At 39.5% G+C, this 216,664-nt stretch overlaps 7 protein-coding genes and 1 non-coding gene across 16 annotated transcripts; 4 read left to right on the plus strand and 4 right to left on the minus strand.

The window, feature by feature from the left end:
* The first annotated feature begins 21,858 nt into the window (after positions 1-21,858).
* itga6a (integrin, alpha 6a) lies at positions 21,859-72,893 on the plus strand. Of its 3 annotated transcripts, XM_057852238.1 has the most exons (26): positions 21,859-22,114; positions 43,499-43,623; positions 43,870-43,949; positions 44,272-44,533; positions 44,595-44,726; positions 44,857-45,070; positions 46,047-46,240; positions 46,299-46,393; positions 54,442-54,569; positions 54,703-54,792; positions 54,872-54,933; positions 55,018-55,187; positions 55,385-55,528; positions 57,077-57,192; positions 57,317-57,479; positions 57,569-57,655; positions 62,606-62,685; positions 62,761-62,835; positions 62,902-63,004; positions 63,102-63,272; positions 64,420-64,509; positions 64,585-64,692; positions 66,412-66,510; positions 66,593-66,718; positions 66,867-66,992; positions 71,849-71,987. In XM_057852238.1, exons 1-25 carry the CDS (start codon positions 21,945-21,947, stop codon positions 66,972-66,974), a joined length of 3,192 nt encoding a protein of 1,063 aa, XP_057708221.1. In that variant the 5' UTR covers positions 21,859-21,944; the 3' UTR covers positions 66,975-66,992; positions 71,849-71,987. The 3 variants fall into 3 exon arrangements, with proteins under 3 accessions (XP_057708221.1, XP_057708219.1, XP_057708220.1); XM_057852236.1 differs by lacking the exon at positions 66,867-66,992 and having other exon boundaries at positions 71,849-72,892; XM_057852237.1 differs by lacking the exons at positions 21,859-22,114; positions 66,867-66,992 and adding an exon at positions 41,768-42,041 and having other exon boundaries at positions 43,841-43,949; positions 71,849-72,893.
* On the minus strand, positions 72,178-75,130 carry nup62l (nucleoporin 62 like). The gene is made up of 2 exons (XM_057852239.1): positions 73,403-75,130; positions 72,178-73,322 (listed from the first exon to the last, which is right to left on the minus strand). Exons 1-2 carry the CDS (start codon positions 74,849-74,851, stop codon positions 73,164-73,166), a joined length of 1,608 nt encoding a protein of 535 aa, XP_057708222.1. The 5' UTR covers positions 74,852-75,130; the 3' UTR covers positions 72,178-73,163.
* Positions 75,131-79,359: 4,229 nt separating this feature from the next.
* On the minus strand, positions 79,360-81,664 carry LOC130927215 (uncharacterized). 2 transcript variants are annotated; one of them, XM_057852873.1, is made up of 3 exons: positions 81,286-81,664; positions 81,168-81,203; positions 79,360-81,075 (listed from the first exon to the last, which is right to left on the minus strand). In XM_057852873.1, the coding sequence occupies exons 1-3, from the start codon at positions 81,595-81,597 to the stop codon at positions 80,782-80,784; spliced, it is 642 nt and encodes a 213-aa protein (XP_057708856.1). In that variant the 5' UTR covers positions 81,598-81,664; the 3' UTR covers positions 79,360-80,781. The 2 variants fall into 2 exon arrangements, with proteins under 2 accessions (XP_057708856.1, XP_057708855.1); XM_057852872.1 differs by having other exon boundaries at positions 81,277-81,664.
* Positions 81,665-85,627: 3,963 nt separating this feature from the next.
* On the plus strand, positions 85,628-91,094 carry pdk1 (pyruvate dehydrogenase kinase, isozyme 1). 2 transcript variants are annotated; one of them, XM_057852200.1, is made up of 11 exons: positions 85,628-85,769; positions 87,128-87,269; positions 87,333-87,404; positions 87,481-87,665; positions 88,285-88,380; positions 88,469-88,546; positions 88,624-88,700; positions 88,785-88,883; positions 88,967-89,077; positions 89,156-89,269; positions 89,344-91,094. In XM_057852200.1, exons 1-11 carry the CDS (start codon positions 85,733-85,735, stop codon positions 89,482-89,484), a joined length of 1,152 nt encoding a protein of 383 aa, XP_057708183.1. In that variant the 5' UTR covers positions 85,628-85,732; the 3' UTR covers positions 89,485-91,094. The 2 variants fall into 2 exon arrangements, with proteins under 2 accessions (XP_057708183.1, XP_057708182.1); XM_057852199.1 differs by lacking the exon at positions 85,628-85,769 and adding an exon at positions 86,380-86,904 and having other exon boundaries at positions 89,344-91,084.
* On the minus strand, positions 90,954-117,347 carry ppp1r9ala (protein phosphatase 1 regulatory subunit 9A-like A). 2 transcript variants are annotated; one of them, XM_057852197.1, is made up of 20 exons: positions 117,043-117,347; positions 114,276-116,174; positions 104,844-104,976; positions 104,576-104,696; positions 104,205-104,309; positions 103,813-103,972; positions 103,126-103,287; positions 102,978-103,031; positions 102,537-102,766; positions 101,119-101,215; positions 100,915-101,038; positions 100,691-100,842; positions 100,153-100,462; positions 100,002-100,059; positions 99,827-99,898; positions 98,994-99,189; positions 98,402-98,446; positions 94,913-95,029; positions 94,106-94,294; positions 90,954-91,931 (listed from the first exon to the last, which is right to left on the minus strand). In XM_057852197.1, the coding sequence occupies exons 2-20, from the start codon at positions 116,037-116,039 to the stop codon at positions 91,773-91,775; spliced, it is 4,248 nt and encodes a 1,415-aa protein (XP_057708180.1). In that variant the 5' UTR covers positions 116,040-116,174; positions 117,043-117,347; the 3' UTR covers positions 90,954-91,772. The 2 variants fall into 2 exon arrangements, with proteins under 2 accessions (XP_057708180.1, XP_057708181.1); XM_057852198.1 differs by lacking the exon at positions 98,402-98,446 and having other exon boundaries at positions 117,043-117,346.
* Positions 117,348-127,932: 10,585 nt separating this feature from the next.
* rapgef4a (Rap guanine nucleotide exchange factor 4a) lies at positions 127,933-184,937 on the plus strand. 4 transcript variants are annotated; one of them, XM_057852439.1, is made up of 27 exons: positions 127,933-128,004; positions 161,704-161,768; positions 163,803-163,853; positions 163,931-164,037; positions 166,589-166,710; positions 166,799-166,982; positions 167,060-167,144; positions 167,269-167,329; positions 170,016-170,092; positions 170,166-170,312; positions 171,549-171,664; positions 172,415-172,500; positions 172,656-172,734; positions 175,788-175,938; positions 178,553-178,641; positions 178,744-178,774; positions 178,848-178,926; positions 179,087-179,233; positions 179,363-179,460; positions 181,537-181,662; positions 183,336-183,514; positions 183,592-183,682; positions 183,746-183,796; positions 183,909-183,996; positions 184,073-184,137; positions 184,218-184,272; positions 184,402-184,937. In XM_057852439.1, the coding sequence occupies exons 1-27, from the start codon at positions 127,938-127,940 to the stop codon at positions 184,527-184,529; spliced, it is 2,625 nt and encodes an 874-aa protein (XP_057708422.1). In that variant the 5' UTR covers positions 127,933-127,937; the 3' UTR covers positions 184,530-184,937. The 4 variants fall into 4 exon arrangements, with proteins under 4 accessions (XP_057708422.1, XP_057708423.1, XP_057708424.1 ...); XM_057852440.1 differs by lacking the exon at positions 127,933-128,004 and adding an exon at positions 151,656-151,815; XM_057852441.1 differs by lacking the exons at positions 127,933-128,004; positions 161,704-161,768 and adding an exon at positions 151,656-151,815.
* trnas-cga (transfer RNA serine (anticodon CGA)) lies at positions 127,944-128,025 on the plus strand. The gene has a single exon. It is a non-coding gene; the product is annotated as a tRNA-Ser (tRNA).
* A 7,657-nt stretch (positions 184,938-192,594) lies between the features above and the next one.
* LOC130927005 (uncharacterized) lies at positions 192,595-211,080 on the minus strand. The gene is made up of 8 exons (XM_057852443.1): positions 210,925-211,080; positions 205,906-206,072; positions 205,722-205,834; positions 202,566-202,696; positions 194,911-194,975; positions 194,725-194,810; positions 194,480-194,657; positions 192,595-194,363 (listed from the first exon to the last, which is right to left on the minus strand). The coding sequence occupies exons 1-8, from the start codon at positions 210,983-210,985 to the stop codon at positions 194,214-194,216; spliced, it is 951 nt and encodes a 316-aa protein (XP_057708426.1). The 5' UTR covers positions 210,986-211,080; the 3' UTR covers positions 192,595-194,213.
* Between the last annotated feature and the right edge of the window lie 5,584 nt (positions 211,081-216,664).

Genomic DNA, 216,664 nt, shown 5'->3' on the forward strand with positions numbered 1-216,664 from the left:
GGAACATACGAAGAAAATGGTGCTGAAAACAACACGCAAATGCCCACTTGCCATGCTATGGAATTTACAAGCCTCAATTTCAGATAATACCCATGGTATAAATGTTATGACAACAATTCACAATTATTCAGGCTATACTCTGCACAGCATGTGCAATTGTCCACATAATCACAAGTGGGACTTCCAGTACACAATCAGCAATTATAGTTTCTCAACAGGTCTGACTTGTAGAACATTAAAAAAAAAATCTGAGATTACAATAAATAACACAAACAAGGCCCTGGGAACCTTGTTAGGGTGCATGGTATCATGAATGCTTTGAAATACCAGGACATTTTAAATCAAAATCTCTTGCCCTCTGCCCGAAAGCTGAAGATGAGTCGTCACTGGGTCTTTCAGCAAGACAATGACCCTAAACATATGGCCAAATCTACACAGAAATGGTTCACCAGACACAAAATCAAGCTCCTCCCATGGCCACCTCCGTCCCCAGACCTTGTTTTGTTGGCAAAAGGGGGTTGTACAAAGTATTAGCACCAGGGGTGCTAATAATTGTGACACACATTATTTGATGTCAAATAATTATTTCTTTATGTGGGATTTTTTTCCCCACTGAATAAATGCACTTGTATTGAAGGTTGGATTTTTCTCTTTTTTCCATTAAGATCCCATATTATTTGAATTAAAAAAAATATTAGAAGCTAAAAAACACATCTTAACCAGGGGTGCCAATAATTATGGAGGGCACTGTACCTGTCCTAAGCAGCCTGATTTAGAATTCCCCTCAAGAATGATGGGAAATAAAAAACGCTCCTTTTCAACTTATTATTATAAATATTCTTGGAAGTTAATTTTATTGCTGACACTGCATTTCGGGGTCATCACCATGTTGTACCCACCCTGCCCCAAATTCGGGGTCATCAACATGTTGTACACACCCTGCCCCAAAAGTCAAACCCCACCTATGGGTAAAACGTGGTGTATTTTTCTCTCAGGTAACTGTCTGTGTTGAGAAAGAGAGGGTGTGTATAATGTAAACATGATAAAGAAAGAAATGAAAAAGAAAGATTTTTTTTGATGGGTGGGCCATGTTTTAAAACCTGGTAGATAACTATATCACCAAAACACAGAAATCAAGCAAATCAGTACAGCACCCATAGGGGATACAAATTTTGAACAGGGTGACTACATTGGCACAACACCGGCAGGCGTATCATATTAAACGGATGACAATCTTGGCGAAAAGTATAGCTGTCCTAAACATCCTGATTTCGAATTCACCTAAAAAATGATGGGAAACAAAAAAAACGCTAATTTTCAACTTATTATAATAAATATTCGTGTAAGTTCATTTTATCGCTGACACTACATTTTGGGGTCATCAGCATGTTGTGCCCCACCTGCCCCAAAAGTCAAACTCCGCCTATGATGGGAAACGCCGGAGCCCAAGCAGATCAGGCTGGCTAAATAAACGCTGAGAGCCACTGTGGTGCTGAAACGTGATTGTTCACTCGCTAGCCCTTTGCTTCAACTGAATTTTTTGGTCTATTGTTGTCAGTGACGGCCCAAAAAGTTGGAATAACAAGATAGGCCTGGTTGTTCAGAAAAAGTCAGGCATTTTACTCCTTTAAAAAAAAAATCCACTATAACAGGGCTCCCTGCCCATTTTCCATGGGCCTAAAGATGTAAATACTGAATATTGCCCACACAAGAAGTTTGAATTCAGCCCCCATTCTCACCTTTAACACTAGATAGAGCTAGTCATTTTAACGTGCCTCTCCATCAACGTTGTTAGAGTATAACAACTTTTCTGAAGTCATTTTTTTTCTTCAGTAGTGAGTCGTAAGCATGTGCCGGTATGATATTCTGACAGTATGATAAGCTTAAGCTAAAAAGTTACGGTTTCACGGTATTGCGATTACAGCTCTAAAATGTGGTACTTTGAGATACCTGGGTTTAAAACAAAAAAACACAAACTTTTTTCCATTGAAGAGAATTTTTATTTTTCAAAAAATTTTAGCTAATTGGAACATTAGTATCACGTAAAGTAAAAAAAAAAAAAAATCTAGATAAAATATAAAATAAATGCAGTCCTTTAAGTGAGCCTAAACCCACAGCCGCAGCTCAACACTATCACCATCAGAACAAAAATAATTATTTTCCTAAAAAGCACGTGTGTATTACTCGTATCATGTTTACGTTATTCACACACTCTCTTTCTCAACACAGTTGCCAGAGAGAAAATAAAACACGTTTTACCACCGCCTGACAGACTAAACACACTAGAGTTATCTCTTGTAGCTGGTGGGACACCATAATGACAGTGTTTACAATTTTTCAATTTTGTATAAATGCAAAATCATATTGGAGGTATTGCCTCCTCGGCAGCCACCCTCCGCAAACATGTTTTACATGTCGGTTGGCCCTCCTCCTCTAAGCCACGGCCAACTGTAACTTTTCTGTAGCCGAAGTATTCCAATACCAGAGATTTCATTTTCTTTTATGGGGGAAAAAGTTCTGCAGTTTCACCTCCTCCAGCTATCATGTAACACAGCTGACTCACTGACACTGAGCAACAACCGGTGGGGGAGGGTTGAGCCTTGCAGCTGCAAGTAAGGGATTTCTCCATGCATTTTTGGGACATAAAAAATAACTAATATCTTAGGGACGGTATGATGGAAAATGTTTGCGGTTTTGAAACCTTGACGTTTTCATACCGCGGTATAGCTTTAAACCGGTGATCGGCACATGTCTACATCTAATCCATTGTTTTTCAACCTTTTCTGAGTCACGGCACATTTTTACAATGGAAAAAATCTCGCAGCATACTACAAACCAAAAATGTTCCAAAATTACTTTCTGTACAGTATATTTAATTATAAAAGAAATTCTCAATATTTATACTTACTCAGTGTGAAACTTGAGCCTGTTTAGATGAACACAAAGCCGATATCCTGGCAGGAATTGAAGAAACACACACACGAAGCTGTTCTTTAACAGCTCTCACTCTCTCTCGTTTTTTTTTTTTTTTTTTTAAATAGCAGTTAAGATTGAAAAGCTCAAAATTATCAGACGGGTGCTTTTGCAGGCAGGTAATATTAATGTCCCTGCCACAGTATGGAACTTTTTGGATTTAGCAATAAGTTCAGCAACAAGGCAACTGGCTTTGACTGCGTTGTCATTTGGATGGATGGATGGATGGATGGATGGATGGATGGATGGATGGATGGATGGATGGATGGATGGATGGATGGATGGATGGATGGATGGATGGATGGATGGATGGATGGATGGATTTCCTGTGCTTTGGCTATAGCTTCACTATAGGACAGAATGGTACACTTCCCCTTGCACTACAGCAGTACTTCTCAAATAGTGGGACGCGCCCCCCCAGGGGGGCGCAGAGCGATGCCAGGGGTGGCGCATGTGACCTCGGGGAACATGTTTTTTTTTCTTTTTTTGCCATACTAGAATAAAGTGTACTTGCGCATCCACTCAGTGGGTGGCAGTGGCGCTCTCATTTTCAAGGTGCGCGCAGTGTTTTGAAGTAAGCAAGAGCACACAGACGACAGATATGAAGAGCTGTGCGCCGTTTTCGAAAGCCGTTTTCCGCCAGGACTCACGCAGCGACCCACTGTCTTCTCCGGTTCTCACGTGTCCCCCCGAGACGTGACATTTTTGGCTTGGGATCGTCACGATGACCGCCGTTACCTACGGTTCTCCCTCGGCCGCCGACAATGCGCTTTTTTCGGGCCGTTTGCCTTTTGACTTTGACATTTAATACAGTGGTAGGTGAGGAAAGACCACTGTTTACTGTACCTAAAAATGATTATAGCGGACAGCCGGAAGCCAAAACGCCACTTAAAGACATTAGACCCCAATCTCATTGATAAGCCGCTTGGTTGTTTTTCAGCAAAAAACGTGCCGAATATTGCCAATAATCGTCCCGCTTTGTCAGTGTTATATAAGTAAACCAGTGAGCACTGTTAGCATGCTCAGTGGAAAATAACCCCACACTATTGCAAACCGGAGGTGATACTGTGAGCAGCGAAAATAAAAACTGTCCTTTTGTCCAAAGACCCCCCCCCCTTCTATTCAGTTTTGTTTTTTCGGTCAAATTTTTTGGCATATTGTCCTCATGAGTTAATCAAATCTAATCAATCTGAATTTGTTATTATTTACTGATTTTATTTTTTAGTATCAAATGTTAAAAATGTACCTTGAGTGTATTTTTACAGTTTGGATGTGACTTTTTTTTTTTTTTTTTCAATTCAGGCAAATTGATGCGCGTTAAGTCTTTTCTGTTACAAACAAAACAATGTTGATAAAGTTATACTTTATAAATTGAGCTCTGTTATTTTCTGTAATAGAAAAAAATGACAATGTGAGGCAGAGGCGTACTTATAATAGTAATATTATAGACAAATGATACTATTTACAGTGGCGGCAGAGTTTGGGGGGGCGCGAAACATTTACGTCTTCCTTGGGGGGGCGTAACAGAAAATAATTGAGAAGCACTGATTTAATATCATAAAAAACGTACTATTTAACTGGAAACTGCAATTTCTGGGAAAATTGCGATGGCAACTTTGCTGTGTCCTTTAGTTATTGAGTCACTTCCGGTTGATTTTGGATCAATTCGGGTACACTTCCTGTTCATTTAGGGCAGTACTTCTCAAATAGTGGGGCGGGCCCCCCCAGGGGGGCACAGAGAGATGCTGGGGGTGGCGCATGTGACCTTGGGGAACATACTTTTTTGTCGTATTAGAATAAAGTGTAATTGCACATCCACTCAGTGGGTGGCAGTGCCGCTCTCATTTTCAGCGTGTGCGCAATATTTTTGGACCAAACGAGCACACAGAAAAGAGCACTGGAGATATGAAAAGCTTAGACAGGGAAATATGACTAATTGTATGTAGCATCTAGCTTTTGACTTTTATTACAGTGGGAGACGAGGAAAGACCAGACTATTTACTTTGTTTAAAAATGTTCACAGCGGACAGCAGGAATTTTTTTCAGCTAGTGCCAAATATTGCCAACAATCCTCCTGGTTTGTCAGTGTTGCTCAGTGCAAAATAACCCTACACCATAGCAAAGGAGCTGATACTGCCAGCAGCAAAAATAAAAACTGTCCCTCTGTCCAATGAAACTGTCGTTTTGTTCTATTATTTTTTTGTTTTTTCGGTCTAATTGTTCGACATATTGTCCTCATGAGTGAATTTTGCTAATCAATTTGAATTTATGATTATGTATCGATTTTATTAAATTTTTATTTTTCAGTATCAAACGGTCAAAAATATGTTAGGTATATTTTTACACATTGGATGTGTGTTTTTTTTACGCTTTATTGTAAGTTGATCTATATTACTTTTTTCACAATGTTATGCAGAGGTGTACTTATAAGAATTTTATATAGAAATGATACTACAGTATATACTTACAGTGGCGGCAGAGAGTTGGAGGGGGGGCGCAGAATGTTTACGTCTTCCTGGGGGGGGGACAGAAAACAGAAAATAATTGAGAAGCACTGCACTACAGGAAGCCTGCGTTCCGCGAACATAGAATAACCCTCTTCTATTGTGATTAAAACAATCATCATAATTTCATATGCGACATCTTTAGTGATAGAAATGGGGCAGTTTGGCCATACCTGCTGGAGTACATTCTATTGAGTAAGGGTTGAATATTTTTTTTGAAGCAACACTAATACAAATGATAAAATTAAAAAAATTTAGAAATTCGGACAACTGTTCTAAAGTGAACTATGACCAAACGTCATTGAGGTTAACAGCAACAATGCAATGGTTCCCTCGTGCGGTAAAATCTGGCATTGCATGTATTAGTCGTCTTTTTCCCCCTTGATTTTAATTTGTATATCTTGTATAACGAGGTATTTGCATAGGCGGAGTTTGACTTTTGGGGCAGGGTGCTGATGACCCCGAAACGGAGTGTCAGCAATAAAATGAACTTACAAGAATATTTATAATAAGAAGTTGAAAACGAGCAGTTTTTTTTTTTTTTTGTTTCCCAGCATTCTTGAGGGGAATTCTAAATCAAGATGCCCTCAGGACAGTATACTTTTCTCCAAGATCATCATCCATTGAATATGGTACGCCCGCCGGTGTCGTGCCAATGTAGTTACCTCAGTCAAAAATTGTATCTCCTGGCGGAGCCATATGGAGGAAGGTTTGTGTCTTCATAATTCGATCCCCAAAAAAAGTTGCTTCAATGAAAATATATATTTTCAATTAAAAAAAGTCACTTTAATAAAAAAAAAAAATGTGTTTGAATGGAAAAATAAAATTGAAACTCAAAAAAATGCATTTTTATTTTTTTTTTGATTGAAGCAACTTTTTTGATTGAAGTAATGTTGATTTGTATTTGGGCCACAGTTTGGCTAAGACATTTGTGTCTTTATTATTCGATCAAAATTAAGTTGCTTCATACAAAAAAAAATATTTTCAAAAGAAAATTAACTTCAATCAAAAAAAGAATTTCAATCATGGAAAAAAAAAGTTTTTGAATGCGAAAAAATATTTGAGACTCAAAAATTTGCATTAGAACACTTAATTTTTCATTTAAAAAGTTTTCCTTTTTGTGTTTGGGCGATATTATGGGTAGGACATTTGTGTCTAAATCATTCAATCCCCCAAAAAGTTGCTTGAATCAAAAAAAATATATTTTTTTTCAATCGAAGAAAAAAAATTATTTGTAAAATAAAATTGCCCTCCCATTTAAAATTTTTTAAAAAATAAAATGCAAAGCAAATGTCCGTCTAAGGTGCTAGTCACATGATCTGTTCGAAAAATAATTTTGACCTACTATAAAAATATCTTTTTTTGTTCATTTCATTCATTTTTGTTGTTTGTTTTCTTGCTTTACAACTTTTACATATATTAGGAAAGTCAATTACATGCACTGACACTTTTCACCCACCAAGGGGAGCCTGCCCCCCCCCCTTAAACTCTGCTTATGGGTATTTGTGTTGTATATTCTTGTGTTTTATATTCTTCATTAGTTTCTTTTCGTCCCAGTGAGCACTCAAACCAAATCATAGTTGATCAAAATCTTAATATACCAAGTTTTACCAATAAATTGTTTTTTTCCGTGCGCTACCAAATCGAACTCCCTCTTTGATCTTAACCTAAGGGCTGATCGCTTTACTGCCACAAGATGGCAGCAAAGCTCTTACATGGGTACTGTTGACCTCACCTTAAAGGCCATTGTTTCAATTTAAAGTTAACGCCGAGGGTTGACCATAAGGGGTTGAGAAATTCAACCGCAGAAGCTATGATGTCATAATTTCAGGTCAATTATTTTTCTTTGTTTAATTGACTGATCTTGGAATTGTTATTGGTGACTTTGGTCCTTTTAGTAGCCCATGAATGTCGTTGAGGCTTTTGAAATGTTAAAAATAGTTCTGGTCCAGGGAGCTTTGTTTGTGTCTACAACTTTGTTTCCTTGAATAAAAGCCAGCCCGCTTCGACTGCATGTCAGTTCTCATTAGTGGAGCATGTCTCCCCATTCATTCCTTCTTCATTCATTCACTGTGGTTGCCAGTAACAAGAATGAGACACTTTATACGTTTCAACTGTGGGGGAATGATCGGAACGGGATTATTCTCTGCCAGTTCAAATGGATTGGATGAGTATGACAGTCAATGTTAGCTTGATATTAGTCACTGATGGCCAGTTAATGCTGTAAAATGCAGAAGAATCAGAAAAAGCCTTTTTTGTCAGTGCACGAGATGTCCTTCCAGAGTCCATATCATAAGCGGAGTTTAAGGGGGGCAGCCCCCCTGGTGGCCGAAAAGTGTCATTGCATATAATTGACTTTCATATGTGTATATATATTAGGGCTGTCAAAATTATCGCGTTAACGCGCGGTAATTAATTTTTTAAATTAATCAGGTTAAAATATTTGATGCAATTAACGCACATGTCCCGCTCAGACAGTATTCTGCCTTTTGGTTAGTTTTACAGGTTTTTATTGCTGTCTAACAGCGAACTCTTGTGGTCACTTTGCGACATGGTTTATTGCTTTCTTGCCAGTTCAATATGGCTGCACGACACGACGTCTCGGGCTGACGCCTACGTTGTAATGTTGTGCTCATATGATCCTTGGACAAGATTTGTCTGTAAGTATGGTTGTTGTAAAGAATGTACATATTATGTTAGTAAGCGAAATGTTACATTTTTTGTATGATACGCTTTTTGTTTATGTTTAGTGAACCTGTATAGCGTGCTAAGCTAACGTTGTTGCTAATGCAATGCTTGTGTACTTTTTTTTGTAGTTTCACTACAGTCAAAAGAGGACAGTGGTTTGAGGCCATTTTATTAATAAATCAGATGAAAAAGGAAGAAGTCTGATTATTAAGGCGTCGTTCACTAGCTGTCTAGCTTTGGAAAAAGTAGACGCTTCGGAGTGAGGACAGCATAGACAGATTTAAATGACAGTAGAGTGAAATGCCCACTACAGTCCTTATGTACAGTATGTTGAATGTATATATCCATCTTGTGTCTTATCTTTCCATTCCAACAAATTATTTTACAGAATATATATATATAATTTACAGAAAAATATGGCATATTTTATAGATGGTTTGAATTGCGATTAATTGCGATTAATTACGATTAATTAATTTTTAAGCTGTAATTAACTCGATTAAAAATTTTAATCGTTTGACAGCCCTAATATATATATATATATATATATATAGAGAGAGAGAGAGAGAGAGAGAGAGAGAGAGAGAGAGAGAGAGAGTTATGTACATATAAATATGTGTAGTTGTGTATATATAAGTTGTGACGCAATAAAACAACAAATATGAATGAAATGAACAAAAAACGATATTATTATAATGGGTCAAAATGAATTTTCGAACAGATGTGACGAGCACCTTAGACGGTCATTTGCTTTGCATATTTAAAAAAAAAAAATTAGGGGAGGGCAATTTTATTTTTCAAATGATTTTTTTCTTTGTTTGAAAATATTTTTTGGGGATTGAAGCAACTTTGTGGGGGATTGAATGATTTACATACAAATGTCACACAAAAAGGATTGTTAAAATCAAAACTTTTTTAATGAAAAAATAAGTGTTCAAATGCAAATATTTGAGTCTCAAATATTTTTTCGCATTCAAAAACTTTTTTTCTATGATTGAAATTTTTCTTTTTTTGATTGAAGTGATTTTTCTTTAGGCGATTTAGGCATCAAATATGTGTCTGGCGAATGGATCGACCGAAGCTGTTCCACATAACGCCTTTTATGCAACACATCCAATGAGTTTACAGCGTGTGAAAGCACCGGGGCTTCCATGAAATGCACTATAAATTGCACGATAAATTGAGACCATTGACAAGACGGACACACAATGACGGACAATGTGGCGGCACAATACATTGAAAAAATACAATTTTGAATGAAAATCAGTTTTTGTATGTGTTATAGAAATAACTATGCCAAAACAATTTTCTTTGCATTTCAGTATTTTTAGGAGGTTTGACGCCACCACTACCACCCCCAAAAATGAAAATAAATAAATAAATAAAGAAACAACATTTCTGGCTCCATGGTGATCTTCACATCGGGGAGTTCCGGCAAGAAATTCTCGCCACTTTCACCCCTGGGAATAACAAAAACAAATAAAAATGAAGCCTTCCTTCAGGTAAAACACGACTGCTTTTGTACGCAAGCACAGCCAAAAAAAAAAAACAAAAACAAAAAAGAAAGCTTTAAGACCACATAAATAAAATAAAAATGAAAATTGGGGAGAAAGGGGTAAAACTCGGTTCACTACATTTCTCATTGTTCAATTAAAGTTAACAGTAGAAAACGCTTACGTAGAAGAAGATATTTCTCTCAAAGCAGCTTCCTACTCGAGTTCAAGACATTCACACAGATTAATGTTATGCAAACTCTGATGCAGGTTGGACTTTCAGTAGCCAACTTAGTGGCGTGTTCCCCACCTCCACAACATTGACATCTTTTTACATTACTTACAGTGGCTGCTGCTGGCGGAAAAGAACTTCTAATATCCCTCGTCTTTGAAGGGGGCGAAGGAGGCAGCATGTTGTATATCTGTTGGGGCTGTAACTGGGTAAGTGTGTATTGGGGAGGGGGTCAAGTCATCAGCCAATCAAACGTGCATTTGAGGAGAAAAATTGGACTGGCACATTCAGCAAGTGAAAAGGGGTCAATGTACCGTAATTTTTGGACTATAAGTCGCACCAGAGTATAAGTTGCACCAGCCATAAAATGCCCAATGAAGAGGAAAAAAACATACAGTATAAAAGTCCCACCGGAGTATAAGTTGCATTTTGGGGGGGAAATTTACTTGATAAAATCCAACACATAGAATAGATATATCATCCTGAAAGGCAATTTAAAATAAAAATACATTAGAGAGCAACATGCTGAATAAGTGTACAGTATGATAATGTTACATGATGCATGAACAACGAAATGCAAACGTGGCCGGTATGTTAACGTAACATAGCTATTAAGAGTTATTCAGATAACTATAGCATAAATAACACGCTAATTAGGCTAAGTTCATAATACAGGTCTTAATGCACAAATCCGATTTTTTGCCATATCTGTTTTTTTGGCGTGCCGGTTAAGACTGCCTTTGTCCATTGAGACTGTTCAAGTCATTCACAGTCCGACAATGCGCTCAGCAAAGAGGCCTGCATGCGCAGAAGCATCAAAACAAATTCATATTTTGATTTCCAAAAAGAGGACACAAATAACAGACATTAATAATCTCTGTTTAGTCTTATATATCAAAGTTTCTATGGACTGATAGAACGCATACACGTACACACATGAGCCTTGACGTGTGTGCGTTAAATGACGTGGGTGCGTCAGTTTGCCCCGACTCAGCCATGTGTGCAATAATGAAATATTGCTCATTCGGCGCACAAAATGAAAATCGAAAATTGTAAGGCTTATTCTTTCCTTCGTTTTATTTTTTTATGACTGTGGTCAAGCCCGCTTCGTGCTTAAAAGCAGAGTTCAAGCTAGGCGCTAATGCCTACGTGGCTGCCGTCCTCCGTGCCTCTTGCTTTTTCCTGGCGTAATTGCTGCACGAATTCCGATTAGGGAGTTTGACAGTTCAGACTGCCAGTCACGTTCTGAAAAAATGTGGCCCAGATCGAATTTGAACCACATACGAAAGTGACTCAGATCGGATTTGAAACGGTCCACTTCTATGCGACATGTCCCGTTTAGACCGTCAAGTTCTCGAGTCGGAAAAACACGAAAAAATCTGATTCATGCATTAAAACCTGTAGTATGAACCTAGCCTAAATTTACCAATCAGTGTCACTCCAAAACACCAAAATAACGTGTGAAATGATATACCGTAATAACGTGTTAATAATTTCACACATAAGTCGCTCCAGAGTATAAATCGCTCCCCCAGCCAAACAATGAAAAAAACTACAACTTATAGTCCGAAAAATACGGTAAGTCTGAACACAATGAAAGTAATTCACTTCATACTGGTTGGGCCAGTTCTATCCTTACAACATATGGGAAGACAATCTACCTATATAACTCAAGTCATTATATAATGCAAATAAGGTTGCTTAAAAGTTGGTGGGGAGAATTTGAGCATCCTGAAAAGTTTGTAGTGTTATGTCCCTACCATCCCGATGCAAACTTACGCCCTTGGGTCAAATACAGTGGGGCAAATAAGTATTTAGTCAACCACTAATTGTGCAAGTTTTCCCACTTGAAACTATTAGAGAGGCCTGTAATTGTCAAAATTGGTAAATCTCCACCATGAGAGACAGAATGTGGGGGAAAAAAAACAGAAAATCACATTGTTTGATTTTTAAAGAATTTATTTGCAAATCATGGTGGAAAATAAGTATTTGGTCTATACCAAAAGTTCATCTCAATACTTTGTTATGTACCCTTTGATGGCAATAACGGAGGCGAAACGTTTTCTGTAACTCTTCACAAGCTTTTCACACACTGTTGCTGGTATATTGGCCCATTCCTCCATGCAGATCTCTTCTAGAGTAGTGATGTTTTGGGGCCATGTATCAAGAGATTTTGAGTGAAAATGTCTTTCCATCAGCAACGGCATTGAAGATGAGACGTGGCAGGGTCTTTCAGCATGACAATGATCCCAAACATACAGCCAGGGCAACAAAGGAGTGGCTTTGTCAGAATCATTTCAAGGTCCTGGAGTGGCCTTGCCAGTCTCAAGGTCTCAACCCCATAGAAAATCTGCGGAGGGAGTTGAAAGTCTGTGTTGCCCAACGACAGCCCCAAAACATCACTAAATACTTATTTGCCCCACTGTACATTGATGGGCTCGGATGTCACTCCATCATTTCCCAATATAAAGACACAAGATAAAACAAGACAATGTGCAAAGCAGAAAATGTAAGGCAGAGGGAACACAAGAAAATGCGTCCACCTACGTTCAGCGCTTATCTCGTTGCCGAACTGGATATCCCCATCTTTGGTCATACCTGTGTTTTTCTTAGAAAAATATTTCATGCCATTGAAGAAAAAGAATCATAGCAAACGATTTGTCTATTGATTTTCAAAATTCTACAATTGGGAAGAATTGTTTTAAAATCCAACCAATTGGAAGTCCTGTCCCCTGACTGGTTTGTCCAACAGTTGGGTTTATCATGTTAAAACAAGAACAAGAGAGTTGTTGCTCAGTATGACAAAAGAGATGTGATGGTGGATCCTCAGTTCAAGCTCCTGCTGAGAAGCATTCATCTACTTCAGCGCCATGGTAACAAACCCCTTTTGGTTGAATCCCACTACTACGACACTCCACGTTAAAAGACAATAGTTTAGTAATGCCTCCATTGTTCTTCATTCGACACACTCAGCAAAGTTGCTTCTTAGCTTGTGCGGTTCTTGTAAACATGGACCCAATGCAGCGAGTGTTCCTTGACCCCTTTGTCTGAGAGGCAATGATGTTCTGCAGCGCTCCGGAAGCAGGTTTCGTCAGAGAACATCCACCAGGGTATTCACCTTCCAGCACGTGTTTCCTAACAATCAGTCAGTTAAGTTATTTTTAGCAAGAAAAAGGCTGAACGACAACAACAATTTGAAGGAAGTACCTGAAAGAGAAAAGCTTGGCAGTTTTATTTCACCAAGGGTTTCTTTTCGTTTACATATATGATGACCATCAGGGAGGGATCTGGGAATTCACTCTAATTCTCCAAAAAAGCGCTGCTTCACTTTGTTAGGACAACAAAGCAATCCCCCAGAATTCCCTGTGTCATCATGAGAAAGAATTTGGCGATGTCCCGTGGCCCCCATTGTTGAGCCGGTGGCACGGCACATCCCCCTTCCTCTCCATTAAACGTCAGGCCGGCCTTTGTGCGGGAGGGAGCGGAGCACATTTCGTGCGGTTGGCCTCCCGACAAAGGAGGAAGGTACTGTCACAACAGGAGTGGGATCAGCTGTGAGCGACCGGTCATTTCACGCGACGCTTCACACGCCCACTCAACCGTACACGAAGAGTCCAAATTGAAAATTCTACGCATGGTGTGTCTGGCCATGACGATCCACAAACTCCAAAGTGCAAAATTCACAAGCTGGAATGGTGCTGATGATGACCCTTGCAATATGACCGCTACACAGAGACTGAGAAGTTCAGGTTGTCCTGACTTCAACAAAGAAGCACCTAATTGGAAAAGAAAGCTTTCGCCACCTGCAGATAGTCACCTGATCCAACATCGATCACCTCTTACCGATACAAAAGAACCCGGCTCCCATTACACCAACTGCCTTGGGACAAAGTGAACATGAAAGTGCCCTTTTGTGTGCTGACTTGAACTCAGGTGAAGGCACTTAAACGCTCTTTGGTCACAATGAAAAAACACAAAACAACTTGAAGCTCACCCACACAATCTGGACCTTCTGGTCTTCGTGAATGTGGTTTCATATGCGCTAAATCAGTTGACTTAAGTTATTGGTCTGATAATAATAAAACCATTAGGGGCCATCGACATGGATACCATCATACCAATGTCCAATCCATCTGGACTGGCTGTCCTGGCAGCAGTCGCGTTCGATCGCTGCCAGCCTCCCAGTCCAAATGGATTGAACATCTTTTGCCGTCAATGGCAATAAAATGTTATGGCACCTTCATACTTCTGTGGTACAACAAAACATAATTGTTGAACTCATTTTTAAAAACTCCTTTATACCTCAGTGAATTATCACTGCCAGCCTTCCCAGTCTAGGGTTGTAACGATTAATCTACTAATCCACAACTACCGTATTTTTTACAATATAAGGCGAAAGTTTTCAATTTTTTCAAAAGCTGACAGTGCGTCCTATAATCCAAGGCGTTTTATACAGTGGTACCTCTACATACGAAGTTACTGTATTGCCCCGAATATAAGACTGCCCTGATTATAAAACGACCCCCTCTTTTTCAAGACTCAAGTTTGAAAAAAAGACTTTTTGAACACCAAATTAATTTTTATACAGAAAATAATTACAGTACATCTGAAACAAATGATTATAACAATGTATTTGAGAGAAAAAGCATGTTATTTTGCCTCATTCAGATCTTAATATCTGAACATTTAAATATGTAAACTAAAGTGCAATCACATTCGTAAATGAATGGCTTCCGGTTTTTGAAATGTAAATAAACCAATCTGTTGTGATAAAACAACAAAATTGCAATATCATATAATATAAACCATCAAAGTGAGGTCTAACTGTAACTGTAGTGTTGAAACAAATCTGAATAAGGAAAAACATTGCAATAAAATAATGCAAACCGGTTAAACTTGAGAGTAGCTGAGATCTGTCATGACAGAACATTACTCTCAAGTTCAGCATTCGCTTCAATGATATCTGGCGCCATGTATATATATATATATATTAGGGCTGTCAAAATTATCGCGTTAACGCGCGGTAATTAATTTTTTAAATTAATCACGTTAAAATATTTGACGCAATTAACGCACATGTCCCGCTCAGAAAGTATTCTGCCTTTTGGTAAGTTTTACAGCAAGGCTTTTTGTGCTGTCCAACAGCGAACTCTTGTGGTCGCTTTGCGACATGGTTTATTGTTTTCTTGCCAGTTCATTATGGCTGCACGATGTCTTGGGCTGATAATGTTGTGCTTATATGATCCTTGGACAAGATTTGTCCGTAAATATGGTTGTTGTAAAGAATGTACATATTATGTTAGTAAGCGAAATGTTATATTTTTTGTATGAGATGCTTTTTGTTTATGTTTAGTGAACCTGTATAGCGTGCTAAGCTAACGTTGTTGCTAATGCAATGCTTGTGTACTTTTTTTTTTGTAGTTTTACGACGGTCTAAAGAGGACAATGGTTTGAGGCCATTTTAATAATAAATCAGATGAAAAAGGAAGAAGTCTAATTATTAAGGCGTCGTTCACTAGCTGTCTAGCTTTGGAAAAAGTAGACGCTTCGGAGTGAGGACAGCATAGACAGATTTAAATGACAGTATAGTGAAATGCCCACTACAGTCCTTATGTACCGTATGTTGAATGTATATATATCCATCTTGTGTCTTATCTTTCCATTCCAACAATTTATTTTACAGAATATATATATAATTTACAGAAAAATATGGCATATTTTATAGATGGTTTGAATTGCGATTAATTGCGATTAATTACGATTAATTAATTTTTAAGCTGTAATTAACTCGATTAAAAATTTTAATCGTTTGACAGCCCTAATATATATATATATATATTATTATGTTATTTTTAATTTTTAAAACATTAATTCCGACTTAAGCAAAAATTCAGGTTACGTCGCCACTGTAGGAATGGAACTCGTTCATAACCCGGGGACTACCTGTATATGGGTGCGCCTTATACGCCGATGCGCCTTATAGAGCGGAAAATATGGTAAATGATTTTCAAATTAATCAACAACTACGTTGACCCCAAAATTGTCCAAAGCCACTTTTTTGAATAGTAAATCCTGAAGTCTCTTTCGTTGCGATTTCCATAAAAACATTTTTCTTACTCCCCACCAACAACAAAAAGGATGTGTGTGCTGGGGTCAGCTGTTTTACTCATGTATGTTTTTTAATTTCAACTATTTGGAAAAATATTTTTAAAACATATTTTAAAAGGGGACTTTACTGACTATTCTTTGCCTGCCCCTCAGTTCAAATTGGATTGGATTTCTATTGCCATGACACCAAAACATAAGCATTCACTACGAGTAGTCACACAATCAGATCATGAAACCATTAAAGAGGCCTGCGTTGTGTTGAAGTATGACGCATCGATGAGCAAAAGCGCCATAACAAGCGATGCCATTCAAATATTGCACATGAGAACCCTGCTGGTCATTTGCTGTAATTAGGGATGGGGTAAGGGTCCCACTGACATACACACAAACGCACACAAAAGCCGCTTTGTTCAAAGAGGTGTCCTTCCGTCATGTAGTTAACCCACGAACCTCTGCAAAATTCATCTCTAGTTCAACTATTAAAGACTGTGGAAGCTTTAGTGACTTTTAATTACTTATTAATCAGCGTGGCAGGTGTTAACGGGGAGATCGCACGTTCATAATTTATGACTTTTTCCTCAGTCTGATGATTATGACATCAATAATGCAGCAGTTGAAATCCCTTCCATTAACCTGAGTTTACAGTATTTTCAATCTTAACCCGTTTAATTGTTCAGTTTGGCTTCTGCGCCACTATGGTGTCAAAGCAAGATGTTTATTTGCCCAGCTGAGTTAACCAATATGTGACTGTGTGCCTGATCATTAAAATTTTAATTGACTCTTTTCAAATATTTAGGCATTTTGTTAAAAACAGTTGCTTGAAAACTGCTTTAAGTTCATGCAGTACACAAAATGTGGATATACAATAAACAAACTTAATCCATCCACCTGGCACATTACAAAAGTGAGACTAGCAATGTATACAAAAGAGGAAATAAACTAAATGTAATAGGTTAAAAATTAATTTATGATCACGAGCACATGATGTAAAAATCGTGTGCTAATAATTATCACCCAAAAATTGCTCAGCAGCCAAAATGTTGGAAAACTGCTTGAATTTCAATTTCTAAATACTACTCTTGAATGACAGGTCTTAACACTTTAAAATGAATTCACTCAGCTGTTAATCCTTTGGAGCACGTTTTTGATTGTTTGGCTCATGAGTTATGATGCTGACCAAAACAAATCACGTTCTTTCAACCAGTTTCATACAAAGATTGTACTGTAACATGCACTAATAAGTAAAACTGAATCTTTGAGCTAGAAATAACATGAGCTCATCCAAACGTTTTGTAGTTTTATGTACCACGACAGCTTCTCCGGTAACTTCAAAACGCTTCCTATAAGTATGTACTTTCATTAAATGTAAAATATCACCAACGAATTAAGCTTGATTGTGGGAAAAGATTTTTTAGAAAGTGAAAAGAAATCGGATTAATTTGTCAGCAAATCAATTTCAAGAAAATAACTGCTAATCACATTAATTTAGGTCAGAAATTTATGTCATTCACTGCCATTGATGGCAAAAGATGTCCAATTCATTTCGAGTTCAAGGTTATTGTCATATGTACAGAAGAAAACATGTCTTCCTGTGCAATGAAATACAGTGATCCCTCACTACTTTGCGGTTCAACTTTTGCATCCTCAGTGCATTGCGGATTAAAAATATATTATTATATAAATGAGTTCTAAATGTATGTTTATGTACACTTTATGTACACTTTATTTACATCTATGTATGTGGGTAAACCCATACCTCCCCTCCACACATGTATCATACGAGAGAGTGAGGGAATGAATGAACAGTATGTATTATTTATGTTATTTATACATTATTTAATGTATGTTTATATTATTATTTTACATGATTCTAACTCTTCTTTGATGTTCTAAAGATAACATATGCATTTATAGGGTTTATATACACTTTTTGATTTTATATATATGGCAGAAAACACTCAGGTGACTTGAAGTTCCGCTCTGAGACCCCCAATTTGACCAAATTTTCAAATTGTCCTATATTCATGTGTGATACATACATCATTGGAAAGCTTAAAATCTCTATTTTCTCGGGGAAGAAACATTTTGAACAGGAGGGCATTTTTTTTTTTAAATGTTTAAACAGCAAAACCCTAACTGGAGGCGAGAGCACGCGAGAACAGAATTAAAGATGCCATGATTTTAACGATATATTGGCGCGTACTTACCTCGTTTCGGTCCAAAAACTCCATGTAGCATGTATCATCAAGTGTCAAGACACAGAAGTGAATGGTCGCAGTTGGATTTTTAGGGGATTTTATGGGTGAAACATTGTGGTAATATAACAAGGGTCGCGATGCAGAAATTGCAGACATCAAGGAGTGGTCGAGATGTTCTTTTTCATATATTTACCCTTTTAAATGTTTTTTTTCCCAATTTTTCTATGTTTGGATCGATTATTTATCATCTAACATATTGTGGAAAATGCGGCAGTAACAAAAAAATACAATTAATCGATAGTTATGAGGTAGATATCCGTGACTTTTTTACAGATGCCATTCTTTTTCATTGCGACGTAATTTGTTTAAAAGATTAAAATATGCGAGTGAATAATTTTTTTAAAGTCATTTTTTTTTTTTTAATGAAATATTAGACATCAATTAATGATTCTAAACTAAAATGACAGACATTTTGTTTAATAAATATAATTACTTACCTTCTTTTTATGGCTGGGTTGAAACAAAAGCGGTTGCGCAATATCTGTAAACGGGGGTTTCCAGGGTAAAAGGGACAAATTAAAAATAGTTTGGGGGCTTAATGCGCCATGAATCTGCTATGGCATCATATAGACATATTATTTTATCAAACACAATAGTTCTTTTGGCTTAAAGTACAGCAGTTTATTTAAAAGAGGAATGCAAGAGCATCAACTGCTTTTTCAGTCTTGTCTGTGTTTTCCGCCATATATATTAACCCCTTCAGACCTATGCATGCTGCTGAAGGACATGACGTGTTCGCGTCTCTAAACCAATAAATACACAGAATTTAGTTGCTACTGCTGCTGGAAGGGTGACATTACATCGCGATTTTTCGCTTTACGTGGTCAGTTCTGGTTCCATTAACAGCGATAATTGAAGGATCACTGTATTTCTTCCGCTATCCCGTCGACATCTTTACTCCATTTGTCTTCGGCTTGCTCGTAAGGGTCAACATTGTTCACATCCTTAAGTTTGATCACATATCTGTTCTTCGCCTTAGTAACGAGTTTGTCTCTTTATCGAACTGGCAAGTTAAAGTTTAATGTCCCGCAAGCCAGACCTGCTTCCAATATGGCTGCGTTGTTGTCAAATCTCACGTGATCCCCCCCATTCTGTGACGTAAACGCTCGAGCCTAATACTACCTGTCTACAAAGTCATTGCCAGCAAGATGCTCGGCCCTGATGTGGTTAAAGACATTGCTAAAGTCCTGCTGTCTGATAATTCTAAGCTTTCCAAGCCCCACTGCTATAAAAAAAATAAAAACAGTGACTGAGAGCTGTTGAAGAAGATTCCTGCCAGGATATCAGCTTTGTATGACTCTAAACAAAAGCAGAAATGTGAAGTAATTTCATAACATGCCAAATAGGGTCACAATTAAAGTAATTAAACATTGTCCAACAAATGAAGCATGAAAAAATAATTTATATGTTGGATATTTGACAAAATAATCGTGTTTCCGAAGTTTGAGCCTAAAAGGGGACGAACCCGGAAGTGATATGTCACACCAGGAACAGCGATGGCAGCGCTCCATACATACAGCCGCCATACAAAGCCCTTCAAACAATGATTCAAACAGCGATATAAGCGATAGATCGAGCGCAAGGGAGGAGATCCAAGTTTTTGAAGAGTTGGAGGAAGAAGAGGAGGTTGGAATTTCATGTTGGACCTAACATGTATTAGCAAGACGCTAATCAGGATGCGAATAATGTGCCTAGACTACCTGATATGGAATGGAGACAAGACCCATCGAGATTACAAGATTGGTAAGATATTATGTTAGAAGATGTTATTATTTTCATGATTTGAAAATGCAGGCATTTGCACATAATTTTATGTTTTTGTCTATCTGATGACATTGTTTAAAAAAATAATAATCAGACTTCATGTTCATTTTGGCAGATCCGGCAGCTCTCGTGCATATAAAATAATAATATAAAAATGTTGGGGGGAGAGAAGGAGATGAGTCGTTGATGGCTTTCTCCACTTTATTGTGGCAACAATAAGAAAACAAAATAATAGCGGACTGCCGCCACATTCGACCGCGAAGTTTTGCTTCTCGCTCATCTTCCCCTCGCCTCCTACTACTCACAGCGTCTCTTAAACGGATCGTGCATAGTGTCTTGTTGTGAGCTTTTTGTTGACAAAGGTATCGAACACACGACATGCTGACAACTTTGTTTCTTTATTAAAACATGGAGCTAACAGTATGAACACAGCTTGGGGCTCTCGGCAGGATGTGGCGTTTAATGGCGTGAGGAAATGTAGTTTTTTCACACAAGCAAACCGATTACAAAGCAGGCACCACTTCAGTGTTGTCCTGAGACTACATTTCCCATGATTCACTGCGTGACCTGCGCGCTCGCTGATTCGCTGCGAGACATTAAAACCAACACGCTTGTTGTCAATTGTCACCTGGTGCTGCGTCACCAGTCGGTAGATGGCGCTGTAGTGTAAAGCGCTTTGAGCGCCTTGAAAGGTGGAAAAGCGCTATATAAGTAAAATACCATAACCATAACCTGTCAGTGGCTCTCGTAAAACACAAACTAGAAGGCTATCAAGCGATCACCGTGAAAGAAACGCCGAACCGTACAAATGCAATGCAATGCTTGAAGCATGAAGGTGGAAATACATAATACAAATACCAATAAATGTGCACAAACTCACCGGCGGTGTGTGTCTCTTACGGCAACGTGACCGTGAATTACCGCGACGCCGACCCACTTATATGCACATCCACACCCCTTTCCTGATTGACAGTGGATTAACCCTTTCGGACAAGATCGTAGATGACGCACAATTTAAACACGCTTTACCTAGCAAACGCATCAACAACTATGATCGGGGATTGCCACGAGTTAGCTTTTGGCTAACGTCGCTAGCTTCTACGGTTCATTCCACAACAGTTGGCAGCTCTGCTTTGACAAAGTCATCAGTCATCTATCCAAAAACCACACTTTTTGGCAAATCCTTGATCGTAAGCAGACCGGTTAAGGAAGCAGGCATTTTCGAAGTGTTTGTAGCAGAGAACACTGCTCGATGATGGCGTGAAATTCATTCGCTTCGTGCGAACGAAAGATGTCCATTTACGTGCCCTGCTGTCCTTTGGCCACTCATACAACTCTTCGTTTGAGTGAGAACAAAACATCACCACACACCGCCGTTGCATCTTACCGAGAAGCAATGCAACAAACTATACTGTTCTATGGCGGACTTCCCTCGCACTTCTCAGTGTGACGTTATTTCCGAAGATTGACGAAGAAAAGCATTTTCATTGTCAAGGGCGTTGCTATGGGTTACACAAAGAATCTGGAAGGGTTGCGTTAAAAAAAATAACGAAAATATGCTTATAATTGTTTAGCCACTGATATTATTCAAAAACATGGTTGGTTTCTCAGTATAAATACTGAGAAATTATTTTATTATTAAGTATACTGTACAGAAAGTAATTCTGGAACATTTCTGGTTTGTTGGGTGCCGCGAGATTGTTTCCAATGAACGTGCCATGATTCAGAAAAGGTTGAAAAACACTGGTTTAGCAGTACCAACTCCTTGTGGTTGTTCCAAAATTGACCAAAGAGGGCACTAAAGGTGAGGATCCTCCCACCCTGATGGGTCTCAACCAGCAGCGGCTTTCGGGCACTGTCGGCTGCGTAAAGAGCACTGGACTACTTGCGCTTGAGCAACTTTGTCCCCAAAACAGCCACCGGGATGCTACCGCGAAGGGGACTTTATACGGCACTTTTCTACTTTTTCAACGTTCCTACATTGCTGGCCTTCAACCTGGACACCAACTATGTGATCAGAAAAGACGGAGAACCCGGGAGTCTGTTTGGATTCTCCCTTGCCATGCACCGGCAGCTCAACCCGGACAAACCAATGTAAGTTAACAATTAACTCTGATGGGAAAACTTATAAAATAAACCCAAAATGTTTTTTTTTTTTTTTTTTTTTTAAAGTGAATTTGATTAATAAGCATGCTGGCATAAATCAAGTGGACAAACAATGATGACAAGTGTCATGCAAATGTGCTGTAAAGTCAAGCCAGGTGGCCGCTAGACGACCCGCTCTAAACTATTCTTGACGTTTGTAATTTGGTCAATTATCTCATCCGCTCCCATTGACGTTGCTAGACGTTCAATCCATTTTGACTGGGATTTTGACTCCTCGTCAAAATGGATTGAACGTGTAGCAACGTCAATGGCACTGAAAGATGAACATTCACAGCCAGTCATGCCTCTTCAAATGAATTGGACGTTTATCTTTGTCAATGGCAGGCAATGAGTTAATGGCGTGTTTGTCATTGTTTCGGAGAAAAGAAGTAAGAAAGTGTTCTTTTGTTGCAAGTTCTTAAAGAATAAGCCTCTCTAATCATGATTTTGGTGCATGGGCTTTTATTGGGGACTTAATTCGCATAATACCACCACCATCACGTTGCAATTAAAGACAGCATCAATACTACAAATGAATAATATTGATCTAACCTGACAAGAATATATAAGTTCATTCATTCACCTTCCATGCCGCTTACTGCAACTTCACGAGGATCGCAGGGGAATATAAAGGTTCATTCATGAAATAAATCTGTGCTTTTAAATACTTGCGCCTTAATTTAGGATTATTAATATTTTATTTACAGTGGGGGAAATAAGTAGTCAACCACCAATTGTGCAAGTTCTCCTACTTGAAAAGATTAGAGAGGCCTGTAATTGTCAACATGGGTAAACCTCAACCATGAGAGACAGAATATGGGGGAAAAAACAGAAAATCACATTGTTTGATTTTTAAAGATTTTTTCCCCCCAAATTAGAGTGGAAAAAAAGTATTTGGTCACCTACAAACAAGCAAGATTTCTGGCTGTCAAAGAGGTCTAACTTTGTCTAACGAGGCCCCACTCGTTACCTGTATTAACGGCACCTGTTTTAACTTATTATCGGTATAAAAGACACCTGTCCACAACCTGAGTCAGTCACACTCCAAACTCCACTATGGCCAAGACCAAAGAGCTGTCGAAGGACACCAGAGACAAAATTGTAAACCTGCACCAGGCTGGGAAGACTGAATCTGCAATAGGTAAAACGCTTGGTGTAAAGAAATCAGCTGTGGGAGCAATTATTTGAAAATGGAAGACATACAAGACCACTGATAATCTCCCTCGATCTGGGGCTCCATGCAAGATCTCACCCCGTGGCGTCAAAATGATAACAAGAATGGTGAGCAAAAATCCCAGAACCACACGGGGGGACCTAGTGAATGACCTACAGAGAGCTGGTACCACAGTAACAAAGGCTACTATCAGTAACACAATGCGCCACCAGGGACTCAAATCCTGCACTGCCAGACGTGTCCCCCTGCTGAAGCCATTACACGTCCAGGCCCGTCTGCGGTTCGCTAGAGAGCATTTGGATGATCCAGAAGAGGACTGGGAGGATGTGTGTTATGGTCAGATGAAACCAAAATAGAACTTTTTGGTAGAAACACAGGTTCTCGTGTTTGGAGGAGAAAGAATACTGAATTGCATCCGAAGAACACCATACCCACTGTGAAGCATGGGGGTGGAAACATCATGCTTTGGGGCTGTTTTTCTCCAAAGGGACCAGGACGACTGATCTGTGTAAAAAAACATTGCAATAAAATAATGCAAACTGGTTAAACTAGTAGCTGAGATCTGTCATGACAGAACATCGCTTCAATGATATCTGGCGCCATCTAGCGTCGTGAATGGGGAGAGTAGCTGAGATCTGTCATAACAGAACATCGCTTCAATGATATCTGGCGTCATCTAGCGTCGTGAATGGGTATAATGTCTAGACCGCGAATATAAGACGTCCCCCTCTTTTTCAATCTTATTTCAATGCAAAAAAACACTGTTTTATATTCGGACCAATACGGTAGTTTTGTCACCAAAGTTCTGTTGATTGCTGTTTTGCTTGTGAAAGAAGCACTTAAAATAAATAAATAAATAAATAAATGGTGTTTGTAGTGAGGGCTGGAACAAATAAAATGCATCGCCATCCATTTTAATCAAATAATATTTGAGGCATGAATGTTTGGAGATACAAGCGTGGTAATGGATAAAACAACAACTTGCAACTCAGTTAAATCATTAATCAGATGCTGATTATTACATCTTTTCAAATGGGAAGATCACCAGAGTAATGTTTTGCTCTGACCGACCAGTCAGTGGACAGAAAAATGTCAAAGAACCCTCAAAGTCGGGCCTGAGGCAGCAGAAATAAAGTGATTCAGTTTGAAGGACCATCTCCTCATCTCCCTCCAGCAGAACCTGACGTGTTCCTACTGTTGTCCCATTCAAACGAGAAAGTGCCGGCCAGCATGTCCAAGCCTGTTCATTACGACGTGCGCTCGGATTTCCCAGAGATTACAACCCGTGGTATTTTATCTCTACTGCTGTTTTGACTGGGATGGGCAAGAGTAGCTCACGTGGGTTATCTACGGTATCAAAGTTTTTTTTTTTTTTTCAAAAGAGAAATGATATAGAACATGGAAGACAAAGCTCTAGAGTTAATAACACATTTCCGCTCTAAAGAGTTGACTTGAGATGATTTCAAGTGTTGAACTTCCCGTTGTTGTTGCTTCCATGATGTCAGAGAGGGGCTTCACAGCTGGAAATGGTCAGCTGTTCATTAGCCGGGTCGGCGCTCGATCAGCTTCCGCTTGAATTGTCAGCTTAATTAGCCTTTGAGTCACATGAGCGGCGCTGAGATGAGATCATGGCAAAGATAAAAAGCGTACACTTAACTCTTACTACTTGGAACAAATCAGCGCTGTTAGTTCTCCCAGTTCAAATGGATCAGACGTCCATCAACGTCAAGGCCAGACAATGCGTTAACAATAGTCATAGAGTCACAGTCAATCAGGTCTGTTTTGTATACATCAGGGGTGTGTAGACTTCTTTTGTCCGAGGGCCGCTTTCGGAAAAGTCGATGGATGCAAAACCCATATTTATTATATGGGTTTCGCACTTTACCAACTTAGCTGTATGGATGCTCCAAACAAAGTTTCGTTGTGTTTTTGTAACAATGACAATACATTTTCTGAATCTGAAAGCAATATTAGGGATGTTTCCAATCCGAACACTTTATCGGAAATCGGGCGCAGTCATGTGACTTACAAAGTATCGCGAGTATCATTGGGAACCTCTTGGTACTAAGCCTGTCGCAATATGCAATAATTCCATTTATCGCACGATAAATAAAGATGAAGGCGGTAATTTTTCCACTGCGATTTATCGCCTCGCGTGCACGTGTGTGCGCGCGTGCGGCAGAGGTGCTGTTAAAAGTTCGGATTCCTTGTTACCAACTGCGCAAAATGCATCTTCATTCTAGGTCCGGCAAAAAATAGCGCCGCAGTCAATCGTTCCCATGATATCCAATTGTTCAACGTATACCGGCCTTGTCAGTCCTCCGGATTGACTGCTGACCATCTCCGGCGTGCCGGTGCTGTTGACATGTGGCCGCTCCCGTCAGGGGTGACTATTCACGCGGGACGGCTATTTTTCGGCACAACACCGGGTATTTACAACGAAGTCCGCCAAAACAGTGTTACCGACTTGGCTGCTACGAACAACCTCGCTTTGACAACGGACATGATGAACATTGAGTGGCAAATTAAGAGCACTGTGCTTCAGACTCGTCCTGTTTATGAAAGTCGATTGTCATATGCTGGTGTTGTGCAGTAATGAGCAGACGTGACTTCTGACTTCTTTAATGCGTGCACACACTAGATATCATGAAATAGCAAACTAGATGTGCTACTTCCCATGCCATTGGCTACGTGAGCCCAGAGTGATTATGGGACACGTAGTCCATATACTACATTCATGAATTATAAACCGCCATGACTGAATGGAAGTTAAGAAGGCCAAATCAATCCATACTAGTGACTATAAGATAATGCTGCAAATATTGTTAATTCAGTACGTGACACAGATGGATTCGGACCACAAATAGGATGTAATGCTCATGTAGTAAACCTAGCTGCTAAGAGAGCTGTAGCGATCAACAGTGTGCCCCGCCTCACTTTACAAACAGTAAAGATTGTTTTCAGCACTTTTATACAAAATTTCTTCAGATTAGTAAGAAGTAAGCACATAAATATTATGCACTAAAATGCATGTTTATATGATGGCAATTAAATTTTTGCTCGTTAGCCCAAAAAAACAAACAAAAAATAAAACCCCGAAACAAAAAATACAATTGTTATTTTCTTTTCAGAGCATTAAATGTATTGAATTGAATCGAAAATCGTGACTTAACTGTATCATTGCATCTGTATGGAACACCATAGCAGAAGCTATGAGGGGAAAAGTTTTCATTTGCCTAAATGCTTAAGTTAATAAGTGCAATTTTTTTTTTTTCTTGAAAAACACATTTAATTCATTCTGTGTTTCTGTGCGGTATTAATATTGTTGTCTTTTACTTAAGAGGCATGGTCTATTGTTTAAGAGTAAATATCGCGTTTAAATGGGTGTACTTGATCTATTAATATACAGTGCCTTGCAAAAGTATTCGTCCCCCTTGAATCTTGCAACCTTTCGCCACATTTCAGGCTTCAAACATAAAGATATGAAATGTAATTTTTTTGTCAAGAATCAACAACAAGTGGGACACAATCGTGAAGTGGAACAACATTTATTGGATAATTTAAACTTTTTTAACAAATAAAAAAATGAAAAGTGGGGCGTGCAATATTATTCAGCCCCTTTACTTTCAGTGCAGCAAACTCACTCCAGAAGTTCAGTGAGGATCTCTGAATGATCCAATGTTGTCCTAAATGACCGATGATGATAAATAGAATCCACCTGTGTGTAATCAAGTCTCTGCATTCTCCGTATAAATGCACCTGCTCTGTGATAGTCTCAGGGTTCTGTTTGAAGTGCAGAGAGCATTATGAAAACCAAGGAACACACCAGGCAGGTCCGAGATACTGTTGTGGAGAAGTTTAAAGCCGGATTTGGATACAAAAAGATTTCCCAAGCTTTAAACATCTCAAGGAGCACTGTGCAAGCCATCATATTGAAATGGAAGGACCACTGCAAATCTACCAAGACCCGGCCGTCCTTCCAAACTTTCTTCTTAAACAAGGAGAAAACTGATCAGAGATGCAGCCAAGAGGCCCATGATCACTCTGGATGAACTGCAGAGATCTACAGCTGAGGTGGGAGAGTCTGTCCATAGGACAACAATCAGTCGTACACTGCACAAATCTGGCCTTTATGGAAGAGTGGCAAGAAGAAAGCCATTTCTCAAAGATATCCATAAAAAGTCTCGTTTAAAGTTTGCCACAAGCCACCTGGGAGACACACCAAACATGTGGAAGAAGGTGCTCTGGTCAGATGAAACCAAAATTGAACTCTTTGGCCACAATGCAAAACGATATGTTTGGCGTAAAAGCAACACAGCTCATCACCCTGAACACACCATCCCCACTGTCAAACATGGTGGTGGCAGCATCATGGTTTGGGCCTGCTTTTCTTCAGCAGGGACAGGGAAGATGGTTAAAATTGACGGGAAGATGGATGCAGCCAAATACAGGAACATTCTGGAAGAAAACCTGTTGGTATCTGCACAAGACCTGAGACTGGGACGGAGATTTATCTTCCAACAGGACAATGGTCCAAAACATAAAGCCAAATCTACAATGGAATGGTTCAAAAAATGAACGTATCCAGGTGTTAGAATGGTCAAGTCAAAGTCCAGACCTGAATCCAATCGAGAATCTGTGGAAAGAGCTGAAGACTGCTGTTCACAAACACTCTCCATCCAACCTCACTGAGCTCGAGCTGTTTTGCAAGGAAGAATGGGCAAGAATGTCAGTCTCTCGATGTGCAAAACTGATAGAAACATACCCCAAGCGACTTGCAGCTGTAATTGGAGCAAAAGGTGGCGCTACAAAGTATTAACGCAAGGGGGCCGAATAATATTGCACGCCCCACTTTTCAGTTTTTTATTTGTTAAAAAAGTTTAAATTATCCAATAAATTTGGTTCCACTTCACGATTGTGTCCCACTTGTTGTTGATTCTTGACAAAAAATTAAAATTTTATATCTTTATGTTTGAAGCCTGAAATGTGGTGAAAGGTTGCAAGGTTTAAGGGGGCCGAATACTTTTGCAAGGCACTGTAAGTTTACTTGAAAAAATCCAACACATAGAGCAGATATGTCATCTTGAAAGACAATTTAAAATAAAAATACAATAGCGAACAACATGCTGACTTTGTGTACAGTATGTTACATGATGCATGAAAAACGAAATGTGAACATGGCCGGTATGTTAACGTAACATAGCTATTAAGAGTTATTCAGATAACTATAGAATAAACAACATGTTGACAAGTTTACCAAACCATCAGTGTCACTCCAAAACACCAAAATAACATGTGAAATTATATAATAATGGGTTAATAATTTCACACATAAATCGCTCCAGAATATAAATCGCTCCCCCAGCCCAAAAAACAGCAACTTGTATTCCGAAAAATACGGTAATTTCGTAATTAGTGGTTCCACTGCAAACGTGGTACCTCTACTTACAAATGTCTCTACATACAGAAATTTCAGGGGAAGACACGTCCCAAACAGAAAATATTGCCTCTTGTTAAGTAAGAAATTTTCATGAAAGGCAAAAATACAGTATGGCTGGTACTCGCAGCTCCGAGTTTACCGAACGTAACATGCTGCTCTGACATTAGCTATTGCTTAGCATTCCGGGCATCCAATTGGCTAAGAGGAAGCTCTACTGTATGTGTATGTGTGTGTATCCCAGCGTACTCTTCGTTCGCTCCTTGCGTTCTGACAGCTTTACATGACTTTTATTCTTTACTCTATTCTTGTTTTTTTACATTATGCACATCTCTGATTTTATGTTTATTGTGCAATAATCTAATTATAACAAGTATTTGTTACATGTTTTGATGCATTTTTATGCATTATACAATATTTATTTCTGAATGGAATTTGGGGGGTTTAGAACGGATTAGGGCATTTACATGGAAAACGCGTCTACTTACAGAATTTTCATGTTACGAAACTACTTCCAGAACCAATTCATTTCGTAAGTAGAGGTACCACTCTATTTATATTTACACTACTGAAACAAAGTTCAGAACAAAGAGAAAGCAAAAAAAAGTCATGAAAATTACAAACCAAGATAGCTCAATTTATCACATTGGATTATTGTTTTTTTTAATATACTGAAATATTTCCCACACTGATTTCAAAGTGTTTTCAGGTTTTGACCCCTGAACTAATGTTGAGGCACTGTTTACAGTGCTGGCCTAAAGTACTGGCACCCCCGACAATTCTAAAAGATAATGCTCAATTTCTACCAGAAAATGATTGCATTACAAATGCTTTGGTAGTAATATCTTCATCTAGTTTGCTTGCAATGAAATAAAACCAAAATAGAATGAAAAAATAAATTACATCATTATAATTTTACACAAAACTCCAAAAATGGGACGGACAAAAGTATTGTCACCCTCAGCTTAATACTTGGTAGCACAACCTTTAGACAAAATAATTGCGAACAACCGCTTCCGGTATCCATCAATGAGTTTCTTACAATACTCTGCTGGAATTTTAGACTATTCTTCTTTGGCCAACTGCTCCAGGTCTCTGAGATTTGAAGGGTGCCTTCTCTAAACTGCCATTTTCAGATCTCTTCTCAGGTGTTCTCTGGGATTCAGGTCTGGACTTATTGCTGGCCTCTTTAGAAGTCTCCAGTGCTTTCTCCAAAACCACTTTCTAGTGCATTTTGAAGTGTGTTTTGGGTCATTGTCCTGCTGGAAGACCCATGACCTCTGAGGGAGACCCAGCTTTCTCACACTTGGCCTTACATTATGCTGCAAAATTTGTTGGTAGTCTTCAGACTTCATAATGCCATGCACACGGTCAAGCAGTCCAGGGCCAGAGGCAGCAAAGCAACCCCAAAACATCAGGGAACCTCCGCCATGTTTGACCGTGGGGACCGTTAAGGCCTCGTTTTTTTTTTCTTGTGAACTATATGTTGATGCCTTTTCCTAAATAGCTCTACTTTTGTCTCATCTGACCAGAGAACATTCTTTCAAAACGTTTTTGGCTTTCTCAGGTAAGTTTTAGCAAACTCCAGCCTGGCTTTTTTATATCTCTGGGTCAGAAGTGGGGTCTTCCTGGGTATCCTACCATAGAGTCCCTTTTCATTCAGACGATGACAGATAGTACGGGTTGACACTGTTCTACCCTCGGACTGCAGGACAGCTTGAACTTGTTTGGAGAGGTTCTTTATCCACCATCCGCACAATTTTTCGTTGAAATCTCTTGTCAATTTTTCTTTTCCGTCCACATCTAGGGAGGTTAGCCACGGTGCCATTGGCTTTACACGTATTGATGACACTCCACACAGTAGACACAGGAACATTCAGGTATTTGGTGATGGACTTGTAGCCTTGATATTGCCCATGCTACCTCACAATTTTGCTTCTGAAGTCCTCAGACAGTTTTTTGGTCTTCTTTCTTTTTTCCATGCTCAATGTGGTACACACAAGGACACATGGCAGGCGTTGAGTCAACTTTAATCCATTTTAACTGGCTGCAAGTGTGATTTAGTTATTGCCTCCACCTGTTATGTGCCACAGGTAAGTAACAGGTGCTGTTAATTACACAAATTAGAGAAGCATCACATGATGCCAATACTTTTGTCCGGCCCATTTGTGTAAAATGATAATGATTCTCTTTTGTTTTTTTTTTAATTGCAAGCAAAATAAATGAAGATATTACTACCAAAGCATTTGTAATTGTTATAATTTTCTGGGAGAAATTGAGCATTATCTGACAGAATTGCAGGGTGCCAATGCTATTGGCCAGCAGTTTAAGTGACTAGCTCCATTTTGTGTTGAAGCTAAAAACTGCAAAAGAATCTTGGCTGAATTTACGCTTCTTGTGCAGGCCATATAATTGATATTTTCATAATTTGACGCGAGCCAATAAAAACTGGACAGCGAGCAGCGATTGGCCCACGGGCTGTAATTTGGACACCCCTAGTTATGTGAATGAGTGAGAGCAGCTTTACATGCACAGCTGTTGCACCACTACAGCATCTGTTAACAAAGACCTGCCGAATCATTGTTTTAGCCTCTGTGTTCTTTTCTCACTTACACAGCAGTGACAGACAGACAGATGTGCTGCATGATAGGACTCGAGTGATGTGGATGCAGTGCATTCATTTAGGAGAGCAACCCGCTGCTTCACCGCTCAACCACATGGCCGTGTTGCGTGTAAATGTCAATATTAACCCTCAGTTACTTGCTAAATTCTACAACTTTTCCCAGGAGCTCTGCTGTTAACTTTCTTTACAATTCTAACACTTGTGTGCTTTTCTACATCTTGTATCAGCCATCAAGTAAGCTTGTTTTGGCCCCATGAGTTGTAATGTTGGGCCCCATCATCTTTTTAACCGCTCAGGTGCTGACATGTCAACAGAAAGGCAACTTTTGTGAAAGCTACTGTTTGGTATTTGCATGTCACTGGTCTTTTGTTTGAGTGCAGTCTTCGCAATTTGCTCTCGGGTCTTTCGGTCAGACCTCCCCAGGAGGCGCATCCTTGTCGGGCAAATTAAGAGCCACAGGCCCGGCCTGGAAGATCAATAGAAAGTGCACCTAAAGACACTGTGAGGGGGAAAAAGAGAAAAGCTAGACAGGATTTCCTTTTTTGTCCCTAAAGGAAATTCCTGCAGTGCGCGTATTATCCTGCTGTTTCTTCTTCAAGACTTTTTGTATAGAATCACTTGTCAAAATGTTCCCACTTGGTGCCCTTGTGATATATGTATAGTAACTTCAAATCTGAGTTCAAATCTGTTAAAAGTTGCAGGTTTCATCTGAGCCACTTTGTCAGCTTTCCATATCTAAAGGTCAAAATGAAAGCATTGTTTTCAAGACTACTCACACTCAAAACATTTCACAGACAAAACAAATACTATGTTATCAGACTTGTTTTTTGCTTGTGTCAGCCTGAATCACACCAAGGTCAACCTTGCAATCTCAGGGTCGGATGATACTGTATCTACGTGTGTTATTAACACAAAAGGGAAAAAAATCGCTTGAGATACTGAGTGTCAAAATATTCTGTATGAGGGATGGAAAATAAAGTGTGCTCTTCTTGTAGTATGCCCATATACCACATCCTCTTTCATTTGCTCTTTTGTTGTATTTTCATGCAGCTATCTTGCACAACTCTTGCAATCACAAGCATATCAAAAACTGAAACATTTTTGTTGAAGAAATCTTTTTTGCGCTGGCTGCAAGGGATGCAAGAAACACATTAACTCATGTACAGTATCTAAACACCCACTAAAGTGGATTGGATGTCTATCTCTGTCAATGGCAGGGAATGACTTAAAAAATCACAGGACGTGCAATTTTTTTGTTTTTTTAACATGTTAACTTTCGTTTTACTTCATAAAAGCAGCAAGTGTGTTGATCCTGGATCCCTTTTATATGTAGCAAGCCTGGATTAAACAGCGTTATATAAATTAGGGATGTTCCCGATCTGATCACGTGATTGGAAATAGGGGCGATCACGCCATTTTTAGAAGATCGGAATTGGGTAAAAGGATGGAGTTTTTTATTTAAAAAATATACAGTGATCCCTCGCTACTTCACGCTTCAAACTTCGCTCCCTCTGTCCATCGCAGATTTTTTTTCAATAAAAAAGAAAAATTAAAAAATACAGACTCATTCTCCCTCCCTGCATCCCTCTCCCTGCTCTTTGTTGCTCAGGTAGTGTACTGTAGTTGCTTATTAAAGTTAACAATAATTGACAAACATTTAATGTTTGATCTTGCCACAGATGCCTGGAACCCGAAGCTTCAAAGCGCCGCATGTGCCAATCATCGTTTAACTTGTTAAACCGTTGCTGCGGCAACTCTTTGTAAGTAGGAGTGGGAAACTCTTGTTACCTCACGATACGATACGATTTGCGATACAAAGCTCACGATAATGATGATATGACGGTACATTGGTCAGGAAATTATTCTAGGATATTCTACAAACAACTAATAAACAGAAAAACAAGCTTCTGCTGTGAATTGAAATGAGTTTATCACTAGTAGATGTCCAATCCATTTGAATTTGGAGGGTGGCAGCGAATGAACCGGCCATCAGTGACAGCCAATGCCAGGCAATGAGGTAACTTTGGGACATTTAAGGTCATTTACCTGTTGATTTTCAGTTACTTCCTGTTGATTTGGGGGTATTTTATGGGTCACTTCCGGTTTATTTTGAGTTACAGAACAGTAAGTGACCTAGTAATCACCCAAATGTATAGGCAGTGACTCAAACTCAACAGGAAATGACCTGTAAATGCCCTGAAAACCGGACAGAATGACTGTGAATGCTCTGGTTTCGAATGAACGAACGTTCCCAGTCTAAACGGATTGGGCGTCAAGCACCGTCAATGCAGCCTTAGAGTTAATTGAGACACTATAATGGTGGAAGATTTTGGCAGCAACTTGTTGGTTCCTTTTTTTTTTTTTTTTTGACACCTTTGACATCGACACAACATTGACACTTTTTCAAAACGATATCTCGATTCTTGGCAGGAGTATATCGATAACCTTTTGGCATACAAAGTATCACGAAATATCACCATTTTGTCACTCCCCTATTTGTAAGTGAGCAGCTTGAGTGGATTTCAGTGGACTCACTCAATGAAGCATTTAATAAAGACAAGCAATTTATAGTTTATTCTTGTTTAAAAATATTTTGGTGGGACTGTAAAATATTTAAAACTTATACAAACTTATACTTATAAAAATTATTACATTTGAAGTGCTTAAAAACCATTTATTAAGAAATATATATACACATAAATGTTTTTTTAATTATACTTTGAGAAAAAAGTGAAAAGCAAAATGTCTTATATTATCTCTTTCCGATGCTAAATCTGAATAAATACATTGAACACACACAAAATGTTTTAATTTTTTTTTAATTTTGCGGTTTTTCACTTATCACGGTGGGTATTGGTCCCCATTCACCGTGAAAAACGAAGGATCACTTTATTCACGTTTTTCTGCTTCATGCTTGTACAGCGCCACAGCTTCTCACCCTCCCTCCTGCAAAGCAGTGCGACCAAACTGTTTTTCTCTGTCACCAGTGTTGCTGGCCTTTGGTACCTAACCTTAACAATGATTGACAGTTTTGTAGCTTTGATCTGGCCAGCGAAGTCTCGGTTGCTCTATGATCAAAGGCACAAATGTGTTAATCATCATTAAACTTGCAGCCCAGTCTGAAGTGTGCTGTGCCAACTCATTCATTGTTTAAGTGAGAGGCTGTTCTCAGCAGCGTGAGCGTCAAAGCGTTAGTGAATTTGAGTGGACTCCCTCAATGAAGCATTCAGTAAAGACAAGCATTATTGTGTAAAAATAATTCACGTTATGGAGGCGGCACGGTGGGATAGTGGTTAGCACGTCACCTCACAGTTCTGTGATCATGGCTGCAATTCCGGCTCTGGCCTTCCTGTGTGAAATGTGCATGTTTTTCCCATGCCTGCGTGGGTTTTCTCCGGGTTCCTGCCCCATCCCAAAAAACTGCATGGTATGCTGATTGAACGCTCCAAATCCAAATTGTACGTAGGTGTGTGTGTATGTGTGAATGGTTGTGTGTCTATATGTGCTCTGCAACTAGCTGGAAACCTGTTCAGGGTGTACCTCGCCTTCTGTCTGGAGTTACCAGTGATAAGCTCCAGCACCCCCGCGACCCTCGTGAGGATAAGCGCAGTGATGTTAATCTTTTAAAAAGTAATTAATTACAGTTACAAATCACTTCTCCCAAAAAGTAATTGAGTTAGTAATTCAGTTACCCGAATGTAAGAGTGATTAGTTACTTGGGAAAGTAATTGGTGGTACTTTTCATGCTTTTTTGTGTGTGTGTGTTTGTGTTTTTTTCCCCATTCCAAAACATAAAACAAAAATAAACTTAGGTGACATTATGTGAAGTTCAAAGGGTTTTTGGGACAATAGGCCCTAGTCCAATTCCTTACCCTAAACTTAACTCGACACAGGGGTATTGCGGATATTGCGATAACTAGATAGTAACCTTTGCTATGTTTGGAAGTCATTTAATGTTGTGGATCAACCGTTAAAGTTGTTAAAATTGCTCCCATTATTGCATTAGTTCCCTTCTGTCTACTTTTGACATGTGAAAGTTTTAAAACTGTTTCAACACTAAAGATAGATTCAAGTCAAGATTTTGCCGATTTAGGAGTATTTTAAATAAAAAGTCACTTAGGTTCGCTAGGAAGGTTCTCTACAACAGTGCCTTTCTGAGAAGTCTACTGCTTTAAGATGTTAGCTGTTTACTAACGCCGATGAGTCTATCATTTCGCATCTAGTTCTCTGCAGATGTTGTCGCGCCGCCGAATCTGTCATTTCGCATCTAGTTCTATAAACGTGAGATAGCTACCGTAGCAACATGGCGGCATAGTTTGTAGGCTGTCTGCTGCAGTCAGTGCAGTGAGGTATGATTGGAGCCACCTAGGATTGCGTTTTCAACGGCATCACAACGGCTCTCTCCGTGTCTTTCAGACTTTTCTTGCGTCATTCTACCAACGTAGTAACGCATAGTAACGCACACCTTTACATCCCCAGTAACGGTAACGGCGTTGCAAAGATGAGAAAAGTAATTAATTAAATTACACACTACTGAAAAAAATAACGCCCTTAGTAACGCTGTTATACTCCAACGCAGTTATTAACAACACTAGATAAGCGGTTCAGAAGATGAATGAATGATGGAACTATATGAATGTTATGGAGAGTGATTAAAAGTATGGCGTTAAAAGTTATGCAATGAAAAATGTAAGTGCGCCTACATTTTGCGCTGGTGCACCTAGGCCTGTCGAGATAACAAATTTTAGTGGGCGATAAATTCTCTCATAAATTATTGCGATATGCGATATTATTGCGCCCTCCCCCCCAATTTTTTTTTTTAACCAATTTACAATCACACAGTAAGAATACAGTATATATTAATAATACTAAGTAATATTAGTAGTAATATATAATATAGTACACCGATTTAAACGCAATAAACGTTTACTCTTAAATCAAAAAATACTTTTTAAGAAATCCCAACCAAAAACAATAGACCACGGCTCTTTTAAGTAAAAGACAACAATATCAATACCGCACAGAAACATGGAATAAATAAAATGTCTTTTTCAAGGAAAGATAAAATTGCACTTCAAGAACTTAAGCATTTAGGCACAGAGGTATAAAGTTATAGTAACACAAACAATTGCACTTCAACAACAACAGAGAAAAATATATTAATTAAGTAGAAGTAACAAAAATTTGGCTTCACTAAGGCTAGGTTCATACTGTAGGACTTAATGCACAAATCAAATTTTTTGTCATGTCTGGTTTTTTGGCGTGCCCGTTCAGACTGCCTTTGTCCATGGAGCCCGTTCAAGTATCACGCATAAGCACTAATTCGCAGTCCGAGATGCGCTCAGCAAAGTGACCGCATGCGCAGAAGCATCATAACAAATTACACATGCTAGCTGTATGACATTCCAGGGTGATCATATTTTGATTTCCAAAAAGATGATACAAATAACAATCATTAATTATCCCCGTAAAGTCTTTTATTCAAAGTTTATATGGACTGATAGAACGCATACACGCACGCACATAAGCCTTGACTTGTGTGCATGACATGACATGGGTGTGTAAATTTGCCCCGTCTGGGCCATGTAAGCAATACTGAAATATTGCTCATTCGGCGCATAGATTTAATATCGAAAATTGTCAGGCTTATCCTTTTCCTCAGTTATTTTTTTATGACCGTGTTCAAGCCCGCTTGGTGCATAAAAGCAGAGTTTAAGCTAGAAGCTAATGCACAGCTACATCGCTCCCGTCCTGACTGCCGCTTTTGCTTTGCTGATATCATTGCTGCATGAATTCCGATTCGGGAGACTTGAAAGTTCTGGAAAAATGTGGCCTAGATCGGATTTGAAATGGTCCAGTTCTATGCGACTTGTCACGTTCAGACCGTCAAGTTGATTCCTCACTCAAGTCGTAAAAAAACGGAAAAAATCGGATTCATGCATTAAGACCTGCATGAACGTAGCTTAGGTTCAAATGTGTAAAACGAACATACCCAGAAGTAAAAAAAGACAGAGTGAATCCTCATCGCAGCATATTGCGCAGTTGGTAACGAGGAAACCGAACTTTTTACAGCACGTCCGCCGCACATCTGCCGCGCGCGCACGTACGCACGCACATTAGACGATAAATCGCAGCGGGAAAAGTACCGCCTTCATTTTCATTTACCGTGCGATAAATGGAATTAGTCCATATTCCAACAGGCTTAGCTGTGCACCTTAAAGCTGTAGTGTGAACTAATTTCTTCACATGCCAAATAGGGCACAAGTAAAGTAATTAAACATTGTCCACCAAATAAAGCATGAAAAAATAATTTATATGTTGTATATTTGACAAAATAATCGCGTTTCCGAAGTTCGAGCCTGAAAGGGGACGAACCCGGAAGTGATACGTCACACCGGGAACAGCGTTGGCAGCTCCATACATACGGCCGCTGTAGGTGCACTATCCTATTCCCCTCACTATCCACTCGCGGGGGGCCTGCGCTTGTCAGTGACGTTCCTTATTCTCGCTATATGTTTATACAACTGTAACATTTGTTAATAACACGCTCTGCGTGGAGTATCATCCATCGCTTTTCCTTTTTAAATGGACACTTTTAAGCGAACGCAAGAAGTAACAACGGGAACATTTATAAACAGGCATTTCACGGGACAGCATTTCCTCGGCCAGTTATATAGCTTATATAGACCCTACCCACCTACGTCACAAAACCACGTGCTCGCTGTATGGTTCCGCCCACTTGTCCGTCATTTTGACTCTGTATTAGCATTGTTTTCAATTGATGGCGGAATTTAAAATGCATTTCATGGAAGACCCGGTGCTTTCTGATGCCGCAAACTCACTGGATCTGTTGCATAAAAGGCGTTATGAGGAAAAGCTTCGTTCTATACAGTCGCCAGATCCATATTTGATGCCCAAATCGATGTTTTTCGACCCACTGTCTTCGCCCTGTCTGCCTGACATCTGCTACGCAGATATTTACAATTATCTTGTCCACACTAAATCAGCCTATTCTCACGAAAATATGAAAAACTTCAAGAGCTTGGAGGCTTATAAATACTTCGTTGCTGGTTGGGTGAAACAGGTCCTCGTCCACGAAAATTCGGCAGGAATCTATCTTGTGCTTGGAAAGGTGAGTTACGAAATTTTCAATTCAAAATCTTTTGTTATTGCTAACATCCACTGTCAAGTCTAATGTATTTCATGTCGTTTGTCAATGGAGTTAAGGCTTTTAATGTTTATATGGTTTAGCGATAGCACTCTCACTACATACATACGTGTATGTTGACGGCGATTAGCCTAGCAATGATCTTAATTGTGGTTATTTGTCAGCCCCGTAGACGAGGCCAGTTTCTTTCACTTGGTACCAGCTAAATATTATTCAAAAAATAACGATGGTGGAAGAAAGGGAAGTCACAAACATCTTGAATTTGAAACTATGTCGTACTACGTCGTATGTTGTCGGCGATTAGCCTCGCAATGATGTTAATTGTGGTTATTTGTCAGCCCCGTAGACGAGGCCAGTTTCTTTCACTTGGTACCAGCTAAATATTATTCAAAAAATAACGATGGTGGAAGAAAGGGAAGTCACAAACATCTTGAATTTGAAACTATGTCGTACTACGTCGTATGTTGTCGGCGATTAGCCTCGCAATGATCTTAATTGTGGTTATTTGTCAGCCCAAAACCCTCTAAGTATATCTTAAATGCATCTTACCGGATATAAAATGACTACTACATAGTCTGTGGTGAATTTTTGGTGCCCAGTTTTCACGTCGAATTGCAGCCGTCCATTTCGCTCTCTTTGGATCCCTCGGAATACGGTAAAACTTCAAGTCTCTCCTTCCATCTTCTCTGTTAGTGCAACCAACAGCCACACACGCCTTCACCATTTTGATTATTAATGTTAAGGAGCAGAAAAACACGCCGTAAATAGGAGAAATGTACGTAGCCGTAACAGGTTAACACTATGTTTTGACGGACAAGTGGGCGGTACCATTCAGGAGAGCGGAGTTGTGACGTCACGTGGGTAGGGTCTATAGCGAGAGCGAGTGGATAGTGAGGGGAAGAGGATAGTGAACCTACACCGCCAAACAAAGCCCTTCAAACAACGATTCAAACAGCGATATAAGCGATAGACCGAGCGCAAGGGAGGAGATCCAAGTTTTTGAAGAGTTGGAGGAAGAAGAGGAGCTTGGAATTTTATGTTGGATCTAACATGTATTAGCCAGACGCTAATCAGAATACAAACAATGTACCTAGACTACCTGACATGGAATGGATACAAGACCAGTGTTGTTAATCTTAGTGAAAAAAAGTAATTAATTACAGTTACAAATTACTTCTCCCAAAAAGTAATTGCGTTAGTAACTCAATTACCTGAATGTAAGAGTAATTAGTTACTTGGCAAAGTAATTGGTGATAATTACTTTTTTTTTTTCCCTCAAAAAAAAAACAAATAAAACATTGGCCACACTATGTGAAGTTTTTTGTGAAGGTTTTTGGTACAATTGGCCCGAGCCCAATTCTTTACCCTAATTTACCCTTTACCCTGAATCAACTGTTAAAAGTTGTTAAAATTGCTCCCATTATTGCATTAGTTCCCTTCTCTGTACTTTCGACATATGAAAGTTTTAAAACGGTTTCATCATTTAAAGATAGATTCAAGTCAAGATTTTGCCGATTTAGAAGTATTTTAGATAAAAAGTTACTTAGGTTCGCTAGGAAGGTTCTCTACAACAGAGCCGTCCTAAAAAGTCTACTGTTTTAAGATGGCGGCTGTCTACTAACGCATTTAGTGCCATGTCTGTCATTTTGCATCTAGTTATATCTATATACAGTACATGTGATATCTACCATGTCTACCATATCTACCATGAAATGCGGGCGTAGTTTGTAGGCTATCGGCTACAACATGTATTATTGGAGCTACCTAGCATCGCGTTTGCTCGGCGTCACAACTTTCTTGCCTTCTCCCGACTCCTGCTCTGCTCTGTCGTCTCGGTGAGTCAGTCTCCCTCAGACTTTTCGACCAATATAGTAACGCATGCCTTTCCGTCCTCAGTAACGGTAACGGCGTTGCCAAGATGAGAAAAGTAATTAATTAGATTACCCACTACTGAAAAAAATAACGCCGTTAGTAACGCCGTTATATTGTAACGCCGTTATTAACAACACTGTACAAGACCCATCGAGATTACAACATTGGTAAGATATAGGCTGTTATTATTTTTATGATTTGAAGATGCAGGCATTTGCACATAATGTTATGTTTTTGTCTATCTGATGACATTGTTAAAAAAAATACTAATCAGACTTCATGTTCATTTTGGCAGATCCGGCAGCTAAAATAATAATATAAAAACGTTGGGGGGAAAGAAGGAGATGAGTCTTCGATGGCTTTCTCCACTTTATTGTGGCAACAATAAGAAAACAAAATAATAGCGGACTGCCGCCACATTCGACCGCGAAGTTTTGCTTCTCGCCGATCTCCTCCTCGCCTCCCACTCAGCGTCTCTTAAACGGATTGTGCATAGTGTCTTGTTATGAGCTTTTTGTTTACAAATGTATCGAACACACGACGCGCTGACAACCTTGTCTCTTTATTAACACATGGAGCAGTTCTTATGGAAAAGTTAGAACACAGCTCGGCACAGCTCTCGGCAGGAATGGCGTCTAATGGCGTGAGGAAATGTAGTTTTTTCACACAAGCGAACAGATTACAAAGCACCACTTCAGTGTTGTCCCGAGACTACATTTCCCATGATTCACTGCGTGACCTGCGCGCTCGCTGATTCGCTGCGAGATTTACTCAATGGCTACGCTAAACCAACACGCTATTTTTCAGCTGTCACCTGTCAGCGGCTCTCATAGCTTATACTGTTCAATTCCACAACAGTAGGCAGCTATGCTTTGACAAAGTCATCAGTCATCTATCCAAAAATCAAAGCAGACCGGTTAAGGAAGCAGGCATCTTCAAAGTGTTTGCAGCAGAGAACACTACTCGATGATGGCGTGAAATTCATTCGCTTCGTGCGAACGAAAGATGTCCATTTACGTGCCCTGCTATCCTTTGGCCGCTCATACAACTTTTCGTTTGAGCGAGAACAAAACATCGCCACACACCGCTGTGGCATCTTACCGAGAAGCAATGCAACAAACAATACTGTTCTATGGTGGACTTCCCTCGCACGTCTAGGTGTGACGTAATTTCCGAAGATTTCTGAAGATTGCCGAAGAAAAGCATTTTCGTTGTCAAGGGCGTTGCTATGGGTTAAACAAAGAATCTGGAAGGGTTGCGTTAAAAAAAATAATGAAAATATGCTTATAATTGTTTAGCCATTGATATTATTCAAAAACATGGTTGGCCAACCTTACTTCAAAGTAGAGCTGAAACGAGTACTCGAGCAACTCGAGTAACTCGAGTTTAAAAACTGATCCGAGTAATTTTATTCACCTCGAGTAATCGTTTATTTTGACAGCTCTAAGCATCACGTTTTGCTCGGACTACTTTTAATGCGGGACAACGCGCTGTCACGTGCGGAGAGGAAGAAGGGGGAAAAAAAAAACTTACTGCAGCCGACAGCCGCCACAAACGACGCCGACATTGCTAAATACCCCGTACGATGCTACGTTGGTACAGGTAGCGTCTCATGCGTCTCATAGAGATCACATGTATGTTGAACTAGATGCTAAATGACAGACTCGGCCGCGTCTGGGCAGCTTTAGTAAACAGCCGCCATCTTAAAGCAGTAGAGCGCTAAGCGCTAATAAAGAGCGCTAAGCGCTAATAAATAAGAGTAACGTTCCTGTTCTGAAGTCACGTTAGCCCTGCGGAGGGCTAGGTTTCTATTAATTATGACCACTGTCGATGCTTGGCTAACGTGTCTTACATACAGGCTTTAACATAACATAGCATTGTGGAGTGATGAGGGTGTAAAATAAAAACTTAATCATGCTAACTATCAATTTTAGCTCAGTAGTCATTGCTGGATAAAACACCAAGTAGCACTGGTGCTAATTTGCTCCAATACAGCCTGTATCATACATTTATTTTGAACACTGCAAAAACTCTAAATCCTATCAGGACTTACAGTTTAGACTAACTTAAAACTTAACTAGAACTTAAAAATGGCTTGACACAAAGAGAAATTCAATTGAAAGACGTGGGGAAAAAATCCAAACTTTTAAGTGATGTGTGTTATCAAGCGTAACGGCATTTTTAGGTAAGATATATATATATATTTTTTGTAATAAGATCTAAAGTTTTTTGAGTGAAAGCAGTGAATTAGTCTTTTTTTTTTTTTTTTTTAAATTCTAGTTACATCTGAGATGCAATTGTTGGCTGTTTTCAACAATATACATCGAAAATAAAGACATTGATTGACTGAAAATGGTTCAAAATTAGATTAAATGTCTTGTTTTCTCATGTATATTTATAATTGCTCTTCACCTAAAAATATATTTGTTTTATCCGATTACTCGATTAATCGATAGAATTTTCAGTCGATTACTCGATTACTAAAATATTCGATAGCTGCAGCCCTACTTCAAAGTTCCCCAAAGTTAGGTGCAACTAGTCCGACCAAAGCAAAAAATAAGTGTGGAGCCTTGGCAATATGTATGGCAATAATCATCTTTTCTAATATCGTTCAGGCCTATCCCAAACAGAACTATTCAAGCTATCTGTTGAAAATTCTTGTAGTTTTATTATCGCAATATATCACAAACCTCCCGAAAATCGCAACGTTAGTTTTTTTTCCCAATATCGTTCAGGCCTAATGTACTGTATACTTTTCATATCTACTGTATGTCTTCATGTGTTAGAGGCTGTGCGAGAGAAAAACAGTAAATACATTCTACATGTTGTCTGCTGGTTAAACCAAGGATCATTGTTGCGCCACAACCTTCCCTGAAGCGCTTTGCGAATAGCCCGCATTCTTCACAAGAAACACTGGTTGAAGAACAAAAGGCTGCAGAAGTGTTGTGTTATTGAACAAGATCCAAATCTGACCATCTACTGATAAGAGTCCCATTCAACCCTTGAGGTCACGTGATGGCTGTGAACAAGGCATGACGCATTTGTATTTCTTTTCTCAGGTTGTTAATTGGTGCCCCCCGAGCCAAAGCTTTGGGAAAACAGAATGCAAACATCACTGGGGGACTTTATAAGTGTGACATCAGCTACTCTCCTGACTGTGAGCGCATTTTATTTGACAATGAAGGTAAGAATTTACCTTATGCCCGTACATCCGTTCAACCGTACGTCCGTATGCGATAGGACAAAAGGCAGTCTGTATCCTCGACTAGTTGGCCGTGAATTACAGGGAGAGTTGGAATTTGGCTCTGAGTGAAAGTCGGCTGTGTGAACCACTGAACTACCCTCGTTGGCCTGTTTATTTTGTTCATTTGGGTTTCTATTGTGTATCCGTGTTCATGCAGTTGCTTTGTCTTTGCCTAAACTTTGAAAGAGGATATCCGAGTTGAGAACAAGGAGAACCAGTGGATGGGGGTGACGGTCCAGAGTCAAGGACCTGGGGGAAAGATTGTGGTGAGTATTCATAACCAGCCATCTCTTTTCTGTGAAAATTTTCATTATTTGGGTTCTCACTCCACACTGGAGGACCGAGCTGAATTTCAAACTTAAGAACCAGTTGATCCCTCTTATGATAGCAAAAAATCCTATTGATAAACACAAGAACTCACAAGAAATATGAATGTTTTGTACTTAAAAGTTAAATACAACTGAAGCGTACTTATCAAATGTACTAAATTTGAAAGAAAAGTCAATTTAACATTAAACACAATGATTTCCTTGCTTAACACTGGAAGGAGTGCCAAACTTTAAGAATTTTTTTTTCTTGTGTCTTCAGACTTGTGCTCATCGCTATCAGAGGCGCTTGTTTGTAAACACGCCACAAGAGGCCCGTGACATCACAGGCCGCTGCTATGTCCTGAGCCAAGACCTGAGCATCGATGAGTCGTCCGATGAGGACGGCGGCAACTGGAATTTCTGCGATGGCAGGGTCAGAGGTCACGAGATGTTTGGCTCGTGTCAGCAGGGCGTGGCCGCCGCTTTCACCAAAGACTATCATTACCTGGTGTTCGGGGCGCCGGGAGCGTACAACTGGAAAGGTCTTAAACAAGTTCAGCAGCTCTTTGTTGTGTGCGACTGACACGTTTTGTTCCTCATCAGGCATCGTACGGGTGGAGCAGAAAAACAACACTCTGCTGGAGATGGGCGTGTACGACGACGGCCCTTATGAAGTTGGGGATGAGCACGTATATAACGCGGATCTGGTACCCGTGCCTGCCAACAGCTACCTTGGTAAGCTGCTAAATGCAATATTCTGATTTGAAATACAAAACCTGTACGGAGGTGGTATTGTAGGTCCTCTCGACCCACAGTCTGAGCAGCCATTAGCACCAATGACCTCTTGGATTCTTTTTCCGTTCAGGATTTTCTCTGGACTCAGGTCACAGCATCACCAGGAGGCGTGGCCTAATCGTGGTGGCAGGAGCGCCGAGAGCCAATCACAGTGGAGCCGTGCTCCTGCTGAGGAAAGAGAATGAAGGCTCGCCCCGACTTGTAGTGGAGCACACGCTGTACGGACCTGGCCTGGCGTCCTCATTTGGATACGACGTGGCCGTAGTTGACCTGAACGGGGACAGGTGTGTCACATTTGAACTCATTTGCTCCCAAAAACGTATAAATATGTTCAATTTTTAATTGTTTCAGTGTCCCAAAGACGAATTTATACGTCTTTTATGTTTTTTTTTTTTTTTTTTTACAAGAGAAATCTCTGGGTTCTGATTCAATTTAGCTCTAAAGCACAAAGCTGAAAATCTATTTTAGGCAATAAAACTGGCCACTGGAGGGCAGTAGTGCATTTGGTAAGACCCACAACCCAATTCAACGGCAACAAACGGCCGGGCCGCATGGCCGGGGCGCTGGCGGAAGACGACCGAATGGCGTCCAGGATGCCAGGCGGCGGACGACCGAGCAGAACGACCGGGACCACCAGTGCAGCGGACGATGCCGTTGAGTCCGTGCTGGTCGCCGAGCAGACACCACAGAGACTCAAAAAAATCCATCTTTATGAGACAAGCGGCGATGAGGGAAAACTTTACCCGGTTGTCATGGCGACAACAGCGTCATCTCTCAGTTAGTTATGTGTAAATAAATTGTTACTTTGCTATCAAAAGCTCTATTTGTTTGGGATGTTTGGAATGTAACTAAAGCAAAAAATAGCTGTCTTAAAGTCAAAGTTATGTTTGAAATGTATGCTTTCACAAAAAGCTCAATTTCTCTGTTTTTTCATCAGAAATTGGAAAATTGCTCAAACTAAGCTATTTTCTAATGCTGATTTCTAAAGAATGGACAAAGATATAAACTTACTTTTTTCCTGCTGAAAGAAGAGAGTCTAATCTTTCTTTTGGTGGTTTCCATGTTTATATAGCAATAGAACCGAATTTTCTGTGGGCCTTGCAAAATCAATCAAAATCCAGTAAAACGGCCAGGAGCGAAAGGGGTTGCACAGGTGAAAAGGGCTGTGATTGAATGAGTTAATATTCATCAAACAGACAATTTCAGAATCTGCATCAAAAATACAATAGAAAATCCTGACTGTGCATCTATGTTACCAAGGTGGCAGGACATCGTTGTCGGAGCACCTCAGTTCTACATGAAGGACAAAGATGTGGGAGGGGCTATTTATGTTTACATCAACCAAGCGGGACGATGGCGAGGCGTCGTACCCGTTCGTCTCGACGGGACCCGAGACTCCATGTTTGGGTTAGCGGTGGACAACATTGGAGACATCAATCAAGACTCTTATGAAGGTCAGTCTTTTGTTGCTTTTTAACGAGAATATTGTTGCATCAAATTTTCCTCCATCAGACATTGCCGTCGGAGCTCCTTATGATGATGCCGGTGCTGGAAAGGTCTACATTTATCATGGGTCTGCGCAGGGAATAAAAGCAAGATCAGTACAGGTTAGTTCCGGTTTAGACATTGCACATGAAACATGACAGAATGGCAGAACTACCATATTTGCCAGACTACAAATTGCACTTTTTAAAAATATATGTAGTTTGGCTTGCCCTGCAACTTATACTCAGGTGCGACTAGCATGGTTTCTCTTCACACTGACATCCTACGCATATCTCTACTACAGTGACGTGCGGTGAGGTTCGTGGTTGGTGAGGCACTGACTCCTTAAGTGTCAGATTTACAAATATATAACCAAAAAGGGTAGCTTATTCAATTAACTACTGGTTATTTCATATCTCATCAGCATTCTTCACAAAACACACACACACGGTACATATTACAGATACGTAAAGGTAGAAAATAACATGCATTTGCGCTACACTCTCCATGTGTTGGAATTTCCATCGCAAGTCTTTAGTTCATACAACATAAATGAGTACAGAGTGGTGTACAAAACCACATATTTCAATTTTGACCTTTTGTGAAATATTCAGTTGTTTTTAAAACTTGAATCTGATACTTAAATCAATTTAATACAGATTGCTCAACAAAAAGCATGAAAAGAAAAAGTATATTTTATTTAAGGCCAAAATTTAGTTTTAAAATATTAAGATTAAAATGAAAACTGTGGTCTTACCTTTATTTGTAGATGAAGTCCATGCGCCTGCCCTTCGCCACAAAAACCTCAGTTACTTTGTTGTAAAAGTCCTCCTTATTTTCCTTTAGTTTTAAAAGTCTCTCCGCCTCAATGGAGATGATCGCCAGGGAGGAAAGTTGTCCTTAATCGGTCCAATTCCGACTGTATCACATCACCGATTGCTTCAATTAGATCGTTCTGTATTCTATTTGACAAGCCAGAAAACACAGTGGATGTGTCCAAATGTCTAGCTAACCTCTCATCTTTCTCAGCAAAAGCGTATAAAAGTTCGACATAATTGCCACGATTAGTAGAGCTTGCCCTCTCATCGTTACCACGAAATGCTAACTCCTGCTTAGCTAAGAAGCAGGTTGCATTAATGAGGTCTTTCAAAATGCAGTTCTCCTTTACCTTAGCATTGTGGGTGCTAACGTTGAGCCGCCGCTGTTCGTTCAAAGCCAAATCGATCCTTGAGCTTCCAAAAAATTTTAAAGGAATGTGAGTGTACGATCTCTCATGTTTGCTGAGACTTCGTGGTAAATTTTTCATGTCACAATATCCCGTGTTAGTCCAGACATTGGCACAAGTTGAGAACAAAAGGCATGGGAAGCAGTAAAGGGAGTTTTTCGAAGGACAGCCACACAGCCAGTCTTTTCGGGTGTACCACTCCGTTTGAAAAGAGCGAGTTATCTTAGACTGCCCCGTAGTTTGAAGCAAACCTTTTAGCTCCGGCGTTGGTCTTCCTCTGTTAATCAGGTCCACTTTTGACTGAAAGTCCAGTTTTGAGAATTTTTAAAGTTTGGATATATAGTCCTCTTCCATTTTGGGAGTCCGATGTCGATGTAGTAAACAATACAAAACGGCTCGCCGCAGTGCACTTGATTCGCCTGGCGCCATTACCTGTTGGCTCACGTTCGCCCCCTTTCTGTGCGGCAGCGTACTATCTGCCGCAACCTGTGCCTTTTCACTGCGGTTTTATTTCCCATCAGCAAAACTAAATATGTCGCTAACAAACATTAAACTTTAAGGGTTAAAGACATTAGCCAGACTGTGGAAAATCAGGTCAAATAAACGTATCTGGAAACATTATAATGGCGACATGCAGATGTACGGCAACCAGCATGCTCCAATTCCATGTATCAACCCAGTTTGTTATGGATTGCGCAATCAGAGGTGAGGCTTTACTAGTTGCTGCCGCACCTCTCGTTTCATTTCGTTATTTGAACAGGAAATGGGCAAATTCAGCGATTTTGACTATAAAAAATGTTTGAAATGAGTCATACATTAAGAGCAATGGACAAATATTAATATAAATTTGATGCTATAATTATTTTTTTGTCATGATGACAGGTGAGGCTCTGCCTCACCTGCCTCCCCTGACCGCACGTCACTGCTCTACTATCATATTATCATGTACACAGTATATGTATAATATATACAGTTGAGAAAATAAGTGCTTGAACACCCTACTATTTTGCAAGTTCTCCCAGTTCGAAATCATGGAGGAGTCTGAAATTTTCATCGTAGGTGCATGTCCACTGTGAGAGAGATGACCTAAGGTGAAAAATCTAGAAATCACAATGCATGATTTTTTAACAATTTATGTGTGTGAAACAGCTGCAAATAAGTATTTGAACTAGGGCCGTCAAATGATTAAAATTTTTAATCGAGTTAATCACATCTTAAAAATTAATTAATCGTAATTATACGCAATTCAAACCGTCTATAAAATATGCCATATTTTTCTGTAAATTATTGTTGGAATGGAAAGATAAGACACAAGGCGGATATATACATTCAACATACTGTACATAAGTACTGTATTTGATTGTTATAACAATAAATCAACAAGATGGCATTAACATTAACATTCTGTTAAAGCGATCCATATATAGAAAGACTTGTAGTTCTTAAAACATAAATGTTAGTACAAGTTATAGAAATTTTATATTAAAACCCCTCTTAATGTTTTCGTTTTAATAAAATTTGTAAAAATTTCAATCAAAATATAAACTAGTAGCTTGCCATTGATGATGGCAATAATTACACATTGATCATGGTGCTGAAACCCATAAAATCAGTCGCACCCAAGCGCCAGCAGAGGAAGACAAAACACCAAAAAACACAAGTAACAAGCGGACATGACACTGTGCTGTCATTTTAATGTGTTTGAGCGGGGCATGTGCGTTAATTGCGTCAAGTATTTTAACGTGATTAATTTTAAAAATTAATTACCGCCCGTTAACGCGAGAATTTTGACAGCCCTAATTTGAACACCTGTCTATCAGCCACAATTCTTACCCTAAAAGACTTGTTAGTCTGCCTATTAAATGTCCACCTCCACTCCTTGTATTATCTTGAATCAGATGCACTTGTTTGAGGTCAATAGCAGCATAAATCTACACCATATACCATAATTCTCGGACTATAAACCGCTACTTTTCCCCCTAATTTTGAATCCTGAGGCTTATAGTCCAGTGCGGCTTTTATATTGATTTAATTGGGACAGCAGTGTCATAAAACTGCCATAAGACCGTCATAATTATGACATGATTATGACACTATCATGGACATTAATGGCGCCACTGTCAAATAAAGTGTTACCAAATACCACTTAATGAAACAACTGGAAGAGTAACTGAAGAAATAATTAGAACAGACCATGAATTTTTATTGTTATTTACATCTGTAGCGCTGCAATGGATGGATGAATGGATGCAAAGGCATGTTGTACAACAACAGTGTTGACAGCAGGTGGCAACAGAGGTTGACTGTCTCCCCCAAGGGAGCAGTGATAGCCAAATGAAGCTTCTTGAAGCAATTAAGCTTTGCAGCCAATTGGTTCAAAGCTTCATGGTGGTTCATTTAGTCTTATGACAGTCTTATGATGCCGCTGTCCAATAAAGTGTTACCGGTTAATATCTTTTGGTGTACATATCCCATAATACAGTGAGGACAGCTGCGGCTTATTGTCGAGTGCGGCTTATCTATGAACAAATGCCGTTTTCTTGTCAAATTTGGTGGGTGGCGGCTTATAGTCAGGTGCGCCTTATAGTCCAGAAACTACGGTAATCAGTAAGACTCAAGCTTGTAACATGGCCAAGACCAAAGAGATGTCCAAAGACACCAGAGACAAAATTGTTCACCTCCACAAGGATTGAAAGGGCTAAAGAGCAATTGCCAAGCAGCTTGGTGAAAAACGGTCCACTGTTGGAGCAATCATTAGAAAATGGAAGAAGCTAAACATGACGGTCAATCTCAGTCGGAGTGGAGCCCCATGTAAAATATAACCTCGTGGGGTCTCAATGATCCTAAGAAAGGTGAGGAATCAGCCCAGAACTACACGACAGGACTTGGTCAATTACCTAAAAAGAGCTGAGACCACCGTTTCTAAGGTTAATGTTGGTAATACACTAAGAGGTCATGGTTTGAAATCATGCATGGTACCGAAGGTTCTCCTGCTTAAACCAGAACATCAAGGCCCGTCTTAAGTTGTCCTATGACCATTTGGATGATGTAAAGGAGTCATGAGATGAGAGATGAGAGTAAAATAGAAGTTTTTGGTCATAATTCCATTAACCGTGTTTGGAGAAAGAAGAATTATGAGTACTAGCTCAAGAACACCATCCCTACTGTGAAGCATAGAGGTGGTAGCATCATGCTTTGTGGGTGTTTTTCTGCGCATGGGACAGGACAAGTGCACTGTATTAAAGAGAGGATGACTGGGGCCCTGTATTGTGAGATTCTCGGGAACAACCTCGTTCCTTTAGTCAGAGCATTGAAGATGGGTCATGCCTGGGTCTTCCAACATGACAATGACCCGAAGCACAGAGCCAGGAAAACCAAGGAGTGGCTTCTTAAGGACCATAACAATGTTATAACACCATTTACCATTCTACTATGGCCTAGCTGGTCTCCAGACCAGGGGTCGCGTTAACCGAATATTTTCCGTCGTTGACCGGTTTTTTAAAACGGTGACGGAAAAAACTGAAGTCCGTCCGTCATTTTGACAGGTTGCAATTCAAACCCCAGACCACAGGGTGGCGAGTGAGCATATTAATTAGCTATTGTCTCTCTTAATGCATGACGTCGTTGGCTATTCTGTCAGAATATTGTAGCGTCACCGGGGTCTGGCGGCGGCACCGTGATTGACACATCAACGCGAGGTTCTTATTGGTGCACCCGGTGTGCCAGCGTGTCATCCAATTGGTGGACTAGATTGCCGCCTGTGTATAGATCCCAATCACATGACGTCACAACTCCACCCCCCTGACTGGAGCCGCCATATTGTGTGTCAGCTCGTCATGTTTACACATTACCGCTACGTACATGCCTCCTATTACGGCGTGTTTTTCTGCTCGTTAACATTAATAATCAAAATGGTGAAGGCGTGTGTGGTGGTTGGTTGCAGTAACAGAGAACATAGACGGAGAGACTTCAAGTTCTACCGTATTCTGAGAGACCCGAAGAGGAGAGCGTGATGGACTGCTTTAATTCGACAAGAAATCTGGGCACCAAACGATCACCACAGACTATGTAGTAGTCATTTTATATCTGGTAAGATGCATTTAATATATATTTAGAAGATTTTGGGCTGACAACCACAATTAAGATCATTGTGTGACGTTGGTGATTGGGGTCTATATAGTTGCCTCTTTTTCTTTGGGGGCGGAGTTGTTGTTTTGTTGGTGTTGTTGGCGGTAAGCAGAGTAAAAAGAGGGAGAAAAATACCACGACTTCCGTGTCTAATTTTTCGCCGCCAAGCAAGCGTTACAGTATTAATTCAAAATGAATGAAAACTAAATACTATTGAATATGTCATCATTGTATTTTTTAAAATTTAAGTGACGGGTAAAAATAGATTATGACCGGATTTTTATGACCCTGTCAGTCAAAATGACAGACAACGAAAATGTCTAGCGCAACCTCTGCTCCAGACCTAAACCCAATAGGGTTTTGGAGGGAGCTCAAGCTCCGTGCTCCTCAGCGACAGCCCAGAAACCTGACTGATGAGTGGGCCAAGATCCCTCCTGCAGTGTATGCAAACCTAGAACAAAAACTACAGGAAACGTTTGACCTCTGTAATTGCAAACAAAGGCTACTGTACCAAATATTAACATTCGTTTTCTCAGGTGTTCAAATACTTATTTGCAGCTGTATCACACAAATAAATTGTTTTTAAAAAATCATACATTGTAATCTCTGGATTTTTTTCTGTTTAGATTATCTCATAGTGGACATGCACCTAAAATGAAAATTCCAGACCCCGCCATGATTTCTAAGTGGGAGAACTTGCAAATAAGCAGGGTGTTCAAATACTTATTTTCTTCACTGCATATGTATGTTTGTTCTTCATCTGATAAAATAAAATTTCCGCCCAAAACGCAATTATAGTGCAATAGTTCTTGAAGTGTGAAATGAGTACCACCAGTGGTATGCAGGCTCTCTCTTGTGGTACTTGTGGTAAAATTGACCGAATTAATCCACTTTGTTAATCTAGTACAGTGTATTAATCATGTACAGTTCAATTGTAACCAATTTAAATTCCATGATATTTAAAATTGATGTTTAAGAACAATTTCCTTTCAAACACTTAGGAACCACTTACAGGTATAATACCATTTAAACCAAATCCTTTAAGTACATTGCACTTTCACTTAATTAAATAAAAAAATAAAATAAAAAAAAGTCCAGTATTAATGCTCAAACTGTGGCATGTAAAAGTCTTTTGTTCTGAGCATTTCGGATTATCACACGTATTTTGACTCTTTACCTGACACTTGACGGCGATAGTTGTCGAACTCATTCGAACTTGGAGGTCTGGCCGCGAATGCTCATGTTTCAGTGCCATTGACGTCGGTAGATTTCCAGTAAAAATAAATCGCAGCGCCGTCACTGGTAGTCATTAAGTTTATGTTTTCCCTAATGGTGGTACTCGGAAAGTCCAATTTTCCTTTGAGGTAGTACTTGCTGTAAAATGTTTGGGAACCATTACTCTAATATGACATATATAATTTCATTAACTCTAGTGGTGATGACAGCAAAAAGCATGTTTATTTTATATTTTCCGCAGCATTTTATGCTCCTAAATGAAATGCACAGCTTGGATGTGTGTGGAAGTGATTGATATATTTATTCAGTTTTTTTTAATCCCGCGGCATGAAAATGAGCGACTTCCTGGATTGACAAAGATTCTGAATGTGATGTCAGTGGGATAGTCATCTTTAGTATACATCCAATACTACAGTATGCAAAACGACTGCGATTCAGTTGATTTTGCGGATGAATTCGTTTATTTTTCGCATCACGCCAGACAAATGTGCTGGAGAAAAATTTTGCTGCACCAGGAAGAGGCGTATGAGCCTTTTTGGGTTTCAAAAAGTTCCCGTTCACACCGAGATTGGCGTAAACAATTCTGACACCTGTGGGAGCATTGGACTTAGTGTTTTGTATTATGTAAAATACTGGGATCAAGGCACACGTTTTAATAAGGAAGTGGCTTGCATTTTGTGGCCGGCGATCGGCGACTTGTACCCCCACGGTCCTCTTTGCGCGCCCACCGAGAATGCGCTTTCCTCAGCTTGGCCACGTGCAGCTCTGTGCTCTGATGTCGGCCGAGAATGGGCTATTTTCGGCGTTCATTCCCGGCGACGAGAACTGCCAACCCGCTGTGGTCCCAGCAGGACAGTGAGCTGTATTTTGCTCGCCTGGTTCTCTTCGCGTGCCCACCGAGAATGCGCTTTCCTCGGCTTGATGACGAGCCCTGGCAGCCCGCCGTGGCCCCAGTACAACGATGGGTTGGCTGACCCAGCCCGATCGGTCTTTCTTGCGTGCCTGCCGAGAATGCACTTTCCTCAGCTTGGCCACGTGCAGCTCTGTGCTCCGATGTTGATAAAAACAATATAATGTAAAAATATTGGAGTAGAGAGATTGAAAGAATGACATTTTTTTGCTCTCTTCGTCGCATTTTCCTCGTTATGAATAATTCCCCCTCAAAGGATTGAAGTCTAAATGAGATGAAACCATTCTCCTGACGACGTCATCCTATTGGGGATGCTAGAGCCCTATAATGGTAGGCGTGGCTAAAACACAGATTAAAAGACTAATTTCTCGTCATTTGCGCTTTGCCAATTTGTTGTATATAGTTGAACCGTCTCAAAATATGATTCTAATTCACATAATAATGCTATTTTAGACTTTCTTTATCCTGTCGTACGCACTTTGACTCTTCATTATGTATTTTTTGACTAGTGCGATTTATCGTCTGAAAAATTTTAAGCGCAACATGTATAGAAAATATGCCTACGTATTCAGCAAGTGAGTTAATACATAGGCAATCAGGTTCTCATAATGGAATTCATTTTTACCTCTTTTTATTTATTTATTTATTTTTTTAAATATATTTTATTCCAGATCATTTCCGGGAAAGATTACAACATGCGACTGTTTGGCTATTCTCTGGCAGGCAACATGGACCTGGACAGCAACTCTTATCCTGACCTTGCTGTGGGCTCTCTATCAGACTCGGCACTTATATACAGGTTTTCATATTTTTACACATTTCACGATATTTACACAAATATTTGCTGAGAAGATTTATTTACTCAACTTCAGGTCGGGGTTTTCATTCCTTTTGCAAATGCTAAATCAATTTCACATCACTGTCTTTTTCAGGGCACGACCAGTTATTAGTATCCACAGAAATGTCCAAATTTCCCCACGTGAAATTGATCTGACAGTAAAGAACTGTGGCAACAACATTTGGTAAATACTCCTCCAGTATTTATTCATAATAGCAACTTTATAAAGTGTAATTTAGAAATAATCTATTTTCTGCTTATAGCTTCACAGTGGACGCTTGCTTCAGCTACAAAGCAAACCCTGTGTCTTACAACCCAAGAATAAGTACATGAGTCACCTTTCATTTTGATGATGCTCACAGAAGGATTCCTCTTTCTCACATCTTTGTTTCAACCGCTTCCTCTACAGCCATCAGCTATTCTGTGGAGGCGGACGGAGATCGCAGGAAACAAGGCTTGCTCTCCAGAGTCATATTCTTGAACAAATCCAACTCGGAAACAGAACATCAGTTTAACGGCACCTTGGACCTTCGAGGACAAAAGCAGGAAACGTGTGTAAAGATAAAAGCAAAGTTAAAGGTAAGAAGAAAAAAGAACACCATAAATTTAACATGTACACAATCATAAATCAGTGTTACATACTGTACAGTAAATTAGTATTAATATTGGCATTTGAGATTATTCCACACAAATAATTAATTGCTGGATGAATGGACTTCATATTTTTCGTGCCACCTCCTCTTGTGTAACGGCCATCTTTTTATTTTTTTGCACAGGACAACATTAAGGATAAGATGCGCAGCATTCCCATTGAGGTGACAGCACAAATAGTTGGCACGAAGCGTCAAAAGTCAAAAAGCGGCCTCCCGCAGCTGATGCCCATTTTAGATTCTTCTCAGTCGAGCAAAGAAACCCTCAAGGTATGCATTACCGTGCCTAATGACTCAAAGTTGACAATGTATGGGTCATTCCAGAATTGGAGGACGTTTAGGCTTCAAAATTGTTGAAAATGAATCCTTCACTTTTCTGATTTTCTGCTACATATTTTTCAATACGTAACAACTGTATTGTTTTCGTCAACAATGACGATAACGAAAATATTTTGTTGACTAACATTTTTGTGTTGACAATGACGAGCTAAAAACGTGGCTTGGGAGACAAAAACATAACGAGACGAATGCCAGTTTTCGTCTGACGAGACGACGAAACGAAAATGCGACATCGTTTCTGTTATATGTTCACAATGCGTGACATATTCATACAGTGGGGCAAATAAGTATTTAGTCAACCACTAATTGTGCAAGTTCTCCCACTCGAAAATATTAGAGAGGCCTGTAATTGTCAACACGGGTAAACCTCAACCATGAGATACAGAATGTGGGGTGGGGGGTGGAGGGGGACAAAACTGAAAATCACATTTTTTTTTTATTTTTAATGAATTTATTTGCAAATCATGGTGGAAAATAAGTATTTGGTCAATACCAATAGTTAATCTCAATACTTTGTTATGTACCCTTTGTTGGCAATAACGGAGGCCAAACGTTTTCTGTAACTCTTCACAAGCTTTTCACACACTGTTGCTGGTATTTTGGCCCATTCCTCCATGCAGATCTCCTCTAAAGCAGTGATATTTTGCGGTTGTCATTGGGCAACACGGACTTTCAACTCCCTCCTCACCCCGTGGCATCAAAATGATAAAAAGAATGGTGAGCAAAAATCCCAAAACTACACGGAAGGACCTAGTGAATGACCTACAGAGAGCTGGGACCACAGTAACAAAGGCTACTATCAATAACACAATGCGCCGCCAGGGACTCAAATCCTGCACTGCCAGACGTGTCCCCCTGCTGAAGAAAGTACACATCCAGGCCCGTCTACGGTTCGCTAGAGAGCATTTGGATGATCCAGAAGTGGACTGGGAGAATGTGTTATGGTCAGATGAAACCAGAATAGGACTTTTTAGTAGAAACACAGATTCTTGTGTTTGGAGGAAAAAGAATACTGAATTGCACCATAGACACTGTGAAGCATGGGGGTGGAAACATCATGCTTTGGGGCTGTTTTTCTGCAAAAGGACCAGGACAACTGATCTGTGTAAAAGAAAGAATGAATGAGGCCATGTATCGAGAGATTTTGAGTGAAAATTTCCTTCCATCAGCAAGGGCATTGAAGATGAGACGTTGCTGGGTCTTTCAGCATGACAATGATCGCAAACACACAACCAGGGCAACAAAGGAGTGGCTTCGTAAGAAGCATTTCAAGGTCCTGGAGTGACCTAGCCAGTCTCCAGATCTCAACCCCATAGAAAGTCTGTGGAGGGAGTTGAAAGTCCGGGTTGCCCAACGACAGCCCCACAATTTACTTGGAATATGCATGTTTTAGAATTTTGCATGTGGATTATTTCAAATTTGATGGATAAGATGTCAAATGTTCTCCAATTCTGGAATGACCCATATTTTTTGTTGTAGGTCAACTTTGTCAAGGAAGGATGCGGAAGTGATCATATTTGTCGCAGTAACCTGATGATGGACTACAAGTTGCTGTACAAGCAAAGCAATCAAGACATTTACTCACCTTTGCCCATGTAAGTAAGACAAAGAACCTCTTTAAACTTGTGATCATCCTTCCTTGATTACCTGAGGGAAACTGCAGTCGTACTGTGTTTAAGCCACCTGTAAAATGCAAAATGTTCATGTGTGCATCTGCAGCAAGAGCAACGTGCCCGTGTTTCATCTGACTTACGAGAGGAAAGACTTAGCTCTGCGTCTGACCGTCAGCAACATCAACGGAGACGACGCCTACGAGGCAAAGCTGACGGGCTCGTTCCCCGACACGTTGTCGTATTCGGGCGTCCGCTCGCATCGCACTGCGGTACAGTACAAGTCTGAAAGGCTTCTATTAGAAAACTTGTGACTTAAGTTAAAAGTCACTGATGGCTCAATGCGACTGACTTTACACAGATTGACAAGCAGATAATTTGCGTCGCCAATCAAAACGGCTCTCAGGCTGAATGCGAGCTCGGCAACCCATTTAAGCAAGGCTCCCAGGTATGAAACCCTGATGTCACATTTTTTATGATGTCACGTTTTACATTTTTTTAAGCTGTCAATGTCTCCTAAAAGTTAGGACCCGATTTAGATTGTGAATAAATACTGAAGGCAGTGATGTGGAAGTGCCGAATTTCAATATTTTATTCAAAATTCAACATAGATGAAAGATCACAAGTTTAAACTGAGAAAGTCTTATCAGTTTAGGGAGAAAATATGTTGATTTTAAATTTAATGGTGCCAACTAATCTAAAAAAAATGTTGGGACAAATAGCAAGAAGAGGCTGAAACAGTAAATTGCATATGTATAATGAAAAGCTGTTAGACCAATTACCAGTAATTAGTCCATTAGCAACACAATTGAGTATAAAAAGAGCTGGGATTGGCAAAGTCTTTCAGAAGGCAAGAATCAACAATTCCCCCAATGTTAGGCAGAATGATAGTGGAGCAATAGCAGAAAGTGAAAAATTGCAGAGTTTGAAATTATCATCATTTGCAATGCATGAATGTCAAAATGGAGAGAATCTGGGACAATCTCTGTGCGTAAAGGTCAAGGCCAAAAAAACATAATGTACTAGTTCTTCAAAAAAAAAAAATTGTATATTGTGATAAAGTTCATTATTTTCTGTAATATACTGATAAACATTGGACTTTCATATATTTTAGATTCGTTGCACACAACTGAAGCAGTTCCTGCCTTTTATTGTTTTAATATTGATGATTTTGGCATAAAAGTCAAGAAAAAACAAAAATCCCTGTCTCAAAAAATTTGCATATTTCATCCGACCAATACAAAAAAGTGTTTTTTTAATACAAAAAAAGTCAACCTTCAATTAATTATATCCGCTATGCACTCAATACTTGGTCCTTTTGCAGAAATGACTGTTTCAATGTGGCGTGGCATGGAGGCAATCAGCCTGTGGCACTGCTGAGGTGTTATGGAGGCCCAGGATGCTTCGATAGCGGCCTTAAGCTCATCAACAGTGTTGGGTCTGGTGTCTCTCAACTTCAGGTCAGGAGAGTTGGCAGGCCAATTGAGCACAGTAATGCCATGGTCAGTAAACCATTTACCAGTGGTTTTGGCACTGTGAGCAGGTGCCAGGTCGTGCTGAAAAATGAAATCTTCATCTCCATAAAGCTTTTCAGCAGATGGAAGCATGAAGTGCTCCAAAATCTCCTGATAGCTAACTGCATTGACCCTGCCTTTGATAAAACACAGTAGACCAACACCAGCAGCTGACATGGCACCCCAGACCATCACTGACTGTGGGTACTTGACACTGGACTTCAGGCATTTTGGCATTTCCTTCCCCCCAGTCTCCCTCCAAACTCTGGCACCTTGATTTCCGAATGACATGCAAAATTTGCTTTCATTCATTCATTCATTCATTCATTCATTCATTCATTTTCCATGCCGCTTTTCCTCACGAGGGTCGCGGAGGTGCTGGAGCCTATCCCAGCCAACTACGGGCAGTAGGCATCTGAAAAAAAATACTTTGGACCACTGAGCAACAGTCCAGTGCTGCTTCTCTGGAGCCCAGGTCAGGCGCTTCTGCCGCTGTTTCAGGTTCAAAAGTGGCTTGACCTGGGGAATGCGGCACCTGTAGCCCATTTCCAGCACACGCCTGTGCACGGTGGCTCTGGAAGTTCCTACTCCAGACTCAGTCCACTGTTTCTGCAGGTCCCCCAAGGTCTGGAATCGGCCCTTCTCCACAATCTTTCTCAGGGTGCGGTCACCTCTTCTGGTTGTGCAGCGTTTCCTGCCACACTTTTTCCTTCCCACAGACTTCTTACTGAGGTGCCTTGATACAGCACTCTGGGAAAAGCCTATTCGCTCAGAAATTTCTTTCTGTGTCATAGCCTCTTGCTTGAGGGTGTCAATGATGGCCTTCTGGACAGCAGTCAGGTCGGCAGCCTTGCCAATGATTGCGGTTTTGAGTAATGAACCAGGCTGGGAGTTTTAAAAGCCTCAGGAATCTTTCGCAGGGGTTTTGAGTTAATTCGTTGATTCAAATGATTAGGCTTATAAGCAATAAAAGGCTTGAACTACTTCAGTTGTGTGTAATGAATCTAAAATATATGAAAGTCTTATGTTTATCAGTACATTACAGAAAATAATGAACTTTATCACGATATGCTAATTTTTTTAGAAGGACTATATGCCCGTTATCCTCGGGGCCCTTAAACGGCACTGTACCACCAACAGGAATGGTACTGTAAAGGAAATCATAAATTGGGCTCAACAATACGTCCAGAAACCATTTTCCGTTGAACACAATCCATCTTGCCATCCGCTGTTGCCAGCGGAAACTCTACAGCAGTACTTCTCAAATAATGGGGCGCAGGCCTCCAGGGGGGCAAAGAGTGATGCCGGGGGTGGCGCATCTGACCTCGGGGAACATAGTTATTTGCCGTATTAGAATAAAGTGTAATTGCACATCCACTCAGTGGGTGGCAGTGGCGCTCTCATTTTCAGTGTGTGCACAGTATTTTTGAACCAAACAAGAGCAAACAACAAAGAACACTGGAGATATGGAGAGCTGAGACGAGGAAATATGACGAAGCGCATGTAGCGTTTGGCTTGGACTTTTAATACAGTAGGAGATGAGGGAAGACTAGTCTGTTTGCTGCGTCTAAAAATCTTTGCAGCAGACAGCAGGGAACCAAATCAATTAAGACGTCACTGAAAGACATTAGACCCCAATCACATTGATAAGCTGCTCGATTTTTTTTTTCAGCGAAAACGTGCTGAATTTTGCCAACATTCGTCCCGCTTTGTTAGTGTTACATCTGTTACATCAACCAGAGAGCACTGTTAGCATCATATAATGGTGGCATATCAAGTTGCTCAGTGCAAAATAACCCCATACCATAGGAAAGGAGCTGATACTGCCTGCAGCAAAAATTAAAACTGTCCCTCTATCTAATGACATTGTCGTATTTGTTACATTAATTTTTGGGTTTTCGGTCAAATTTTTTTGCATGTTGTCTTCGTGAGTGATGTTGCTAATCAATTTGAATTTATTATTATTTAATAATTTTATTAACATTTATTTTTCAGTATCAAATGGTAAAAAAAATGCACCTTGAGTATATTTTTACAGTTTGGATAGGACTGTTTTTTTTTAATTCAGGGAAATGGATGCGCTTCAAGTCTTTTCTTTCTGATTTGCGATACAAATCTCACGATAACGATAATCTCATGATATGGCAATACAACAATTATTGATGCATTGGTGAGGAAATCATTCTAGGATATTCTACATAATAAATAACTAATAAACAGAAAAGCAAGTTATCTTCATCCTTCTGCTATAAGTTTATCACGAGTAAATGTTCAATCCATTTGAACTGGAAGGGTGGCAGTGAATGAACCCCTCCCACTTCAAACATGCCCCTCCCACTTGCATGGCTGTCGGTGGTAGCCAATGCCAGGCAACGAGGTAATTCTGGGCCATTTCAGGTCATTACCTGTTGATTTTTAGTCACATCCTGTAGATTTTTTTGGGGCATTGTATTTTACAAGATCATTAAATTTTAACTGTTTTGATTGAGTAAATAAATTATGAGTGTGATCTAAAAAAACCACTTTGTGTATAATCCGAATTGCTCGTTTCTGTAATATAACTAATGGATTTAATGCGCTTTGGGAAGTGTTCCCCCATACTTCAACACAATATGAAAAGTATGGGAGTACTAAAGTGCAGTATAAAATACGAAGTGCATTTACATCAAGGTATTGTTTTGCTTTATTTATGATTGACAGACTTTTGGAGATTTTCCTTTTCGTGTATCTGATATGGGGTTTCCATGACAACTTGTTATCAATTGTAACACCGAGAAATTTTGCTTCATTTACATTTTCAATTGGTAGACTTTCAATAGTTATGTTCAACTCAGAATTAGCTATTAGATTACCAAATACGGTAATATTGCCTTTGTTTTCTTAATTTTTTAGGGATAATTTATTTATATCCATCCACTTCTTTATGGCTTTTAATTCCTTATTCACGGTTGTTACGAGCTCGCTATAATTATCAGTACTATAGAATATGTTGGTGTCGTCAGCAAATAAAATAAGTTTTAATACATTGGATACGTGGAAGATATCGTTTATATACACAATGAACAGTTTTGGTCCCAACACAGACCCTTGAGGGACACCTTTGCTAATGTGAAGTGTGCCAAATATGTTCTCGCCCATCTTAACATATTGTACCCTTTCTGATAAATAGCTTTTCACCCAGTCCCCAGCCACACCTCTAATTCCATATTTTTCCCAACTTATTTAGTAGAATTGAATGATTTATTGTATCAAATGCCTTTTTAAGGTCAATAAAAACACCAATAGCATGTTTTTTTCTTGTCTATTCCAGTCGTGGTTTCTTCAAGTGCATCAATTATTGCCATTTATGTTGTTCTATTGGCTCTGAAACCATATTGGCCTTCATTTATTATCTGGTGTTTTGAAGAGTTGAAGAGATTCTCCAAAATTTTTGAAAACTGGGGCAACAGAGGAATTGGTCTGTAATTGGAAAAACAATGCTTGTTATCATCTTTGAATAATGGGATTACTTTTGCAATGTTCATCTTTGCAGGAAAACAACCAGATTGGAATGATAAATTGAATATATATATATTAGGGGTTTTGCAATGTTTAAAATAACTCTTTTAACCAAATTCACATTGATATCACGGCAGTCCGTAGACATCTTACTTTTACATTTAAGTGCAGTGTATGTCACTTCCTGTTCTTTTGTTGCTGAAACACTGACACCTGTTTAAAACAATATCTCGATTCTTGGGAGGTGCATTACGCTAACCTTTTGGATCGCAAAGTATGACAATATGTCACCATTTTGATATTTTGTAACACTCCTAATTTGTGTAGTGTCCCAACTTTTCTAGACTCCAGTTTGTACTTGTTTGAAATATTATTTTGCCACCTAGGTTACATTTTACATCATCCTGAGCACTGTTGCAATGACTCTGGAGACGACGGAGGTTGATATAGACCTGCAGCTCCAAACGTAAGAACTGCACATGTGAGCCACGGTTCTTATTTCCTGTTCAACAGTACATTTTTCCTGTTTCTTTTCATTTAGAACTAGTGTACAAGATCTTGCCCGTGTGAGGATCAAAGCCAAAGTAATGATTGAGTTGCCATTGTCAGTTTCAGGGTAAGTTTGTCTGATTGCAGTTGACTGATGGGTGTGAGGAGGTCATTATTGTTTTGTTTTGATTAGGGAAGCCAACCCTCATCGTGTTTCTTTCGGTGGAGTCGTGAGAGGAGAGAGCGCTATGACGAGTGAAGAAGAGATCGGCAATTTGGTTAATTACACCTTCAGAGTAGGTGTTTTCACTTTTTTTCCTGGTCAAAACACTAATCTTATGAAATTTAATGAACTAATCATACCTAAGTGGATTGTTTTCTTTCTTTTATCAGATTAACAATTTATGGGAGTCTTCGGTCAAATCCTCATTGCACATCCAGTGGCCCAAGTCCAACAACAATGGCAAATGGCTTTTATACCTGGTGAAGATGAATGCTAAAGAAGGACCACGTGACGTCATTTGTACACCAGAGTCTGAGATTAATCCTCTCAAACATATCCAGGTACAGTTTAAACCAATGGTTACTCAGTCGCTGAGAGCAAGATGACACTGAGTAACACTCTTTCGCATGGATATAGCACATGACACCGTAGTAATTTTATCACTAATCCATTTAATCTGTTTGGCTAGGTTCATACCGCAGGTCTTAATGCATGAATCCGATTTTTTTCGTGTTTTTGTGACTCGAGTGAGGCATTAACTTGAATGTCTGAACGGGAGAAGTCTCATAAAAGAGGACCATTTCAAATCCGATTTAGGTCACTTTCATACGTGGGTAAAATTCGATCTGGGCAACATTTTTCCAGAATGTGGCTGCGGTCTGAGTTGTCAAGTCCCAAATTGGAATTCAGGCAGCAATTACTTCAGCAAAGAGCGAGCGAGACAGGGTGCTATGGTAGCAGTGTAGCTAGTCATTAGCGTTAGCCCCTAGTTTGAACGCGGCTTTTAGGGAAGAGGCGGGCTAGACAACAGTCATAAAACATAAAATTGGGGGGTGGGGAAAGGGCGTAGGTTTGGTCTCAACATTGGTAGGGACAATATAACAGAATAACCTGCATGTACACTTTTTGCTGGGGATGGGACATTGATAAGACCCAACAGATTGGGTGAACGAGGGTCAGGGTTACATTTCTCACAAATATGAACCTGATTAGTTAATACGATGAATCAGAGGTGCTCATTACATCGATCACGATCGACCAGTCGATCACAACGCTAGTGTGGGTAGCTCGCGGCATCCAAACAAAAAACATTTTTTCATTTCCATAGTTAATTATGCTATTAGGGCTGGATAAGCCTGACAATGCTATGTTTTCTTTCTGTGCTCCAAATGAGCAGTATTTCAAAATTGCTTTTACGGCAAACTGTCCGTATGTGTGTGCGTCATGCATGCACAGTGCGTGCATGCTATCAATCCATATAAACTTTGAATATAAGACTAAACGTGGATTATTTATGTCTGTAATTTGTGTCCTCTTTTTGCAAATCAAAATATAATCACCCGACAACAGGGATCAGCAACCCACGGCTCTAGAGCCGCATGCAGCTCTTTAGCACTGCCATAGTGGCTTCCTGGAGCTTTTTAAAAAATCTGTTGAATTAGATTTTTGTGCCGAAGATAGATTTTATAATTAGCGATCTGTTTTCAGGAGAGCTCTACACTCAGGACAAAGCGTGAGATTGCCCAGAAAAAAACAAGAGGAAAGGCTTCCGTACTGTCAAACAAAAATAAGATTTTGGTGAGCACTGTGCTGCATGAATTTGATTCACATGGTTGATTTTTACTGGAGGTTTAACACTGTCTTTGTCTTGAGGCGTGTGGGAAAGACTTACAGTGTGTGCTGCTCAAGTGCCCCCTACATGGACTCGATGGGACTACCGTGGAACTCAGGGCTCGTCTGTGGAATGCGACCTTTTTGGAGGTGACCTATTCATTTTCAGATAGTTAGTATGACTACTCATACAGTGGGGCAAATAAGTATTTAGTCAACCACCAATTGTGCACAGTGGGGCAAATAAGTATTTAGTCAACCACCAATTGTGCAAGTTCTCCTACTTGAAAAGATTAGAGAGGCCTGTAATTGTCAACATGGGTAAACCTCAACCATGAGAGACAGAATGTGGGAAAAAAAACAGAAAATCACATTGTTTGATTTTCAAAGAATTTATTTCCAAATTAGAGTGGAAAATAAGTATTGGGTCACCTATAAACAAGCAAGATTTCTGGCTGTCAAAGAGGTCTAACTTCTTCTAACAAGGTCTAACGAGGCTCCACTCGTTACCTGTATTAATGGCACTTGTTTAAACTCATTATCGGTATAAAAGATACCTGTCCACAAACTCAGTCAGTCACACTCCAAACTCCACTGTGCCCAAGACCAAAGAGCTGTCGAAGGACACCAGAGACAAAATTGTACACCTGCACCAGGCTAGGAAGACTGAATCTGCAATAGGTAAAACGCTTGGTGTAAAGAAATCAACTGTGGAAGCAAGTATTAGAAAATGGAAGATACTCAAGACCACTGATAATCTCCCTCGATCTGGGGCTCCATGCAAGATCCCACCCCGTGGCGTCAAAATGATAAAAAGAACAGTGAGCAAAAACCCCAGAACCACACGGGGGGACCTAGTGAATGACCTACAGAGAGCTGTGACCACAGTAACAAAGGCTACTATCAGTAACACAATGCACCACCAGGGACTCAAATCCTGCACTGCCAGACGTGTCCCCCTGCTGAAGCCATTACACGTCCAGGCCCGTCTGCAGTTCGCTGGAGAGCATTTGGATGATCCAGAAGAGGACTGGGAGAATGTGTTATGACCAGATGAAAACAAAATAGAACTTTTTGGTAGAAACACAGGTTCTCGTCTTTGAAGGAGAAAGAATACTGAATTGCATCCAAAGGAGACTATACCCACTGTGAAACATGGGGGTGGAAACATAATGCTTTGGGGCTGAGGAAAGAATGAATGGGGCCATGTATCGATAGACTTTGAGTGAAAATCTCCTTCCGTCAGCAAGGGCATTGAAGATGAGAAGTGGCTGGGTCTTTCAGCATGACAATGATCCCAAACACACAGCAAGGGCAACAAAGGAGTGGCTTCGTAAGATCTCAACCCGATAGAAAATCTGTGGAGGGAGTTGAAAGTCCGTGTTGCCCAACAACAGCCCCAAAACATCACTGCTCTAGAGGAGATCTGCATGGAGGAATGGGCCAAAATACCAGCAACAGTGTGTGAAAAGCTTGTGAAGAGTTACAGAAAACGTTTGGCCTCTGTTATTGCCAACAAAGGGTACATAACAAAGTATTGAGATGAACTTTTGGTATTGACCAAATACTTATTTTCCACCATGATTTGCAAATAAATTATTTTTAAAAATCAAACAATGTGATTTTCTGGGGTTTTTTCCACATTCTGTCACTCATCGTTGAGGTTTAGCCATGTTGACAATTACAGGCCTCTCTAATATTTTCAAGTGGGAGAACTTGTACAATTAGTGGTTGACAAAATACTTATTTGCACCACTGTATTTTGTGGTTAACCCTCATTGGCAGAGATTGAATTTTAGGTGATAAAATTAAGCAGGAATACTTGAATCATAATCATTTCTAAACTTGTATGGTGTTCTGTCGAAACAGGATTACGCTTCTCTTTCATTCTTGGACATAATTGTGAAAGCTTCTCTGGTGCTTCACACCCGGGCTACAAACATGATTCTGAGAACCCCTGATACTGAAGTAAGCAACAACATGTTAAGTGAAATAAGCCACAGCAGTCTACAATCGGGCATTTTTAAGTCAAGTGTGTGTACTGTGGCAGGTAACGCTTACCGTGTTCCCGGAGAGTGCTGTGGCCCAACATGGTGGCGTCCCCTGGTGGATCATCATGGTGGCGGTTCTGGCAGGGATCTTTATCTTGGCCTTGTTAGTCTGCCTGCTGTGGAAGGTGAGCGAGAAGATTGAGAGTAGTAAAAAACATGAAATACTGTATATGATGGAGGTTTATTTTTATTTGTTAACCTGTTCATTTTATACATACCAGGTGTTTTGTTTGTGACTGCCAATTGCTCCCCCTTGCTCCCCCCTCCCTTTAGTGTGGTTTCTTCAAGAGAGCATCCAAAGAGCAGTGTGATGCGGCCTATCACAAGGCTGAGATCCATGTTCAGCCCTCTGACAAAGACAAACTTTCTGCCGAGGCCTGATTTTTATGCTCGGAACAGGTTGAGAAACATGCAAAAATAGAAAGTCTTCAGCATGTGCGGCGACTAATGAACTCACTTCAGAAGTTTTATGCAAAGAAGCAGAGCTGGCCCAAGACCATGATTACAAGCATTTATTCTTTATCCTCTGCGTAGAATAATTTATACTGTATTACTAAAGCTAAGTGAGGCGCTGAGACGGTCCTTGTGCAGTAGATTCTGTTCCCTTGACATTTTATTTATTTGATCAAATACTGTTTTTTTGCATTTCAGTAAGTACTTTTTTTTTAGTTCTTCAAGTTTATAGAGTGGTTCTCAAACTTTTGATGCTAAGTACAAACCAAAAATTAGCTGGTTCTCCAGGTACTACTATAATGACCAATATTAGAAAACACGAGCATAGTAAGCCTGAATATTGCTAAAAAACGAGACAGCAAGTTGCAGTGATGTCCTTTTCCAATTAAATCAACATTTCATGGGGAAAACTTCAAATTTCACCTAAAAATTCATAGTACAAAAAAAAAAAAAAAAAGAAACTACCGTATTGGCCCGAATATAAGACGGCCCTGATTATAAGATGACCCCCTCTTTTTCAAGACTCAAGTTTAAAAAAAAGACTTTTTGAACACCAAATTAATTTTTATACAGAAAATAATTTCAGTACATCCGAAACAAATGATTATAACAATATATTTGAGAGAAAAAGCATGTTACTTTGCCTCATTCAAATCTTAATATCTGAACATTTAAATATGTAAACTAAAGTGCAATCACATTCGTAAATGAATGGCTTCTGGTTTTTGAAATGTAAATAAACCAATCTATTGTGATAAAACAACAAAATTGCAATAACTGCATTAACCATCAAAGTGAAGTCTAACTGTAACTGTAGTCTTGAAACAAATCTGAATAAGAAAAACATTGCAATAAAGTAATGCAAACTGGTTAAACTTGAGAGTGGCTGAGATCTGTCATGACAGAACATCGCTTCAATGATATCTGGCGCCATCTAGCGTGAATGGGGAGGGTAGCTGAGATTTGTCATAACAAAACATTGCTTCAATGATATCTGGCGCCATCTAGCGTCGTGAATGGGTATAATGTCCAGGCCGCGAATATAAGACGACCCCCTGTTTTTCAGTCTTATTTCAATGCAAAAAACACCGTCTTATATTCGAGCCAATGCGGTATTTTGGCCAAGTCGTGACGTTATCGGAAAAATGACGGTTGACATCAGGGTTGTCCAAACTACTGTCTGCGGGCAGTCCGCTTAGCTGTATTTGCCTGCACAAGAAGCTTAAATTCGGCCTGAATTTTGTTACACTTCTCAGCTTTAACACTAAATGGAGCTAGTTGCTTAAACAGTGCCTCTCCATTAGCTCAGGGGTGAAAACCAGACATTTTGAAATCAAAGTAGGAAACTGGAATTTCAGTAATTTTTTTTTAAACACCATAAATTGAGCAATCTTAATTCTGATTTTTTTTTTTTTTTTTTTTGCTGCCACTGGACATTTTCTCTTTGTTCTGCAAGTGTTTCACGAGTGTAAATATAAATATACATGTTGCAATATCTTTATACCTCTGAATTATTTTGTTCCTTGTAGCCCTCAACCTATTCTCAGACATGGAAAGGCTAGCATTGAGTGATCATGTTTAATTACAGTCGCTCCATTTTGACTGAGGAGCTGGCAGCGATTGCACGACATGCCATCAATGGCAAAAATGAATACTTATGAATCAATCAAGTCCTGATCGCCTGTTTGCCTGTTGTCGGACGAATTAAGTACAACTATTACTGTAATTTTCAGACTATAAGCCGCTACATTTTTCTCTTCATTTTGAATCCTGCGGCTTATAGTCCAGTGCAGCTTATTTGTTGATTTATTTGGGATAATAGGCAACACATGCCTCCTAACATGCTTTGCTGCGCTACAGTTGTAAATAAGAATCAAAAGTCATGTTCAGTGTTAATTATTTAGTCAGTTACTGTTCCAGTTGTTTCATTAATTACTTGCTATGGTATTTGGTAACACTTTATTTGACAGTGGCGTCATAAGACTGTCATATCTATGACATGACACTGCCATGAGCATTAATGAATGCTTATAACAATGTCATTTAGTGTTATCCGGCAAACTGTCTCACTTTTGAATAGGGGGTGAGACAAAATATCGAAATGGTGATATATCGTGATACTTTGTATCCCAAAAGGTTATCGATATGCTCCTGTCAAGAATCGAGATATCGTTTTGTAAAGGTGTCAATGTTTAAAAAAAAAAAAAAAAAAACATCAAGTTGCTACCAAAATCTTCCACCATAATAGTGTCTCAGTTAATTCTAGGTGACTGTGCTCGACGCCCAATCCATTTAGACTGGGAACGTTCGTTCATTCAAAACCAGAGCATTCACAGTCATTCGGTCCGATTTTCAGGGCATTAACAGGTCACTTGCTGTTCATTTTAGGGCATTTAAAGGTCATTTCCTGTTGAGTTTGAGTCACTGCCTATTCATTTGGGTGATTCCCAGGTCACTTCATGTTCTGTAACTCAAAATAAACAGGAAGTGACCCATAAAATACCCCAAAATCAACAGGAAGTTACTAAAAATCAACAGGTAAATGACCTTAAATGGCCCAAAATTACCTCATTGCCTGGCATTGGCTGCCACTGATGTCCATAGACGTTCAATCCGTTTGAAGTGGGAGGGATGCCACCCTCCCAGTTCAAATGGATTGGACGTCTACTAGTAATAAACTCATTCCAATTCACAGCAGAAGCTTGTTTTTCTGTTTATTAGTTCTTTGTAGAATATCCTTGAATGATTTCCTGACCAATGTATCGATAATCGTCGTATCACCATATCGTTATCGTGAGCTTTGTATCGCAAATCATATTGTATGATGAGGTACCAAGAGGTTCCCACTCCTACTTTTGAATGAAAGTAAAAGATTTGCCGGATGACACAAAATGGCATACAGTATGTCATAAGCATTCATTAATGCTCATGGCAGTTTCGTGTCATAATTATGATGGTCTTGTGGCAGTTTTATGGCGCCACTTTCAAAGTGTTACCAAATACCACACCTAGAAATTAATAAAACATCTGGAACAGTAACTGAACAATTAGCACAGAACATGAATTTAGATTGTTATTTACATCTGTAGCGCTGCAATGCATCCTAGGAGGCATGTTGGATGACAGTGTTGACAGCAGGTGGAAGAAGAGGTTGACTGTCTCCCCCAAGAGAGCAGTGATGGTCAAATGAAGCTTCTTAACGCAATGAAGGTTTTCAGCCAATTGGTTCAAAGCTTCATGGGGTTCATTTGGTCTTATGACAGTCGTATGTTGCCGCTGTCAAAGAAAGCATTACCTGTTATCAGTGTTGTTAATAACGGCGTTAGAATATAACGGCGTTATTTTTTTCAGTAGTGAGTAATCTAATTAATTACTTTTCTCATCTTGGCAACGCCGTTACCGAGGATGGAAAGGCGTGCGTTATCATGCGTTACTATATTGGTTGAATGACACAAGGAAAGTCTGAAGGAGACGGACTCACTGAGACGTCAGAGCAGGAGTAGGGAGGAGGCAAAAAAGTGACGCCGAGCAAACGCGATGCTAGGTGGCTCCAATAATACCTGACTGTAGCCGATAGCCTACAAACTACGCCCACATGATATGGTAGATATGGTAGACAATAGTAGATATCACATATATATATATATATATATATATATATATATATATAACTAGATGCGAAATGACCGACACGGCAACGTTAGCAACATGTACAGTATAGGAACTAGATGTGTTAGTAAACAGTCACCATCTTAAAGCAGTAGACTTCTTAGGAAGGCTCTGTCCTAGAGAACCTTCCTAGCGAAACTAAGTAACTTTTTATCTAAAATACTCCTAAATCGGCAAAATCTTGACTTGAATCTATCTTTAAATGACGAAACAGTTTTAAAACTTCCACATGTCAAAAGTAGACAGAAGGGAACCAATGCAACAGTGGGAGCAATTTTAACAACTTTTAACGGTTGATTCAGGGTAAAGGGTAAATTAGGGTAAAGAATTGGGCTAGGGCCAATTGTCCCAAAAACCTTTTAAACTTCACAAAGTGTGACCTATGTTTTTTTTGAGGGAAAAATAAAACATGAAAATTATCACCAGTTACTTTGCCAATTAACTAATTACTCTTACATTGAGGTAACATACATTGAGTTACTAACGCAATTACTTTTTGGGAGAAGTAATTTGTAACTATAATTAATTACTTTTTTAAAGTAAGATTAACAACACTGCCTGTTAATATCTTTTGGTGTAAATATCCCATAATACAGTGAGGACAACTGCGGCTTAAAGTCCAGTGCAGCTTATCTATGAACAAATGCAGTTTTTGTATCACATTTGGTGGGTGGCGGCTAGTAGTCAGGTGCGCCTTATATTGCAAAAATTTCAGAAATATATATTTTATAGTACATAACTCAAAATTGCTGTAATTGTGCGCGGGCGTTCAAATCGACTTCTTTGAAATGAATAGGGAAAGGGGTATGCCGTAAAAGTTACTAAGTGTGGCTCCAAGTTGAAGTATGACGAGAAAAAAAAAACATTCTGATGTTGGAAACTTGGGTCAGCTCTGCACAGATTTAACATGTTACATATCGCACACAGCAAAAATTGAGTCTTGTGCGATATGTGTCACAAAGTAATTAGTCTTTTGTAACCGTGCGCTCTACAGGTGCTTTTGCTGACATCGGCTTGGCTTTTGAAAACGCGGAAAGCATGCTTAACATTCCGTAATTTGTCTTTTCGCCCAGCCAATGAAATTCATGGTGTATCTCTGTTGTAATTCATGTTTATGCATGTTTTCAATCTAGTGTGGATTCTTCAAACGCTCCAAGCAGGAGGAAACTGTCCCGCAGTATCACGCCGTGCGCATCCGAAAGGATTCTCCTCACTATGAAGACAGCAAAGTCAAGCTGGATGCTTTTGAGAAGAAGTCGTGGATGACAACTTGGGTTGACAATGAAAGTTACTCATAAGTTTCTGAACAGGGACAACCTATTGGTTGTAATTTTTTAATGAAATGATGAACTATTTACACCTGCACAATGTAATGGACAAAACTGCTGCATTCTGCCTTAAAATACTAAATTATCCTGAGCTACCTGAATTTTTGATCCAGCATCTTTATATCAGTAAATTTAAATTCAGTGTCGAAGCCAGTAAATGGCCTATTTTTCAAGGGATTACCAGGAATTGTTAGTTTTCTACACTGTATTCTTTAAAACACATTTTTGTGTTTTTTGTACATATTTCTGTACATTGTATATTTATTTTTTGATAAGTCACAATAGAGCCAAAGATGTCTTTTATATAAACCTGGCTTGCATCCATTTCAAAGTGAACTACTGATCTGATAGAGTGGTACAAACAAACAAAAACTATGCAAAGATGATATAGTTGACCATGTGCATGTTTTGTATTTAAAGACTTTTATAGTACTTTTAAAACAGCAATGGAAGTCAGGTGACTCAATGTGAAAAGATGTTTTTGTTTTGTATTTTCCAGGTAGTATCGCCACTGAAAAAGTAATTTTCTTTTGTGTGAGGAACTTAAAGGGACAAATTAGCCTGAATATGATGATTCAGGAATATAATTTTTTATGCAGGATTTGTCAAGTAGAATAAACAATGTTTTAGTAAATTCAGCTTTGCTGACTTGTTCTAAAGTTCTGCCATTTTTTTTTTTCTACATGGACTACACTATACCTAATATTCCTGACATAACACTTAACTCATTTACTGCAATTGACAAAGATCCACGTAATCCGGAAATCTATGACAGTCAATAGCAGCCATTTTTACACGCCTCTATGGCATGACTTCCAAGAACAGCAAAATAAATTCAAGAGTCGGTCTATTTGGAAAATGGAGACTTTTTTTCCATTCACTTTATTTCCCCAAAATATCTTTAAACCTTCAATATTTTGAAACTGATATGACAAAGGATGATTTCTTAAACTTTATTTAAAAAAAAAACTGAAAAAAGAATGATCTGTTATGAATGCCAGCTGACAAAAAAATATTACCAACTATTGGGAACTCTTTGGAGAAGAATTATGACTGCCCAAAAATACAAAAACATTTTTTCAATAAACACAGAAAAGTGTTTTCGACGCACGTGTTTGGTTCAGTCAAAGGTCAAACGGAAGGTCTTTTCCTGCTCCTTGCGCTGGTTGTCACACAGTTTGGACACCTCCTCCACTCGTCTCTGCAGCAGCACTGAATTCTGGTCGATCCATTGGAGCGAATCCATGTGAGCGTTGAGGATTTTGCAGATCTGCTGAAGCTAAGGAAAGAAAAATAGAAGCGTTACGTGTAGTCCTGTCTCCAGGCAGCACTGGAATTGTTTGGTCGGTTCCTTCTTACCGGGTCACTGGTGTCGGCCGGGCCGCTGGATGTGTTTAGGTGCTCGATGATCTCCTTCAGATCTTGGGACATTCTTTTGAGCTGGGCGTCCACATTCTCCGCCAACTTGTATGTCCGCTCACGCTCCTCGTCGGCATTCTGCATGTAGATGGTGCCACTCTGCTCCTTTACAGACTCCTCCAGTGGGCACAGCAGGTCCTCCAGCTCCTTTTGCTGTGATAGGATGAAGTCCAGCTCCTGGTTAAGCCTCTTCTGGTCCAGCTTCACCTTCTCCATCTCCTTGTGCAGGGATGTGATCTTCTCGCCATTTTCCACCAGCATGCGGTCCCATGCGTTGACCTGGGTGGCCTGCTGGAGGAAATGTCTCTCTTGATCTTCCAACTCCAGGCTCCATTTGTTTATGAGGGCCTCTAGTTGGGCGTAGGTCATCACGGCAGGAGCGGCGGTGACGATCGGAGCCACCGCAGTCGAGGTCGTGGTAATGACGCTCGTGCCGGATGATGGTTTGAGCCCCAGCGAGAAACCCGCCGTAGTGGTGGTAGCCGGCGCGGCGGAAGCCGGGGCAGTGCTGGAAGTCACCGTTCCGAGAGGTTTAAGCGTGAAGGACAGACCCCCGCTGGCGGTGGTTGTTGCAGTCGGTGCTGCGGCTTGAATTGGCGCGGCACCAAAACTGAAACCTGTAGTGGGGGCGGCAGCTGTTGTCGTTGTTGGGGCTGAGAACAAAGATGGAGCTGCTTGGGTCACTGCAGGAGGAGCTGGGGTTGTTGAGGGTTTAATTCCTAAGGTGAAACCTCCACCCTGTGGAGCTGTGGCTGCAGTGGTGGTAGTGGCCTGGGTACCAAGTGTGAGAATTGGGGCAGCATTTGACCCAAAGGAGAAGCCGCCCCCTGTGGCACTTGCTGTGGTTGCCGTTGGGGCGACTTGGACTTTGTTACTACCAAAACTGAAGCCCCCAAATGACAGGCCTCCTGATGCGGTGGTAGTGGGTGCTGGAGCGGCTGCAGGAGCTGCTGCTGCCGGTTGGGTTTGAGCTGGAGGTTGGGTTTGGGCCCCGAATGAGAAGCCTGTAGAAGCGGTCGACCCAGAACCCAGGCTGAAGCCAGACGACGCCGTTGAAGTCGGAGCCGCACTGGTGCCCAGCGTCAGACCTGCAGCCGGAGCGGCTTGAGGAGTGGAACCTAGGCTAAACGTGGTGGTCGTGGGGGTACCGAAAGCGAGGCTCCCGCCGGCAGAGCCACTCTTCGCTGGGGTGCCGAAGCTAAAACCGCCGGTCGGGTTACTACTGGCGCCGGTTTGAGGGGCCGAGCCGAAAGTGAAGCCGCCGCTGCCTACGGTGGCTGCGGGGGTGGAAGTTGTCAGGCCGAAGGTGGGCGCCGCTGTAGCCGTGGTCTTCGCGGCCCCGAAAGAAAAGCCCGTGGAGGGCTGCCCGAAGTTGAAGCCGCCACTCATTGTCGCTCAAGGGACGATGACTGAAAAAAATGGCTCACGGACCTTGTTGCTTTTTGGCGGGTCGCACACTCCGAGCGGCTTCAACTTGTCAAAATTGAGTCCGATGATGCCGAAAGCGCTTACTACAATGCGGAACTTGCAACGAGTCGCGGGTTGATTGTCATAACACTTGGAAGCTGCGAACACAAACTAAAGAGACATCACTGTCAAAAACGCGGCATCCCATCGTCACATAGGAATAGCATAACCATGCTTTTGCTAGCGGAAGTGACGAAAATTATGACCGCGCTGTCTTCTTTTTTGGTAGTTTACCCCTTGTATCATGGGGCATTACCGCCATCTACTGGGTTGACGGTTTGGCAAAAGAACACCGGCAGTTACAGACTACATTTATGCTATTCTGAAAAATATTTAAACACACCCAGAGGGAACGCACAAAAAACTCTCTATATATCCTTTTCATTAGCCCTGTTTCCTTGAGAAACTCAATTGTCTTTGAATTTTGTTTGTAAGACGATTTTTCATATCGCTCCCATATCATGGTACTACAGTGGTACCTATTTTTCATTACTAGTAAGAAATTTCTGTGCATTTGTAGAATGACCGTATTAGTGCAATGTTGGTTTTTAATTTGTTCTATGATTTTGCACATGGTTGCCTAAATAAATTCCAAGAGAAAATTGACAAAAATTGACAAGTGACTCCTCCTGAGCATAGGCGGAGTTTGACTTTTGGGGCAGGGGGGGCAAAACATGTTGATGACCCCGAAACGCAGAACGAGAATATTTATAATAATAAGTTGACAATGAGGGTTTTTTGTTTCCCATCATTCTTAAGGGGAATTCTAAATCAGGCTGCTTAGGCAATACTTTTCGCCAAGATCGTCATCCATTGAATATGGTACGCCCGCCGGTGTCACTCCAATGTAGTTACCCCAGTCAAAAATTGTATCCCCTGGGCGGAGCCATATAGAGGTAGATGTGTGTCTTTATTATTCCATCAAAAAAAAGTTGCTTCAATCAAAAAAAAAAGATGAAAAGCTCAAAAAGTGTTTGAATGCAAAAATAAATTTGAAACTCAAAAAAATGCATGTGAAAGGTACTTTTCTTTGATTTTTATTCATTTATTAATTTTTTTATTGAAGTCAAGTTTTTTTTTTTTTTTTTTTTTTGATTAAAGTAACTTTTTTTGATTGAAGTAATGTTGATTTGTGTTTGGGCCACATTTTGGCTTGGACATTTTTGTCTTTATTAGTCCATCAAAAAAAAGTTGCTTAAAAAAAAATTTTTTTTTCAAAAAGAAAAATCACTTCAATCAAAAAAAGAAAAATTTCAATCATGGAAAAAAGTTTTTGAATGCGAAAAAATATTTGAGATTTTTAAAAAATTGCATTTTAGCACTTAATTTTTCATCGAAAAAGTTTTGTTTGATTGAAGCAATCCCTTTTGTGTTTGGGTCATATTATGGGTAGGACATTTGTGTCTAAATCATTCAATCCCAAAAAAAGTTGCATAAATCAAAAAAGTATTTTCAAAAAAAAAAAAATCGTTTGAAAACTAAAATTGCCCTACCCTTTTTTTTTTTTTTAACCAAAATTACATGCAGAGCAAATGACCGTCTAAGGTGCTAGTCACATGATCTGTTCGAAAAATCATTTTGACCCGTTATGAAAAATATATATTTTTTAGTGATGCACGATAATACATTTTTCAACCGATACCGATAACCGATAATTTCCTCCTCATTCCTACCGATAACCGATAATGTCAAGCCGATAATTCTATTAAAAGATTTATGTAAAATTTTAAACAAAAGAAAATATTACTGTGCAAAAATATAATTTATTGCTTTTTTTTTTTCCAACATAAAATATGAACAAGTCGTCAATTCCAACATCTAAATAATGACATTGTCTGACATTGTGTAATGGTAAACGTTTGGCAACAATTACTTACAGAGTAAATACCTAAGTTGCACAAAAATGCCTTTAAAAGTAAGCCATTCCTAACATAACATTAATACACTGCAACACACACTTCCTTAAAACTAGTCAGTTTTAAGTGTAAATCTATTGGAAATAAGTGAAATTATCTGCCAGCACTTCATGTGTATTTCTCTCAGATTTCTTGGAAGAAAAATAGCTAGCTGAAAATAATCTCAACAGCCTTATTTTAAGCAATACATTATTATACTTAATCCTAAAAAAAACTTGGAAGAAGAAAAGATTTTGAATATTTGTGGCTACAGAATATTATTGTTATTTCATTACAACAGGAATGTGCATATTTAAATTAATAAGTGTTAATAAGTGCCAATAAGTTTAGATTATCTACTGTGACTGTAATTGAGCAGACAAATAAGTTAAATTAATTTGAATAGTGATTGCTAATGTTATATGCTTTGTTGCACACTGTGAAAATGATTAACTCAAAAGAGCGAGATGTCATGTACCCATTCTGCAGCGCTTTGTTTACATTTGCGGCACTCACGAGTCGCGACATTCGCTTTACAGCAGCTAAACTGATAAACGGCAGTACTATTTGATTGCAGTTGGAGCTCGCATCTCCGTGCGTGTTGTTTTGTGCCTGAGTTTTGTTAAGCCGAAAATAAAGGCGGCATTACAAAGTCATCTGACCGCTCGTCATTTTACATACTGAATGTATTATTGACGGGCTGACTTCGTTTTCTCCATGTTTAAATTATCATCTAAACACTGTGCCGTCATGATAAGCTTGCTTACTGGACATCACTTTTCCAAATGTAGTGGTGAAAATGTGATTGGCATGTTTTTCATGAAGAATGGTGGTCGTATAAACTGCATTATTTTTTTATCCAGGGCTTTGGCTCTCGGGTCATTTCGGTAAAAAAAAAAAAATCGTGTCTCGTCTCGGCGGCGGCTACGTTCGTACCGGATAATCCGCCCGCACCGGCCCGTCTGCCGCGGCGTATTCGGGGCCTGGCTCTGCTCACACGCCGTGAGGGAACGCTCGAGAAACCGGGGTGTTCGCCGGAGGTCCTGAAGCCGGGGAACCGGGCTCTGCCCGCCCCGCCGATGGCGAGGCGGCGGCGGCCTGCCGGACCGGCCAGAGCGGCGGGCTCCGTCGGAAGACGGCTACTTGCCGACTATCGGTCTCCAGTCGTGCCGGGGTTTAGCCTTAGATGCGAGTTTACCACCCGCCTTGGGCTGCTTTCCCAAACAACCAGACTCTGAATCGTCACAAGCCCCTAGTTTAACTTAGTGTTTACAATAGCTTTAGCATTCCCGCTAGAAGCAGCAGCCTGGCATTCGTTTCAAAAATCTTTGTGATGCAGTTTTAAATGGATGCTGGGTTAGTGATTTTGAATGAGGACGCTTTCTTTCGGCCTCTTGGAACTTCTGCGGTACATGTTTCGCAAATGGCGAGAGCGTCGTTTTTTTAGTAACAGCCGCCATAATATTCAACTATTTCTTGTCGTGTAACTTTACTCCGCCTCCTCAACCCCTCCTCCCTCAGGGGCTTCAGAGAGGGGAGGGGTTGAGGAGGCGGCGTGCTGAATTCTTCGGTTGTGCACATTTGGAGGCTAAATCAAGTATATAATTATCGGATTACATTATCGGTTGCATTTTTTATTATCTGGATTATCTGTGTGACGTCATAATTGCCATTATCGGCCGATAATTATCGGCCACCGATATTATCGTGTATCTTTAATTTTTTTGTGCATTTGATTCATTTTTGTTGCAGTTTTATTGCTTTACAATTTATATATATATAGGAAAATGAATTACATGCAATGACACTTTTTGGCCACCATGGGGGGGCCTGGCCCCCCCTTAAAATCCGCTTATGCTCCAAAATAATGTCAACTTGACATATACTCAGTGTAGCATATAGAAAGATACACAAAAACTATTGGCCTGTTACTATGTGCTTTCCTATGCAGGAGTAGGCATGAGAATGGAAAGCTTGTAGTCAACAACTACCGCAACTCCAGGGCCAGACAAGTCATTGAAAAAACATTTCGCATCATGGCTGCATTGTGGAGGATTCTTGGAAGACTAGTAGAATTCCGGCCTGAATAAAAGCTGTGGATGTTGTGAAAGCCTGTGTAGTCCTACACAACCTCACCCACACCAATTATGCAAACTCTCCAGTCTCCAGACAGCAGATACACCCCACCAGCCTTTGTTGACACAGACTTGGTGAATGGAGAAAACTGGTTGCCACAAACTCAAACCTCACCAAACTGCTTTGGCCGTTGGGAATGACTTGTAGACTTTCTTTCAGTCACCTCGGGGCCACCTCCATGATAGAATGACATAGTGTACTGAGGCAAACTCAAATCAGTGATGTACATTGTGTTTTTTTGAAAATGAACATATCTGTGAACTGTTTTTGAAATAAGCAACAAATCATGTTAGCAAAAAAAACAGGCTTGTTTATTTTATTGTAATGTACACAATATAAAAAGCATTTATAGTATATATATATATGATCTTTTTTCATGAATCTCACGGGGGGGGGGGGGGGGGGGCATCCCCCAAAATTGAAGTATATAAGAAGACATAGGAATAAAGTGACTAAAAAAAAACTACAAGCCATAGACTTCATAATGGTATTGACGGGTCAGATCGGTCATGCACTGTGCCACACCTTCAAGTAGGGGGCTGCCCAAATCAAGAAGAGCTATTCACAGACACACGCACGCAGCGATCCAACGCCAGATTTCTGTTGAAAAAGTACGAAAGCTGTACCGCATACAAACAGGCAGGATTGTGTCAGGAGTGATTTGTTCCGAGGATTCAAGGTTATATTTTCCGTACCATGCATGAATTTTGAAACGTAAAAAAAAAAAAATGGGAGAAATTAGCCGCTACCGCATTGGCATCGTAGTTCGCAATATTTACCAAAAATAAATGCTAACTGCTTGTTTTTTTTTGCTTTTAACCAAGAAGAGACATTTTTTATGTCCATATCTATAAAGAATTTGAGGATTTTAGCATTTATTGACAAGAATTTTCACCGGAAAAGCTCTGTTTGCATAAGGCGGCCGCTAGCTACATTCACTAACAGACTAGCATTGTACTTCAACATATTTAAGTAAAATAAACGCTAACTGCAGGTTTTTTTTTTTTTGGCTTTCAACCAAGAATGGAGACTGTTTGACATCCATACCTATAAAGAATTCGGGGACTGAAGCATTTTTTCACAAGAATTTTCACCGAAAAAGCTCTGTTTACATAACGCGGCCGCTAGCTACATTCACTAACAGACTAGCAATGTACTTTGACAAATTTACATAAAATACATGCTAATTGCACTTTTTTTGTTTTGATGCTCTTAATCAAGAATCTAGACTGTTTTACGTCCATATCAATAAAGAATTTGGGGATTCAAGCATTTATTCACAAGAATTTTCACCAGAAAAGCTCTGTTTACATAAGGTGGCCGATAGCTACGTACATTCACTAACAGACTAGTATTTTACTTCGATATATTTACGTAAAATAAATGCCGACAGCGAGTTTTTCTTTTTTTCTTGTTTTTGACTAAGAATCGAGACAAAGAATCGAGACAGTTTTACGTTCATATCCATAAAGAATTCAGGGATTTAAGCATTTATTCACAAGAATTTTCAACGAAAAAAGCTCTTTATGATTTCACTCTGTCAGCTTTGACGGCCTCGCCAACAATGCAGGCCCCCTATTTATCAGCCCCGCGTCCCGTCAATATATTATGAAGTCTATGCAGATGCTATAAGTGCACAATAAACAGGCTTTTGCGCTAATGGCTCCACAGGCTTGAGGCTAAAGGTCTTTGTATGCTTTGTTATTTTCATTAAAATATTATTTTCATTTAACCGACACATAAAGCTGTACATCAAATTTCTTAATAGTGCAGTATGAAATTGAAACATATACATGCAGTAAAAATAATATCAACCAATACCTATTCTCTGCCTTCAAGAATCACACCGATGACTTTATACATAATGTCCGGTCTACGGTCCTCTGGCACTCTGCGCAGCAGATCAGCAACAGTTTGTGCAAATCTAGAGCACTCATCAGTCTCATGCTGGATCTTCTTCTGTAACTCCAACCTGCGTTGCTCCAGGCTCGCTATCTTATTCAAAATCCACTCATCGTCAGGAGCAGAAGATGCAGGTGGTGCTGGGGGAATAAAAGATTCCGGGGAGGAATCAACCTCGGTTGTGTCGCTCTCCGAGGAGCTGATGGACGCCACCTGTTTTCAAAGAATGGATGCTTTATTAGATATGTGCTGAATGTGGTGTGAGAGGGAAAAAAACGGCAGTTTATGTTTGTTGCTACACGTACCTTTGTCACCTTTATATTTGTCTCCGTCTCCCGGTGCTTTACATGTGGGGAAAAAACAGCACTCAATGTAAAATATTGTGTTTCTACACCAACACGCGTACACACATACCTTTGTCACCTTTAAATTTGTCTCCGTCTCCCGGTGCTTTACATGTGGGGCTAGCCAAGACAAAGCGTGATAGAAGGCTGGCACCTTTCGTCCGCCTGGGTCGCCGTTCTTTGAGGCCATTCTTTTTCGGACACGAACATATTTGTCGCGAACGTTCTTCCACTTTTTCATACACTCTGTGACCTCTAGCCCAGTGTTTTCAGCGATTTCTCTCCACGAATTGCTTGCCATTTGGCAGTCCTTGTAGTTTTTCGAGGAAGGATTGTAAAGATGGTCATATTTCCTTACTTCCTCGACGATTCTTTCCTCGACCTGGTCCATTTCTTTTTCGTTACAACAACAGTTTGAAAAATTGAGGGATTGTTATAGTAGTTAGGTTGACCGGAAATAACAATCACGGAAATGACGTTTTGTGTGGACCAATCACAGTCCTTGTCGTTCACAGACTGAGTTATGCCTCTGCGGCAGACCTACGCCGTCAAGGCAGACCCGATTATTTACGACCCTCCGCCGTAGCCTGACGTTTTTTGATTTATTTATTTATTTAAATTTTAAATTATTATTTATTTATTGAATATGTATATGGCGGAAAACACAGACAAGACTGAAAAAGCAGTTTCTGCTCTTGCACTCTTTAAAAGAAACTGCTGTATTTTAAGCCAAACCAACTGTTGTGTTTGATAGAACAATATGTATATATGCTGCCATGGCAGATTCATAGCGCATTAAGCCCCTGAACTATTTTTCATTTGTCCGTTTTACCCTGGAAACCCCCGTTTACAGACGTCGTTTAACCGCTTTTGTTTCAACCCAGCCATAAAACAAAGGTAATTAATTATATTTATTATTCAAAATGTATGTCATTTTGAGCTTAGAATCATTAATTGATGTCGAATATTTCGTTTTTAAAAAATGACTAAAAATTATGTACTTGCATATTTTAAACTTTCAAACAAATTACGTCACAATAAAAAAAAAAGTGTCTGTAAAAAAGTCACAGATATCTTCCACATAAGTCATAACTATCACTTAATTGTATTTTTTTTTTTTTTTTCGTTACGGTCGCATTTTCTCCAATATGTTAGATGATAAATAATCGATCCAAACAAAGAAAAATGGGGAAAAAATGTTTAAAAGTGTAAATATATGAAAAAGAAAATCTCGACCACTCCTTGATGTCTACAATTTTTGCATCGCGACCCTTGTTATACGACCATGTTTCACCCATAAAATAAAAAATAAAAAAATCCAGCTGTGGCAAAAGCGCTATATAAGTGTAACACCATAACCATAACCATTCACAGCTGTTTCTTGACACTCGGTGATACATGCTACAAGGAGTATTTGGATAGAAACAAGGTAAGTACGCGATAATATCTCGTTTTTGGATCGAAATAAGGTAAGTACGCGATAATATCTCGTTAAAGTCATGGCATCTTTAATTAGGCTCTTTCATGCTCTCAACGCCAGATTGGGTTTCGCTGTTTAAAAAAAAACAAACATTTTTTAAAAAAATGCCCTCCTGTTCAAAAATGTTCTTCCCCCAGAAAATTGACATTTTTAGCTTTTCAATGATGTATCACACATGCATATCGGACAATTTTGAAAGTTGGCCAAATTGGGCTCTCAGAGCAGAACTTCAAGTCACCTGAGTGTTTTCCGCCATATATATATATTTTTTTTATCAACAACAACATGATAGACAGAAGAACAAACAATACTACCAAAAAATATAGAAGAATAAACAATACAAACCAAAAAACGAAATAAAACAAACACAAATATGCCAAGGGGTATAAACCAAGGGCGTAGATTTGGTCTCAACATTGCAAACAATGATCCAAATAAGGGACGACTAGCTTGACTTCGTTGTTCCTTGTGGGGGCTGGCCTGACTGCAGTAATTTTGACGGATAGCAAGTTTAATGTAGTGCTAACTCTGATGCAGGTCGGACTTTCAGTAGCAAATTTAGTGGCGTTTCCCCCACCTCCACAACATTGACATCTTTTTACATGACTTACAGTGGCTCCTACTGGCGGAAAAAAAACTTCTAATATCCCTCCTCTCCGAAGGGGGTGGCATGTTGTCGACATGAATCTGTCGGGGTTGTGTGAGTATGTCTGTGTGTGTGTGTGTGTGTCTTTGTGACGGGAAGGGGGCCGGATTCAAGTCATCAGCCAACCAAACGTTCGTTTGAGGGGGAAAAAAATGGACCGGCGCATTTAGCAAGTGAAAAGGAAAAAATGTAAGTGAACATAATGAAAATTGATGTTGAATTTTCAACAACAGACAGTTTACACCATTGGTACATCATCACTGATCGAGAGTGCCTCGGTCCTCAATACAGATATTTTGCCATAAAAGGACATTTTTAAATGTGTGACAGTGTCTTATATAACAAAACTAGGCCTATTTGTAATGTTTGTTACAATCTTAAAAAAAAAAACAAGTGTAAAAATTTGGCAATTGCTACACTATGTACATAACTGCATAGGGAGATCTCTTCACAACCCCCCAGAATTCAGCAGAAACACATATAAGGTACCTAATGATTATAGTGGCTTCAGAATTAATAAATAATACATTTATGTACTTCATATGTTATATTCAGAGGTACATAGGGTAGCCCAAAATTTTACTCAAGTAAGAGTAGCATTGCTTCTAAATAATATTACTCAAGTAAAAGCAGTCATCAAAATTTATTCAAGTACAATTAAAGATTCGTTGAAAAGAATACTCAAGTAATGAGTAACATTGTGAATAACTGCTTACAATGTCTTTTTTTCTCAGCACAACTTCATATATATGAACTGTTGTTATCATTATAATAATGTACTATAACTTATTACATGACTATATTAGGCCAAAAAGATTACACAAAACTCATCGAATTCAGACTACAACACTTGAAACATCACCCGTCCAAAGAGCATGAGCGCCATCTAGAGAAGAAAAACATTATTACCTCTGATTATTATAATTGAGTCGTGGTTATTGCTGCGATGTCTCATTGAAACTGTCGGCATCTCTGGCAAAAATAAAGTCACTATGTAGAAAGAGCAAAAATGTAACGACTAGTGTAGTTCAAAGTAGCGGAGTAAGAGCAGTGTCTTTTCACAAACCTACTCAAGTAAAAGTAAAAAGTATTGCGTAGTAAAACTACTCTAAGAAGGTTTTTGGATCAGTCTATTTTGTGGAATCGACGGCTTGATCGCGGCTGCAACATTGCCATGGGATCGGTCTAATTCCTGGATATTCGAGTGAGTAAAAAACGCGGATTTGGATCACTATATCTTTTTTGTTGACTATCCTTCGTGGGAGTTTTCCCCAAATCATATCAAATAATCAAAGCACTATGGCATGCTACAGTGACGACAGTGACTCTGACATGGACCTTACCACAATGTTGGCGTTCGTCAGGGAACGCGTGTTTGCGTACTGTTGAGCTCCCGAGTGAAGAGTGGTCAAGGTGGAAATATTATTTTTTGTGAATAAAATTTGCATAGGTGGAAGCTTCTCCCCTTTTTGGTACTTTTATACACGTATCGTACCTACCACGCGTTATAATGTACAAGACATGGATTACACAAGGTGTGCTCTTTGGCCTGTACTGTATGTAAAGCACACGACAGCTCTGGATGCTAACAATCTACATAATTATATTGGGATAAGTTTAATATGCTTACCTCGAATATCTGCTAATAAAACCGGAGTTCCCAACAGCATACACTCTCGCTCCCAACCGGAGTTCCCAACAGCATACACTCTCTAGCTCTGTTGTCATTGAGACTTTTGCCCAAATTTTGTCTTATCAGGTGTTTGCTGCACGCATTTTTCCCTGAAGCTCGTCTTGTGAACGACCGACAGTGCTATCCTGCTCCTCACTTTTCAGATCTGGTTCAAATAGGAAGGGTAGAACCGACGACATGTTGGGAAAGCTAACGAGTGACACGCTGGAATTTCGGCAACGGGCCCGGTTGAAGAATGGCGACCTATCATTTAAAATAATTTTACAAACTTTATTAAAACAAAAACATTAAGAGGGGTTTTAATATCAAATTATTATAACTCATTCTAACATTTATCTTTTAAGAATTACTTGTCTTAAAAATAGAGGATCCCTTTAAGAAGACATTTTTCTCAAAAAGTTACTCAAGTAAATGTAACGGAGTAAATGTAACGCGTTACAAACCACTTCTGGTTGTATTATGTAAGATGCCACAGAATGAGAATTTTCCAAGATCTGTGTTGTCCACTGAATTCTTTGTTTTGAGATAAAAGCACAAATTTACGGTGGAAGTGCTACCTCCTGCAAACATCCTTTGACGTCGTCGTTTTTTTTCAACACGCTATTAAATAATCTTGGTGACTTCTAAGGCATATTGTGACTTTGGTGTTTTAACCCAAAATGCGTCTTTAGGTGGATTGACTGGCGCAAATCGGCTAAAATGCACAGATGACGTATATAAATGCTTTGGAAGACAAGCATTTCGGTGAGTTTATATATTTTATCTCATTTTTTAAAACGTTTTGGGTGATTTCATTTAGTAAATAATATTAAACCAATGACAAGTGTTCTATTTTATTAAAGTATATATGTACATAGAAATTTAAAGTGGATAAAATACAAGTGTTTTAGATTGTACCAAAAATAAATTTAAAAAATGGAAACTCCACGCAGGACCTATTCTTTGAACCTTTGATCTCAGAACTGTGAGCGGATATGCTTTTATTTATAAGTTATTTGGGGGAATATGGATGTTTAATTCATCTTTACAAATTTAAAGTTGCCCAACCCTTGTCAATGTTTAATAATGCGGCTTGACATTGTTTTCCTTGCATGCAGTGTAAAGACAATATCAGATGGTGGCGGTCATGCGCCGCAAAGGCACACACTGCTTGTTTTTAATGTATTCATTCATTTATTTTTGCGAAAATTGATAGAAAATAACGAGTTTGTCCAAGCAAGGAGTGGAAAGTACTATAATCTTTGTGGTCCGTGATGGACGGATCATCAGAAAATGTAGTTCACACGAAATGTAAAAATATCAGACTATAACTATTTGTATTTCTCACGATACTATTGCATGTTTTCATCAGTGTCTTTACAAGGAATACACAGCGGCTTACAGTTGGCTTCAGTACAGTATTTGTCCAACACGTTTGAAAAACAACGTGGTGCTGAACAAGAAGTGTATCATCTCGATTCGAAGGCGCTAGGTGTCTTTGGGGCTCTAGCTGCGAGCCTCCTCATACGCACTATTGACTTCCACACACACTTTGCATTTGCAAGACTACCTCAAGTTAATATTTAATTAATGGCAAACATCTAGATGCATTGACAGGCATAATGGGGAATGCACACCTTTCATCAAAGTACACATTTACTTTTTTAAAGCGTGTCACCCGATAGTATTTTTTATGTGATAGCATTTTGTTAGCAATGGAGCTAATGCAGTTAGTTTAGCTGCTACCCAGTTACCGACTTGAGTACTGCTAGGCCCGGACGAACGACAATCATGAGACTTTTAAGATTTCTGCGGAGCAGCGTGTCCATCGGGAAGGACATAGACTATTATTCCAAATTCTCGCCCTCCCCTCTGTCCATGAAGCAGTTTCTGGATTTTGGTAAGACTTAAAATTATCAAGGACATTGTTATCTAGACTGTTGTTCGTAATATTTTACAACTTACTAAAAATACTTAGATATATAGAAAACGGTCTCTGTGTGATGCAGACTTTTATACTACAATATGCAATCGTAATAATACTCTGAGCGTGTTTTGTAATTGATAACCTGACAGTGGCAACTGGAGTTTAATATGTGATACACATCTCCCCCTCAACATAGGTTCAGAAAATGCTTGTGAGAAAACGTCCTTCACCTTCCTCAGACAGGAGTTACCTGTGAGGCTAGCAAACATCATGAAGGAGATCAATTTGTTGCCAGATAACCTGTTAAGAACGCCATCGGTGCGCCTGGTCCAAAGCTGGTAGGCACATTTACGAAGCCAGGGAAAAATGAAAAAAATATAATACTATAATTCTGTTTTCAGGTATGTGCAAAGTCTCCAGGAGATCCTGGAGTTTAAAAACAAAAACGCAGATGATGAAAAAGTGACATACGAGTATGTTTTTATTCTTCTCACTTCATGTTTCCGTACATCTCCCAAGTGCAACGTGTGTTCTTAAATCTCCATTAAGTTTCACTGATGCGGTGATCAAGATCCGAAATCGTCACAACGATGTCATCCCGACCATGGCTCAGGGTCTTGTGGAATACAAAGAGGCATACGGCACCGACCCGGTGGTCAGTCAGAACGTGCAGTATTTCCTCGACCGGTTTTACATGAGCAGGATCTCTATCCGCATGTTGCTCAATCAGCACAGTAAGTGTCTGTTATTATTGTCATGTGATCAGAGTCATATCTCTTAAAGCAATTGATATTTAAACACAAACAAAACATTGTTTCCGTTGTTCCTGTTGACATTCACAGGCTCTTCACGTACACATACTCCACAGCTCCCCTTCCACTTCACTCTTCCACTATCCTCCATCTTTCTGTCCCCCTTGTCAGTCTCTCCACCATTGGTTCCAGAGCTTTTAGTTACTGTGCCCCTTGATCTTCGCAGTATATCTACCCTTTCATTCTTCAAATCCAGACTCAAAACACACCTGTTCACTCTTTCTTACCCACCATGCTCCTGAGCTCTTATCTTTTCGTCTTATCGTGATTTTAATCTTTTTATGATTGTTTTGTTGGTATTGTGATTCCATCTGTCTTGTGAAGCGTCTTTGTGTGGCTTGAAAAGCTCTCTAGAAATAAAATTTCTTATTATTATTGGTGATGATCGCTGCCAGCCCAGTTAGATTTAATTGGATGTCTACTGGTGTCGGCGGCAGCCAATGAGTTAATAATTGGAAAGGGAAAAAAAAAAAAAAAAAACTGGTACTTTTGCACGTACTCGTGATTTGAACTTCAGGATTTTTGCTATTTTTGTTCCTAGCGCTCCTCTTTGGTGGGAAGGTGAAGGTGAATCCAGCACACCCTAAACAAATCGGCAGTATTGATCCCCTCTGTCGAGTCAGCGAGGTTGTTAAAGGTGAGGGCAGTTTGACAGAAATAATGTGATGTAATGTTGGGAACAGCTTTTATATATAGTAAGTACTGACACTTATTATCAACTTTAGATGCCTATGAAAATGCAAGAAACCTTTGCGACAGATATTACATGAACTCTCCCGAGCTCACACTGGAGGAATTCAATGGTATCTATTGGAATAAAATACAAAATAAATAGTTCTTGTCTTTTATATTAATGGAAATCAGTGGCTTGCCCTTACAGTCAAAGAAGAGGGGAAACCCATCACCATGGTCTACGTCCCATCTCATTTGTACCACATGGTGTTTGAATTGTTCAAGGTAGACTCTTTTTCAAAGTACTCATTGATATAGCCTGCCAAGTATGTATCTTCATATAACATGGGGTGTTCTATCTCTGTATAGAACGCCATGCGAGCCACCATGGAGCTGTATGGAGACGCCATGGAGCATCCGCCAATTCGTGTTCAGGTCGGTCTGGGAACTGAAGATCTGACAGTAAAGGTGAGTTTTACATGAATAGTTGTCGTGGTGATGTATGGAAAAGTCTGCCGTCCTGTATTGTGATTTAATTTTGTTTGAAACAGGTGAGCGATCGCGGAGGTGGTGTCCCCCTGCGAAAGATCGATAGGCTCTTCACGTACACTTACTCAACAGCTCCCCGGCCGAGCATTGATGGCTCCCGGGCTGTCCCTCTGGTGGGTCATCTTGATGTTTGATTTTTAACATTGCTTGGGATCATTGAGCTTCAGGGTTGTGTTTTTTATGGGATGTAGGCCGGTTATGGATACGGTTTGCCCATTTCGCGACTATACGCCCGCTACTTCCAAGGGGACCTGAAATTGTACTCTCTGGAGGGGTACGGGACCGATGCAGTCATCTACATTCGGGTAAAGTTTTACATTCGGCGTCATGCCGTGAGAATGGAATCGGAAATTTAACCTTCCTTGAACTTTCCTTGCAGGCACTGTCCACTGAGTCCATCGAAAGGCTCCCAGTGTACAACAAGTCAGCGTGGAAACACTATAAGATGAAGCACGAGACTGACGACTGGTGCGTCCCGAGCCGAGAGCCTAAGGACTTGACTACATTTCGTCGGTTCTAGATGGGAGACGACGGCTCTCCTGTAGCAAAGTGTTAGTCATCATCTTGTGGTCCAACAGTGGCGGTTTGTACACAAAGCTGTTTCAGCATTATTTCAGCACAACTTAAACAATTGCGTTTTTGTACTATGTTTTTTTTTCCTCACTGGAGATAAAACTTAAGTCGGACAGCCTTGTAGTCATACAAATGCTCAAACAGCTTTTCACATGTTTGTGTACGTCTTATGTGCAATTTCAGATTTTATCTGTACAGAAATATAAAGGGAACTAAACCTATTTTTATTCAAACCGCAATATACATGGGGAGTCTGTTTACATGCTTTCTGGGTTTAGTCCTGTGATGTTAGCGAAGGCAGTTCTGACATTAATTTTGGTTGTCAGCACAGCATAATTTTGCCCAATGTGGCGGCTCCCTAAAATTAATAGACAATGAAAAATTATTCTGTTTTAATTCTTATTCCATGATTGCAATGTTCAGATTAATGGTGGGACACACAGACCTTTCTTTTGCAAAATTGTATGGTTTAGTTCTCCTTTAAAAGTGTCACTTTCAAGTTATATTTATTAGAGAAAACCAGTTTTGAAATGTTATATTAGGATTGTATTTTGCATGGGACTACATTTGTTTTTCGATGGTTACATAGTTTGGACAAAAAAATCTCTTCAGTGTGTTATAGTATAATCAAGGATCTATGCAGCGTCAAATATTTTCTATTTTTATTATCTGTTGTCTTTCTGTTAAGTTATGGTTTTAGGATTTCACTTGGCTTTAGCCAGTTTCATAAGGAACTTTTTTTTTTCATCTGTTTAATAGAGCAATGTGTCAAATTACAGAATGTTTCCTAAATATGAACTTATGTCTGAGCAGTTATAAACAAATGGAAAGTTTTCTTTTAAAGGTTTGAAGTAAAAGCAACAATTTTTTCATTGAGAGCAGTGATATTTATTTCAATTGTCAAAAAAAAAAAAAGATGGAGTGACACTAACTTGAGAGTTGTGAACTACAACTGTAGTGAGTGGCACATTCTGAATTACAAATGACAATTCCCACAATGGTAGGAGAGAAGTGCTTTGGAAAGACCAACAAATTTGTACAGGATATTTTAAATGTTCTAAACGGATAGTACCATATCGTTATATCCTAAAAATACCAAAATGTCACCCTAAAATTTCACTAGATTTGAAAGACAATAACAATGGCTCCCTCACAAGATGCCACAGTTTAATTCATTGTTTGTAAACATGTTTGTCAGTTCATCCTCCTATTCCCCAGTTTCTGAAAATGGAAAGAAATAACATGTAAATTATTAAAGAAGTTTTATTTTATCTGAAATGATCGATTATTGATGACAATAGTGAAAAGTGCACTCACATTGGAATGCAGTCAAATGTAAGCAGCAGCATTTCTGATTAATGGGACATCACTTGGCCACAATTGTTAGTGTTCCACCAAAGAAAAATCAGTGAACAATCATAGTTACATTTTTTAATTTGATGTCTGTATTAGGACTTTGTCTTATTCTGAAGATAAGAGCAACAATTTTCTCTCCTTTTCATACAAGAGTGTACTGAAGAGGAAGCACTTCGGCTTAGCTGTTAACAGTCATTCCTACAGTGTCATCCCAGGCACGTGTTTACCGTCCAGCGGACCAGTTTTTTTTTTTTTTTCCCCCTCCATGGACCATTATGATTCTGACACAACATTTACACATTAGTTGACAGAAGAAGCAGAGCTTGCACAGTCCTTAATTTGGGATAACTATTCTACTTAGTAGAAAACATTAGAGTCTATAAAACAATATTTAAATGAAAAAGTAATGCAGATAGTTGGCACATGTATAAACGCATTTATACATTTAAAACCTTGTCGTTCACGGAAGCTTAAAAGACAAATAGTGCTTTTGACTCCTCTGTACAATACAAAGTGAACATAAAACAGCAATGTTATAACTAGCAAAAATATCGCGTTTCCATAACAGTACACATTGGATTTCAGTATATTAAAAAAATGTGCATATCATGTCTGAAAACATACTTTATAATTATCACTTGTAGCACGATAGTGGTAAAAAAAAAAAAATAATAATTCAGAGGCCTTCTGGGTAAACCCACAACACTGAGATTTCCAATCTCACAAAAATGACGAGTTGGCGCTTAATGCGACAGGAAGGTCAGGCGCTAAAGTATGAACTAAAATCACAAGCGGCACCTTAGTCCGCTCAGTGTGGGCACTTAACGGTGTGAGACAACAGCAACTTTGTCAATGTCTTTGTGAGCTGCGTAGACTGGTTCAGCACACAGAATCGGTACTGACCGGAAGCCGTCCACTACGGCGGATCTCTTTTTCTCGTTTTTCTCGTTGCTTCTCCAGCTTCTCCTGGGCCTTGCGCATTTCCTTGAGCTTTTTCTTGATGGTGGATCGGTCGCTCTGACTGGACACACTGAGCGCCTGAAGAACATATGTTCAAGGCACAGTGGTCAACTCCAAATGAGAATGTTTCTAAGCACTCATGATAGGCTATCCACACACAAACAAACAATACACACACACACACAAAAAAAAAAAAATCAACCTTTTTCAGTGAAGTTTTTAGGCAAAATTATGCTACTGGTTGGAAATTACCAATGTACTCTTCTGACTGGGGTGGGCAAAGTATGGCCCACATACTTCATTCTGTAATTTTGGCCACTCAAACTTTACGTTGTCAGGAGTCCATAATTATTGTGTTAAGTGTATTACCTGTCAGAAATCGGCCTTCTAGTTAAAGGTGGAAAAGCGCTATATAAGTATAACACCATTTACCATTACAGTGGGGAGAACAAGTATTTGATACACTGCCGATTTTGCTGGTTTTCCCACTTGCAAAGCATGTAGAGGTCTGTAATTTGTATCATAAGTTCTCTTCAACTGTGAGGGACGGAATCTAATACAAAAAAACAAAATCACGTTGTATGATTTTTAAGTAATAAATTTGCATTTAATTGCATGAAATAAGTATTTGATACATCACAAAAATCGAACTTAGTATTTGGTACAGAAACCTTTGTTTGCTATTACAGATACCAAACTTTCCTGTAGTCCTTGACAAGGTTTGCACACACTGCAGCAGGGATTTTGGCCCACTCCTCCATGCAGATCTTCTCCAGAGCCTTCAGGTTTCGGGGCTGCTGCCGGGCAACACTGACTTTCAGCTCCCTCCATAGATTTTCTATCGGGTTCAGATCTGGTGACTGGCTTGGCCACTCCAGGACCTTAAGATGCTTCTTACGGAGCCACTCTATAGTTGCTTTGGCTGTGTGCTTTGGGTCGTTGTCATGCTGGAAGACCCAGCCACGACCCATCTTCAGGGCTCTCTCTGAAGGAAGGAGGTTGTCAGCCAAGATCTGGCGATACATAGCCCCATCCATCCTCCCCTCAATACGGCGCAGTCGTCCTGTACCCTTGGCAGAGAAGCAGCATGTTTCACGATTGGGATGGTGTTCTTGGGGTTGTACTCATCCTTCTTTTTCCTCCAAACACGACGAGCCGAGTTTAGACCAAAAAATTCCATTTTGGTCTCATCCGACCACATGACCTTCTCCCATTGCTCCTCTGGATCATCCAGATGGTCAGTGGCAAACTTCAGACATGTCTGGACATGTACTGGCTTCAGCAGAGGGACCTTGCGTGCGCTGTAGGATTTTAATCCATGACGGTGTAATGTGGTTCCAATGGTTTTCTTCGAGACTGTGGTTCCAGCTCTCTTCAGGTCATTGACCAGGTCCTGCTGTGTAGTTCTGGGCTGATCCCTCACCTTCCTCATGATCAGTGATGCCCCACGAGGTGAGATCTTGCATGGAGCCCCAGAACGAGGCGGATTGACCGTCAACTTGAACTTCTTCCATTTTCTAATAATCGCTCCAACAGTTGTTACCTTCTCACCAAGCTGCTTGCTCATTTTCCTGTAGCCCATCCCAGCCTTGTGCAGGTCTATTATTTTATCCCTGATGTCCTTACACAACTCTTTAGTCTTGGCCATTGTGGAGAAGTTGGAGTTTGTTCGTTTGAGCATGTGAACAGGTGTCTTTTATACAGGTAACAAGTTCAAACAGGTGCATTTACTTCCGGTAATGAGTGGAGAACAGGAGGGGTTCTTAAAAAAAGAACTGAGAGCCGAAATATTTACTAGTTGGTAATGTATGAAATACTTATTTCATGCAGTTAAATACAAATTTATTATTTAAAAATTATGCAATGTGATTTTCTGGATTTTTGTATTAGATTCCGTCCCTCCCAGTTGAAGAGAACTTATGATACAAATTACAGACATCTACATGGCTTGCAAGTGGGAAAACCAGCAAAATCGGCAGTGTATCAAATACTTGAACAAATAACATACAAATAACTTATTTACAAGCCATCATTATTTAATCAAATAACAAAATTATAAGTCAAACATATCCTGAAATTATGAAAAAAAGTGTGTCTTAGCTCAATAAAGGTTATATTTAAAAAGTTGCTTACTGTACAGACGTGTGTAAATTATGAACAAGTCAGGGAGCAAAACTGGCCACAAGGTGGAGGTCTCAGACAATCTCAAATACTCGTCCACTCTATTACAGTAATAATTTAGCTATTTGTACCTTTAACTTGTCACTGTCCATATGCATAAGTTGCTGCCCGTCGATTCCCTTGGCTGTAAATTCAGCCGTGTACTGCTCCATGTTCATGCCCATTAACCAGTGACACACCTGTTGATTGGTCCATTCAGAGACAGGACGGTTCTGCCATTGATATTCTTTTCCTGTGGTCACTGGCTCATCGTCCAAAGTCTATGGAGACACAGGATGCATGGTAATATTGATAACCTTTATACTCTTGGTATAATTGGATCATTCTCATTAGTGTTATGAGTAATCCTAGAAGAGTGCTTTCAGTGAAAATGTCATGCATGATGTGCAACATCAATGCTATCAGAAATGATCAAGGTTGGTAAGACTAAAAGAGGAGTGCAACAAAACAAGCACACATACTAATAAAACTACATGCTGTGTACAGTACTCCATGCGAGATGGCCGACTTGCACTAACTACAGCAAGATGCCGCTAAAATTCTCAGATGCAGTTAACTTGACCTATGCTTTAACACTTGTCAGCAAAGCAGTCACATTGCTCTGTGGCCTGCCAATGTCATACAGAACAAAGTCAAGCACTAGTTTATGGCACATGACAAAAGCTAAGCTGACACTTGCATTCACCAAACAAAACGGCTTTAAGACACACACACACACACACACACCAAGCAGTTCTCTTCTATTTCCTCTCTATTCAGGGTTTAATCACAGCTGCGAGGGGGAGGGCCTTAAAAAGCATGCTTGAGAGTGTCCCCTTTCAGCCCCATCAAGGCGTCCCACACAGCTTTTGTGACTGAGCAACAAGGAGAGCACTCACCTCGCTGGAAGAGAAGATTAAAGTGTGTGAGCGCCCAGACAGAATGGGTTCAGCGACTAACCCAGAGATGTCTGAACTGGGACTGGCAGGGTTACAATCATCTATGACTGACAAACTCTGGTGGAACAAGCGGAAACAAAGGAGCGCATTTACACACATCAACACTTTTTACAACTGGGAAATGCTACAGGTGGAAAGGACAGTGCTTATCACGATAAATGATTGGTGGAGTGTTAAGAAAAGCCAAGTCACTGAGTACTCAATCATTTTCCAGCTAAACAAATCTACTTTTGCATTCTAGGACGCTACTCTGCCCAAAACCCTTCGTCAACATCTAAACTATGTCTAACAGATAAACTACAGGCGGGTCAATATCACTATAAAGTGCCTTTGGTGTCCATCAAAATCACTCGGTGAACAAAATAAAAATAAAAAATACAATTCTGACTTTATTACAAAACAGTGACATTACAAATTGTGATGTGGAAGTGCCAATTTTCAATACAGTGGTACGTTTACTTACGAATGTCTCTACATAAAGAATTTTCAGGTTACGACACGCCGCAACGCAGGGCTCCAGACTGCGACCAAATGGTCTAATTAGAGCCAGTATGAGTATTTTTTTCATCTACTTGCACATGCCCAACCAGTAGATGTGTGTGAAATTTCTGATTCTTAGATTATTCGTGATTCGGCCATGGAGGATTCGAGAACGAGTTACAAACATCAAAATTCCGAATATTGAAATATGTCAAGTAAAGAAGAACTAAAACACAGTCGGCGCGTTCTCCGGGACGCAATGAGGAACGGACCGAGAGTAAACATCATGCTTGTCATTACCCTGGTAATGACAATGCTCAACTCACGGCTCTGGCTCAATTCATGCTGCTAGATAAAAAAACAATATAATATATATCTATAATAATATCTGACTGCTGCCGACAGCTGCTAAAAACTACCTCCACATAATGCTATGGAAGATGTCACATGTATAACGAACTAGATGTGAAATGACAGACTCTGCGGCGTTAGCAGCACATGTATAGAAAACTAGATGCAAAATGACAGACTTGCCGGCGTTAGTAAAGAGCCGTCATCTTAAAGCAGTAGACTTCCCTGGAAGGCTGTTGTAGCGAACCTTCCAAGCGAACCTAATTAACTTTTTATCTAAAATACTCTTAAATCGCCAAAATCTTGAGCTGAAACTATCTTTAAACAGTTTTAAAACTTTCACATGTTGAAAGTAGACAGAAGTGAAATTATGCAATAACAGGAGTAATTTTAACCACTTTAACGGTTGATTCACAACATCAAATTAATTGAATGTAGTTTAAAGCTGCTGATACAGAATGGGGACTTGAGTATTTTATTTACTGTTTTGAACTGTTAACTTGATACTGAAATAGTCGTTTATTTAAGCCTGGGAGGCTTTTGTACAATTTTTATAACTAATGTACGAAACATTAAAAGTAGCTAATAGCTTGGGGGTGGGGGGGTGTCATCAATAATCGATTTATAATCGAATCGTAGCCTCTAAATCGTAATTGTAATTGAATCGTTAGGTGCCCAAAGATTCTCACCTCTACCGACCAGCACGACAGGGTATAAGGGCAAAAAATTAATTAATTAATTAAATATGAAAGAAAACAAAAAAAATTCGGAATATTACGTAGGGGTAAGCTGCTACGCACTTTACGTACATGTACCTTAGCTGGGAGCTACGACCAAGCATTAGAATATAAATCATTCTATGGATAATAATTTCATGTAAATGAGCAAAAATATTAGGGAATCCTGATTCCTTATTTGTAAAACCGATTCTAAAACACAAGATGCCTTCAATATTACTGATTTCAACAGAGGCGGCAACGTGCTACGTTAAGTACGTAGCTGCGTATTCAGCTGCATTACCTCTAAGCAACACGACTTTTAATCTCGTAATAATAGTATGAGAAACATTTTAACTAATATTACTAAAACAATAAAATGTCAAATTAACAGCGACAGAAATAGAATAAAATTCCCATGTTAACCTAATTTCTAAGCAGTATACTGCTTGATGTCAAAACTGATAGACAAAATAGAGAATCTTAAGTTTGTAGTTCCATGCATTTATTATGAAAGTATTTATCGGTTAAACACTGACGATTAGAGGAAAACTTTGCATGTCGTTTTACAGTGTGCGACCCTGAATCTTCTGCTTGCTCCCCTAACATTTTAAGTTAGGAGTCTGGAGCCCTGCCTCCACGGGAAAATATTGCCTCTTGTTAGGGAATAATTTCAAGATACGAAAGGCAAAAATACTGAATGGGTTGCTACTCGCAGCTCCCAGCTACTCAATGTAACATACATATAGCTGCTCTGCCATTCGCTATTGCCTAGCATCTTCCTGGCACCCAAATGGCTAAGAGAGACTCCTATTGTATGTCTATGTGTGTATCTCAGCGTCCTCTTCGAGATGTTCTGACAGCTTTATGTGAGTGTTTTAAGTTTTATTCTTTATTCTTTGTTTTTTACATTATGCACAGCATTTTATGTTTATTGTGTAATATTCTAATTGTAACATGTATTTCTTACATGTTTTGATGGATTTTTATGCTTTATAAAAGATTTATGTCTGAATTTTTTTTTTTTGGGGGGGGGGGGGGGCTTGGAACAGGTTAGGGCATTTACATGGAAAGAGCAGAATTTACAGAATTTTCAATTTACGATACTACTTCCAGAACGAATTCATTTCGTAAGTAGAGTGAGTAGTACCACTGTATTTTATTCAAGATAGAACAGATCAAAAGTTTAAACCACCACTTCCAGCAAATATCAATGACATTAAAGATTAAACAGCTGCAATCAACACGGTGGATTGTGACATGCTGAGGTGTGAGGAATTCTCATATCGGCCTTTTTTTGGAATCCAGTTTGTATTCACAATTGTGCTTTGTAACTATATTACAGAATGCATGTGATTGGATTTTATCAAACATAAAATGGCCACACTGTCATAGTGAATTATCAATTTGTATAAAAACCTTCCAGAAATTAAAAATTAATTTGTTGACCTTTACACAAACATTTTGCAGACAGAATAACGCTGCTAAGTGAAGGTCCATCATGTACTCATTAAAATGCTAACATTAGATGAGAATGTCCACCCTATCAGCAAACTCACACATTTTGCTCAATGCTTGTGGTGTATACCGAATACCCACTTCTAATTGGATAACGTCTCCTCAACAACAAGAAGTAAATGTCAAATTTTGGCATTGAAATGGGGGTTCCTTATGGTGATATTGACTCAGGTATGGGGTAATGTTGTACTATTAGACCCAACTGCAAGCAAGGACAAGAATCCTGTGGCCAACAGCAAATATTGACATGATAGGTTTGCTATACCAGTAATAAAAAATACATTTGTGGAGGTAAAGAAAAGTCAGCACTAGATTTGTTAGTAGTAGTGCTCAAATGAGTCGATTAAAAACAGGCATACTGTACCAAATCTAATGAGCGACTGAATAAAGAGGACCAGGAGAGATTTGTCTGTTTAAAGGAAAACATGGTTGGTTCAGTGAGACGTGTGCACATAGACTAATACTCACAGCTACCGAAGATATAGCAGCCACAGCTTGCTTTTGATTTCATTAAAACATGGCGGAAACACTTGTCAAAGCATGGTGTGTGAGTGTATGTGTATTTGCAGGCGAGCAACCAAAAAGAGAGCTAGAGACGGCCAGTAATTTGACTCGAAGCGTTTGATGTGTTACCCTTAGCAGATGAAAAGTGACCAAATTCTTTGCTGCTTAGCTCTCTATGATGGCCAACATGTGGATCCACTTTTTGTGGCTTTTGCATAATGTAGTGTATTTGGATAGGAGGTCGGTAAGAGCAGATGTTTGAAAGCGCATACTAGTATTGCCCTTTCGATGACGATGGCGTGATGATAATACATGGCTGGAGAGGGATCAAGTTTTGGCCTCACTTGATGTTTTGTTAAGTTGAAATTCATTACATGAGAAAATACTCCTGCATTAAGTCTGTGATGAGTACAAATACTCTGCTTCACGGAAGGTTAAAAAAACCTCAATACCTTGTTCTTGCGATCCTGGATTTGCTCAGTGCTGCTCTCAGCATACGGCAGGCTGCTGCTAGAAGAAGACGGCTCCCTGTCTCGGTCCTTATCTTTGTCTCCGAACCACGAGAAGGGCATACAGGTTGGGATGGAGGTCATGGAATCTGCAGGAGACAGGTTACCACCAGAGTCTTCCAGTAACTCTGCTGATCCCCTAAACATTAGGAAAGGTTTAAAAAAAATAAAATAAAATAAAATAAAATAAAAAAAAAAAATAAAAAAAAGTTGACAAATGTTTACTGATGTCTTATTTTGGGAACATGAATAACAGCAATGTTTGACCAACATGGACCAAAAATGTGGAAATTGGGGCTAATTTTTGGTCACTATAAAATTGACATCAAATTTACAATTACAACAAAACGCAAAATAAAAAAGAAAGGGCTTGAAGGTCACGTGATTACTTCAGGCATTAGTTTGTGTTGGGGCAAAACACCATCGTCAAAATTTAATTACTATTAAAACACTTTATTAATGCATGTTTAATAGTTCAGTACTGAATTAGTATACACACAGATTTTTTTCACAAATTAAATTTTTACTCAGGCTATTTTTCTTGACATGTTCTACTTGTACTGTAAAAGAGTACTATTCGTCACATACTTCAACTTTACACTAGTCTTTTATATTACATTAACCCATTCGGGCATAATAGTCACGATTATTTCTGATCATTCCGATAGTTATAAAAACACTTGAGGAAAGAATCACGATTTAGGTTATCATAATTAATCTGCGAAAGTGTTAAGTCATTTGCCTGGTTGAAGCACAATAAATGTTCACTTTTGTACCTGCTGTCCAAAGACATTCTCATTGCCTCCTTGTCATGTTTCCTTCCTTTGCCACCAGACTTGCGAAGGCCCCTGTTAAAATATTGAAAAACAATGAGCTGAACGTTAGAGTAGAAAGTGCTGCGGAATATTAACTATGACGTAACATGAATGTTAAGGAATTCTTGAAACATACCCAAAGTCAGGAAATCGTCTTTTAGGTTTTGTAGCTGATGTCGGTTCAATTATCTCCTCTGCCCCCCAACAAACGACAAAAAACTTTTTGAGTAAACCAGTAACAATATGACAAAAACATTTTGCTGTCATCATATTTAGGTCTGTCGTACCTTTGGGCACTTTTTCTTTGACTTTGGACTCTCTCTTTTTGACACTGCGCATAAATCCAGAGGGGGACACTGGTATTGAGGCATCATTTAGAGGGGACAAAGATGGACTTCCACTGCTTTCAAGACTGCCCCCCTGTGATAGTGACAAAGGTGGGCTGTTTGAGAGCTCAGCCTTACTCATCAACTCATCTGGATCATCTTTTTGTTCATTCACGGGATAGCAGACAGGCACTGGGAGGGAAAGGCTTTCTTGTATGGAGCTCCTTCTTAGAGGCTCCTGATCCTCCTGTTCATCCTCCTCCTCAGTTTCCTGTAGGACAGATGAGATTAAGGATGATGGCGATCCAAGAAAATGAAATACAAGCTTCTGTTTTGACTGGCTGATTCTCAAAGTTGTTGCGTTACTCTGGAAAACAACGGCACACTCAGTGAAAAGCAAGAATGATAATCATTTCATTTTTTCCCCTAACAATAATTCACATCAAGAGTACTAGCGTAACAGCATTCAGACATTAATGATGGTTTTCCCATGGCTGACCTCTGTGTACCCCGAGGACACTGTGAGACTCTCCTTCAATTTGTTTCGAGAAGGACGCTGACGTTTGGCCTTCTGCGCCAGCAGGCCTTTTGCTTTGTGTGCACTGGTATCCAACAGCTCCGTCTCAGGGACCAGCTCATTCCAGTCTTTCTCTACATAATCAATAAAAAACCAAATGAGGCTTCTCTTCTTCATAATTATAAATGTGACTAAATAACAATTACCCTTTCTAACTTCAAGTGAATCCACCGACTTTTGATCTGTGGATGTGACTTCAAAGCAAAGGTGATCTTCTGGTGAGTTCTGAAGCTCATTTCCTGAAGTCCCCCCAGACATCAAGTCAACTATCTGGAGAAAAACACCAGCATGCGTCAATGTCACTTTTGCAGCATCGTTTGGTGTTCAAACATTTTTTTCTAACTTCTTACCCTATTCTGCAAGATCTCCAGCTGTTCTTTGTATAATCTTTCTTTTTCATCTATACTCTTCTTCAGCTCTTCCTCTTTTTTCACAAAGTCTATCTCTCTGGAGAAAATGAGTTTAAGAGTACAACAATTCTACATCATGTGACAATATACACAAGTAATACATATGCTATAGTAGTGTTTTTCAACGGGTGTGCCGCGGCACACTAGTGTGCCATGAGAGATCGTCAGGTGTGCCGCGAGAAATTAACCAATATGAAATTTTCTAAAATTTTTTTTTTTTTTTTTTAAAGACAGCGGGCGGAGTTGCAGGAAGGAGTAGGTAGGTTTCCGTCATGTGCAGATGAACGAGGTATTGCTCGTGTCGCGCTCAATAAAAGCTCAGATTTCTAGCCATCAGCCACCATGCTGTCCGCGACAATGTGGACCCCAGCACGTCTACTGTACATAATTTGTTTAGACTTGTCAAGTGTCTATATACACGAAAGTGTAGTTTCCATTTTATCCATATGTGACGACCATTAATCCTCCCCCTGTGTTTTATTCCAACACATTGCCGAGAAAAGCAAGGTGGCTGATGGCTAGAAATCCGAGCAGTTCTTGAACGCGACACGAGCAACTATCCAACAGCGCCATGGTGCCAAGAAAGCTTAAACGTCATCTCCAAACAAAACACCCATCGCTTCAAAATAAGTTGATGGACTATTTTGTTTGCCTTCGTTAAAACAGAGAAACAGGCAACTTTTTTGAGAAAAACTCCAAAGGTAAATGAGAAAGCCCTCAAAGCCTCGTTGCTGAACTTGGTGCTAAATCCAAAACGTCCGGCACTGTGGCAGAGTCATTAATACTTCCTGCCTGCAAAGCCATTGTCAGCAAGATGCTCGGCCCTGATGTGGTTAAAGACTTTGCTAAAGTCCCTCTATCTGATGATTTAGAGCTTTTCAAGCCTAACTGCTATAAAAAAATAAAAAGAGACAGAGCTGTTGAAGAAGAGCTTCTTGTGTTTTTCTTTAATTCCTGTCAGGATATGGGCTTTGTGTTCATCTAATGAGGCTCATGTTTCACACTGAGTAAGTATAAATATTGAAAAAATATTTTATAATTAAATATATTGTACAGAAAGTACAGTAATTTTGGAACATTTTTGGTTTGTGGTGTGCCGTGAGATTTTTTTCCAATGTAAAAACGTGATGTGACTTAGATAAGGTTGAAAAACAATGCTATAGTAGATACAAATTTAAAAAAATAATAATAATCCAAAAGTTTACTAGGCTGTAAAAAAAAATCCTTTTGGGTTCAAATGAGTTATGACCCCTGTAAAACAAAATGTTGGATTCGTGCTTATCTTAGACAACAACATCAACAAATAGCAATTCCAAACAAAAGTTGACTGTCATATCACTTAATATAAACTCACTCACTTCTGTTGGTAGTCTTTGAGAAGTTTCTTTGCCTTGTTGTACTTCTTGTCCAACGTCTCATACTGGGCTTGGGTTTCTGCTAACTGTTCATTAATGGTCTTGCACAGTGCCTGGGTTTCCAACCAATAACTCTCCAATTTGAGGATTTTTTCATTGCTATCCTCAAGCTTTTGCTCCAGTGCAGACTCTCTGGCCTCCCATAGTGATTTGTCCTCCTCAGATTCCCTAAGCTGTGTAGACAAGTATCAAGTGTTGTTGTAAAGCTACACATTCGATCAATACAGTATTTCATATTTGTGAAACCTTCAGTATACAGTATTAGCTTACAGTACTATAAAAAAAAAAAAGAGAATGTAAATCAGCTACCAAGTACATTTCTGTCCAGAGTAACTACAGTTTTTATTCTTTTAAAACCTTCACTTGATTTCTTTGTTGTCATACCTTTTCCTTCAGTTGATTAATTTCAGCTGATGCAATGCTGTGTTTGAGCTGCAGCTATGGGAACAGGGAATTACATTCAATCACTGTCTAAAAAACAGAAACGTTAATTTACGTCTAGAAAAACATTGTAATGGAACAGAAAGTCTACCTCTTTAAATTTGAAGGCCATCTGAGAGCTGTCCATATTACTTGGCATAAACAAAGCCTCTGAATCAGGCAACTCGAATACCTCTACTTTATGCCCTGGAGAAAAGTTGGAGCCAAGAATTCTCTCATTCACTGTGTCGTGGTCATCCTCAAAGTGCTCCTCCTGACATACGAGATCACACATGGCATCACATACTGCAAACAATAACACAACCAACAGGCCCGGGAACATGCTGTGCATGTGTCAACAACACTCCCAGCGGCACAGTTCACCACAGTCCGGAAGTAAATTCTGGAATGATATCCAAACATCAGCAGGCTGGTCGACAGAAAGCTTAACAGGAGCTTGAGTGCACGTTTGCAGCAAGTCTATAGCATCAAACACATTACTGTAACTTCATTCTGAGTGGCTACAAGACGAGCACGAGTAGTAAGTACTTCTTAAGATTATGTGGCATTCATTCTGCTTCAGAGTTCCACTGTAAGGGTCAAAACCTGATCCCCAGAAAGCAAACATTCAACAACTTGACCAGACGGGCGGCAGCTAAGTGGATACCATTGAAAAACAGCAGAGGCACCTGGTTTACTCACATCCAGCTGCTTTTTCCTCATTTGGTATAGATTAAGTGGATTGGGCTGTTTAGAAGGAATAGGTGGGCTTTCTATGGACTCTCACCAGTTGACTCACCTCTTCTGTGGAGTGTTCATAGGGATCATCTAGGTGGTTGTGTTGCTGCTGCTGCTGCTGCTGCTGCTGGTGATGATGGTTTCTCTCCTGCTCTAAGGTCTCACTAATGAGGCGGGCTACCTCGCTCTGTGTCCCTGGTTTTTCTCGACCAATTAGGAACCTGTTTGTAGCCATGTGTTAATATAGCAAAACAGATCCAGGTTTAGGCCTGAGTCCTTCACACATCATTGTTAATGTTATTCATACGATGTGACACTTTGCTTTGCTTTGTAATTCAACCAGAAAGACAAGTTAAAATTGTATTTGCAAGAGATAGACATGCGTTTTGATAGGGGGGGAATCTTGGAAATCAGTAGGTTTAAAGAATCAGTTTTGTTGGTCTTTGGGCTAACCTCACTGTGCCTTTGGTGTTCTTGAGAACAGTTGCTGCAAACAGTTGGGTGACACCCACAAGACTAACGCCATCCACCTCCACTATCTGGTCGTTCACCTGAATTCTAAAAAGAGAGAACACAAGAATAGCGATCCGTTGGCAAAGCATTTTTGTTTTACGAGAGGAACCACAATAATAAGCAGACATTATGCAAAGACTCAGGAAATACAGGAAGTCAGATTATTTTTCTTAGCTTCCTTGGGAGGCTCTAAATAGAAGTGGTTATTTGTGTCTTGTGGGTCTCTAGACCACCGTTTAGAGTAATAGGAGTGAGCCATGAGGTCATTTAAGCATGAGGCTGGAGACACAATAATTGACATTATGACCCACCGTCCATCCCTCTCAGCTGCTCCCTGTTCCGTTATAGTTTTTACAAAAATACCAAGCTTCTCCAGACCTTGATCAGCTCCCACCCCCATTCCGATGATGCTGATGCCTAGACCATTGTCCCCTAAATGCAAACAAATGGCACAATTATGAAAGGGCATTTCCACATATTGCTTAGAAAAGCAGCTTAAAACTACTAACTAAAAACTACTTCTGAAATGGCTTGTTTATGACTTGAGTGGAATACTTTTTAATGTTATTAAAAGATAACCTTTCTCAATTTCCACAGGGAACACGTCCATCTTCTCCACTCTCTTCTCCAACTCGTATTCAGCAGAGGCGGAAACGGGGTCCACGTCATCGTTGCGGCGATCATATTCCTCATTTGAGAAAGTACTGAACACCTACAGTATGTGGTCCAACATGTATAGTTATTTTGATTAGGATCTACACATTTTTTGCAATATTGTGTGCAAATTTTATCAGCAAAATGAAAAGCCACCTGCATCTCTAGAACAGAGGTCCCTCTCTCGCTCTCTGCATTCCAGTCAAAGCCACAAAAAGAATGAGTTTTATAATAAGCTATGAATTTTTCAGCCAAGCCTCATAAAATTATGACTGGGTCCCTTGGGCTGTTTTCTGTTTTAAATTATAATTCTACACACCTCACAGTATGGCAGATTGTAAGCTGTGGTTAAAGTAAGACACAGCTGGGGAAAGCTAAGCAACGGATATAGTAGGGATCAATTCTCCAAGACAAGTGTTAGTAGTAGTACCGTTTTATCCAAAAAAGAAAAAGTGAGTATTACTGAGGAGAAAAAAATTCCATAGTCTCAAGCCAAATAGGCAAGTACTCAACAGCAGCCTTAATATTATAGCAATCAGATGTGTTGATTTAGAAATTCCTTAACAAAAGCACATTTAACTGAAAGTTCAGTCTAATAATTAGAGGATGACATAGTTTTGTGGAAATAGTTTTTCCCCTTTTATGCAACCCTGGTAATCATATTAGACTTTTCGGTTATTATTCAACTATGTAAAATGAATGCTGTGAGCTCATAAAAAAAAAAAAAAAAAACAGCTGCCCGGGTATTGTTTCAGCCAATCGAATGAGAGTACTTCAAATAGTCCGCTATCACGCATGACATCAGATAATACACCTAAAATTTTACCATGGTTTTGCGATGGCAATTTTGTTTACACAGTTGTCACTTTTAGTCGTATATACACGTATTTTGCTTGTAGGAGGAGAAAAAAAACATGAAAAAGAGAATGTTGTGTATTTAGTCCTACTCATATTTCTGTAGGTTAGTCTACCTTGCCGTACTTTGATCTGATGCTCCCAGTCTGTTATAACAGCTGTCATAACACTCAGGATTGTAGTGTATAATCAATTAACACATATTTTACTCAGAAATCCAACTTAAGGAAAAAGTGAAAGCAAAATCAATATGCCACAGAATTCAGCTTTTGGCTATACCGAAAGAATGGATTGTAAATACAATATTAGGAGCAAAGAAAGGCAATGAAGAGGAGGGAAAAAAAGACACTGCTACACAGTGTTCCATTTTGCCCAACCAAATACTTTGTCTGCATCCAAAATTGAAAAAGAGAAAGAATGCGACACCAGAAGTGGTATTGTACCTTTAATGAGGGTGCACCTATCTTATTTCTGCTTCTTCATACACGTGTTCGAGTATCAACGATTACATGCTGTGCGCTAACAGTGCCTGCTAATATTATGCACAAACAAACATCACAATATTTTTCTTGAATATATAACAGTGTGTAATACACTGTATGAATGTAAACGATTTGTCTCCACTTTGATTTCTCGGACAATGAAGACACTAATTCCAATGAACATCTCGGCAGCCCCCCGCAGCCGCTCAGATATACAATACAGAATTTGGGAAACAACCTATCGTTCAAAGCAATGAATTTCATTTACCATTTTGATTTGCCTATCGGCCCAAATTTTAAAAGGTCTGCAGTCTTTTTTGGTGTTCTGACTTCCTGGCTGACAGTCCGCAAGTTACCACCGGCACAAAAGAACTGTGTCATTTTCTGTATTTAAACATTATTTTCTTACTTAGAAACTTGTGATTTGCATATTTAGATTCTTTGAGCAACATTCTTTCATTGTCATTTATACTAAAAGATTACTATTGCATTAATGGACAAAGGTACGGTAATCTTTTTCTCAGCCCTCAACACATACTTTCTCATTGCAAATCATTGATCTAGTCACTAAAGCACTGTCATCTGCAAAAGTTGACTATTGACATTCCAGTTGTTAGGTAGTGATTAGCTCATAATACATTTACATTGTTCTATCATTATTAAGTGGAAACTAAACCTATTAGTGTCATAAATCAATGGGGAAAAAAACATTGCTATAGAAAAGGGTGGTTTATAATCATAAAAAAACAACAAACTGATATAATCAAGTAAATGTCTGGCCTGTGCTTTGAAATTTGACATCTTCATTGGGATCTCATGGCCTGTTAACACTTGGATACTCTCCCTCTGCTAGTTTTCATCCAAGCAATGTAGTTCTGTGATAAGTGCTGGGACTAGTATTGTCAAAATAATTACAAGCCTTTACATCTTCTGGAGGTTTGAGTGTGGATTTGCTATGAGCTATTCTGTATTATTTGGCACACTTGGAGGTAGCATTCTATTGAAACTTTCCAGGACAAATGAAAGAACCCAGAAAACCAAAAAATACTGTACATACAGGACTGGTCTGTTGTGGAAAACACGAGAGTCCTTCTGATGTGTAACACTACCCTTCAAAATCCTCAAAGTACTCATTTCAGTATTTACCACTTTTAACACTATAAGGACTACTGTATGTAGTTTACACACAGGAAATGGATAAATAGGTTAAAAAAAAAAAGGGAAAAAAATACCCCCCACGGCTTCTGCTCAACAGCTCCCACTATCTCCCCCTGAAAATCCCACCAGCTTCCATGGTTTGACTGTTGCCATGGACTCCCAGGCTTTTTATTTCAACTATGTTCTGCTATTGCTGTAACCTAATCAACTACTACATTCCTAACGAGAGTAAAAGACTAACAACAGGTTGGTGGGGAGGAGAACACTGGGAGGAGAGAAAAAAATCCATCAAAGTTTGCATCGTCTCTAATTTGACACCAGACTTAAGTTCAGACAGGGGTCATGCTATCGCTTCCAAAGCAGCACACCCAGCTGCAGTGATATGTCCTCATTTCAAATGCCGACATACACACAAAACCATACCATAGAATTGTAAATGTTACCATTCCCATTTCCCCCCCTTATTCTCCTCCCCACAACTAAATACCAATGTGGGAAATGAGTCAGCACTCAGCAGCAGCAAAGAAAGCCAACCAGAAAATAGGCGGGATGATCACGGGGTGGAGCAGCTGGTAGTATAAGCAAGCAGACCTACAAAACACAACTAATCAGAGTACTTTATTTTGTAAGAGCTCACGCTGAGAGGCATGGTAGTATAGTGCAGATCGCAGTGTAAATGGAGTGAAGAAATTATGCAACCTTGATGTAGTTAATACAGGTCGTCCCAGGGCGACGTAACCCGAATTTTAACGTAAATCAGAATTAACCCCTTTAAATAGCCCTAATCACCCCCTAAATCTCAAAATAACTATCCAAAATTTTATTCTATGTCATATTAATAAAATATGGTAAAACAGTAACATACTCTGAGGTACATTGTGTTAGATATCGTTATATTATTCAATGACTATTTGGGCTTTACTAGCGAGTGAGTCCCCTTGATGAGAGAAAAGGGCCCAGTAGAATGAGTAGGGAAGTGAGAGAGGGGGATATCATGGCCACCAGCGTCGCCTTTCTCAACACGAGCCCGCCCTCAGAGCTCAAAAAGCCAGGTTGGGATATGTAAGGGAGAGAAGTAGCAGCTGCAGTATGAGAACAAGGAAGCGGTAGGACACCGGCGACGCTGCTAGGGGAGGAGGGGATTCTGACATGGCGAACGGCGACGGGAACCGTTTACGTGACTGAAAAAAACAACTAGAGATAAAATTGTGGACGACACTCCGGCGTCATAAAGTCGAAATCACGTAAGTTGGGTACGTTGTAACTAGGGATGTGCGCAACTAGTCGTTTAAACTTTTAACCAACTACTCATAATTAAAAATTTTGTATTTTACTAGTGAATTAAATGGAGCATAATGCTTTTTGAGCCCCTTTCAGTCATATGCTGAACTCCAGGTAAATCCCAGGATTTTAACGGGTAGTCCTTATGTCTGAAAGCAATTTCCCGGGTCAACTGACACGGAGATGATAATGACATTAACCGGGTCACGTCGTGGTATCATGTCTGGTGGTATCATGACTTCACTTGGACGTGGCATGCATGAGAACAGCCGGTTAATTGCCTGGTCACAGCGCAAAAGCTGAGGGCGTAAATATCATGGCGGGCCGATCTTAATTTCCTCTTTCTTCGCAGTAAGACGAAAAGCTGTAAACAAACATCGCAGTTATCAACATGGCAAACTGAAAACATAGCAAAACTGAACTCGAAACGTAACACAATTACGGTAATTTGCTACTGAATCTCAGAACTGAGGAAGAGACAGCCCTTCGTCCATCTTTGGAAATGTGTGGTTTATTTTGTCGCCGATGCCGACCAAAAATGACGTAATTTCCGGGTTAATAAAACCAGTCCCTCGCCCTCCACGTACATAGAGCGCCAAGTCGCAAAAGCTAACACGGGTAATTCCCGGTACATTTCCCAATGTGTGAACGCAATGGCACGAGGAAATCCCGCGTCACATTACACGGGAATTTAGCGTGATGTAAGTCTGAAAGGGGCTTTGGTGTTCGTGCCTCTGCCTCTTTTGTAACCCCCCCCCCCCACACACACACACACACAGGAGGGAGCAGGGACACAAAGGGAAGTTTTTGGCTCTACTCTATATCAGGAATGTATTCTCTTTCAATTGTTTACCTTTATTCAGTCAGTTTTTGCTACATCAATAGAATTTAAATGAACAACTTGTCTTGAATGTTTGGGCAAAAATAGCTCGTAAATACACAAAACCTGTAAAAACTATTCAATATGTGTATTAAATTGCGGGTTTTCTTGCTTATAGACCAGTCGACTAGTTGTAAATAAAATCTGAGACTAGTCGGCAAGGAAATTAGTCGAAATTCCCATCTCTAGTCGTAACCCGGGGACTACATGTATAGACTGTCAAACCATTTACTAAGTATGACCTAAAGTAAGAAAAGGTGGAGCCAAGGAAAACTAGAGCACCATAATAGAAGTGCATTTCCTAAAGAAGAGAAAACCCAAGCAGGCTCAACAGGTTTGCTGCTTTTGTCATGAAGAGCTCGCTGAAAAGTTTAAACAAAGGTACTGATAAGTTTAACTCGACATATCAGACAGTCATATTTGTATATGAATCATCAAAATTAGACCCAATTTGCTTAACAAACAGCATTAGTATTCCACTGTCAAAAGTTTATTCAGCACTATTCAAGGTGTCTGGAAAGAGAAAAAGCCCTGACAGTGTTTTCAACAAGCATCATTACCATTTGGAGTACATAGAATAAGCATATTCATACACAAGTTGCTATAAACCACAATTCACATCCACGTACATAACAGAGTCAGGCTACCGGTTAGCCAGTTAACAGCCGACCGCAAACCTGAGCTCTGCCCTCTCATTCACAGACTTCCAAAAGGCAAGACCCCACTTTTTTAAAGCCACTCATTCAAAGTCACAGATAGTATGGGTTTGCAGTCATATGGATTTATAATTCATACTGCATCATATGCCCAACGGCAATTCAATGTCACTGTTTCCATTTACTGAACAACCAATTACACAAGTGTACTACGCACGAGACAGTGAATGGTTTCAAGCCACACCGTGGTTTAAAAAAAAAAAAAAAAAAAATCTTTCTGTTTGTCTTGGAGGGGAGGCCTGGCCCCGCCTACATATAGCAAACAATGTTTGTCTTTTCTGGTGATCGACCTAACTGATATTTATTTCCATTTGAAATTAGATTTGTCCATTATCCATAAACAAAAACAGGTCCGCTTACACTTCTGATGCCAAGGACGGTCTAAACTCTACAGCAGACATGTCCAAAGTCCGGCCCGGGGGCCAAATGCGGCCCGTGGTCAAATTTCATCCGGCCCCCAGCCTCTGTCATAAAATCAATAATGTCTGGCCCGCACACAGTTTATAAATTAATCAGCAGTACTGCTACCAGCATATGAAGTAGTTTACACACTAAATTCTGCTCCTCATTTCTCCACTAAAAGGCAGCGGTACTCTAAGCAACATTACCCCGTGTGACCCTTTACTTCCAATTTTCTAAAATGGCGACAATCAACAAAAAAAGTAACTGTGACGGCCAACGCTTCAAGGATAAGTGGAAATTGGACTATTTCTTTACAAAAATATGCAACAACTGTGTCTGCCTCATTTCCAAAGAGACAGTCGCTGTTAATAAAAAGTTCAATATGAGGCGATATTACCGAACAAGACACGCTGACATGTACGACAAGATTGTGAAGATACGCAGCGAGAAATTGAAGCAACTTCAAGCTAGTTAAATTTCATAGCAGTAGTATTTTGCAAGAGCTCGAGAGTCGAAAGACAGCGCCACAAAGGCTAGTTGCGAGACTGTTGAAATTATTAATTAAAAAAATAATAATAAAGCAAATTTGACACACAGAATGGGTTGCTAAAATTTGCTTAGATATATTCTTCTTTGTAAAAGACGTCAGCCCCCCACATTTTTACCAGACCAAATCTGGCCCCCTTTGCAAAAAGTTTGGACACACCTGCTCTACAGCACTTTTATAAGTAACGAGCTCCTCATTCCCAACATCACACATAAAATCCAAGTCGGCCAATCCAAATGCCTTTGTGCGCCTTTAACTCTTCAGTCTTTGGTCCCAACACCTGCTGTTGACAGTGTTAATCATTAAATAACTTTGAGGTTTGTCGAAATCTGCGTGCAAAAGCCAAGCATTGCAGCTATATGGAAACTTGTATGGGAAACACAAACCCATAAATTTAAACACAAGATAAATTAAGTTGTTTATTTCCTGATCAAATGTTATCCTTATCATCATCTTCACTAAAACACTGTAGACTTTATACTTTATCGTGACTATTTATTAAAAGACTGATGAATTTTATTCCTAAATCAGAGCAGATATTTGATTTGGGATGGATTTCCTTATCAACTCATCATTATAGTGTGGACGCAGAACTTTATAGTCTTGAGAGGGTACTGCTCATTCACATTCTGTATTTTTTTTTACTATAAGGCGCACTAGTGCATTTGTTATTTATCCTTTATCATTGTAACCATTGTTTTATCTATTAATACATATTCCATATGTTTTATTTATTGGTTTGATAAATGAGATTAATGCTTCAACAAAATAGATTCGAGGTCAACAAGCACAACCAGAATTCCTACATAAGGCAATTAAAGTCATTGAAATTTAAAAAAAAAAAAAAAAAAAAAAAAAATTTAAGATTTTAAGAGTTTCTTGTGGTCAGAAAAATAACATTAAATTACAAATTAAAAGCCCATTCACAAAACAATACTTTCTTTCACTGTTAAGAGGACTTGGGTTACGCTGGGACCTAATCCTGTTTTGAGACTCAACCACAACGCGATTCCTCTCTACCAGCCGGTACGATTGTGTAGCTTCACAGGCTTACAAAAGCTTTGGCCTATTTACTCACTCACTCTCATTCCCCAACTTTTGAACCTGTTCTGAGATAACAGCCAAGTAAACAAAGTAATATTCAACAAGACAACAAAAAGAGAATTCATGTTATCCATTGAGAATTAGAGGATATTTAACCCATGGAATATTCTTTACCTATGTCTTTTCTGTCGAGATGGTACCTGGTGGTAAGCAGCAATAACTATAACAAGCACTAATGTGCTACTACAGGGCAGGCTGAAGGCTGTGACCAGCTTCACCAATTCTGGAGGTACCGCCAGAAAACATATAAAGTCCACAGTACATATCCCAAAGATTTACCTGCCAAATTTCATTGCAATCAGTGCACGACTAACGGAAGAACTGATAAAAGTAATTATAGTGTACACACCAACTACAACAACTATAACAACAAGATGAGCCGTGACTTAACAGGCCTTCAACCTATAACAACAACATCAACATTTGAACTAAAAACTATGTAAAAAAGACAAAACTTCAAAACAAAGCAGCTGCGCCAAGATCTGTGACAGCTTAGATCAGGGGTGTCCAAACCAGCCCTCAAGGGCCGCTGTGGGTCCTGGTTTTTATTCCTACCGATCAAGCACAAACATTTAACCAATGAGGTTTCTGCTAAACAAGCAGCATCTGACTAGAATCAACTGATTACACTTGTAAGATACCCCATTAGTGCAAGGGTGTCATCCTGTTTTGTTGGGAAAAAAAATCCAGCACTCAAGGCTACTTGATATGGAATAGTTTGGGGACCCCTGGCTTAGACTGTAAATTTAACAGTATTACCGGTACTATGTATAGTCTTATATATGTTTACAATATACCAAATTATGACAGACCTCCACGCAAGTCCAATCAAACCCTGAATATAAAGAATGTTATACCTAAGCACAGTATGTAAAAATCAGTTAAATAGCGCAAGTGGCATGTTATCAGAAACAAAGGGATGGATTTGTCATGAAGTCATTAAAAACCAACTATTCTGTAGAGACGCTCGTAATCAGTTGCATCTCTGCACTAAGTCTCTTTTTGTTACGGTGCCTAGCAAAGTTCAATGTAGCAAATTGTTGGTAACTTTTGTTTGTGTGCCTTCTCGTAGGTCAACTTCTCATCCCCTCTCCCAGGACCCCCTGCCAGGATAACTGGGAAAGTGGAGGATCCACACCCAGAGATAACATTACGTTACAGTGCCTGGATAAACAAAAAAAACAAAAAAATCAAAATCATGTTTGATTTGACTTTATTATTTTTCTTACTTTGTTTAACCTATTGTATGGTAGGGGGAAAAAACGGCTGCATTACCAAAACAAATTACACCAGATGGAAATTATACGAAACACTGGACCTTCTGTTTTTAACAGACTCTTTTCTCCTGGCTCGTCACCATCACAACCATTATGTGGCAATGACTTTGCTTTCACCTACTTTGGTTATTTGCGCTATTTGAGTTATTCAATTAAACATCACAGCCCATGTTTTAATACGTAGTTTGCGCCAGTTATCAAGAAGGTGTTTTGCATTATGTGATAGCACATAATTCAAGCAATTTTAAGCTGTATCCAATAGGGATGTCACGATTGTATATTTTTGCGTCCGAGTCACCTGATTTTGAGAATCTTCTGATAACAATTCCTGATATGATACCGAAAAAAAGTTTTTTTTTTTAATTTGAATAAAAGTTCCAAACATATTTCAGTACTGTACTGTTTACACTACTTCCTCTTCCGCTTTTTCCGGGAGTGTTGGTAGTATAAAATGTATATATTTTTGTTTCTTTTGGCAATGCCATTATATTCCAGGATTATTTTGTTACTTTTTAGCCCTTTAAAGTTATTATTATTATTATTTAAATAAAAACGTGATCCTTTTCATCCAATTGTCTGAAAAATGGCGTGATCGGCCCAATTTCCGATCATGTGATCGGATCGGGAACATCCCTAGTATCAAATAATATCTTACCAGAATAGGCTCTGTCGAAAACTTGATTTTCCTTTTTGGTGGTGGTCCCTCTTCGTCAGATAGTCCCGGGGCCTCATAATAGTCATCATGCTCCTTGTACATTTCCTCTTCTTCTTCCATTAAGACCTGGTCTACATCCTTGTCATCCACAAAGGCTGCATTCTCAATACCGTAAACTGGGGTTCCATTTACAATGGTCTTTTCACTCTGCTCCTCTAGTTCTCCCTCCTCATGTTCATCAGCTTTGTCCTTAGGCTCCTCTTTAATTCCACGTGTCTCAGGGAAGCTTTTTACTTCACTGTGAACAGGAGGACTAGTATTCTGTTTTTCTGGTTTAACTTTTTTTGTTCGATCTGATGGGCATTCATCTTTCTGCTGAACAAACACACTGTCTTCAACATCCATGTCTTCGTTCTCATCACTCTCTGAAGATTCATTCTGAACCACTACAAGCTCAGCTCGTACCATGCCGACTCTTCTGGAGTCAATTGAGGAGGTCTGGTTGGGTGTTTTTTCTTTGTTAGGACATTTCACTGAACTGTTTTTACTTTTGGCCTTCTCAGTGGATTCAGGTAAGTAGGTGCTCTCAAAGCCAGATATTTGCTGCCTCTCACCACTTGATGGTGAATTACAAGGCTTACATTTATCCCCGACAAAAGATGTCTGACACAATCCATCCTCGGATGATGAATGTCGCTTGTAGCCATGGCTAACTAAGGTTGTCTGCTCCGGTGAAAGGGGTTTGGGGATTGGATCAGTTGTAGGAGAAAGCGATTTGTAAGATGTGTTGGTAACTGGAAATGTAGGTTTAAGACCACTGCTCGACCCAGAGGATGTTGCTTTTTTATTGACATATGACACATTAGACACATTTTTGTTATCGCTATCAGCTCCAAGTGAAACGTTAGCAGCTTCCTTAACAGAAGTTGCTTTGTGTGAGCTGCTTCTTGAAGGAGAGGTCTGGACTGAGTGTTCAGTCATGTCGAATTTAGCAGTCATCGTTCCCCCTTTGGCAGCAACCATGTTGTTATCCTCTGAATCATTACCCGTCATGTAATTCCCCAGCCTTCTTGACATGGGCCCTGCATTTAGAGACACCCTAGGCACATTCTTTTTTTCATTATCAGCATCGGGTCTACATCTCAGACTCGCTGTATTATTCTGCTCAGATTTGAACGTTTCTGAAGAATCAGATGCTCTCCGTGTAGTTTTTGCTTCATCAGAAGCACTTCCGAGAGACAGACGATTGACCAATCTGTTTGGTGAGTGCTTTTCAACCATAGGCTGCTCAGTGATGCCTCTCTCAAATATTTTCCTAGTCACGGAAAACTTTTCTGCCATGGACACTTTATCAATCTCCACATCCTCCCCTTTGGGAGGTTTATCTAAATTGAGAGATTCAGGGCTTGTTGGGCTGTTGAAGTTAACCCTGTGCGAGCCGACTGGGGCTTGGGACTTTGGAGGAGTCACCTGAGGAACATCAGACTTTAATGTTGCCTTCACTTCTTGTTGCTCCTCCTGTTGCTGTCCATCCATCTGTAGAAATATGTTCTTGATCTTGTTAACTCTAGTACCAAAAGGCCTCCCCCGGGAGTCTTCACGGGCGTCGCTGGAGCCATTTGCATATGACTTGGCAGCACCTTCCGATTTTGAGCCATCAAAGGAGCATTTGATAGCATGGAAGTCAGACTTGTATGCGTTTCTGTGGGGGGAGGCGCTCCTCAGGGTCCTCTCACCACCTCCTTTGCTTTCAGCTTGTATCATTTTGGCTTTTTTTTTTTTTTTTTAGTTCAGTTCACGTTAAATTTCAAAAATATTTGGCAGTGAATGGATCCCTCTTCACCTCCACACAGGCTGTGCGATGGGTCCGGCGGAGCTAAACACATACAACGAGGGCATCTGAGGGGTGGAAACATGAAGTCAGCTACTTTCATACTATCACATTTACAGAGCAAACCTCAATTCGGAATTTACCTCTGTACACAATTGTACATAAGATTAACAACATAATCTTGAATGCGTCTGTATTGTTTTCATGTTTTTTTTTTTTTTTTTTTTTTCTTTGTGACATTTTTCATGTTTGTTTCATTGTTTACATTTTGCCACTGGTATTTTTTTTTTTTAATTGCAAATTGGTGTCGGTGCCAACCATTTAAGTGTTTCCACTGGAATGACAAATAATCACCATTGAATTATTTGTACATTATTTTCGTCTTTTGTGTATGTTCTTTTACACATTTGCATGCTATGTGACAATGAGCGAGTTAGTTATTAATACTTTATCCATTTAGTGAGTTAACACACAAAAAAAAAAAAAAGACACCCACGCCAAGAGCGGAAATAACATCTCACCATACTCCGTGAGAGAATATGTATTTTACGACATACTAATCAGGTTAAATATTACCGAAAGCGTCTCGTAGCATTATGTAAGTTCAGGTAATTGTTAACTATCGGTGCATTTTTGCGCTAGTCCGCCTTTGGTAACTTGATTGTCTTTGTGTAAATCGATAGTTAGTTATCTACCGGAGAAGCCGTAACAATAAAAAGTAACTTTGCAGTCAACGACTATATTCGCAAAAAATTGAGATAGTTTCGATTGTGAAGAATTATGTTTAAAACATGTTACCTCGTTTCAAGTTGGAATTCAAAGCAGCGCCAACTCTCATTGAACAATTCCTAATCCTAGTGTGGTTTCAACCACGAAAATTCCCCAAAGTGTGGAAGCGACCTCGTAGAAAGACAAAACAAAGGAAACAAATCTCACCTTCGACTCGCTTCATGGCGGTGGACGCCGAAAGCTCGCCCACGACGTCGCCGTTTAACCGAGTCAAAGTTTTCCCTTCTCCCAGCTCAGCGCCATCATTCCCCTCTCTATCCAACGAACGTCGTACTTCCTCCTCGTTCTCCCAGCAGACCCAATTGTATCTGTCGGCGGGCGGGTGGCGGTCGCGCGCAGTCGAGTGGTGGGGGGACAGCCAGCACGCGCATTCCAGAAGAGAAGCCACTTCTACTACTCGACTGAGTTTGGTTGGGGGCACCTAAATTCTCCACAGAAACACAACGAGTTGCAAAATAAAGCGTGGGAAAGGGCTTACATTAGCCCACAACACAGGTTCTCAGACCTTTCGTCGTTACGAAAATTAGCCAAACTCCAGAGGTGGTAAAACTGCTTTACTGTGCTTACACTGTGGATTTACTTAGCGCCAGCTACTTAACTGTACTTATGAATGCTTATGTTTACATTTTCCCATCTTTAGTTTAACCCTTTCATGCACAACTTTTTTTCACGACCTTTTTTCTTTCTTTTTTTCCCCAAACCCTAACAGGCAAGGGCGTAGGTTTGGTCTCAACAGTGGTAGGGACGATATGGCATAACCTCCATGTATACCAGTGGTGTTACCAGGATGCCAGGTGTGGGTGGGCACTAGTCCTACCTGGGGGTAAAAAAAAACAACAACCCTACAATACTCAAGTCGGTTGAAATCCAACTTAGGGCTACTGCACCTTAAAACATGTTTTGTTTTTTCCTTGAGATAACTGTTGTTGTGATTTGGTCTACACAAATAAAAGTTGATTTGATTTTATTTGACTTAGAACACATCCATAACTGAACAGTATGGACATGCAGGTGACAATGTGTTTTTTTTAGGTAACCTATTGTGGTTCTTCGGTTTATTATTATTATAGTTATTCTTTGTTCCGCAGCCCCTTCGAGCTCAATTTGACCCCCTTAGAATTCATCAAAATGCACCAAAATCGGCAGGCACGTCAAGACAGGTGCAATCTTTGATACCGTGTAAAGACAAATTCCAACACTATGTCACACTTTGTCCCGCCGACGCTTTGAGCCCTACTTTGACCCCCTCAGAATGCTTCAAAACTCACCAAACTCAACAGCCAGGTGAACACTGGTGAAAACTTTGATAAAATGTAAAAAAAAAAAAAAAAAAAAAAAAAAAAAAAATCAAAATATGCATAAATGTGTGTAGCGCCTCCTAGGAACAAAACCAACATTTCATGTCATTTTATTTATATTTATTTTAGGGCTGTCAAACGATTAAAATTTTTAATCGAGTTAATTACAGCTTAAAAATTAATTAATCGTAATTAATCGCAATTCAAACCATCTATAAAATATGCCATATTTTTCTGTAAATTATATATATATTCTGTAAAATAATTTGTTGGAATGGAAAGATAAGACACAAAATGGATATATACATTCAACATACGGTACATAAGGACTGTAGTGGGCATTTCACTCTACTGTCCTTTAAATCTGTCTATGCTGTCCTCACTCCGAAGCGTCTACTTTTTCCAAAGCTAGACAGCTAGTGAACGACGCCTTAATAATCAGACTTCTTCTTTTTCATCTGATTTATTAATAAAATGGGCTCAAACCACTGTCCTCTTTAGACCGTAGTGAAACTACAAAAAAAAGTACACAAGCATTGCATTAGCAACAATGTTAGCTTAGCACGCTATACAGGTTCACTAAACATAAACAAAAAGCGTCTCATACAAAAAATATAACATTTCGCTTACTAACATAATATGTACATTCTTTACAACAACCATACTTACGGACAAATCTTGTCCAAGGATCATATAAGCACAACATTACAATGTAGGCGTCAGCCCGAGACGTCGTGCAGGTATATTGAATTGGCAAGAAAGCAATAAACCAAGTCGCAAAGCGACCACAAGAGTTCGCTGTTAGACAGCACAAAAAACCTTACTGTAAAACTTACCAAAAGGCAGAATACTGTCTGAGCGGGACATGTGCGTTAATTGCGTCAAATATTTTAACGTGATTAATTTAAAAAATTAATTACTGCGCGTTAACGCGATAATTTTGACAGCCCTAATATATATACATACACACACACACATATATATATATATATATATATATATATATATATATATATATATATATATATATATATATATTAGGGCTGTCAAACGATTAAAATTTTTAATCGAGTTAATTACAGCTTAAAAATTAATCGTAATTAATCGCAATTCAAACCATCTAAAAAATATGCCATATTTTTCTGTAAATTATATACTGTTAAGGTGCGAGAGCAATAGGGGATCCCAGAGTGGACACACAGTGGTAAAAAATGAGCAATCGTTTATTGTAGGTCACAAGGCTGTCTTGGGTGTAGATTGCTGGGAGCGGAGCAGGGGAGCTGACGTGGGAGCTCGGAAGGAGGCAGGCGTGGAAGCTCGGAAGGAGGCAGGCGTAGAATCCGACAAGGGGCGCGCAGAGAACAGGACCTGGGGCAAGAGCAAAGTAGTCGTGAGCCGGGAATCAATGATATCATATAAGGAATGCGAGAAGCAACTGACGGCGAAACCAGACGAGTTGATCGGGCGACGAGGTGGAGCGTCTGCTGGGCTTTTAAAGCTGGCTGATGTTCATTGCTCTCAGCTGTGGCCGCTCCACTCGTCTGACCTGCAATCAGCTAAAAACATGCACACCTGCTGGAGGTGGGCATGTCTCAGAAGGAGGGGGAAGAGGACCTAACAGGACCCCCCCCCCTACGGGCGACACCAGGCGCCCGACGGAGACGCCCAGGATGGGCACGGTGGAAGTCCCGGATGAGCGCCCGCGACAGCACCCACCGGGCAGGGATCCAGGACCGCTCCTCCGGGCCATAGCCCTCCCAGTCAACTAGGTACTGGAGCCCACGGCCACGGCGGCGGACATCCAGAAGCCGCTCCACCCGGAAGGCTGGACCCCCGTCGACCGACAGAGGCGGCGGAGGGGGCGGAACAGGGGGGGCCAAGGGACTAGTGGAGACCGGTTTCACGAGGGAGACATGGAACGTGGGGTGGACCCGGTAATGTGCAGGGAGCCGGAGACGCACTGCGTTGGGGTTTACCACCTTCGTGATCTCAAAGGGCCCAACGAACCGGGGGGTGAGCTTCACAGACCCTGTCTTCAAGGGCAAGGACTTGGAAGAGAGCCACACCTTTTGGCCGACAGTGTAAATCGGTGCGGGCGAGCGGCGACGATCGGACTGGGTACGGGACCTCTCAGAGGCGCGGAGGAGAGCGGCGCGCGCTTGTTCCCAGACTCTGGAGCAACGGTCGATGTGGCCTTGGACAGACGGGACGGCTATCTCACTTTCCTGGGAGGGGAACAACGGGGGTTGGTAACCCAAAGAACACATAAAAGGTGACATACCCGATGAGGCATTCGGCAGGACGTTGTGCGCGTATTCAATCCAGGGCAACTGGTCACTCCAAGTGTTGGGGTGAGCTTGAGTGGTGCACCGGAGGGCCGCCTCGAGTTGCTGGTTTGCACGCTCACACTGGCCATTTGTCTGTGGGTGGTAACCGGAGGAGAGGCTCACTCCCACGCCTAGCGCCGCACAGAAAGCCCTCCAGACCTGAGAAGTAAACTGGGGCCCCCTGTCGGAGACTATATCTGACGGGATGCCGTGCAAACGGAAGACATGGTTAGTAAGCAGGGTTGTAGTTTCCATGGCTGAGGGAAGTTTGCGAAGGGGAATGAAATGAGCGGCTTTGGAGAATCTGTCGACAATAGTGAGAATTACAGTATTACCTTTGGAGGGGGGCAAACCGGTGACGAAATCCAGGGCTATGTGGGACCAGGGTCGGCTTGGGACAGGTAGTGGGCGAAGGAGTCCAGAGCTGGGCTTGGTGGACGTTTTGCTGCGCGCACATACTGTACAGGCTAGGACATAGGATCTAGTATCTTCTGGCATGGATGGCCACCAGAACCGCTGGCGTAGGACAGCCAATGTCCTACGGATGCCGGGGTGGCAGAACAGCCGGGATGAGTGAGCCCACTCCAAGACCTGGGAACGGAGACTCTGGGGCACAAACAGGTTAGACTGGGGACCGGCTCGAGGATCTGGGTGCTCAGCATGGGAATCCTTTACTTTGCGCTCTATCTCCCATTCCACGGAGGCCAGGAAGCGGGTTTGAGGAAGAATCAGCGCGGGTTCTTCCTTAGGTTCAATGGTTTGAAATTGGCGTGACAAGGCGTCGGGTTTTGTGTTTTTGGAGCCTGGGATGTAAGAGAGCACAAAGTCAAAACGGCAGAAAAACAAAGCCCACCTGGCCTGTCGTGGATTTAGTCTCCTAGCCGCCTTGAGGTACTCCAGGTTCTTATGGTCAGTGAGTACGAGGAATGGCTCTGGTGTGCCTTCCAGGTGGTGACGCCATTCTTCCAGAGCCAGTTTTACTGCTAGGAGCTCCCTGTCCCCAATACTGTAATTGCGTTCAGCGGGTGAGAGCCTGCGGGAGAAAAAGGCACATGGGTGGATTTTGCTATCGGCGGGCTGGCGTTGGGAGAGCACTGCGCCCACCCCCGACTCTGAGGCATCAACCTCCACAATGAACTGGAGTGACGGGTCGGGGTGGACCAGCACGGGGTCTGAGGTGAAACGACTCTTGAGGTCACTAAAAGCGGCGTCTGCAGCGTCGGACCAGAGGAACGGTTTGGCGGTGGAAGTGAGGGCCGTGAGGGGAGCTGCAATCCGGCTGTAATTGCGAATGAATCTCCTATAGAAGTTTGCAAAACCGAGAAAGCGTTGTAGTTGCTTCCTGTCAGAGGGGCGAGGCCAGTCCAGAACAGCAGTCACTTTTGCCGGGTCCATTCGTAGCTTCCCATGCCCCACAATGTAGCCAAGGAAGGCAGTTTCGGGAACACTGAACTCGCATTTCTCGGCTTTTACGTACAGCCGGTTCTCTAGCAGTCTCTGGAGTACTTGACGGACATGGTCCTCATGTTCTGATGGGGTGCCAGAGAACACCAGAATGTCATCCAAATACACCACGACGAACTTGTTAATCATATCACTCAGGACGTCATTCACCAAGTTTTGGAAGACTGCAGGGGCGTTAGTGAGCCCGAATGGCATAACAAGATATTCATAATGGCCCATGGGCGTGTTAAAGGCAGTCTTCCATTCATCGCCTTCCTTAATACGGACGAGGTGGTAGGCGTTACGTAGGTCGAGCTTCGTAAAGATGGTAGCCCCGTGCAGGGGGGTGAAAGTGGAATCAATAAGAGGAAGAGGGTATTTGTTTTTAATTGTGATTTCATTCAGCCCCCGGTAGTCGATGGTGGGTCTGAGGCCGCCATCTTTTTTATTCACAAAAAAGAACCCTGCCCCGACAGGGGAGGAGGAAGGGCGAATAATACCTGTGGCCAGGGACTCCGTGATGTATGACTTCATGGCCTCCCTTTCTGGTAGAGAGATGTTGTAAAGTCGTCCCTTGGGGAGGGTCGCACCAGGCAGGAGAGAGATGGCACAGTCGTACGGACGGTGAGGAGGGAGTGACACCGCATGGTCCTTACTAAAAACCAGTCCAAGGTCATGGTAGCCTTCTGGCACTGCGGAGAGGTCAGGTTGCGTCGGTTCCTGGACCGAACAGGTAGGCACTAAGGCAGATTTAAGACAGTGTGAGTGACAATAGTTACTCCATGCAGTTAACTTAGGGTGGGTCCAGTCTATGGCGGGGTTATGAGTTCTTAGCCAAGGCAGACCAAGAACCAGAGGTGTGCGGGGACTACGGAAAACAAAAAAGGAGCTCACCTCTCGATGGTTGCCAGATAAGAGGACATCAACGGCTTCGGTCTGTCTGCTCACGCTGAACAGGGGCTGTCCGTCCAGCGCAGTAGTCTTTAAAGGGGCAGGAAGCGGGTGTGTACGCAACCCCAACTGGCTCACCAAGGTTTGATCAATGAAGTTTTCGTCGGAACCACAATCTACAAGGGCGGTGACCGTGCGGGATTGGCCCCTCCAGGACAGCGTGGCGGTGAGCTGGAGCCGGCGTGAGGAACTGTGGGACATGTGGCTCACCAGTCGTCCCTCCTCTAATGGTGAGCCTAGCAGTTTCCCGGACGCACCAGGCAGCTGCGAATAAAATGCCCCCCTTGCCCACAGTAAATACACAACTGAGCGCTGTACCTGCGAGTGCGTTCCTCCTGGGATAACCTGGCGCGGCCCAACTGCATTGGTTCAGATTTGTCAGCAGGGGGCAGTGTCGCCTGAGCCGCATCAGTGGCCTGAACAGGGAACGAAGACGGGCGTGGAAGGGCAGCTAGGCGCAGGCCGGGGGGGTTCGGCGGTTCCCGGCGTTGTCTTCTTCGCTCCCGCAAGCGATTGTCAATTTGGATCGCCAATTTAATAAGGTCGTCCAAAGACCCAGGCTCATCCCGCGTGGCCAATTCGTCTTTGAGGGACTCAGTTAAGCCGCGGGTGAAGATCTCCTGTAGCGCCGCATCGTTAAAACGGCTCTCAGCGGCCAACGTGCGGAATTCCACCGAGAATTCTGCGACGCTCCGTGACCCCTGGTGAATGGCCATCATCCGCTTGGCAGCCTCTTTACCACGAATAGGATGGTCGAAGATCTTTCGCATTTCATCGGTGAAGTGGGCGTATGAACTACACACCGCGGACCCCTGCTCCCATATAGAGGAAGCCCAATCGAGAGCCGCTCCGCGTAGGCATCCGATCAAATAAGCAATCTTTGTTCGGTCCCCTTGGTACATGGATGGCTGCTGTTCGAAGACGAGGCTGCACTGGACTAAAAAAGCACGACATGTACCAAGGTTGCCATCGTAAGGAGACGGAGCCGGGACGTGGGGTTCCCGCGCCGCAGCTGTTGACGCCAGGTTAGTTACGGGAACATGACTCGGCGAAGCGGCGGTGTGGCGGAGGGGAGGCGGGGCTGTGCGTGCATGAGGCAGCGGCGTGAGTTGTGCCTGGATGGCTTGAAGTGACTCAGAAATGTCCGTTACCTTACTGAATAGATATTCGATTGCTTGGTGGTGGTCAAGGAGTGACGTGGGCGAGCTGGCTGTGTTGTCCGTGGGATCCATGATGGCCCGATCAAACTGTTAAGGTGCGAGAGCAATAGGGGATCCCAGAGTGGACACACAGTGGTAAAAAATGAGCAATCGTTTATTGTAGGTCACAAGGCTGTCTTGGGTGTAGATTGCTGGGAGCGGAGCAGGGGAGCTGACGTGGGAGCTCGGAAGGAGGCAGGCGTGGAAGCTCGGAAGGAGGCAGGCGTAGAATCCGACAAGGGGCGCGCAGAGAACAGGACCTGGGGCAAGAGCAAAGTAGTCGTGAGCCGGGAATCAATGATATCATATAAGGAATGCGAGAAGCAACTGACGGCGAAACCAGACGAGTTGATCGGGCGACGAGGTGGAGCGTCTGCTGGGCTTTTAAAGCTGGCTGATGTTCATTGCTCTCAGCTGTGGCCGCTCCACTCGTCTGACCTGCAATCAGCTAAAAACATGCACACCTGCTGGAGGTGGGCATGTCTCAGAAGGAGGGGGAAGAGGACCTAACATATACAGTACTGTGCAAAAGTTTTAGGCAGGACACCTGCCTAAAACTTTTGCACAGTACTGTATATTTTTATTATATTATGTATATACAGGATATAATGTATGCATATATTTTCCCCAAGTGGAAGCTTCCATGATCCTAACAAATCTAATAATTAAAAAAAAAATATGCAGTACTGTGCAAAATTTTAGGCAGGTGTCCTGCCTAAACCTGCCTAAAACTTTTGCACAGTACTGTATATATTCTGTAAAATAAATTGTTCGAATGGAAAGATAAGACACAAGATGGATATATACATTCAACATACGGTACATAAGGACTGTAGTGGGCATTTCACTCTACTGTCATTTAAATCTGTCTATGCTGTCCTCACTCCGAAGCGTCTACTTTTTCCAAAGCTAGACAGCTAGTGAACGACGCCTTAATAATCAGACTTCTTCCTTTTTCATCTGATTTATTAATAAAATGGCCTCAAACCATTGTCCTCTTTAGACCGTCGTAAAACTACAAAAAAAAGTACACAAGCATTGCATTAGCAACAACGTTAGCTTAGCACGCTATATAGGTTCACTAAACATAAACAAAAAGCGTCTCATACAAAAAATATAACATTTCGCTTACTAACATAATATGTACATTCTTTACAACAACCATACTTACGGACAAATGTTGTCCAAGGATCATATAAGCACAACATTACAATGTAGGCGTCAGCCCGAGACGTAGTGCAGCCATATTGAACTGGCAAGAAAAACAATAAACCATGTTGCAAAGCGACCACAAGAGTTCGCTGTTGGACAGCACAAAAAACCTTGCTGTAAAACTTACTAAAAGGCAGAATACTGTCTGACATGTGCGTTAATTGCGTGAAATATTTTAACGTGATTAATTTAAAAAATTATTACTGCCCGTTAACGCGATAATTTTGACAGCCCTAATTTATTTATTTATTTTAAGGTGAAAGAGGAGGTAACAACGCAAAGGTTAAAACTTAGAACACATCAGTACTATATGAATGGGCGTTGCCCAGACTGCCGTTAGTACTACATCCAGTTTTCTTTGGGTGGGCAGAGCGTGTCCGTGGGTGGGCACTGCCCACCCCAAAGTAACACTCTGAAGTAGTTTTTTTTTTTTTTTTTAATAATAATAATAGCAAATATGTATATAATAACAGTAAATATTTAACTCATTGCATGCTATTCACTAGAGTTAGACACAGAGAGGCGAATGAACATTCATTCGTTTGACCCTCCCAATCAAAAAGGATTGGATGTTTAGTATCGTCAGCAGCAGCCAATGAGCTAATGGGTGCCCTTTAAGGGTAGAATAAATAAAAAAATTAATTAATTAAAAAAAATCATAATTTGTGCATGAAAGGGTTAAATGAATTAGACGTCTATCACCATCAATGGCATGCAATGAGTTAAATACTATAAAAAAAAATAATTTGCAGCTTGTTCTGGATCCCATCCTAGCTAACTACGGATAGTAGGTAGGGTACACCCTGAATTGGTTACCAGCCTTTCGCAGGGCACAAGGAGACAGATAACTATTCACACTCGTGCACACTGATACCTAGGGAAGTGTTCAATCAGCCTACCATGCATGTTTTTGGGATGTGGAAAGAGATCAGAGTACCTGAAGAAAAGCCACCCAGACACTGGGAGAACATGTAAGCCCAACACAAGAAGGCTGGAGCCCGGGATTGCACTGTTGTTTCCAGATTTTTGAGGCAGACGTAATAACCTCTCACCCCCCGTGCCGTATTCTGCAATTAGTTGATCTAATTAGCCAGCCGGAAAAAAAAAAATCTGGCTCTTAGGATCAATATGGAGACATCCCTAGAATATACCTTCCAAATTTGATTCCGATGTGTGCACCAATAATGGAGGAGTAGCAATTTAGTTAGTGTCCCAAGAACAAAACGAGCGAGAACTTGAGACCTCTCTCTGGCAGTCTAAAAACTACAGATACAACTAATGATCCATTATGATGTGCTATACACGATCAACAAAACGTCCATTAAAATATATAATTAAGATAAAACAATAGTGTTCAATCACCATTAGCCTTAAAAAAGTTTTCCTCTTTGATCAAATCAGACCATACATTGCTCATTTCACATTATCATTTTGCATAGTGCGGGTGCAGCACTGTATAATTCATTTAAATCTCCTTTGACTATAAGGAAGGTGCTTTCGTCAAAGCTTCACTTGTGGTTGCTGCAAGATGAGTTAAAAAGAAACCCAATTCAGTTTTAATTTATTAATTTCACTTTTTCATAGATTCCAGCTTGTTCGGCTCATTCAATGTATGTTTTTAAATGGACACATTCATCTTGAGTGAGACCGTCCAAGGTCTCCGGGTGGCAGACAACCTCCTTTTTTAAATGATCATCCACTCAAAATGAAAGGACACATGAAAGTACATGTTGTCCATTGCATTAAATATTTGCTCCCATCTGAACACTCTGCAAAAGCCAGCAAATATCTCAATTATCAGGGACTTATGTAACAACATGCATAATGGACTAATAAAAGTGGCATAACCAGATGGTGATCTATTTAGCATTCATTTTTTTGCAGGGCATGAGCACTTTTTCCACTCGCCCGAGGTCTTTGACAATCTTCATATTTAATCATACAACACATGAAGTATGGATAACTTATCATAGTATAATCACATTTTTACTTTAAGACGGTATTTTGAAATTGACCTAATGATCAGATTTGCTTAAAAACATTCTGAAAGCAGGACTGGCTTTTCGAACAGTAGATTCAATCAGACTTGTAAATAACTGTTTTGAATAGTCAATCAGACATCTTGGAAACGGCATTTCCGTTGGTTTTATCTGACCTCTCATTCCATTTGAGACAATCAAATCTGATAGGCGTAGAGATTTATTTGGCATTTTAAAACAGCTCAAATGTATTATTTCTCAATGCCTGCTGTCTTTTTGGACAATGACTGCTTTCCACACGATTCTATTTTTATGCAGATTCAAATATTTAGGCAGAAGCCGCCATGGGCACTTGAGTTCTCTGGTATGAGCGGAAAATATCTGAGGCGTGTCAATTATCGCTGCTCCAAACAACATTTCCTTTGGAATTTAGACTTGCTCCTTTAAATAGACACATGTAAATAAATGCTATAAATAGTTTAAAATTATGTTTTGAATAGAAACTCTAATTTGATCAGTTAACACAGCTGAAATACAGATCCTTTCACCAAAACCATTATATTGAGTGATTTATCTCACCCCTGTAAGTTGACAGCGTTTTTCATTTTTTCTAGACGGATGTCCTCTGGTCACATGGTGGTCACAATGGCTGAGAGGTTAAGGTGTTGGGCTCGAAACCCAATGGGGTTTCCCTTCACAGGTTAGAATCCTGTTCGTGACGATGTCATCTTTAGATATAATGACCTTTATAATTTGGTAAAGTGCTTGCTTGGCTTTCTCAGCAATACTGTGGATGGGAAATGTATGCACGGTATTCAAAAATCCTCCTGATGAAGTGTCAATGTAGTTATAAAGTCCTCAATAAGTTTCCTCTGAACCAGGTTTTGGATCCATTGTATTAGGACCGATTAATTTTAAATGCTGATCTGTAGGTTAATGTTGCTTGCAGTTTAGGCGTTAGCCACTCTCTTGATCTTTTTCCTTCTATCTCCTCTTTTGCACACTGCGTCTGTTGCATACACTTGTCATAACCATAATTTTGTGGTTGTCAACTGATCGTCAAACCAGTTGTCAGTCTAAACACCAAGTTGTCAATCCAAAGAAGTCATTTGTCAATCAATATTGTTATCAATTTAAACTTGCCTTTTTTCACTGATAACTACGGAGCCCTGCTGGTACCAGGGTAGAAAAAAACTCACAGATTACTTATGACTTTTTTTCTCCAACCCTCACACCTGGCAGGCTTTATAGATAACACAATTTGCCTCACCACAAAAAGTCTGTGTGTAATTTGAAGCAATTCTTAAAACCACTCAATTTTTCCATTTTAATTAAAGGTAGAGATAATAGAAAAGAACATGTCAAAGTTATGTGAAAGATGATCCTCATTGTGTTTGTGTTAATACTGTATAGCTAGTATGTCTATATAAACAGCATTGGTGTTCCTACTGATTTTGAATGGGGAAAAAAAGTTCACCACTCCCATGTTCAGGCAATGATATGCCAGAATTTCACTTAGGCTTGGTTCATACCGCAGGTCTTAATGCACAATTCCGATTTTTTGTCATGTCTGTTTTTTTTTGGGCGTGCCTGTTCAGACTGCCGTTGCCTATAGAGCCCATTCAAGTATTACGCATGCGCAGTAATTCGCAGTCCGAGAGGCGCTGTGCAAACTGACCCGGATGCGCAGGAGCATCAAAACAAATGCTGGCTCAACGTCATTCTGGGGTGATCATATTTTGATTTCCAAAAAGAGAACCCAAATAACAGACATAAATGATCCCCATTTAGTCTTATATTCAAAGTTTGTATGGATTGATAGCATGCACGCACTGTGCGTGCATGGCGCACACATATAGACCCTACTCACCTACGTCACAAAATGACGTGTCACTGTATCCGGCCGCCATATTGTCCGTCATTTTTTAGCCCTATTCTCAATGGTTTCAATTAGTCGTGCAATTTATAGAGCAATTCATGGAAGCCCCGGTGTTATCTGACGCTGTAAACTCATTGGATGCGTTGCATAAAAGGTGTAATGTGGAAAAGCTTCGGTCGATCCATTCGCCAGATCCATATTTGATGCCTAAATCGATGTTTTTCGACCCGCTGTCTTCGCCGTCTCTGCCTGACATCTGCTACCCTGATATTTACAACTATCTTGTCCACACAAAATCAGCCTATTCTCACGAAAGTTTGAAAAACTGTAAGAGCTTGGAGGCTTATAAATACTTTGTTGCTGGTTGGGTGAAACAGGTCCTCGTCCACGAAAATTCGGCAGGAATCTATCTTGTGCTCGGGAAGGTGAGTTACGAAATTTTCAATTCAAAATCTTTTGTTCTTGCTAACATCCACTGTCAAGTCTAATGTATTTCATGTCATTTGTCAATGGAGCTAGGGCTTTTAATGTTTATATGGTTTAGCGATAGCACTCTCACTACATACATATATAATATGTAATAAATATGAAGTGCGATAGCACTACTCCAGATTGTCCCTAGTTGAATTTCTTTTTTGGCTTTTGACCTCAATAGTGAAATTGTAAATTAATTGTATGACAACTGTCTTATTATCCCCTTATTATCCCCCCTTGCAACCGACCGCCACACACGCCTTCACCATTTTGATTATTAATGTTAATGAGCAGAATAACACGCCATAATAGGAGGAATTTACGTAGCGGTAATGCGTCAACACGACGAGTTGACGGACAATATGGCACGGGGGCGTGGTTGTGACGTCATGCGAGTAGGGTCTATACGGACAATTTGCCCTGACTCTCGGCCATGTCAGCAAACTTGAAATATTGCTCATTTAGAACACAGAAAGAACTCCCAGCCCCCCATTTTTTTTTCATGACTGTTGTCAAGCTCGCCTCTTCCCTAAAAGCTGCGTTCAAGCTAGGCGCTAACTAATGCACAGCTCCACCGCTAACGTAGCGCCTGTCTCCCTCGCGCTTTGCTGACGTAATTTCTGCATGAATTCCGATTTGGGGGACTTGACAGTTCAGACCGCAGCCACATTCTGGGAAAATGTAGCCAAGATCGGATTTTAACCACATACAAAAGTGATCTAGATCAGATTTGAAATGGTCCACTTATATGCGACCTGTCCCGTTCAGATCATCAAGTTAATGCCTGACTTGAGTTGGAAAAACACACACACACACACACAAAAAATCGGATTTGTGCATTAAGACCTGCGGTATTAACCTAGCCTCAGTCTCTGTTTCCACACTCTGTACTTACACATACATTTAGGGAGTCGGGCGGTCGGACGTTCATTTGAATGTTTTTTTTTCTTCTAATTTTTTATGTAGGTCAACACAATCAACAAGATAACACATTTACATGGTGTTAATTCTCTGTCCCACTTCGCATGAGCCATTTACTGCCTCGGGTTTCCTATTCATCATTCTTTAGACCTTATGATCCACCCTGTGTTAGAACTGAGGAACTACTGGTAAAAAATATAAAGAATGAGAAAATGTACTGTATATGGCCCCAATAGCCACCTTTCTTTGCAGGAATGCTTTGACTAAAGTAAATGAATCCCAACTACAGTGGAGCAAATAAGTATTTAGTCAACCACTAATTGTGCAAGTTCTCCCACTTGTAAATAGTAGAGAGGCCTACAATTGTCAACATGGGTAAACCTCAACCATGAGAGACAGAATGTGGAAAAAAAAACAGAAAATCACATTGTTGATTTTTAAAGAATTTATTTACAAATCATGGTGGAAATTAATTATTTGGTCAATATCAAAAGTTCATCTCAAAACTTTGTTATGTACCTTTTGTTGGCAGTAATGGAGGCCAAACGTTTTCTGTAACTCTTCACAAGCTTTTCACACACTGGTTGCTGGTATTTTGGCCCATTCCGTCATGCAGATCTCCTATAGAGCAGTGATGTTTTGGGGCTGTCGTTGGGCAACACGGACTTTCAACTCCCTCCACAGATTTTCTATGGGGTTGAGATCTGGAGACTGGCTAGGCCACTCTAGGACCTTGAAATGCTTCTTACGAAGCCACTCCTTTGTTGCCCTGGCTGTGTATTTGGGATCATTGTCATGTTGAAACACCCAGCCACGTCTCATCTTCAATGCCCTTGCTGATGGAAGGAGATTTTCACTCAAAATGTCTTGATACATGGCCCCATTCATTCTTTCCTTACACAGATCAGTCGTCCTGGTCCCTTAGCAGAAAAACAGCCCCAAAGCATGATGTTTCCACCCCCATGCTTCACAGTGGGTATGGTGTTCTTCGGATGCAATTCAGTATTCTTTCTCCTCCAAACACGAGAACCTGTGTTTCTACCAAAAAGTTCTATTTTGGTTACATCTGACCATAACTCATTCTCCCAGTCCTCTTCTGGATCATCCAAATACTCTCTAGCGAACCGCAGACGGGCCTTTACGTGTACTTTCTTCAGCAGGGGGACACGTCTGGCAGTGCAGGATTTGAGTCCCTGGCGGCGCATTGTGTTACTGATAGTAGCATTTGTTACTGTGGGCCCAGCTCTCTGTAGATCATTCACTAGGTCCCCCCGTGTGGTTCTGGGATTTTTGCTCACCGTTCTTGTTATCATTTTGACGGTGTGATCGAGGGAGATTATCTGTGGTCTTGTATGTCTTCCATTTTCTAATAATTGCTCCCACAGTTGCTTTCTTTACACCAAGCGTTTTACCTATTGCAGATTCAGTCTTCCCAGCCTGGTGCAGGTCTACAATTTTGTCTCTGGTGTCCTTCGACAGCTCTTTGGTCTTGGCCATAGTGGAGTTTGGAGTGTGACTGACTCAGTTTGTGGACAGGTGTCTTTTATATCAATAATGAGTTAAAACAGGTGCCATTAATACAGGTAACGAATGGAGCCTCGTTAGACCTCGTTAGAAGAAGTTAGACCTCTTTGACAACCAGAAATCTTGCTTGTTTGTAGGTGACCAAATACTTATTTTCCACTCTAATTTGGAAATAAATTCCTTAGAAATCAAACAATGTGATTTTATGTTTTTTTCCCTCACATTCTGTCTCTCATGGATGAGGTTTACCCATGTTGACAATTAAAGGCCTCTCTAATCTTTTCAAGTAGGAGAACTTGCACAATTGTTGGTTGACTAAATATTTATTTGCTCCACTGTATAAGTACTCATACTAACTATCTGAAAATAAATAGGTCATAGGGCTGGGCGATATGGCCTTAAACATGTATCACGATAAATTGAGCAGATTTATCTCGATAACGATAAATGACGATAAATTCGCCCAAGCGGACTGTTATATAATTTGAAAATCTGAATCAATGCATGAAATACAGATTAACTATTTCTTGTTGATTTATTTACCAGCATTCAATTTGATATACTGTATTTAACAATTGTACATGCAGTCTAAACATTAAGTTTATAAAAATGTAAGCAATAAGAATTCAAGTATGAACATTTATAACAGCGTGTATGACTTGAACAATGTACATTGTCAAAATCAACATGCCTGTGCAAACATGTAATTGTAACACAAATGACTTGCAGCTTGAACAGTACACTTCAAAAAGACAACTTATTGTTAATGGCTGCTGTGACATAATTATTAAATACAAGTGTTTACTTTATGGTTTAAGGGTTTTTTTCCCCCCAGTGCATTTTTTAATAAATGCACGCACAATAAAAATAGCTGGGGCCATTTCTCGGTCATTATAAGTTTTGCCGTTGGATTGTACTTTATGCTGAATGCTTTACCATCACAAAAGCTATCAGAGGAATCACACACAGACAGATACAAAATAACGCCACATAGTAATTGCTAGATGCAGTCCGTGCCCAATCCACTCATTAAGTTCAGCCGTTTCGACAAGGTTAGAGCCGCTATCCGACTCCATAACGTTCATTTGTAGCGTTAGCCGCTAGCTAGCGTTAGCCTGGCTACCAGTAGAAAGCACTGAAAGCACCATCTCCGGAAATCGTGAGAACAAAGGAGGACAGCGGGTGAAAGCCCGTCTGGATGCCACCAAGAGTCTACTAAATGTCGGTTGAAAGTTTGGTGAACCTCCCTTAAGTCACACTCCATCACGTTTTGCTTGTAGCGTTAGCTGCTAGCGTTAGCTTACCGGGCTTTTGTTTGATTGGCTTCCTGATGATCACGTGACTCCCTACGTAAGCACATTCACTGCTTTCTTAAAGGGGAATGAACATAGACGAACAACACAGAATCAAAGCGGGATGAAAAGACTATATTTTCTTGTTTTATTAATTTACCGAATTTACCGACATGGTCAAAATTACGTCGGTCATCGTTAAGAATTTCGGTGACGGTAAATTTTCGGTTTACCGCCCTGCTCTAATAGGTCACCTCCAAAAAGGTCGCATTCCACAGACGAGTCCTGAGTTCCACGGTCGTCCCATCGAGTCCATGCAGGGGGCACTTGAGCAACACACATTGCAAGTCTTTCTCACACGCTTCAAGACGAAAGACAGTGTTAAACCTCTAGCAAAAATCAACCATGTGAATCAAATTCATCCAGCAAAGTGCTCACCAAAATCTTATTTTTGTTTGACAGTAGGGAAGCCTTTCCTCTTGTTTTTTTCTGGGCAATCTCCCGCTTTGTCCTGAGTGCATAGCTCTCCTGAAAACGGATCGCTAATTATAAAATCTATCTTTGGCACAAAAATGTAATTCAACAGATTTTTGAAAAAGCTCCAGGAAGCCACTATGGCAGTGCTAAAGAGCCGCATGCGGCTCTAGAGCCGTGGGTTGCTGAGCCCTGTAATGTCGGGTGATTATATTTTGATTTTGCAAAAAGAGGACACAAATTACAGACATAAATTGTCCTTGTTTAGTCTTATATTCAAAGTTTGTATGGATTGATAGCATGCACGCACTATGCATACATGACGCACACACATACGGACAGTTTGCCCAGACTCTCGGTCGTAAAAGCATTTTTGAAATATTGCTCATTTGGAGCACAGAAAGAAAGCATAGCATTGTCAGGCTTATCCAGCCCCCCCCCCCCCCACACACACAAATTTTTTATATCCCCCATCCCAAGGGCGTAGGTATAGGGCCATAGTGCAGTTTGGAGTGTGACTGACTGAGATTGTGGACAGGTGTCTTTTATACCGATAATGAGTTTAAACTAGTGCCATTAATACAGGTAACGAGTGGAGCCTCGTTAAACCTCGTTAGAAGAAGTTAGACCTCCTTGACAGTCAGAAATCTTGCTTGTTTGTAGGTGACGAAATACTTATTTTCCACTCTAATTTGGAAATAAATTCTTTAAAAAATCAAACAATGTGATTTTCTGTTTTTTCCCCCCACATTCTGTCTCTCATGGATGAGGTTTACCCATGTTGACAATTACAGGCCTCTCTAATCTTTTCAAGTAGGAGAACTTGCACAATTGGTGGTTGACTAAATACTTATTTGCCCGACTGTATAAGATTATTAACTCATACAGTTCCTTTCCATTTGCGAAGAACAAGATATATTGACACATTTGCTCACAAAAGCTTGCATGCGCCCTTTTTGTTTACAATTTCATGATTTCTAGTTCATCACCTAGCAACGGTGGTTCTGAAAGTCCCATATATACAGTTTTTTTCCTGCTTGGGATAACACGGAATACCACAGCTAAGGCAATGGTCTCTATGGCAACCTCACACACTATGTTCAAAGACAAGGATTTGGAAAACAGACGTGACATATCTGATCAACTGCTGTCAAAGACTGATAAAACTTCTTTTCACTTATATGTTTGTGTGTTGAAATAGCTGAGGATTGCAAAAACTGCAGGTCATACTGTTGTCTGCAGACTTTCATGCTGGCATGCAGCATGACAGGAATGTGGCTTCCATGCTATTCAAGCTTTGGCCTAAAGTTCAGTCTAGATTCTATGAATGATAGATGAAAATAGTTTATGCTACTCAGTCGGGAAAAATGAATGACTAAACTCAACTAGCAGTAAAACTCAAGATTCACAGTGTGGCTACCAATACGCTTTAAAAACAAATGAGAAAACATGACTATTAGATATTTATTTGGCACTCAGAGAAATAAGGTAGGCTAAAGTACATAGTTTAATGCCCGGTTTGGATGCTTTAAGTGGGGGTTGAAGTCAAATGATCCTTTCAGACTGAATGCTGCACTCTATTGGCAGACAAGCACAGTGCATTTGATTTACAGGTTCCTGAAAAAAGAACAGCTGTAGGTTCCATAATAATAAAGTACCGCGTCATCCTGCAACAATTGGCAGATTATCATAAATATAGAATAGAATAGAATGGAATACAAAGCCTTTATTGTCATTGCATAGAGTACAATGAGATTTAAACTTCACCCTAACGTGAACCACATAAACAAAAGTACAATAAAACTAATATAAAACCAGAGGTACACAGATTGGTATTAATATGAATAAGTGACTAACAGCAAGTGGTGTGGTAGGTAATATACAAACCCTAATTTCATGGATGTTGGGATGTTTGAAAATGACTTGCAAATACATTTTCAACCTATATTCAATTGAATACCTTACAAAGACTCGGTATTTAATGTTTAAACTGATAAACGTAATAGTTTTTGTTGTTGTTGTGGGACTAGAAGTTTAAAATAGCTCTCAATTATCTTTGTATAATGTTGGCCCAAGCATTTAAAAGTGCTTATAGAGAGAAAGTATAACTGTACACATGCTTTAGAGAACTCAAGGAACATCTCAATTAATTAGACTACTATTGGAGTGTTGATATTCCCTAGCACCCCATCACTTTATTGAATGTGATTGATTGCACGCCATTTCTTTCTGTATGGTTATACAAAATATGAACTTGTTCTTCCAATTAATGGAGAACACTTTATTTCAATGAATGAGGATCAGTTCAAACAACTATTCGCGCTTGCACTCATACCTATTAAGAATTTGGAGTGTTCAATCTGCCTACTCTGCATGTTTTTGTGATGTGGGAGAAAACTAAAGTACCTGGAGAAAACCCACGCAGGCACAGGGAGAACATTCAAACTCGACACAGGAAAACTAGCAGCTAGGAGTGAATTCCCAGGTGATAACTAGTGACAATGCTTGTTGTCATTTAGATACATGTTGTGGTTGTAATGGTGGCCGAGAGGTGAAGGTGTTAGACTTGAAATCCCCGCACAGGTTCGAATCCTGTTTGTGACAATGTTACCTTTGGAAGAAATGTGCTCTCCTAAACTGTATTGAAGATTGACTGTTTAAATTCATTGGATGCTAAAATAATAAACCTGAAATGTTCCTTAGGTGAAACATGCAGCATTGCATCTTGGCATTTGGCTGAAGTCAAAGGTTGTCACAGTGGTTGGAGGTCAAAGCGTTTGAGTTGAATTCTAATGGTGTTCCCAGCACAGTTTCGAATAGCGTTGATGTTATCTTTGGAAGAGCTTAACATTGCTATATACAATCACTTAAGGTGCAACTTGCTGGTACTGTTTTGGACCTCATTTTGCCTTCAGAACTGCCTTAATTCTTTGTTGCGAGGATTTAACAAGTTACTAGAAACATTCCTCAGAGAGTTTGATAGCGAAAGGCAGTTGTTGCAGATTTGTCGGCTGCACATACACAATGTGAATCTTCTGTTCCACCACATCCCAAAGGTGCTGTCAATGGCTTGAGATATGGTAACTAAGGAGGCCATTTGAGTACAGTAAACTCCTATTCATGTGGAAGAAACCAGAAATGACCAGCAGGATAACCAGCTCAAAGATGGGTCCACTGTGGTCACAAAGGGATGGACATGATCTGCAGAAATAGTCATGTAGGATATGGCGTTACAACGATGCAACATTTGTACTAAGGGGCCCAAAGTGTGCCAAGAAAATGCCCCCCCGCATCATTACATCGTTACCACCAGCCTGAACCATTGATACAAGGTAGGATGGATCCATGTGTTTATGTTGTCGACTTAAAATTCTGACCCTACAATCTGAATACTGCAGCAGAAATTGAGACTCATCAAACTAAGCAATGTTTTTCCAATCTTCTATTTTCCAATGTTGGTGAGCTTGTACTGATTGAAGCCTCAGTTTCCTGTTCTTAGCTGACAGGAGGGTTGTCTCCTGCTGCTGTAGCTCATCTGCCTCAAGGTTCGACATGTTAGGCATTCAGAGATGCTCTTCTGCATACCTCGGTTGTTGTAACAACTGGTTATTTGAGTTGCTTTTGTCTCTCTATCAGTTTGAACCAGTCTGGCCATTCTCCTATGACCTCTGGCATCAACAAGGCATATTTGCTTACGGAACCGCCGCTCACTGGATGCTTTTTCTGTTTCAGACCATTCTCTGTAAACCCTAGGGATGGTTGTGTGTGAGAATCCCAGTGGATCAGCAGTTTCTCAGATCAGCTCATCTAGCTCATCAACAACTATGCCTGTTTAAAGTCACTTAAATACAGTAGCATTTCTTCCCTATTCTGATACTCACTCAGATTGTCTCGACAATGTCTTCATGCTAAACTGAGTTGCCACCATCTGATTTGTTGATAAGATATGAAGTGAAGTGTAAACAATGTTGAGATGATGAAGTAGAAAACAAATGGAAATAGTGAGAACTTTCCTCCCTTTTGCACCTCTTCTCCCCCTTTCCCCTTCCCCTCCCCTTCCCCCACACGGGTGGTCCATTTTGCCTTATTTTCAGACATTTTGTTATGTGTTTGGACTTGTTTAGATTTGTTCGGCCCTTAAGGCAGTCTCTTAAGACATTGCTGGTAGGTGCGGCCACCGTGACCATTCATGGTCAGGGGCCACTATCAGCAACCACTGTCAGTATGTTTCACCTGTGGAATATATTAACATGTATAATATTTTTTTAGCACTCCTAAACTTTCAGTCTTTTACAGCACATCATACGTCCCCATCCTTCATTGCACCACGGACCAGTGTAATGTGGGCTTTTTTTCCCCACTGACAGGCAATGTATGGCAGAAAATGACAGTAATTATAAAATAACACGACAGAGCTAAAAATGAATGTAGGGAAAAATGTCACTCACCATGCGCTGAATCAACCTTTTGTTAACAGCGGCCTCTCCTAAAACTTGACGGCAAATATCTGTGGTCGCAAGCATAATGAGGTTTCTTGGCTTTAGCAATACGGTTTGCCATGAGGTAGGATGCTTTCCATGCATTCGCTTTTGTTGCCTCATTTTCTAGCTTTTAACCACATATTATGCTGAAAGGACTTGATTGTAGGCTCCTCTTCTGGCTCAGCAGGTGGCCTTTTCCCCATAAAATAGCATCCAAAGATGTCGCCTCCTGCAGCACACAGCCAACAGCTGCTAAAGTTACTGTTTACGTTGACAGGCTCTGGGCTGCTATAGACCCTACTCACCAACTTCACAGAATGACGTGTCGCTGTATCCGGCCGCCATATTGTCCGTCTTTGTTTATCCGTATTCTCAATGGTTTCAATTTGTCGTGCAATTTATAGTGCAATTCATGGAAGCCCCGGTGCTTTCAGACGCTGTAAACTCATTGGATGCGTTGCATAAAAGGCGTTATGTGGAAAAGCTTCAGTCTATCCATTCGCCAGATCCATATTTGATGCCTAAATCGTTATTTTTCGACCCGCTGTCTTTGCCCTCTCTGCCTGACATCTGCTACCCTGATATCTACAACTATATTGTCCACACAAAATCAGCCTATTCTCACGAAATTTTGAAAAACTTTAAGAGCAGCACTCTAAGCAACATTACCCTGTGTGATTTCTAAAATGGCGACAATAAAAAAAAAAAAAAAAGTTGACTGCGATGGCTGACGCTTCAAGGATAGGTGGATATTGGACTATTTCGTCAATAAAACACGCAACAACTGTGTCTGCCTCATTTGCAAAGAGACAGTCGCTGTTTTCAAAGAGTTCGATGTGACGCAATATTACTAAACAAGACACGCTGACATGTACGACAACATTACAGGGAAGATACGCAGCGAGAAATTATAGCAACTTGAAGCTAGTTTATTTTTTCACAGCAGCAGTATTTCACAAGAGTCCGAGTGTCGAAAGAGAACGCCACGAAGACGAGACTGTTGAAATTATGAATTTAAAAAAATAATAAAGCAAATGTGACACACAGAAGGGCTTGCTAAAATTTGTTTAAATATATTGTTCCATGTAAATCAGCCAAGGTAGGCCCCCGCATTTTTACCTCACCAAATCTGGCCCCCTTTGCAAAAGGTTTGGACACAACTGTTTAACTGATGATCCGTAGACGAGGCCAGCTTCTTTCACTTGGTACCAGCTAATTATTATTCAAAATGTAATGGTGGTGGAAGAAATAAGCATCTTGAATTTGAAACTGTATGTTGTCGGCGATTAGCCTCGCAATGATCTTAATTGTGGTTGTCAGCCCAAAACCCTCTAAATATATATTAAATGCATCTTACCAGATATAAAATGACTACTACATAATCTGTGGTAATCGTTTGGAGCCCAGTTTTCTCGTCGAATTGCAGCAGTCCATCTCGCTCTCCTCTCCGGGTCTCTCGCAATATGGTAGAACTTCAAGTCTCTCCGTCTATCTTCTCTGTTATTGCAACCAACCGCCACACACGCCTTCACCATTTTGATTATTAATGTTAACGAGCAGAAAAACACGCCAAAATAGGAGGAATTTACGTAGCGGTAATGCGTCACCACGACGAGTAGAAGGACAATATGGCGCGGAGGCGTGGTTGTGACGTCATGTGAGTAGGGTCAATTGCAGCAAACCACTAGATGGCGACCTACACAAAGCTTTACTCGGATTAATCTAGAGTAGACAGGATTCATACATCAAGGCCACAGTCACAGGCCAGACTGCGGTCGTTAACAAATCATTAGGGCCCGAGCACTAGGCGTGCGAAGGCCCTATTGTTTTGCAAAGGATTTTTTTTTTTTTTTTTTTTTTTTTTTTCAGGGCAAATGAAAACGGCCAATTTGGAGGCCTGAACATGCACGAAAAGTCACCAAAATTTGCACATACGTGCGGAAAATTGTAAATTTCGATAATTTTGTAACGTTGAAAAAAAATGTAACAAAATGGCTCAGTGGCGCCCCCTTGAAATTTTAAAATTGGCCTATAACATTAGGGTCTGTCAGCGTAGAGCGATGAAATTTGGGGAGTCTATACCTTGTCCAAAACCGCTCCAAAAAAGCATTGGCACCCATATTCCAAACCCAACAGGAAATCGGTTATTTTGGATCGAATATGAAATTTTTATCGATTTACAGGGTGCACATTTGAGGCCTTTTCGCCGAGGGAGTTAGTTGGATCATCTTCAAAATTGGTAAGACTGTTCAGGAGACATATGAGATCTTAAGTTTTTAAAATGGTGCGTTTTCATTCACGGGTCTGACCTGGGCGTAGTGCCAAAGTCGGCCATTTTTTCGGCAAAATGACAAATTCAGTAAATGACTAATAGTTCCTTCACACAACGTTCAATCTTTTTCATATCTGGCATGTATGTGCGACATCTCACCCTTAACACGAGTGCATTGAAATATTACCCATTAGGCCTAGCGCCACCTAGTGAGAACAGGAAATGCCTTTTTTTACGAGACAGGTTCCTCCTCCAAGGAAAAAAAATCTGTTGACCTCAAACCTGCATCAGGGGAGCCTTAAGACCTTTGTTCAGGTGCCTGATGAAAAATATTGAGGTTTCGTTGAAGCGAAGGGGTCCAAACAGGAAAGTGAAAATGACAGTCAACAATTTGTCTCGCAAAAGACTTTGAACAGTCATAACTCGGCAGATATACAACATATCTGCGCCAAACTTCCCGTGCTTGTTGAGAGTCATACTCTGAAGGGTCTGGTAGGGGTCATTTGCATCAACTCTACAATGCCAACTAGTGGCGACAGAAAGGAGTTTTAAAAAAGGCCTTTCCTATTGGGTTTTTTCAACGTAGAGCAATGAAATGTGGGGAGTCCATACCTTATGCAAAACTGCTCCAAAAAGTCTCTTGCACCCATTTTCCAAATCCAACAGAAAATCGGTTATTTTGGATGGAATGTGAATTTTTTTATCCATTTGTAGTAAAGTATACATTTAGAGGCCTGAACATGCACGAAAACTCACCAAATTGTGCACATACATGCGGCTTTGCGTGGATTTCGATAATCTTGCGGCGTTACAAAAAAATGTAACAAAATGGCTCAGTGGCGCCCCCTTGAATTTTTCAAAAAGGCGTTTCCTATTAGGTTTTTTTAACGTAGAGTTATGAAATATGGGGAGTCGATACCTTGTGCAAAACTGCTCCAAAAAGTCTTTTGAACCCATATTCCAAACCCAACAGGAAATCGGGTATTTTGGATCAAATGTGAAATTTTTATCAATTAACAGGGTGCACATTTGAGACCTTGTCACAGAGGGAATTAGTTGGATCATCTTCAAAATTGGTTAGACTATTCAGGAGACATAGGAGATCTAAAATTTTCAAAATGGTGCGTTTTCATTCATGGGTCTGACCTGGGCGTGGTGCCAAAGTCAGCCATTTTTTCGGCAAAATGACAAATTCAGTAAATGACTAATAGCTCCTTGAAACAACGTTCAATCTTTTTCATATCTGGCATGTATGTGCGGGATCCCACCCTTAACAAGAGTGCATTGAAATATTACCCATTAGGCCTAGCGCCACCTAGTGGGAACAGGAAATGCCTTTTTTTACGAAACCGGCTCCTCCTCCAAGGAAAAAAAATCTATTCACCTCAAACCTGCAAGAGGGGAGCCTTAAGACATGTGTTCAGGTGCCTGATGAAAAATACTGAGGTTTGGGTGAAGCAGAAGGGTCCAACAGGAGAAGTAAAAATGACTGAACCCATTTCGTCTCACCAAAAGTTTTGAACAGTCATAACTTCTACAACACATCTGCGCCAAACATCTCGTGCTTGTTGAGTCATACTCTGAAGGGTCCTGTAGGGGTCATTTGCATCAACCCTACAGCGCCAACTAGTGGCAATAGAAAGTCACTAATTTTTTCTAATATATGTCCAGTTATTTTCAGGATGGTCATTGTAATTTCAAGACCTCTTGTAATACTTATTTCACGGCCCATGTCCACATGTCTCTGTCTGTTGCCGTGATGACCCTTTGTTCGCCATTAAAAGGAAATATTTTTTTTCAGAGACTCAGGCAGCTTATAGAGCCACAGAATTTGGCACACTTGGTCGAATTGGCCGAGTTAGAAGATTCATTTTGGTTTTGAATAAGGGCTTGGCTGCACAGCTCAGTAGCGCCTCCTTTTTTGTAGTACTTTTTCCAATAGGGGTTTTTATCTATTAGGTGTGTGAATTTAAAGAGGCGACTTTCGAGCATGTTAGGTTCTAAAGAGGTGATTAGACAGGACGATCTGCCACCACCCAGACCTGCACACTGTCCGAGTTGCGTAAGATTGCGAGGGCCCGTTCAGTCCTGCTTGCAGGCCTAGTTTATTATTTCTCTTCAGCCTAGTAGCAAATACACTCTCCTACAGTTTATTAGGCACACCTGCCCAAGTGCTCGTCAACGCAAATTTCTTATCAGCCAACGTAGGCATGTATGTAGACATGGTCGAGACAATCTGACAGAGTATCAGAATAGGGAAGAAAGCTAATTTAAGTGACTTAAATTGTGGCAGAGTTGCGAACATTCATTTTTTAAAAATGATATTTTATAAATGTTGATGTTATTTTTATTAGCTTTGCAAGAGATTTTATGTTTAAAATGGCCAGAATATGCTTTTTCAAGGTATTTTAGTTCTTCTTTTTTGCCTGCCTCTGCAAACAGACCGATTTATAATACGTCTAACTAGGTCAAATTTGAGTAATGTATAAAATTAAACTCTTTGCTTTGTTTAGCCATTGTCGAGTGGATGTGCGGCAAAGACAAAGTGGCTGGTACTTGCGTAGTAAAATTTAGTATGACATGACCACATGTTCATTGATTTCAAATCTACTCAGAGTGGTTGGACAAAATCGATTTGTATCAAATCACAAACCACATTAATGACAAACTTCAACCACACACACAATAATATTTTCAACCTATCTAATGTATGAAGCAGCGGCATGACAATTCGAATTCCAATTGAATGGTCAAACTGTGGCAAAATCACTGTAACTGTTATTCAGAAGCCTCTATGAACTTTCAATTTCTTAGGCTTATACCACTAGATGGAAGTAGTGAGCTTTTACACAAACAAACAAAACGTTTTGTGCCGGATTTCTGTGTGTGCATTATCATCAACCACAATTATATTATTTAAAGTTTATTTTTCTCTTCTAATATTTTCAGTATGGTGTCCAATTGACAATTTTATTATTTAAATTGTGAGAGATGCATATGTTGATTCTCTCTGATGCTGTTCTCTGTTGGTTACCTCTGTGAGACAGCCCATTTCCTCTGGGATAAGAGCACATTAGCTGTTAAATTACGGGCGAGTGTGTGTGTGTGGGTGTTTGTGGGTGTGTGTGTGTGTGTGTGTCAATGCGCTTGTCCCTGTCTCCCTAAATCCAGTTTCATGTGTGGCTGAGTCTCACCTGAAAGTAACAGGCAGCACAGCCCCCAACCAACTCTGCCTGTTTATTGTTGTGACATGCTGAAAACTGAGCATGCCAAAATGAATCTTGGCACATATTGAGCATCTGCTTTATTTTGAAGTTGTTACCATGCAAATTTTGGCAGCCAATAAGCTATACAGTTAGTTTGACATGCTGATTTGTGTTTGAAACAAAAGTGCTTTGTCCTAACGTTTGATTTGTATTTATTGTTATTTTAAATCTGTCTGCCCTTGGGTTCCACAGTGTCTGTGGCCAAAACCCGTGACAAACACTTCAAGCTTTATTTTGATTTTTCATGATTGAAGCGTTATCAAGTACATATCTGCATAATTTACTTGTTTACAGATCTTCATTTGGCTTTCAATGTGGGGAAGTTTTCCTGAATAATTTGTAGCACTTGTTTTTCATAACTCATGCCAGTTTACCGCAAAGCACAAAAGGTCTTTTTGTGTGTGATACTATCAAACTTCATATGATGTTTGTGCCAGTTCTGATGACAGACTCGCTCCCCAGGATAGCTTTTTGGCTGTAGTAGACATTTAGTTTACAAATGCTTTGTGGCAGTGTGGCATAATTTTGGTGAATAGGGATATGACAGAAGTGAAGTAAATATTACTATTTTTTCCACACTGCAGATGGATTTCATATCTAATGTAGCTTCACATTGTTTCCTCTCTGATAATTAAAAGCTACAACATGATGTACTGTACAAATTGGGGGGGAAAAATGAGAGCTCTATTCTCTTAGAGTGGAAGTTCAGGATTTTCTACATTAGGCTTAATCTTGCTGATCTAGTTTTTTTTTTTTTTTTTTTTTCAGGGCTCTAGAGGGGCTAAGCTAACGCAAGTCAATAGTCCCCTCCTAGCATGCCAATAAAAAGCGATATTAACAGATCTAACATAGTCAAATAAATTCAAAATAAAGCTCAATGTTCAAAAATCCAATGCAGCCAAAACAATGTAGTACTAAACATATTAAAAAAAAAAAAAAATCCGCGCTGAAAAGACCAATGTGATATCCCTCCGCCCTGCTTGCCCAGGCAGCCTGTTCTCTGCAAAGCAGCTGAATTACTAATGTTGCGATTCATACTGCAGTTATTGACATGCAATGGTACGTTTTAATAACTTTATCCTGAAAACATAGGCAACACTATGGATTGCATGCATCCTCCGTGATTCACCTGTGTGCATATGTTGTTTTATTGGCATGCTAGGAGGGGACTATTGACTTGTGTTAGCTTAGCCACTCCGGAGCGCTGAAAACAATAAAAAACTGACAAACTGCACGGATTTTTAAAAAAATCAACTCCACTGACTAATTAACCCCCCCAATTCGAAGATTAAGCCTGATGTCAAACATTCCGAACTTCCCCTTTAATATCTAAAGTTGTTAGTAATATATTGCATAATCTTAATCAATTTCAAATACTTTATAAATAGAATCCAAAGATCAGAATTGTTTTGTTTTTTTTTTAAACCTGTCCTGTTCAGCTGTTTGACACCGAGAATGGAAGTCTAAGTGCCCGGATTCTGAACAGTTTTAATGTTTCACATTGAGAGTCTGACATACTCCCATTGTGATCATTCAAAATACCTTTTTATTATGACAAAGCAGCAAACAGGAAGGGATTATGGGGGGACAGAAGAAAAGAAATACAAGAGAAGAAGGAAAAGAAACACATACACAAACAACAACTAGAAATACATTGAACATCTAAACTAGTTACTAATATGCTGGTGCTATCGTCAGCGAGATGTATTTCCGGTTTACACCATGTGGGGGCCTATTGGCCAGTGAAAGAGGAGAATGGGGGTGGGGGTGTCTATAAGCTAAGTGATTGAAAGGGGTAGAGTGTACACAAATCAGTTCTGTGATCTAAAACCCAGTAATCGTGTGAATCTCTTATGAGTGTAAGCCCGTTGGCGACCAACCCTACGCCGCCGCATCGCCAATCCCGGCACCGGGACCCCCAACCAGAGCATGCCCTACCACATCCAGCAGCACGCAGGCCCCACCGGGCGCGCGACAGCCACGCAGACGGGCGGAGAAGCCACGCGGGCGCCAACCCAGGGCCACGGCCCCACGGCCCAAAGATCAGAATTAATGGAATAAATGGGAATCGATCAATATAATAGGTGTAAATATATTTTAGCATAATCCTGATGAACTCAATCACTGCCATTGACGGCGATAGATATCCACTCCATTTTGATTTAGGAGGGCCTGGCAGCGATCGTTCGCACAATGGCAGCGAATGAACCAGATGTCAAATACAGTGATCCCTTGCTACTTTGCTGTTCAAACTTGCGCCCTCAGTCCATCACAGATTTTTTTCAATTAAAAAAAAAAAAAAAAAAATACAGGTGAGCTGTCTCGAGCAGATCGCGTACTCTCACTCTTCCTCGCGCTCCCTGCTCTTTGTTCGTCAGGCGTGTGCTGGAGTTGCTTATTAAAGTTAATGATGATTGACAGATGTTTGGGTTTAAGGTTGCCAGAGACACAAACTTCAAAGCGCTGCATGCATCAATCATCATTTAACTTGTTAAACAGTTGCTGTGGCAACTTATTGCGTGTAAGTGAGCAGGCTGAGTGGATTTGAGTTGACTCACTCAATGAAGCATTTAATAAAGCCAAGCATTTTTCTACTTCTTTTTTCTTGTTTAAAAATAATTCGGTGGAACAGTAACATGGTTAAAATTGAACTCACTTAACTAATAATTATTACATTTGAAGTGCTTAAAAACATTCATTAAAATAAATAAATATATATATATATATATATATATATATTTAATTTAATAATATAATTTAATTATACAGTACTTTTGGAAAAAATGAAAAACAAGTCTTATACAGTATGTATCTCTTTCCAATGCTAAATCTGAATACATACATTGAACACAAGTGGTGTCAACAATAATCGATGCGGCGATGCATCCCGATGCGGGGCATGGACGATTCGATTCGATGTGGGCAACAAGCCGAATCGATTCAGCGCATTTTAAAATATATAAGTACTTTCAAAAATCTTCCCTGCACATTTCTGGTGATGCAACAGATTTGGTTTCCCCATTTGTTTTATTATTCTCATGTTTCATTTTTTACACACCGCATAACTCTGGTCAAGTTTCCCACCAACCTCGTAGAAGCCAAAATGTCTCCAGATGTCTGCTTTCAATGTCTTAGGTGCATCAATAATCTTTCTCGCTCCCTCTTTCTCCGCTTCAGCCATTGTTATGTTATGTCCTATCTCTTAGAGGTTAGATCTTGTGCCCGAACCCGATTACCATTTAAGCATTCATGTTAAGCATTCACGTTCGGGTCGGGTCGGGCCGCCGCGCCTGACTAATAAATTATAAAAAAAAATAAAATAAATGAATGGGATAAAACCGAGAGCAGGCTCGCTGTATTGTGCATTTGCTTGTGCACGCACATGAACGCTGTGGCCCGCATGTTTTATATTAAACTTTCCCAGCGTTATTTCGTTGTGTAAATGCTTTTATAATGATCATAAAAATATGTAGACCATTTAAACATTAAGAAAACTTGCGTTTTTTTCTGCCAACTGAGAATTCATTACGAAAGACACATTTATTTATGCACACAAAGGCAACACAAATGTGATCCTTTTGAATCTTCTCCTCTGTGTGTCTGCAAAACCCAAGGTTTTTTTAAAAAAAAAATTTATATTAAACTTTCCCAGCATTATTTCGTTATGTAAATGCTTTCATAATTATCATAAAAATATGTAGACTATTTAAACATTAAGAAAACTTGCATTTTTTCTGCCAACTCGAAGAAATGAAAATAAATTGCTGCTGCTGCGGGGTTTTTTTTCGCGTCACCCCAACAACAACAACAACAACAAAAATAGCGGGCCGTGTCGGGTCGGGATGGATTTTTTTAGGCCCGATCTAACCTCTATTGCACATATATAGTGGGTTAGGCCTACATTTTACTTTTGTTCTACATTGCAATTTAGTTGATGTTTGGTTTGCAACCGAACTGATCCCTGGATTGATATTGCGATAAAGATGCTGCTGCACTACAATATTTTCTTTGTAGTTTTCTTTAATATTTACTTGAATATTTTATTGATGGGTCGTTGTGACTAAAATACAGTGACTTATAACTGATTTTGCACAGGAGTTCAGTTGTTGCACTGTGTGAAAGGCTGCTACTGTGTGTAAAAAAAAAAAGAGAAAGCCCTGGTCTCATTCAAAGCACTAATTAAATGCTGTGATCAGTTTTTTTTTTAATACATATATCTGAAAGTATTTTCATTTGACTTCAACCAGGAGTGACACAAGAGCCAATAAATAGTTGTTTAATGTCTCCAATAAATAGTTGTTTAATGTCTGACCGCTTGTGTTGCCTCATAATTCACGAAAAATATGCTTTGCTTTAGAATTTTAATGCATCCCAGGCTTTAATGCATCGCGATGCATTGCCGAATCGAACCGAATCGAATCGTGACCCTCTGAATCGAAGAGAATCGAATCGTGGCCCTGCGAATCGAATCGAATCGTGAGGGCAGTGCCAATGCACACCTCTATTGAACACACACACACACACACACAATAAATAAATAAATAAATAAATATATAAATACTTTTTTGGGGGGGAGGAGGTAGTAACATTTCTTTCTTGGTGTTGTGAGCCATTGTTTGGGTCACAAGGATGTTTTCAATATAACGCTACTCTGTTGGATCATCTGTAATGCCACAAACAACTGCATTGCACTGGTTTGTATTTTATCTGTTCTGCATGTAGGCATGCATCCAAACTTATGTTTGAATTTGTTACATATATGACTGTTTTTACCACTGTGGGTAAGGTTTTCACCCACGTTAGTTTAGACAGTAGTGTGGTTCTGTCCACTGCGATTGGGAATGATTGATCACATGACCTTTTATCCAGCAGTACTGAAAGGAGCTGAGCACTTTGTGCATCAGTTCGCTTCTCACTTTGTTTCTTCCTGCTTCTTGGTTAAAGAAATTAAAACAGGACTGTTTGGATTTTAGGAACCTCTTGGTCGGTCGAAGAAAGATTTGATATGTTGCTTTAAATGTCACGTTATACTTGGAATTCCACATGATTTAAGTGTGTCAGATTACAGCTGTACATGTTGCTTGTGTGTTTATGCTTCGGGCGTGACAGAAAATGTGGGTGGAGGATATTGTGTTATGTGTAACTGCCATTGGTCTGCCAGCAGCCAGCAGGAAAAGCTGATGAGCAGGAAATGACAGGGACACAGTGTGCCCTCTAATATCTAAGGATTAAGTGGGTGGAAGGCTTTTGTGGGCATAAGAATGGGGTCACATCCCAGGCCACACTCCTTCCGGGTTCATGGCAAGAGAATGACGATTATATCTGCATTTCATTTCCTACACACTGAGTTGTTACATCATCAAACGACCCAAAATCTAAACTATAAGATAAGGAAATTACTATCATTACCTTCAAATAATGCAAGTAGATCACAGAAAGATTGGTTGAACACCACACCACACCCACAACAAAACTGTTTTGTCTGAAAATCCGCCCTAAATGGAGGCTTTTATTTTGGGAGGTTTTGACAGTGTGCTCAGTTGAACCAATCTCTACGTTTTGCCACACTGTTGTTCAACACTGTAAAGCAGTCTTGTTTTGAATGTGTGCCAATGAATAAATTGAATTGAATATGATACCTGCTCATCAAATGACCCTAAATTCCTACTTACCTCGCATGTAGTCACTAATTGGGACTATTTCTAGATTTTGCAAGTTCATCTTTTTATGCATAATTGTAATATATGTCTCACCTCTTTGAATTGAATGTGTATGTTTATTTTTGTAGTTGTAGTTTAGAACGGTGTAGCACTGCATTGTATCATAAATGGGGATATTTCCAATATTTTCCTTTCTTCCTACACTGCTATGAGCGTGCAAACTCACTTACTGACAAGTCAACATTGCAGTTGTACTGGCTGTTCACAGGGTGAAGGCAATCCTCTATGACCAATATCTCTTCTGATCTTTATAACAAAACACACAGACGCACGTACACATCGCTAACTACTACAGCCTATACTCAGCAAATACTAAACATATACTTGTAGATTAGTTGGTCTTGTGTGTAAATTTTAAACTTGACCACCTCCCAGCATATTGGCAACTACCAAAATTTTCTCTTGCTGTCATGTGCTGTCACAGAAGCCCCTTTCACATACACCAAAACACAGTTAAAATCCCGGGATTTAAACAGGCTGCCCTTGTATGTGAAAGCAAGCGTTAAATTCCCTGGTCACAGCACGATGGCTGATGACGTAAATATCATGGTGGGCCGATCATCATTTCCTCTTACTTCCTAGTAAGACGAAAAACAGTAAGCAAACATCGCAATTATCAATCTAGAAAGATGGAAATAGCTAAATTAAACTTAAAAACATAACGAAATTAAATTGCTACTGGATCGTAGAGCCGTCTTTGGAAATGTGTTTTATTTTGTTGCCAATGTTAGGGTCTGCAACTGCGGAAACAAGGTTGTACCTCAAAGCAGAAAACAATGGAGGGTTGCGTTCAAGGGTTTACCAAATACGAACAAAAATATACGTGATCGCGGAATAACGGTAATAACACAATGGGTCCATGACAGTATGTCGATGGGGATCAATAATAATAAACTAATCGGTAGGCAGAGAGCCGATAAGACAACAAAACAAATACACTTAAATACCAGCACAATGTAGGGGATTTAAAAACAAGGGCAGCAGAGGTGTCGAATGGCGCCCAGCAAGTTAATATCTCAGCACCCTTCTTTTGGATTGCCTGGGCTTGAATACAGGCTTGATGAGCTTGAAGTGGCTTCAGTTACAACATCAGGAAGGCTCCCACAACCGGCTCTGTAACAAAACACGATTTGACCAACATTGTGACAGCCGATGCCAACCAAAAATGACGTAATGTCCGGGTTATAAAATCGCCCCAGCAGCCCTCTCCGCACAGAGAGCGCTAGTGGGAAACACGGGACAAGTCTGTGAAAGTGTCCAACCCGCATTATTCCCGTGATATCTCTACATGCGTGAAAGCAATGACGCGAGTAGGTCCCGCGTCACCCTACACAGGAATTTACCGGGATGTATTTGTGAAAGGGGCTAAACTGGGCTGTTTTCAAATCTATAATCATGCATCACTGCCATCAACTGGCAGTTGTGCCTCATCTTGATAAATCACAGTCTCATGCTCCCACATTACTTTAAATTATCACTTCCTTAAGATATGATAGGTTTCAATAAAAATCAATACAGTAAAAGTAGTTTAATTTATTGAGATGTACTTTATGTTCTTTGGAACTTGAGTTTACAGGTAAATGGTATCTCTTTACTAACGATAATATATGCCTTGGTCCCAAAAACAAAAAACAAAAACAAAAAACAAATCCACTGGTACCACTTATGTGGGAAAACTATGTACTGTAGTTTACACAGTACACACTAAATTTTCCATAGTTTCCCAAGAGTACGGAGGCGCTGTCGCTGTCCTTAATGGTCATATTTGTGTATTTGTATTCCTGTTCAGTACTTTCTTGGATGCAGTTTCCTGAATTTTGTCTTTCTTAAATTGCGTGCAATCATTGCCTTTACCAGTTTACTGGCAAAAACGTCTCAAACTGCCTCGGAAAAGCAAGGATCCCTTCTATTTAAACCAGCATGATCGAACCCAGAGGGTGAGAGAAAGAGGGAGAGTGAGGGAGAGAGAGAAAGAGCGAGAGAGAATGTGTTAAGTAATCACCTAGCAACCGCCGCTCAGAAGGCGTATGCTCAGCTGTACTTGGAGAATGACATAGCCACCTCACTTTGCTCTCTTAGTGACCGAGGAGCTGATCCTTTTGGTCCATGTTGGATGTCACCTGTAATCCATGACTGCTTTGTGTCTTGGATTAAGAGGGCGTGTAGGATTTTTCAGTCAATAACAATACAAAGACAGGCACTTGCAAGGTAAGAAACTTTTTAAGTACTTCAGACTTTTTGAAGTGTAAAAAATGATATTACAAAGTAATATGCATGTTTTTTTTTTGTTTTTTTTTTTGCTGACTTGACCTTATCAATGTTGAACATTAATTATTCTAAGCCTATTGTTGGAACACAAATTTGCACAATGTGAGATTATTACAAATCAAGTAGTGCATTCATCCGCGGTGAATCTCACAATGCTGCAATGTGTTCAAGCATGAAAACAGGGGAAGCCTGAAGTCAATGGAACAATGCATTGAGTTTGCAAGTATCAGCTTCTCTTGGCGATCCCAGTTACATTTAGACACTGTTCACATAGCATAGTCAAATTAGTGTGTTTTGCAAAAAAAGCAAATAAGTGCCACCTGAGCACTGTCCTGTTATGCCAACTCTGGTTGCAGTTTAGTAGAAAACGGCATCATGGATTTTGGCAAAATAATACAACAAATACCGATGTTGGCAAAGTTAAATTTCTACATGCACTAGTTCAAATTGCGGTTCACAAAGTTCATGATTCAAACTTTTGAACTAAAGTTCAATGTTCAAAAAAAGGAACATTTGTAGTTCTGTTCTTTCTTCTCCCCAATAATTGCTTCAAGCTATAGTTGCCAGAGTTGATATAGAACCACAGGCAGCAATTATTTTATCCACTTTAACACTGAAATTGTGTTAGAGTCTTCTTCATGTTCAGTTTTAGTCCTGACCTATTTGTAAAACTCGCTTCAATGTTAGTACTGGGCCAGTGTTCTATCAGATTTTGCATCGCGTCAGAAATGCGGTTCAGCGTATACATGTAATGTGACAAACGGCCATGAATGCAGCGATTCCAAAGTAAACACAAAAAACTTTCTATAAATAAAGGAATTATGTACTCACATTTGGCCGTGGGCGCACACAAGGGAAAGTTCTCTGTCACCGTGTCTTCCCCGGGCTGTTAAGCATTTATTTACGCCGTATACATGTTGCAGAAGTATGTTTATGATGCAACTTGTTTGCATATTATCCAAAGATGCTAAATAATGAATGTAAAAGAATGCCATAAAAGCTTCGGGAGCAAAGGCTGCCATATATGCTAAATCAACACAGCCGTGACAGCCTCAAGCAGCTTGAGTTGCCAGGTTGGATAGATTTCAACTATTAAGGTTTTTTTTTTTTTTTTTTTAAATAGTGTTTTTAACCTATGGCTTTATCTGTCACATACGCCTGCGAATGCAGCGATTCCAAAGTAAACACCAATAACTTTCTATAAAGAAAAGCAATATGTACTTATGTTTGGTCATGGACATACACGGAGGATTCGAAGAAAGTTCTCACACGGATCGTACCATGTGGCTGTGCTCAACTCGACTGCAGACCGCTCTCTCACCGTTAACGTCTTCCCCATGCCGTTACCATTTATTTATGCAGTATTCATGTTGCACATGTATATTTTTGGTGTAACTTGTTCATTCATCACTTTTGGATAATATTAAGAGTCCAACTGAATATAAAGAATGCTTATTCACTGCCATAAAAGCTTTGGGAGCAAAATCTGACAGAACACTGGGTTACGAGAGATGTCTTATAGTGTGCGCTAGCCTGTCATCAATATTTAAATTAAGACAGATGGCAGTTTGTTACGTCTTTGGAAGCACTTATACATTTTCAATGGAAGGATGCCTTAGTCTCACTTTTCCCCATAGCGTTACCCTGAAGCACTGAACTGTAAGAAGAAAACAGTTCTTCCCACTTTATAACTTATCAATCCATCTCACTTTCCTCTGCCAGAATACTTAACTATTGACGGTAACGTAGAAATGATCACAAAATGACATTCTACTGTTAGATGGTTGCTGTCAAAATTGGTCTTTAGGGACGTTACTGCATTGGATGACGCAAAAGTCATTATTAAGAACAGGAGCTTGTAATCCTCCTTCAAATGGACAACAATCATCACCCAGGTGGAAAGGTTTGAATCCCTAGGCACGGGAGCTTATTAGCTAAGTGAATTAAGTTCATTTGTTCAGAATGCATTGTTCAATTTCAGTGCGCTTCCCTGATCCTAAATCTCTTAATTGTCAACAAAGCCAAACTGGCTTGTTGAAGGTAGTATGGCAGCTTCGTTTCATTCTAAGGGCAAGTATTGATCACGTTATGGCGTATAGAAACCTTAGCAATAGATATTTAGATTTTATCATTTAATTCTGCGGGAATCAAGGAAATGCTTTTAAAATGTGCATTAACCCTTTAATGCACAAATTATTTTTTTCTTTTTTAATCCTGTCATTGAACTAATTGGCTTTCGTTGGCGGTGCTAGATGTCAAATACATTCTGATTGGGAGGGGCCGATTCGCCCCGTCAATGGCGCTGAAACATGAGGATTCACAGGAATTGAACTAGGGCTGCAGCTATCGATTATTTTAGTAGTCGATTAATTGATGAACCAGTTAGTTCGAATAATCGAATCATCGGATAAGGAACATGAAAAATTACAATACCTAAACTGAGCCTCAAACAGTATAAAAAATAAATAAATGAGGATCTACGTACAACAAAAGAACAATTGGCTAACGTACATAGCAAAAGTCCGCTAGCTTAAATGCTATAAAATGCTAACATTTTTTTCCCAATGCTTTTAACAAATGGTTCTGACTCCTTTTCCCACAAAAAACGGCTGAATATACATATAAGCTAAATTACGAATGCATTAAAAAAACATTAGCCCAGACAAAAACTTAGTTTACGTTGATCTTAACAGGGGGCAGTTGGATTCAGCCATGTGAAATGAGGCAGACCAGAGGGCAATGTATCCATCCTAATCAATAAACTAAATGTAAACACTATCAAAATAAACCATTACCATTACTTAAATTAAACGAATACTTGAAGTAACAAAATTTAATTTGAACATTTTTTTTTCTAATCGAATACTCGCGTTAATCGATTAATCGTTGCAGCACTAAATTGAACTGAATTCGACATCTATTGCCGTCAATTGCACGAAATGAGTTAAATATAGTACAGTGGTACCTCGACGTACGATCACTTCGACACAGATCTTTTCGACATCCGACGTAGAATTTTACTCGCCATTTGCTTCTACATCCGACGACATGCTCGAAATAAGACAATTTATGACAGCGCCGCTGTTTCTTTGTTTTCCCGCAAGACGGACGCACGGCGGATTTTCTTGTGAGAGAAATCAACATGGGTTCCAAGAATGTTAGTGCAGGTGGTGGTAAAAGGAAAACTGTGAGGCTTACCATTGAAATGAAGATGGAAATGAAAAATATGAGCGTGGTGCGCGCGTCTGTGAACTGGCTCAACAATACGGCCGTAGAATGTGTACAATCTCAACGGTCCTCCTCCGACCTTTGTTCGCCAGTCTTTGTAAGTAAAGGTGACAATTATTGTTGTAACATTGCCAAAAGACCGCCAGCTTTGTCAGGTTTTTAATAATTTATTTTAGAACTTGTGCAACACAACATGCCTACTGTCCCTGCAGCTGAACAAAGTGAAAGTAAAAAAAAGTCTATCCCTCACTATGTCAAGTAAGGCAGGCGGTGCGTTCAGGTACACCACGCAAAACACATCCGCCACATTAGAACCCGATTCGTTACATTATTACAGGTATTATTATTAAAATTACTATTATTATATTATTATTCTAACTTTTATTCCTGATTTATTGGTTTTGCTCTGTATAATTGGTATTTGCAATACTACCAGTAGCATTTATTAAGGATTTAGTGTAGGTTTTCAGGCTGTGGAACGAATTAATGGCATTATAATGTATTCTTATGGGAAAACCCTGTCCGACATACGAGCATTTCTGCTTGCAAAAAAGGGTCCTGGAACAAATTAACTTGGTATGTAGAGGTACAGCTATACTATGAAAAAAGCAACAACTTTAGAGGGTTGCTGTGGGCTGTAAATAGTGAGTATTTTGGTTTTTCTTCATTTTATTTTCATTATTTTTTTTAACATAGTTTCAATGTGTAATTATATTTATACTTGTTAGGAAACAGGCAGGCAGGTGGTGTGTGGACCCAAATGCAGGGAAAGGAGACGAGGCAGTTTGATGTGCAAAAATGATTTAATTACGGCAAGCAAAAAATCAAAGTACCAACAAATAATGATGAGATCCCAAAAAACACAGCAGCAAACAAAACTCTTACTAACAAAAGGCTGGGTATCAAAACTTCCTGAGGGGAACATGAGGGCTTGGAGAAAACTGACGAGAACAGGTTCGGACGTGCACATGGACATTGACAATGACGCAACTAATGCCCCTTTCCCACTGAAACTAGTGGGTCAGCGCACGCCGATGCAACCCACTAGCAACTGGCATTTGGCACCTTTCCCATTGACACAAAAAAAAAAAGCCGTGCTTTTTTTTTTTTTCACCCGTCTAACCCCTCACCCCTCCTCAGCCGTGCGTAAGGTTACGTGACGTCACCACGCTGAGATGCGCGACCGAATTCATTCAGTTCAAGGAAGTAAACAATGCAGAGCAACATGGCAGTAAAGGATCAATACTCTGCTTGTGCTGAGGCAACGTAGACGACGTGAATTTTGGTTTGAAATTGAAAGGAGTCGTGTAAGTCACAGAAGGGGGAGAAGAGCCTTCGTTTCATCTGTTATGGCTATTGCTAACGCTGCTACACCGACTGTTCGCGGTATGTGGATCCGGCGACTGGCACGTTGTTATGACACATCACGTAAGAGCCTACGTCACCACGTAGACTAGGGTTTTGACTGTTGACCCGGGGTTTTGTTTTCACACTGCATTGCCTCAGGGCCGAGGTGATTTTAACCCGGGTCGCTTGGCGGGTTGATTGACACGGGTCGAGGCGGGTCGCTGCACCTTTCCCGCTGCCACCAAAAGCCGATTGTTAGTGGGTTGACACGGGTTTTTTGGCCAGTGGGAAAGGGGTATAAGAGTGAAAAAAAACTAGGAGCTGATATACACACACAGACAAGGGGAAACGACACAACGAGGAACAGGTGAGCACAGGAGGATGCAGATTGGAGGATACACTAGGAGCAGGCACAACAAGTGAAATCAATGGGCAATCACAGGGACAAGTCACACTAGGAGAAAACCAAACCAAAACCTAACAATTCTGACAAAAAAAAAAAAATATTTATATATATATATATATATATATATATATATATATATATATATATATATATATATATATATATATATATATATATATATATATATATATATATATATATATAGTAGCGTTTGCTAAGCGGAAGTTTGGCCGCGAAAACAACACACGAGCCTTTTTCCTCTTTTTCCTTTATTAACTTCCCGCCACCTCACCAATGCAAAAACAACAACAACTATATACACTGACGCAATCTAGTCCACCAATCGGAGCGTCGCACTGGTACACCAGCACACCAATGACAGCCCCGCGTTGGTGCATAAATTAACCCATTGATGACAGCCCCGGCGACGCTACAATATATACAGTATATAAAATAGTCACTTGCTAAAAAAGGTTAAAGCTCTTAAGTGTCAACTTGTACAAATACTTTTGACTTTTTAAGCACCATAATGCATGTAATTTACGTATTGTAGCTCAATGTCAGCCATTTAAATCATGTAAAGTGTAATTTTTACCATTTGTCTGTTCCTACAATTGGGCAAACAAGCTTGACAATTACTGAATGATTCATTTCAGGTTTATTTCCATATGAATAAGTTTTATTATTGATGGGATGTCAAATAGGATAGTGACTTTTCAGGCCAAAGTTCTCTTTTCAGGTTACAAATGTTGGTAATGTATTTTTAGGTTTTAGCCATGTAGCTCATGGTACCTTAAATACTGTATTTGAATGGCTCATTAGCTGTTGTTGGATTCACTGAGGTCACTTCACAAGCGTGCACGGGTTCAGCGCGATGCTCATTACATAACTTCTGTGATGACTGCAGGGAACAATGATGTATAAGACTCAGTGCAGTTGTACCGTCATGCTCTGATGACTCGGTGGCTCTCTGCATCGTGAATGCCATTAAAGGGCTACGCGCTCACTGAGAGATGCCTGATCTAACAGTTGCGTAATAAAATGAAAGGAGGACTTGAAAGTGAGTTTCCATACTGATATTCTCCTAAATAATATTACAAATGGTAATAATATCACTGTTGGGTCAAAAATATGGTATTTAAAAAAAAAAGTATTTACTGTTATTAGTAATAATATTGTTATTACAAGTCACTCTAAATGATGCAAATAAATAACCAATCTACACCTAAAACTATTCTTAAATTTTCTATTATTATTATTTTCTATTACTATTAGTCTATTCTACTATTATACACCGGCCATGAATGCTTGATGACATTTTTACCAAAAACACAGATTATAGATTAAATTTAGACTTGCTGCCCTTGAGGGCCCTCAATTGAAAGTGACGCTAGAGTTTTATCATGAACCAATCAGCTGTGCTACTAGCTGTTTTTTCCATTTTCTCCATTTTTTTTTTCTTTTTTTTTTTTCTTTTTTTTTTTTTGATAGAAGTATCTTCATCATCAGTGCATGGCTGGAGTCTTTGCCTCCTGCAGCGTTGTGGTTGAGGCTGGTGGCGACAGTGAGTAGGTTATCTATCATCTCTTGGACCCTTTATTCATCACTTTGTCACAGTATTTGTTTAACCTCACGTTGAGCCATAGTTCATCTAAACTCCGTTAAACAGTAAAATTTGATTTTCAACATCTTGAAGATCTGCAAAACTTAAATATGACAGCGTTGTGTGATTTTGCACATGTAGCAATATAATAAAACTGTGCGCTTAACCAGACCTCATGTCCGCCAGACCTCTGTTATCTACCATGCTACCATTGTGATAGAAGCTGATACTTTTATTAAAGCTTTCCTGGGGCAAGTTAACTTAATATTGACTGACTTTAGCTCAAATATTGCTCTTACAGTGGCCTTGTGGTTGTGTAAAATAAAAGTGACAAATAGCTGCTATTTCCAGGGCACATTCAGTCAATTCAGGGTACTGGACATTATTTGAAGTTTTAGCTTTCCCGTAATATTCAGCTAATAATGTGGAATTATTGTATTCATTTATTTCATAAATGTCTGTTCCATTTTGAAACTAGAGCAACATTAGCACTTCCTTTCTTTTGTATCCTAAACATTTGTACCGTAATTTTCGCAGTATAAGGCGCATCTCACGATAAGCTGCCAACTAGGGTTGTTCCGATCATGTGTTTTTGCTCCCGATCCGATCCCGATCGTTTTAGTTTGAGTATCTGCCGATCCCGATATTTCCCGATCCGATTGCTTTTTTTGGCTCCCGATTCAATTCCAATCATTCCCGATAATTTTTCCCGATCATATACATTTTGGCAATGCATTAAGAAATAAATGAATAAAACTCGGACAAATATATACATTCAACATACAGTACATAAGTACTGTATTCGTTTCTTATGACAATAAATCCTCAAGATGGCATTTACATTATTAACATTCTTTCTGTGAGAGGGATCCACGGATAGAAAGACTTGTGACTTTGTATATTGTGACTAAATATTGCCATCTAGTGTATTTGTTGGGCTTTCAGTAAATGATACTGCAGCCATGCCCCAATGCATGATGGGAAGTGGAACCATGATGGGAAGTGGAACCATGACTGTGCGTAGTGCTAGCAATTGATATATCTTCTCTGCGTTGGGAAATAAAATAAGGTGTTAAAAAAAAAGATCAAATGCGACCTTGCTTCCCCACATTGCTTCCCATGATATTTCTAATCGTAGGGAAAGGGATTGTTAGGCTTTAGCCAATTAAAATAAGCCTCCAAAGGCTGCCAAAATTCACTCTACTTATTTTATGCTGCCTATTATCTCTCTATATAGGTAAAATGGCGCCATTACAGATTGAGCGTGACAGTGCGTGAGTGGGTCGTGCAATGCATGCATTAATGGCGTTAAATTTTTAACGTGATATATTTAAAAAGACTTATTACGGACGTTATTGGGATAAATTTGATAACCCTACCTTAAGCCTAAACTAAAGACTCTGGATGAGTGTAACACATTATGTCTGTAACGTTAAATACAATTAGAAAACGATTTAATTAAAAAAAAAAAAAAAATTTAAAAAGGCATGGCCGATATTTTTTTGCCAATTCCGATACTTTGAAAATGACGTGATCAGACCCGATCGATCGGGACATCTCTACCGCCAACCACTAAATGTGACACGAAAACGGCATTTGTTCATAGTTAAGCCGTACTGGACTACAAGGAGCAGCGATCATCACTGTATTATGGGATATTTATACCAGATATTAACCGGTAACGCTGTTTGACAGCGGCATCATCCAACTGTCATAAGACCAAATGAACTATCATGAAGCTTTGAAACAATTGGCTGCAAAGCATCATTGCTTCAAGAAGCTTCATTAGGCCATCACTGCTCCCTTGAGGGAGACAGTCAACCTCTGCTGCCACCTGCTGTCACCACTGTTCCAGTTTTTTCATTAATTGGTAGTTATGGTATTTGGTAACAATTTATTTGACAGTGGTGCCATAAGACTGTCATTAGACAATCATAATTATGACATAACACTGTCATGAGCATTAATGAATGCTTATGACATACGTTATTTAGTGTTGTCCGGCAAATTATGTCACTAACTCCATTTATGTCCAGCTCGGATCTCTTAAATCTATTCAGATTTGCCCAATGACACAAAAGGACATCAATCATAAGCATTTATTAATGTTCATGGCAGTGTCATGTCATAATTATCATGGTCTTATGACAATTGTATGGTGCCACTGTCAAATAAAATGTTACCACATACCAGAGCTAGCAATTAATGAAATAACTGGAAGAGTAACTGAAGAAATAATTAGCAGAGAATGTGAATTTTGATAGTTATTTATCGTACATCTGTAGCACTGCATTGCATGCTAGGAGGCATGTTGGATGACAACAGTGTTGACAGCAGGTGGCAGCAGAGGATGGACATAAATGGAGTTAGTGAGATAATTTACCGGATGACACTTAATGGTATTTGTCATAAGCCATGCATAAGCATCGAGTAATGCCCAATTTAGTGTCATGTTACAATTATGACGGTCTTATGACAGACTTATGACGCCACTGTCAAATAAAGTGTTACCAAATACCATAAATAACAAATAATGAAACAACCAGAACAGTAACTGAATCTGAATTAGCACAGAACATGAATTTTGATTGTTATTTACATGTGTAGCGTTGCAATGCATGCTAGGAGGCACATGTTGCCTATTAAACCAAGGACACATGATTCAAAATGAAGGAAAAAAGTAGCGGCTTACAGTCCAAAAATTACGGTACTCATAAAAATCGTTATCGTTAAAAATATTCTTTGGGTTGTTGTTAAAAATATTCAATTTAGTATTCATAATGTTACGTCACGTTGAGTGTCCCTGTAGAAACCTATTCTACTATTTCTCTATGGTTCAGTGGAGTACTGCTTACTATGCACTATGCATGAACACATTAAGAAATCATACAATAATCATGCAGTGCTGCGCGCGCCTGCTTTTAAAGTTCAGTAAAATTTTCTTGTACGTGTGTAAATTATATATGTATTCAGAAGCACAGACGATGCATTTTTACACAATTTTTTACACAACTTTGGTCCGTCTTAGCATTCTCATTACCCCTCCCTCTACACGGATGCAATTGTTCTAATTTTACACACAAATGTTGAGTTCAGCCAACATAATCTTTTTGGTGTTTGAATAACAAACTGCACTCTCAAGAGTTTTCCAATTAAGATTTTGTTTAAAGTCACTCAGCAAACTGGGGTGTTATTTCATACATTCTACATACATTTTCTAAACATCCATTGTTCCCTCAAACAGGAATGGCAGACAAAGAGAACATAAGTAACAACTTGTTTGTGTCTCCCTCCGCACATCAAAATAAGGTACTTTTTATTTTGTGTCTTATGGAGCACAATCAGAACCAAGTGCTTCTTTGCATGACCTTCATAACAAGGCTCTCCTCTCCTGACGTCACAACATTCTTTATAAGTCCAGTAAAAATAGAAATGAGCTTAGACCATGGCGTTTGTTTGTTCAAAGTAGTTTGTTTAAAGTTGGTTTAAATATAAATGCGAATGGCGTCCAGTTCGACATCCTGTCCCACCTTGCTGTTGTTGTCCTTTCCTGGCTGCCTTACGTAACATGACGTGTTAGCTGATTGATAGTCATGCAGAGGAAATAGTTCTAGACTACTATGGCGACATGATTATGGCACAAAGGAAACGGAAATGTGACGCTGTTGGCACATAGTTTCAGATTTACTTCTTTCAGTCTATAAACGCATTAAAATTGAAATGAGGAACCCCAAGCTTCTCTGATTACGGAGTTGCATATGAATAAGCGATGACCGTCATTGCACATAAATGCATAGTTATCACTGCCCCCTGAAGCATGGACAATGCTTTTGAAATGTCACAGCCTAGGCAGAACACATGGTTTATGGAGAAATGTACTAAACGTCTACACCCTCATTGTGAAGAAACATGTGCAATCCAGCAAATCATGCAGTATTCTAAAAGACGTACAGTGGGGAAAATAAGTATTTAGTCAACCACCAATTGTGCAAGTTCTCCTACTTGAAAAGATTAGAGAGACCTGTAATTGTCAACATGGGTAAACCTCAACCATGAGAGACAGAATGTGGGAAAAAAAACTGAAAATCACATTGTTTGATTGTTAAAGAATTTATTTCCAAATTAGAGTGGAAAATAAGTATTTGGTCACCTACAAACAAGCAAGATTTCTGGCTGTCAAAGAGGTCTAACTTCTTCTAACAAGGTCTAACGAGGCTCCACTCGTTACTTGTATTAATGGCACCGGTTTTAACTCATTATTGGTATAAAAGACACCTGTCCACAACCTCAGTCAGTCACACTCCAAACTCCACTATGGCCAAGACCAAAGACCTGTCGAAGGAGTCAGTAACTCCTTCAACAATAACACAATGCGCCGACAGGGACTCAAATCCTGCACTGCTAGACGTGTCCCCCTGCTGAAGAAAGTACACGTCCAGGCCCGTCTGCGGTTCGCTAGAGAGCATTTGGATGATCCAGAAGAGGACTGGGAGAATGCGTTCTGGTCATATGAAATGAAAATAGAACTTTTCGGTAGAAACACAGGTTCTTGTGTTTGGAGGAGAAAGAATACTGAATTGCATCCAAAGAACACCATACCCACTGCGATGCATGGGGGTGGAAACATCATGCTTTGGGGCTGTTTTTCTGCAAAGGGACCAGGACGACTGATCTGTGTAAAGGAAGGAATGAATGGGGCCATGTATCGAGAGATTTTGAGTGAAAATGTCCTTCCATCAGCAAGGGCATTGAAGATGAGACATGGCTGGGTCTTTCAGCATGACAATGATTCCAAACACACAGCCAGGGCAACAAAGGAGTGGCTTCGTAAGAAGCATTTCAAGGCCCTGGAGTGGCCTAGCCAGTCTCCAGATCTCAACCCGATAGAAAATCTGTGGAGGGAGTTATAAGTTTGTGTTGCCCAATGACAGCCCCAAAACATTACTGCTCTAGAGGAGATCTGCATGGAGGAATGGGACAAAATACCAGCAACAGTGGTCGAAAAGCTTGTGAAGAGTTACAAAAAATGTTTGGCCTCCGTTATTGCCAACAAAGGGTACATAACAAAGTACTGAGATGAACTTTTGGTATTGACCAAATACTTATTTTCCACCATGATTTGTAAATAATTTCTTATTTCATCAAACAATGTGATTTTCTGTTTTTTTTTTTTTTTTTCCACATTCTGTCTCTCATGGTTGAGGTTTACCCATGTTGACAATTACAGGCCTCTCTAATATTTTCAAGTGGGAGAACTTGCACAATTAGTGGTTGATTAAATACTTATTTGCCCCACTGATTTTCAGTGACGATTTTCCCCCCTTGCTTTAATTTTGTTTTCAGAAATCATTCATTGACAGTGCAACTAAAGCCCACAGTATGCAGCTCTCCCAGGTAAGGAACCAAACCAAATCAACCCAAACTGATGTAGCAACTATGCCTACTGAACGATTTTACATTTTTAATTTGAGGTTCACTCTGAAAAGCTTCTTCACACCGGGAAGGTTCTTCGAAATGCCATCTTCTTCAGATCGCCTCATATGATTCGAGACAGAAAGTACCATCTGGAAACATACAGGTGAATTGAACATAATCATTTGTGGATGAACAGTTTTACCTGTAAAAACGATTTCTTAGAATGAGTTCCTGTAAGGAGTATTCCCCATGTTTGCATTGATTTTCAACAAGCAGTAGTCGCGGATGCATCTTCATCTGTATGTAATAAAATAGGTTGTAATTTGTAGGGTCTACAATTCATCAATATAGATTGATATATTGATTGGTTAAAGCACATTCAAATCGAAATTGATCAAAAGGCTTAACATCGATCAACATCGTCATCTTTTAAATCAGTTGTTTTGAATGCTTTTTATCGAAATGTCTCAAATGTTTCAGCAACAAAAAGGCAAAAAACGTCAAAATTGCTTTTTTTGTTTTTAAATTGCTTTACGTAAAATGCAGGCCCGTGTTTAAATGGGGGCATATGCAATGGATGGGGGTTCACAATAATTATGAATCTCTTCGCCTATTTTGAATAAAACTACGGTATACTCCATGCAGCACATAATCATGACATTAATCAGCACTTCTGAGGCAGTTTTGCTATTGCCGAACAGCTGCAACAAAATTGTGAACGTGGTTTTAAAAAAAAAAAAATATATATATATATATATATATATATATATATGTATATATATATATATATATATATATATATATATATATATATATATATATATATATATTTGTGGTTTTCTGCTTCATGCTTGTACAGCGCCACAGCCTTTCACCCTCCCTCCTGCTAAGCAGTGCGACCAAACCGTTTTTCTTAGTCACCAAAGAAGCTGGCGTTTGGTACGTAAAGTAAATGATAATTGACAGGTTTGTAACTTTGATCTGGCCATGGAAGCCTCGGTAGCTCTACGATCAAAGGCACAAATGTGTTAATCATCGTTAAACTTGCAGCCGAGTCATAAGTGTGGTGTGCCAACACATTCATTGTATAAGTGAGAGGCTGTTCTCAGCAGCGTGAGTGAATTTGAGTGGACTCACTCATATGAATTATATGAATGTTATGGAGAGTGATTAAAAGTATGGCGTTAAAGGCGATGCAATGGAAAGTGTGGGTGTGCCTACATTTTGTGCTTTTGCACCTTAAGAAAACAGTTAAGCGCACTAGTGCAACCAATGCAAAAAGTAAGTACGGAGCCTTGGCAGTATATATCACAATGTTAAGGCTGAATATAACGTAATTTTCGCACTATAAGGCGCACTTGACTATTAGCCACCACACACAAAATTTGGCATGAAAACAGCATTCGTTCAGAGATAAGCTGCAGCTTTCCTCACTGTATTATGGGATATTTACACCTAAAGATATTAACCGGTAATACTTTATTTGACAACGGCATCATACGACTGTCGTAAGACCAAATGAACCAACATGAAGCTTTGAACCAGTTGGCTGCAAAGCTTCATTGCTTCAAGCAGCTTCATTTGGCCATCACTGCTCCCTTGGGGGAGACAGTCAACCTCTGCTACCACCTGTTGTCAACACTGTTGTTGTCCAACATGCTTCCTATCATGCATTGCAGCGCTACAGATGTAAGTAACGATAAAAATTCATGTTCTGTGCTTATTGTTTCTTCAGTTACTGCTACAATTGTTTAATTAATTGCTAGTTATGGTATTTGGTAACAGTTTATTTGACAGTGGCACCATAACACTGTCATTAGACAAACATAATTGACATGACACTGTCATGAGCATTAATGAATGCTTATAACAGGTGTAATTTAGTGTTATCAGGCAAATTATCTCACTTTTGAATTGATGTAAAAGATCCAAGCTGGACACAAATGGAGTTAGTGACATAATTTGCCAAATGTCATAAGCATTCAGTAATGCCCATGATAGTGTCATGTCATAATTATGACGGTCTTATGATGCCGCTGTCAAATAAAGTGTTACCTATTAACCCAAATAAACAAAAAATAAGCCGCACTGGACGATAAGCCGCAGGATTCAAAATGAAGGAAAAAAGTAGCGGCTTATAGTCTGAAAATTATGGAAATATTTTTTATTTTTCAAGGGCTAAAAAGTAACAAAATAATCCAGAAATACAATGGCATTGCCAAAAGAAACAAAAATTTATACGCTTTATACACGTTTTATACTCCGCGACACTCCTGGAAAAAGCAGAAGAAGGAAGTACTATCAAAGTACAGTACGGTAACATGTTTGGAACTTTTTTAAAATAAAAAAATATATATTTTTTTTAAAAGATATCGGATCAGGATTCGGTATCGCCAAATCCTCAAAATTAGGTGACTTGAACTCGGGTGCAAAAATATGCGAACAGGACATCCCTAGTAAAATGTCAACAGTGTAATTTGAATCCAGGCCCAAAAGCTATCAAACTTCAACATCATTCTAATTTCTTAACTGCCGCAACATGAGGTTATATCATCAAATTGGCCTTCAAAGTAGATTTCTACTCAGACAATTAAATAGACTTATTAATATCTGCAAATATCGTACCATCGTGAAATTGATGATTTACACCCCTACTCTTTACAGTTTTGTGTAATTTACTTATTTCTCATATAGAAGTGGTTTGTTTTAACCAGGCAGTGTTGTGTGGGAACAGAGATGGTGGACTGGCTAATGCAGCACACCTCCATTGTGCATTCTCGCCTTCAAGCTGTGGCCATGTGGCAGGTGCTTCTGGAGGATGGCGTTCTTTGTCATGGTGAGACTCTCTATGGCGTCCCACTCGAACGACATCTTCCACGTTAAGCGTTTGCATCTCATCAATGATATGATTAAATGTGTCCCAGTGGACCAGGAGCAGAGCTTCCAGGACAAGTACCTTTTTTACCGCTTCCTGGAGGATGAAGTGAAGGAGTCTTCTTTACCCAGCGAGGAGGACAGGAGAGAAAGCCAAGAGGAGCTGCAGGACACTTTGCTGCTCCTCTCGCAGATGGGGCCTGACGCCTACATGAGGATGATTCTAAGGAAACAGTAAGGCACCCAGAAAATTCATTTCATCTGTATGCTATTATCATAATCTCATGTCATGACATATTTCACATTCACAGTCCATCTGATCGAACAGAAGATGATTTAGAGGTCATTTATGAGGAATTGCTCCACATCAAGGCTTTAGCTCACCTTACCACAACAGTGAGTATACTTCAATTATATAAATCTTTCTCTTTGGATTGTGCGGTAAAACTCGTTTTTTAATTACATTTCTCTCTTCTACATAACAAATGAGCCGCAGATTATTATTTTCTCGCCTTTGCAGGTCAAAAGAGAACTAATGGGGGTGCTCATATTTGAGTCTCATGCCAAATCTGGAACAGTGCGTAAGTATAAAATAAAATAATGTGTGGACTTCATAATATATTGACGGGGAGCGGGGCCGATTAATAGGGGCCCTATTTCCGTCAAAGCTGACCCAGTGGAAACACAGACAAGGAGGTTTTTACATTGAAAATTCATTTGAATAAATGCTTAAATCCCAGAATTCTTTATAGATATGGGTGTAAAACAGTCTCGATTATTTGTCAAAAGAGCAAAGAACCGGGCAGTTAGCATTTATTTGACATAAATATGTCGAATGTGCTTCTAGTCTTTAAGCCACTGTGGCGCCGCCTTATCACCACAAATAGCTTTTTACGTTGAAAATTCTTTTAAATAAATGCTTAAATCCCTGAATTCTGTGTAGATATGAACGTAAAATAGTCTCGATTCTTGGTTAAAAGCAAAAAAACGGGCAGTTAGTATTTATTTTACATAAATATTACGAATTATGACGCCAATGCCGTAGCGGTTAATTTCTCCCATTGATTTTTTTCTAGGGCTGTCAAAATTATCGCGTTAACGGGCGGTAATTAATTTTTTAAATAAATCACGTTTAAATATTTGACGCAATTAATGCACATGCCTCGTTGCAACAGATTAAAATGACAGCACAGTGTCATGGCCACTTCATACTTGTGTTTTTTGTCTTCCTCTGCTGGCGCTTTGGTGCGACTGATTTTATGGGTTTAAGCACCATGAGAATTGTGTAATTATTAGGGTTGTTCCGATCATGTTTTTTTGCTCTCGATCGTTTTAGTTTGAGTATCTGCCGATCCCGATATTTCCCGATCCGAATGCTTTTTTTTGCTCCCGATTCAATTCCAATCATTCCCGATAATTTTTCCTGATCATATACTACATTTTGGCAATGCATTAAGAAAAAAATGAATAAAACTCGGACGAACATATACATTCAACATACAGTACATAAGTACTGTATTTGTTTATTATGACAATAAATCCTCATTTACATTATTAACATTCTCTCTGTGAGAGGGATCCACAATAGAAAAGACTTGTAATTCTTAAAGGCCAGATGTGACTTTGTATATTGTGACTAAATATTGCCATCTAGCGGATTTTTATGAGCTTTCAGCAAATGATAATTCAGGCATTTAACTTCTGCCCAAATGCATGATGGGAAGTACACCCATGACTGTGCGTGTCTGCGTTGAGGACTAACTTAAAGTATTAAGACAAAGATCAAGTGCTATCTTGCTTCCTCACATTGCTTCCCATGATATTTCTAATCCAGGGGTGGGCAATAATTCCACAAAGGGCCGCAGTGGGTGCGGGTTTTTGTTGCAACCCATTAGGAGGACACCTTTTCACCAATCTGCTGTTTTACAAGTGCAATCAGTCGATTGCAGTCAGGTGCTTCTCATTTCTGCTGAAACCGCATTGGTTAAACTATCTGTGCTGGGTCAGTTGGAATAAAGACCAGGACCCACTGAGGCCCTCGAGGACTGGTTTGCCCACCCCTGTTCTAATCGTAGGAAGAGGAATAGTAAGGCTTCAGTCAATTAAAAAAAAGGCTCCAAAGGCTGCCAAAATTCACTCTACTCATTTTACGCTGCCTTTAATCTCTTTGAATGGGTAAAACAGCGCGATTACAGATTGAGCGCGACAATGCGAGAGTGGTTCATGCAGCGCATGCATTAATTGCATTAAAAATTTTAACGTGACACATTATTAAAAAAATTAATTACCGCCGCTATCGGGATAAATTTGATAACCCTACCTTAAGCCTAAATTAAAGACTCTGGAAGAGTGTAACATATTATGTTTGTAACATTAAATACAATTAGAAAACAATTTAATAAAAAAATATACAGTATATATATTAAAAAAAAGCATGGCCGATATTTTTTTGCCGATTCCGATAATTTGAAAATGACCCGATCGATCATCGATCGGGACATCTCTAGTAATTATTGACATCAACAATGGCAAGCTACTAGTTTATTTTTTGATTGAAAATTTTACAAATTTTATTAAAACGAAAACATTAAGAGGGGTTTTAATATAAAATTTCTATAACTTGTACTAACATTTATCTTTTAAGAACTTAAAGTCTTTCTATCCATGGATCGCTTTAACAAAATGCTAATGTTAATGCCATCTTGTTGTTAATTGTTAAGATAAACAAATACAGTACTTATGTACAGTATGTTGAATGTCTTCTGTCTTATCTTTCCATTCCAACAATAATTTACAGAAAAAGATGCCATATTTTATAGATGGTTTGAATTGCTATTAATTTTTAAGCTGTGATTAACTCGATTAAAAATTTTAATCGTTTCACAGCCATATTTTTTTCACAACATTTCAAAATGCATGCATGGTACGAAAAAGATAATAATTACCTCGAGTCCTCGAACAAATCACTCCTGAGACAATCCTTCCTGTTTGTATGTGTTACAGCTTTTGTATTTTTTTTTCAACCTAAATCCGGTGTTGGATCGCTGCATGTGTTTCAGAATAACTGCGACCGACTTCGACCGACTAAAGCGAAGTGTGGGATGGCCCCCTAGTTGAAGGCATGGCGCAGTGTCTGGGGAATGTGTCCTGTCAATATCATTATGAAGTCTATGAATAATGTATGGTTTGAGCCACATTTAGTTCTAAATAGTGGACCGAGAAGAATAATTTTTGAAATTCCTTTCCTATTTTTCTCATGAATCTCAGTCTTCAGCCAGGGGGAAGAGGGCACATCATGGTACATTATCCTGAAGGGCTCTGTCAACGTGGTCATCCATGGAAAAGTTTGTTTTGTAGAGAATCATCATGCACATCTTGTTCTTGCTGTTGACTTACTGATGTTGTTATGTGACCTAGGGTGTTGTTTGCACACTACATGAGGGAGATGACTTTGGGAAGCTAGCGCTTGTCAATGATGCCCCCCGTGCTGCCTCCATTGTCCTGAGAGAGGACAACTGTCACTTTCTGAGAGTGGACAAGGAAGACTTTAACAGGATTTTGAGGGTTAGTTCCTTTTGGACACATTGCCAGCTACTCTGTTGTACTGATAAGCGTGAGCGTCCTCTGTTGGCATGGAATTATTATTACACGTTTAATGAGTATGTAGTACGTACGCATATATACTAAAGATGAAACCAGAAAAAAGTACCAAACAGTAGTATTTAATTATAAGCAGAGGTGGGTAGAGTAGACAAAAATTTGACTCATGTAAGAGTAGTTTTACTTGTAAATAATATTAGTCAAGTAAGAGTAAAAGTAGTCATCCAAAAAATGTACTTAATACATGTAAAAAAATATCCAGTGAAAAGAATACTTAAGTAATGAGTAACACTTTGAGTAATGCTTATTTTTGTTTGTTTGTTTGTTGCTTTTGGTTTTTAAACAATGGTATTTTTTTTCTCTCAGCACAAACCTATCTATATGAACTGTTGTTATAATGATACTGTACAATAACCCAGTACATAACCACATTAAGCCAAACAAAAAAAACAAAAAACAAAACAAAAAAAACAGTAATGAAGCATTATTCGTCCAACGAGCATGAGTGCCCTGCCCTCTAGTGGAAAAAAAGTTCTCAGTTTGAGTAGTGAATACTGTAGTTCCTGTATAGTTACTATTTTGAAATTAAAAGGATCATATCTCCGGTTTTCCGTGGTCAATTGGTGCCAAATAAAAACTGGGCTCTCCCAGTTTTAAATCCGCAATTTCGATTCATGTTGAGGGCAGCACTCTATGTCAAATACTTCATTTGTTACGGTGCTTTAAAGACGCGTGGTTGAACAGGCTTGTGTGATCATAGAATGGCAAGCTTGCGTCTGATTGGTGTAATGGAGTCATGTGATTATTGTTGCGACGTCTCATTGGTGAAATTAGTAGCGCTACTCTTGGCAATAGCATCGCTAGCAAAAACAATAATAAATCTAAATGAAAAATGTAACGACTCTTGTGTAGCCCAAAGTAGTGGAGTAAGAATAATGTTTTTTCTTCACAAATCTACTCAAGTAAAAGTAAAAAGTATGGCTTAGTAAAACTACTCTTAAAAGTACATTTTTCTCAAAAAGTTACTCAAGTAAGTGTAACGGAGTACATGTAACGCGTTACTACCCACCTCTGGCAATAAGCAGGGTAACTCAAAATTGACTTACAAAATTTTTGTGTGAATATACTATGCAAGTATGTAACATATTTATACAATTACTGAATTTATACAAGTGTATGCCTTTTGCTTATCCTGTGCAGGACGTTGAGGCCAACACCGTGCGCCTGAAGGAACATGGTCAGGACGTCCTTGTTTTAGAGAAGAGTCTCAGTTGCAGCAGATCTTCCATCCATGGAACTCTGGCCTCCCATTACAAGTAAATAGGAACTTTTTGCTCATGTTTATCATTGTAGTGTACTAAATACCCAATACATGACAGAAAAAAATTCTTTTCTTTCATCTCCTATTGATTTTACAAAATTTGAAGCCATTTGATAGAGTTAGGGATTTGACATGTTTTGACCTCAGCTAACCCAACCTTTTCAAATAAGACCAATAAAAATCAATAGGGTCATTGTTTGAATGAATCTCAAATTGTAACATCGTTTTGACCAATTGCCATCTGAAACCTTAATTGATCTGCTTCCAAATGAAGTGTGCAAAAGAGGTTTTTGCCCTTGAGCAATCAGACATCTCTTTGATCATTAAAGTTTTGGAGTGAGTTGTTTTTTCCATGGGGTGAAAATAAACCAAATACAGCATGATACTTGAAGCCCAGAACAATTCTGTTTGCAATGTGGGAAAAAAAAGCTCTCAAGTGACAACTACTTGGGTCAGGGTCACCCTCTAATCAACTCCTCTCCTCACATTCAAGAGTGTGGAGGACATAACACAACACAGATAACTCCTTTTATGGGGTTCTAATTAAATAATGACAAAATTGTGTTTGGTGACTCTTACATTCGTATAACTTCTTGCTGCACTTACAACAAGTACATAATCTCCAATGAGTCAAGATGTGTGTGATTGTCGTTTAGCGGAAGCAGATGATTGTTTAACTAAAACAAATCAATTAAGAAACATAACTCTGCTGATAAGTGTTAAATGTTTTCACGTGTTGTTCAAGGTACAAAGTTATGTCAGGGACACCAGAGAAGATTTTGGAGCACCTGCTTGAGATGATGCGAATGGATTCTCAATTTTCAGAGTCAGGTAAAGTCTGTCCATTAATGTTATAATCAACTGTACGGTCCGTACCCCCTCTATTCATTCGACCATTTTCTTTCCTGTATATATAGATGCTTGGAAGGAAAAAAAAAACATTTTATCTGATGACCCCCCCCCCCCCCCCCTCACATTTATTACAGACGCAGCCTTAGATGATTTTGTGCTCATGCACTGTGTCTTCATGCCAAACATTCAACTATGTCCTGTGTTGATGGCTCAATATCCTTTCAGCATTGTCGGAGTGTCTTAGTTATATATCATCCTCTAGATTAGGGGTGTCCAAACTTTTTGCAAAGGGGGCCATATTTGGTGTGGTAAAAATGTGGGGGGCCAACCTTGGCTGCCGTCCTTTACGTAGAACAATATATTTAAGCAAATTTTAGCAAGCCATTCAGTGTGTCACATTTGCTATATTATTTTTTTTTAATGGGGTTAGTCAATTAATAATTTCAACAATCTCACAACTAGCCTTTGTGGCGTTCTCTTTCGACTCTCAGGCTCTTGCGAAATACTGCTGCTGTGAAATTAAACTAGTTTGAAGTTGCTTCAATTTCTTGCTGCGTATCTTCCTTGTATTCTTGTTATACATGTCAGCGTGTCTTGTTTGGTAATATCGCCTCACATTGAAATCTTTAAAAACAGCGACTGTTTCTTTGCAAATGAGGCAGACACAGTTGTTTCCTATTTTAGTGAAGAAATAGTCCACTTTCCACCTATCTTTTGAAGCGTCGGCCGTCACAGTCAACTTTCTTTTTTTTTGTTGATTGTGTGTGACCATTTTAGGAAAATGGAAGTAATGGGTCAAACGGGGTAATGTCGCTTAGCCCTTAAATACCTGCAACATGAAGCAATTATCAGAGAATCCCCAAATTTGAAAAATAAGGTCCTAATGAAACCTTTTTTTCAAATTGGTAAAAAGAAAAGTCAAAATGAATATGTGTAATAAGCGCTCTAATATCTATAACCCATGCTAAATCATGTTTTTTTCTCATGGAACCTGCAGATGCATGTATTGACTTGCATCCATTATTTTTTTTTTTCCAAAAAGAAATGTCAAAATTCTAAATTAGTCTTAAAATCATGAAATTTTAGGTGTATCAAATGTGATACATTTGGCAATAAATGGTTAAAGTGCTAAATAAGGAGCAACATTTCGTGTGTAAGCTACTTCATATGCTAGTTGCAGTACTGCGGACCAATTTATTAAGTCTGTGTGCGGGCCAGACGTTATTGATTTTATGACAGAGGCTGGGGGCCGGATGAAATTTGACCACGAGCCGCATTTGGCCCCCGGGCCGGACTTTGAACATGTCTGCTCTAGATTGTTAAAGCAATAGACAAGACACCTAGTATACCTACTATATGTACTATTTAAACTGTAAGAAGTTTGCACAAATTATTTACTGTATGTATGTGCATGTATTGGACCTCTGATAATGTTACTGTCTTTCTCCTTTCTCCGCCTGAGACTCGGACAAAGCCTGCTTCATTTCCTGGCTCCATTAAAGCTTGTTTCTCCAATAGCTGCGCATACTACAGTGGGTAGCCGTTGCGTGACCTATAGGCGTGACAATCTGATATACAGCGGTACCTCTACATACGAAGTAAATTCGTTCCAGGACCTTGTTTGTAAGTTATAATGGTCATATGTCGAGCAGGATTTCCCCATAAAAATATATTATAATTCCATTACTTTGTTCCACTGCCTGAAAACCTACACTAAATCTTTAATAAACACTGCTGGTACTATTGCAAATAGTACCGTATTGGCCAGAATATAAGACGGCCCTGATTATAAGATGACCCCCTCTTTTTCAAGACTCAAGTTTGAAAAGAGACTTTTTGAACACCAAATTGATATTTATACAGAAAATAATTAGAGTACATTTGAAACAAATGATTATTACAATATATTTGAGAGAAAAAGCATGTTACTTTGCCTCATTCAAATCTTAATATATGAACATTTAAATATGTAAATTAAAGTGCAATCACATTCGTAAATGAATGGCTTCTGGTTTTTGAAATGTAAATAAACCAATCTATTGTAATAAAACAACAAAATTGCAATAACTCGATTAACCATCAAAGTGAGGTCTAACTGTAACTATAGTCGTGAAACAAATCTGAATAAGGAAAAACATTGACAATGCAATAAAATAATGCAAACTGGTTAAACTTGAGAGTAGCTGAGATCTGTCATGAAAGAACATTACTCCTCAAGTTCAGCATTCGCTTCAATGATATCTGGCGCCATCTAGCGTCGTGAATGGGTATAATGTCTAGACCCCGAATATAAGACGACTCCCACTTTTTGAGTCTCATTTCAATGCAAAAAACACCGTCTTATATTCAGGCCAATACTGTAATTACACAGAGCTAAACTAAATTATAAATGAAAATGGGAATAATAATATAATAATAGTAATAACAATAACAATAATAATACCTGTAATAAAGTAACGAATCAGGTTCTAATGTGACGGATGTGTTTTGCGCGGTGTACCTGAACACACCGCGTCGCTGACGTGACAGAGAGAGAGAGCGGTGCATTAGAGTTTTTCTTTAAATTTTCTTGTTTTGTTGTTGGCGTCCACTGCGGCGGACAGTAGGCGTGTTGTGTTGCACAAATTCTGAAATAAATGATTACTAACCTGACGAAGCTGGCGATTTCTTTGGCGATGTTACAATAATAATTGTTGTCACCTTAACTTATTAAGACTGGCGAATGGAGGTCGGAGAAGGACCGTCAAGATCGTAGACATTCTACAGCCGTATTGTCAGGCCAGTTCGTGGACCCGCACACCACGCTTATATTTTTCTAACATTTCCATCTTCATTTGAATGGTAAGCGTCACCTTTTTCCTTTTTTCACCACCTGCACTAACATCCTTGGAACCCATGTTGATTTTTTTCATAAGAAAATCTGCCATGCATCCGTCTTGCGGGAAAACAAAGAAACTGCGGCGCTGTCAAAATCGTCGTATTTCAAGCATGTCGTCGGATGTAGAAACAAATGGCGAGTCAAATTTTACGTTGGATGTTGAAAAGATCGTGTGTCGAAGCGATCATATGTTGAGGTACCACTTGACTTTTTCCTAAAATAGTACTTGCATTTAAAAATATTTGACAACGGCTATTGCCTACACATTGGAAAAATGAAATTCTTTTCACTTTATCAAGCAAATGTCTTTTAGCTAGGATGCATATGATAAAGGTGTTGTCTATCCCTTTCAACTCCTCTGCTGAGGTGCTCCTTAACTGCTGCCTACCTACCATGCCCAGGCCTCACAGGGCTCTGAACAGGAGAAGCTGGACTACACTATAAACAACAAGCGTCGCGTGATCCGCTTGGTGATGCAGTGGGCTGCCTTGCATGGCGATTATCTGCAAGAGGAAGACACCTCCGTGGTCTTTCTGGAGGTGAGCTACAGGGCCACATAAGTGATACTGTCTGATCATCATTTGATCATGTGAGAATTTAGTTTTTAAAAGTTCTACACACCCCTACTCATACAAAAATCATTGAAAGTCTTTTAACAATTAATGTAAATTATTGCCAGAGGTTGGTAGTAACGCGTGTCATGTACTCCGTTACATTTACTTGAGTAACTTTTTGAGGAAAAATGTACTTCTAAGAGTAGTTTTATTAAGCTATGCTTTTTACTTTTACTTGAGTAGATTTGAATAGAACAACCGCTACTCTTACTCCGCTACTTTGGGCTGCACAAGAGTCGTTACATTTATCCCCTTTATTCTACATATTTTTTTTTTTTGCCAGCGATGCCAAGAGTAGCTCTACCAATTTCACCAATGAGACGTCGCAATAATAATCACATGACTCCATTATACCAATCAGACGCAAGCTTGCCGTTGTATGTTCACCCTCAGCCTGTTCAACCATGTGGTTTCTTTAAAGCACCTAAAAAAATGAAGTATTTGACATTGAGCGCTTCCCTCAACATGACTTGAAAGCGTGGATTTTAACCTGTCTTCCAGGTTTTATTTGGCACCGACTGACCACGGAAAACCGGAGATATGATCCTTTTAATTTCATAATAGTAATTATGAAGGAACCATTCACTACTCGAACTAGGAGATATTTTCTCCACCAGAGGGCACTCATGCTCTTTGGACGAATAATGCTTAATTTATGTAATGTTTTTCTCTCGTCGGAATTCAATGATTTTTTTGTTGTTGTTGTTGTATTTCTTTAGCTTAATGTGGTTATGTCAGGGCTCGGCAACCCAAAATGTTGTAAGAGCCATACTGGACCAAAAAAACGAAAAACAAATACAGTATGTCTGGAGCTGCAAAAAATTAAAAGCCTGACATAAGCCTTATAATGAAGGCAACATGCTGTATGTATTTGTATTAGCTATATTAGCCTACTATTAAAATGACTAAAAATACATAATGAGCCTTCATGATTTGATGTTTATTTTTTACCTGCAGTGCATCCTACGCACCACGTGACTACTCTGTTGTATGTTGCCACCTCAACTTTACCTTGATTACAATATTAATGAATTGCTTCATTGCTTTTGTGAAATTAAAGAAATGCAATAAAGAAATCAATTTTTTCAAGTCAACAAATGGAATGTGCATAACATGCCCCTTATGATTTACACTACACTACACTGAAGTCTGAAAATAGGTGTTCTGATATGTTGATGAATGTCTCCTTCATGTACTCACCATCTGTGAACGGTTTTCCACACTTTATTATCTCCCGGGTTGTAACAAACCTTGCAGCAGTAGTGGAGTTTGGCAATGCAATCTACTTCTTAAATCTATTTTTGGGCTCCTCTAAGTTCTTCAGAAGTAAAGCAATTGCCGTTTTTCCCTCACTAACAACTTTTCGCCACAGAGTAAGCATTCAGGCAATCCTTCCTCATGGGCAATGAATGCAAATGATTCTGTCCAAGAAACGTTGAATCCTCTGTTCTCCTCAGTTGTTTTTCTCTTTTGGACGCTCTTTTTTTTCCACGGCTGCCGGTTTGTTTACTATAGCCATCTGCTTGGCATCCCGCTCTGCTGATAGAAACGTGTGTCAGGCTATGACGCAAATCTTCGTTGACGGAAATGTTGAAATTTAATGTTTATTCTACACATTTAATGTTTATTCTACACATTTTTACAGCATTGGAAAACGTTAAGAATGTTTGTGTCATTTTTGTACTCCTATGGGAACCGTATCAAAACAAAAAATATATTTCCCCTCCCCCTTTTTTCATTTTTGAAAATGCTCCAGCGAGCCACTAGGACAGCGCTAAAGAGCCGCATGCGGCTCTTAAAACAATGGGTTATTGCACAGTATCATTATAACAACAGTTATATATATAGATTACTTTATGCTCAGAAAATACCATTGTTTAAAAAAAAAAAAATCAATGTTATAATGTCATTTACTTGAGTATTCTTTTCACCAAGTACTTTTTTACTTGTACTTGAGTACATTTTTTGGGCGACTACTTTTACTGTACTTGAGTAATATTATTTTGTAGTAACGCTACTCTTACTTGAGTAAAACCTTTGCCTACTTTACCCACCTCAGCTTATTATCTGTGTGACTCAAACAAATCATTTTGAAGAGGGTTGGTAAAAATTAAATAAATTAAAAAGTGTTTGCAAACTGTGCACTCCCTCTTGTATCTGGGATGTTGCTTTTCTTCATGACCAATGCTTAGAATATTCTTGACAGAAAAATCTTAATTCATGCAGCGTTGTATTGTGTGGGGTTAGCAAAATGTATTCATAATTGCTGTAGATAATTAGAAATGAAAGGAAAAAAAACAAATTCATAAGTAATAGTATCCCTTCAAAAGTTTTTAAATATGGGGAGTTATTGGTACTCATTTTGATGAATTGAATTTTTGGTTTTTTTGGTATAATTTTTATTTTATTATATATGTTGCATAATTATATTTATCTATTGAGTCGATTTTTACAATACGCACTTTGTTGTGGACTGCTTTTATGTTCGATTTTGCGTGATCTCTTTGTCTTCATACGCACTGATGTTTGTCTCATGCAGGATTTTCTTGTGGCGGTATCAAATGACGCAAAAGCACTTCCACCTATCAGTGAGCAACTGCCAGAGCTGGAAAAAATTGTAAAGTACAAGTATGTTCCTTTCATCTTATGGGGATTGGATTACTATATCAAAGCTGCCCAATCAGAGCAAATTTTTATGAGTTTGTTACATCTTTTCCCCCCACTTTTCAGCACTAATGATGCCAAAGCCTCGAACAGAAAGGTACATGTTAAAAGCCTTTACTCAGATTCTGATCATACATTATGCCAAACTGTAATCTGTTTTACTCACACAGCACAATGTCCTACTGGAGCAGTTCAATAGGGGAGATGACACGCTGCAAAAGTGTCAGCCTGTTAAGTGCAATGATGAAAGTGAGTCTCTTTTGCAAACAATGTTTTTTTTGTAGTCGGCCATACAGGGATGAAGTCAACTCGAAGTGGAATAATTGTTGTGACAGTGAGAATATTGAATAATAAAATCGTCTCATAACTATCCAATTTACTTGAGTCTCATGTGTTTTTCCCCCCTCAGTTCTTTTCAAAGTTTTTTGCTGTGACCACACCTACATTACAATCCGTGCCCCTGTTTCTGCCTCGGTCGGGGAGGTCCTCCATGCTGTGTCTGACAAGATGGGCTCTGTGGAGGACCTTGTACTGGTCAGTCTCAGCTCGGCTGGAGGTAAGTACATTAAGCAGCTCGAAAGGCCTTCCTCTAATTGCTCGCCGCAAGGGGCTGTTAGCATCCATTTGTTGTTCAAATTGAAAGTAAACATGTCAGTCGCTGAAATTATTTTGTTTTTTTGAGCAGATAAAGTTGTGTTCAAACCCACTGATGTGTCTGTGTTCTCCACTCCGACTACCAACGGGCGTCTTTTTGCCTGTTACAAGGATCAGCTGCATTCTCTGGTGTGTTTACAAATTGTTCTTCTCTATTTACTTCTTATTCAATTATTGTATCCAGTGAGGCTGGAAGTCGCTCACAGCAGGGGGTGCTGAGGACCTTTTTTAGTTTTTCCCCATCCAAAAACAGCCGTGTCCAAATTTGTCATGCGCATTTTCTCCATACAAGGCGTGCACAATGACAGTTTCCGTACTACTACTACGCTACTACAAAGACAGCATTCTATTTCACCTGCAGTGTGTGTTGGAGTTTTTGTATTGGAAATAAAAGCGACAATATACGACATATAATGAAAATCCCCGCTGCTAGACAGCGCAATGACACACGAACACATTTGTCTTATCTTATATCTTATGTGGGTGTGTATGTTCACTGATAATGGTTTACATTTACCGTAACTGTGTTTAATCCAACATTGAAAATGATAGTGTCTTATTTATGTTTTGTTTTTTTTTTTTTACAAAAAAAGTTATAAGCCTGTTTAATACTCCCTTTTCATAACACTAAAATAAATATTCAACAGCGCTCTGCACTGCGGCAGCTAAACAGCAGCAACAAACAACAATATGGCTACAATGCAAGCATGTCTTACCTATTTGAAGACTCCAAAGGACGATCATCTTCATTTTCGACCTCGAATTGAATTTTAGAATTTATCGATGCTTTTTTAAAAGAAAAAAATTGCTAAGTTGTTTTTGTGCCATGTTAACGCCTCCTCTGTCAACATTTTATTTTACTTTTCCGTTCCAATAACACCTTATTCAACGTGACCCAGTAAGCAAGCAAGGTGTCAGGTGGTGTTATTAACCCAATAACACCTTATTCAACGTGACCCAGTAAGCAAGCAAGGTGTCAGGTGGTGTTATTAACAAAACAACAACAACAACAAACTTTTTCAACATATGTATTTAATCCTCAAAGTTAAATGTGCTATTGTTTCAATATGTTTTATTTATTGATTTTCTTTCAATACGTTTTACTTATTTTTAACCAGAGGTGGGTAGAGTAGCCAAATATTTGACTCAAGTAAGAGTAGCGTTATTCTAAATAATATTACTTCAGTAAAAGTAAAAATAGTCATCCACAAAATGTACTCAAGTACAAGTAAAAACTTATTTGGATAAGAGAATACCCAAGTAATGAGTAACATTGTAAGTAACTGTTTACGATGTTAGATTTTTTTTAACAACAGTATTTTTTTTTTCTCAGCACAAAGTTATCTATATGAACTGTTGTCATAATGATACTGTATATTAACCCATTACATAACACTGTAAGCACCCCCAAAAAAATCATTAAATTCCGGCAAGGGGGGGGGGGGGGGGGGGGGGGACAGAAATGAAGCATTTTTCGTACAAAGAGCATGAGTACCCTCTAGTGGAAAAAATAGTTCCTAGTTTGAATTGTGAATAGTTACTACTATGAAATTAAAAGGATCATAACTCCGGTTTTCCTTGGTCAATTGATGCCAAATAAAAACTGGGAGACAGGTTTAAATCTGCGTTTTCGAGTCAAGTTTAGGGCAGCACTGTCTGTCAAATAATTCATTTTTTACGGTGCTTTAAAAAGGCAAGGTGATTGAACAGGCAAGCTTGCGTCTGATTGGTGTAAAGGAGTCATGTGATTATTGTTGTGATGTCTCATGGGTGAAATTAGTAGACCTACTTTTGGTATCGCTGGCAAAAAAAAAAAAAAAAATCTAATATTTAGAATCAAGAGGAAAAATGTTACACCTCTAGTGTAGCCCAAACTAGCATAGTAAGAGTAGAGTTTTTTTCTTCACAAATCTACTTAAGTAAAAGTAAAAAGTATGGCTTGGTAAAACTACTCTTAGAAGTACATTTTTCTCCAAAAGTTACTCAAGAAATGTAACGAAGTACATTGACGCGTTACTACCCAACTCTATTTTTAACATACACCCCCACACACAAAAAGAATCTCCAAAACACTTTTTTTTAACACCAGGGGGTGCTGCAGCACCGTCAGCACTCTGATCATAGAGTATATCATATTCTCTGATATATCTGATATATCTATTCTGTGATAACCACTTGAATTTTTACATTTTTATTTTTAAATAGACCCCCATGCCAGAGCAGGAGGGTCCGTCTGCAGGCACGTGGGCGAGTTTTGAGTGTATGAGCACCAAGGATGTTGCTTACCATTTGACACTATATGACTGGGAGCTTTTCAATTGTGTTCATGAGGTTTGTTCCTAGCGACCATAGTATTATCAAGGTCGTAGGTTTTAATTGGGATGGTAGGGACAAAACACTACCAACTTTTCAGGATGCTCAAATTCTCCCCACCAACTTTTAAGCACGTTATTTGCATTATATCATGACTTCAATTATATTGTATAGGTCATTCAGATTCTTTCCATATGTTGTATGGAAAGAATTGACCCTGCCATTATTAAGTCAATCATTCTCCTTTTGCTCAGGCTTACATTTACCCCTTTTTCTTGCTGAATGTGCTGGTCCCATTTCCCCCCCTAACACTCACGTTTGTTTGGCCGATGACTAGACCCCCCAACACAAACCCACACACACGACCTCGACAAAAATACATGTCTACATGCCGCCCCCTCCGCCCCCTTTGAAGAGGAGTAAGTAATGTAAAAAGACAACACACCACTAATTTTGCTACTGTCAGTCCAACCTGCATCAGAGTTAGCATCGCATTAAACTGTGTAAACTTATTAACCTGCAAAACTCGAGTACACTGAAAAAACACACCTCCTTAAAAAGAGTTAAATTCCCTTGTTTTCAGTGTAAATCTACTAGAAATAAGTGAAATTATCTACCTGTGCTTCAAGTAAATTTTACTCAGATTTCTTAAAATACGAAAAATAGCTCGCTGAAAGTAAGATTGACAGACTTATTTATGGTCTAAATATAAATTTTCAGAGTGTTTTCTATTGTTATCATTAATTGAACTGTGAGAAATGTAGTGAGTGCTGCTAGAAACGATAGAAATAGCAAAACGTCATCAAGAAGCTGCTTAGTGAAAGAGGTCCCAGGACCCAGTCCGTGTTTCACAGGAAAGTGTTGACAGTCAAAAAAAAACAACAACAAAAAACATGTTGCTGCTTTTCTTCTTGTAAACGGCCTGGTTTAGAAGGAGAGAAGGCTAGAGCATGTTGAGACTTTACACTTTTGAAACCAAATACTTATTAGTGCATTAACCAATTAATTAAGATGTATTCATTTATTTTCTGCATTATTTATTTAAAAATATTTTTATTTGAAGCCTATGCAGACATTATTGTCAGATAATCTTACATCAATCATAATTAAAATAAAAAGTTTAAATCCTTATTGAGAATTTTTTTTCTCGTAATTGCGCAACCCACTGATGCACTTTAGAGATGAAAATAAGGGAAACGAAGATGAAAGAGACAACCAATTGGAGCAACGTATTACTCTTGTGGTGAAGGACAATGTAGGCTAACATGTAGTTCCATGTATAGGTTAAGTAGTATCTTTTCCCCAAAAGCATCCCCCCACCAAAAAAAACACACAAAAACCAACCACTGTAAATTTCCTTAATATGAAGCAAGGGGGAATTCCCGTATGTTGAAAAATGACTTTCTCCCTTGAAAATAATAATTTTTACGTAGGAAACACATCAGCATATTAGTGTGAAACGTAGCCCTGATTCACGTTCACCTAATTTCTATGGTCTTATTATTGTCCTGTCCCCAGCGAAAAGTGTACGTGCATGTTATGCTGTTATAGTGTCCCTACCAATGTTGAGACCAAACCTACGCACTTGGTAGTAATGGATGCATTTAATTTTGAATTACCACTAATGTTTCTAATTTTGCATCAAACGCTTCTTCTCGAGAAAGTCATTTCAATGTCTTGTGTCTTGACAGCTTGAACTGATATACCACATTTTTGGAAGACAAAATGTGAAAAAGAGCACCGTGAACCTGGACCTCTTCTTAAAAAGGTTTAATGAAATTCAGTTTTGGGTGATCACAGAAGTTTGCCTGTGCCCCCAGCTTAGCAAGCGGGTACAACTTCTCAAAAAGTTTGTTAAGATCGCATCCCAGTAAGATGATTCATTTCACATTCTCTCATTAGTTGAAATGAATCGTGTTTACCTATTACTTTTTTTGTGTGCCGAAGCTGCAAGCAGCACAGTAATTTGAATGCCTTCTTCGCGATCGTCATGGGGCTTAGTAACCCAGCAGTGAGCAGACTGAATCAAACCTGGGAGGTTGGTACTTTTCGACGACAATAAAGATGATTCCGATTCTGATGGGCTTCTTTCTGTTTCCAGAAACTGCCGAGCAAATTCAAGAAGTCGTACAGCGAGTTTGAAAACTTGATGGTAAAGTGAGGCAGCTCCACTCATTTAAAAGTATTAGTGCTGGGCTGCATGGGACAGATGGACGGAGAGAAGTACAGATTTTATGGATTAACACAGTGACTATTTTTGACAGGACCCATCCAGAAACCATAGAGTGTACCGGTTGCTGGTTGCTAAACTAGAAGCTCCCATCATCCCTTTCATGCCGCTATTGATAAAAGGTCAGCAAGTGTTTATTGTCACACCAGTTCATCCTGTTTGGGCTTAAACTCTTCTTTCCTTTGTCTCTTTCTTCAGATATGACATTCATTCATGAGGGCAACAAGACATTTATTGAAAATTTGGTCAACTTTGAGAAAATGGTAAGAATTTAGCTAATTATTTTGTTAAGAGTAATACTTTGTTAACAGTAGTTGTTGATTTGTATAATTTCGTTACCTAGCGGATGATAGCAAATACAGTGAAGATTGTGAGATATTGTCGGAGCCAACCATTCAGTAAGTCACTACTAAGAAAAATATGTAAAACATAATAAAGTCTTGTGTGAAGAAAAAGACTAGTGTACAAAAAAATCACATAATTTTATGTGTGATTAATTGTTTCTTTTCACTACGTTTTCCGCACAGGTTCTGAGTCACCACTGGTGAACAAGAGCCACCCTGACGTGTGGCATTATGTACGTCACTTCAGTGTGATCGACAATCAGAAAGTGCTAACCCAGCTCTCTCATGCACTAGAACCTCGAAGATCTTGATATCAATCAGGGAAGGACATGTTACATGCTGCTTCACTCCTACTATTGCCACAACTACAACATAGACAATCAGCTTTGGTACATAATGAGATGTTGTTTCCAAATATCTAGTTGTTTTTTTATGTTGTAATCTTGCACTGCATCTCTTAGCAAGTACATTGCTGGCCAAAAGTATTGGCACCCCTGCAATTCTGTTAGATAATGCTCAATATCTCCCAGAAAATGATTACAATTACAAATGCTTTGGTAGTAATATTTTTATTTATTTTGCTTGCAATGAAAAAACAAAAAAGAACAGGGGGAAAAATTTAATCATTATCCTTTTACAAAAAACTCCAAAAATGGGCCTACAAAGGTATTGGCGCCCTTTGAAAAATCATGTGATGCTTCTCTAATTTGTGTAGTTAACAGCGCCTGTTACTTACCTGTGGCACATAACAGGTGGTGGCAATAATTAAATCATTTGCAGCCTGTTAAAATGGATTAAAGTTGACCCCACCTCTGTTCTGTGGCCTTGTGTGTACTTCATCGAGCATAGAGAAAAGACAGAAGACCAAAGAACTGTCTACGGACTTGAGAACCAAAATTGTGAGGAAGCATGGGCAATCTCAAGGCTACAAGTCCATTTCCAAAGACCTGAATCTTACTGTGTCTACCGTGCGCAGTGTCATAAATTGGTGTAAAGCCCATGACACTGTGGCTAACCTCCTTAGATGTGGACGGAAAAGAAAAATCAACGAGAGATTTCAACGAAAGATTGTGTGGATGGTGGATAAAGAACTTAGACTGACATCCAAACAAGTTCAAGCTGTACTGCAGTCCGAGGGTACAACGGTGTCAACCCGTACTGTCTGTCGGCGTCTGAATGAAAAGGGACTCAATGGTAGGATACCCAGGAAGACCCAACTTCTGACCCAGAGACAAAAAAGCCAGGCTGGAGTTTGCCAAAAACTACCTGAGAAAGCCAAAACGTTTTGGAAGAATTTTCTCTGGTCAAATGAAACATAAGTAGAGCTTTTTGGGAAAAGGCATCAACATAGAGTTTACAGGGGGGAAAAAACAAGGCCTTCAAAGAAAACCCGGTCGCCACAGTCAAACATGGCAGAGGTTCCCTGATGTTTTGGGGTTGCTTTGCTCCCTCTGGCACTGGACAGTTTGACCGTGTGAATGGCATTATGAAGTCTGAAGACTACCAACAAATTTTGCAGCATAATGTAGGGCCCAGGGTGAGAAAGCTGTGTCTCCCTTAGTAGTCATAGTTCTTCCAGCAGGACAATGACCCAAAACACACTTCAAAAAGCAAAATGGTTTGAGAGAAAGCACTGGAGACTTCTAAAGTGGCCAGCAATGAGTCCATACCTGAATCCTATAGAACACCTGTGGAGAGATCTGAAAATGGCAGTTTGGAGAAGGCACCCTTCAAATCTCAAGAGACCTGAAGCAGTTGGCCAAAGAAGAATGGTCTAAAATTCTAGCAGAGCATTGTAAGAATTTCATTGATGCATACCGGAAGCGGTTGTTCGCAGTTATTTTGTCTAAAGGTTGTGCTACCAAGTATTAGGCTGAGGGTGCCAATACTTTTGTCCGGCCCGTCGCGGGGACTCCGGTGAGATCCCAATGTCACACCGCCGTACCGGTGCCCTATTTTCGGCTTGGACTCGAGCAGAATCCAATGGCTGGATGGAGCCCTGGTGGCCATTATTCTTGCTTCATGCTTTTATGCCATTGGCGTAGTCACCTGCCACTTAAACATGTCGGAAGTAGCATTGAAATTGGATCTTTGTGTCAAAATGATTCAATCGAAAAAAGTGCCTTCAAAACTTTTTCCACTTCAAAAAAAAGTGCGTCGAAAACTTTTTCCACTTAAATTTTTTTTTTTTTTTTTTAACTTTTTGCTTTTTAAAAAAAAATGACACTTCAATAAAAAAATTATGTATTTGAAATAAAAAAATATCCCCCCCCCCCCAAAAAAAAAACATTTTGCAAGTGATTTTTTTTCTTTGATTAAAAATAGTTTTTTTGATTGATGCAACTTTTATTGGGATTGGATGATTTAGACACTAATGTCCTACCCATAATATGGCTCAAACACAAAAAGAATTGCTCCAATCAAAGAAAACAGTTTCCATGAAAAATTAAGTGTTCAAATGAGAATTTCTGAGTCTCAAATAATTTTTCACATTCAAAAACTTTTTTTCTCCCATTGAATTTTTTAAAAAAATTTGATTTAAGTGATTTTTCTTTTGAAAAACAATATATATATATTTTTGAAGCCACTTATTTTTTGATTGAATAATAAAGACACAAATGTCCTGGCTAAAATGTGGTCACTGATTTTGTCAATCAAAAAAGTTGTTTCAATTCAAAAACTTCAAACCAAAGAAAAATAGGTTCCAAATCCATTTTTTTGAGTTTCAAATTTATTTTTGCATTCAAACACATTTTTTTTGATTGAAGTTACTTTTTCTTTGATTAAAAATAAATATTTTGATTGAAGCAACTTTTTTTTTTTTTGATTAAATAATAAAGACACAAATCTACCTCCATAACTACCAAAGCATTTGTAATTGCAATCATTTTCTGTGAGAAATTGAGCATCATCTGACAGAATTGCAGGAGTGCCAATACTTTTGGCCACTACTGTATTACACATGGAGAGAACACATTCAGGAAAGCAGATAAATGTTTCTGGGACCATATTACTAATGTATTTAAGGCACCAACATTATGCGATGCATTAAATGTCTCCATATTTTTTGTTATTAATGTGACTTTTGTATAAAAATATTTATAAATATATGTGAGCTTGTTCTGTGCAGGGAATTACACATAAATATTTACTTTACAATCTGCATGCAGAGAAATTTCCATGACTCATTATTCTTGAAGCTTTATAATTATTAACATGAAAAGAAAAACACAATATAAATATACAGTATATCTGAATTTTACTGTATTTTGCTATCAAACATGGCATTGCCTTACAGCACTTACCAAATTAATGACGTTCACTTGCATATATGCTATCCGTATTTGTATATCTGAGCATAGGCGGATCTACTATTCAGGTGACGTAGACGATCGCCTTAGGCCCCCAACCAGTAGGGGGCCCCCAACCAGCAACGGCTTGGGCCACCGGAGCCAGCAGTACCCACAACTATTCGTCATGTATAATTATGTCAGCATACCAAACAAACAGATAACAAAACAAAAAAGAAAGCCATTTGAATGCTGCATTTATATTATCTCTCCCATCCACACACGCACTACAATGGACTGTTCCACGACGACGGACTGAGTATCAGTCGCTTAGCTTCATTTAGCGCCGTTTAGCATCGTTTAGCTCCGCTTAACTGTTCGTTAGCTTCACTTAGCTCTCCCGCAGTTTTCACGCCACTAAGCTCGCTATTTTGACAGCTCACTTGCTACTTTGCACGTCGGCTATGGTTTATCTCGAACACATGAGCGAATGTGCTCTCCATGAGAGCTGAAGTGCAGTGAGGGAGAAGTTGAGAACAGACCTCTAATGCCTCTTTTAACTTTCTTCTTCTTCTTCTTCTTCACATCAAACATAAAATACACGACACCCTGTGGCGAAGCAATCTAGTACAGTTCCAATCAGTCATACAATAACACTCAACAGCTGGTTAACAGCAAAAGCACCTCATGTTCGTCATATAAATAATGATTTCTGGAGTTAATCCCACATACTTCAGAATTAATACTATGATATGTTAAGTAAATACTACATAATACAGATTCTCCACTAAGAATAGCTTTCAAATGACAAATATCTTCATGACAAATATGATTGGCAGTGAATAATAATTATTATGATACTACTATTATATATAGTAGTATACTATAATAATAATGCTAGAATTTTTTTTAAGAATTGTTTTGAATAATGTTGGAAAGGCAAAGTCAGTTTTCAGAATCTGTTTTCTTTTCATCCTTTTGCACTAGTAATAGTAAATGCTATCAGCATTTAACATAATTATTGTTATTTACATGATTATATGTACTTTAATTAAGAATTTAAGTGTTCCCAAATAGTTTTTGAGAATTAATAAGCGTCAACAAAAATTTCGTTGCTAAATTAGTAAAAAAAAAAGAAAATTATTATATTAGTTGATTAATCGTAAAACTAGTCGGCTGACTAACCAGGAGAAAATTTGTCGTTTAGGACAGCCCTAGTGTACCAGAACATATTTCGTCCACACCCTTCTCACCTTTATAACCCCTGACCAGTGTTGTTAATAACGGCGTTACAATATAACGGCGTTACTAACGGCGTTATTTTTTTCAGTAATGAGTAATCTAATTAATTACTTTTCTCATCTTGGCAACGCCGTTACCGTTACTGAGGCGGGAAAGGCGTGCGTTACTATGCGTTACTAAGTTGGTTGAATTAAAAAAAAGTCTGAGAGAAACGGACTCACGGGGACGAGAGCAGAGCAGGAGTGGGGAAGACGCCGTTGCAACCGCGATGCTAGGTGGCTTCAATAATACCTGACTGCAGCTATAGCCGACAAACTACGCCCACATGACACGGTAGATATCATATTATAGAACTAGATGCAAATGACAGACACTGCTGCATTGCCAACATGTTTTAAGGACTACATGCGTTTGTAAACAGCCGCCATCTTAAAGCAGTAGACCTCTCAGGAACTTAGGAAGGCCCTGATGTAGAGATCCTTCCTAGCGAACCTAAGTAATTTTTTAAAATCTAAAATGCTCCTAAATCGGCAAAATCTTAACTTAAATCTATCTTTAAATGATGAAACAGTTTTAAAACTTACACATGTTTAAAGTAGACAGAAGGGAACTAATGCAATAACGGGAGAAATTTTAACAACTTTAACGATTGATTCACAACTTTAAATGACTTCCACACATAGCAAAGGTTACTAGCTAGTTATCGCAATACCCTTGTGTCTAGTTAAGTGGAGGGTAAAGAATTGGGCTAGGGCCAATTGTCCCCCAAACCCTTTAAGCTTCACATTGTGTGACCTGTGTTTTTTTTTTTTTTTTTTGAGAAAAAAAAAAAAAAAAAAATCACTAGTTACTTTACCAAGTAACTGATTACTCTTACATTCAGGTAACTGAGTTACTAACGCAATTACTTTTTGGGAGAAGTAATTTGTAACTGTAATTACTTTTTTAAAGTAAAATTAACAACACTGCATGGCACTAAATGCGTTAGTAGACAGCCGCCATCTTAAAGCAGTAGACTTTTTAGGACGGCTCTGTTGTAGAGAACCTTCCTAGCGAACCTAAGTAACTTTTTATCTAAACTACTTCTAAATCGGCAAAATCTTGACTTGAATCTATCTTTAAATGATGAAACAGTTTTAAAACTTTCATATGTCGAAAGTAGAGAGAAGGGAACAAATGCAATAATGGCAGCAATTTTAACAACTTTTAACAGTTGATTCAGGGTAAAGGGTAAATTTGGGTCAAGAATTGGGCTCGGGCCAATTGTACCAAAAACCTTCACAAAAAACTTCACATAGAGTGGCCAATTTTTTTTTTTTTTTTTTTTTGAGGGGGGGAAAAAAAAAAAGTAATTATCACCAATTACTTTGCCAAGTAACTAATTACTCTTACATTCAGGTAATTGAGTTACTAACGCAATTACTTTTTGGGAGAAGTAATTTGTAACTATAATTAATTACTTTTTTTCAGTAAGATTAACAACACTGCCCCTGACCCATGAAGAGGGCCCCTGGATATGTTCGTCTTCGGCCCCAAAATTGCCAAGTCCGCCTCTGTATCTGAGGATACATGTTGTGTTTAAACCGTGGTAAATCAGGTGTACTAAAAACAAGTCAAAAGTTGACAGTCTCTTGTGATTGAAGAAAAAAAACATAACTATGAACAAAGTTTTATTCACGTGATTGGAACGTTTATTTGCACATTACACTGTGCTCTGATATCAGGAATATAGAGTGGTACCTCTACATACGAAGTTATTTCGTTCCAGGACCTTGTTTGTAAGTCGAAATGGTCGTATGTCGAGCAGGATTTTCCCATAGGAATACATTATAATTCCATTAACTCGTTCCACAGCCCAAAAACCTACATAAAATTCTTAATAAATACTGCTGCTGCTGGTACTATTACAAATGGCAATTACACATAGCAAAACAAATAAATTATAAGTAAAAATCGGAATAATAATAACAATAATAATTACTATCCCTGTAATAATGTAAAGAATCGTGTACTAATGTCCCTCCAGAAACAGTGCTGTCCCTCCAGCAGCACGCCTCATCACTCGAACCCCCGCAACACACCACATCACCCCCATCCTCCGTCAACTTCACTGGCTTCCCGTCAACAAAGAATCAATTACAAGATCCTCATCATCACCTTCAAAACACTCCATGGCCTGGCCCCTCCCTGCCTCTGCGATCTTCTCCGTCTAAACAATCCAACCCGTTCACTTCGCTCTACCACTATTCTTCCCCTTTCCGGCCCCCTCTCCACCTTTGGTTCAAGAGCTTTTAGTCAGTGTGCCCCCCAGCTCTGGAACTCCCTACCCCCAGATCTTCGCATCTACCCTATTACTTTTCAAATCCAGACTGAAAACACACCTGTTCACTCTTTCTTACCCACCATAACCCCTAGCTCTGTTATATTTTTACTTCTTCTTATTGTGATTTTAATTTTTTTATCCTTTTAATACCTTTTTATCGTACTGTAATTCCATGTCTCTTGTGAAGCGTCTTTGTGTGGTTTGAAAAGCGCTCTAGAAATAAAATGTATTATTATTATTAATGTGGCGGACGTTTTTTTGCTGTACTTGAACGCACCGCGCCCAAGAGCGGTGAGCTTGAGAGTTTTAGTTTCAATGTTTTCTTGAGAACACAGTCAACTTTGGCGAGCAGGAGCCGTTTTGTGTTGAATAAGTTGTGAAATAAATGATAAAAGCGTGACGACGCTGGCGATTTCTTTGGCGATGTTACCACAATAATACTAGTAAATGTCAGGTTAATTTATAAAGACAGGCGAACGGTGGTCGTCGAAGGACCGTGGAGATGGATTGTTGAGCCTGTTCACGGATGCGCACCCCACGCTCATATTTTTTTATAATTTGCATCTTCATTTAGAAGGTAAGCGTCACCTTTTTCCTTGTTTCACCACCTGTACCAACCTTTTTGAAATCTGTGTTGATTTCTCACACAAGAAAATCCGCCATACGTACGTCTGCGGTGCTATCATGTCGTATTAAGAGCATGTCGTCGGATGTAGAAACGAATGGCGAGTCAAATTATACCTCGGATGTTGAAAAGATCGTGTGTCGAAGTGATCGTATGTCGAAGTACCACTGTATATAGAATTCAAATGTATTTTCTGTTACAGTAACAGGATTATATAGCCTGCTGTAAATGTTGCACAAGATCAACTGTAAACTGTGTGTACAATTATTAGGCAAATTTTGATCATATCATTTTATCCATAATTTTCACCTCCAAGCTGTATAAACTCACTTAATGGACGTAATGCATATGCGTAACAGGGTAAGGTGTGGCCTAAGGAAATAAATCCCCGATATCAAAGTGGCCATAATTATTAAGCAGATTCTTCTCCTCAGGAACCAACTCTGAAAATTCAAAACTTGTGAAGCCTTTCAGTGGGATGTAGAAATCTGAAAATATTGATATGGCGCCTGATCCTGATCACAGAATCATCAGAAGTTTTATTGCAAATACTCAAAATGGTAGCAAGAAATGTGATGAGAAACAAAGGTTACCCAAACTATCAAAGATTTAAGAAGAATCAAACATACCCTATATCCTCCGATGCTGCAATCTTCCACAACTGCGACCTACCTTGAGTGTCAAGAAGTATGAGGTGTTTAGTTCTAAGAGACTTGTAAGAAACAGGCTAAAACTTGACCACTTTTGAACAAGACACAAACCGGTAAAAACTAAAGATAATTACTGCTGGCCAAAAGTATTGGCACCCCTGCAATTCTGTCAGATAATGCTCAATTTTTCCCAGAAAATGAATGCAATTACAAATGCTTTAGTAGTAATAATCTTCATTTATTTTGCTTGCTATTAAAAAACACAAAAGAGAATGATTGATAACACTTTATAATAACTATCCGTTTTACTAATTAATAGATCATTAGTAAACTGTTGATAAATGATTTATTGTTGATTTGTGAAGTATTTGTTAACAGTTTGTTAAGCATTTACAGGGTGTTCTTAACCTGAAACACAGTTTGTGTAGAAACGTTTCAAGTTTTTGTGTGTAATGTTTGGCATTTCTATCATTTCAGGTTAAGAAATGCCGTTCACTTCAAAAGGCATTTTGATAAGGCATTTTGCAGGCAGCGCTGATGTTGCACATTTATGAAAATCTGCCATAGAACCAACAATTTGTTTTACTTTTTGTATATTTAACCAATAAAACTTATGACCTTCAACATAAAGTGTATATACAGTAGTTTTATGAAGATCCATGAACTAGCATGGGCATTTAGAATGAGGTCAACCATATTGGAACATCCTGTAAATGCTTAACAAACTGTTAACAAATACTTCACAAATCAACAATAAACATTTATCAACAGTTTACTAATGATCTATTAACTAGTAAAACGGATAGTTATTATAAAGTGTTACCGAATGATTTTTTTAAAAATACAATTTTACACAAAACTCCAAAAGGGGCCAGACAAAAGTATTGGCACCCTCAGCGTAATACTTGGTAGGACAACCTTCAGAAAAAATAACTCCATCAATGACTTTTTTACAATGCTCTGCTGGAATTTTAAATTGTAAACATCTGTTCAAAATAACATTTTCATAACACAGCCTGTGGTATTTTTTTTTCTCTGGTGACTTTTGTGTTGAGAGAAGGTGTGTATGTGTAAATAATGATACGAGTCATACACACACGCTCCGTCTCAGTTAATATTCAACTAATGTAAATAGTCGGGGCTGCAGCTATTATTTTAGTAATCGACTAATTCATCAACTTGTTATCGAGTAATCGGATTAGGAACATTTCATACGTTGCAGAATAATTTTTAGGAGATGTAAACAAAGGCTTGCTAATGTTGCACTTTCAAAAGAGCATTAAATGCGGATAAAAAATAAAATTCCCGTGTGTGTTTCCAAACTATGCCGAATAGCACTTTCATTTAAAAATAAATTAAAATAACTCATCTTGGCCGCTAGCTTAAATGCTATAAAATGTTAACTTTTTTTTTTTTTTTTTACAATGCTCTTAACAAATCGTTAAAACACATATTCCTACATATAAAACAACTTTAAAAAAACTAACCAACTTTATGTTCGTCTTAACAGGGAGCCGCTTAATATTCAATTGAATATGGATTTGGTCAGATTTGCACACCATTGTATTCATGATGTTCAATTAACAGTCCTTGTGAATAAAAGTATACCTTAACAGTCCTTGTGAATAAAAGTATACCTTTATTGAAGAAAAATGGTTAGAAGATGAGAAAACTGAAAATTGTATGTATGCTGTTGTTTACACAAGGTGACGGATTACAGAGTCAGTCTTGATCAAAAGCTAAAATATTCATTAGAAGTAACGTCAAACAGAAATAAGCGTAACAGTTCATTTTACGTTAAGAGCCGTCATGGTGTCAACATCATGACAGGTAGGAGCGCCTCCAATTTTACTGCGCCGACGGCCTCAAATCAGCCTGACGGCGGTGACCGTTACGTCACCCTCCACCAACAGCCTGTAGATATCTTCCAGATTGTAGCCATCGTTCATGTATTTCACCTCGTAGTCTTTGCCGACGGTCAAGTGGAATATGTCGACACCGCACTTGATGGTCATCTGAAAAAGACTGTGCCATTAGTTCACCTGAGAAAGCGGCAGGCAACAGACATGGGACAAAGCTCCCACCGTCTAATTTTTTCAAAATATGTGCCTAAATGTGTGCCTAAAATGACCTCAAAGTCGCTTCCGGCTATGAAGGGGAAGCAGTCCTTCTCGATGACCTTGTTGACATACTTTCCGCCAACATGACTACCGATGCGGGTCACCAACTCAAGGTCCCCATCTGTGAAATCAACTTCGATGCGCAACGGGGTGTCTTCACCGTGGCCCAAAGATAGGTGGATGACAAACCTGCAATACAAACAGGGAGTTGTATTAACCATGAACCTTACACAACGCGTGGGAAGGGGACATTTACTTGGTTGGGTTCAACTTCACTTTTCCTTGGATGACAATGACGCGGTCTTTCCGTAGACGCTCCTCGAACAGCACTTCGGAAACGTCCTGCACACACACAAAAAGGCAGCATGAAATTGATACATCAGTCAAGCGTTACAAGCTATAGGCAACAACTCCAGAACATGCCAAGCCATGCCATGCTCACCTGGTACACATCCACTTGGAGGTTGCAGGTGCCTTTGATGTTGTTGTAAATTTTCCCATCGCTATCTGGTATTGAAACAAACATCAGACAAGGTAGGACACAGGAAGACTGGGGATTTTAAGTGTGAGTGAGCACATTGCATATTAGGAAGCGATGAATTTTCCCAGCTACAGTGGTATAAAAAAGTATCTGAACCTTCTGGAATTTCTCACATTTCTGCAAAAAATCACCATCAAATCTTTGTCAAAATCACACGGATGAAAAAACTGCTTTAACAAAAAAAAAAAAAAAAAAACATAATGAGGATAGTATGCAAACAATGACTGAATGGGAAAAATAAGTGAACCATCACATTTAATAAATGGCAGACAGTTCCTGTAGCTGCAGATCAGTCTGGTACATCATTCAGGACTGATCTTGGCCCATTGGTCTCTACAAAACTGCTGTAGTTCAGTCAGATTCCTGGGATGTCTGGCATGAATCGCTGTCTTTAGGTCATGCCACTGTATCTCAACGGGGTTCAAGTCTGGACTTTAACTTGGTTTGTTCTTCTGAAACCATTCTGAAGTTGATTTACTTCTGTGTTTTGGATCATCGTCTTGTTACAGCATCCATTTTCTTTTTAGCTTCAACTGTCTGACAGACTGACTCAGGTTTTCCTGCAAAACATCGTGATAAACTTTTGAATCCATTCTTCCATTAATGATTGCAAGCTGTCCAGGCCCTGAAGAAGCAAAACAGCTCCAATTAAAATCCAAATCATGACCATTCTTCACGGTGGGGATGAACTGTTGATGTTGGTAAGCTGTTCCAGTTTTCCTCCACACATGACATTGTGTGTTACTCCCAAACAATTCAACTTTGGTTTAATCAGTCCACAAAATATTTTGCCAACACTTCTGTGGAGTGTCCAAGTACCTTTTTGCGAACATTAATCGGCAAGGTTTTTTTTTTTTTTTTTTTTTTTTTTTAGACAGCAGTGGCTTCCTTCGTGGAGTCCTCACATGAACACCATTTTTGGCCATAGTTTTAAATATAGTTAAGGTGTGCACAGAGATATTGGACTGTGCCAGTGATTTCTCTAAGTCTTTAGCAGACACTCTAGGGTTCTTTTTTACCTCTCTTAGTATTCTGCGCTGAACTCTTGGCATTATCTTTGGTGGACAGCCCCTCCTTGGGAGAGAGGAAACAGTGCCAAACTCTCTCCATTTGTTGACAACTTCTCTGACTGTCCATTGATAAACACCCTGACTTTTATAAATGGTTTTGTATTCTTTCCCAGCTTCATACAAATCAACAATCCTTGATCGCAGGTCTTCAGCTCTTTTGACTGAGCCATGATGCACATCAGACAATGCTTCTCATCAAGACAATTCTTACCAGGTGTGCGTTTTATAGTGTGCAGGGCAGCTTTAAAACACTCATAAGTAATTGGGCACACACCTGACCTAAATTGTTTGGTAAAAATTGGTTTCAATTGCTCTTTAAGTCTCCTTAGGCGGAGGGTTCACTTACTTATTTTTCCCCCTTCTGTCATTGCTTGCATGCTAATCTCATTAAAATATGAAAACCTAAAAATGTTTGGGTGGTTTTAGTTAAAGAAGACACTGTATTTACATCTGTGTGATTTTGACAAAGATCAGATCACATTTGATGGTGATTTTATGCAGAAATGTGAGAAATTCCAAAAGGTTCATATTGGATCATGTGCTCCATCAGTGGACCACATTCAAGCTTTTCAGCCCATGAATTTCATGCCTCAGACCAGCCCACTTTATATTATTTAAAATAGGGATATCCCGATTGCATATTTTGTCACCAGAGTCCGAGTCACCTGATTTTGAGAATCTGCTGATAAGGAGTCCCGACCCGATACCGAAAAAAAATAAAAAATAAAAGTCCCAAATTTGTTACAGTACTTCCTCTTTTTCTGGGAGTGTTGCAGAGGATAAAATGTGTATATTTTTGTTTCTTTTCGAAATGCGAATTTTGTTACTTTTGTTGCTCTTAAAAAATACAAAAATATATAGGAGTGTACTGCCCAAAACAGTGCGTTTCCTTGTGCACTGCCTGACAGCTAGCAAACATTGAATGTCTTCCAATAAAACACAAGGCTTATTCTTTTCTTGTTGTTATATGAAGTCATTAGTTTAAGGTTGTGAAACTGACAAACAAAAAAACATGGCGGAAAACACAGACAAGACTGAAAAAGCTGTTTCTGCTCTTGCACTCCTCTTTAAAAGAAACTGCTGTATTTAAAGCCAAAACAGCTGTTGTGTTTGATAGAACAGTATGTCTATATGCTGCCATAGCAGATTCATGGCGCATTAAGCCCCCACACAATTTTTAATTTGTCCGTTTTACCCCCGTTTACAGACGTCGCGGAATGACTTTTGTTTCAACCCAGCCGTGAAACGAAGGTAATTATATTTATTATTCAAAATGTCCGTCGTTTTTAGCTTAGAATCATTAATTGATGTCTCATATTTTGCTTAAAATTTTTTTTAAAAAAAACGACTTTAAGAAATTATTCACTCACATATTTTAAACTTTTAAACAAATTATGTCACAATGAAAAAAATGGCGACTGGAAAAAAGTCCCAGATATCTACCTCATCACTATCGTTTAATTCTAATTTTTTTGTTACTGTCGCATTTTCTCCGATATGTTAGATGAAAAATAATCCATCCAAGCATAGAAAAATTGGGGGAAAAAAACGTTTAAAAGGGTAAATATATGAAAAAGAAAATCTCGACCACTCCTTGATGTCTGCGATTTCTGCATCACGACCCTTGATACATTACCATGTTTCACCCATAAAATCCCCACAAAATCCGGCTGTGACCTTTCACAGCTGTGTCTTGACACTCAGTGATACATGCTACATGGAGTTTTTGGACCGAAACAAGATAAGTACGCGATATCACGTTAAAATCATAGCGTCTTTAATTCTGCTCTCGCGGCGCTCTCACCTCCAGATAGGGTTTTGTTTAGGGCTGTCAAAATTATCGCGTTAACTGGCGTTAATTAATTTTTTTAATTAATCACGTTAAAATATTTGACGCAATTAACGCACTTGCCCAGCTCAGACATATTTAAATGTCACTAGAGTGAAAGGCCCACCTGTTAATTGTGTTTTGCGGAGTTTTGCTGCCCTCTGCTGGCGTTTGGGTGCGACTGATTTTATAGTGTAAGTAATTATTGCCATCAACAATGGCGGGCTACTAGTTTATTTTTTGATTGAAAATTTAACAAATTTTATTAAAACGAAAATATTAAGAGGGGTTTTAATATAAAATTTCTATAACTGATTTAGAACTGATTTATTGTTATAATAAACAAATACAGTCCTTATGTACCGCATGTTGAAAATATATATCCATCTTGCGTCTTATCTTTCCATTCCAACAATAATTTAGAGAAAAATATGGCATATTATATAGATGGTTTGAATTGCGATTAATTACGATTAATTAATTTTTAAGCTGTAATTAACTCGATTAAACATTTTAATCGTTTGACAGCCCTAGTTTTGTTGTTTAAAAAACATCTTAAATTTTTTTTAAATGCCCTCCTGTTCAAAGATTTTCTTCCCCCAGAAAAATCAGATTTTAAATTTTTCAATGATGTATCACACATGCATATTGGACAGTTGTGAAAGCTGGCCAAATTGGGTGTCTTAGAGCGGAACTTCAAGTCACCTGAGAGTTTTCCGCCAGATGCATTCAAGACAACTGCAAAATACACACCGGTATACAAATACCATGTAGACGCCACATTTCACTTGAGCTACAAGCTATAAGTATAGGTTAGCTTCCACAAAGCAGGACTTATTAACTTTTAACTTAACTTATTAAATTTCGTTCAAATAGCTTTTCCCCTTAAACACACAAAAAGATGTAAAATACTTAGACACATACACTACTGATCAAATGTTTGGGGTCTAAGCAACCCCAAACTGTGTCATATGGGATTTTCATTATGTACACTACCGTTCAAAAGCTTTTGAACGGTAGTGTAGTTTCCAGGGCAGAAACATAACAGAACCCCCTACCCCTTTTTCTTTTTTTACAAAGCATTCTAAACAATTCAAGTCAATTTTATGGCACTTTAAGGACGCCACCTAACTGATGATAATAATTCTCATATTCACTCAATGAACATGGCAATCCTACCCGCCTGCTATGCACCTGTGTGTGCTCATAGTCATGACAGACGTTGTTTGCTGCTGCATCTCCCTTGTCCCTTTTGTTGTAATCTTCTTTTGTTTGAGGCCGCGAGCTCGTTGCATTAAACATTTTGCTATTTCTCAGCTTCTTTTACGAGTGCTTTTCTCTTTTTAATTCTTCTTGTTTTTTTTACTTCAGCCTTGCGCTTTTTATCCATGATCAGAGCTCCGACTTTGTAGCTAATTTGGCGACTGAATGTTTTATCTTTCAACCGCACACATCAGGATGCGTCTGGAAAAAAAAAAATACAATATATGGCGGAAAACACTCAGGTCTTGAAGTTCCGCTCTGTGACCCCCAATTTGGCCACATTTCAAAACTGTCCTATTTGCATGTGTGATACATCATTGGAAAGCTTAAAATCTCAATTTTATGGGACAAGAAAATTTTTGAACAGGAGGGCATTTAAAAAAAAAAAAAAAAAAAAAAACAGCAAAACCCTAACTGGAGGTGAGAGCACGCAAGGGCGTAATTCAAGACGCCATGATTTTAATGAGGTATTAACGCGTACTTACCTCTTTACCTCGTAGCATGTATCACCAAGTGTCAAGACACAGCTGTGAATGGTCACAGCCGGATTTTGTGGGGATTTTATGGGTGAAACATGGTAATATATCAAGGGTCGTGATGCAGAAATCGCAGACATCAAGGAGTGGTCAAGATTTTCTTTTTCATATATTTACCCTTTTAAACGTTTATCTTTTTTTTCAATTTTTCTTTGTTTGGATCTATTATTTAGTATCATCTAACATATCGGGGAAAATGCGACAGTAACAAGAAAAATACAGTTAATCGATAGTTATGAGGTAGATATCCGTGACTTATTTACAGACACCAGTCTTTTTCATTGTCACGTAATTTGTTTAAAAGTTTAAAATATGTGAGTCAATAATTTTTTTGTCGTTTTTTTTTTTTTTTAACGAAATTGTCACACAGTGGTGAGGTCCTGTCGTGTCATGGTCATTTCCTGCTTTATTTTGTAAGTCTCACCCTCCTTGTTTCAGAGCACTTGCCCTTCCTCATGTCACCTCATAACCTATTGTTTCCACCTGTTCCCCATTACCTTCTGTGAGTGCTATATAGTCAAGCTCCCCTTTGTTTTGTGTCGGAGTCTCATCGTCTACAGTCGTGTCACCCCAGTGGCCTATACTACGAATGGAGTTCAACCTCCACAGAAGTAATCCAGTTTACCAGCGGGTAACCGGAGTTGACAAAACCTGGTTGTCCAGTTTGTGGTAAATGGGTGCTACAACGCTGATTATGAGGTTGATTAGTCGAACCTGTGTCAACGCAGTCAAGAGTTACTGCGCGTTCACATAAAAGGGGGCGGAGACCAGAGTCAAACACTAATTGTGACGATGGCACGGGCACCTTATTTCACGGAGGAGGAATGCGTGATAATCATGTGGAGTTATGAGGAACTAAAATCCACCCTCATGTCGAAGCGCGACGGGTCTGTTGACAGCGATTTTACGGATCGTGTGATTTGTGAATGCGTCAATATGCCAGTTTACTTATGTCCATGAAAAGAAATAAAGCCTGCTGTCAGGATGATAAAATAAGATTTGGTACGTTAACTGTAAGAAATAATTCATCCCGCATCATCACATGAAGCAGGATGATTGTATGTTTAGTCCCATTGACTCTATGAATACATATGTCCTTTTTTTTTGTAGTTTGGGCCTAAAAAATCCAACCCGTCCCGGCCCGATCAATTAACTTGATTTGCAGGCCCGAAGCCCGAAAGAGCGCACGGACAGGCACACAATCTGCACGGTTGTGAGGGCCTGACTTCGGCAGGTTACATTAGTGGCGTCCGCCTCGATCAACTGGCACAGGTAACAAATTCCCTCAGCTGAAAATCTAAATCTTTCATGGAGAACATCTTCCGGGTACGCCAGTGGATTCTGGCGGTCTCCAAAAACCCGTGCCCTCCTTAGAGAGCCCCTCACAAGCCGCGCCAATGTCGTATGGGTCGTCCAGGTACGCTGTCATTGTCAGGAGTACACGTCCGCGGAGAAGTGCTGTTTAAACAGAGCGTGGTTAATTGGAATCCTGGGGTTAAGCAAGATCTAACTCTGAGACGACCAGGTTTGGCATGTGGCGTGTGTTGCCATGGCAACACTTCTCGGTTCCAACATATCCACCTTTCGTAGTCTCGCTTAGCTGCGAACTCAGGTCGCACGTGATGAAGTTACTCTCGAAGTTATCCTGCTAAGCCAGAAAACCGGCTTCGTAGTATAGGCCACAGCTCACTTCTTGACCACAGCCATAGAAGAAAATCTGATCTTGAATCTTTTGTAAGCATTTCTGAGTTTGTTTGCTACTTTGTGTTTTTGATAACGTTTTTGCCTTCCTTGGTGAAGTAACTTTTTGTTGAAGAACCGGCCTTGTTTGTTTTTGCCTTGAGAGAGACATTGTTGAATAAATCATTTTTGTTAACCAGGAAAACTCTCCATCTGGGTCCTGCCTGTAGTCCAGTTCTGACAGAAATATTAGCCATTGATTAATTATTCTAAGCTAAAAATGACATTTTGAATAATGAATTACTTATTCTATACTTCTTTTTATGGCTGGGTTGAAACAAAAGCGATTGCGCATATCTGTAAACGAGGGACTCCAGGGTAAAATGGACAAATTAAAAGTAGTTCGGAGGATTAATGTGCCATGACTCTGCAATGGCAGCATGTAGACATATTGTTCTAACAGACACAAGAGTACTTTTGGCTGAAAATACAGCAGTTTATTTTGAAAATGGGTGCAAGAGCAGAAACTGCTCTTTTAGGCTTGTCTGTTTTCCGCCATATATATACTTTTTTTAAAGATGGCCCACAGGGACAGCGGTAACAGCATGTAAGACTCACTGTCATGAATAAATACCAAACAAAAAATTATAATAGTATTAAAAATGTGCGTAACCCGGAGCGACATTACAAACTTTCTTTAAAGAAATATTTGCATACGTTTGATCATGGACGGACATGTAGAAAAGTTCTCCTCAGACATATAATGCTATGTTAGCTGCACACAATAACTGCGCTCTCTCACTGTTAATGCCTTCGCCGTGTTGTTTAGCATTAATTTATGCCATTTTTGTGTTGCACATGTTTATGATGTAATTTGTTTATTTAGTTCCTTTTGGATAACATTGAGATTCCAACTGAATGGAAAACAGGGTGTATTCGCTGCCACATAAGCTTTGCGAGCAAAACATTGTAAGGGTGAAAAATATGACAGAACACGGGCCCTCTTAGGTGGCCGGCTTACCGGGATTCGTCCCGATCCTCCCGATTAGCCGCTCCGGGCCTGGCGCTGACAACTTGCAACCTCACTACCCAGTATATCAGGGACCGACCCTTACCAAGTCGTACATTGTTGCTATGTGCTAACAGAAGGCGGCAACAATCAACAATGTGTGGACTCACCTCGGCAGCGCTTGCAGATGTAGCCTGTACGCATGTGGCATCTGTAGTCATTCCAGTACCCACTTCTCCAAAAAATTTCAGCACAATTTTCTTCTCCACCCCATTTGTCAGGCACTCCTGGATGCCAATGCCTGCCAAATAAAGTCAACCTGACTTCACTGCCATGCTTTGGTTTGCATAGGGACATAACACTGCCAACTTTTCCGGATGCTAACACCAACTTTTAAGCGACCTTTATTTGCATTAGAGTTCAGATACATATAGGGTTGCCACTTTTCAGAAAACGAAATAAGGGACGCCCCCGTCGCGCCCAAAGCCTTACGGGCGAAAAATAGGGGCACCCCCAAAACTCCTAAAATGCATAGAAATGATGTATTTTGAGATGCGAAAACTGTATATTGTGCACTATGTGGGCATGGCAGTTTCCTTGCAGCAGACTGTTTTGTTTTTTCTGCAGGTTAGTGAAAACGAAGTTATGGATATCGTATTTAACATTTGTGTTGTTGGCACTGAATCCCGTCTCGTGATTCATTGACAAGCCAAATTTCTTAAGGGAATGTTGCAGGAGAACTACAAATCCAGCAGCTGACTCGTCTGCATTCTCTATGAAGTCCAGTTGGTGACCTCAGACTCTGGACTGAAGTACTGGACAGTAAGGGGAAAGATCTTCCTGCTCAATTTATTCGAGGCATCGGTCTGTATAGAGAATGGGATGGGTGACGTTAAGATCTGGAGCACATCACACACTGCCTTTGAACCCAGGACTTGTTTCAACAATGCCTCTTGCTTTGTTCTCCCCAGTCATTTTCTTCACCATTTTAGAATCACATAAAAATCTTCTGATTGAGCCTGTGTCCACAGTCAACACTATTGTAGCTCTGGCCACGTTTTACTGTGTGGTACACCTGTGTCACCTCAGCTGCAGTAATTTAGAAGGTAGGCGTGCGATGATCTTAAATTATTGCTTTAATTTTGGTATCACAATTAATCAATCAATAGATAGTACATATTCGCAGTAGGACTACAGTTGTGGTCAAAAGTTTACATACACTTGTGAAGAACATAATGTCATGGCTCTCTTGAGTTTCCAGTTATTTCTACAACTCTGATTTTTCTCTGATAGAGTGATTGGAACAGATACTTCTTTGTCACAAAAAACATTCACGGAGTTTGGTTCTTTTATGACTTTATTATGGGTGAACAGAAAAAAGTGATCAAATCTGCTGGGTCAAAAATATACATACAGCAGCGCTAATATTTGGTAACATGTCCCTTGGCCATTTTCACTTCAATTAGGTGCTTTTGGAAGCCATCCACAAGCTTCTGGCAAGCTTCTGGTTGAATCTTTGACCACTCCTCTTGACAGAATTGGTGCAGTTCAGTTAAATTTGATGGCTTTCTGACATGGACCTATTTCTTCAGCATTGTCCACAAGTTCTCAATGGGGTTTAAGTCAGGACTTCGGGAAGGCCATTCGAAAACCTTAATTCTAGCCTGATTTAGCCATTCCATTACCTTGAATGTACCTCCGTTATCTTGAAGAATTTGAGGGTAATCCTCCTTCTTCATTATCCCATTTACTCTCTGTAAAGCACCAGTTCCATTGGCAGCAAAACAGCCCCACAGCATAATACTACCACCACCGTGCTTGACGGTAGGCATGGTGTACTTGGGGTTAAAGGCCTCACCTTTTCTCCTCCAAACATATTGCTGGGCATTGTGGGCAAACAGCTCGATTTTTGTTTCGTCTGACCACAGAACTTTCCTCCAGAAGGTCTTATCTTTGTCCATGTAATCAGCAGCAAACTTCAGTCGAGCCTTAAGGTGCCGCTTTTGGAGCAAGGGGTTCCTTCTTGCACGGCAGCCTCTCAGTCCATGGAGATGCAAAACACGCTTGACTGTGGACACTGACAGCTGTGTTCCAGCAGCTTCTAATTCTTGGCAGATCTGCTTTTTGGTGATTCTCGGTTGAATCTTCACCATCCTGACCAATTTTCTCTCAGCAGCAGGTGATAGCTTGCGTTTTCTTCCTGATCGTGGCAGTGACAAAACAGTGCCATGCACTTTATACTTACAAATGTTTGCACTGTTGCTCTTGGGACCTGCAGCTTCTTTGAAATGGCTCCAAGTGACTTTCCTGACTTGTTCAAGTCAATGATTCGCTTTTTCAGATCCATGTATGTGTATTTTTGACCCAGCAGATTTGATCACTTTTTCTGTTAACCCATAACAAAGTCATAAAAGAACCAAACTTCATGAATGTTTTTTGTGACAAAGAAGTATCTGTTCCAATCACTCTTTCGGAAAAAAATTAAGAGTTGTAGAAATAACTGGAAACTCAAGAGAGCATGACATTATGTTCTTCACAAGTGTATGTAAACTTTTGACCACAACTGTAAGTCACAGACTCACAGCAAACATATGTACACAATAAATGATGAAGTGCACCAACCAAAAATATGACATAAAGTGATTAAAAAGCTGGCAGTTTTTGGCCAACTGGGTCACCACTTCGTGTGGCCGTTCGATTCCGAACACACATACTTGTCTCGGTGGTTCTTCCATTTTTTTATTCAATCGCTGGCTAACCTCAGGCCCCGTATTTTCAGAATTCTCCTCCCACGAATTGCTTGCCATTTGGCAATCTTCATAATGTCTTGACGAGACATTGTGGAAGTTGTCGTACTTGCTCTTCGTTGATACTCCCGTCAGCTCGGTCCATTTTTGCGTGTAGAACAATCATGCTTGACAAATGGCGGTGATTTCATGCTGAACCGGAAACAACACTCTGAGCGGACCAATCACAGTCCATCTCCACCACGTCGCACGCGTTGACGCAACGCGAAGTCAGAAAAAAAGGAGCCAGGGAGGCTACGGCGGAGGGTCGTAAATCGGGTCTTCCTTGACGGTGCAGGTCTGACGCGGAAGCATAACTCGGCCTTTAGGCAGAGGGTTCACTTACTTATTTTTCCCCCTTCTGCCATTGTTTGCATGCCATCCTCATTAAAATATGAAAACCTATAAAATGTTTGGGTGGTTTTAGTTAAAGCATCTGTGTGATTCTGACAAAGATCAGATTATATTTGATGGTGATTTTATGCAGTAATGTGAGAAATTCCAAAATGTTCAGATACTTTTTCATACCACTGAACTTACGATAGGCATTCGCTCAAAGGAGTTTCGTCGATCCACTTCCACTCATTCTCAACTGCCCTGTACGTCAGGCCGATCCACCAGGATTTACCAGAATATTTTGATTGCAGCCAATTCTACAAGAAATGGTACCATGCACAATTTCTTACTAGAGAGGGGGAAAAAAAGAGGGGTGAGGCTTACTTACCCTCTCTTCGATGCTCCGGATGATGACTAGGTGCCCCCCCTTGGCATCGCAGCGGTTTCTGGCTTCATTCCACGATTTCTTACCCTGATCCTTGGGGCAGTAGTAGTAACAAGAGTCTTTGAACTCCAGCCATCCTGACGGACACGACTCCTCCTTACTAAGAACTCCTAATGCAACAACAAAAAGCAAGTGTTAGCGTTGTCTTATGACCTCGCACCCACAACGCCGCGCGTTCGTTTTCTTTGCTGGAGGCTTTGAGAAAAAAACTGAGTCGACACACAAAAACAATCTCAGGGTGCAGTCAAACAATAAGCAAAAGCTTTAAAGTGCCTATGACAGCAAAAAGCATGTTTATTTCATATTTCACGCGGCATTTTATGCTCCTTAATGAAATAGACCGCCTGGATGTGTGAGGAAGCGATCATTTTATTTATTCAATTTTTTAATCCCGCGCCATGAAAATGATTGATTTCCAGGCTCCAGTCTCGGGTTGAGGTCGAATGCAAATGTGACATCACCCAGGTCGCATCACACAATACTTGCTTTATAGCATGCAGATGGACTGCAGATTCAGCTGATTATTTGTTTATTTTTCTCCCACGCCAGCCAAATGTGCTGTAGGGTTTTGTTGCTGCACAAGGGAGAGTGGTGTGAGGCTTTTTGGATTTCCAAAAGATTCTTGTTCACTGCAATGGGCAAAAGAAGCCCGACAACTGTGGGACCATTGGACTTGCGAGGAAGTGAGTAAACCGTGTTTTCTATGATGTCAAATACTGGGATCATTGCACACGTTTCAATACGGAGATAGCTTGCATTTTGTGGCTGACAATGCTCTTTGTCCACAGAGAATGCCACTCAGCCGACGAACGGCATCTTGTCGCACACCCCCTTCGGTCCTCTTCGCGTGCCCGACGGGAGGGCGCTATATTCGGCTTATTGCCCTCTTTGTGTGCCCAGCAATAGACCACTATCCTCAGATTAGGGTCATGCAGCTACGCTCTCCTCCAACGTCGGCTGGTTTGTCCGGCGGTCATTCTCCAGCTGATCCCCCGGCAAACGAGCTCTCCTTCCCGCAGCAGGGGAACAACGAGATCAAATTTGCTCGCCTCTGGGAGGGTTGCCGATCAGTGAAGACAATCGACAACCCCGCCGTCGTGTGAAATGATCCGGAGTAGTTTTGTGTGATTTTTTTCGCTCCGAAAGGCGAGAATAGGACTTTGAAACGCTGCTCGGTTCGGGTTAGCATGTCAGCTAGCTGCAACGCCTCCTGGTTTGTTTACGCTCTCCGAAGCCAGGGCAGGGAAATGACAAAAGCCGGACTGACACGCCTCCTGGTTTGTTTACGCTCTCCGAAGCCAGGGCAGGGAAATGACAAAAGCCAGACTAACTCCGTTTGGATAAATATCGCTCGGGAGGTGCAAGTCGACAGTTTTGACAATCATGGAGTAATTTTCCATGTTGCACTGAATAAATGCATTTTTAATATTTAATTTTCCATTTAGCACAAGACTGTTTTTTGTCATGACCATACCCTTTAGCAATTAGGGAAAAATACTTAGATAAAAAGAATATCCTGTAAAAATATTGGAGTAGAGAGATTGAAACAATATTTTGCTGCTCTCTTCGTCACATTTTCCTCGTTATGAAAAATTCCCCCTCAATGGGCTGAATTCTAAATCAGATGAAATCATGACCCTGCCGACATCATTATCCAGCTGGGGACGCAAGAGTTCTATAATGACAGGCAGGGGCTAAATTGCAGATTAAAAGACTAATTTCTCGTCATCTACGCCTTGCCAAATTTTTGTATATAGTGGAATCATCTCAAAATATGATTCTAATTCACATAATAATGCTATTTAAACATCATTGCATAATTAATGATACATTAAGCATTTCATGCAGTTCTTGTGGCAAAACATAACTACAGTGAGATTGAACACAATGAGGTTTAAACATTTTTTTTCTGCAATGAGGTTCAGAAATATTTGTCTCAAATGTTATGGATTTGGCAGTATAGTTTATGTGCACTTTGGACTTATTTTGTTCATTTACCTATGTTAGGCTACTCATTTCCTTTTCATATAAGTCATGTTCGTTTTATCTTCAAAATATATTCCATTTCACTGTTCATAATGTTACATTTGTTACTTATTTTGTTCATGTATGTTACTTTAATATACAATTTTGAATGGGAATCAGTTTCTCATGTATGCCTTGTTACAGTAAGTGTAATACAGTAGCCTAATGCATGTGTAAGATCTTTTGTTTTCTTGCACTTCTTTGGTTTTAGGAGGTTAGGAGGCTAATTAGTACGTGTAGCATGGCACAATTATGTCAACGCATAAATGCAAGTGTTACAAGTTTTTTGTCCATTTGTTTACAGGTGGAAAACGCAGGTAGGCAAGGGAAGACAAGTTGATGTGCCTCACAACAACACTTACTGTACGATGATGGACATATATCGAGACTTCGTGCGTACTGCCCAGGGGCAGCTGGGAGACGGTACCTCGCCTCGCGGCGGACCGTCAGCTGGATCCCGAGATCCAACTAGGAGCTATTTAACTGCAGCAACTTTAGGATACGCTATTGGAGCTGGAATTACTGAGGAGAGCGGGAGAAAACCCAGTTGGAGGCCGGATTGGATTTGCTCCGGAGCTCTGTTGTCTAATATCACATTCTCGTATGCCATTTTTCTAATAATTCAATAAATTCTGATTTATTGACCTGTTTTGCACATGCATCAATTGTTTTAAATCAAACAAGCAAGGGAATCATGTCGTCCAAATGTTTTATTGCGATCAATATCTGCAATTAAAAAAATATATACTATTTTTGTTTATATACACATATCTTGTACTATTTCCTTGTAGCAACAAAATCCGTGTCAGCCCTTCTGCATAAGGCAAATGTAATATTATTTGTAATTTCACCTCATTTTGGTCACTCAAGTGGCCGGCGTATCAATCTACACCTCACGTCAACACAGGCTGACAGGTTGTTATAATTCTGTCCACGAACGATCAACGAAGTGATAAGAACAAACGCACAACACAGAAAGTCCTGGAGTTTCATCTCTGTCGTGCTGAATCCATTTTTGGAGATTCCGTGGGTTCCTCTGGTTTGATTTTGCAGTTTTAACGTAGTCAATACACTGCTCACTTCAACCGCAATGACGTACCGCAAACAACACGTCACTTTTGCTCATTAATATTCATGACGTTAGCAATTGTGGCCAGGCGGATAAACCTACTGTTTGTCTCCAATGGTAAATGAAAGGAATTAGTGTACGACCAAGATGTTTACTGAGCTAAACCTATTAACTCTGTCTGAAAATGATGTCCCTGGTGCCAAATTCACTGGTAAAGATGTGGAAGGAATACAAATGTTCAGTTAAAGAGATGGCTTTGAGTGTCGAGGGCTGAAAAAGAGCAGACCTGGTCCAGAGTTAGCTTTTTTATCGACACCTTTTTCTTGTGTGGACTGCCTTACGCCACTGACAATGACATTCACCTGTTTCAACAATCTATCCTTTACCATATGCCACCATATGCCCTGTCTTTCTTATATATTATATATCCTCTGGTTGTCTTGTGTCTGTGACCGTTCTTGGGGGCAATTTACATTGCTATTTTTGTGTAGCGATCGCAAATGCTACTCAGTGACAGCCAACGAACAATTTCAATTTTTTCATTAATAATAAATCATAATTCTATCATTTACACTTCCCCCTTACTAAAGTTGATTTTTTTTACAACAGAAAAGGTAGCAGTGGCAGTCAGATACCATTTTAATTTTTTTCTGGTCATTCTTGTCAGACAGAAGCAGCATGGCAAAACACCACGCTAAAAAATGTAAAAATATCAAAATGGCTTACCTCTTCGTCCTCTGAAGGACCATGGCCCCCAACAAAATGTTTACTGCATATGAAATGTGAACCTTTATGGCGTTAAACTGGTCTTTTGGATGTCCGCGCATTTGATCCATTCTTCGCATTTTTTCCTCTCAGTTTTTGGTTTCGGGAAACGTATAAAGAAAACATCCTTCATATGTTGTCATGTTTAGAGTCGTTTCTACAAGGTCCATAGCAACAGCGTTTGATCGGAATGTTCTTTTTTGAAAGATTATCGGAGAAAACAAGCAGAAATAACATGGTTTGTTTGCGAAGGCGTGTCCATAACGTCCCACTTCCGCGTTACGATGGAGACGTCACGTACTAAAAATAGCATTCGTGCAGTATAGCTATTTATGTTGTTCTTTCTAAACCGGAAGTTCAGAGCAGACATTTTCCAAGATGGCGCTGCCCGTATTTCGCTCAGGGAAGTTGTCTAGATGTCAGGGAGTTCTGGCTAAGAAATTCTAGCCACTTTCACCCCTGGTTGTCGGTGACTTTGATGATCACTCAAAGGCTTTGGGGAGAATAAGAAGGGGGTGGGGGTTGCTACTGTTTTTTAAAGGTTTGAGATAACTGGGGTTACTTTTATGACGCCAAATGGTTTGTGTTAAAACTAACCAGACTGTGAAGTAACTATGTAATAAACAATGTAAGTATAAAACTAATCATGTGAATGCATGGTTGCTTTGAGTGATCATACATAAAAGACTCCATAATGCATACAAGTAAACATGTAAATGTGAGTACATAACACAAGTTTGCTTTTTTAGCGAACATTTATTTAACATTTTCATTTCAACTACTTGTCAACGCCCTTTGGGATCTTTGTTGCTATTTCAAGCGCTGCCCTCTGGAAGGCGCCAGAGGACAACAAAGACCCCAAAGTAAAGGTAGACGTTTCCATTATAAAATAAACACTCAACCAGTATACGGCTCGGCAACAATATATTCAAGAATTCAAATAATTCCAAATAGTGAAAATAGAAATTTCCTCTGCGTTATTTTGCAATATTATTGAGCTAAATGCTCACCAACTGGGATCCAACAGCACAAGTTGAATATGAATTGTCCTACAGATTGCTGGATAGCCCTAATTACAGTTTGACTGAGTAATTTAGACTCACCTTGAAGAGCCCAAAGGCCAAGCACGATGGCCACCTGGATAAGAAGTGATGGAGACTTCATTATTTCAGACTTTCAGCTTCACAGCCTCAGTTTTGATCCGCAGGTGGTAGAAACACTATCGAAGGCAAGTGTGAGTCGGACGAGCGGGCGGCGACGTGACGTCACACAAGCACACACAACGTCACGTAACGTGACGAGAAAAAGGCAAAAGAAAGAAAAAAAGGCAACCCGAGAACGTTCGACAACTGCGTGTACTGTTAATATGTAATTGGGCTTTTTCTCATCTTTTTTCCATTACAAAATCTCGTCACGTCATGAAACTCTTATGATTCTGTGTGTGTGTGTGTGTGTGTGTGTGTGTGTGTGTGTGTATATATATATATATATATATATATATATATACACACACATATATATATGTATGTATATATATATATATATGTATATATATGTATATATGTATATATATGTGTGTGTATATATATATATATATATATATATATATATATATATATATATATATATATATATATATATATATATATATATATATATATATATATACACACAGAATCATAAGTGGAGCAAATAAATATTTAGTCAACCACTAATTGTGCAAGTTCTCCCGCTTGAAAATATTACAGAGGCCTGTAATTGTCAACATGGGTAAACCTCAACCATGAGAGACAGAATGTGGGGAAAAAAAACAGAAAATCACATTGTTTAATTTTTAAAGAATTTATTTGCAAATCATGGTGGAAAATAAGTATTTGGTCAATACCAAAAGTTCATCTCAATACTTTGTTATGTACCCTTTGTTGGCAATAACTGAGGCCAAACGTTTTCTGTAACTCTTCACAAGCTTTTCACACACTCTTGCTGGTATTTTGGCCCATTCCTCCATGCAGATCTCCTCTAGAGCATTTTTTTTTTTTTTTTTTAATTATTGAATTTATTAGGATCATGGAAGCTTCCACTTGGGGAAATATATACAGACAGTATATCCTGTATATACATAATATAATAAAAATATACAGTACTGTGCAAACGTTTTAGGCAGGTGTCCTGCCTAAAACGTTTGCACCGTACTGTATTTATATTTTTTTTAATTATTAAATTTATTAGGATCATGGAAGCTTCCACTTGGGGAAAATATATACAGACAGTATATCCTGTACATACATAATATAATAAAAATATACAGTACTGTGCAAACGTTTTAGGCAGGTGTCCTGCCTAAAACTTTTGCACAGTACTGTGTGTGTGTGTGTGTATATATATATATATATATATATATATATATATATATATATATATATATATATATATATATATATATATATATATATATATATTAGGGCTGTCAAACGATTAAAATTTTTAATCGAGTTAATTACGGCTTAAAAATTAATTAATCGTAATTAATCGCAATTCAAACCATCTATAAAATATGCCATATTTTTCTCTAAATTATTGTTGGAATGGAAAGATAAGACAAGATGGATATATACATTCAACATACGGTACATAAGGACTGTATTTGTTTATTATAACAATAAATCAACAAGATGGCATTAACATTATTAACATTCTGTTAAAGTGATCCATGGATAAAATGTTATATTAAAACGCCTCTTAACGTTTTCGTTTTAATAAAATTTGTAAAATTTTCAATCAAAAAATAAACTAGTAGCCCTAGAATGTGTGTGAGTACACAAATTGACAGATAGCGAACATAAGTTCCAAAAAGAAATCAGACGGTGTGGCAAAGTTGCATGGGCTTTACTGAAGTCATCTCTTTTTGACAGGAGCACATTTCTTGTATTTTTGTAAAACTGAAAATAACAAGGCAATGTGTCAATAACTTGCATAAATCACAAAATAACATAAAATGTACACACACGTGTCCATTTGAGCAGTAGCACTAGCCAATTAGCTCACAAACCTCTAACAATGTAACTGCATTTCACCATATATGTGAACAAATTCAAATACACATCATCAATAACTATCTAATGCTCATGAATATAAACAAAGGAGGAATATAACTCACAAGCGATGCATGTATTAGACACAAACAGTGTGATGGGGCTATGAGAACTGCCACTGAATACTGGATGCGGACGTTAGCTGGTCTGAGTAGCACTGTCTATTAGTGTGAGTTCACGTCGACATATAAGCACGTCAGAAAAGCGCGCCGAAACCCAAATAATCCGCTGCACTGAATCGCCAGCAGAGGGCGACATTACGCCACATAACATATGCAAGTCACACCCAAGCGCCAGCAGAGGGTGGAAAAACTCCATAAAACACAATTAACAAGTTGGCCTTTCACTGTACTGACATTTAAATCTGTCTGAGCGGGCATAGTGCGTTAATTGCGTCAAATAATTTAACGGGATTAATTAAAAAAATTAATTAACGCCCGTTAACGCGATAATTTTGACAGCCCTAATATATATATATATATATATATATATATATATATATATATATATATATATATACTACGTCACGTAACGTGACTTTGAAAGAGAAAAAAAAAGGCAACCCGAGAACGTTCGACAACTGTGTGTACTGTTAATATGTAATTAGGCTTTTTCTCATCTTTTTTCCATTAAAATATCTCATCACGTCATGAAACTCTTATGATTCTGTATATAAATATTAGAGAAAAACATTTTTTTTTAAAAATGATTTATATCTTTGATTGATTTTTTTTTTTTTTAATGGAAGCAACTTTTTGGGGGATTGAATAATTTAGACACAAATGTCCTAATCATAATATGGCCCAAACACAAAAAGGATTATTTTCAATAATTTTTCTATCGCAAATATTTTTTTGCATTGAAAAACTTTTTTCTATGATTGAATTCTTTTTTTGATTGAAGTGATTTTTCTTTTTTTAAAATCTATTTTTTTTAAGCAACTTCTTTTTTTGATTGAATAATAAAGAGAAAAATGTCCTAGCCAAAACGTGGCCCAAACAAAAATCAAAAAGTTGCTTCAATCAAAAAAAACTTGACTTCAATAAAAAAATAATAATAATAAAGAAAGAAAAATAGCTTTCACATGCATTTTTTTGTTTCAAATTTATTTTTGCATTCAAACACATTTGTTTTTATTGAAGCGACCTTTTTTGGGGTTGTAAATATATTTTTAGATTGAACTTTTTTTTTTAAGCAACTTTAAACAAAATTAATAATAAAGACACAAATCTACCTCCATATGGCTCCACCCAGGGGATACAATTTTTTGACTGGGGTAACTACATTGACACGACACCAGGGGGCGTACCAAATTCAATGGATGACGATCTTGGCGAAACGTATAGGGAATGGGACGTACTACGTCTTTGTTTGGACGCGCCTCCATGCTGGCAATATGAATCACTTCCGGGCCGGCAGAGTCAATGCGGATTGTAACGTGTGGTAGTGCTAAGCTAACTCTTTCGGTGTTTTAGAAAGAAAATATGGGTGCTTATTGTTGCGTTACCGGGTGCAACAGCGTCTCCTACGACAAAAAAAGGGGTTAGGAAAAATGGACTCACTTTTCACCGTTTTTCCTGCGTGGAGGACCAAATATCAGATCACGAAGGTACGACGGATGGCTAGATTGCAGCGGTTCGTCGGAAAAGCATTTATGATCATATTTCTGCTGGAATGAGAGTGTGTTCCTGTCATCTCTACTCTTGTAAGTTGAACGCTTTATCCACTTTTGGTTTCAATACGTTTTTGTTTTTTTACACCGTTGTGTAAATCTGCCTCGGTAGCAATGCTCGCCTACTACGACTCACCTACCTGTTGTGTTCCTAGGTAAACCTGCTGACAACACATCCCGATTGGTCACCATCTCTCTTCTTGGATCATTTGACAAAGAAAATTTGTTCAATGGAGTGGTTCCATTTGTCCTGTGTCGGACTCAAACAAGCCCCTGCAGCAGACGCCATCTGGGTCTGCCCTTCTCGTCGATGAACTGCGGGCTTTTAACTTGTGAAAATGCAAGAACTTTAATGCACATATTTATTCTGCCTGGCTATTTAACTATGGCCAGTGACGCTTTTTTTTTTTTTTTTTTTTTAAACCACTTTGACAAAGACACGTTTCATTGTAATGTTGAATTTATATATTCTATTATTATTTTTAAATTATAATATTCTTATTTGCACTTATGTAGACTTTAGACTGTCAATTCAAATAGTGTTGGAAAAGTTGCAATACCTAAAATAGAAATGCAAGAACTGTAAAGTACATATTTATACACCTTTATTTACCTAAGGCCACTGGATGTTTTTTAACTGCTTTGAAAAATACAGGTTTTGTTGTGATCTTGTATTTGTATAGTATATAGCTTTTTATAATGTATTATGTATTATAATATTTGCTGCCCCCTGCCAGAGTGTGGGCCATTTTGTACTAAAAGGATTTTAAACTGTCAGTTCAAATACTGTGTTGGAGACTAGTACTTGCAATACTTAAAATGGAAATGCAAGAACTTTAAAGCACATATTTATCCTGTCTGGCAATTTACCGAAGGCCAGTAAATAGTGTTTTAAACTGCTTTGACAAAGACACGTTTATTGTGATCTTGTATTTGTGTATTACTTATAATTATATAATATTTGTTGCCACCGTCAGAGGGTGGGCCTTGTTTGCACTAATTTAAAGATGTTAAACTGTCAATTCAAATATCGTATTGGAGAAATTGCATTACTTGAAATAAATCTATTGCAACTTATCAGTCCCAGTTCTTGTCTACAACACTGTCCAAAAATTGTCAATGCATATTCCAAATAGAATAACAAAATTAAGTCACCTGACTTTGTAATTATTACACCTGTTTATTATGAAGACCTGAAGTAAACAACAAGCAGTTACAGTTTGTCAAGAAGTTGTTCAAGTCATGTTTTGGTATTCATATTTTATTGACTTTTCACAACAACACTTGGGATCGTGTTTGTAAGAGCAGAGCAAACTGAAGTTTCAGCGTGCACTCTTCGCCTTTCCAACCTCTCATAACGCTCCGATGTGGTGCGCTTGACCTCAGAATAACCCAAGAAGAGATATGGTGACCAATCGGGATGTGTTGTCAGCATTTCATATGCAGGTTTTCCTAGTAACACAACAGGTAGGTGAGGAGGAGGAGAAGGTTAGCATTGCTACCGAGGCAGATTTACACAAGAGTAAAAAAAAAAAAAAAAAAAAAAAAACGTATTGAAGCCAAAACGGATAAATCGTTCAACTTACAAGAGTAGAGATGAGGGGAATACACTCTCATTCCAGCAGAAATATGATCAAGAGAAATGCTTTTCCAACGAACCGCTGCGCCCCAGCCATCCGTCGTGCCTTCGTGATCTGATATTTGGTCCTCCATGCAGGAAAACGGTGAAAAGTGAGTCCAGTTTTCCTCGCCCTTTTTTTAGTCGTAGGAGAAGCTGTTGCACGGGTAACACAACAATACACACCCATAATTTATTTCTAAAACACCGAAAGAGTTAGCTTAGCACGACCACACGTTACAATCCGCATTGAGTCTGCCGGCCCGGAAGTGAATCATATTGCCAGCATGGAGGCGCGTCCAAACAATGACGTAGTACGTCCCATTCCCTATTGCCTAAACTTAAACAGCCTGATTTAGAATTAATTACCATTTACCATTCCCATCAAGAATGATGGAAAACAAAAAGCGCTCGTTGTCAATTTATTATCATAAATATTCTGGTAAATTAATTTTTATTGC

This window comes from Corythoichthys intestinalis, chromosome 12, assembly GCF_030265065.1.
Source record: "Corythoichthys intestinalis isolate RoL2023-P3 chromosome 12, ASM3026506v1, whole genome shotgun sequence".
NCBI lineage: Eukaryota > Metazoa > Chordata > Actinopteri > Syngnathiformes > Syngnathidae > Corythoichthys > Corythoichthys intestinalis.

Excerpts from the sequence above, each read along its gene's own strand:
- itga6a (XM_057852236.1), top strand. The coding sequence starts at position 21,945 with ATGCTACCGCGAAGGGGACTTTATACGGCACTTTTCTACTTTTTCAAC. Across the intron at positions 57,193-57,316 it reads ATTTACTCACCTTTGCCCAT|CAAGAGCAACGTGCCCGTGT; the intron begins GTAAGTAAGACA and ends GTGCATCTGCAG. Across the intron at positions 63,273-64,419 it reads ATCCTCTCAAACATATCCAG|GAGAGCTCTACACTCAGGAC; the intron begins GTACAGTTTAAA and ends ATCTGTTTTCAG.
- nup62l (XM_057852239.1), bottom strand. The coding sequence starts at position 74,851 with ATGAGTGGCGGCTTCAACTTCGGGCAGCCCTCCACGGGCTTTTCTTTC. Across the intron at positions 73,323-73,402 it reads CGGCCGACACCAGTGACCCG|CTTCAGCAGATCTGCAAAAT; the intron begins GTAAGAAGGAAC and ends TTCTTTCCTTAG.
- LOC130927215 (XM_057852872.1), bottom strand. The coding sequence starts at position 81,597 with ATGGACCAGGTCGAGGAAAGAATCGTCGAGGAAGTAAGGAAATATGAC. Across the intron at positions 81,204-81,276 it reads CAAATTTAAAGGTGACAAAG|CACCGGGAGACGGAGACAAA; the intron begins GTATGTGTGTAC and ends CCACATGTAAAG. Across the intron at positions 81,076-81,167 it reads CAAATATAAAGGTGACAAAG|GTGGCGTCCATCAGCTCCTC; the intron begins GTACGTGTAGCA and ends CTTTGAAAACAG.
- pdk1 (XM_057852199.1), top strand. The coding sequence starts at position 86,796 with ATGAGACTTTTAAGATTTCTGCGGAGCAGCGTGTCCATCGGGAAGGAC. Across the intron at positions 88,701-88,784 it reads TGGTGTTTGAATTGTTCAAG|AACGCCATGCGAGCCACCAT; the intron begins GTAGACTCTTTT and ends ATCTCTGTATAG. Across the intron at positions 88,884-88,966 it reads CTGAAGATCTGACAGTAAAG|GTGAGCGATCGCGGAGGTGG; the intron begins GTGAGTTTTACA and ends TGTTTGAAACAG.
- ppp1r9ala (XM_057852197.1), bottom strand. The coding sequence starts at position 116,039 with ATGATACAAGCTGAAAGCAAAGGAGGTGGTGAGAGGACCCTGAGGAGC. Across the intron at positions 104,310-104,575 it reads GCAGCTGAGAGGGATGGACG|AATTCAGGTGAACGACCAGA; the intron begins GTGGGTCATAAT and ends CTCTCTTTTTAG. Across the intron at positions 101,216-102,536 it reads CTCAAAGACTACCAACAGAA|AGAGATAGACTTTGTGAAAA; the intron begins GTGAGTGAGTTT and ends CATTTTCTCCAG.
- rapgef4a (XM_057852439.1), top strand. The coding sequence starts at position 127,938 with ATGGTGGTCACAATGGCTGAGAGGTTAAGGTGTTGGGCTCGAAACCCA. Across the intron at positions 163,854-163,930 it reads ACAGTATGCAGCTCTCCCAG|GTTCACTCTGAAAAGCTTCT; the intron begins GTAAGGAACCAA and ends TTTTAATTTGAG. Across the intron at positions 183,997-184,072 it reads CATGCCGCTATTGATAAAAG|ATATGACATTCATTCATGAG; the intron begins GTCAGCAAGTGT and ends CTCTTTCTTCAG.
- LOC130927005 (XM_057852443.1), bottom strand. The coding sequence starts at position 210,985 with ATGAAGTCTCCATCACTTCTTATCCAGGTGGCCATCGTGCTTGGCCTT. Across the intron at positions 205,835-205,905 it reads TCCGGAGCATCGAAGAGAGG|AATTGGCTGCAATCAAAATA; the intron begins GTAAGTAAGCCT and ends CATTTCTTGTAG. Across the intron at positions 194,811-194,910 it reads TCCAAGTGGATGTGTACCAG|GACGTTTCCGAAGTGCTGTT; the intron begins GTGAGCATGGCA and ends GTGTGTGTGCAG.